This window comes from Macaca nemestrina, chromosome 8 (genome assembly GCF_043159975.1).
Source record: "Macaca nemestrina isolate mMacNem1 chromosome 8, mMacNem.hap1, whole genome shotgun sequence".
Lineage (NCBI taxonomy): Eukaryota > Metazoa > Chordata > Mammalia > Primates > Cercopithecidae > Macaca > Macaca nemestrina.
In genome coordinates this window covers 115428990-115673641 of record NC_092132.1, presented here as the reverse complement: position 1 = coordinate 115673641, position 244652 = coordinate 115428990, and the positions used below count along the sequence as shown (strand labels likewise).

At 43.4% G+C, this 244652-nt stretch overlaps 1 protein-coding gene across 18 annotated transcripts; it reads left to right on the top strand.

The window, feature by feature from the left end:
* The first annotated feature begins 112684 nt into the window (after window positions 1-112684).
* LOC105476561 (transforming acidic coiled-coil containing protein 1) lies at window positions 112685-238609 on the top strand. 18 transcript variants are annotated; one of them, XM_024791187.2, is made up of 14 exons: window positions 112685-113092; window positions 174624-174739; window positions 205283-206396; window positions 209721-209756; window positions 211039-211099; window positions 212900-213107; window positions 216980-217032; window positions 221716-221841; window positions 224019-224095; window positions 226153-226196; window positions 228202-228362; window positions 229206-229312; window positions 232267-232387; window positions 233520-238609. In XM_024791187.2, the coding sequence occupies exons 3-14, from the start codon at window positions 205591-205593 to the stop codon at window positions 233586-233588; spliced, it is 1869 nt and encodes a 622-aa protein (XP_024646955.1). In that variant the 5' UTR covers window positions 112685-113092; window positions 174624-174739; window positions 205283-205590; the 3' UTR covers window positions 233589-238609. The 18 variants fall into 18 exon arrangements, with proteins under 18 accessions (XP_024646955.1, XP_011730909.1, XP_024646958.1 ...); XM_011732604.3 differs by lacking the exon at window positions 112685-113092 and adding an exon at window positions 173127-173661 and having other exon boundaries at window positions 212900-213020; XM_011732601.2 differs by lacking the exon at window positions 112685-113092 and adding an exon at window positions 173127-173661.
* The last annotated feature ends 6043 nt before the right edge of the window (window positions 238610-244652 follow it).

Here is a 244652-nt window from a genome sequence, read left to right as displayed (position 1 = left end):
TTGTTGGAGAAGGCAGATATTAGATAAATAACTAACTAATCATAATACATGATTGATTATTCATAGTGTTGTAAGATAGAAGTGCAAGGAGCTTTAGAAATAGATATAAAAGGGAGTCATTTTCTAATCTGGGGAACCATAAAAGACTTCCTTGAAGATTTTAGTCTTAAGCTGACAAAAGAAGGCTGAAGATAGGTGAGGTTGGCACATACAGGGGAAAAATCTTCATAGAAGAATCATCATGCAGCAAAGGGATGAAAAGAACTGTTTGAGGAACTGAAAGACGTCCAGTATGCCTGTGTTGGAAGGAACAACAGGGTAAAACCAGGCCGGAGAAGGTCCTACTCTGTCCTGTTGTGCACCCCAGGCGGGTGACCACTGAGACTGTGCCTCCTGGGCTCCCTTGCCCTCTGGCTTCCAGTTGGGTCTGGGTGATGGGAGTAATGAGTAGGAGATAAGAGAACAGAGGGAAGAGAAGCCATGGCATTTCCCCTCCTGCTTTCTCCCTGCCTGGGTGCTGAGTTTCTGGTGGTGCCTGTATTCTACAATAGCAGTTCCTGTTGGGTGGCCCCATTCCCATAGCTCCAACTTTGTTGGCTCTGGTAGCACCTTTTTCCCTCTGCCCATTCAGGCCTAGGAGTCACAATGGCTTCCCACGTGTGTTAGTCCTGGAATGCCTTAACTTCTTTTTTTATTTCTTTTAACCTTTGTATATAGTCTCTTTATCAAACCATCCTTGAAATCCTGGTTGAGGGTACTGTGATGGTTAATTTTATGTGTCATCTTGACTGGGCCCAGGAATGCCCAGAAAGCTGGTGAAACATTGTTTCTGGGTGTATTTGTGAGGGTGCTTTTGGAAGAGATTAGCCTTTGAATTGGTGGACTGAGTAAAGTACTTGGCCCTCCTCTGTGTGAGTGGGCATCATCTAGTCCGTTGAGGGCCTGAATAGAAGAAAAGGTGGAAGAAGGGTGAATACACTTTCTGCCTGATTGCTTGAGCTGGGATATCAATCTTTTCTTCCCCTCAGTGCTCATGTTCTTAGGACTTCAGGATCAGACTGGAACCTGCACCATTGGCTTTCTGGCTCTCAGGACTTTGAAATATACCACTGGCTTTCCTGGGTCTCTAGTTTGCAGATGGCAGATTGTGGGAGTTCTCAGATTCCATAATCATGTGACCCAATACCTTCTAATAAATTTATTTATAGATATATCTTACTGGTTCTGTTTCTCTGGAGAGTCAAATGTAAGTTGGCAGAAGTGAAGGCTGCAGAAACATGGTGGAAAGGTGGATACAGACTTGTCTCCCAAGGCTTTACAGGTGTAGTCTGTCTTCTGCTCAGGAGTGTAACTGAAGGGCCCACTAAGGATTTTGGACTTTAAGGGCAATGATAAAATGTTTACAAGATTTTAGCAGAAGAGTGATATGATATTTGCTTTTTAAAAAGATTATCCTGAATTTTCTGCGTCCAGTAATGATAGAATAAGGTCTTACCAAATAGACTCTTCTATAAAAATCTACTAAAAGTCTGGATAAGTAGCCAAAAGCAGCTATGTGAAAGTAAACAGAAGCAGACAGGCCCTTCTGGGGGAAGTACACCCTCCGAGGTAGGGACTTTTACAAAGTGAGTTCTCGTTTTTGTGGCTTCTTTCCTGGGGCCAGGTGCAGTTGATGTGACCCTAGAGGAGACATGGATGCTGGTGGAAAAACTGGAGTCTTTCTGAATTGGGAAACTGGAAAACTGAAGCCAGGAAACTTGTAGTTGCTGAAGAGAGTGGAGGAATCATGGAAGGGAAAAAGCCAACCAGAAGGTCCTGAGTGCTGACCACCCATACCTCTCAATGACTCCCTGAATGTGCAGATCAGACTGAAAGTGATTCAGCAAAAAATAAAAATAAAAAATTTGAACAGACACAGGAACTGCCATCCAAGAAGCAGAATTTATAATTACCATAAAAGAAAAACGACAGAATCCACCTTTTCCACAACTTGGTATTTGTAATGACCAAGATACAATCTAAATTTACAAGACATACAAAGAACTATGAAAATGCAAAACTTACTCAAGAGAAAAGAACATCAACAAAATGACCCTGAGATGCTCCAGATATTAGAACTAGCAGACAATGATTTTTAAATGATGATTATAACTATTTTTAATGAAGCAAAACGAATAATGAATGAAAAACTAGGAAATCTTAGCAGAGAAAGAGAAATGATTTTTAAGAGAGAACTCAATGGACATTTTAGAACTGAAGAATACAATGTCAGAAACAAAAATTTACTGCATGAACTTAGCATCTCCAGTGGAGATGGCAGAGAAAGCATTAACAGTAAGTGACCTTGAAAATAAGGCAACAGAACTTGTCCAAATTGAAAAACAGAGAGAAAAAGATTCATTAAAGTCAAACTGCGGAAAGTCAAAAATAAAGGGCATTTTTTTTTTTTTTTTTTTTTTGAGACAGAGTCTTGCCCAGGCTGGAATGCAGTGGCGGGATTTCAGCTCACTGCAACCTCTGTTTCTGGGGTTCAAGGGATTCTCATGCCTCAGCTTCCTGAGTAGCTGGAATTACAGGCACGCACCACCATGCCTGGTTAATTTTTGTGTCTTTAGTAGAGACAGGGTTTTGCTATGTTGACCAGGCTGGTCTTGAACTCCTGGGCTCAAGTGATCCTCCCGCCTCTACTTCCCAAAGTGCTGGGATTACAGGTGTAAGCTACCGTGCCCGGCCATAAAGAACAAATCCTGACAGTAGCAAAAGAAGAATGACGCAGTATATACAAGAAAACAATTCAATTTAAAGTTGATTTTTCATCAGAAATTGTGGGGTTCAGAAGAGTAAAATACCTTTAAAATGCAGAAAGAAAAAACTATCAATCCAAAATTCTATAACCAGTGAAAAGAACCTTCAAGAATCAAGGTTAAATACAGACATTTTCAGGTGAAAGAGAATTTACTACCAGAAAACCTGCACTACAAGAAATACTAAAGGAAATATACATATATTATACTTCATATATATAAAATATATACAGTATATTTCAACTGTAACGTGAAGGATAAGGCGAGACAGAGGAATATAGACCAGTGCAGTTGCAAGAGTTCCACAATGTATGTCAAATGGTACAATGTTCATTTTAAACATGCTGTAAAAACTTAAGGATGTATATTATAGTTTCCAGAGAAACTGCTAAAAAGAATGCAAAGAAGAATAGTTTAAAAGCCAATAGAGGCTGGGCACGGTGGTTCACGCCTGTAATTCCAGCACTTTGGGAGGCTGAGGTGGGCAGATCACAAGGTCAGGAGTTCCAGACCAGCCTGACCAACTTGGTGAAACCCCATCTCTACTAAAAATACAAAAATTAGCCGGGCATGGTGGCGCACGCCTGTAATCCCAGCTACTCAGGAGGCTGAGGCAGGAGAATCACTTGAACCCGGGAGACGGAGGTTGCAGTGAGCCGAGATCGCACCACTACACTCCAGTCTGGGCAACAGAGTGAGATTCTGTCTCAAAAAAAAAAAAAAAAAAAGTCAATAGAAAACAACCTATGGAATACCGTAAAATATTTGCACACCGTACATCTGATAAAGGGTTAATATCTACAATATATAAGGACCTCAAACCACTCAATAGCAAGAAAACAAATAACCTAATTAGAAAAAGACATGAACAGATATTTCTCAAAGAAAGACATACAAATGGCCAACAGGTATATGAAAAATGCTCAGCATCACTTATCACCAAAGAAATGCAAATGAAAACCACAATGAGGTATCACCTCACACCTGCTAGACTGGCTACTGGAATGTAAGTTGGATCACTTAACGTTATCCAATTTAAAAACTTATCATAAAGTTATAGTGACCAAGACAATGTGGTATTGAAATAAATATAGATATTAGATCAATGGAATAGACTAGAGAGTCCAGAAATAGACCCTCACTTACACAGGGAATTAATTTTTAAAGAGTAGACTTTTTTCTTCCTTTTTAAAAAATAGACTGTATTTTTTAGAGCAGTTTTAGGTTCACAGCGAAACTGAGTAGACAGCATAGAGAGTTCCCAGATACCCGCTGCCCCTACGTATGAATAGCCTCCTCTACTATCAACATCTGGCATTGGAGTGGCACTTGTGTCACAACGAGGGAACCTATGTCCACATGTTGTTATCATTCAAAGCCCATAGTTTAGGGATCGCTCTTGGTATTGTACATTCTCTGGGTTTGGAAAAATGTATAGTGACATGTTTCTACCATTATAGCGCCATACAAAATGGTTCCACTGTCCTGAAAATTGTCAACTGACTTTTGACAAAGGTGCCAAAGCAATTCAATTAAGATAAAGAGTCTTTCCAACATATGGTGCTGGGACCACAGAAGATTTGCATGAAGAAAAACCAACCAACCAACCAACAAAAAACCCCAAACACAAAAAAACCTAAATCTTGTTTCTTACCTTAAGCCATTCATGGTCTAAAATGAATACACTCAAAATGTATCAATAAATACATGTATCGTAGACCTAAATGTGAGAACTAAAACTAAAAGAAAGTATAAAAGAGGAATCTTTATTACATTATGTTAAGCAAATATTTCATAAAGATATAAAAGGTACAAATCCAGCTGAAAAAATTAGCTTCATCAAAATTAAAGAATTTTGCCATTCAAAAGGCGGTTAAGAAAACAAAAAGCAAGCCACTGACTGAGAGAAAATATTCGCAGAGCGTACATATAACAGAGAGCTTGTACTTAGAACAAACAGAGAGCTCTTAGAATTCAATAAGACTGGTTGCTTAACCAGTGAAAAAGAAGCAAAGGATTTGAATAGAAAATTTTCAAATGAAGCTATATGAATGGCCAATAAACATGAAAAGATGCCAACATTACTAGTAAAGAGGTAAATGCATATTAAACCCTCAGTGACATACACAGCCACTAGAATGAGCCAAGGTAGAAAAAAAAAAGACTAAAGCAAGTGTTGATGAGGATGTGAAGTGACTGAAACTCTCCCACAGAGAACACAAAATGGTACAGCCACTTTGGAAAACCGTTTAACAGCACTTTTTTCTTTCTTTCTTTTTTTTTTTTTTTTGTTATTTGAGACAGAGTCTTGCTCCGTTGCCCAGGCTGGAGTGCAGTGGTGTGATCTTGGCTCACTGCAACCTCCACCTCCCAGGTTCAAGTGATTCTCCCACCTCAGCCTTCCGAGTAGCTGGGATTACAGGCATGTGCCACCGTGCCTGGCTAATTTTTATATTTTCAGTAGAGATGGGGTTTTGTCATGTTGGCCAGGCTGGTCTTGAACTCCTGGCCTCAGGTGATCCACCCACCTTGGCCTCCCAAAGTGCTGGGATTACAGGCGTGAGCCGCTGCGCCCGGCCACACTATCTTATAAAGTGAAATATATACTTACCCTATGACCCAGCTATCCCACTCACAGGTATTTACCCAAGAGAAATGAAAATACATGTCCACAGAAAGGTTTGTACGTGAATGTTCACAGCAGCTTCATTCAAAATAGGTCAAAAGTGGAAAGAACACAAACTTCACTGCTGAGTGGATAATCAGTTTGGGGTATACCCATACACTACTCAGCAATAAAAATGAATGAAATTATTAATACATGCACCATAAATGAATCTCAAAAATATCATACTAAGTGGAAGAAGTAAAACACAAAAAGCACGTTGTCTGATTCCATTTATATGAAATCTTAGAAAAGTAAAAACAGAGCAATCGTAGTTGCCTGGGTAGGGGTCGGGAGAAGATATGGACAGCAATGGTTGCATTAACAAAGTTTTTATGGTGATGGAAACATCTATACCTTGATTGTGCTCATGCTTACAAGACTGTGTAAAGTTACTAACATTTCATCAAGCTGCCCAATTAAAATGGGTGAATTTTGTGTATAAAATTATACCTGGCGGCAGTGTACTGAACAGAACTGGAAGTGCGCATGAACGGACGGAGGGAGGCCAGTTGGAAGGTCTCTCCTCCCCGCCACCCCCCATTACAGCATTCCCTTCCCAATAGCTTTGCAGCTGGGGAGTCTGCCCTAACAGAATTGGGGAAACCTGGTTCTTTTCCAACTGACTATCATACAAAGGACCAAATCACCACTGCCGCTCTCATCTCCATCTCTGTCTCCCTGGCTGGTTCCCAAGGATGTTATTAGGATAACTGAGATCTTGTCTACAAAGCAATCCCAGTTCCATGGAGACAAATATCCACTAAGCCCGAGGAGGTTAAGCGGCTTATCCATTGCAACTTTATTTCTTTAGCCCCTCTGTGTTCCTGTCTGCAAAAGGAAGGGCTGAACTACATGGCCTCGAAGGGTCCTTTGAGCCCTAACAGCTTGTGATTTTAAGTCGAATGCAGGTTTGAGTTATTATTTATAGTCTTAATGTGTATGCTCCTCTGCAGGAATGCCCTCTCTCTTCCTCAGCACCCGGTTGCATTTTACTCAGTTTCCAAGGGCCAGCTGAAGTTCCCTTCACACTCCATGAAGCCCCTTCTTACTATTCTTAAGTTCTGCTGATCTGGACTCCTCTTGCAGTGACAGCCTGTACTGAATCATCCAGCACTTCCATATGATAGAATGCAAACTGCTTCGGGCTGTTATTATGTTTATAATAATGGTTTTTTCTCCTCAACCAGTTTGCAAGAGCCTTGAAGGGCTTCTATTTCTTTCTTTTTCTTTTCTTTTCTTTCTTTTTTTTCTTTTTAGACGGAGTCTTGCTGTGTATGCCCTGGCTGGAGCGCAACGGTGCAATCTTGGCTCACCGCAATCTCTGCCTCCTGGGTTCAAGCAGTTCTCCTGTCTCAGCCTCCCGAGTAGCTGGCATTACAGGCATGCACCACCACTCCAGGCTATTTTGTATTTTTAGTAGAGACGGAGTTTCTCCATGTTGATCAGCCTGGTGTCGAACTCCTGATCTCAGGTGATCCACTTGCCTCGGCCTTCCAAAGTGCTGGGATTACAGGTGTGAGCCACCATGCCTGGCCCAAAGGCCTTTATTTCTTATGTTCTCGCCTTCCCCAACCTCCCTGCCCTAGCACACACACACACACACACACACACACACACACACACGACTGAGTTTTGAGCATTAAGTACATTGTCAATCCAGTCTTGTTAGATTCTTGTTGCTCTTTTTCTGCGTCTACAACTTGCTTCTCTTTAATTCTGTTTAACTTTCACCTTCTCATCTGGCTGTCCTTGTGCAGGAATCAAGGAGTTTGGCAGCAGGTTCTCAGAAATCAGTAGGAAGCAGAAATCTTACCCACAGCCCTGATACCTCCCACCGTCCTCACTGTCCCTGATTTCACTAGAAGTTGGCAGTGTGTGCACTCAGAAATCTTCCCACCAAACAGATGTGTGGCCGGGCAGTGAGGAGGAGGAGACCCACACATGAGGACTTTCTCCATATTCTCTCAGATACCTTCACTGGCTCTAAAGCATGATTCGTTTTAGACATAGATGAATTTCTATTTGGCCTTAAGCACACGAGTCCCATACACGTGTGGATCAAGGCTTATTTCCAGGGTTTTATAGAAATAAAATGAATTTTCCATATGTTGAAATGTGTGGTCCTGGAAGTCAGCTAGACCTAGGGTGGAGCCCCGGATCTGCCATCTACACACTGTGTGACATTGGTCCAATTGCAGAACTTCTCTGTTTCCCAGTTTCTATATCTTTAGGATAAGGTTTTTTTTTTTTTTGAGACGGAGTCTCGCTCTGTCGCCCAGGCTGGAGTGCAGTGGCGCGATCTCGGCTCACTGCAAGCTCCGCCTCCCGGGTTCACGCCATTCTCCTGCCTCAGCCTCCCGAGTAGCTGGGACTACAGGCGCCCACAACCGCGCCCGGCTAATTTTTTGTATTTTTAGTAGAGACGGGGTTTCACCGTGGTCTCGATCTCCTGACCTTTTGATCCGCCCGCCTCGGCCTCCCAAAGTGCTGGGATTACAGGCGTGAGCCACCGCGCCCGGCTAGGATAAGGTTTATGAGAGACATGAAGGAACTGACACAGGCACCGTGCTCCGCACAGGGGCAGACAATTAATTGCTCAACAAATGGTACTTGTTATTAGGTTTTCCTGTCATGCATAAAATGTAGGGTGCAAGGTAAAACAGTTCTCCTTTTCCAGCGGGGCGACCCCAGCGGGGTGTGCACTGGAGGGGTAGCTGGTTCCATCCTGCTCTATCCACGGGCCATGTTCTCTGATTCCCATCCTGAGGGATTCTCGAGGGCCCTGCCAGGAAGCGGGAAAGGCTGCAACTGGAGACTGTAGGATTCTGGGCGTGTCTGTGCAGGATTCAAAGACTCAGTGTTTTCCTTTTGAAGAGGAGTCTTTGAAACTCATTAGCTCTGTGACAGAGGCCACCAACCAAATCAAATAGGGGTCTGACTTAGCCTCTACGAGGTCCCCCAGCGACCTCTGCATGGGGATTTTGGAGAAGAGAAGCTTGTTTGCACTCCACTTTCAGACTAAAACTCACTGTGAGGAGAGGCTGGGCGCAGAGCAGGATTGCATGGGTATCTAATAAGCAACAGCCCTTGGTGCTGATGAGAAAGCTTCCAACACAGCACAAGGACTCGCCTTCACTGCCCCGTCACAGTGTCATGCACATCTGGACACTTGGAAGAAAATATCATTTGATGATGATGTTGCTGATAATAGGCACCTCCTCCCCAGCCCCTGACCCACCGAAGAACTCTCTGTTGAGATGCACATTAAATTCCAAGACAAATGTGCCCCTGCGGTGCTCACCACACACTCGTCAGTGGCGCGGTTTTGATCCATGCCCTTGAGTGAAAGGGTGGGGCTTCTTATTTTTTCCAGCATGGGTAGAAACTATGGGTTGGGACCATAGAGAATCCCACAATCACGGGGCGCCTGGAAGATCCAGCCCAGGATTCTGTGTCCAGGCAGGAATGTGTCTAGGTTAATCTAATTGTAATGAGTACACTGAGTTCTGTCTCCAGACCCCTGGGAGGTGAAGGAGGGAGGAAGATTTCACAAGTCCCCTTGTTCACCACTGGTGGTATTTCATAGCCGTTTCTCTACCCTGGAAGTGAGGACAAGAAGCTTCCATTCACGGGATGGAAGCTGTCTTCAGAGAGAATTGTGTGTGTAGTTGCATATATAACTCTACACTGAGAAAATGCAAAGAACACTTTGCCCCCCGTAAACACTTTTCCCCAGGCGGGTGCTGCCTGATGTAATGTTAAAGTCTTTAATCCCACAATTAGGGAAGATTAAAAGGCAAATATCTCTAGGTAGACCTAACACAGGGTTTTAAATTCACACATACATAAAAATGACTGAGGTTGGGAGACTTTTCTTCTGGGGCGGAGAGGGTTAGGTTTTACAAACTCGGAGGGAGTGGGGCTATGAAGGAGCAGAAATGGTGTCAGAGGCGATTGAACCAGAGCATCTGCATCTTGAATAGGGGCTGGGTACAATGAGGCTGAGACCTACTGTGTTGCATTCCCAGACGGTTAAGGCATTGTAAACCACAGGGGGAGATAGGCAGTCAGTACAAGATACAGGTCATAAAGACCTTGCTGATAAAACAGGTTGCAGTAAGGAAGCTGGCTAAATCCCACCAAAATCAAAATGGTGACGAGAGTGACCTCTGGTCGTTCTCACTGCTACACTCCTACCAGCGCCATGACAGTTTACAAATGTCATGGCAACGTCAGGAAGTTATCCTATATAGTCTAGAAAGGGGAGGTACTTACTGGCCAGGGGTGGCGGCACATGCCTGTAATTCCAGCATTTTGGGAGGCAGAAGTGGGCAGGTCATTTGAGGTCAGGAGTTTGAGACCAGCCTGGCCAACATGGTGAAACCCTGTCTCTACTAAAAATACAAAAATTAGCTGGGCATGATGGTGCATGCCAGTCATCCCAGCTACTCGGGAGGCTGAGGCAGGAGAATCGCTTGAGCCCAGGAGACGAAGGTTGCAGTGAGCTGAGATCACGCCACTGCACTCCAGCCTGGGTGACAGAGTGAGACTCTGTCTCAAAAAAATAAAAAAAAAAAGGAAAGGCATGAATAATCCACCCCTTGTTTAGCATATCATCAAGAAATAACCATAAAAATGGGCAACCAGCAGCCCTTGGGGCTGCTCTGTCTATGGAGTAGCCATTCTTTTATTCCTTTACTTTCTTAATAAACTTGCTTTTGCTTTGCACTGTGGACTTACCCTAAATTTTTTCTTGTGTGAGATCCAAGAATCCTCTCTTGGGGTCTGGATTGGGACCCCTTTCCTGTAATAATGGTGTTCATGGAAGAGTGCTGCCTGAGGCCTTTACTTGGGATCATGAGTTAAAGGCCTGTGTGGACCAGAATGGCCTTTCTTTATTAGAAATTGGCAGGGTTGGATGTGGACCCATTGGTGAGTATGGACTATGCCAAGCGGTAGGTGTTTGCTACTGATTTCAGATATACTCCTGACCTCAACAGGCTGACATTCTGATGACCTTTTGTCTTCTCTGTGTATTTAAGATGCCAAGATGCCTAGATGTCCCCGAGGACGTGAGAATGCCAACATTCTACCTCATTTAACCAGAGGAGACTCATGGGGCAGGAGGAGAAGGAAGGCGGTGGACAGAGGGAGACACCTTGGAGAGAAAGGGGTGGGAAGACAAATGGATTCAGGCACTTTTGAGTGTCAGAAAAGTGGGACTGGGGTGGAATTTGAGATGGGCAGGGAATTGGGGGTGAAGAATGAAGGAAGGAGGGAAAAGGAAGCAAGAGAGTGTTTTTATTTATTTACATTTTAAATAAACAAGTACATGGAGAAAAAGAGAAGGAGAGAAGGGAAAGAGATGAGGGCAATGTCACACAGAGAATCTTCAGACACTTTAAAATGGACCTTTACTTCCCTGCAGCAAGGAATCAAGACAGTTTTTTGCGAACATGTTTTCTCATGCAGCTGTGCAGGGTAGATCTCACAAGAACCAGATCCTGGTTCTTCTGAGAATATTTTTTGAGGCTTTTTCTTGCCTTCCTGAGGCTGCCTGGCTAGCCAGCTAATAGTAAAGGCTCTCACTTCTCCTCCCCTCCCCACCACCCCATCCCCAGCTGCCTCTCCCTTTCCTCCGCCCCGCTGACCTCCCTCTCCTCCTCTGCTGGGCAAGCCCAGGCTCCTGCAGGAAGGGGCAGGAGGATTGTGCCAAGCAGCCCACAGCTCTCGCAGAAAGTGCTGGAGAAACTTTAATGAATTCAAGACCTGCTGGGCTGTCCCAGAGAAAGAGCTGGGCTTCAGCCTTGCAGGAAGAAGCAGAAAACTGCCCCCTTGTCGGGAAGATTTACACCCTGGAGGCCCAGCAGGCCCTATTGCATCAGGCAAGCAATTAGTTGGAAAACTACATTTTGTTGAAACAAAGAACACACAAAAAAACATCGAATTCCTTGCTGCTACCTCCCCCACTGCCGCTGTACTTCCCCAAGTCCCAAAGAACTGGGATTTGGCTGCTTTGAAATCAAATGAGAGAGCTGCAAGGCTGTACCCAGAGGAGAAGCTGCCCTCTCTAGGGAGAGGAATGTGGAGGCAGTGAACCGCCTCCAGCCCAGGAATTACCTCTTGTTTGAACCCTTTGCCCTTCTAGTGCAAGCATGTTGGAATTCCCTCATGCTGGTGTGGGGCGGTGTGGGCCCTGCAGTTTCCAGCCCTGCAGCCCTGCTACAAGATCAGCGGCAACCAGGCTCTGCCTAGCTTCGAAATCCCAACTGGTTAGGAGCAGCCACAAAATGTAGGTCCCCAAAGGCGGCCACAAGTCTCTAGAGAGTTCTCTGTGGGACTTGATTACTGTTTTCAAATACTTAAAAGGCTGCCATTTGGAGAGGGATAGATTTATTCAGTGTGGAGCCAGAGGATAAAATTAAGACCAAAGGTGGAAGCTGTAAGAAAGCAGATTCAGGGCTCAAGAAAAAGAACAGTTTTGCTGCTAATGTTATCGGGCAGTGTAACGTATGGCCTTGGTGCTCGTGTAATGTATGGCCTTGGTACGCAGTGAGTACCAAGGCCATACATTACACTGCCCCAGCACTGGAGGTGTTGAAACAGAGAGAATTTGGAGAAAGTCTTTTCAATGTTTGCTGTCTCCCCTATGTGCTTCTGGGGGATAGGTACTCAGCTTTTCATGTCTATATGCCGTGCCTGGCACAAACATAGTAAGGACTGGATGGCTGTTGAATGAATTAATGATTCAGTGGGTTACATTAAATGGCATTTAAGATCTTTTCCAACAGTGATGTGCTGGGGGATCTGAGTGTTTTCTCACTCTTCAGAGGCCAGAAATGAGACAAAGTTTTGCTGGGAGAGAGCTGGGTCCACATATCGAGCTCCCGGGAGGCCAGCATGGGGACAGGAGCAAAGCTGTGGGGCTCCTTTCCTGTGGCTCAAAAGACCAGGCTGGTTTCCAGTGGGATCCAACCCGCACACGTGGGTTTGGGGCAGAGATCTCTTTCCCTCTCATCTTTGAGTAGAACTACTCACAGCTCTCTGAGAGAACCCCAGGGCTCTGTGAGCCTTCTCAAATGAGGAGTGACAGGGTTGGGGTGGGAGCAGATGGAGTGGGACTTTGGCTCCATACTCCCTAGTTTGAACAAAGCCACTTTGCTTTCATCTGTCTTGTGTATTCGGATTCCTTACCACATTTTTTGAAGAAATTATTACACACTAAAAAGTTGAATATCACAGGCCTGCAGGATTCATTCATTTATTTATTTTTTTGAGACAGAGTCTCACTCTGTCATCTAGTCTGGAGTGCAGTGGTGCCATCTCAGCTCACAGCAACCTCTGCCTTCTGGGTTCAAGTGATTCTCCTGCCTCAACCTCCTGAGTAGCTGGGGCTACAGGCACCCACCACCATGCCTGGCTAATTTTTTGTATTTTAATAAAGACAGGGTTTCAGCGTGTTGCCCAGGGTGGTCTCGAACTCCTGAGCTCAGGCAACCTGTCCACCTCAGCCTCCCAAAGTGCTAGGATCACAGGCATAAGCCACTGTGCTCAGCCTCATTCATTTATTGAATACTTACTGTGTACTAGACGGTACTCTAGGCACTGGGGATACAGCAGTGGATCAAACTGACAAAAATCCCTTCTTTCATGAGCTTGTATTCTACTGGGGTAGACAAACAAACAAGAAAGTAAAGTGCAGCACATTAGAAGGTGATCAGTGATATGGAGAAAAATAAAGCGGGGAAAGAAATGAGGGTGGTCGGCCGGGTGTGGTGGCTCATGCCTGTAATTCCAGCACTTTGGGAGGCTGAGGTGGGTGGATCACCTGAGGTGAGGAGTTTGAGACCAGCCTGGCCAACATGACGAAACCTCGTCTCTACTAAAAATACAAAAATTAGCTGGGCGTGGCGGGGGGCGCCTGTAATCCCAGCTACTCTGGAGTCTGAGGCAGGAGAATCGCTTGAACCTGGGAGGCAGCAGCTGCAGTGAGCCGAGATCGGGCCATTGCACTCCAGCCTGGGTGACAGAGCGAGGCTCCATCTCGAAAAAACACAAAAACAAGGAAAGAAATGAGGGTAGGGGAGAGACTGTTGCAATTTTAAGTAAGGTGGTCAGAGATAGCCTCACTGCTGTGGGAAGAGTATTCCAGATGGAGGACCAGATGCGGCAAAGGGCGCAGGGTAGGAACATGCCCCACTGGTTCAAAGAACAAGGAGGTCTGTGCAGGTGAAGAAGTGGGGTGTGGTAGGCAGCGTCTATGATGGCCCCCAGTGAGCCCTGCCTCCAGGATCCCTGCTATTGTGTAGTCCCTGTTGTTGAGTAAGGGCTGGACCTGGGGATTTGCTTTAAACCAATAGAATATGCCAAAAATGCTGGGTGCCATTTCTGAGAATCAGTTACCGAAAGACTCTGGCTTCTGCCTTGCTTGCCTTCTGTTGTCATGTAACTTGCTTGCTCTGCTGGAAGCCACCTGCTGCATCGTGAGCTGCCCCGTGGAGACACCCCCATGACAGGGCACTGAGGGAGGCCTGTGGTCGACAGCAAGTGAGCAACTGAGGCCCTTGGTCCATTGGAACTGAGGAACTGAGTCCCTCAACAACCAGGTAGATTCAACCTCCAGTTGAGAGGACCACAGTTCCAGCCGACACCTTGATTGCAGCCTTGTGAGAGGCTGAGTTGGAGGACCTGCTAAACCACACCCCACCTCCTACCTGGAAACAGTGAGATAACAAATATTATTTTAAGCCATCAAGTGCTGGGGTAATTTGCTATGCAGTCAAAGATAACAGCTACACAAGGGAGACTAGTAAGAGATGAGCTCACAGAGCAAATGCGAGCCAGATCATGTAGGATCTGTTGCTTATTAAAGCCCTTTGACATTTCCCTGTTGGCAGTGGGAAGCCCTTGGAGGGCAAAGGAGAGAAGGGAGATAGGTCATCCAACTTAAAAACCTATTGTCATAATCCAGGTGAGAGAAGATGATGGCTTGGACCATGGGGGTATTAGTCGAGGGATGGAAGTGGCCCACATCTGAACATATTTTGAAGTAGAGTCAATGGAATTTCCTGCTGGATTGGATGTGAGGTGTGACAGAAAGAAGAGTCAAGAATGACTCCACGTGTTTCAACCAAGACGTAGAAGAATGGAGTTGTCATTAAATGAGATAGAGAAGCCTAGGAGAAGATCAGGTTTAGGGGAAAAACTGACATGCTCATATGCTAAGTGAAATACGCCAGTCACAAAAGCACACATTCTGTATGAGCCCACTTATATGTGGCACCTAGCTCAGTAATATTTATAGAAATAGGAAGTAGAATGGTGGTTGCCAGGGGTTTGGGCAAAGGAGGAATGGAGGGGGCTTGTTTATTGGGTAAAGGGTTTCAGCTTTGCAAGATTAAACGGGTTCTGGAGATCTGTTTCACAACAATGCCAATGTGCTTGATACTACTGATCGGTACTCTTAAAAATGATTAAGTTGGTAAATTTTATGTCATATATTTATTTCCACAATTTAAAAAATTGGCCAGGCCCGGTGGCTCACGCCTGTAATTCCAGCACCTTGGGGGCCGAGGCGGGCAGATCACTTGAGGTCAGGGGTTTCAGACCAGCCTGGCCAACATGGAGAAACCCTGTCTTTAGTAAAACTACAAAAATTAGCTGGGCGTGGTGGCGGGCACCTGTAATCCCAGCCACTTGAGAGGGTGAGCAGGAGAATCACTTGAACCTGGGAGGTAGAGACTGCAGTGATGTGAGATCATGGCACTGCACTCCCGCCTGGGTGACAGAGCAAGACTCCATTTCAAAAAAAAAAAAAAAAAAATTTAAGACAAAAGAAAAACTAAGCAAACACTGACTTAAAAAAAAAAAAATGAAGAGGTCCAAGCCAGAGCCCTGGGGTACTCCAGTGGGAAGAGGTCAGGGAGATGGGGAGGAACCAAAAAAACACTGATCACAGGAAGCATCTCATGAGGTAGGGGGAAAACTGGGACAGTGTGGTATGTGGAAACCAAGTGAAGAAAGCATTTCAAGGCGATGGTGTTGATCAGCTACGACAAATGCTCTTGAGGGGTCCAGAAAGGTAAACATTGGTTTGAACAATGTGGAGGTCATCAGTGACCTTGAGAAGTACAAGCTGAGCATCTCAAATCTGAAAATCTGAAATTCAAAATGCTCCAAGATCAACAATTTTTGGAGGGCCCACATGATGCTCAAACAAAATGCTCATGGGAGCATTTTGAAATTTGAATTTCAGATTTGGCACGCTTAACTGGTAAGTAAATTGCCAATATTCAAAAATCTGAAAAAAAAAATCCAAAATTTGAAACACTTCTGGTCCCAAGCATTTGGGATAAGAGATACTCAGGCTGTATAGTCTCAGCAGAATGGTGAGTGTGAGAGCCTGAAAGGGTGGGCTGTGAGCGGTTAGGAGAAGGAAAATTGGAGACAGTGAGTGTAGCTAACTTTCTAGGAGTTTTGTTCTAAAGGTGAGCAGAGGCGTGGAGTCAAGGAGGCTTTTGGTTTTGTTTTGAGATAGGTAAAGTAATAGCATATTTGGATGTTGACAGGAATGACATAGGAGGGGAGACACAGGAATGCTGCAGGAGAGAAAGGGGAAAATTGCTGGAGGGATGTCCTTGAATAGGCAAGAGGGGATGTGATCTAGTGCACACATGCAGGAAAATACACTCCAACCTCAAAACCCCAAAGGTTCCAGTAATCCCCAACTGTCTAGCCAGATGCTCCCCCTACTCTGTATTTTTTCTCATGGTGCTTCCTCCCCTAGAAACATTCTCCTCTTACTGTGGCACACTGAACTCCTGCCCTCAAAAGCCCTGCTAAGTGCTATCTTCCTCTCAAAAGTCTTCCCTCATCACCCCAAGGAGAGGAAGTTTCTCTCTCACCCCCACTGCCCAGAGTTCTTCATCCATGCCCTCTTGATTTTCTTTTCTCCCTTGAATTGCAGTTTCATCTGCGTCCTAGATGGAAAGCTACCCAAGTGAATGAGTCGTACCTCATCATCATCGTCATCATCCCAGTTGTGCAGAGCTGACTCTCTGCCAGCACCACGCTAAGTGCCCTGTGTCATTTAATGAAATTGAAGCTTAATTTTACAAAGGAGCAAACAGAAGCTTGGAATAACTTGTCTGAGTCACAGAGACAAAAAGTGATTCATAGAGAGGTCTGTGTGACTCTGGCTGGTGCTAACAGTGGCTTGTTCCTACCTCTGTACTCCCTGCTACATCTCCCACTGCTCAGGGCCCGGCACACAGCGATGCTCAATGTACAGATAGAGCTAAAGAAGTACAGATAGAGCTAAAGAAATACAGCCTGCCCCAGGAGGAACAGCTCCACAAATGTGACCGACTCTGCCTCTTATCTGAACCAATTTTTTAAAGCAGGGAAATAACTAGACACCACAGCCTGGCTTGCTGTGGAGACTGTGGGCTCCAGGGCTCTGCTGTGTGCCAGGTGTGTGCGGCACAGAGGCAGCGAGAAGACTTGGGAGGGCAGAGGAAAGGAAGAAAAGGCGAACGAAGAAAGAAAGAGGAGGGGAGGAAGAAGGACGGGAGAGGAGGGGTGAAGGGAGATGAGGAAAATGAACAAAAGGGGGAAATGAGTTGGGGAAAGAGCACAAAAGCAGAGGACAAAGTGGGGAAAGAGGAAAGGCAATTCCTTGGGACATTTGATTGTGTGCTGCAGGTTGACCATGTGTGTGAACCAGTGGGCTGCTTGAGCTATGCCGTGGCTCTGTTCTAAAGAGAAGGGGTGCCCGTAATCCCAGTACTTTGGGAGGCCGAGGCAGGTGGATCACTTGAGGTCAGCAGTTCCAGACCAGCCTGACCAACATGGTGAAACCCCGTCTCTGCCGAAAATACAAAAATTAGCTGGGCATGGTGGTGCATGCCTATAGTCCCAGCTACTCTGGAGGCTGAGGCAGGAGAATCACTTGAGCCTGGGAAGTGGAGGTTGCAGTGAGCTGGGATTGCGCCACTGAACTCCAGCCTGGGCGACAGACTGAGACTCCATCTCAAAAAACAAAAAGAAGAGGCCTTTGTGACTTTTGTGGGAAGCGGAAAGGGGCCTTCTCCGCACTGCACTCAGGCCAACAAGTCAAGAGGAGTCAGGCGCAGAGCCTGGGCCTCTGGCCAACGGAGAGCAAGCTCCTAATAGGGCTGGCCTAGCACAAACCTTTCTCTACCTCTTGCAGCCCTACTTCATGCAGTGTGTGTTCAACATGCTCTTAACAACCACTGTGTCAAAGTAGTTACCTTTAAAAGGAGGCTGGGCATGGTGGCTCATGCCTATCATCTCAGTACTTTCGGAGGCTGAGGTGGGAGAATCACTTGAGCCCAGGAATTCAAGACCAGCCTGGGCAACATAGCAAGACCCCATCTCTACAAAAAACAAAAACAATTAGCCAGATGTGCTGGCACACACCTGTGGTCCCAGCTACTTGGGAATCTGAAGCAGGAGGATGGCTTGAGCCCAGAATTTGAGGCTGTAGCAAGCCATGATCATGCCACTGTATTCTAGCCTGGGTGACAGAGCAAGACCCTGTCTCAAAAAAAAAAAAAAAAAAAAAAAAAAAAGCAATGTTTCTTTTGATAAAACTACATGGGTTTCTCAGGTCCTCCCTTGAGAGCAGCTTTTGGCTGGGGAAACGGCTGCTGGGGCACCGAATTGTGGGGAATGAAAGAACAGCAGAGTGTGATGCAGAAGGAGCTGGAGTTGTGCCCAGACCACAGCTCAGCTCCTGAACCTACCCATTTTGAAGGCCTCTGAGGCCCAAAGGTCAGCTCGGATATGCTCTGTGGACTCCATCAGTGCTCCATCAGCGCACTCCAGGGCCCAGGTGACAGGCCTTGGCCGTTGTTCCCATCCAGTGATCCCGGTATATGCTGGGACTTCCTGGAACTGAGCGAGCCTCCTGAGCCCCTCCCTAGGACCCTGCCTTCTGAGGCTGTGGGGAGGGCCCATGACTTGGGGCAGTGTAAGGGGCAGGGAACGTCCTAGAGCAGAGCCACTGCCTTCTGCACAGAGGATTTGACTTCAGGCCTGAGTCATTAAGGGACTGCCATGGCTATAAAAACAAGTTTGGCAGGTTTTTAAAGAGCTAAAATAATTGCCTATGCATGCCAACAGCTCATTAGCTCAAGCCAGATGCTTCAGTGCGGACAGGAAGCCTCGCACCCTGGGCAGGGAGTGCCCTGCGTTCTTCTGCCAGCTGGGAAGCGGTGCTACAGCTTGGCCTTCCTGGGCAGTCAGCTCCCCGTCCAGCCAAAAGATGAAGTAGACAGGCGTTTATCAGACAACGGGCACCTCAGCACTGAAATACCTCCAGTTTTCACACTTTCAGCTTCCAACTACCCAGTGGAAAAGCAGAAGAAATACAGACAGGAAGAACCCTGGCTGGAAGCTGTGTTCCCTTAGACAAGAACAACAGCCTTAGAAAATGGCTTTATTCACAGCTGAGGACCATCTCCACGCGGCCCAGGGAGTCTTGCGATTTGCAGACATGCTCACCTTCCTGCCATCCCATCTTTCCATTGTACAGAACTCAGCATTTTTTATTAATTAAAATAATTTTGATTTTAGACTCATGGTGTACACATGCAGGTTTGTTATATGGGCATATTGTGTGATGCTGGGGTTTGGGCTTCTAATAATCCCATCATCCCAGTAGTGAATATAGTACCCAATAGGTAGTTTTTTCAACCTTTGTCCCACTCTCTCCCTCCTTTCTTTTGGGGTCCAGTGTTTACTATTCCCATCTTTGTGCCTGTGTGTACCCAATGCTTAGCTCCCACTTATAAATGAGAACATGTGATATTTGGTTTTCTGTTCCTATATTAATTTGCTTAGGCTAAGGGCCTCCAGCTGCATCCATGTTGCTGCAAAGGACATGATTTTGCTCTTTTTTATGGCTGTGTAGTATTCCATGGGGCATGTGTGCCATATTTTCTTTATCCAGTCCACCATTGATGGGCACTTGGGTTGATTTTCATGTCTTTGCTATTGTGAATGGTGCTGCAATAAACATTTGAGTGCAGGTGTCTTTTTGGTAGAATGATTTATTTTCCTACACCCAGTAATGGGATCACTGGGTTGAATTGTAATTCTAGTTTTAGTTCTTTAAGAAATCTCTAAAATGTTTTCCACAGTGGCTGAACTAATTTGCATTCCCACCAACAGTGTATAAGGGTTCCCTTTTCTCTGCAGCCTTGCCAACATCTGTTATTTTTTGACTTTTAAATAATAGCCATTCCTGACAAATGTGAGATGATGTCTCGTTGTGGTTTTGATTTGCATCACTTTGATGATTAGTAGTGCTGAGCATTTTTCCATATATTTGTTGGTCACCTGTATGTCTTCTTTTGAGAAGTGTCTGTTCATGTCCTTTGCCCACTTTTCAGTGGGGTTATTTGTTTTTTGCTTGTTGAGTTGTTTGAGTTCCTTATAGATTCTACATAATAGTCCTTTGTCATTTGCATAGTGTTTGTAAATATTTTTTCCCATTCTGTAGCTTGTTTGTTTACTCTGTTGATAGTTTCTTTTGCTGTGCAGAAGCTCTTTAATTAGATCCCAATTTTCAATATTTTCTGTTGCATTTGCTTTTGAGGACTTAGTCATAAATTTTTTGCTTAAGTCAATGTCTAGAAGGGTATTTCCTAGGTTTTCTCCTAGGATTTTTATCGTTTTAGGCCTTATATTTAAATCTTTAATCTATCTTGAGTTAATTTTTGTATATGTTAAGAGGTAGGTGTCCAGTTTCATTCCTCTGCATATGGTCAGCCAGTTTTCCCAGAACCATTTATTGAATAGAGCATCCTTTCTCTATTGTTCATTTTTGTTGACTTTGTCAAAGATCACTTGGTTATAGACATGTGGGTTTGTTTTCAGGGTCTCTATTCTGTTCCATTGGTGTATATGTCTATTTTTGTACCAATAGCATTCTGTTTTGGTTACTGTAGCCTTGTAGTTTAGTTTGAAGTCAGGTAATGTGATGCCTCTGGCTTTTCTTTGCTTATGATTGCCTTGGCTATTTGGGCTCTTTTTGGTTTCACATGAATTTTAGAATAGCTTTTTTTCTAATTCTGTGAAAAATGACATTGGTAATTTGACAGGAATAGTGTTGAATCAGTAGATTGCTTTGGGTAGTATGGACATTTAATGATATTGATTCTTCCAATCCATAAGTATGGGATGTTTTACCATTTGTTTGTGTCAGCTATGATTTCTTTTTTTTTTCTTTTTCTTTCTTTCTTTCTTTCTTTCTTTTATTTATTTATTTTTTTAGACAACATTTCGCTATTGTTGCCCAGGTTGGAGTGCAGTGGTGCAATCTCGGCTCACTGCAACCTCCGCCCCCGGGATCAAGTGATTCTCCTAAGTAGTTGGGATAACAGGCACCCACCACCTTGCCTGGATAATTTTTCTGTATTTTTAGTAGAGATGGAGTTTCACCATGTTGGCCAGGCTGGTCTCGAACTCCTGACCTCAGGTGATCTACTCACCTCAGCCCCCCAAAGTGCTGGGATAAGCCACCGCACCCAACCCTATGATTTCTTTCATCAGTGTTTTGTAGTTCTCCTTGTAGAGATATTTCACCTCCTTGGTTAGATGTATTCCTAGGTATTTTATTTGTGTGTGTGTGGCTATTGTAAATGGGATTAGATTCTTAATTTGGTTCTCAGATTGAATGGTATTGATGTATAAAAATGCTTTCAATTTTTGTATGTTGATTTTGTATCTTAAGGCTTTGCTAAAGTTGTTTATCAGATCTAGGAGAATTTTGGCAGAGTCTTTAGGTATAAAATCATATCGTCAGCAAAGAGATAATTTGACTTTCTCTTTTCCCATTTGGATGCCTTTTATTGTTTTCTCTTGCCTGATTGCTCTGGCTAGGACTTCCAGTACTATGTTGAATAGGAGTGGTGAAAGTGGACATACTTGTCTTGTTCCAGTTCTCAAGGAAAATGCTTCCAGCCTTTTCTCATTCAGTATGATGCTTGCAGTGGATTTGTCATAGATGGCTCTTATTATTTTGAGTTATGTTCCTTCAATGCTTAGTTTGTTGAGGGTTTTTAATCATGAAAAGATGTTGTATTTTTTGAGGGTAGGGGAGATGGTGTTTCTCTCTGTCATTCAGGCTGAAGTGCAGTGGCACAATCATGGCTCACTGCAGCCTTGACTTCCTGGGTTCAAGCAATCCTCCCACTTCAGCATTCTGAGCAGCTGGGACCACAGGTGTGTGCCACCATGCCCAGCTAATTTTTAAATTTTTGGTAGAGATGGGGTCTCACTAGGTGGCCCAGGCTGATCTTGAACTTCTGGGCTCAAGTGATCTTCTCACCTTGGTCTCTCAAAGTGTTGGGATTATAGGAATGAGCCACCGCACCTGCCTGGATGTTGGATTTTATCAAAAACTTTTTCTGTGTTTATTGAGATAATCATATGGTTTTTGTTTTTAATTCTGTTTATGTGATGAACCACATTTATTGATTTGCTTACACTGAACCATCCTTGCATCCCAGGAATAAAGCCCATTTGATCATGATGAATTAACTTTTTGATGTGCTGCTGGATTTGTTTTGCTAATATTTTGTTGAAAATCTTTGTGTCTGTGTTCATCAGGGATATTGAACTGTAGTTTTACTTTTTTTGTTGTTGTGTCTTTGCCAGATTTTGGTATCAGGATGATACTGGTTTTATAGAATGGGTTAGGGAGAAGTCCCTCCTCCTCAATTTTTTGGAATAATTTCAATAGGATTAGTACCAGCTCCTCTTTGTACGTATGGTAGAACTTGGCTGTGAATCCATCTGGTGCAGGTCTTTTTTTGGTTGGTAGGCTTTTTATTACTGATTCAAATTTGATTACTCCTTATTTGTGTGTTCAGGATTTCTGTTTTTTTTTTTTTTTTTTTTTTTTTTTCCCTCAATATTGGGAGGTTTGTGTGTTTCCAGGAATTTATCCATTGCCTTTAGATTTTCTAGTTTGTGTGCAAAGAGATGTTCATAGTAGTTTCTGAGGATCTTTTGTATTTCTGTGGGATTGGCTGTGATGTTGCCATTGTCATGTCTGCTGGTGCTTATTTGGATCTTCTCTCTTTTTTCTTTGTTAATCTACCTAGCAGTCTATCTATCCTTAAAAAAAAAAAAAAACAGCTTTTAATTTTGTTGATCCTTGGTATTTTTTTTGGGGGTCTCAATTTCTTTCTTTCTTTCTTTTTTCTTTTCTTTTCTTTCTTTTTTTTTGAGACAGAGTCTCTCTCTGTCACCCAGGCTGGAGTGCAGCGGTGCAATCTAGGCTCACTGCAATCTCCACCTCCCAGGTTCAAGCGATTTTCCTGTCTCAGCCTCCCAAGGCTGACGCCCAGCTAATTTCTTTGTATCTTTAGCAGAGATGGGGTTTCACTATGTTGGCCAGGCTGGTCTCGAACTCCTGGCCTCAAGCAATCCACCCACCTTGGCCTCCCAAAGTGCTGGGATCACAGGTGTGAGCCACTGCACCTGGCCTTGGCTCTCAATTTCATTTCAGGAACTTGGCGTTTAAAGTCAGAAAGTTTCTTGGCAGGAGATTTTGCTTTGAATCCTGTCTTGCCTATTTATCAAAAGTATAACCTTGGGAAGGCCAGTTGGTCCTTCTGAGTCTCAGTTTCCTCATTTCTACATCAGGATTGTTGTGATTTTGTGAGATCATATGTGAAAGTGCCTTATAAATAAGGAATCCAAGACATTGTGGGTGGAGAAATTTCAAAATTAGTGAGTGTCATAATGGGGCCTCATTAAATCTGGCTAATGAGGTCTGGCTTCCAGGACTATTTTATGACTCTCTAGGTCCTCATGGTAGAAAAGGAGAAGACATCTTTGGGGCCAATGTCTCGGTCTACTAGGAAGGTAGGCTTGTCCTGTCCCAAGGATAATGAAATATATAGCCTTAAAAAGGAAGGAAATTCTGACATATACTACAACATGGATGAACTTTGAGGATGTTATGATAAGTGAAATAAGTCACAAAAAAAAATCCTGTATGAATCCATTTATATGACATATCTAGAGTAGTCAAATTCATGGACACAGAAAGTAAAATGGACTGGTAGGAGGGGAAATAAGGAGTTACTGTTTAATGAGTATAGAGTTTCAGTTTTGCAAGATAAAAGAAGCTTGTGGATGGATACTGGTGATGGTTGCACAACACCATGAATGTATTTAATGCCACTGAACTGAATACTTTAAAAATTGTTAAGATTCTAAATTTTATGTTGTGTGTATTTTACGACACTTAAAATAATAATAATAAATGAATGTTTTTAAAATGGCCACCCAAATTTTATAAGCTAATGCCCACACAATTGGGATCTACTCTTGTACATATGGTATATAATAAAATATCATCTGATAATTTCTTTCAAGGAAAATCAAGATATAAATAAAGACTACTATGTTGGGCATGGTGGCTCATGCCTGTAGTCCCATCTACTTGAGAGGCTGGGGCAGGAGGATCACTTGAGCCCATGAGTTTGAGGCTCCAGTGAGCTATGATCATGCTGCTGCACTCCAAGCTGGGTGACAGAGCGAGACACTCTTAAAAAAAAAAAAAATCAAACATGTAGCAATAGATCTAACAAAAGAGGTATAAGATCTCCTTACTGAAAATTACAAAACATTACTGAGAGAAATTAAAGAAGAGATAGATGCTTTAGTTTGAATACTTGTCCTCTCCAAAATTCATGTTGAAACTTAATCCCTAATACAGCAGTATTGAGAGGTAAGGCCATTAAGATGTGATTGGGTCATGGTGGCCCTGCTCTCAGGAATGGATTAATCTGTTCATGGATTTATGGGCTAATGGGCTAATGGATTAATAAGTTGTCATGTGAATGGGACTGTTGGCTTTATAAGAAGGGGAAGAGAGACCTGAACTAGTACACACAGCCCCCACCATGCGATATTCTATGCCACCTGGGGACTCTGCAGAGAATCTCCACCAGCAAGAAAGCTCTCATTAGATGTGACCTCTTGACCTTTGACTTCTCAGCCTCCATAACTATAAGAAATAAATTTATTTTCCTTATAAATTACTGAGTTTCAGATATTCTGTTGTAAGCAACAGAAAACAGACTAAGACAGTAAATATATACCACGGTCAGGAATTGGAAGACTCAGAGCTGCAAAAAGTCAATTCTCTCAAAATTGATCGATAGATTCAATACAATTCCAATAGAAATCCAAGCCAGGTTGTTTTTTTTTGGTAGAAATTGACAAGCTGATTCTAAAATCTATGTGGAAATGGAAAGGGCTGTGCGTAACACAGACATTCTTGAGGAAAACAAAATCAGAGGAGTTATATGATCAGATATCAAGACTTATCTTAAGCTATGATAATTAATATTGTATGGAATTGGTACAAAGACAGACATGAAGACCAACAGAACAGAACAGGACCCAGAAATAGACCCACATAGACACAATTACCTGGCTTATGGTAAAGTTATCACTGAAATGTAACAAGATGAGGGTGATCTTTTCAGTAAATGGTGCTAAGGTTAATTAGAAGTCCAAATGAAAAAAAGTAAATTTGGTCTCTAGAACATACCATACACAACAATCAATTCTGGGTGAACCACAGACATAAGTATGAAGAGTAATACAATAAAGCTTCTGGAAGGTAACATATGTGAATATTCTCATGATATTAGAGTATGTGAAGATTTTGTAAACAGATCAAAATAAAACCCCCTTGTCAAAAAGGCATAAAAAACTGTGAAAATTAAGAATTTCCATTCATAAAAAGACACCATGAAACGAGTTAAAAGGCAATATATATTTCTGTATTGCATATATCTGACAAAGGACTCGTCTTTAAAATATACAAAACACTTCTATAAATCAATAAGTAAAAGAAAGACAACCTAATGAAAAAGAACTTGGCAAATCAGTATAGGCACTTTACAGGAGAAGGTCTCTAAGTAGCCAGGAAGCATATGAAAAGGTGCTTGTTGATGCAGCTATAGTGTGGAGCTCAGGTCGCCTTCTGGGACTAAAGCGCTCATCTCCCTAGCTTCTGGGAGCTTTCTCCTCCCCTGTGGTCCTCTCTAGGAACTGCCCTCGGCAAAAGAGAACTCTACTACCCAGTCATATTCCTTTCCAAAGACAACCTGCATTCAATGATTGGTCAAAACCACATTAAGTGATTACTTTGAAGGCCTGGCCCCCTTGCCTCAAGGAAGACAACTCTGAAGGGTCAGGCCAGCTCCTGAGTTCCCATGGGATCAGCAGAAGCCTATTGCAATGAGACGTCCATCCTGTTGCCTTCTGTCTCTGACAGGTGTCCATCTAAGGGCATTCCCCAATCAACTTCCTCATGCAAACCTCCATCTCAGTCTGTTTCTCAAGGGACCTGACCCGAGACAGTAGTCAACTTCATTAGTTATCGGAAAAATGCAAATTCAAATGATCATGGGTCTAAAATGACTAAAATTGAAAATATTGACAATACTAAGTATTTGGGAGGATGAGAAGTTGTGGGAGTGTAAATTGGTACAAGCACTTTGGTAAATTGGCATTATTTACCAGAGTTAAAGGTACAGATACCCTGTGGCCCAGAAATTCCACTTTTGGGTTTATATCAAAATGAAATGTGAGCATAAGTTCACCAAAAGACATATATAAAAATGTTCATAGCGGTATTATTTGTAATAGCCCCAAACTGGAAATAACACAAACATCCATCAACAGTAGAGTGGTTAAATGAATTGGTATATCTATATGATGGAATAAACAAGAACGAACTGCTGTAATATCAGATGAACCTAAATATTGAAGAAAAGAAACCACACATAGAAGAGTACTGATGTGGTTTGACTCTGTGTCCCTGCTCAAACCCCACTTCAAATTGTAATCCCCATGTGTTGAGGGAGGGACCTGGTGGGAGGTGATTAAATTATGGGGGCAGTTTCCCCCATGCTGTTCTCTTGATAGTGAGTAAGTTCTCAAGAGACCTGATGGTTTTAAAAAGTGTTTGGCAGCTCCCCTCTGTGCGTGCTCTCTCTCTCTCCTGCTGCCATATAAGACCTGCCTTCCTTCCCCTTTGCCTTCCTCCATGATTGTAAGTTTCCTGAGGCCTCCCCAGCCATGCAAAACTGTTAGTCAATTAAACCTCTTTTGTTTATAAATTACTCAGTCTCAGGTAGTATCTTTACAGCAGTGTGAGAACAGACTAATACAAGTACATACTGTGTGATTCTATTTCTATGAACTACAAAGATAGGCTCAATTAATTTGTGATGATAGAAGTCAGACTAGTGGTTATTTTTAGAGGAGTGGTAGTAACTGGGAGGGGCACTAGGGTGCTGGGGTGCTGGTAATTTTCTGTATCTTTATTTGGGTGTTCATTTAATAAAAATTCATTGGGCTTTAATGTATATATGTTATGCTTCAATAAAAAAGTTAGAGAGATTCAGCCATAAACAGAAAGATGCTCTCAAACCATTTAAAAAAAAAAAAAAAAAAAGAAGACCTTTAAAGGCACATTGCTAAATGAAAGAAGCCACTCTGAAAAAGCTATATACTATATACTTCCAGCTGTATGACATTCTGGTAAAGGCAAAACTATAGAGACAGTAAAAAAGATCAGTGAATTCTGAGGGTTAGGATGGGAGAGAGAAGGAGTACAGAGGGTTTTTAGGGCTGTGAAAGTATTCTGTAGGGTAATGTTAGGTACATGTCTTTCTTTCTTTCTTTCTTTCTTTCTTTTTTTTTTGAGACAGTGTCTCACTCCGTCACCTAGGCTGGAGTGCGGTGGCGCCATCCTGGCTTACTGCAACCTCCGCCTCCTGGGTTCAAGTGATTCTCCTGCCTTAGCCTCCCAAGCAGCTGGGATTACAGGTGCCTGCCACAACACCTGGCTAATTTTTGTATTTTTGATAGAGACAGGGTTTTGTCATGTTGGTCAGGCTGGTCTTGAACTCCTGACCTCAAGTGATCCGCCCACCTTGGCCTCCCAAAATGCTGGGATTACAGGCGTGAGCCACTATGCCTGATCAAGGGTACATGTCTTTACATTTGTCAAAACCCATAGAACGTACAACCCAAAGAGTGAAGATGTTAGTAACAGAGGAAACTAACGGGGAGGGTCTGTAAGAAAATTCGGTACTTTCAGTCCCATTTTCCTGTAAACCTAAAACTGTTAAAAAATAAAGCCTATTCATTAAAAAAATTAGAAACTGGGTGTGGTAGCTCACACCTGTAATCCCAGTGCTTTGGGAGACTGAGGCAGGAGGATCACTTGAGCCCAGGAATTCAAGATCAGTCTGGCCATCATAGTGAGACTCTCTTCTCTGCAAGAAAATAAAAAAATTAGCTGGACACAGTGATACACACCTGTAGTCCCAGCTACTTGGGAGGCTGAGGCAGGAGGATTGCTTGAGTCCAGGAAGTTGAGGCTGCAGTGAGCTATGATTGTGCCACTGCACTCCAGCCTGGGTGATAGAGTGAGATCCTTTCTCAAAAAAAGAAGAAGGAAAGAAGGAAGGAAGGAAGGAAGGAAGGAAGGAAGGAAGGAAGGAAGGAAGGAAGGAAGGAAGGGAAGGAGGGGAGGTAGGGAGGGGAGGGAAGGAAGAAAGGAGGGAGGGAGGGAGGGAAAAAAAAAGGAAGAGAAGAGGGAGAGCATGTGAGAGCCCCAGAGCAGTGAAGCAATCTGCCAGCTGGAGCCAGTGGACTGGGGCATGCATCTGGCTTGCCTCATTCCCATGCCCTTTGATCTTGCTGCCAGTCATCGTTCTGGGTGCCATTCAGGTCTGCACTCCCTGGGGAAGGTGTTTCTATTCTGAACCTTGTCTTTTAATATCTATTCTCAAATTGTTGAAAAAATGGTAAGTAATGATAATAGAGGGTTTTTTGTTTGTTTGTTTTTTGAGACAGAGTCTCACTCTGTCACCCAGGTTGGAGTGCAGTGGTATGATCTTGGCTCACTGTGGCCTCAACCTCCTGGGCTCAAGCAATCCTCTCGCCTCTGCCTCTTGAGAGCTGGGACTACAGGGGTGTGCCACCACACGTTGCTAATTTTTTATTTTCTGTAGAGACAGGGACTTCCCCATGTTAGCCAGACTGGTCTCAAATTCATGGTCTCAAGTGATCCTCCTGCCTTGGCCTCTCAAAGAGCAGTGATTACAGGCATGGGTTGCCTCGCCCAATGTACCAGTGGTTGAGGATTGCTCCTCTTTAGGGTGTTTTCATTTGAGCTTCCAGGAATGGTGCCAGAGGAATGGTGGTACTTGTGAAAGAGGGAGGAATGGTGGTACTTGTGAAAGAGGGAGGAATGGTGGTACTTGTGAAAGAGGCTCCGTCTCCACAGCCCTCTCACTATCCCAGGGCATTCTGAGAGGCTTGCTGACTTAGACATCTTGATATTGAAATGATCTCTAAATACCAGCCTCCTCCTTCCTTCACCACTGTAGCAAAAGCTTCTGCCCACTGAAGACAGAGAGGGAAGGAATGAGGCAGGGGAAGATGTGAAAAGCTATTTTTTGGCTTCAAAATCACAAGATCTTTAGGTAGTTGCCATCGTGGGCCATAGGAAAATGATTACACTCATTTCTGAAGTTTGAAACACCCTCAGCTGACAATCAGCCAGGACATAAAGCATCTAACATTGTACGTGGCACACAAAGAATGCTCCATAAATATCAAATTTCCTTTTTTCACTAGGGTGTGGCATGATCTGAGGATCCTAGAGGGGATACAAAGATAAGGCACCATCCTAGCCTTTAAAGAGCTTAGTGACTTAACAATATTCGGCTGTGAATCCAACCCACCGGAACGAAGAAAAAAGCACAGAAATCCCTCCCCACTGAGCCCCAGCCCCTTTGGAAGTGAAAATCAGAGGCATCAGTCTCTGCCTGCTAAGCCTCCTCCTGCCCCTCTCTTTCCACCCCCCAAGTTTAATCTGTTTAATTATTTCTTCATGTGTGCTCTGGAGAGCCTGTTATTTTTATGGGTCTGTGTCTATTAATTTTTCTTCCCTAACCTTCCCTCTTTCAGCACAACCAGAGCGGTGCAGACAGAGGGCTGGAGTCAGGCTCCAGTGAACAGAGATTACACAGATATATATAGAGATGAGAGGAAGAAGGCAAGAAAATGTGGTTACCTCTGAGGCTGCAGAGAAGCTGTTAAGTGCTGGAGATTTAAAGCTTCATTCGCCTCTGTACTAACTTCAAGCTGTTCTAAGCACAGTCTTCCAGACGACAAAACTCAGACCAGCTGCGAGAGAAAGGATATGACTCTCTTGGGAGCCTTGGGTCTGATTTAGAGGGTGCTTAGAGGGAAAAGTGGGAAGGAAGGAGTTGAACAATCAGAGCTTTATTTCTGGGGAGACTTTCTGTGCTGAAGAGAAGGCTAAGGACAGAGAGAAAACACTCATCGGTTATTTGTCACAGTTACAAAGAATAGGTTGAGAACTGGGCCTAAATTAGGGCAGGAAAAAAATCAGGTTTAATCTAAGGAAGAACTCACCTAAAAGAGTGATTTAATAGTAGCAGAGCTATCAGAATATAGAGTGGAATAATTGTCTCAGTAAGATTTGGGCCACGAGAGGTGGCTCACACCTGTAATCCCAGCACTTTGGGAGGCCGAGGCACATGGATCACCTGAGGTCAGGAGTTTGAGACCAGCCTGGCCAACATGGTGAAACCCCTTCTCTACTAAACCCCTTCTTTACTAAACCTCTTGTCTACTAAACCCCTTCTCTTCTCAAAATACAAAAAATTAGCTGGGCATGGTGGTGGGCGCCTGTAATCCCAGCTACTCGGGAGGCTGAGGCAGGAGAATCGCTTGCCTCCAGGAGGCAGAGGTTGTAGTGAGCCAAGATCGCGTCATTGCACTCCAGCCTAGGCAACAAGAACGAAACTCCATCTCAAAAAAAAAAAAAAAAAAAAGATTTGGATAGTCACCTATCTAGAAGCAGGAGGCTGGACCAGATGACCTCAGAAAGTCATTTCCCACTGTTTTGTTGGTTTTAAGAGCTGGTAGCCCGGGCACCCTGGAGCATGGCAAATCAGGTTTCCAAATGCAATTGAATTTGGTGAAGGTGGCAGTACCTTTGTGAGATTTTACCTAGCTGGCTCCCCGACTGGAGCAGAAATAACCTTGCGGACCCTGCAGTAGAAAAAACCTGGATCTGGAAAAGGAGCCACAGAATGAATGCTTGTTTGAGTGGCAGTTGGGAGGGAAGGTAGAAGTTGAGGATGAGCGAAGAGAAAGAGAATTTCATCTGTGGAGAAACTGGGAGAATTTCAGAGGTTAAACTGAGTAATCATTCTTGCAAGGGCGGCCGGGGTTGACCCTGGGCCTGACTGAAAGAATCCCAGTGGCAGGGTTTGGGAATATGAGGGGGAGTTTGAGCTGACTGCTGCTAAGGAGGTGTTGTGTTCATCCCCAAGTCAGTAGCAGAAGCTTTCTCCAATGAGGGGTTCTCTGGGACAGTTTTGGAGCTGGTTAGCACTCAGGTTTAAGGACCTACGGATAGAAGATGACTTTGTTTCCCTTCCAAAGGTGTGTGATTGGGCAAAACAGAGAAATACTACATTTTCCTGTAAAAAGTGTCTGGGATGTAACTGCTACAGGGAGCAACTGGGCATGTGCCCAGCAGCCTGTGCAGTCGTGGGCCTGCCTCCTAGGCTGGAGCCGTGCTAGTGGCCTGCATGCATAGTGGGAATTTCTTAGATGGGCTTAGCCTTAGCAACAGGAAAGTTTGAATCTTGTTCTAGGGTTTATTCATCTCCAAAAGCCTTCCTCAAAATCTACCCTGTTCCCTTTTCATCTGGGACTTTCCCCCATCAGTGTTTTGCTTTCCCAACCAAGGGGTGGCTGAGAGTCAATGAAAAAAAAATTTATTATGGCCAAGTGCAGTGCTGCACACCTATAATCCCAGCACTTTGGAAGGCTGAGGCAGGGAGATTGCTTGAGCACAGGAGTTTTAGACAGCTTGGGCAACATGGTGAAACTCCATTTCCACAAAAAACACACAAAAATTAGCCAGATGTGGTGGCACTTGCCTGTAGTCCTAGCTACTTGGGAGGCTGAAGTGGGAGGATCACTTGAGCCCAGGAGGTGGAGGCTGCAGTGAGCCAAGATTGCACCACTGTACTCCAGCCTGGGCAGCCAAGTGAGATTTTGTTCCCCCTGCCACCGCCCCCTGACCCCTCTGCAAAAAAAGAAAAAATATTTATTGAACCCACTATTCACTAGGAAGCACAGTGTCCTTCATGTCACCCCCTTATGCCTCAGCTGCCAGAAAAACAAAGGCCAAATTTGTTGCTAAAATATCAGAAGCAGAACATCCTCAGTGTCTGAAACCATCAATTCCTTCTGATTCCTTCAGATGAATTCCAGTTAAACTGCTCCTGAACTGTATCCTTCTTTGGTGCCACCTTGAGTCACCTTGAAAGTAAATTGAGCATAAGAGTAAACATTAACTTTCATGCTCTAGACAATGCTAGGCAAGTAGATGGGGTCCAAAGAGCATTGTCTCTGCATCACCCTTTCAATAAACACAAGAGGGAAGACCAGATGCACACAAAGGTGAGAGCTGCATCTCAAAGGGGTTCGGCCCTCTGTGATCAGAGCTAGAATTGAATGTAAAGATAACTCCCTCTTTACCTTTCTACCCTCCTTTCAATCAGAACTTGTCCTTGGGCTTAACTAGAATTTCCTGCTGCAAGTTAGAATTTCTCTTCTCTTAGTCATCTTACAAAGAGGGATGCTGTGGTCCAGAGAGGAAAAGTGATTAGCCCAAAGTCACAGAGCAAGCCCCTGGATGAAAAGTGCCAAAGTCATGCGGAACACTAGGATTTCAGAGAAGGAAGAGAGCCCTTTTGCACAAGATAAGGGGATCTGGCATCCTCAGTTCCTCTCCAGGGTCTGTAACAGAGAACTATTGAATAATGGAAAACTTCAAGGTTCCCAAGGAATCTAATAACGGGGTTCAGAAGAGAGCAGATTTTTTTATTTGAGAAAGGAAAGCATCCCTAGAACCTCTGAAATCGCCTGATTGTGTGTAAGGCTGGGCCTGAGTCTAGTCTGTAGTTCTGAACACTTTTCTCATAAGAATGGAAGCTTCTAGGGCTTCACCCTTGCAACACAGCAGAGAAATGTGGCAGAATGTGTCCATGGAGAGGGAATGAGTTTGAAGAGAGAAAACAAGGGTATACTTGAAAGAGAAGAAGCATTCAGGGAAGGAAAGAGGGGGCAAGATGCTGAAATGACCAAGCTCCGTAAATGACAGCAGAGAGGCATGAACTTCCCTCTTGAGGACTCTCTGGGTGCTGTGTGAACTCTTCCTGGAGAGCTTAGGTCCTCCCAGCTAAGACAATGATTGCATAACCTCTCGTTTTCAGCCGACTAACGGGCTGCATTAACAGCTTTTTTTATTAGCTTTTTATGAGAGGATGATCTAGTCCTGGCTCTTTGGTAGTTAGTCAGATTGTCAAGTTGCTCATAAACCAAGACACATTAGAAATGACCATCCTCTCTTCTGAAGGATTCTGGCTTGCCCACTGGCCATCTTTTGAGTGCTCAGACAGGAAGGCAGTGGTGGTGGGTAGAGCGGAGCTTATCCGGTTGTTCCCTAGAGCTTTATGCACTTTTAATTCAGCAACCCCAGGGATAAAGGAAGAATGTGATTCTGGACTCAGGAGCAAGAGGCCAAAAAACAGAAGTCGGAAGTTATGATTTAACGGAATTTAGTTAAGTACCATTCTCGTTTGAGGAAGATTTTCTAAGTCATTAACCTGTGATCTTCCTATTACAACGGATTGCCCCCAGGGAGAAAGGGAGAAAGTTTCTTCTTCCATTAGAAGGAATGAAGCAAAAGGATTTCAGGAATTTAATACCCAAATTCTCCTTTGTGAGGATGTCTCAGAACCCCACAAGCTTAGGAAACCCTAGGGCAGAGATTTGGAGTTTAGTCAGAAATATGTTAAATTGGGGTTCAAAGATGGTTTCCAAATGAATTATGTGAGGTAAGAGCTAAAAGAGTTTAGAGATTATTTCTCTAAAAGTGCCTCATTTTTGTAGATGAGGATTGGAAAGGAAAAGCCATCTACCTCACCCACAGGGCAGAATGGCAGAGACCCACCTGGCTCTGTGACTCTTATTCCCTTCCTACCTTGTTACATGGCCTTTCTCCCATGGAAGCTAAGCATCCTCTTTGGCTGGGCGACCATACCAAGGAGCACACTTTCTTTTTCCCTTGGTAGTCCCCTCCTTTCTTCTATTCTTCTCCTTGATCACTGGATCCTACTTATCCTGTTACATTGTTACCCATCCCATATAGCAAGGATAGAGCAGGGTGCTTTGCATTTGTATCAATGCATAAAAGAAGGACAAAACCCAAGAGATTCCATCTACAGCTTGAGATGCTCAGTCTTTCCCAACGCTTGCTGCAATGGCTTGTCTTAATTTTGAAAACACTAGACACTCACAATGGCTAAATCCTGCAGCTACTCATGCTTGTTCCTTCTTTATTCTAAACTTTCTCCACATCCTATGTGTATCCATGTGGCTTTGGTGCTGGGCAGGTAAAACACTGCTGCCCTCTAACTCCAGAACAGATTTAGAAATGGTGGGGAAAAGCTGCGCCCGAGGGGTATCCCTTCTCAGTAGAACGTCCCCAGCTCTGTCCGTTACCAGGAAGAGGCCACTGGCCACAGCTTTTTATCTTTTTACAGAGGGAGACTGGAGCCATACAGAAGGTTTGCCCAAGGTCAGAATTAGGGACACTCTTGGGAATAGAATTCAGATCCTCTGACTTGTACCGTGGTTCTCTTTCTACTACACTTCACTTTTTAAAATCAATTATCAATGCACTATAGCTGGCAGAATTCTAAATTAATGGAATCTCAAATTAATAGAATTCTTCAGGTATTACTAATTTGCTAGATTTTTAGAGCTATCTTTCCAGAAAGTTCAAGACACATTACATAGACATTGAGTCTTGCCATGAAAAATAAAGGAGGTAACAAAATTATATGGAAAGAAAAGAAAGCGTCGATTCATTTTTTTCTTAATTAAGAAAATATTAATTCATGCTTTTATCCAACCTGGGTTTATGGAGGGCTTGCTATACTTCAGCACACCACGTTTGCTGCTGAAGGAGACAGAAAAATGTAAAACGATATTGCCTCTTCATGGGCTTATACTTAATTAGGGAAACATACAGAAGGAAAGATCAGTGGAAGCTTGAGAGGTCAGGAAGGGCTTCATAGATGAAAATAAACTTGAGGTAGACCTCAGAACGGGGAACAGATTTGGACTGACCTGAAGAGAACAAGGGATTCCAGGCAGGAGGAAAAGCTGGGGTCAGAATAAGCCTGACTTCTGTTAGTTAGCCTTGCTGAGCAGTCATATTTGCTTTGGGAAAGGAACAGGAGATAAGTTGAGTTAGTAGGGTAGGGCTAGAGCATTGAATGCCAGGAGAAGGTAGAGGGTATGAATGAAAATGGGATGAGAGCCTAAGCAAGGTTTAATTTAAAACTTCCAGCAAACTGAGATCAAAAGAACGTGGCCTTCTAACCAGTCTTTCCTTGGAGACAACCGAGGCGCCTGGGGTGGGCAAAGGACCCTCGGGCTTGAGGTGGCCACGGGCACCCCAGAGGGACGGAGGGCACCATAACGCTGTTGCCATGTTCCTGCATGTGTTTGAAATCTCGGCTGACAAGACGAGCTGGACAATTTTGCTCCGTTACGTATTGAATTCTCTTCTCTGTGGTACAGGATCCCCTTGAAGCGTGACAGCTGCAATGACTTCCAGATGTCCGCCTCCTGTCTCCTAGCCGACTGAGGTGGATGTGGTAAACTCCGCGATGGAAACCAAAACCCCCACCAGATGTGCCATGTCAACGTCAGCCTCGCGCACATCTGGCTTCAATGCCGGCCGCCAATCCCAGAACAAATGGCTGCTTTCCCGCTGTATTCGGCTCGTCAGCGTTCCCCGGTTAAAAGGCGCTGGGGCAGGGACGGCGCGGGCCTTCCGCGGGGACGCGGCGAGGCCCGGCCTGGGAAGGGGCGCGGGGCCCGTGTTGGCTGCGCTAGGTCCCGGCTCCCGGGCGGCTGAGCCCCCGGCGCTCTTTCCTCGGGGCGCTGCGGTGGGGTGGCCCGGAGGGCAGAACGAGGGGCTGCGGGATGGTGTTCGGGAGAAAATCGTGCGAGTTTAAAAACATCCAAAGTGAGCCGAGCTGGGCCCCAACCCTCGGCCTCGCGCACTCGTCAGGCCCAGGAGGCGAAGCAGGCGTCGGGACTGCGGCGACCAGAGCCTGCTGGACAAGCAGGGCCGGGTCCCTCAGGCTGGCCTCCTCCTGGCCTCCCTCTCCCCAGCTCACGCATCCACCAGCAGGACCCCCTACAGGGCGGGCGCAGGAGTAAATCTTAGCTGTCACTACTCCCGAGGTGGTATTTTCTAAATGAAAAAATCAGACAAATGGATATTCTGAAAACAGGACAGAGCGAGTGAAACCTGCGCTCATGGAAGGGTGGTGACCACACCCAGGCCCGCTTGTCCACGGCAGCCGTAGGAGCGGGCACTAACATGTTTACGAGCTGCCCTTGTGCCTACCCACGAAGTCTCATTTACTCACGACAGATGCTGTATATTGGAAAAGGCCCCCAGCTGAGCACCGAAAGACTTGGGTGTGGGTCCTGGTTCCAAATGAGCCAGGAGATGTGGGGTATATCTTGGTTCTTCCTTTATAAGTTGGAATATATACCTATTTCTTTCTACTTCATAGAGTTCTCTCTTAATTGAGCAAAGTTTACAAAGAGAAGTGAATTAGATCTAGAACTAGAATTCCGTTTCCACCGATAACTGGCTGTATAATTTTATGCTACCCACTTCAGGGAAATGGAAAATGAAAAACGGCTCTGAAAAGTCTGATGTGCTTTACACATGCAGGCTTTATTACATTTATTGTTTGCAAAAAGAAAACTGAGGCTCAGGGAAATTAACCGACTTGCTCCAAAGCCATGTAGTAGATAGACACATTTCATTATTACTTTGGTTTGACCTGGGTTGACACACATTAGAGTTTTATCAGTCACCTTATGGCTTTGCAGTTCATCCTTCCTTCTATCTTCAGCTTTAAGGCCAGAGCTGTTTCTCCCAGCTGACTTGGTCACCGAGGAAGAAGGAATCTCATGTTAGAGGCCCAAATCAAAACCACTCTGCATACAGCCTAATTCAGTGGCTTCTCTAGATTCTGCCCACGGAATTTCCATGAAGTAGTTGCTCCCTTCTGGGTCTATAGCCCATGACAAATGTTCAATGTGTCTCTGCCCTGTCTTGTTGAATCTCATCCCTTCTCATTCTCTCTGGCTCCCTTAAATCTGCTTGTCCTTCCTCCAAAACCATCAACCTTTTGTTTCCATTTCTCTGTGGACATTTCTCTCTCTCAATATCTCTCCCTCTCTCTGTAACTTTCCCTGTTGGTTACCTTGCATACTTGACCCATTCTCTAAGTTAACTTAGCCAAGGGCATTCTTTTTGCCATCTTTTATTAAAAGAAAAATTTTATTATTTATTTACTTATTTTTACAAAGCACCAACCACTGAAGAATAAAAAAATTACTTTTGACTGAAGTGATGTTTAAAAGCGTTTAAAAGTCAAACATTACTACTAGACTGTAACAACAATAAGAAAAACAGCAATCCTTTGACCACTCCCAGTTACCCCCTAGCCAGAAACAATCACTTTCAACTCTTTTATCTGTTTCTTCTTGGTATTTCTGTCCTTATTTATAAATCACATTCTTACCCAGTTTTTCTTGGTTTACTGACTTTAGGAATTGTCTTTTCACTTACTATCACGGAAAATGTGACCATATAGCATACTAGTGGAGAGTATGGACTCTGGGGAGAAATTACCTCGCTTAAATCCCAGGTCCAATACTTACTAATTGTGTGAGTTTCTACAAGTTGCTTGACTGCTATAGGTCTCAGTTTCCTCCTGTGTAAAACGGATGATAATGTCAGAGGTGTTTGAACCACAGCAACTCCATCTTGAATAGGAGCTGGGTAAAATAAGGCTGACACCTAATGGGCTGCGTTCCCAGATGATTAAGGCATTCTAAGTCACAGGATGAGATAGGAGGTTGGCACAAGATACAGGTCATAAAGACCTTGCTGATACAACAGGCTGCAATAAAGAAGGCAGCCAAAACCCACCAAAACCAAGATGGTGATGAGAGTGACCTCTAGCTGTCCTCACTGCTACACTCCCACCAGCGCCATGACAGTTTACAAATGCCATGGCAACATCAGGAAGTTGCCCTATATGGCCTAAAAAGGGGAGGCATGAATAATCCACCCCTTGCTTAGCATATCATGAAGAAATAACCATCAAAATGGGCAACCGGCAGCCCTTGGGGCTGCTCTGTCCATGGAGTAGCGATTCTTTTATTCCTTTACTTTCTCAATAAACTTGCTTTCACTTTATGGACTCATCCTGAATTCTTTCTTGCGCAAGACCCAAGAACCGTCTCTTGCGTTCTGGATCGGGACTGCTTTCTTGTAACAATAATAGTATCTTCCTCACAGAGTGACTATGAAGATTAAATGTTGAAAATATAATGGGCTGAGGATAATGTCCAGTGCACAGTAAGCACATGTAAACATTACTTATTATCATCATTAAACTGGCCTGCACACACTTTCCCTCCGCTCAACCTCCCAACATAGTTATGCCACCATTTTTGGTAAAATCAACATTAAATATTTATTTTATGACTATGTAAATATTATTCCCAGGTAAGCCACATAGAATCCTATAATTATGTTTCCTTTTTCATTCAGCCTTTTGTTTTCCCTGGAATTAACAGTTTTCTGTTTTTGTATTTTGTTTAGTTTTCTATGTACCTATTATTAATTCATCCACAAAATCTCCTGTCAATACATTCAAATACAGGTATTCTCTTGGTTTCATTATTTTCATTGGCTGCCCTTCCTAGAGCTTTTTGGCTTTTCTGTTCCCATCTGGACTCTGCTCTGTGGCCTGATTTACAGCTTTAGCCCTGTGAACAGGACATTCTAGGGGTCCCTTAAACATCATCTGGGATTTATCTTTGTTGGAGTCCTGTTGCCTGGATTATACATATGGGGAAACTGTTGGTTATCCTCCCAAATCCTTTCTTTCCTTCTTTCATTGTGATAGAAATGTAGCTAATATGAGGTTGCCCAACTAAACACTACACTATCCAACTCACCTTTAAAGCTAGGGGTTACCACATGACTAGATTTTGCCAAATAAATGCTAGTGGAAGCAATGTATGCTACTTCCTGGCCTGGTCCATAAAAACCTCCACACTTTTCCCCTCTGGTGAACTGGAAAATAAAAGTACCTGCAATCAAACTTTCATCATGCAGAAAAGGATAATGCCCTAGGATAGTCATCTTCAAACTTTAGCATGCATAAGAATCACGTGGAAGTCTTGTTAAAACACAGATTTCTGGCCTCTATGCCCAGAATTTTTGATTCATTAGGTCTGGTGTTTGCACCTAAGAATTTGCATTTCTAACACGTCCTCAAGTGATGCTGATGCTACTGGTCTGAGGATCACATTTTTGAGAACCATTGCCCCCAAGACGTGGCAGAAAAACAAAATATGCAGAAGGAACCACAATCTCTGAAAGGAAGCAGTTGTCCTGTTGACCTGAAATATTTATCTTGGGCTGTTATATGAGAAAAAAGTAAGTTTACATCTTCATTAGCTATTCAATTACTCTTGGTTTTCTAAATTACAGCAGTCAGCTTTCCCATCACTGTATCTTTTTCTCCTTTTCTTACTCCCATATTTTAGGAAGCACACCCACCAATAGTTTCTTGAGACAAGAAGATAAATTTTTTTGAGACTTTGAATGTCTGAAACTGTTTATTATATTTGGTACACTTAAGTGATAGTTTGGCTGGGTATAGCATTCCGGGTTAAAATCATTTCCCCCAGAATTTCTCCGTTACCTTCAATTGCCATTCTGATTCTCAATCTTTTATAAGTGACTTGTATTTTCATTTTAAAATTTCTTTTTAGAATCTTCTATGACCTTTTTACTCCTGGTGCTATGAAATTAGAGAATGAGGTGTCTTGGGTATGTTTTTTCTCATTCACTGTATTATGCATCACTCTCCTTCAGTTCAGACCCAGTACTGATTCTTTAATGACTTCTTCCTATCTGTTTTCTTGGTTCTCTCTTTCTGGAACATCTGTCTCAAGTTTTCTCATCCTTTACATCTAACTATATCCTTTATCTATGTCCCTTATTCTTCTACTTTTCTGGGAGATTTCCTCGACTATCTTTCAAAAGTCGATGTTTTCCCCCTCATATATTTAACTACTCAGAGCATTGCCTTGTTTTCTAATTTTTTTAAATAGGCTCCTGTTATCATTTCATAGATGCAGTATTTTTTCTTCTGCTTCCTGCCCTGTTTTTTTTTTTTTTTTTTCCCTGAGCTTCTCTTTTTGGTTAGTTTGGTTTCTTTTGGTGTATTTCATATTTGGAGCTTTTCTCAAAAGTGATCCTCTTCCACATGGAGTGGGGAGACTTGTCAGTTGTTGGACTTCACTATAGCTTGTGTGGGGCCATTTCGTTAGGGGAAACTCTGTGGCCTTTTCTCTTGGACTCATCAGCTGCTCTCAGAAGAATCCCCCAATTTCCCACCAGGAAGCAAGGATGGGGAAGGGGAAAGAGTGTATGAGCCTGGCTGCCAGCATGCTGGGACTTGAGCTAAGGAAGCGGCTGGGAGTCTTATTTTTCAGCAGGTATGTCAACTTTCACTTAAATACATCTCTTTCACGAAGGTGTCTCATCCTACCCTCAGTAGTGCCTCCTATTTCTGATTCAGAATGGTCTGATTCGGCCTCTCCAGAAGGTAAATTGTCTGTCTTCTTTTAGGGCTACAGAGGGGATCAGAAGGATCTAGCTGGTTCATGTAAAGTCAGTGTGGAGTTTTAGTCATGGCATGAATTTTAGTTTCCTCTGATCCACCAAGTCAGTTATTGCTCATCTGATCTGCTTTTCAGCTCTCAAAATGTTGTTCACATCTTTTGGCTGTTGACATCTCCTATTCCATTCTTTGTAACATTGTGGGCTTATGAGTTTTTTGTTTTGTTTGTTTGTTTTTAGTTCTTCCTTGTCATTTCAGTGAGTTTCAGAAGGGAGCAGAAATAATAAACATCTGCCCATCTTTTACTTGAAGCTTCTATCTCTTCTAAGGAAAAATAAAGTCACTGGAAATTCTAAATTGCCCAAATTGTATTAGTGTATATTAGTATAGTGGAATTGTATTTTTCCTTTTCCTTATTTTCTGTAATGCACTTATTCTTTTTAGAATATTTTAATTGCATTTCTTTTGATTCAGTGGTTCTAGTTCTGGGAATTCATCCTAAGGCAGCAACAAATGATGTGTGCAAGAAACCTCTACAAAGCAGTTCCTCAGAGGGTTTTTATACTATCAAGTATTGGAAACAACCTAATTGTCTAACAATAGGAGGTTGGTTAAATACGCCAGGGTACATTCATGTAATGGCATACTCTGCAGCATTAAAAATGTTGTTCTGGGAGATAAATGATGTATAAAAATGTTCATAATACATTGTAAGTTTAAAAACGATTACAAAAACCAGATGTAAAGTGTGGTTTACTTTAAAAAAATAGTATATGTAAATGTATATATTCATAATTAAAATGGCAAGGATATATTTATTAAAATATAATGCTGATTGTGATAGTGACATTATTGAGTACCTACTATTTGCCTGGTCATGTTCTGAGCCTCTTATGTGGATGACTTTAGTTCATTCTTATAAGAACTATGTGAGGTCAATGCTATTATTATTTCCATTTCACAGATGAAGAAACTAAAGCCTACAGAATTAATGTAATTACCCAAGGGCACCTAGAGCCATGACTCACACTAAGGCCCGCTGACCCCAGAGTCCATCCACTTAATCATAATCACTATACAGCAAAATATTAAGGCTGGTGGTATTTCAAGTGACCTTTATTTTGTGTGTGAGTGGCTGGAATGAAGAAGAGGGAGGGTGAAGAAATAGAAGGGATATGAAGAGGTTGACCTTTGTTGCATTGTTTTCTTTGCAATTAATTAGTGGAAAGACATCCCTCTCCCTACTTGCACAATTTTGTTTTGGAGGTCTGGGATCTAGACAATTTGTCTCTAATATATGTTTAAGGCCAGTACTTTTTTGGTGCTTGTCACATATCATTAGGTGAAAAGTCATTGGAAGGCACAAGCTGTCCATGTTAAGCCAGGTTTCATTAGAAACCAAACCCTGTGACAAGAAATCTGAGCAACAGAAAGAGACACAATCCCAACTTTCCGACTTTTTTTGAGCCACATTCTGTTGACTGAAGTTGCAGCATTTTTTTTCTTTTCTTTTCTTGTGTTTTTTCGTCATACCTCATGCAGAGTGGTTTATGGGCTCTCAGCAAAGGCTGTGGGCCTGCTGACGAGTTGTCCTGAGCAATAATTTGAGAAACCAGTGCTGTTGTTGCTGCTTCCCCTCCTCAATGTTGGTGCTTTGAGCCTAGGACTCACAGAGCTAGGCTCAGGGCCTCTTGGGCTACAGTCAAGGACAGGCACTCTCAGGAATATTTGTGGGATGCTTGTACCTGTCATCCGCCTAGCAATCCCTGCAGGTCCCAGCTGAATCTGATTAAAGGTTCTTCCTGATTTATAGAGTCCACCTCCTCCCACCCCTTCCCCCATTCTCACTCTGCTTGAGTTGCTTGAGCTAGATCATTAAGATGCAGCAGGTGTACGATATTGTTTTGCTATAAAACTAAATGGGTTTAAAGTGTTCAGAGATAATGCATTCCTGTATCAGAGTATTTATGAAAGAGTAAAGATATTCTGGTTTGGCCCCTTTCCCAATGTATGCTCTTTTCCAAGCCCCACGCATTAAAAACTGTATTTTTATTACTTTCCTGTTTTTTAAAAAAATTTTTTTTCTACAATGGTTGCCTCTGATTAATATCCTTGTGCTCTCTGAGACCCAGAAAGTGGTTGAGTTTCCCTAGGACACTTTAACAACAGTGTGATTTACAGAGCAATTCATTGGAGCCAGGGGGCAATGTAATATAACAAAGCATTTTTCACAGCCTTTCTCCCCAGAGTTACCACAAATGCAAAACCACTGTGCAGACAACACAGGAATGAAGGTAAATTCACTGAAAGAACAAAAGGCACAGGTTTTCCAAGGTCATTTTGGATAATCAAACATCCAGTAGGAACACACTAACCTTGGTAGACCCAAGCTGAGTGAAAAAGCAGGCAGAGGTGGAGTGGGGCCAGGCTGCCCTCAGTGGGATTCTAATCTGAGAAACTGGTGTTGCCACTTAGCAACTGCAGAGTGCAGTTGATTGGCACCCCTGTCTATTGTCACCAGCACTGGGCTGAATACAGCATCCCAAATCACTGAGGGTTGTATGATTTGGTGCTAAGGAGCAGACTAGAATCAGAACCCTATGACTTACTGATGTGTATGGATGACATTGTGCAAGGCCAGTGGCCCTTCTGCTCTGCAGAGCAGACTTGCTTCCCATGTCAGAAGCATTTCACAAATACTGGAGAGGTTTAAAAGAAAGTTTTGCTTGTTAGGAACCATTTCCTCTGGAAGCATTAGTGTTCACTTGGCGAATGCACACAACCAGCCCACAATGTACAGGAACAAGGCTTCCAACAGCCTCATGAGTTAGTGGGCAGCTCAGTGCAAGAAAAGCTGCATCATTAGCCCCAGCTAAATGCAGCAGGCAGTCTCTGAGCTTCGGCCTAAGAGCCAGCCTTCTTCCCCCAGCTGGGATCAGCAGCTGCCTATGGAGTTTTGCTCTGGACTTGAGTGATGATTCATCTGACCAAGTTTTTTCCTTGCTGACTCCTCAAATTCCCAGACTATAAAAAGGAGGATTTAAGGAGGGTCTTGAAGTCAATCAGTCAGTGAATAACTCTTGATTAAACAACCACCATGTGTCTAGCCGAGGGCTTGCCACTGTGGTCCCTTACAAATAAAAAGAAGACATATTTTCCCTTCTCATAAGGAGCCTACATTCTAGTTGGGGAAGCCATATAAGTACATGCAGAACAATAAAAAGTGATAAAGTGCTGAACTATATATAGTGTTGCTTCTAAATGGAGCTGAAGTTGCATTTAGAGTGCTGGCGCTATGCATGGAAGGTTCATGAATGGAGTGGGCTGGAAATGCTGGGTCCACTGGAGATCAAAATGTAGGCAACATAAAGTGTGCAAAGTTTCCTATACTGTGGTCAAGTTGGAAAAAAAAACCTAAATGTAAGCCTCATAGGTTGAATTGTCTTTCCTTCTGGCTGTTTACCAGATTCTGTACAGGATCAAGGGCTCACCAAAACTTTCACAGCATGTTAACCATCCTCCAAGATGGCTCTGGGGGGGATCTCTGCCTCCTGGCATTCACACTCTTGTGTGATTCTCTCTCACATTGTGCCAGGGATGGTCTATATGACCAATTAGAATATGGCAGAAATATTGGTATGCCACTTCTGAGATTAGGTTATAAAAGATACTGTGACTTCCACAGAGATCTGAGTCTCTCTTTGTCTCTGTGCCACCCTGTCTTTCTCTCTTACACTGGGCAAAGCCAGATGCTACATGCAGCCCAATGGAAAGAAGCCATGTGGAGAGGCCGACATGGCAAGGAACTGAGACTTCTACCTACAACCATGTGAGTGAGCTTGGAATTGAATCCTCCAGCCCCAGTCAAGCCTTCAGATGACTGCAGCCCTAACCAATAGTTCGACTGCAACCTCATGAGAGACCTCAAATCAGAATCACCCAGATAAGCTGCTCCTGGGCTCCTGACCCACAGGAATGAGGTGAAGGAGTATAAATTTGTTGTTTCAAGCTGCTATCACTGAGCACTCTTCTTTTCTGGGTCAGCCCCAACTCTGTACTCCAGTCTACAGCTCAGGCTGTGCTCTGTCTTCTTTAGGTTCAGTAGAATGAGGACATCTGATTGCAACAGTCTTCAACCTGGGATCAAATTCATACCAGCTCTTTCAAATTCAGGACTGTCAAAACTTCTCTCAGTAATCAGATCAGCCTCTGCTGCCACAGTGGATTTTCAGGAATAGTCAGAGACTTCCCTGGCTGTGGGTACATCACACAGCACCACTGTATACTGTACAAGCATGAGTCTTCAGCCTGCTGATTGGACAGGATGTGTAGTCTTCTTTGTGGTTTGTGAAAACCACAAGCTGGAAAAAAAAATCTGCAAGGAATGAAAGGCATCTCCACCTTCCCTGCAGTAGTGGACATGAGAACATGAGATGTTCATTCAGAGACCTTTCAGCGGCTTTTGCAGTTGCAAGAATAGTCTGAATCAGAAATTGTGAAGCTGCCCACAGACATTATGGTGAAATCCTGCCATTGGTGAAGCACTTGCTGAACACACAATTTTCTTTTGGTCAAAGTTGAGAACTGATGATGTTCTCAAAGTGACTGGACTGTGTGACACTTTGAGAGGATGGCAAAGAAGCAGATTGGGAAATGCTAGTGGACTGTTGGGGAGAGGAGAGCCATCGTTCTATATCATGGACACTCTGCCTTCATGGGAACACCGTTGGCTTCTCCTCCCAGTATTCTCTGTTTTGGTGACAGGCAAGACCATCACTTAGTTTTTTTAAAGACATGGGAGGGAATTGTTTTGGAGCCCTCACAAGTCTCCATCTCCTCATTATGTCATTGAGTCTTGTAGAGAACCTTCTATTTTTCCAACCCTTCTCTTCTCCTCCATCCCCACTGCAATTGTTTAGTTTGGGCTTTAGTCATTTCTTGCCTGGATTATCACAGTTGCTTTATACCTGAGGATCAGAGTTATCATTCCATGGCAAATATCTGATAAGTGTTGCAGGAAGTCAGAGAACCCGAACGGAGGGACCGTCTGGAGCTGCGGCAGAGGAACATAAATTGTGAAGATTTCATGGACATTTATCAGTTCCCAAATAATACTTTTATAATTTCTTATGCCTGTCTTTAATCTCTTAATCCTGTTATCTTCGTAAGCTGAGGATGTATGTCACCTCAGGACCACTGTGATAATTGTGTTAACTGTACAAATTGATTGTAAAACATGTATGTTTGAACAATATGAAATCAGTGCACCTTGAAAAAGAACAGAATAACAGCAATTTTTAGGGAACAAGGGAAGACAACCATAAGGTCTGATTGCCTGCAGAGCCATATTTTTCTTCTTGCAGAGAGCCTATAAACGGATATGCAAGTAGGAGAGATATCACTAAATCCTTTTCCTAGCAAGGAATATTAATATTAATACCCTGGGGAACGAATGCATTTCTGGGGGAGAGGTCTATAAATGGCCGCTCTGGGAATGTCTGCCCTATGCAGTTGAGATAAAGACTGAGATACGCCCTGGTCTCCTGCAGGATGCTCAGGCTTACTAGGATTGGGAAACTCCACCCTGGTAAATTTTTGGTCAGACCGGTTCTCTGGTCTCAAACCCTGTTTTCTGTTAAGATGTTTATCAAGACAATATGTGCACCACTGAAAATAGAACCTTATCAGGAGTTCTGATTTTGCCCTCGTCCTGTTTCCTCAGAAGCATGTGATCTTTGTTCTGCTTTTTGTCCCTTGAAGCATGTGACCTACTCCCTGTTCATACACCCCCTCCTCTTTTGAAACCCTTAATAAAAACCTGCTGGTTTTGCAGCTCAGGTGGGCATCATGGTCCTACTGATATGTGATGTCACCCCCAGCGGCCCAGCTGTAAAATTCCTCTCTTTGTACTCTTTCTCTTTATTTCTCACCTGGCCAACACTTATGGAAGATAGAAAGAACCTACATTGAAATATTGGATGCAGGTTCCCCCGATAGATAAGGTAATACATCTGCTCAAAAACATTCAGCATGGGCCAGTCGTGGTGGCTCACAACTGTAATCCCAGCACTTTGGGAGGCCAAGGTGGGTGGATCATGAGGTCAAGAGATTGAGACCATCCTGGCCAACATAGTGAAACCCTGTCTCTACCAAAAATACAAAAATTAGCTGGGCGTGGTGGTGTGCACCTGTAGTCCCAGCTACTTGGGAGGCTGAGGCAGGAGAATCGCTTGAACCTGGGAGATGGAGGTTGCAGTGAGCCGAGATCGCACCACTGCACTCCAGCCTGATGACAGAACGAGATTCCATCTCAAACAAAAACAAAAATAAACGAACAATAGAAAACATTCGGCATGGTGGACAGAGTTCTTCTACTTCCATTACTGAAAAATCAAAACAGGCTTTACCCACATGGTGTAAAGACCCTGACTTGAGTTCTGGTTCCACTGCTGATTAAGTTCTCTAAGCCTCAGTGATCTCTTTTGTAAAATGAAATAATAGTGCTTGCCTGCTAGAGAGACTGGCACATAGTAGGTGTGCCTTGAATAATTGTTGATTGAGTGTATATATTTTTTATAAACATACAAATATCTCTTATATGTTGTAGTGGTATTAGAGAGAGTGTATGTATTAGATGACCCTCTTTCTTAATTGTAATGGTATTACTGTTACCAAGTGTCTATATTTTAAGCAACAGTTACCAAACAACTTCTTATATACTCTGACCTCTCTCTTTTCATCCTCATTCAGGCATGACAGTCATTCTTTAATTGTGTCCTCACGTGATTGGTCTTCTCTATATAAAATAGTGTTTTCTTTATGCCTCCAGTGAACTTTTTTCTTTTCTATTATTATCTTTTTCTTTTTTTGGTTTTTGTTTGTTTTTTTCTTGTAGGTTTACCAAAATCCTTTTGAAAGAGTAAGCCTGTTCTTTCAGGTATTGTCAGACCTGTCAACCCCTCTCTTTTTCTCGCAACACTTGTGCACACACTCTTCATGTCCTCATTACTTGATAGAAATGTGGTGAGTCCATACCTACAGGTCACTTTCAGATATTACTCCACTGTATTAAAGCCCTCAACAAAGAAACCTTCTACATCCTTTCTCAGTCATTAGCCAAGCAAAAGCAATTGTCAATGCCTCAAGTAAGTAGTATCTCTCCTCTGATTCCAGAAACTCCAAGACCAAGAACAGAGAAAATGATTTATTTGGAAAGACACAGACTCACCTAAGACAATTCAACATTATGTCAGCAAAATAGTAGAAAACATGAAGAAAAGAAATTAAATGAATGTATGCAAATTCCTGACACATGATAAGTATGAAGGACTCTATCTCCCCCTGTGCTTCGCTTTATGTTCATGTCAGTTGATGTTTTCTGGTTGCAAATAGCAAAAACCAATTGTACTCCACTTAAGGAAAAGGGAATGAATTAGAGAGATTTTTATTGGGTCCCGTGCTGGAATGAGTGCTCGCTAAACTTTTTTGTGTACATGTCTTGCTTCATTTCACTCTACCTTCAAAGCTCCAGGAGAGAGAATCTGGCATTCTTAGTCTGGTCTGACTTGTGACAGGTGTCCAACGTGTAGGTGCCATTTGGAGTGGTGAATAGGTGGGTGGGCAAAGAATCAACCAATGTCCACTCCATGACATGTAAGAGACTTCCCAGCCTGACTTCCATCTGCACCTCCTCCCTAGATGTGCTCCAGTCTCACAATACACTTTTTCCTACCCTTAAGATGTTTGTTACTTTATTCCTTCTGCATGATATTACCTTCCCCATCTCTCCCCTTAAAAGTCCTTAGCCAGGCATGGTGGCTCAAGCTTTGAGTAATCCTAGCACTTTGGGAGGCTGAAGCAGGAGGATCACTTGAATCCAGGAGTTCGAGATCAGTCTGGGCACATTGTGAGATCTTGTCTCTAAAAAAAAATGAGCAAAATTATCGGGGTGTGGTGGCATGCTCCTCTAATCCCAGCTACATGGGGGACTGAGGTTGGAGGATCACTTGAGCCTAGGAGGCAGAGGCTGCAGTGAGCTGTGATTGTGCCACTGCACTCCAGCCTGGGAGACAGAGCAAGACCCTGTCAAAAAAACAAAAACAAACAAACAAACAAACAAAAAACAAAACAAAAAAACAAAAAACCCGACCAAACAAAAAAGGTGCTATTTATCTTTCAAAACTCAAATGTCATCCCAAAGAAGACATGAAAATGGCCAGTAAGTACGTGATAAGATGCTCAACATTACTAAGTAATAGGGAAATGAAAATCAAAACAACAATGAGATACCACTTCACACCTATTAGGATGGCTACTAGGAAGGAAGGACGGGAGGAAGGAAGGAAGGAAGAGAGAGAGAAAGAGAAAGAAAGAAAGAAAGAAGGAAGGAAGGAAAGAGAGAGAGAGAGAAAGGGAGAGAGAAAGAAAGAAAAAAGAGAGAGAGGGAGGGAGGGAGGAAGGAAGGAAGAAAGGAAGGAAGGAAGGAAGGAAGGAAGGAAGAAAGAAAGAAAGAAAGAAAGAAAGAAAGAAAGAGAAAGAAAGAAAAAGAAAGAAAGAGAAAAGAAAGAAGAAAGAGAGAGAGGGAGGAAGGAAGGGAGGGAGGGAGGAAGAAAGGAAGGAAGGAAAAAAGAAAGAGAAAATAACAAGTGCTGGTGAAGATGTGGAGAAACTGGAGCTCCTGTGCTCTGTTGGTGGAAATGTAAAATGGTACAGCCACTGTGGAAAGGTGTGGCAGTTACTAAAATGGTAATAATAATAATAATGAAAAATAGAATTACCATATGATCAGCAATTCCACTTCTGGATATATATCCAAAAGAACTGAAAGCAGGGTCCTGAAGATACATTTGTAGACCCTTGTTCATAGTGGCATTATTCATTACAGTCAAAAAGTGAAAGCAACCCAAGTGTTCATCAACAGACAAATGGATAGGCAAAATGTGGTATATACAAACAACGAAATGTTATTGACCCTTAAAGAGAAAGAAAATTCTGGCTGGGTGCAGTGGCTCACGCCTGTAAACCCAGTGCATTCTGAGGCTAAGGCGGGAGGATCCCTTAAGCACAGGAGTTCAAGATTGCAGTGAGCTATGATCACACCACTGCATTCCAGCCTGGGGGTGACAGAATAAGACCCTCTAAAAAAAAATTCTGACACATGTTCCTACATGGATGAACCTTGAGGACATTAGGCTAAGTGAAGTAAGTCAATAGCAAAAAGACAAATATTGTATGAGTCTGCTTATATGACATACATAGAGTAGTCAAATTAACAGAGATAGAAAGTAGAATGGTGGTTGCCAGGAACTGGTGCAAGGGAGAAATAAGGAGTTACTGTTTAATGGGTACGGAGTTTCAGTTTTGCAAGATAAAAGAGTCCTGTGGATGGGTAGTGGTGATGGTTGCATAACACTATGAATGTACTTAATGTCACTGAGCTGAATACTTATAAATGGTTAATATGGTACATTTTGTTATGTATATTTTACCACAATTAATAATAATAATAAATGGATATCAAAAAATGCCCACCCAAATTTTATAAGCTACTTCCCCCACAAAACTGGGACCTACCCCTGTATATATGATATATTATAAAATATCCTGTGATAATTTATTTTAAGGAAAATCAAAATTCAAATAAAGGCCAGGCTCAGTGGCTCACTCCTGTAATCCCAGCACTTTGGGAGGCTGAGGCAGGCAGATCACTTGAGATCAGGAGTTTGAGACCAGTCTGGTCAACACGGTGAAACTATGTCTCTACTAAAAATACAAAAGAAAACTGGATATGGTGGCATGCACCTGTAATCCCAGCTACTTGGGAGGCTGACGTGGAAGAATCGCTTGAACTTAGGAGTCGGAGGTTGTGGTGAGCCAAGACTGAGCCACCGTACTCCAGCCTGGGCCACAGAGCAAGACTCTATCTCAAATTAAAAAAAAAAAAAAAAAAGAAAAGAAAAAAGAAAAATAAATAAAATAAAGACTATGACTTAAGAAACAGAAAACAAACCCCGCAAGTGTCACTGCTTCTGTACACTCTTCTCAGAACAGTGACTCTCAGATTGGTGAGTGGTGCTCAAAATTTGGTGTAAATGAGAATTATGTGAGAAATGTGTTAAAATACATCTTCCTGGGGGCCTTCCTCCCTGGGATTCTGATTTGGAAGATTTGGAGGCCTGAGAATCTACATAAAAATGTAGATTAAAGACAAGTTAAAAAGTCTGAATCTGCTTCCTGTGGTCTGTGCACAGCCAAGAGAGTTTCTGCTCTGTACTGGTGGCTCATTCAACATGTCTCTATTACGGCCTTTACCCTATCCTATTCCCTCCGTTCCTGCCTCTGCCTCTTTACCCCAAAAGAGGTTCCACCCCAGGTGCCTGGTATCCTTGGTACCCAGCACCGTGCCTGACACACAACAGACACTTTTCATGTATGCTTATTGAATTAGTCTCTCAAGCAGTATTTGCAAGTGTCGATAATCAAAAGACACTTGTAAAGCATCATATTTTAAAACAGACTATCACTGACATGTGAGTCAGCCAGGACATCCCCACTCCTCACCTGAACCAGCCTCATGGATGAAGGAGAAGATGGCAGACCCTGCAGGGTGAGGGTAGGTGGTGATTATGGGAGTTCTGGAGTGAGAAGAAGATGAAGTTTATCAATAGACATAACCAACATCCTGAAATATACCAAGAGAGAGAAAAAAGGAGGCGGAAGATGACTGTTTTTGGCCAGGAAATCCCCAGAAAAGAGCCCTGGCTTTTCTGCCTGCTTCAAACTAGCTACTTAAGAGAAGCGTGCCCTGCCAGAGTCAGGAAGACAGGCTCAGGCAGAGCCACCAGCCTGGGGGACTGCCAGCGCCCGCTGTCGGGCCCCTCCACCAGGCACAGGGGCTTTTTTGTGAGGAAACGAGAACAACGAATAATCCCAGTTGGCAGGGCACCCCCAGAGGAAGTCAAGAGGCTTGGCTTGCAGTTGCCTTCACTTCCCATATGCCGGTGTGTTTGTTGGCATCGCACTCTTGTTAATTAAAGGAAGTGTGTGCGCCTTGGGCGCTGGAACCCTGGCCCCAAACATCATTCTTTCCAGGGGTCTTCACCACAGTGCTGCCGCCAGTGGAATCAATTAGGCTCCCTCCCAAAAGTCAGGCTGATTTCCAAGCCCGGAGGTAAAATAAATTCCCCTGCTGCTGGAGCCTGGGGCTCACACGGCAGCCTCACGTCCCACCCAGGCCCAGGAGCTCCCTGGGCAATCGCCAAAATGAATTGAAAAAATAACTCATGGGGCAACTCACTATCCTGAGAGATCCAGGGGCTGCGGGGAATCTGCTTGTTTCACAGACTGGAGTCTCTCATAATCCATCACAATCCTGCTATACTGTTTAACTTTATTTGGGCCTGGCCTTATAAACAAATTTTTTATGAAGCCAGAGGAAAGGTGCCCCAAGCAGAGGCTTCTCTAGGAGTCAGTAAAAGCTTTTTTTTTTTCTTTTTTTTTTCGAGACAAGAGTCGCTCTGTCGCCCAGCTGGAGTGCAGTGGTGTGATCTGGCTCACTGCAACCTTCACCTCCCAAGTTCAAATGATTATCCTGCTTCAGCTACCTGAGTAGCTGGGATTATAGGCGTGTGCCACCATGCTCCGCTTTTTTGTATTTTTAGTAGAGACAGGGTTTCACCTTATTGGCTAGGCTGGTCTCAAACTCTTGGCCTCAAGAGATCTGCCTGCCTTGGCCTCCCAAAGTGCTGGGATTACAGACGTCAGCTAGCACATCCAGCCTCCTAGGAATCATTAAAAGTTACATCTGAGGCCTGGCGCAGTGGCTCATGCCTATAATTCCAGCACTTTGGGAGGCTGAGGCAGGTGGATCACCTGAGGTTGGGAGTTCAAGACCAGCCTGACCAACATGGAGAAACTCCATCTCAACTAAAAATACAAAATTAGCTAGATGTGGTGATGCATGCCTGTAATCCCAGCTACTCAGGAGGCTGAGGCAGGAGAATCTCTTGAATCTGGGAGGTGGAGGTTGTGGCGAGCTGAGATCACGCCATTGCACTCCAGCCTGGGCAACAAGAGTGAAACTCCGTCTCAAAAAAAAAAAAAAAAAGTTACACCTGAAGTATAACAGTCTTCATTAAAACGACACCTGGGACCTTCCAACAGTCCAGCCTACTCTCCAAGCCATTCACCCAAGAGCCAAGACAGAGAATGGACCCATATGGGCCATGTTTGAGGAAACCCAAGGCTGATGGGCTGCTCTAGACAGGCTCTGGGGGGTCTTGAAGGGTGTTGAAAGGGCACACACTCATTCCTTTCTCAGTTCTCAAGCATCATCATGGGGAAGGCTGGTTGACCAGCAAGATGCCTTGGGCACTCAGACTGTTACTGAACTGCACTGGGGTCTGCTTGCCAGTGCAATAAGAACAGATATCCACACTGAGGTTTGCAGGGGAAGAAAGGAAGGCATTTATTTGCAGTGACTGAAGCAAGGAGGACCAGGCAGCCAACACTGAAATCTGACCTCTTCAATGGCTCATGGGTAAGGGTTTTTAAAGGCAAGCATAAATTTCAGGAAATTAGAAGTTACTGGCAAAATCATAAATCAATACCTGGAGGTTACACCTTGGTTTTGGCCTAAAAGGGTGGGATATCTTGAAGTAGGGGCTTATAGGCTATAGGTAGATTCAAAGATTTTTCTGATTAGCAATTGGTTAAGGAAGAGAAGCTTTATTTTAAAAATTGGGCTCAGTAGAATAGAATGTTAGCTCCAGCTAATGGGTGTGGTCCCCTCCCAAGGCCCTTCAGAAAGAAAGTTAGAACAAAGAATCATGGTCTGACTCCAGTCCTCACTGCCCCCTTATCTGAGGTCTGCATAATGGCAGATCTATTGGGCGGAGGTCCAGGTTTCTGAAACACAACTCAGAGATGTATGTTAAGATGTTTTGTTTATCACTGATCCTTAGAGAAATGCAAATCAAAGCCACAATGAGATACTATCTCACGCCAGTCAGAATGGCAATTATTAAAAAGTCAAGAAACAATAGTTGCTGGTGAGGCTGTAGAGAGATAGGAACGCTTTTACGCCAATGGTGGGAATGTAAATCAGTTCAACCATTGTGGAAGACAGTGCAGCGATTCCTCAAAGACCTAGAACCTGAAATACCACTTGACCCAGCAACCCCATTACTGCGATATACCTAAATCATTCTGTTATAAAGATATATGCACGCATATATTCATCGCAGCACTATTCACAGTAGGAAAGACATGGAATCAACCCAAATGCCCATTGGTAACAGACTGGATAAAGAAAATGTGGTACATCTACACCATGGAATACTATGCAGCCATAAAAGGAATGAGATCATGTCCTTTGCAGGGACATGGATGGAGTTGGAGGACATTATCCTCAGCAAACTAACACAGGAACAGAAAACCAAACACCACATGTTCTCACTTACAAGTGGGAGCTGAACAATGTGAACACATAGACACAAGGAGGGGAACAGCACACTGGGACCTGTCAGAGTTGTTGCGGGGAGGGAGAGCATCAGGAAAAATAGCTAACGCAGGCGGGGCTTAAAACTTAGGTGATAGGCCGGGCGCGGTGGCTCAAGCCTGTAATCCCAGCACTTTGGGAGGCCGAGACGGGCGGATCACGAGGTCAGGAGATCGAGACCATCCTGGCTAACACGGTGAAATCCCGTCTCTACTAAAAAAAATACAAAAAACTAGCCGGGCGAGGTGGCGGGTGCCTGTAGTCCCAGCTACTCGGGAGGCTGAGGCAGGAGAATGGCGTGAACCCAGGAGGTGGAGCTTGCAGTGAGCTGAGATCCGGCCACTGCACTCCAGCCTGGGCGACAGAGCGAGACTCCGTCTCAAAAAAAAAACAAACAAAACAAACAAACAAAAAACTTAGGTGATGGGTTCATAAGTGCAGCAAATCACCATGGCACACGTTTACCTGTGTAACAAATCTGCACATCCTGCACGTGTACCCCGGAACTTAAAATAAAATTAAATTTAAAAAAAGAAAAAAAATGTTATGTTTAATTTCTACAAGGGAACCAAATATCCTACAATTCTAGCTTCCTTGCTATTGTTTTAGGCTACTATTACCTTCTTGCTTAGCACATTGCTCATTTACTTCTTTTTTTTTTTTTTTTTTTTTTTGAGACGGAGTCTGGCTCTGTCTCCCAGGCTGGAATGCAGTGGGCTGCAAGCTCCGCCTCCCAGGTTTACGCCATTCTCCTGCCTCAGCCTCCCAAGTAGCTGGGACTACAGGCACCCGCCACGTCGCCCGGCTAGTTTTTTGTATTTTTTTTAGTAGAGACGGGGTTTCAACGTGTTAGCCAGGATGGTCTCGATCTCCTGACCTCATGATCCGCCCATCTCGGCCTCCCAAAGTGCTGGGATTACAGGCTTGAGCCACCGCGCCCGGCCGCTCATTTACTTCTTAGGACTAACTCGGTGTCTGGAATTTTCCTTGAAGAAACTTAAGACTTTCTTTTATTTCCATTCTTGGGGGTGGTGGAGGCATGCAAGCCCCTAAGAGTGGGGGTCCCTGCTGTCTCAATAGGAGGCCAGCCCTCAGGGAGTTCACTGGGGCTCAGCACAGCATGGGCTCTGGCAGATCCTGGAGCTCCATCCTTCCTGCCCCCATACTCACTGGTCTCATGATGTCCTGACATTCAGAGTCATTACAGAAAACGCTCAGGGACCACCCCACAAACCACACACATTTAAAATACTTTATTTTATTTCCCTGAGACAGGGTGTTACTCTGCTGCCCAGGCTGGAGTGTAATGACACTATCTCAGCTCTCTGCAGCCTTTACCTCCTGGGCTCCCTCAATCCTCCCACCTCAGCCTCCCAAGTAGCTGGGACTACAGGCGCTCGTCACCATGCCCAGGTAATTTTTTGTATTTTTGGTAGAGACGGAGTTTCCTCTATGTTGCCCAGGCTGCTCTTTAATTCCTGAGCTTAAGCAATCCGCCCAGCTCGGCCTCTCAAAGTGCTGGGATTACAGGCATGAGCCACCACGTCCAGAACATTTTAAGTCTTAATTATAGCCTTATAATGAGACAGGGATAGTTGTCGCCCATTTAGAGATGAGATAACTAAGGCAGACAAAGGAGGTCGAGTCAGAATTAAACCACTTTTCTTTGGACTCCGAATCCAGAATTCTTTCTGCTAAACCATTTTCTCGCTGGACTTCCTGCTCCCGTTGACTCATTTGCCTCAAGCTGCTTTGGACTTGGTGTGCTTTAATTTCCAAGAGTATTTCAAATTTCCTTCTTTTCCTCCACCAGTAGTCTTAACACTGGCGGGATTGCTAATAACAGCAATGGAATGAATAGCAGAGCCCACTAGGGGAGATTACTGAGAGGAAGGTCGCCCCTAAAATTAAGCTACAAAAGCAAGTTACTTTGAGTCACTCCAACCCTGAAGGAGAGAAAATTATGTCAAAAACCCCCCAGCCCTGAGGTGGTTTTTAGCTCCCATTATGGTTTTATGTGAAAAGGTTTGACTCTTCCTTTTAATTGGCCTTTGCAGCCAGCACAAAATCAGCTAAAAAGTTAAATGAGCAAGAATGTGAAAGTAAGAAAGAAGATAAACTTTAAAGAAACACCTGGCCAGGTGTGATGGCTCATGCCTGCAATCCTAGCACTTTGGGAGGCCAAGGCAGGAGGATTGCTTAAGGTCAGGAGTTTGAGACCAGCCTGGACAACATAGCAAGACCCTATCTCTACAAAAAAATTTAAAAAATAAAGCTTATCTGGGCATGATGGCACATGCCTATAGTCTCATTTACTCAGGAGGCTGAAGTGGGAGGATCGCTTGAGCTCAGTGTTTGAGGCCACAGTGAACTATGATTGCACCACTGAAAAAAAATGGACACATATATCATTACCAGTTATAAAGGAAATTTAGAAACTGTAGGGGTCCGAAATCCCAGCCTGGAGATTCTTTCCAGAGGTTCTACGTGTTGGAGCCAGTCTGTGGGTAAATACGTGACAAGACTCTCGGCCCCAGGGCTGGGTAGGATTCCTGGAAATGAGGTACACCGCAGGACTGCTGAAGCAGTGGGGTCAGCTGGGACCTTGTGCTCTCAGCCAGCAGAACTTGAGAAGGATGGGAGGGAAATATTGTGCAGCCCATCCTGGCTGAATACCTTCCTCTCCTGGAGGCTTTCGGAGCCAGGCTCCTGTTAGCAGGAGAGTATGAACCACCAACAAGCTGCTGTGAGGTTTGCCACGATATAATGAGTTTGGGTGGAGCACTTTGGCCACCTAAGGAAGCAAGGTTTGGAAACTGGTGTCCTGTTTGCCAGCACTCTTCAAATACAGCCATTGTGCTGGAGAACCAAATGAAAGCCCTGGTAGTGCTAGCTTCAAGGACCACACTGCTTCTTTGACAGAGCCAAGCCCTGCACCCTCAGGGCTTGGATGAGTTCCCTTTGACCACCAAGGAAGAGGAGGAAGAGGAGTGCACAGTCCTCGTGCAGCAGGTTCTTAGCATCTGACGAAAGTCTTGGATCTGGGGTGGAGAAAGAGAGAGACGCTGGAAACAGAATCTTTTTCTTTTTTTAAAAAAGAGCATCTTGTACCAAGTTGTTCCAAGTTCACGAAAAGCTCCCAAGCTCCCAACATGGAGTGGCTGTTAGAGGAGTTTGTTGTACATGATTCAGAGCCACATGGATTAAATTTCTCTTAAAATATACATCAATTTGAAAATTAAAGGGGAAAGCGCTTGAGACAAGACATGTTTGGATTTCTGTCAAACTCAGGGCCTTTGGAAAGCAGCTCAGAAGCCAGGATGTGGCTTCTCAGGGCTCTGCCTGTCCTCTGCCTCTTTCCTTTGTGTGTTCCATGCTCAGGTCATCCTCCAGCTCTGCAGGGCTGCACTGGCTTTGGCTTTGTCAGATCCTGGAGATAAGAACGAATTTTATGTTAATTTCTTGGCTTGGGGTTCCCTTCTGATGCAGACAGTAGATATTTGGACTCTAAACTTCGGCCAAGCACATGGCTGGGGTTTTGAGTTTTCACAGGGGTCCATGCTTTCCCCCAGCTGGAGCCAGGGTAGAGATGAGCTTCCTTAATGTCTTTCTGGATTGATGGTTGGCTTTTCTCAGAGCATCTGGGTTTTATTTTATGTAGGGGACTCAATTCCAACTAGTCGCTTTATCCAGGCGTGAGGCCTCATCTCCTGTCCCTGCATGGGTGTTAAAAGCCAAGCCTTTGGCCATAACTGGACCTGATTGTCTCCCCATGACCACTGTTTTCAGCTCTCAGCTTCCTCTTCACTTCAGCATCTGGGGACTTCCTTTTCTACCTTGCAGGTTCATCCATGCGTTATTTGTTAACTTATTTAATTTTATTTTCAAAAATTGTGTTAAGATACACATAACATAAAATGTAACACCTTGGCCAGGCATTGTAGCTCACACCTGTAATCCCAGGACTTTGGGAGGTCGAGGAGGGCAGACTGCTTGAGCCCAGGGGTTCGAGACCAGCCTGGCAACATAGTGAGACCCCATCTCTATGAAAAAATAAAAAATTAGCCGGACTTGGTGGCACATGCCTGTAGTCCCAGCCACTTGTGGGGCTGAGGTGGAGGATCACTTGAACCTCGGAGGTCAAGACTGCAGTGAGCGGTGATCATACCACTGTACTTTTGCCTGGGTGACAGGGCGAGCCCCTGTCTCAAAAAAAAAAGTACCATCTTAACCATTTTTAAATGTACAATTCAGTGGCATTAGGTGCATTCATGTGGTTGTGCAGCCATCACCACCATTGAGCCACAGAACTCTTCTCATCTGGCAAAACCAAAACTCTGTACCATTAAATGGTAACTCCCTATTTCCCCTCCCCCAGCCCCTGGCTTTCAGTCTCTGTGGATTTGAGTGCTCTTGGTACCCAGTCTCATTCAGTATTTGCCCTTTTGTGATTGGCTTATTTCACTCAGCAAAATGTCTTCTCCATGTTACAGCACATGTTAGAATTCTCTTCCTTTTTAAGACTGAATAATTGTCCATTTCATATACATACATACTACATTTTGTACATTCATTCTTCTGTTGATGAACATTTGGGTTCGTCAACTTTTTGGTTATTTCAAATAATGCTGTTCTACAACATGGTATACAAATACCTCTTTGAATCCTGCTTTCAATCCTTTTGGGTATATACCCAGAGGTGGAATTGCCGGATCATATAGTAATTCTACTTTTAATTTTTTGAAGAACTGCCACGCTGTTTTCCATAGTAGCTGCACTATTTTACATTCCTACCAAATGTGTATAAGGGTTCCAGTTTTCAATTTCTCCACATCCTCACCAACACTTGTTATTTTCTGTGGGTTTTTGGTTTTTTTTTTTTTTGGATAGTAATCATTTTAATGGATATGAAGTGGTATCTCACCGTGGTTTTAGTTTGCATTTCTCTAATGACTAGTCTAGTATCTTTTCACGTGCTTATTGGCCATTTGTATATATTCTTTGGAGAAAATGTCTGTTCAAGTCCTTTGCCCATTTTTAAGTTAGGTTGTTTGTGTTTTGTTGTTGTTGTCCATGGATTTTAAGAGTTTTCTTTTATCTATAAATCATTTCTATGTGTTTATAGGGAGGATTTCCATGCCACCCTTTGGCCATTTTGCTGGCTCTCGGAGTCTCTGCCTTTCTGAAGGCTTTCACTGTACCTCCTCCAATATCCTGTTTAGTAGCCAAAAAACTTCTCTGCATCCTTAGCCTTTTCTGGAATGTGTCCTGTCTACTTCCTTGTCATAACAGACCTGGTTTTGCCCTGATGAGACCACTGTCCCTGAAACCCTTTCAGGTGAAGGACCCAACACTCCTCTCCCACCCTTTCAAAGCACACACAGGGGGTCTCAAGTGCAGGCAAAGAGCTTAGCATTTATTAAGACGTTAGTCTCCTCCCCACTCCCACTTCTGCCATCCCCTTCCGTGCCCAGGCTGTGATCCCATTCATCATCTGAGCCTCAGAGCCACCTGATGGTGTGAACAGAAGCTTCACTCTAGAGAGAGATGGATGGGACTTCAAAATTCCGTTTCCATGATCACTCTGGTTCCTAATCACTCTGCACTTTAATCTCCTTGCCTACAAAGAAAAAAAAAAAAAAGATAGGGTAAGAAAACTTCTCTTAAGAGGTGGTTATAAAATTTAAATGAGATAATGCATTTTGGATTGGACGCCCAGCCCAGCCAGTTGTTAGCACAGGATAAGTGCTTATGATGTTTATTTCAATTTCACTTCACTTCCACTCCACTTTCAACAAGCAGAAAACTGAAAGCTACAAGTGGTACTTTATTCTCACTCAGAGCAACTCTCCTGTGTGATGTGGAACCCTGGAGTTCTCCTTTGTGCCCCTATCTTCCTAACCTGCTGTATTGGTTTCCTGTGGTTGACGTAACAATTTACCACTGGCTTGGTGGCTTAAAATGATAGAAGCATGTGCTCTCATAGTCCTGGAGACAAGAAATCCAGAATCAGCATCACTGAGCTGAGATCATGGTGTTGAGAGGGCTCACGCCTCATTCCTTCTGGAGGTGGCAGGGGAGGATCTTGTGTCTTCCAACTTCCAGTGGCTGCTGGCCTTGCTCGGCTGGAGGCTGCAGCACTCCAATCTCCACCTCTGTGTTTACTTTGCCTTTTCTTCTTCTGGTGTCAAATCTTTCTCTATAAGGACATCTATGATTGCATTTAGGACCCAAATGGGTAATCCAAAATAATCGCCTCATTTCAAGATCTTTCATCACATCTGCAAAGTCCTTCTTTAGCCAAATAAGATGACATTCATAGGGCCCAGGGATGAGGATGTGGATGTGTTTTGGAGGGCCATTGTTCAGCCTAGCACACCATTCTTCCTCCCACGCCCCGTCATGCCGAATCTGCTTCTCAACTGCGTGATGTTGTTCAGCCCCCGTTACTTCCTATACTTAGAGTTATCATTGGTCCCCTACCTTCATCCCCCTCCTCCCCACACATCCCTCCCTCACGACGACACCCCATTGCTTGTTATCTCCACCACACTCCCCAGAACCTTCCATGCCCTCATTCCTTTGGCCTTCGGCCATTTTAGTCCTTCGAATCCACCCAGGAACACAGACACCTTTAGGTGGGAACGCTCCCAATTCCTTTCCCTTTCCTCTAAAGTAATAAACATATTTCCTCCTCCACTCCTCTTTTCTCTCCCTCCTCTTTATCCATATCTTTCTCTACTTTTGGGTGTAGGTTGTGTTGAATGGGATGGGGGTTGGGGGCTGGAATGAGTGGAAGAGAAGGAGGGGTCTGAACACAGACCTGATGGACAGGAGGGCTCTGGGACATCTGGGAATGTGAAGGTTTCCCTTGGTTCAGCCAACATGGCCATCAGCCCAGCCAGAGTCAGAGCCAACCTAGGAAGACGTGATGGTCAGGCTCTTGCTGCTGAAAGTGAGGAAGTGAGGGTGGGGCACTCTCACTCACTAATCAGGTGGCAGGTCACATGAGGCAGATGGTGCTGTGGATGTGAGGCTTCCTGCATAGTGAGAAGGATAACATCTCTCTGGGTTGTGTACTATCTTTGTCTATGTATTATGTTGGTAAAGTCTCCCCCTCGTCCCTTGGAGGTGGTGCTGTAGTCACCTTATCCAGGTGTGTGTGAGTCCCAGAGGTGGTTTCATATCTAAACAGCAAAGCCGCACTTAGCCCTCCTCCCTGGATGGTTTCCAAAGTCCTCGAGGAGATAAGAGATTTCACTCTTAACAACACGGTGCTCTACACAACCGACATGCTGAGGTCAGAAGGAGATCTTAGGAATTTAAAAAACACATTAGAGATGAAAATTTTAATAGAAAAGAATGATGATAGAGATGAAGAAATCCCCAGAAAGTAGAACAAAAAGAGAAGTAATTGGAAAATAGGAGAGAAAAAATAAGAAAATTAGAGGACAAATTCTGGGGATTTAATATCCAAACAATAGGTCCAAAAAGAGGGAACAGAGTCTATTTGGAAGGAAGAAATCATTAATAAAACAACTCAATTTCTCGGACGCTAGGGCTTGTGATTCCTGATTGAAAGGGCTTCCTGAGCGCTTGGCATGGTGGATGAAAACAGAGTTACACCAAGTACATCATCACGAAATTTCAGAATGTTGGATCAAGGAAAAGCTCCAATAAGCTTTCAAAGAGAGAGAGAAAAAAAAAGTTACATGCAAATTATCAAGTGTCAAAAAGGCATTGGATTTCTCAACAGCAACCCAGAACATCAGAATGCAGTGAAGCAACGCCTTCAAAATTCTGAAAGAAAATTATTTCCAGTCTAAAATTCTATATCCAGCCAAACTGCCAGAGAGAATAATGTGTTTCCAGATAGTCAAGGCGTCAAACACTTTACTTTTACATACGCTGTCCTCAGAAGCTCCTGGAGGACAGACTCCACAAAAACAAGGAAGAAAACCAAAACAGAAGATGGGAAGGACAGAGGATCCCACACAAGAAAGAGTGGAATTCCCCAGGCTTGTGGTGAGGAGGTGTCATCCTGCCATGGCCTGAGGAGGCGGCTGCTGGAAGTCACAGGGCAGTGAGAATCATTCCCTCAAGAGATTTCAACCTATTGGGAGGAGAACAATCTGATGCGCTCTTGGGGTTGAATTAGCGGCAAGTATACAGAAAACTAAGAAAACAAGGAAGAGAGGCCGGGCGTGGTGGCTCAAGCCTGTAATCCCAGCACTTTGGGAGGCCGAGACGGGCGGATCACAAGGTCAGGAGATCGAGACCATCCTGGCTAACACGGCGAAACCCCATCTCTACTAAAAACACAAAAAATTAGCCGGGCGAGGTGGCGGCGCCTGTGGTCCCAGCTACTCGGGAGGCTGAGGCAGGAGAATGGCGTAAACCCGGGAGGCGGAGCTTGCAGTGAGCTGAGATTTGGCCACTGCACTCCAGCCTGGGCGGCAGAGCGAGACTTCGTCTCAAAAAAAAAAAAAAAAAAAAAAAGGAAGAGGACAGTCCTAATATGAATGTTGATGTAACCAAATTATAACTGTATAACTGAGTTGAGCTGACATGGGGGCTGGGAAGTGGGAGTTTGCAGGCTGGGGTGAGGACGCCAGAAGAGAGTAAATTATTATTTTCCATTGAGGAAAGTCAATAGGTAGTTAAAGCCAAAAAATGAAGAAGTAGCAATATAAGCACCTAATTAGAAATATGAGGGTAAATATTAAATACCCTATAAATCAGCCCAGAGAGTTGAAGTTATTGTTTCTGGGAAGTGAGAAACAAAGAATAAGTCTTCGCTGTTTGATTTGGCCTGTTGTGTTTTTCTTCTTCTTTTTTCAGAAAGCATCTCACTCTGTTGCCCAGGTGAGATTATAACTCACTGCAGTCTCGAACTCCTGGGCTCAAGTGATCCTCCTGCCTCAGCCTCTGCAGTTGCTGGGACTAAAGGTGCACACACCACACCCAGCCAATTTTTAAAAAATGTTTTGTAGAGATGGGGTTCCACTATGTTTTCCAGGCTGATCTCAAACTCCTGGCCTCAAGCAATCCTACTGCCTCAGCCTCCCAAAGTGCTAGGTTTACAGGCATGAGCCACCCACTCAGCCATGGTCTGGTTTTGAATGTGCTTTGCAGAACTGCCCATCTCCCTCAAATCTAAGTCGACGGTTCATATCACCACTGCATATGAGAGTCACCCAGGGAACTTCAGAAACACCAGTACCCGGGCCCTCCATCCAACAGATTCTTAGTTGTTCTGCAGGGAAGTCTAAGCTTCAAGATTTTAAAACATTCCCCCAGATGAGTCTAAATTTTAGCCCTGTTTGGGAACCACTAAAAACCATGCATGTATAACTTTGATAGAAATTAAAACTGACTTTGAAAAAGATGAATGTATAAATGAAGCATATGGGATATTTCTGGGCGCTCTGTCCTTAGATATTAATGCTTCCAGTGGGGCTTGTAAAGGTTCTGGAAAGGGGTGGCTTGAGATACTCAAGGCAGGCTTCACTCAGAACCTCCAGAATTTGATTCTTGTCTGCCAAGAAAACATACATCAGGATCAATCTGAAATTCCTTTAATAGACGACAGCCTTTCATTTGGGGTTACAGCTGAAAGGGAATAGTGGTAGATGCCAGAGGATTAACTTTACATAGAGGTGTGAATGGTGTGCAGCTGATCCTGCCTTAGCAGGTCAAAGGGCAGAGGTCAAGAGAGCGATGTCTGAGAAGGGGAGGAAAAGCCTTGAGATGGGAGAGGATAAAAAAGGGGTTGGTTGAAACAAAAGAAATCAAACTTCAGCTCTTTTAATCTAATTCTAGATAAATAGCCTCTTCTACTGCTCTCTTAAGAACCTCCTGAAGAAGCCAATTTTGAGTCTGTACATTAACTCATGGCCCTGGCTAGTTGCTGGTGACTTTCAGAAGGGGGAGTTCGGCCGGGCGCAGTGGCTTCTGCCTGTAATCCCAGCACTTTGGGAGGCCAAGGCAGGAGGATTGCTTGAGCCCAGGAGTTTGAGACCAGCCTGGGCAACATAGTAAAACCCTGTCTCTACAGAAAATTTAAAAAATTAGCCTGGCATGGGTGGTGGGCACCTGTAGTCCCAGCTGCTTGGGGGGCTGAGGTGGGAGGATCGCTTGAATCCAGGAGGTTAAGGCTGGAGTTAGTTCAGTGATTGCACCACTGGACTCCAGCCTGGGCAACAGAGCAAGACCCTGTCTCAAACATTAATAATAATAATAAAATAAAAATAAAGGAGAACCTCTGTCCTTAGTTTCTCTTCCAGTCCCTGAGTCAAAGATAGCTGTGTCTCATGCCCTCATGGGAGGGTGGCTGCCTGCCTCTTGGCAGAATGGCATTATTCTCGCCATAGTCCTCACTCTCTTCTTTAACACATCCACAGGTGCACTGACCCTTTTTTACTGTGCCTCACACAGGCTGTTTTTTTCCTCTGCCATCAGCCTGCTCAGGATACAGGAACCTGTTATTCACCATACAGTGTACTGTTATCCCTTTTGATTTGCTGCTGTTTGAGCCAGATGATGTCTGTCTTCTAGCATTTCATCCTTTGAAAGGTTGAAGGAAGCAATTTCTGTGAAGGATGGCTCCTTATGAGAAAGCAAAGTCATATTGCACTTCATGCCAATCTCGCGCGGATTTCCCTGTCTCCGCTCCCACTCTCAGAGATTAATGAATGAAGAAGTACATTTTGGTGGCTTTAAGCTGGCTGTCCCCTGAGAAATGCCAGCACATGCCAGTGATTATGAGGAGCCTGGAGGGCTCAGCTGCTGGTCCCTTTTCTGCACTGAGACCCCCAACTCTATCCTGCATCGTAAATCTAGGGGAACGTGAATCCCCTCTCTATAAAAATGATGCTCTTCCTCAAGGCATGTTAAGTGCCAGGAATGGAATAGACATGGTCCTGAGAAATTGCTTTTAAAAGAAAATTTAAAAGTCTTTCCATATTGAATCATTTGTATATCTTGAGTAATTTTTTCCCATTGACTTGTATTTCCATGTTTAGATATAATGGGAATGAGATTGACAAAATAAACTAAATCACCCTTCAAATAATTCAGTTAGCACTTTAAAAACCTACAATAAATGAAACTGTGAAAAAAATCCCACTCAGATGAATGAATCAGAGATGTCCAACATATGACTTGCAATCCAGTGGAACCCTCCAATCAACTGGGGACAATGGCACTTATTGAATCTTATAGATGCTACAATTAAAACTTGCATGGTGACTGGGTATAGTGGCTTATGCCTGTAATCTCAGCACTTTGGGAGGCCAGAGCAGGAGGATCACTTAAGCCCAGGAGTTCGAGACCAGCCTGGGCAACATAAAATAAAAAATGAAAAATATAAACAACATAAAACAAAACATAAAACAAAAAAATTTTAAAAAATAGCCAGGTGTGGTGGCGCACGGGCCTGTGATTCCAGCCACTCCAGAGGCTAAGGTGGGAGGATTGCTTGAGTCCAGGAGGTTGAGGCTGCAGTGAGCCATGTCCACGCCACTGTACTCCAGCACTCCAGCCTGGGCAAAAGAGTGAGACCCTGTCTCAAAAAAAAAAAAAAAAGTTATATTGCATCCTCTGAAACCTAAGACATGAGGGCATCTGAGTAACTAATATTAGAGAAAAAGATATTTTTATACAAATAAGTCTAATAGAAAAAAAACACTTAAAACAGTGTCTGGCACAGAGAAAAATACGCAGTAAACACTTTCACTGGAATACTATTTTAACAAGAAAATGTGGGCTCATGGCCCTGCACTCGGTACCCACCATGTGTGTCCAGAGCCATGGGGTCATGGTTTAGTTAGGTCAAGATACATGGTTCCTGGTTTAGTTAGGGATAGGAGACAGAGCCTAAAAAGAAGGAACGATGCATTTTGGGGTGTGGGGTGTGAGGGGAGAGGTTGAGATGTTTTCTGAAGGAAGAGATCTTCAATCTGAGTCCTGAAAAATGAGAAGGTGTTTCCTAGATGGACCCAAGAGTAGGGCTTTTCCAGGCCTAGAGAGCAGAGCTTGCATATACGTGAAGGTGGGAAAGCAGTTGGAAAGTAGTGGTGGAAAGAGAGGGTATGTTTCAGGGAAGTTGGACAAATGACGGAACTGGAAGGTAAGCAGGGCTCAGGTACCGGCAGACTCTTAGGTCCCATTTTAAGGACTTTGGACTTGACTCAGTGGAGCTGCGGAAGGGTTTTCATCACAGGGTGTGTTTGCATGTGTATTTGGCATGTTTGGGCTGTGTTGAATGACCACAAACATTAAGGCTTTCTAGAGGTTAAAGGACAATTCAGGAAAGGAGCAGAGATTAGATGAATGAGTTGAATAATGGACATGATCCAAAGGCACCCAATAATCTAGGAGCTACTCAGATAGTTGAGACAATGGAGAAAGACGTTAAGGAAGGGGAATCTTCTAGGAAATGTTGCTAGGGGTGCAACTGTGGGAACTACGGAATGTTACCTCCTTCCTCTGGGTGGGAGGTGGATTGTGAGCTCCTCTCACAAGCCTTTACTGAAGTGCAGTTGGTTTGAGAACTGGGAGGTGTAAATAGCTCCGCAGGTGATTGTAATACATATTAATCAGGACTCGAGTACTGCTTGTTTGTGTTGGGGACACAAAAGAGAAGGGAGAGACAGGCGAGAACTCATATCACAAGCTTGCTAGGCAGAGGTGACCCCCATGTGAGAAGCAGCCTACAATCTAGAACCTGGGCCACGTCTAACCTGGGCAAAAGCGGCCCCCATGCATCTGCTCCCTTGACTCATGGATGGTCTACATCCTGATCAGCTCTCACCCCAGCAGAGCAGTAGCTTTGTGCTGTCCTTAAAACAGCCATGTATGTGTTGTGCACAAAGCCAGGGCAGAGGAAGGAGACCTGAGAACAAGCCTGGAAGAGCTGGGTCCGACCATCACACCGCTCCTTACTGGCTGGGTGGCCATGAGCAAATCGCTTGACCCCTCTGAGCTTCAAGATGATAGCTTTTTAAAAGAAGACAATGGAATCTGCCCCAGCTCCCTCACCCGGCTGTGGTGAGGGTGGCTAAGAGGAGGGAAGAACTGCAGCCTGCGTTGGTGGTGGGCCCCAGAGTGACAAGGAGGACAAGCAGCTCCAAGTAAGGTCAGAGCTCAGTACCACTGTAAGACCTGCATGTGATTAAACATTAAACAGTAGCTAGGTGAGGTGCCTCATGCCTGTAATCCCAGCACTTTGGGAGGCTGAGGTGGGAGTACTGCTTGAGGCCAGGAGTTTGAGACCAGCCTGGGCAACATAGTAAGACCCTAGCTCCACGAAAAAAAAAATTTTTAAAAACAAGCCAGGCATGGTGGTGTGCTCCTGTAGTCCCAGTCATTCAGGAGGCTGACAGGGGAGGATTGCTTGAGTCCAGGAGCTGGAGGTTGCAGTGAGCTATGGATCATGCCACTGTACTCTAGCCTGGATGACAGAGTGAGACCCCATCTCTAAAAAAAAGAATAATTAAATAAACAGCAGAAAGGGCACAAGGGGATTTCCTGGGACCTTGGATTGGGTCTATAGTCTCAGGTGCTAGTTAACTGAAAGTATGTATTTGTCAAAATTCATTGAGCTGGCTGGGCGCAGTGGCTCACGCCTGTAATCCCAGTACTTTGGGAGGCTGAGGCGGGCAGATCACCTGAGCTCAGGAGTTCGAGACCAGACTGGGCAACATAGTGAAACCCTGTCTCTACTTGAAACACAAAATTAACTGGGTGTGGTGGTGCATGCCTGTAATCCCAGCTATATGGGAGGCTGAGGCAAGAGAATCACTTGAACCTGCGAGGTAGCCATTGCAATGAGCTGAGATCGCGCCACTGCACTCCAGCCTGGGCGACAGAGCGAGACTCTGTCTCAAAAAAAAAAAAAAAATTCATTGAGCTGTACACTTAGGATTTGTGCGTTTTACTGTATATTGACTATGCCTCAATTTTTTAAAAAAAGAAACAGGAAGACGAAAACATCTGCATTGAGAGTGGCTAGCTGTGCTTTCATCCATGGCACACGCAGCCACAGCAAGGCCACAGGGAAGGGCCACTCCTCAGAGCCGAGCCCGGGGCTGCCAGGTTCTGGGTCGCAGCTCCCTCCCCAGATTCCTCAGCAGAAGGCCAGCACAGCTCTTTCGAGTTGTTCAAAACCTGCTGGTTTCAGTGCATTCTGGGAAAATTGTTGGCTTTTAAAAACAAACAGGATGCCCCGTGCTGAAAGGAGGGGGAGCCTCAGAACTGCAGCTGAAGTAATAATGAAAAACGCAGCCGTCAGTGAATCAGTGGGAGAACAAATTCCCTGGAACACTCTGGCAGAGGGGCCCGAGAATTCTGGAAAGATGTCTTCATGAGATAAATGTGTATCCGTTCACTGAATTTTGCCTCCTAACAGGACATGCTTCTCTAGCAAAGTGTCTATATACAGTTGTGTAAGCGTCACAACCCTGGTGCCCGGGGCTCTTTGTATCACACTGATTTGCACTTGATGATGAATGTCATTTCCTGTTGGCTCCTTGAACGGTGCTCTCTCTCCTGAGAGGGGGTTCTGTCAATGTGGCTGCCTGGCTGTGCCTCCGCGACCTTAGCTACCCACAGCAAAACACATCTTTTCCCTCTAAGCCACATGACCTCCTCTGATGGAACAGAACACAGTTCCCTAAGAGTTTACAGGACAAACATTACAAACCACCTCCCTGAGGGGGTGTCAAGTCGTCACTGGTCCAGGCAGGAAGCTTGGAATCTAAGCAGCCACCTTTCCTGCAAGGAACCGTGGGGGCAGAGACTCCAGGCCCACGCTCCTCTCACTCATCTCCGGAGGCCAGAACCCTGTGGAGGAAAAAACAAGGCGGGGAGGGATCCAGCTTTCTCCAGAAGACAGGAACACGGGAAAATGATCCCACTGCTGTTTCTCCTGGGAGCCACTGCAGGGATCATTTCAAATTCTCCTGTACGGCTGTTGTAATTAAGACAATAACTCAAAAGTTTTAGTGAGGCAGCCAACATGAAAAGTCAAGGAACTTAGCCATCCAAATGTTCACGGTACCTTCCCACATGTTCTGCAAAGGGGAGCTTTCAGATAAGGCAGCAGGAGAAATACTGATGTGGATGGAGAGTGGCGGGGAGCGGTGATGGAGCTGGACTACAGAGCTGAATAGTGGCAGAAAGCCAGCTCCTGGCCCCATCAGGAGCAACGCATTCAGCATTTCTACCTTTCCCTCTGAGCCTTCTAGCAAAACGCAGCCTGGACTCCCTCTGAAATGAGCTCAGAAACACCGGCTCTCCCCCTGTCCCTCCGGGACCTCTCAGTGTCTTGGGGGCTCTTCAGGGTCACCAGGGGCTTCTACCTTTCTCTGACAAGTTAAAGGGCTTAGTTCTCTTATTTCCAGAATGCAAACCATAATCGCTTTGCCTCCGCTGTGGTGCTGGCGGGCCCCTTGCATGATGGTTTTCATCAGAGAAACACCCGTGAGTTGCAGTGGTATTCAGAATGACGTGATGCCAAGCCGAGGGGAAAAAATTGTTCAGAGACAGTTTACCGATATAAAATCGGCCAGGCCTTGAGGGAACAATGGACAGTTCCTGGTTCCCCACCCAGTTGTACAGGCTGCAGGCTTGTCCTGGTGGCTTGTGTGACCTTGCCCTGGTTCCTCCCCTTGTAACTTCAGTTGGTTCCACTTCTGGACCTCAACACATGCACACACAGACACATGCATGCACACAGAGACACACACGGACACAGAGACACACGCTTGCACACACAGACACATGCATGCACACACACATCACACAGACACACAAAGAGTCCCGGGCACCAGGGTTGTTATGCTCACACAACTGTATACAGACACACATGCACACGCAGACACACGCATGCACACAGAGACACACGCATGCACACACACTCTCACAGCCTTCTACCCCTGTCAGTAGTCTGGGATTGCACTAAATATCAGAAGCATCAACATACATTTTACAAAGATTAACCTCAAACAGTGCAATGCCTGGAATTTCTACCTACTATGCGTTCCTGCAAACATCTCAATTCACCCAATTGTGACAATTATAAATGCATGGGCCTTATTGCAGTCTCATGCTGTCTTTTCAGACTTGGTAACACACTTTGAGGGCTGGTTTTAGTCTTTGAGGTAAGACTGATGTCAAAGTGTCCAGTTTTTCCATTCAGCCGCAGAGTTTGCTGCCTGCAAAACATGTCTAAAGTTATCCCTAATTCCAAGTCCTCTCTACGTAGTCAACCTCTCCAATGTAATAATTCCAAAACCTTTCTTGACTCCTGCTTTTAATAAAGTACATTTACAGAGGATATGAATTCCAGATTTGATTTCAAACTCTAGGGATGTATATTCCTCTTCTGGAACTTGTATATCCGGTCCTGGGATGAAAAAAAAAAGGGGGAGGAGAGAAAGAAAGAGAAAAAGAGGGGGATGGAGGGCCCATAGCATCACAATCATTCCTTGTATTTCTTCTGTCTTTTACATGCTGAGCATGTAGAGCAGAGACAAGCTGATGCACAGCATCTGGTTAAAGTCAGGTAAGTAACACTCTGGGGAAAAAGTCTGAAGTCCGTTGCCAACCTCTTTCTCTTTCTACTGTGTTTTTGCAGATGGATGAAAACTGCAGCCAATAAAGTTTTCAATTTTAGTTGAGAAAGAAAGAAAGATGAAAGAAAGAAAGAAAGCGAAAGAAAGAAAGAAAAAGAAAGAAAGAAAGAAAAAGAAAGAAAGAAAGAAAGAAAGAAAGAAAGAAAGAAAGAAAGAAAGAAAGAAAGAAAGAAGGAAGGAAGAAAGGAATAGAAGGAAGAGAAAGAAGGAAGGAAGGAAAAAGAAAGAAAGAAAGAAAGGAGGGTGGGAGGGAGGGAAGAAAGAAAGAGAGAGGAAAGAAAGAAAGAAAGAAAAGAAAGAATGCAAGCGGAAACATTTTGCTCCATCACTGCCCTATCAGCTCCATGCCATTTGGAACATCTGACACAACAAAAGGAACATGGAACCATGCCACCCACCCCCAGGCGTCACCACGCCAGGAACATCTTCAGCCATGGATTCACCTGAATGAAGGCTGGAATATATGACTGGGCCTGGACACAGGAAACTGAAGGTGTGCTTCTGAACACAAACTCCTGTCACCATTGTTCCACGGGCATCTCCTGCAGTCGTTGAAGAGGCTTTAACCTGAGGGTTCACGGCAACTGAAAAACAACTCACAACTTGTTACATAAAAGTCGAACCAGACTGGTCTAGTGCAGTTACACTTGTTCTCTCCATATGTCAGATGGGGATACTAACCTGCCTCCCCTCTCTCCCACACTGGCCCAGAGTGCAGAGGAGCCTCTTCCCATACCTTTTAAGAAGAAGGTTAGAGTGTGGTGCAGAGTCCCCAAGGCACTCACCCTACTCAGAGCACAGAGGACTTGTGAAAATGCTCTGATTTTTCTTAGGAGCCCCAGCCCCACCATGACGCGGGAAACTAAATTTACTCCACCCTCTAATCTCAGTCCAAGCTCATGCTCTGAAAGTTTTCTTAAGATTTCTCTTTTGAAGAAATACCCAGAATTTCAGATGTCTCTCTCCTTTCTTTCTCTCACCAAGATGGCGCCAGGGTGTAGGAGCAGGGTGGATTGTGTTCTCATGGCAGGAGAAGGGCAGGCTTGATTCCACATGGTGTCTTCTGGATCCTCGCTGTGTTTGTTGCATGGTGGCTGATCTGGGCTGCCCCCTGGACTGGTGACCACAGATGTGTGGCTTGTCCCATTCCTTGGCATTCTGCCGGTATCTGCCGAAGACTGTGGGTTGGGTAGCTTGTGGTTCATTTCATCTCTTGGCTAAGTCACAGTCCAGCCCTTTTTTTTTTTTTTTCCTTTTTTTCCTAATTTAACCCCCTTAGCTCTCTATTGCTGTGGGTCCCTGGGTCTGGCTATGACTCCAGTGAGGTCAGAACTCAGGCAGTTCATTTTGCAGCCCTTGGCCACAGCACCATCTTGCCCCCCACCACAGTCATCCTCTCTGGTAAGTTCTCCAGCCAGACTCAACCAGCATCTGTGCCCCACCCCTGCAGGGGCATGCAGGAGATCCTGAATTCTTTCCACACCACACAGGAACTTAGGGCAACTTGGGAAAGCCAAACTTTTGCCCTTCCACTGCCTAACCACACTGGACTGCTGAGTTTACAATGACGTGGCCGCTTCCAGATGGACCTGGAAGCCTATGTTTCCATGTAGAGTCTTGAATATGAAATGGGGGAAAGAACCCTGTGTGGACTTTAACTTATTGAACACACCCTTCCCTCTGGGCAGTCCAGAAACAGAAAATCAAGATCAGTGTGTGTCTCCAGCATCTGTCTCCGTTCTTCTTCTCATGGTCCTTTGGGACCAGAAATGGGCAGGCTTTCTGCCTCTACAATTTATTATTCTCCTTTTACCCTAAAGCATCTACCTCCCTTCCCAGCCCAGTCATTTTAAACAGAACCAGTGCTTGCAGGCATGGAAATGACTCTGTGATCCGAGTTTTACCTACAAGCTTGTTTCTCAGATGTTCAATGGGAGCTACAGAAATTTAGAAAAATCCTATTTCTCTCCCAACAAAGCCTAGGTTTTGCAACTATTATTTCTACAAAAATCCTACTTTTGATTGGAAGACTTTCAATATTAATTTTTTTTTTGCACTGATGCTATAGAAATCTAAAGGAAAGTATATCTCTGGCAAAAGGGTAAAGGGTAGTTCAGTCAATAAACACAAAAGAGAAAAGTATATTAATGTTATTCCAAAAATGTTATCAGACAACCTTCAAAATGCCTTCCAACTCAAAAGTATTTGATTTCTGAGATGATGGTGCTTGAGGATTCAGTTTGGAAAGATAACACACTTTTCAAGTGTGTACGTATATACTAACTTTTTAATCATCTTTCTTATGTTTTCCAAGTGTTAACCCCTCAGAAGCTGGCCCAGGGTAACGTTAACCTTGATGAATGGCCATTTAACCTGCTGATTCTGAATGATGCTTAGTAACATCTAGCAATGTCTCTTCTGGCAAAAGTGTTTCATGAATTATTCTGAAACCTCTGCCTTGAGCTACTTTCTACTCTGATGTGTCACAGTCCTCCTATTCCCGGCTCTGCATGTGCAGACTCACCCAATCGGATGGGGATGAAAAATATTGCAGGCGGGGGAATCCACAATAAAAATTAGGCTGGGTGCGGTGGCTTGCGCCTGTAATCAGCACTTCGGGAAGCTGAGGCTGAAGGATTGCTTGAGCCCAGGAGTTTGAGACCAGCCTGGGCAATATAGCAAGACCCATGTCTACAAAAATTTATTGTAATTAGCCAAGCAGCACGGCCTGTAGTCCCAGTAACTTGGGAGGCTGAGATGGGAGGATTGCTTGAGCCTCGGTGGTTGAGGCTACTGTGAGCCAAGATCTGCCATTGCACTCCAGCCTGAGTGACAGAGTGAGACCCTGTGTCAAAATAATAAGAGTAAGAATAAGAATAATAAGAAGAAAACAATACAGGCCAGGTGTAGTGGCTCACACCTGTAAACCCAACACTTGGGTAGGCTGAGGTGGAACGATGGTTTGAGCCCAGGAATTCGAAACCAGCCTGGGCAACATAGCGAGACTCCATCTATACAAAAACATTTTTAAAAATTAGCCAGACATGCTGGTGTGCATGTGTAGTCCCAGCTACTTGGGAGGCTGAGGTGGGAAGATTGCTTGAGCCCAGGAATTCAAGGCTGTAGTGAGCTATGATCGCATCACTGCACTCCAGCCTGGGTGACAGAGTGAGACAGGAAAAAAAAGAAGGAAAAAGAGAGAGAGAGGGATGGGGGGAAGGAAGGAAGGGAGGGAGGGAGGAAGGAAGGAAGGGAGGGAGGGAGGAAGGAAGGAAGGGAAAGAAAGAAAGATGAAAGAAAAAGAGAAAAAGAAAGAAAGAAGAAGAAGGAAGGAGAGGAAAGAAGAAAGAAAAAAAGAGAAAGAAAGAAAGAAAGGAAGGAAAGAAAGAAAGAAAGAAAGAAAGAAAGAAAGAAAGAAAGAAAGAAAGAAAGAAAGAAAGAAAGAAAAAGAAAAGAAGAAGGAAGGAAGGAAAGGAAGAGAGAAAGGAAGAAAACAATACAGTATAGTAACTATTTACATAGCATTTCCATTGTTTGAGGTATTATACCTAATCTGGAGATGATTTACAGTATATGAGAAAATCCAGGCATGGTGTCATGAGCCTAGAATCCCAGTTATCTGTGAGGCTGAGGGGGAAGGATCCCTAGAGCCCAGTAAGCTGCAATGAGCTATAATGGCACCACTGCACTCCAGCCTGGGCAACAGAATGAGGATGTCTCTAAACTAAGTAAATAAATAAAATAAAATATATGGCAGAATGGGCATAAGTTACAGGCAAATACTACACCATTTTACATAAGGGACTTGAGCATCCTCAGATTTTTGTATCCTTGGAAACCCTGGAACCTACTCCCCATGGATCCCAAGAAACAACAGTGCTTTGGAGATTAGGAATCAGATTCTGCTTGCTGTGGCTTTTCACTTGGGTGACTCACTTTATCCCCACTCCACCCCTTTGTTCTCATACCTCCTGAGAGAACCAGCTACCATGAAGTGGGAAAGGAATTAGAGAAGATGGGTTCCTCAGTTGCTTAAGAAAGTGGACAGGCAAGTCTACTATGGAAGAGAATTGGCCTTTTCAGTGGAGGAGATAAAATTAATACTGACACAAATAGAAAACAAAATTAAACATTAAGTACCTTCTATAAGAGAAATATAAATCCAAGAAGAAAGACTGGTCTGAGAAGATTTCACAGATGACTGGAAGGATGTCTAGATTGGGATAAGCATGAGAGAGGAGAAACGACTTAGCAGGGGAAATAACAATGAACGCATAAGCACAAGAAGATGGGCAAAAGATGGGGACTGTGAGGAGACCCACTTGACAGGAGAGCAGAGAATGGAGGACCCAAGAACCACGGCTACTGTGACAGACAGTGGAGTGCCACTGGAGGCTCATAGCATGCAATGTGATGAGGACCGCTGAGCTTTTAAGATGACTGGGGACAAGATGGTTATAATGTGGGAAGTGCCTAAAGCTGGAAAGACTGTTGTCTGATTAGTCAACTGGACTATGGTCATGGCAGTAGAAGAGAAGAAGAAAAAGCAAATTCTAGAGACACATACAACAAATAAATAGAAATTCCTGATAATTGGCTGGATATGGGAAATGAAGGAGAAGGAACTTAAAGGATTTTGGTATCAAAGATAGGGAGAAGGGTGATGCCTTTGTGAAGACGAAAATCAGCTGACTGGAAAGGAGGCCTATGATAAAGTGGAAGGGTAGCAGAGGAAGAACCCCATCTAAAAGAAGAGTAATGGTTTATCTTGGTTATTGGGAACTTGACCTCCCAGCTGGTAAAGTCAAATCCGACCTAACAATACCAAACATTTTGGCAATGTGGATGGTTCTGTCTACTAGCAATTGGACTTATGGCTCTCAATCATCAATTAAAGAAGTCATAAACCTGCCTGCTTCACCAGATGGATGTGAGGACAGGAGGCTGCACACCACTGCAAGTTAGGCTCTGGAGCCATGCTGACTATTTTCAAATCTCTGCTCCACTACCTACTAGCTGTGTGGTTTGGGCAAATTATGAAACCTCTCTGTGCCTTACCCTCACCCATAACAATAGGGATAATTATACCTACCTCATAAGTGAGATCATTTGTGGTGAGCACTTGATACTCAACATAATGACTCAACTTAATCTCGACTCAAAAATTGTTAACTATTTATTAGTATCATCAAATACAATAATAAAAGTACTAAAATAATTTATAAATTTCAAAGTTTTCAACAAAGGGAAAGATTTTTTTTTTTTTCTGGTAAAGACAGTGGGTGGATTGGAAAAAGTACTGGACTTGGAGTCTTGATTGTAATCAAGACTAATGTCTAATACCAATTTTGTTACTTGAGGCAAGCTTTTTTTTTTTTTTTTAAAGTAGAGACAGGGTCTTGTTCTGTTGCCCAGGCCAGAGTTCAATGGTGCAATCACAGCTTATTGCAGCCTCGAACTCCTGGGCTCAAGCAGTCCTCCCACTCCAGCCTCCTGAGTAGCTCAGACTACAGGTGCATGCCACCAACCTTGGCTACGTTTTAAAAAATTTTTTTTTGCAGAGATGGGGGTCTCTCTATGTTGCACACGATGACCTCCAACTCCTGAGCTTGACTGACCCTCCTGCTTCGACCTCCCACAGTGTTGGGATTACAGGCGCTAGCCACTGCACCTGGCTAGGGCAAGCTTGTTAACCTCCAAGAAGTCTTAGTTTTCTCATGCAATTAATGTGAGTAATAATAGGGTTCTGAAAGTAAAAAGAGATGAGTCATGTGAACCTATTTTGTAAACTATAAATATTTTACGAAGGAAAGGTATTAATTAGTTATTATCATGACGGATATATTAAAAACCCATACTTCATTTATGTACGATGGTCAGAATGAATACCCAATTCTTGGAAATGCTTTTACCATGCCTCAATATAGCATTCCATCGTAACCTTATTTGCACAGGTTCCATGGCTTAATTGCCATAGAAGATGTTCAGTAGTCTTGAGTTACTTTACATTGGCCTGGGCTTTGGAAATGGAGGGCAGTTACTCTGAATAGAACCATTGTAGAGCTTTGCACATTTATTATTTGTTTTAGTTAGGCCAACCCACAGGGTGGGGATGGATGTAGAGGGGCCTGGTCAACCATGAAACAGTGAATTTCCAGCTCTAATCAATCCTTTTAGAAAAAGCCCCAGCCTTCCTAATTTCTAAGTAATGTCCATCATGAACTGCACCTCCTTGAAGGTGAAGGCTCTTCCCGGGCCCTCCCTGGCTCAGCAGTGCTGAGTCATTAGTATGGATGGTTCATAAGAAAACAAAGCTTTGAAAGGCAGGACAGAAACAAATTCTGACTTGACCCCAAATTGCTCCCAAAGCCCAGGGTTTATTTTCCCACTCTACACATCAATCTCAGCCTTCGGGGGGCTAGCAAGATGGGAGCAGAGTTCACGGCACCCTTCAATCAGGAGCGGCGCTTTAGGCAGCAAGGACAGGCCATGAATTATGTGAGCTCATTAAAAATATCTTTCTTTAGTCATTTCATATTCCTTTATAGAATGTAGCTCTGTTTTGACCTTGGACCAGAATGAAACAAAGATTTTAACTTAACAACCCCTTCATCTGCTAATGAGAGGACACCTCTTGCACTTCAACTTCCTCTCTCGCTTGAATGTTTTTTTGGTTCAGTTTTAATTTTTTGTATTGCATTCATTTATATGCTCAGTTTAGGTAGTGAAAGTTCTAATTGTTGCCTGCAGAAAGGGTACAAGCCTCACAACTTTTGCCATGAATATGCATAGAGATTGACCTTGGGGAACCATTGTGCTACACTTCAGCATGGGGCCAGTCTGAAATCAGGGTACATTTTCAAGTCACCAGGTACAACTTACAGCTCCATAAACCAAGACCTTCCTTGGCACCATTCCCCCTGGCCTGTGGCAATCACAGTAAATCGAACTGGCTCCAGTTCTGGATCCGGCCTTACGGCTCTGAGCAAGAAGCTTTGTCTGCCACTTCCGGTTTCCAGTAATCCTCATATGAGTAACCTTCAGGAATAAAGCACATTCAGAGTGCCTAAAAAATAAAATGTAACTACAGAACATTTCAGAATTTGTGGCTTTATCTTTTACTTGACAGAGTATTGAGGTGATATTTGGAAATCACAATTAAAGTATAATTTAGTGCTATTAATATGGATTTAAAAGATAGAGAACCAGTAGTTTGGTTCTTGACATGAATTTTTCTTCCTTCCTTTTTTTTTTTTTAGAGATAGAGTCTTGCTCTGTCACCCAGGCTGGAACGCGATGGCTTGATCTTTACTCACAGCAGCCTTGAACTCCTGGGCTCAAGTGTTCCTCCCACCTCAGCCTTGCCACATATTTTAAACTGACACTATTCACCCTCTCCAAATTCTTTATTAAATCAGAATGGGGGAAGAGAGGGTCAGAAATCTGCCTCCTACTCTAAAACTACAGGCATTTTCATGTGCATTACAAGCATATTAAAATATATATGTATTTTGAATTTATCTCTGTTTAAATGGATTCACATTAATGAAACCACTGTCACAGGGTTAACTGGAATTATAAGCCAGGCTTTAGGCAGAATTATAGCTAGGCATTGTCTGGGATATGAAAACATGCATTTTGACCCATTTCCCTGCAGCTGCTAAGTAACCAGAAGTCATGTAGCTCACTGACCATGTGCGCCCCCATTGTTCCCATAGATAGAATCTCTTAACAACTGGACCTTTTTACCCAAGAATTGCTTTGCTTGAGGTGTTTTTCAGATCCTGAATTCCAGCAGAATGGCTGACCTCAGCTGATCTGAAGACCCCCATCAAGGAACTGACTCAGCACAGGAATGCAGTTTCTTTATCTCCCTTTCCCATGAGGTCACCCCTCACTTCTCACTTCTCAATGAGTCAGTGATGACCATACGTTTTAGTCCTTTGCCAAACAAGATCCCTTAAACGCTCCATCCCCAAACCTCTTGGGGAGGCAGATTTGAGGTTTCTTCCCATGTCCTCATTTGGCTGCCTTACAATTATTAAACTCTTTCTCTGCTGCAACTCCTGCTGTTCCAGTGTATTGGTATGTTACCACACAATGGGCAATTGAATCTGGTGGTCCTGTAACCTTAACATCTGACTTAATTATTTTACGGCAGTGTATCTGGGAATGAAGTTGTGATTTTCAGTCTCCCAGCTAGCCTGCCCACCACAGTAGATTTGGATAGAGGAAACAAAATAACATAAGTAATTTCTAACAAGATCCTATTTCTCTTGCAGCGGGAAATTTTCAGTAAGGGAAACTGCACATTTTTGACTTTGAAAATAATTACCTAATAAAAATTAAAAACCTACTTTGGGAGGCTGAGGCAGGATTACTTGAGGACAGACGTTCAAGACCACCCTGGAAAACATAGCAAGACCCTATCTCTATAAAAAAGTTAAAAATAAAAAAATTAGCTGAGTGCAATGACATGTGCATGTAGCCTAAGCTACTCAGGAGGCTGAGTGGGGAGGATTGCTTGAGTCCAGGAGTGTGAGTGCAGGAGTGTGAGTGTGACATGGTTTGGCTATGTCCACATCCAAATCTCCTCTTGAATTGTAGCTACCATAAACCCCATGTATTGTGGGAAGAACCCAGTGGGAGATAATTGAATCAGGAGGTAAGTTTATCCCATGCTGTTCTCACGATAATGAATATGTCTCCTGAGATCTAATGGTTTTATAAAGCGCAGTTCCCCTGCACACGCACATGCTTTCTTGCCTGCTGCCACATAAGATGTACCTTTGCTCCTCCTTTGCCTTCTGCCATGATTGTGAGGCCTCTCCAGCCAGGTGGAGCTGTGAGTCCATTAAGCCACTTTTTCTTTACAAATTACTCAGTCTTGGGTATTTCTTCATAACAGTATGAGAACAAACTAATACAGACCTATAATCATGCCACTGCACTCTAGCCTGGGCAGTGGAATGAGATCTTGTCTCTAAAAAAAAGGAAAAAGAAAAAGAGAAAGAAAAACATTAAAAACCCTGAGATACTTTAGCTTAAAGTCTTACTTTAAGCTAAATCTCACTGTTGACAGACTCTGGGTTCTGCATTCTCAGCTAATTCAGAGAAGTAGATTTCTGCAAAGACAATTCTATACAGAAGTACAAATCCTTCTGCAGTTCCAGCCCAGGGAGTCATGAGAAGCTTACCCCATCATCCTTTCTTTTTTCTTCTTTCTTCCAGTTCTAGTAAAAAGACAGTTTGGAGGCCAGGCATGGTGGCTCATGCCTATAATTTCACACTTTGGGAGGCCAAGGCGGGTGGATCACCTGAGGTCAGGAGTTCGAGACCAGCCTGGCCAAGGTGGGGTGAAACCCTGCCTCTACTAAAAATACAAAAATTAGCCGGGTGTGGTGGCAGGCGCCTGTAATCCTAGCTACTCAGGAGGCTGAGGCAGGAGAATCACTTGAACCTGGGAGGCGGAGGTTGCAGTGAGCTGAGATTGCACCATTGCACTCCAGCCTGGGGGACAAAAGCGAGACTTTATCTCAAAAAAAAAAAAAAAAAAAAAAAAGACAGTTTGGCACCATGAGGAATTTGCTTATGTGTATCATTCCACTGCCATCAGCTGAATGCCACCTCATTTTAGGCACAAGATAGATAGTAATATTGTCTTTCAGTCACTGCAAACCATGTCATCAATGATGTCAAGAGGAAAACAGTTTTCCCTAATTCTCTTTCTGGGTTCCCTCTAACCAGTGTCCTAAAGCTTCCATAGCAATAGACAAGGCAGCTGGATAATTTCAGGCTCACAAATGGATAGAGCAGCACTGTGTCCTGTCACATAAGGGTTGTTCATTTCTCATTTACAGCGCATTGCAAAAAGCCTAGGTAGGGAGGCTGAGTGTGTCTTAACTCCCATTTGGATAATTGGCACTCAGAGTCTATGCAAAGAAAAGAAAGACCAGTCAATAAACTCTTATCACTGCCCAACATTCTGCACATCTGAAGTGACCTATGAAGCTTCTTTCACTTTCTGGGGCCCCGAAAACATGCCACCAACTGATTCAGGGTCAGAACCAATGAGTACAGGATAAACAGGCTGTTGGGGACCCTTGCCTTCCCTGGGGGTTGGGTTGGCCTGCTTAGCTGACCTGAGTCTGGAGTCTGGTGTGCCTGGCATGAGCACCTCCAGAGACTGAGTGTCACCCAGAACACTTGTCTTGCCTCCAGCCATCCTAGGGTTGACTTCAGTGTTCCAGGCCCTTGAACTTGGTCATTTGGACTGTTGCTCCTCCCTGATAGGAATCTACCTTTTGTCCTCTCTCATAGTAGACAGCCTTGACCTCCTTCCAGTGACAGGTCCTACAGGTGACCTGCCACCAGTCTCTATATGACTCACATTTACAAGATACTTGTATTAGAGTAGGCTAGGTTGTGCTGTGATAACAAATTAACCCCCAGATCCCAAAGCTGAAAACAAAAAGTTTATTTCTCACATTTGCTATATGTCCATTGCAAGTCCAAGTTGGGCGTGTGTGTATATGCTTTCGTATATAATGGATAAGAACTAGGCACCACAAGAAAGATGTCACTCTGAGCAGCGCAGATGTTTCATGAATCCTCACAAGTTTGCCTCTGTAGCCTCAAGCAGGCACATGCAGGGTTCAGAGGTTTCTTTTCCTCCCACTGAAGAAGTCAAAGACCAAAAATGTTTTCAGGGGTGCTGTTTCAGATTGCCAGGCTCCAGGGCAGCAACTTGGATGCCCTGAACAGTGGGGCCCATGCCACACTGAAACAGCCCCTAATGAGTTAATGCCAGAGCAGTCTGTGGTGCTGTCCGCCTCAGGCATGCATACTTGGTCGGCACTTAAAATTCATGTTGAGCATGGCAGGCCAGGCCCGCTCTGAGAAGCCAGAGTATAACTTACTGGAACAGAAACCACATCAAAAAGCCTCTCACATGAGGAACCCAAACCCCACATCAGAATGCTTTGGATAGTGTAGAAGTCCTGAAATGTAATGTGTATTCTTCCCTGGGAATTAAGAACATGTGGGTCCAGTGCTAATTATAGCCCACCCTTAATGTGTTTTTAATTAGAGATTGAGGCACTTGGGTTTTAGGGGCCAGAACTGACCTGGCTATGAGATGGAGGCCCCACTGACCGTGTCTAACTTCTAGAGAACTTAAATAAGCTGCACACTGTAAGTGCTCAAAACGTTGTTCTTTAGAATGATGATATCTTGTGTGATTTATGGTGATAGGGATAAAACTCAGCTGAATTTACTCTGCTGGTTCTTTAAAGGATAAAGACACATACCCCAGTGCTGCCTTAATTTCTTGGCAGCCAGTAGAAAAAGCTGGTTGCTTTCAGGATCTGAGAACCACCAGCAAACTTTAGTTATTAACAACAACAATAGTATTTTTTTTTTTTTTACCATTCATTGTATGTCTACTCAGTTCTAAGGCACCGTTTGAAGAATTTAGCACAAATTATTTCATTTAATCCTCACAACAGCCTATAAGGAAGGGACTATTATTATCTTGTTTATACAAATGAGGAAGCTAAGGCCTAGAAAGTTTAAGGAACGTGTCCAAAATCCCGAATTTTAGAAATACTGGAGCTGACTTCTAACATGGGTATGTCTGATTGCAAAGTCCACACAGGTTTCAGAATAATTTCCTTTTAACAACCCAACTAATAGGAAAATTTTTAAATATTCAAGTGAAAAATTAACAGGATAAATGTCATTTGTCATCTACTTTTCAGAGATATTCACTCTCACAATTTGATGTGAGGATAGCTTGGACTTCTCCGATGTTGCTCACAGGTGACTGGACTTCCTTGTCCTTCCTCTTTGTCTACCTCCAATGCACGTCAACATTCCCTGGGATCATCCCCCTAAAGCATCCAATCCAACACAGAAATAATTGCCAGATACAGTCATGCAGCTTTTACTGACATGTTTGTAGCAATCTAGAGGAGACTACACGCAGCCATCTAGCCAAATCATCCCCCACCCCAGCCCTCTGGACAACTCATTGTCTGTCCTTTTGTCTCCTTCAGACACCTCTTCCTTTCTCAAGAAAAACAATGTTTTCACTCTCTTCCCTTTTCTAATTTGCATCCTCACCTATCACCCTGCTCTGGAAAACAGCAGGTTCTTCTCAGGATACTCTCTTCTCAAAGGCAGGGGTCAGAATCATAAACAATGAATAAATTTACTCTCATATCTCACACACATTTCCTTACAAAGATAAGTTTATACTGTTAAGTAACCAACTTTCCTTTCCTCAAGAGTATATTCTGTTATAGAGGAGAAATCTTCAAGTTCTGTTTGTGATTATTTTTCTAGGTTGATGAGGAAGGAAGAGCAGGTTGTCAGCCTGTGCACCGGGAGATTTCTGGTAGAACAGTTTCAGTCATATCCTTTTGAGTCATGAAAGTCATTCTGAGTATATTTAGGTTAGTATTTAATATATTTTGGTTTAAAGTATACTATGTGAAAGAGAAAACTTTGTACAGGTCACCAAGACCTGACCAGATAAATATGTTATTTCTTCTATTAGTCAAACTCTGTTTTATTGAATGAGAGAAAGCAATGGCACCAATAATAGACTTTATTTTTCCTCCGTTGTCCTGTACCTATTCTTCTGACTACAGAGTCAACAAGCCACTAAGACAGAAGTCTGAGCCTCATTTCCGATGGAACATTCTTTGTGAGCTGCATGGGTGGAGCCAGGCAGATCAGCTTCTGGCGGCCAGGAATTCTTCATGTGAGAGTGCTGAGGCCCAGTCAGGGGAGTGGGGCTGTGGGACACATTTGTTTGTCTAAATTATTGGTCTTCAGACACTTGTGATCACGTATTATGTGGTAGATTAAAGATGGCCACAAATTATTTGGCAGACTACTCATTAACAGATGGGGTCTATCCCTTTAGGCCTTGAATCATGAATGGGCTCTTGAAGTGCTTTGACCAATAGACTATGATGCAGGTGATGTTACCGTGTTTTTTTGCTCCAAGCCTTAAGAGACTGGCAGCTTCCACTTCCTGTCTCTTAGAACATTTCCTCTTGGAACCCAGCCACCGTACTGTGAGGAAGCCCAAACAGCCCACTGGAGAAACCATGTAGAAAAAAACTGAGGCTCCCCTCAGCCAACAGCCTTGACTGAGCTCCCAACTGATAGTCAGCACCTACTTGCCAGCCATGTGAGTACACCATCTTGGAGGCAGCTGCTCCATCTGACGCTACCTGGGGCAAAAATGAACTGCCCAATTGAGTGCTTTACAAATTCCTGGTCCACAAGATTATGAACGAGCCACCAGCTTTTCACTTTTAACTGAAATAAACTCTTGATTCAAACAAACTTTTCAGTTTGTTTGTTACCCAGCAATAGATGACCAGAACATACTTTATCATCAAAAACATTTTAACAACCTTTGCATATTTATTTGTTATATACTATCCTGTTTTACTATGTACATTATAAAACACATTACTTATAAGGCACATGTATTATGTTCATTATAAAACACATTTATTATATTTTTACATTAAAAAGGGTTAACTAGCAATAGAAGTTCTAAGATCTCCTTTTCACAGACCAGTGCTTTATTTTAAGGATATTTATATTTTTGTAACCATTGGTTTAGAATAGATGATACTTTGAGACCCAACTCAATGCCAACAAATAATCTCCTAATATTAGTGAAATATTTGAAAATTGGAGCATGTATAGATAGCACCAGCACATGTTCTAACAGGAAATAATTAACTTCATATCTATGGACAGCCAAATTTTACCCAAGCAAGGATACCTAAGCTTAATTTTTGCCACTTCTGGACATCTCTCTTTTTAAGGCCCACAATACATAAGTAGGGTTTTTTGTTTGTTTGTTTGGCATGGGGTTAAGAATGATTCATTTGATTCTTGCTGCAGCCTAGGGAGAATTTATTTATTATTTTATTTTATTGAGACAGAGTCTCACTCTGTCACCCACGCTGGAGTGCAGTGGTGCAATCTCGGCTCACTGCAACCTCCACCTCCTGGGTTCAAGCGATTCTCCTGCCTCAGCCTCCTAGTAGCTGGGATTCCAGGTGCACACCACCATGTCTGGCTAATTTTTGTGGTTTTGTAGAGATGGGGTTTCACCATGTTGGCCAGGTTGGTCTCAAATTCCTGATCTCAAGTAATTCACCCGTCTTGGCCTTCCAAAGTGCTGGGATTATAGGTGTGGACCACTGCGCCCAGTCAGCCTTGGGAGAATTTAAATGCATTAGTCTAAAGCCAATTCACAATATATGAATATTATCCCAAGTCAGTAAATGAAAGTCCATGTCATTATTTTAATAAATAAATGGCATTCCAATTGGTGGACAGATCATTTTTAAAAATCTATAATCATTGGATATTCAGGCTGTTTTCCAACTTCTGGTGATTATAACAATCATTCTCATAGCTAAATCTTTGCATATCTCCTTATTTATGTAATTATTTCTTTTAGATGCATTCCTTTTTTTTTTTTTTTTTTTTTTCTGAGACAGAGACTCGCTCTGTCGCCCGGGCTGGAGTGCAGTGGCCGGATCTTAGCTCACTGCAAGCTCCGCCTCCCGGGTTTACGCTGCCTCAGCCTCCCGAGTAGCTGAGACTACAGGCGCCCACCTAGTTTTTTGTATTTTTTTTAGTAGAGACGGGGTTTCACCGTGTTAGCCAGGATGGTCTCGATCTCCTGACCTCGTGATCCGCTCGTCTCGGCCTCCCAAAGTGCTGGGATTACAGGCTTGAGCCACCGCGCCCGGCCTTTCAGATGCATTCCTAAAAGCAGAATGCTTGATTATAGACAAACAATGGATATGAATAAGCACTGTCAAATTTATCTCCAGAAGGTTTGCACCAGTTTATAATTTCTCCAACAATGTTAATTACCCAGCACCCTCAGCAATACTTCGTATTGTAACTTAAAAAATATTTTTGGGCCAGGTGCTGTGACTCCAGCCTGTAATCCTAGCACTTTGGGAGGCCAAGGTAGGCAAATCACCTGAGGTCAGGAATTCAAGACCAGCTTGACCTAGTGAAACACCATCTCTACCAAAAATACAAAAATTAACTGGGCTGGTGGTGGCAGGCGCCTGTAATTCCAGCTACTTGGGAGGCTGAAGCTGGAGAATCACTTGAACCCAGGAGACAGAGGTTGCAGTGAGCCGAGATCACGCCATTGAACTCCAGCCTGGGTGACAAGAGTGAAACTCTGTCACAATAATAATAATAATAATTTTTATCAACTTAATATAAAGATTGTGCTAAACATATACACATGTATTTCATGTATTATACACCCTTTGTGCTTATTTTTCCTATTTACTTTTATAAGCTGCCTCTTTTTTTGTGGGAAGGAATAAAGCATATTGTAAATAAACAGTTTTAAAGAAGTATTTCCTAATTCTTGGAGAGAGAGAAATGGCAGTTTTATTAGTCAATAACCCCTTTCATTTGCAAGTGTCACAAACACGACTCCAATTGGCTTAAGCCAAAAAGGAATTTCTTGGCTCACTGAAGAGTTTCAGGCACAGCTGAACTCAGTGGTTCAAATAATAACATCAGGACTCTCTCTGTCTCCATGTCTCAGCTTTGTTGCCTCTGGTGCCTTCATTTCCAGACAGACTCTTGCTTCACGGCAGCAAGGACCTAGAGAAAGAAAAGAGCTTTAACAAAAGGCCCAAGAAGACTGATTGGCCAGCCTAGGTCATGTGCCCATACCTGAGCCAATTGCTGAGGCCGGGATCATGGAAGACTGACTGGCGAGGTCTTAGTTCCGTATCTTTAGTAGAGGACAAGGAGGGTTTCACCATAGCCAAACTAGGTGAGTCGTATTATAGAATTGGGGGCTGGGAGATTCCCTAAGGAAGGAAAGCTGGACAGACGAAAAAAACAAAAGCATATTTCCTCTTGAACAGATTTGATAGATTTCGACCAACCCACAACTCTTTCTGGATTCTGTAATGAAAGGCAATCGGATGCAATGGAAATCGTGTCTAGGAGCCAGGAAACCTGGGATTAGTTCTACCTTGGTCACTACTACCTGTAGTAGCTCTCTAAGCTCAGATATCTCATTCTGATGACATAGGGAAAGATAAATGTCCACCTTACCTAAAATGATTCTGGTAAAACTTCAAATGAAATTATAATGCAAAAATGTCAAGAATAAAGGATCATGCAAGTGTATGTTGCATGCAAATAAAAATAAAACTAGGACATCTCTGTTCCCCATTGTAGTTTCACATACATTGTAGTTTCACATTCTTGTAGTTTTTGAGAAACCAAAAGAAAAATCAGTGCATTGTGACTCTGAGGCCCATACCTCGCTTAACCTTGGCTCTAAGGCAGTTCACTTTAATTGTGCTCAAAGTCATGTTAAAATATCTTCAGGAAGCAGGAAAGGGTAGCAGCTAAAAGTTGAAAACAGTACTGACGTCATACTATGCTAGTTTCTTTCTAGGAACATTTGTATCCTGTCTTTGCTTTCCAGCTAATTAACAAGCCCGTGACCTTCCTTAGCACGGGGATGACCACAGTCCATCGCGGAGCAGCAGGAAGTGGACGGCCATGGAATTGCAACCCAGCTGCGTCCCAGCTTGGTGGAGGGCCAGAGAAAGAAGCCAGGCATGGGGGCTCTCTGAGAAGCTGAGCACTTCTGGCTGGGAAATTTGTTTGAAAGTAGTCATATGCAGGCAAGGGGTGAGCACGTAGAATTATGCACAGGGACTGTGTTTCACCCAGTTACCCAGAGAAACCTGCACTAATTGTTCTCAGCCAACAACACAGAACAGTTAATGCTCTGCGCCTAACAGGAAGGCAAGGCTTTTGCCCACGTTCCTGCTCATGCCTGCCAGACTATGGCAGGAGATGGGAGGCGCAACCAAAGGAAACTCCAGCCAGCTTCTAAGCAGGGAATGCTCATGTGTAGGTGACTGTCTGCAGAATGGGGATTTGAGAGGTATACCTGCTCCACAAATGCAACTGTCTTATTCTCCCAACAGCCTGCCAAGTTGCTGCCTCAAATCCCCACAATTCAGACAGTTCTTCTAGAGGCACAGTATTGTCACCAGAAAGCCCGGTTAAAATGCAGATACGGGGAGAGGGTAGATGGGGAGAGAGACTAACAAACCCATTAAACCATTATCCTCCACTGAACCACTATCCCCCAGGAAAGGTAATATCGGGGGAAGGGGATTCAGAGAGGGTGATTAAATAGGGGACCAGAATGAGGACCTGAGATACTTGAGGGGAATGAAGAGTACTGAAGATACATTTTGCCTGTCTCTGATGCTGTTAAAAATTACTTAAAATGGGGGCAGGGTGCAGGGGAGTGGGTATGATTAATGGGTACAAAATAAAGGTAAAAGAAATAAATACGATCCAGTATTTGATAGTACAACAGGATGACTGCAGTCAACAATTTATTGTACATTTAAAGAATAACTAAAAGAGTATAATTGGAATGTTTGTAACACAAAGAAATGATAAATGTGGCCAGGCGTGGTGGCTCACACCTATAATCTCTGCACTTTGGGAGGCCAAGGCGGGTGAATCACTTGAGGTCAGGTGTTCAAGACCAGCCGAGCCAACATAGTGAAACCCCATCTCTCCTAAAAATACAAAAAATTAGCCAGGCATGGTGGCAGGCACCTGTAATCTCAGCTACTAGGGAGGCTGAGGCAGGAGAATCGCTTGAATCCAGGAGGTGGAGGATGCAGTGAGCTGAGATTGCACCACTGAACTCCAGCCTGGGTGACAGTGAGACTCCATCTCAAAAAAAAAAAAGGAAGGAAGGAAGGAAGGAAGGAAGGAAGGAAGGAAGGAAGGAAAAATACTTGAGGTGATGGATACCCCATTTATCCCAATGTGATTATTACACATTGCACACCTGTATCAAAACATCTCATGTACCCCATAAATGTATACACCTACTATGTACCCAGGAAAATTAAAAAGAAAAAAAAATTCCTTCAAATGCCTCACTACAAACTGTAACATCTCCCGGCACTTGGTCATATCCGACCTCACCTCTTGATTTACATAAAGAGAAGACAACAGCCTTCGTCTGTCATTTTGACTCCGGATTTTGCTAAATGATTGTTTACATCTCAGTGCCCTGCTGGAGACTTCTGAGATGTGAGGTTCCCTGGCTGGAGCAGGTTTTCAGTAGAAATCTGTAAAAACAAACTCTGAGTTTTGATTTCCAGATGGTATCCGTTAATGTGAACACTGCTGCTTCAGGGACACTTTCAAGCTCATTTTCTCCTCCTAAACAAAATGAAGCTCTGGGCCCAGGGCAGCTTCCTTCCATTTTGCACTGCTTGGGTTCCTAGCAGCCTGGTCTTTCGCTCTTTCTTAGTAGTTCTGCGTTGGCCCGGGATTAGGGACTAGAACTGTATTTGCTTTCCTTGGCTGTGGCGCCCCCATTCAGAGCATTTGTATTACCTCACAACATATGGCACAGTGCACACTTTTGAAAGCAAGGAACTGGAAACTTTCTCTTTTGGCAACATTTCCCCCAGTCGCCCCGGTGATTTCCACATGCAACACTTTCCATACTCATTGAGCACGGAGTTTAGAGGGTTTGAAATAAAAGGCCTCTCAAGCTTTCAGTCCTGGCTAAGAAAGCCCTCTCCACTGGATGCCAGAACAACGGGGTACTCCAAACACTTTGGATCTGACACATCAGTCAATGCAGAGGAATTCAGGGGGCTCATGTCTCTTTGCACGGGTAGGCTTCATGGTAGATTTTTTCCCCCATGGTGACATTTAGCCCAGTTATGAAATCAAGCAATGAGATGGTCAGCTTTTGCAAAGGCAGGACTTCTGCTCCTTAAAAAGAAATGCAGTCAGCTATGCCGATGGGAGAAAGATAAGAATTACCTTGGGGAAGAGTGGCTAGATAGCCAGGGCCGCAGGGAGGAACTGCCATATAGGGACCTAATGTCAGTTTCACAGAGGCAGCAGCAACAGGAAAGCCACGACGAAGCCACATCAATGTATTGCTTTGCGCTGTGGTCAAGCCGAGAGAACACACATTAAATAGCCTTTGTGCCACCTTAGAATGCCAGGCAAGTAGTCACCAGGTAGACACAGGAAGCCCCTGAACATAAAGAATGCTGAGGACGTGTCCAAGACCCACCCCACAACCCTGCCACTGTCCTGTGTGACCCACACACATCTCTTTCTTTGTGTATCCAGACAGGGGTGAGAAGTAGTATCTTAGGGTGAGAAGTAGGCAGAGCTAAAGGCTGCAAGGTGGAGCATTTTTAACATATCAGAGACTGGACACTACCCAAAGTGACAATTTAAATGATCGAAGCTTTAAACTAGGTTGTCTGGACGTTAGTGACTTATTTGCCTTCTAACCAGGATGTGAAACGGGGAGGGGGGAAGGCCAGCAGAATTACAGACAACATAAACGAATTACCTCTTTCTGTATAGCCCGCTGAGATGGGGTAATTGTCATTTTGCTACAGGAAAGGCAGGACCTGCCCCTCTCCTTCTCAGCCCACACTGTTTCTGTATCTTGCCACACAAACAGAACCTTCTGGGCTTTTGCTCCTGCCCAGATCCTCCCCGTGGATGAATACCTGTGATTTCACTTACGATCTGCTCCTGGAGACGTGAGCTGTCAAGCGCCCCATCCCTCACTTGCATCCGCTGGCAGTGCCGGCACATTTCGCATTTGCTCATTTTCCCTCTGCACATTCTTCCCAAATCTTGCACTCCAGGGAGTTCCCCCTTTGTCCCCTCCTGCAGTCCCAAGGGGCAGGACCAGATGAAAACTCAGACTGACTTCAAAGCAATGAATGAAAATGCAGAAAGAAATCTTGGAGAAGAGTCTCAAATCAACATGCAAACTGACAAAAGGCAGGCAGGCTCCTTTAGTGCATCTTACATGGAAGATGCAGTCCACCGTAGACCCACGATGAAGGCCAAGAAGAGATGAACCGGCCTTTTGTGCTTCTAATTATTCCCTGCTAAAGACAGGGCCTCCTCTTTTACCTCATTCCCACTTTCACTCTGCCTACCCCATGTCTGTCCTTCTTGTTTGTGTATTTTGTTCTTAAGGACTCTTTTTTTTGAGAGGGGGAGTGGGGATAGGGTCTCATTCTGTCGCCCAGGCTGGAGTGCAGTGATGTGATCATAGCTCACTAAAGTTTGACCTCCTGGGCTCAAGCAACTCTCCTGCCTCAGCTTCCCAAGTAGTTGGGACTACAGGTATGCACCACTATGCCCAGCTATTTTTTTTTTATTTTTTGTAAAAATGGGGCCTCGCTATGTTGCCCAGGCTGGTCTTGAACTCCTGAGCTCAAGCAATTCACCTGCCTTGGCCTCCCAAAGTGTTGACATTACAGGTGTGAGCCACCATGCCCAGCCCTTAAGGACTGTTAATAAAAAATGATGACAATAGCAAATGCTTAGTGAGCACTTCCTATGTGCCAGGCTCTCTGTGAAGGGCTGGTCCTATGAAGCCACATATTCTCCTCTGAGATTGAAAAAATATTTAGGATTGAAAAATAAGCTGAGGAAACTGTGGTAGGGGATGTGGAAAAGCCGACTGAAGCTGTTGGCTTGGAATAGGAACAAGACACACACTCACAAAATACAATGCTCCACTCTCCTCTTTGTTAGCTAATTTCCAGACTTCCCGCTTCTTTTTGCTGCCAAAATCCTCCACATTGTGGCCGACACTCAATGCCTCCATCTACTATTCCCTAAACCACGGACTTCCACCCCCACAATTCTATTGAAACTGCATTTGCTGGAGGTTGCCAGGACTTTCTTCTGGCCAAACACAATGGTTTCCCCCCCAGTCCTCAGCCTTGCTGACCTCAGGGCAATACTTGACATTGTTAATGACCCAGCCTTCCCAAGGGGCTTTCCCACCTTCTCCTCTCCTGTTTACATATTTGCTGTGTCTTCCAAGTGTGCCCCTGAGCATGGCTCTTCTGCAGGGCTCTCATCACCCTGGGGCCCTCTCTCCCCTAGGCAGCTCCTCTCATGGTTTTAACTAGAAGATCTCTCCTATGACTCCCAAATTTACCTCTATATGGTTTGGCTCTGTGTCCCTACCCAAATCTCATCTTGAATTGTAATTCCCATGATCCCCATGTGTCAAGGGCGGGACCTGGTGGGAAGTGATTGGATCATGGGGGCAGCTTTCCACATTCTGTTCTCGTGATAGTGAGTGAGTTCTCATGAGCTTTGATGGCTTTATAAGTGTTTGACAGTTCCTCCTATGCATGCATTTGCTCTCTCTTACCTGCCGCCATGTAAGACATGCCTGTTTCACCTTCCACTATGATTGTAAATTTCCTGAGGCCTCCCGAGCCATGCTGCACTGTGAGTCAAATAAACCTCTTTCCTTTATAAATTATCCAGTCTTGGGCAGTTCTTTATAGCAGTGTGAAAATGGACTCATACACTTTTCCAGCCCAGACTCTGCCCCTGTGCCCCTGGGTGCTCCCTGGTTCCCCTTGGCCCTTGAAAGTTTTGCTGGAAACTCAACTTGCAAAAGGCAGATTCATTGGAGAAAAGGTATACACATTTATTTAATGTGTATGCTTTTGGAATGAAGACCCAAAGATGCAGGGGAAATTGTCCCTTTTTATGCTTAGGTTCAACAAAGTATGGATAGTCCTGTAGAAATATGATTGCACAAAAAGAGAACCATCTAATGCTGATAGACAGAGTGGGGACACACCCAGCAAGGACTGTCTGTCTGGATTCTTCTTGGCCTCTCTGAGCAGCACTCCTTCCTTCTGGGTGTGGGGCAGGACCCTCTCTGGAAAAGGGGTCCTATGACCTACAGTCCAATCAGAGAGGTCAGAAAATTTCCTTATGACAAATTTTTAAACAGAAGGCAAAGGGAAAGTTAGAGAGTAATATTTTTAGTTTTTATGGCTTGCTTTGGGGGGAAGGGGTTCTGGTTCCTAAGACTTGCCTTGGGGAAGAGAGATTCTAGTGTCTCTGGCTAGCCTCCGGGGAGGATGGGACTGAGAGGGCAGGAGAAGATCAGAGAAAAACTTTTGCTTCTGAGGCCTCCATTTTGAAGTATTGTTTTCTGAGCCCCAGTAACCCAAATCCTGCACGTCCCTGAGTAAATTTATCTTCTTCCCTCAAATTAGTTCCTCTTCCAAATACGCCCATGTCCCATTGTCTCTAAGGAAAACCCAAGCCCAATACCCTGAGTCATCTTCTACTCCCTGACCTCTTCCAATCTACACATCCAGACTCCAAAACTGCCCCACTGCGTGCTCTCTCTCTCTCTCTCAGAGATGCTACCTCTCCATACCTCGATATTTTCCTAAAGTACGTCACTTGAAAGCAGTTTTTGCTAATCAACACTGTTAGAATAGACATTCCACTTACAGAAATCTATCCTAGGGAAATCATCAGAGATTCATGAAAACAAAGACTAATGTGTCTGAATCTCAAATAGGAGCAACTTAACTGAAGAGGATGGAAGGCCTTAGTTAATACATTGCAGTGGGTCCACTGCAAGGGAACGGCGCGGCCCTTCACAATTGGGCTGCAAAAGGATATTTGATGATATGAGAAAATGTTTGTCCTATATTATTAAACGGAAAAAAAAGACAAGGCAGAACACAGAGGATTTTTAGGGCAGTGGCAATATCCTGTCTGATAATACAATGAGGGATATATTATGTCATCCTACATTTGACCAAACCCTGACAGGTCTTAGAAACCAGAACCCCTTTCCCCCAAACCAGTCATAAAACCTAAAGTATTACTCTCTAACTTTCCATCCGCCTTCTGTATAAAAATTGGCCATAAAGAAACAATCTGGCGCGATGGCTCACGCCCGTAATCCCAGCACTTTGGGAGGCCGAGGTGGGCAGACCACTTGAGCTCAAGAGTTCAAGACCAGTCTGGCCAACATGGTGAAACCCCGTCTCTACTAAAAATACAAAAATTATCCAGGCATGGTGGCAGGTGCCTGTCATCCCAGCTACTTGGAAGGCTGAGGCAGGAGGATCGCTTGAACTGAGGAAGTAGAGGTTGCAGTGAGCTAAGATTGTGCCATTGCACTCCAGCCTAAGCAACAAGAGTAAAACTCCATTGAAAGAAAGAAAGAAAAAGAAAGGAAGGAAGGAAGGAAGATAGAAAGAAAGATAGAAGGAAAGAAGGAACAAAAGAAAGAAAAGAAAGAAAGAAAGAGAGAAAGAGAAAGAAAGAGAGAAAAGAAAAGAAAAGAAAGAAAGAATCTGACCTATCTGGTTTGGCTGGAGGTCATCAGACCCCCATTCCAGTAGTGTCCTGCCCCATACCCAGAAGGAAGGCGCTCTGCACAGAGGCCAAGAAGAATTTAGGCACACAGCCCCTGCCGGGTCTTTCTGCTGAATCTGTTAGCATCAGGTCATTCCCTTCTTATCCAATGTATAATAAAAGTTAAACAAAATGTACAACACCAACAGTGAACCCTAATGTAAATTACACTATTTTGGATTATAATGACATGTCAATGTAGGCTCATCAGTTGTAACAAATATACACCTCTGGTGAGGGATGTGGATAATGGGGAAGCTGTGCATGTGGGGTCAGTGGGTGTATGGGAAATCTGTTAGGTCTTAAAAAAAAAAAAAAAAAAAAAGAAGAGGCTGGGCATGGTGGCTCATGCTTGTAATCCTTGCACTTTGAGAGGCTGAGGTGGGTGGATTACTTGAGGTCAGGAGTTTGAGACCAGCCTGGCCAACATATAGTGAAGCCTGTCTCTACTTAAAAAAAAAAAAAAAAATTAGGCAGGAGTGTTAGTGGGCCCCTGTAATCTCAGGTACTCAGGAGGCTGAGGCAGGAGAATTGCTTGAACCCTGGAGGTAGAGGTTGTTGTGAGCCGAGATTGTGCCACTGCACTCCAGCTTGGGTAACAGAGAGAGACTCTGTCTCAAAAAATAAATAAATAAAAAGAAGAAAAAATAAGCTTTACCTTGACACACACACACACACACACACACACACAACACACCCCCTACAAATGGGAATGTACACCATGAATCCTATCTCAACCACTCTCTTCCTGGCTCATTATACCCCAGCAACCTCCTCTTCTTTCATTTCTCTTAAGTCTTTTCCTTCCCAGGACATTTGCAAACATCAGGACAAACTGTGAAAGGCTTTGAAATGGGGGAAGAATTTGTAGACATTCTGACTTACTCTTCCTGGTCATCTCCATCTTTCATTTCCTGAGCTAGAGACAACTCTGCAAGTTGTAGACAACTAAGAGCAATGTAAGGGTTATTTTCCATACGCCGATACATTCTATCCAGTGGAGGGACAACTGACCTTCATCCACCGAATCTGGAATCTTTGACATGTTCATTTCAGCATTCCTGATTGACCTATGTAAGTGTGGTACTTTGAATTCGCCTTTGAACCAGTTGTAAGAGCTTAATGTTTCCCTCATTCATTAATAAGGTTAAAAAGGTGAAAGATTAAATAAAATATTTGACAGATGTTCATCTTATGATTCATCTGTTTTTTTTTTCTTTTTCTTTTTTTTTTTTTTTTGAGGGTCTCACTGTGTGGTCCAGGCTGGAGTGCAATGGTGTAATCATGGCTCCTTGCAGCCTTGACCTCCCAGGCTCAAGTGATCCTCCCACTTCAGCCTCCTGGGTAGCTAGGACTTACAGGTGCATGCCACCAGGCCGAGCTAATATTGTGTGTGTGTGTGTGTGTGAGTGTGTGTGTGTGTGTGTGTGAGATTCTTCTTTTTGTAAAGATGGAATTTCTCCACGTTACCCAGGCTGGTCCCAAACTCCTGGATTCAAGCGATCTGCCCACCTCGGCCTCCCAAAGTGCTGGGATTACAGGTGTAATTAGCCTCTTAAAGAAATGCATCCTTTCACACACCTGTTACGTGCTTCTCTCTCTCTTCATCCATCTCAGCCCTGCTCATCCATCAGGTCTCAGCTTCAACGTTGCATCCCAGGAGAGGCCCCCTGTATTCTAGATCAGGTCTCTCTGATTTATTCTCTTGCTGGTCCCTTTCTTCGCAGCACTTGTTACAGTTGATAATTATGTATTCTGTGAGCTCACTCATGTCTGGGAATGAAATTACCCGTAATTTGAATCTCCTCCTTTATATTTTTCTTCATCTGACACGTTTCTATAATGAACATCTACACTTTTACAGTTTTTTAAATGTTATCTTTAATCACTACTTTCAAAAGGAAAAGAAAAAAAAACTGTGGTATTTTTACTGTCAATTGCCCTATGCAGTTCCAGGGAAGGCTCCCTCCTCCAACTACGCCAGCCCACCCAGATTGCTCCCGTACACAAACTCGTATTGCAATTCTAGTCAGTTTCACGCGATTATACTCACCAGAGCATCTGGTAACAGCATCACGAGCACCTATGTGTATAGCACTGTGCTGGAAGCTGTAGGGGGTAAGGGGATGCATGACACCCTAAAAAGGGTAAATTGTGCTTCCTACTCTAGAGGAATTTATGACCTTATGGGTGGCACAAGACATGGAAGAAAAGTTAGATAACAGTGTGCAGTATTATTTAATGAAGCACCATAGCTTTACATAAATCTTCAGGCTTGAGTTTACCGAAGGCCAGAATGGTCATGCAGCCTTACCGTATGAGCCCACATGTTCATTAGTCTTGTGAGTTAGACTAGGGTGCAACCTCATGGATGGCAGGACCACGTCTTTCTCGGCTTCCTTCCTATAAACTACAGTAATGAACACAGAGCCCAGGTGCATAGCAGAGGCTTCTGTCGATCGATTCACTTACTGTCCAAGACAACTGGCTGGGTCAGTTCTCAGCACACAGCTTATCTGGGAGATAGGAAGTTCTACTGAGCCTCTCCTCACTCCAGCATAACGTGGATCTAGTCTTACCATGTAAGTGTCCACGTTGTTGAAAAGTGATAGGTTTGCAATGGTTGGATTCCTGCTGGATCTGCTTAGGGAGGTGATAGAGAATCTTGCAGTGGCTAATAAAAGCCTGGGCACCTGGGCAGGAGATTTTTCTACAATGGTGGGGCAGCAATGGCCACTTTCGGCAAGTGGTTCTGTTCCAAGATCCCAGGGCTCAAAGAGCAAGAATGTTTCCAGGAAGATGGGCCATGGTTTAAACAGAAGCTGGAGATTCACCACCTTTACACACCTGGTCAAAATCTCTAACTCTTTGGTCCAATCACAGGGGTGTCAGCTGTTGGAAAACAACCTAGTCCTAACGACCACCCCTAGTTCAGGAGCATCGAGGTCAGAGCTCTGCCATCACCCTGCTGTTTTGCATCGTGCGTAACACCTGCCTTCTCTCAGGCCTCCTTGAAAATGCTCCCCACTATCCGTAGCTGAACCCCTAGTACAGAGACATGACCCTGGCCACTTCCAGAATGGATTTACAGTGCAGCCACAATAAAATACAGTGGACTAGGCCAGGCATGGTGGCTCACGCCTATAATCCCAGCACTTTGGGAGGCTGAGGTGGGTGGATCACCTGAGGTCAGGAGGTTGAGACCAGCCTGACCAACATGGTGAAGTTCCATCTCTACTAAAAATACAAAGATTAGCAAGGCATAGTGGTGGGTGCCTGTAGTCCCAGCTACTCGGGAGGCTGAGGCAGCAGAACCGCTTGAACCCAGAAGGCAGAGGTTGCAGTGAGCCGAGATGGCGCCACTGTACTCCAGCCTGGGCAACAAGAGTGAAACTCATTCTTAAATAAATAAATAAATAAAATAAGATGGACTAGAGGAACTAGGATTGGAGAGAGGGCTACTTTTTAATCATAATATTCTATATGTGGTATACCCTGCCTTTTTTGTTTGTTCGTTTTTAAGAGACCCAGTCTTGCTCTGTCACCCAGGCTGGAGTGCAGTGGCACGATCTTGAATCACTGCAGCCGTGATCTCCTGGGCTCAAGACTGCCTCCTGCCTCAGCCCCACAAGTAGATGGAACTATAGGCATGTGCAACCAGGCCTGGCTACTTTTTTTTTTTTTTTTTTTTTTTTTTTTTTAGAGATGTGGTTCCATTGTGTTCCCAGGCTGCTGGTCTCAAACTGCTGAGCTCAGGCAATCCTCCTGCCTCAGCCTCCCCAAGTGCTGGGATTACAGGAGTAAGCCACCACACCCGGCCTACCCTGCCTTCTTTAGGTGGTCTTAGAAACTAAAAATATGTTTCTCACTTTTCTGACCTCGAATTAGTTTAAACCTCCTCCTACATCCTTTTTTATTTAACTCCCTGTTTGTACAATCTGACCCTCTTCATGAAACGAGACACCGAGAAGCTGATTATCTCTTTCTCTCCTTCTCTCTCTGCTTTAGGAGGCATCCTTTCTCTTTAAGCCCGACATCAAAGCAGTAGCTATGTTGTCCTCCAAGTTCTCTGTGATGCTGTTTTCAGGAAGGCCTCCTGGGTAGGGTGGAGCCGGGCCTAACTCATCGTGGTGATGGTTCCTGCTCTGGAGGGGAATCGCTGGGTCAGGGTACCCGGGCATGTCAGCCATAGGCACTGGGTGGTGGCTGGGAAGGGCAGCAGGTTCCCAAGACATGGGACACTTGGGGCCCGGGATGGCTCAAGAGCACTGTGGGGGCCCTGTCTGAATGTGAGAGTCCAGAGTGTCACCAGAGCAGCCAGGTGTGGGCTGGAGTGCCGGGGCAATTGTATTAGTTCCTCATCCTGGGGCCTCTCGTCCAACCCCAGGACAGGATAAACGAGTGTCATGTAAGTTTTGCAACTTGGCTGGGATGATTTGCTCGCGGCATGTGGGCCACATTGCCCTGTTCCTCTGGCAGATCTTTGGCTCCGGAAGTGGTGTGGCACTCACTCCCCCTCACTGGCTCACTGCAGGCCTTCCCTCCTGGCAGCTCTGCTCTGGGGCCTGTCTGCCCAGGCCCGATTAATGCAGCCCAATTTCCCCCAAAGATACCTTGGAGGTGGGTGTGGGGGGCGCTCAGTGAAGTCATTCTCACAGCCTAATTGACTGATGATTTTTATTTCTCCTTTGCTGTGGACTTCCTGTTTATTGCTCCTTCCAGCTTATGCGAAGCCATTTGCAGCCACATGATGTTTTAAGCTTCTCTTTATTCAGGGATAGTCAAGAGACAAAACTGGAGTCTGCCTGGAAAAAACAAAAGAGGCAATAGTTCCAGAGCATTCAGGCTCTGATTCCCTCGTTGCGGGGGTGGCTGCCGACTGCCTTGCCCTGCGATGTGATGATTGCCAGTTATTAAGCCTGTCTGGTGGAGGGGGAAGCCAAGTGAGGAAAACAACAATAAAAGGAAATAAATGGTCTGAGGGACTGAGAACCATGCAGATCAGAAAAAAAACCAACACACACACACACACACACAACAAAACAAAACAAAACAAAAAAACCCCTGCACTCTGTTTAGAGTTCATAGCCAGGAGGATAAACACCACTTAATTCGCAAACAATTACCATTTGGAGATGATAAAAAAAATTAAATATCACTGGAAGAAAAGTTTACACAGAAATCGCAAGATGCTGTGCTGGGAACATTTGTGAATTCCTCCCCAGCCGCCTCCTGGACGACAGTTCACGGCTAGACTCCACGGCATCTATTCCATGGGTGGTTTGGTTTAGTGGCTCTCAAACCAGGGCAATTTTGTTATCTTCTCCCTCTACCTCCCCCAAACATTTGGCAATGTTTGTAGACATTTTCTGTTGTCACAACTCTGATGGGGAGTGAGGACTGCTAGCAATTCGGTGTAGAGGCCAGGGATTCTGGACAACCCCTCACAATGCACAGGACAGTCCCCACAACAACAAAAATTTCCAGTCCAAAATGTCAGGAGTGCCCAAATTGAGCAAGACTGGTAGGAAGGTATCCAAGGGCAGAAAGGAACACACAGAGTTGAACTGGGCTTGAGTTCTAGCTTTCTCCTTGGAAGAAGTCAGGGTAAAGGCAGGAGGTCCACCCAGGAAGTTCCAGACTTCCTGGAAACACACCAGGCCAGTAAGGTCTGTGGAACTGCATTCTTATCTTGGTATGATCAGAATGTCTCCAGGGTCTTCTAAAATCTAGGTGAAGTTGACAGCGCGGTGGCTCACGCCTGTAATCCCAGCACTTTGGGAAGCTGAGTCAGGCAGATCACAAGGTCGGGAGATGGAGACCATCCCGGCTAATACGATGAAACCCTGTCTCTACTAAAAATACAAAAAATTAGCTGGGCGTGGTGGCACGCACCTGTAGTCCCAGCTACTTGGGAGGCTGAGGCAGAAGAATCGCTTGAACCCGGGAGGTGGAGGTTGTAGTGAGCTGAGATCTTGCCACAGCACTCCAGCCTGGGTGACAGAGCGAGATTCCGTCTCTAAAAAACAAAACAAAACAAACAAACAAAAAAACTAGGTGAAGACGTGGACACCCATTACTAACTGGCTAGTGGGCCAAATGGGTCCGATGTCCATGTGTGTGCAGCCACTGCCCTCTAGGGGCAGAATTGTGTGGGACTGCTCACCATAGGTGTGTGTTTTGAGGCCGCACCATAAACCCTCAAGGCTCCTTCTTCACTCTAGAGGTCTAGGGAAAAGAGTACTAATTGTATGGTTACCTTCAGTTCTACCATTTGCTCACAGTGACAAACTTCGTAACCTCTCTGAGCCCCAGGCGTGCCCTTTGTTCTTCACAGGTCATAGGAATCTCACGAAAGCATGGATGAGGAGACACTGTGTATTAAAACATCACACAAATAAACGTCCATTGCTGAAATACCTCTGGAATCTGATGGTCAGAGATGTCCGATCATTAACAAATAGGCATCGAGGGCTTACGCACATGAGGAGGTGCATGGTAGGTAGAGAAAGATGTGATTTCAGATGGTGTAAATTGTTATGAAAAGATCATATGGGATGAGGGGACACAGAATGGTTGGGGTGGGGCGGTACGGATGCCACATCAGTTATTCAGGGTGGCCAGAGAAGGCCTTTCTATAAGGAGGTACCCAGGAGGCATGAAAGAAGGAACTACCCTTGGAAAAGGGCAATAGGGGCCCCTGTCCTGGGCCTGGGGATTTAGAGGACCCCAACCATTCTGATTATTTAACACGCTTCAGACTCCAGGGAAACACTTCTCCACCACCTTGTCCGAATGCTGTCAAGGTTGTGGGTGGTGCTGGAAAGAATTTGCATGGCAAAAGTGCTTAGGTGACAGAAGGGACAAAGTAATTTGTTCACACCTTTCTCAAAGACAGCATCAGAGCACTAGATTATTGCAGGAAGAAGAATTGTTCCCCAGAGTTCTGAGCATCTGCCTTTTTCTTCTCTTTCTTTGTGTTCTGGAGAAGCTCATGGATTAAAGAAGTATTTGGGATGTTTGCACATGATGGATGAAGAACATTTGCAATGTCAAGTAATTCACATTTCCCTTAAATGTGTATGTATGTTGGTTTAGATGTAAGATGCTCAAGGCATACCAATTATTTACCTTGACAGCACTGAACACCAAAACTGAGACACGTTTTCTTTTTTGTTTGTTTGTTTGTTTGTTTTGAGAGAGGGTCTCCTTATGTTGCCCATGCTGGAGTGTAATGGCGCAAACATGACTCACTGCAGCCTCGACCTCCTGGGCTCAAGTAATCCTCCCGCCTCAGCCTCCCCAGTAGCTGGGACCACAGGCATGCGCCACCACATCTAATTACTTTTTAATGTTTTTGTGGAGACAGAGTCTCACTATGTTGCCCAATCTGGTCTCAAACTTTTGGGCTCAAGTGATCCTCCTGCCTCGGCTTCCTGAAGTGCTAGGATTACAGGAATGAGCCACTGTGCCCTGCCAATCTTTTTTTTTTTTTTTTTTTTTTTTTTTTTTTTTTTTTTTTTAAAGAGACAGGGTCTCACACTGTTCGTAGGCTGGAGTGCAGTGGCATGATCGTGGCTCACTGCAGCCTTAATCTCCTGGGCTCAAGTGATCCTCCCACTCAGCCTCCCTAGTAGCTGGGACTACAAACGTGCACCACCACACTCAGCTAATTTTTTTTTTTTTAATTTTTGTAGAGACAGGATCTCACTATGTTGCCCAGGGTAGTCTTGAACTCCTGGACTCAAGTGATCCTCCTGCCTCTGCCTCTCAAATTGCTGGGATTACAGGTATGAGTCACCATGCTCAGCCTGAGAATTTTTTAAAAAAATAAGAATATCTAATATAATTTAGCTAGATTTTCCAAAAGAATTTTTCAACTTTATTTAAATAATTGTAATTTAAACGTTTCATATTCACTAATTAGAACATGTATTTGCTTAATTATAAATAATTTTGAATATCTGAGAAAAATAACTTTTTTGAAAGGATATAGGAAAACTATTTTAATTTTCAAATATTTACTTTCAGTTATATTTTAATGATAATATATTTAAATTTTTTACACTTTGAGGACAATAACATTTTTTAAACTATTTTATATCATTCCTCTCAATCGAACACAATTATTTGAAAATGATTATATTAGTGATTGTACTGAAATGAAACAAAAAAATAAACTTTGTGGAATAAACATGTAAGTCATAGATAATATATATGTCTCTATTTTAGTACTCATTCAAATATCACCAACCAATCAACAGAACAGTTAAATATGCACAGTAATAAATTTAATTTTCTTTTGTATTTTGCTAATTTGCAGTCATCAAAGCCATGTGTTTACACATATTTTTCAATTTTGTCATTATGAAGGCATTTGACATGGTAAGAGGCTAGAACATGTTTTATGTGATAGGTTTTAGAGTGGTCTATAGCTTTTAAATACTTGGAGATATGGTTTATGGGTTTCCATTCCTGCCCCTGTTCCTGGACCTCACTAGTGTTAGAGGTTGGGGTGTGTATCAAGATCTGGAGAAAGAGGCACTAACACGTTCTAAGCCTTGAAAGAGCAAAATGCTTGGCCTGTGTGAGGGACAGAAAGGTCCGAGTGCCTGGGCCTCGGACAGATGTTGAGAGGTAGGCAGGGGACATGCCAATGTGGTAAGGAGTTTGGATCTCCCTGGACTAGCAATGGAAACTCATTGGAGGATTTTCAAGGGAAATGATGGTCCTGGCTGCTCTCTAGAGAATGATCTTTAGGGGAACAAGAGTAGAGGCAAGAGAACAAGAGAAGGGGCTGTTATATTTGCTCTGACATGATGACATGACCTTCACCTGCATTTTAGCAGTGGCGGTGATGATACGTGGGCAGGTAGGGGACATATTTGAAGGAAGAGAGGATTGAATTTGCTGACAGACTACGTGTTAGAGGCAGGGAAAAGAGAGAATGGTTTCTAGGTCTTCGGTGTGTGCAACTGAGTGGATGGTGGAGGGAACCCTAGAGAGAGAAGTGGGGAAGTACAGAATACCTTGTGTTTGGAACGGAAGTCCCGCTTTTGTAGAAGTACCTGTGTTACTGATAATGGCTAGAGGAGAAACTAACAAGGTAGGATCAATTTCACTGAAGTATCTTCCTGTCTCCCTATCAACAGCCTGCAGCATCACTGGGGCTGATTACCCAGGTGCCACTAAGAGCCTGTCTCATCCCCGTTGCCTGTCAACGATCCCTGCAAGGTTTTGATGGGATAACTGAAATATTACTTGCTAAATCCTTTCTAGCCTTGAAATCCTAGGATTTTAAGGTAATGAAGTGGCACCCAGAAAAATTTGAATTTTAAAAGAGTACTTTCTGAAGACAAAAAGGAATCAAACTGCAAAGGTAGGAGGGTTTGCAGGACAATCTGCCAATTGACCACCACCCTGGCCACAGCATTGTTGTCCACAATCCTTGTCTTGTTGCACACTTTGGTGCACATTCCCGTACACAGCCTATTTTTAGAACTAGCAAGTTTGCTTAGATGTCATCATGCATTCTGTGAACTCATAGCTCAATGCACTCAAAATAAAATAACAGAATATCAGAACGAGAAAGAACTTATTCAGCAGCTCTGATTCTTTGTTGCCCTGATAAGGGAAGTGAGGGTTCTGACATGTGACCGTCGATGATCACACAGCTGGCTGGTGATAGACGTGGGCCGGATCCCAGGCTTTGAGACTTTCTGCCTGGTGTGCTTCCCTCTGCCCCAGGGATGAGTAATAGGTTGTGCAGGGCGAGGACCTGACATTAAAATAAGTCTCAGATTTCTTCTTGCAACGGCTGCAGATTTATGTCATTTTCTGCAATGTAGAATATGGTCATATTCCCAAGAGCTCCGAGCTCTTTCATAAATATAATAATATTGATCTCCACCATCATTCATGTAATCAACCATCATTTATTGAGTGCCTCCTTTGTGGACAAGCCCAGTGATGCGGAGGATGTAAAGAACAGGGCGTGCCCCCAAGGAGCTCCCACTGCCTGTGTGTGGTGGGCAGGGTGGAGACACTGACATTAATGACCCCAACGCAGTGTGTGTGGTGCTGTGATGGAAGTGTGCATATGATCCCACAGGATGGCCCAGCACTGACAGAAAGGAAGGGTAGGGAAGGCATCTGGAGCCATTGCGCCCTGGGCTCTGCAGAAGGACTAACAGGAATTAAACAGGAGAGAAGGAGCGGTTCCAGGACAAGGGAACAGCATGTGCAAAGGCAAAGAAGTCAGCAGAGTTGGACACATTCGAAGAATTGCAAGAACTTGGATCTGCCTGGAGCATGGAGGGGGAGGAAGGAAAAAGCCATAAATGGGATGGCGAAGTGGGTGGGGACAGGAGTTGTGATCCCCATTATACTGGTGGTGCATCTAAAGCAGATATCAAATTGGCAGCAGGGTGAGTTTCCCAGGCCTTCATGCGATTTACTCCAGAGAGTCAAGAAATGCCCAGGTGAGAGCTGCGTTCAAGTCACACCTTCTACTTCCATCAGCCATCCCTCCTCAAGGGCAGAAGTTTTAAACAGGTGAAATATTCAGAGTGAAAATAAAGGATATAATTAAAAGTTTAGGGATGGTGGAAAAGACATCTGTGGACTGAGTCTATGAATGAGTTTTTCCTCTTCCCTTTAACAGCACCTGCTGCAGCCTCCTCTTCCTATTCTTCCTCCTCCTCCTCCTTCTTTTTTGAGAGAGGGTCTCAGTCTGTCACCCAGGCTGGAATGCAGTGCCACAATCATGACTCAGTGCAGCCTTGACCTCCTGGGCTCAAGCAATGCTCCCACCTCAGCCTCTGAGTAGCTGGGACTACAGGCGCCCGCCAACACACCAAGCTAATTTTTAAAATTTTTTGTAGAAAGGAGTCTCACTATGTTGCCCAGGCTGGTCTGGAACTTCCGGCCTCAAGCAATCCGCCTGGATAATTTTTTAAAATTTTTTGTAGAGACAAGGTCTCATCATGTTGTCCAGGCTGGTCTCAAGCTCCTGAGCTCAAGTGATCCTCTGGTCTTGGCCTCCCAAAGTGCTGAGTAATTTGCAGAGCCCAAGACAATCCCGGAGTCTTCCCATAAGGATGGCACAGGCTCAGCAGGAGACAATAACCTTATTAATCACAGAGTATCTGGCACATATTAAGTAGGTGCTTAATATGTATGTATCAAATGAATGACTGATGTGAATGTAGCAACAGAGATTCTTTGTTTCCCCCCTGGGATTTCTCTGATTTGCCAGGACCCCAAGTGTGATTGGCTTGGGTAGGAGAAAGAAGAGTCCTTGGGGGCCGCCCAGGTGCTTCAGGCAAGCCATCTCCTTTCATCCTTACAACACTCTTTACACCCTTCCAGTGTGTGCAACCGAATGGATGGTGGAGGGAACCCTAAAGAGAGAAATGGGAAAGTACATAATACCTTGTACTTGGAAAGGAAGTCCTCCTTTTGTAGAAGTATGTGTGTTATTGATAATGGCTAGAGGAGAAACTAACAAGATAGGATCCATTTCACTAAAGTATCTTCCTCCCTTCCTTCTTTCCTCCCTCCTCCCTCCCTTTACAGTCAGTATTTCAGATTTACAATATCTTACCCTAGAGCCGGGTGTGCTTCAGGATTCTGGATTTTCTCAGGTTTTAGGAAGGTAACACAACCCAATATATCTTTTATTATATCAAACCCCCAGTGGGCTAGGGGAGCACTTTGTAATCACACATATAAACCCTTTCTGCAGCGAAATGTGAGAATATTCACGCTAAGTAGGATAATACATAACTTCAGGTCAGTTGAGGTCAGGTCTTGCTGCCCCACGAGTTACGAAATGCTTGTGGTTTCCAGAGTGGGGAAGTTTGGAAATGTGGATAAGGGATCGTGTACCTACGAAACCATCACTTTTTGGATGAGGTAACTGAGAGGTGAAGTAATGTGCCCAAGGTCACTCTACTGGGCAGAGGAATCCAGGTTAGGACACGAAGGTGTTGGGTTCCAAGGTCCACGCGCTCTCTACTGCATAATTCTGGCCTGCTTCCTGCTGCCCTGTACGAAAAGGAGTAAACGGCAGTCCCTCCGGTGCTCAGCGGCAATGGCAATCAGACCAAGTTTACAAAGAACAGTTTTCTTTCTGGAACAGCAATGCCTCCACCTACTGGACATATATGAGAATGACACCTGACTCCCCCCAAAAAACAGAGTTTGTTGTTCTGGTAATGGACTCTTACAGGAGGGCAACGGAATTGGCTTCTGCGACTCTGCAAATGACATTTCAGGAGCCAGGAAGTGGCTGTTACATAACTGTTATGCAACTATCCTTCAAAATAATAACAACAACAAAACAACAATAATAATGTTGGAACCGCCAATGAGATTTGTTGCTTGCTTGCTTTCTCTACTGGACTCAGCTCCTGCACCGTGAAATGTACCTGGAATAAAGTAAGAAGTTGGGACGGGCGCAGTGGCTCATGCCTGTAATCCCAGCACTTTGGGAGGCCCAGGCTGGAGGATCGCTTGAGTGCAGGAGGTCAAGACCAGCTAGGGCAACACAGGGAGATCCTCGTCTCTACAAAAATAATTTTTTAAATTGCTTTTTAAAATTTTCTCTTTCATCCAACTGCCAGAAATTCTATTGCTAAATTGCCAATTTCACCATTCTCAGCATCTCCAGAACATCCATTCTCAAACATGGCACTCTCCAAACCTTTCAGGAGCTCCTTATTGACTACAGACACCTGCTGCTCCAGCAGATTTGCCACGTCCTATATCTGCCCTAGATGGGCCCTTATCATACCACTATATCCTATTATAGTGCCCAGAACCGCCTATGAGATGTGTTTGGTTGGTTGCTCTCTTTACTGGACTCTTAGCTCCTACACCTTGCAATGTACCTGGAATAAAGTAAGAGTTTGGGCTGGCCACAGTGGCTCATGCCTGTAATCCCAGCACTTTGGGAGGTCAAGGCCGGCGGATCGCTTGAACCCAGGCGTTCAAGACCAGCTTGGGCAACATAGGGAGACCCCCGTCTCTACAAAAATAATTTTTTAAAAAATTAGCTGGACATAGTGGCATGCGCCTCTGGTCCCAGCTACTCTGAAGGCTGAGGCAGGAGGATTATTTGAGCCCAGGAGGCCAAGGTTGCCGTAAGCCATGCTCACATCACTGCCTTCCAACTTGGGTGACAGGGCAAGATCCTGTATCAAAAAACAAAAGACAAAACAAAACAGAAAACCAGAAACCAAACAAAAAAGAGTTTAGTCATTTTTGAGAAAGGAAAATTTAGAATGAATTTATTTCATAAAATTAAAACAATAAAAAATTTTTACATTAATTAAATGCAAATATAGTCATCATTGCCTTCTAAATTTCAGAGTGATTATACGTTTAAAATCCTTTCTTGATTATGTATTTTGGTAGAAGGCAGGATGGAGAGAACTCGGGAATATACATGTTGCCAAAGGAGGGAGATCTTCAATGAATGTGATAATCACAATATACAGGATACTATGTTCATATGAGAGATGGTTCTTCCCTTCAGTCTTCCACATCATCTCTTCTTTTCTCAGACAGTGCCTTGAATTTCTCAAAAATACCTCTTTCCTTCTTTCTTTCCTTCTTTTCTTTTCTTTTTTTTTTGAGACTGAGTCTTGCTCAGTTGCCCGGGTTGGAGAGACCTTAGAATGAATTAGCCAAGGAAACAAAAAAGTGTACATGGAATGTGACACTTTGGAAGTTGGAATGGTTGCAAGATAAATGGATATTTTTTCAGGTATGTGTTTTGTTTCTACAACAGTTCTCCATTTAGATATCATTCACGTACCATAAATTCACCCATTTAGAACAGCAGTTCAACAATTTTTAATATATTCACAAAATTGTGCAACCACTGCTGCAATCAATTTTAGAATTTTTTTTTTTTTTTTTTGAGACCGAGTCATGTTGCCCATACTGGAGTGCAATGGCCTGATCTCCTCGGCTCACTGCAACCTCCACCTCCCAGGCTCAAAAGATTCTCCTGCCTCAGCCTCCCAAGTAGCTGGGATTACAGTTTTGCCCACAACACCCAGCTAATTTTTGTATTTGTGGTGGAGATGGAGTTTCACCATTTGGCTAGGCTGGTCTTGGACTCCTGGCCTCAAGTGATCCATCCGCCTTGGCCTCCCAAAGTGCTGGGATTACAGATGTGAACCACTGCATCCGACCTAGAACATTTTTATCATTCCTAAAAGGAACCCCGTATCCTTTAGCTGTCAACCCCCAAGCTCCCCACGCCCCCAGGCACTGGCAACCACTACTTTCCATCTCTATAGATTTACCCATTCTGGACATTTCATAAAAATGGATCATATAATATGTGGTGTTTTGTGACTGACTTCTTTCACTTAGCATAATGGTGTCCAGGTTCATCTATGTTGTAGATGAAGTACTGAATGTATCAGTACTTCATTTCTTTTTAAGGCCAAATAATATTCTATTGTGTGGATATACCACATTTTGTTCATTCATCAGTTGATGGACATTTGGGTTGTTTACAGAAGCAGCTGTTATGAATAATGCTGCTATAAGCATTTGTGTACAGGTTTTTGTGTGGACATATGTTCGCATCTCTCTTGAGTATAGACCTAGAAGGGGAAATGTTGAGTTAAATGAGATAGGTATTTTTAAGCCAGGCAAAGTGGCTCACTCCCGTAATTCCAGCCCTTTGGGAGGCCGAGGCAGGCAGACCACTTGAGTTCGAGACCAGCCTGGCCAACATGGTGAAACCCCATCTCTACTAAAATACAAAACTTAGCTGGGCATAGTCGCCTGCACCTGTAGTCCTAGCTACTTGGGAGGCTGAGGCAGGAGAATTGCTTGAACTCGCGAGGTGGAGGTTGCAGTGAGCCAAGATCACAACACTGCGTAGCCCAGGCGACAGAGCAAGACTCAGTCTCAAAAAAACCAAAAAACAAAAAACAAAAAAAAAAAAGAAAAAAGAAAAGAAAGAAGGAAAGAAAGACACATTTTTATCTCATCTCCCTTCTAGATTACAAACATTCCTAGGGCAGGGTTTGAGTCATTCCATCCTGGCCCAGTGCTATGCACATTGGTATTTATTAAATATTTACTGACTGGGACGAATCAATGGATGACATTTTCAATTATAACATATAACATGGTAGGGAGTTGCAGGACTAGACAGGCATCATGAAGACAATAAATCTTTTTTTTACAAAAGCAAGAAACTCAGATCATGAACAATCTTAACACTGGCAAGTAAAATTGCAAAATATACATCTCAGAACCTAAGCTCCCCTTCTGTAAGATGAGAGCAACAATATTTTATAGTGCTGTTGTATGAAAAATTGTGTTCTATCTGAGAAGGCCTCAAACAGACCTGGCACACATAGTAAGCACTCAATCAATGCTATGTAGCCAGTTAAATTCAATATGGTCCCTCATCCACAAACCAATCCAGCATTTGGCCTTTTGTGAAATATTGTTTAGCTTTCACCTTGAAAAGCCTGGGTTTTCATCTCACCTTCAGCTCTGTCTTTTGCTGTTCAACGAGAGATTTTTATACTTGTGTCTATATTCATGATATCAAAGCAAGTAGTTTAATAATTGCAAAAGAGGTGACTGATCTAGTGAATCTTGCTCTCAGGGTAAGAATCAGAAGTGCCGGCCAGGCGCGGTGGCTCATGCCTGTAATCCCAGCACTTTGGGAGGCTAAGGCGCGTGGATACGAGGTCGGGAGATGGAGACGATCCTGGCTAACATGGTGAAACCCCAACTCTACTAAAAATACAAAAAGATTCATGCCTGTAATCCCAGCACTTTGGGAGGCCAAGGCGGGCGCATCAGGAGGTCAGGAGATCCAGACCATCCTGGCTAACAAGGTGAAACCCATCTCTACTAAAAATACAAAAAATTAGCCGGGCTTGGTGGTGGGCACCTGTAGTCCCAGCTACTCGGGAGGCTGAGGCAGGAGAATGGCGAATGGCGTGAACCCAGGGGGCAGAGTTTGCAGTGAGCCGAGACTGCACCACTGCACTCCAGCCTGGGCAACACAGTGAGACTCCGTCTCAAAAATAAAAATAAAAATACAAAATATTAGCCAGGTATGGTGGCAGGCACCTGTAGTCCCAGCTACTTGGGAGGCTGAGGCAGTAGAATGGCATGAATCCAGGAGGCGGAGCTTGCAGTGAACCGAGATCGCACCACAGCATGCCAGCCTGGGCAACAGAGCAAGACTCCCTCTAATAATAATAAAAAACAAAATAAAATAAAGACAGAAAAAGAATCAGAAGTGACATCCCACTAACTCTGCTAGGCAACACTCCATATCTCTGGTCAGATGTGTTCATGAGGCTACATATTCTTCAAATTTGTGGAATTAGACTTCTGCCCTTAAGTGGGGGCATAATTAATCTTTTTAAAACTTAGTTTGTCTATTGTTTAGATATCAGACAGACTCAATCTGTCTACATCTTTTCAGAGTCTGGTTCTTGAGATCATATGTTTATTTTAATATAATGTTTAAATATGTTAGACTATAAAATAGACATCTAACTACATATTTTTAATGCTGGGTTAAAATTTGTTGATTAGGATTATCTCCACATTACATTGAGTTTGAAATGATAGACTATCTAAATTTCAGAATATAAATGCATTTCAATTACTTTCAAGTTTAGGTACAAAACTTAAGCCAGAACAGAAAAACATCACCTAGGGTCAGTCTTGGTTCACTGACTAGATAAAAATTATGTGTAATCAGTACATCAACTCAACAATCTAGAAATTGCTAGCCTTAGTCTGTTATACATACAGTATAATTTTTGTAAATGAAAGATACTCCTAAAACATTTGAAACTTTCTAACACGATGAATTGGCAATTTTTATTTCTTTTCTTTTTTTCTTTCTTTCTTTCTTTTTTTTTTTTTGAGATGGAGTCTTGCTCTGCTGCTCAGGCTAGAGTGCAATGGTACAATCATAGCTCATTGCAGTCTCGATCTCCCAGGCTCAAGTGATCCTCCTGCCTCTCAGCCTGCCAAGTAGCTGGGGGTACAGGCACCACCACACTGGCTAATTTATTTTATTTTATTTTTGTAGAGACAGGGCTTCCCTAGGTTGCTCAGGCTTGTCCTGAACTCCTGGACTCAAGTGATCCTCCTGCCTTGGCCTCCGAAAGTGCTGGGATTACAGGCATGAACCACTGCACCTGGCCTAACAAATTATTTTTTCTTACAATCTTACTTGCACTATGAATGTGCAAGTAATGATAATAATAGTAATAATAACAATAGCTGGTAAAAGATTGCAGTGCAGGCCAGGTGCTGTGGCTCATGCCTATAATCCCAGCACTTTGGGAGGTCAAGGTGGGCGGATCACCTGAGGTCAGGAGTTCGAAACCAACCTGGCCAACATGGCTTCTAATACATAGAACAGAGGAGATATTCTCATTTCCTGCTTGTGAACAAATTCCCAATTAACACTAGGAAAACTACTGAGTTTTGTTGCAGGGGTCAAAAGTACCCTAAAGGTTCCCAATTTGTGGTGGCATTTGACAGTTCACAGACATGCTACCCCCTGGGCGGTTACCAACAACTGAATCTTATGATTAGCCTCTCAGCCCGGTTACTTCCACCCAATCACCTCCACAAATCACAACCAGGGTCTTCCAGGCTTATCCCTGGGGTGGGGAGAGGGGGTGGGGAGCAGAGGAGATAGAGTTCGTAATTTGAAATGGGACCCCATTTGAAAAAGGTAGCCAATTCCTGTGTGACCATTATAGAAAGACCTAGAACTAAGAGACACCCTTGAAGACCGTCATTACCCGTTACCCCTCTTTACCACACAGGATGCACACTGTGCTATGGGGAACACAATCACACAGACAAGGCTGAGTGAGGCAGCACGCTACCGCCCACAGTCTAAGAACAAGAACACCCGCATTGCAATCTTTTTTTCTTTTCTTTTTCTTTTTTTTGAGACGGAGTCTCACTCCGTCACCCAGGCTGGAGTGCAGTGGCGTGATCTAGGCTCACTGCAACCTCCACCTCTATGGTTCAAGAGATTCTTGTGCCTCAGCCTCCCGAGTAGCTGGGATTACAGATGCCCACAACCACACCTGGCTAATTTTTGTATTTTTAGTGGAGACGGGGTTTCCCATGTTGGCCAGACTGGTTTTGAATTTCTGACCTCAGGTGATCTGCCCACCTTGGCCTCCCAAAGTGCTGGGGGATTACAGGCATGAGCCACAGCACCCCACCAGCACTGCAATATTTGACCAGCTATTGTTATTATTACTATTATTATCATTAGAGACAGGATATCACTCTGTTGCCCAGGCTGGATTGCCGTGGCTCAATCATAGCTCACTGCAGCCTCCAACTCCTGGGCTCAAGTAGTTGGGACTACAGACACAAGCTACTGTGCCAGGCTAATTTTTAAATGTTATGTAGAGACAGGGTTTCACTATGTTGCCCAAGCTGGTCTCAACCTCCTGAGCTCAAGCAATTTTCCTGCCTCAGCCTTCCAAAGGGCGGGGATTATGGGCGCAAACCACTGTGCCCAGTCCAACCAGCTGTTATTACTATTTTTCAGTTAGAAGGAGAAAAAAACAAAAAACAGAGGGATGTGGGTGTGTATGTTTCTTGGAATCCAAGCGATCGGGGGGAAAAATCCGTCAAAAATGTTCTCAGTACAAAAGTTGGCAAAACAACTCTCTTTTTTTAAACTGAACTTTGTAATAGGAGAAATCCTCTCACAAGGAGAGGATGTTTCTGAGCCAAGTTGAAGCAAAAGAAACTTTTTCCAGCATGTCAGGAACGAAGCTGACGTTCCATTAAGAAAAAAAAAAGAAGAAGAAGAAGTGCTAGAGGAAGGAGTAAGAGGGGAAAAGGCACCAGAATTCAGACGTAGCTTTAAATTCCAGACAGGGCCAGCGTCGGGAGCACGTAGGAAGCGCCCCTCGGAAAGGAGCCGGAGCCCCGGCTGACTTCGCACTTGAGCTCCAGCCCCGTGGACATTTCCTGTTCTGCCTCTGGAAATTCAAGCTGAACGTTACAAAACATCCTTTTCCCTGGAACCAAGTGCTTGGTTGGGAGACCATGCCCTCCCCTTCCTTCCTCGGAACTCCTCCCTGATCGCCCCGCGGCTTCCCCAGGAGAGATGCCAAATCAGCGGTAGCAGGTGGCGCAGAAGGGAGAGGGGAGCGACCCTGGGGACCCCCGCCGAAGAGGTAGGAAACTGGGGACTGCACGTTCCTGAGGCCACTTCACACTTATTGAGCAAAACGAGGTGCTCGTCCTTTAAGCCCGGGGCTGAGGTGTTTCCCTCGCTTGGGTATGCACTGGGTGGTGGATGGACTGGCCACGAATCTGGAATAAGTTCAGGCATTCCTTTTCCCTCTCTCTTTCCAAGTTGAACTTTAATCCTTGGGTCTCTGGAACCACATATTTTGTTTCGTGTGGGAGGTACTGAAAGGCAGAATTCTAGGAAGTAAATATTGTGAATCCCTGATTTTTCTCTTTTCTTTTCTTTTCCCTTTGCTTCTCTCTTCTCTTTTCTTTTTTCTTTCCGCCCCTGAAATGCCCAGGAGCAGTCATAAATACCTTCATCTGGGAATAGATTCGGGGAGAAGTGAGAAGGGGACAGGGCTGGGAAAAGCATTCTCACCACGGTGAGCTGGGCGCGGCTGTTTCCCGGGACCTGGGCCATGTGTTCTTCTGGCCCAGATGCTCTCTCCCTCCTTTCCTTCCACCCATTGCCTTGGAGACAACTACCTTGAGTTGTTTCTCTGGGTGCAGGGATGTGGCACAGACCCTGGTCAGGGCCCTTAAGCATCAGTGCCCTGCGTTTATGGACAGAACCCAGGTGCTGTCTAAAATGTTTCTGTCTGGGGCAAAGCTAACTGGTCTACCCAGTAACCTGCGTGTAGCCCTTGCCTTCGTGAGGCACGGGCTCCCAGCAGTCGGTCTCTGGAAGGCCAGCCTTGGCAATACACGTGCTGACATTGGACCTGCTCAGAGAACTCAGCATGGCTTCTGCATAAGGACTACTCAGCTGGGTTCACATTTATTATATACATTTGTTTCTCTTAGAAAATGGCTTTTGAACTTAAAAAAATCTTGTGTGGCTGGGCACAGTGTCTCACACCTGTAATCCCAGAACTTTGGGAGGCTGAGGTGGGCAGATCACTTGAGATCAGGAGTTTGAGACTAGCCTGGCCAATATGGTGGAACCCCATCTCTACTATAAATATAAAAATTAGCTGGGCATGGTGGCAGGCACCTGTAATCCCAGCTACTCAGGAGGCTGAGGCAGGAGAATTACCTAAACCCGGGAGGTGGAGGTTACAGTGAGCTGAGATCACACCACTGCGCTTCAGTCTGGGCAACCGAGCAAGACTCTGTGTCAAAAAAAAAAAAGAAAAAGAAAGAAAAAGAAAAGAAAACATCTTGTGATCTAAGGACATCCTCGCTCCTGGGAAGGGATGCAGGTCACCTTTGTGGCGTTCACCGTGGAGCCTGGGGGCACCTCCTCTTCCCACTTCCAACAAAGCAGCTCCATCCTTACCTGACTTTTATGTCGAGGTTCCCAGTTAAAAGCATGCTTTTAAAACAATTTGCAGAACTGCTGACCTGCAATAAGCAGTGCTTTGCCTAGACTGAAAATGACTGCTTATGGAACAAAGGTGATTGACGGAGGGATTTTTAGCTTGCCCCTGTCTAGGCTCTTACTCGATCCTCCCATCCGCCTCCTTTAATGATCGCCTTCTGCCCTGGGGAACCTGCTGGAGGTGGGAGTGCCAACCAGGCTCAGCGAGTGAGCTGTTCCATCTCAGGCACCTGACCTCCTGTGCAGGGACAGACAAGGGGCAGAGCCCCAGAGAACTGATAATACAACTCGGCCTCTCTCTCCAAGTCTTTTCTGAATTTGTCCTTCTAAGTGTGCTCACGGTTATGAACTATGTGATCAATAATTGTAACAGCTAATTATTGATCTCCCTTTACGATATCAGATTACTTACTGAGCCAGGCATGGGGCTGAGCACATTACACAGATGAGCTCATGGAATCCTCACAAAGCCCTGTAAGGTAGCTTTTGGCCTGACCCCCACTCTGCTGTGTGGAGTGGAAAGGAAGAGCCACTGAGTGACTGGCTTGAGGGCACCCGGCCACTTAATGGTGAAGGTGGGGCTGGGGCCCCTCCCCCTGAGTCTGAGCCACACTGCCTTGAATATTTTTGCAGCCCTGTTTGACAGAAGTAAGAAGGACATTGTTGTGAGTGTGGCTTTTTTGTATTTTATTCAAGAATGCCCCTGAGAATAGGCTAGGAGGAGCAGGGTCACAGGGCCAGGACGGAATGTTCTGTGGGAAGGAAAAGTGCTCCTAAGAATAAGTGGAGTTAGGATTCTTGTCCAAACTGCATCCCTGATAAACATCACTTTTTTCTCTGAGAGTTGGTATAGTTTTTGTTTGTTTTATTTTTTAGATACAGGGTCTTGCTGTATCATCCAGGCTGGAGTACAGTGGTATAATCCTAGCTCACTGCAGCCTCAATCTCCTGGGCGCAAGTGATTCTCCCACCTGAGCCTCCCCAGGAGCTGAAACTACAGGTATGCACCACCATGCCTGGCAATTTTTTAAAATTTTTTATTTTTTGCGTAGAGATGGGGATCTCCCTATGATGCCCAGGCTGGTCTTGAACTCCTGGTCTCAAGCGATCCTCCTGCCTCAGCTGCCCAAAGTTTCAGGATTACAGGCGTGAGCCACTGTGCCCTACTGAGGTGGTAAGGTTCAATGGGAAAGTGCCAGGCTCTGTAGCCTGACTGCCTGGGTTCACATCTCAGCTCTGCCACATTTTAGCTTGGTCATCTTGGGCAAATTATACAAACCTGTGTGCCTCAGTTTCTTCAAAAATAATATCCTCTGGAGAAAGATGATAACAACAGTACCTATTTCACCAAGATATCACAAAGATAAAATTAGTTAATCCACATGAAGCATTTAGAATTGCATCTGGCATATGGTAAACATTCAATAAATATGTTACGTATAAAAGAGGTTATTGTGTTAACCCAAGGAAAAGTAGCTTGGGGGCAGTCTGGAAATAAGAAGTAACTGGTATTTGAAACTATAAAATGTACACCAACAAATGCAATGTAATTTCAGTTTGAGCTGGGGAGAGGATTGTGCTTGGACCGCAGCTAGGAAGGACCCTGGGAGACAGCCTAGGACCTTCAGGGAAGAGCTTATCTGTTCTTCCAGAGATAAAACTGAAAACAACAACAACAACAAAAACTAGTCTTTAGGGTTGGCATTGCCAAATCACATCCTTGCATTAAATGAAGTAAATGTAGGCTGGGCGTGGTGGCTCATGCCTATAATCCCAGCACTTTGGGAGGCAAAGGCAGGCAGATCACTTGAGGCCAGGAGTTTGAGACCAGCCTGGCCAACATGGTGAAACCCCATCTCTACTAAAAATACAAAAATTACCTGGGTATGGTGCCAGGTGCCTGTAATCTCAGCTACTCCAGAGGCTGAGGCAAGAGAATTGCTTAAGCCCAGGAGGTGGAGGTTGCAGTGAGCCAAGATTGTACCACTGCAATCCAGCCTGGGTGACAAAGTGAGACTCTGTCTCAAAATAACAAGAAAAGAAAAGAAAAGAAAAGAAAGGAAAGAAAGGGAAAGGAAAGGAAAGGAAAATGGTATAAGTGTAATTTATTTAGCTTTGCAGTTGTGGAAATGAGTCCCACCTCTGACCTAATGTTATATAAAGCAAAAATATGGTTTTTTCTTCTCTCTCTCTCTTTTTTTTTTAATCAATGTCATTGGCTGAACCACTTGTATTTTTGGAAGGATGACTTTAGGATTTCCAACTGAGATATGAAATTTAAGAGCTAAATGTAGCTGATTTAAAACAACAACAACAACAAAAGTAGATCACGACTTACAAAAGAATTCTGTGGTTTTTTCGAAGAACAAATTTGTGAGCTCGGCCTGAGTCTGGATTACATGTATAATGATCTTGAAACTAGTTTGCCAATTTTTACTTGAAGTAGAAGTAGATGAGAAATAAATCAATGGCTGACATTGACTGAGCACTTACTACGACCCAGGCATTGTGCTAAGTGCTTCCCGTGCATCACCTCATTTGTTTAAGCCTCATGGCCGCCTGTCAGGTGAATACTATTATTATCCCCGGTTTGCAAATAACGATAGCAAGGTTTAGAGAAGGAGATAAATATGCACAAAAGCAGATAGCTAGTAAGTGCTGGAGTTGGCATTCTAATTTAGGACTATCTAATTTGGGTATGAGTGTTTAAACCCAACATTATAGTTCTAGTAAATCTAATAATTCCATTTGTGTCTGTTTGAAGAGTACGGCACATAGAAGCTGATAAACAACAGTCATAACTCTTGCAACATGCGCACAGCGCTAGTCTGGGCAAAACACACTTGGGCATTTTGGAGAGCAGAGTTTGGAAGATTCAGAGGGCACGGGACAGGAGATGCACGGCGTCATTGCATCTGAGCAAGGAAACTGTTCCAGGCAGCTCCAGGTGTGGGTAAAATTGTAAAGCAAGTTGCCTTCTTCACCTTTCTCTGTGCTCTCCCAGAGGCTTCCCTGCTCATCCCAGGCAGGGATATCTTTTTCTTTTTTCCAGACATCTCAGTCACGCTCTGAAAAGACAGAGACGATCCCAGCTGTGGACTCCCACCAAGCCCCGTTCTGCAATAAATACCCTCCGTCTGTCATACCCAGAATTGATTCTCTTTTTTGTTTATTTTGGTCCATTAGAACCCCCTTTAACCAGCACTTGATATTTAGCAAACTGTTTGAAAGTAATCAATTAATTCATACACTGGTGTAGCTCCCTTGGGGGACTTTTAGGCTTCAGTGTGACAGTGACTAGGGGAGATGCACTTAGGGCAGGGAGATTCCCAGGAAACCCCTTGCCCCATGCCACTGTGGTTATCTGTTCCCTGGCGGGAAAGGCACTCTCCTTTCTGATGGTCTGAGGTCCGGACCACAGGCTCTTGCTGTGTTCCTTCACAGAGAGGCTGCTTACCTGAATTTTCCGAACAATTCCTAGCACCAGCTCAGCAGGGACAGCGCCTGGCAGCAGTAGGAAGTGGGTATGATGTTCCTCCTGGGTGCCCAGAGCCCTCTCCCTCTGTCCTTTTTCTTGGTGGCCCCTCTCCCACCCCATTCCCAGCCTCTCCCAGGCTCCCCTTCCTTCCTCACCTCCAGGAAAGCCTCGAGGCTCTTAATTCACCGGACAACCTTAAAACATACACTGGCCAAGCGTGGGCGTGTTTATAACAAGAATCAAATTATTTTGCTGGAAACAAGAGGACAATGGAATTTAGGAATCAGCAGTTCTGGGAGAGTTTTTTAACATGTTGGAATTCAGGTCCTCCTTAGATGTCTCTGCCTCAAATAATGCACTGTAAACCGTTCTCATTCATGGCCCATCAGTCATTGCGCAGGGTCCTAGTTTAATAAGTAGGGGAACTGGGGAAAGGAAGGGAAACCTGTTGCTCATCCCAGGTCTCCCAAGATTTAGGGGATGGCAGAGAGGGGAGGGCTTCCACACCTTCTGCGCTTTCAATCTTCTAGAGGCAATGAAGATACCAGATACCTTCTTCTTTAACTTCAGTCTTTTTCTTTTTTTCTTTTTTTGAGACAGAGTCTTGCTCTGTCATCCAGGCTGGAGGGCAGTCGTGCGATCTCGACTCACTGCAACCTCCACCTCACAGGTTCAAGTGATTCTCCTGCCTCGGCCTCCTGAGTAGCTGGGATTAAACGCAGCTGCCACCACACCCAGCTAATTTTTGTAGTTTTGGTGGAGATGGGGTTTCACCATGTTGGCCAGGCAGGCTGGTCTTGAACTTCTGACCTCAGGTGATCCGCCCTCCTTGGCCTCCCAAAATGCTGAGATTATAGGTGTGAGCCACACGCCTGGCCATAAGCCTGTATTTTTAAAAGGAGGTTCCAGACGGATACAAGCAGAAAGGAAGAGTTGCAAAAGCAGACACAATACAGAGCAAAATGCCCCAAGGTGGCAGGGAGGGCTTGGTATGTTTATTATGCAACGAGGGACTCTCCTGGCCCTTGGAACTTTCCATAGTTTGACTTTCTGGTTAATCATTACCATCTTCATGGCTGCTGGCAGCCAAGGCTTTGCTTGGCCTGACGGGCCTGGCAGTCGCGTTGCTGGCCAGCCTGAGGGTTGCACCAGCCATAGTTAGCTGCGATGCCCCCTAGAGTTTCCTGCGGGAACAACCAGGGGGGCCCGCGGCCTGCTGACGCACCCTGGCGGGGAGTGGCTTGCCTTATGCCTGTCTCCTTGTCTCGCAGCTGGCTCTCCAGGGTCGGTCTGGTTTTCGTAGTCTCACGTTTCCTTTTCCAGCACGCCTGTGTGTCTGCATACCACGTGAGAACACAGCCTGCTCTCTTCCTTGGAGCGGCTGGATTTCCAGCAGGCACTGCATGTGCTTGTTCAGATGCAAGGAAACGTCATGGAAAAGAGAGGGCTGGATAGATGTATCTTAGTTCATACACAGCTGTCAGGACTTGAGGCATGCATCAGCCGAGCCTGGGAAAAAGCATAAGATCTGCTTGTAGAATCATGAACACCAGAGCTGAAAGGGATCTTACTCTCTATTCGAAACCCTTCATTTCACAGCTTTGGAAAAAGAGGCTCAGAGAGGTGGGGAGTTGCCCTGGGTCACAGAGCAAGGTCCAGGGATCCTTCTATTTCTTGAAACTAAACTGGTTGTGTGGAGAGTCTTGAGAGGAAGCTAAAGTTACATGGGTGCTGGATTTTTCCATTTGGCCTTAGCAATCACTCTCCACCATTTTCCACCCACGCTGTGCCTGGGAGGCTGGCCAGACTGGCACCCTTACATCTGGCTTCCAGGTAGATTTAGCCAGAGGAGGGCACCTGCAGGTAAGTTGAGAGGGAGGGGAGTGTGCCATGGAGGATTTAGTCCACTTCTTCCTTTCCTGCTGCTTCCATGGGCTGGTGGTGTCCCCTGACTGAAGGCCAGGACTCCTGTCAGCAACCACCCCCTGCACTCAACTCTCTCCGCTGACCCTTCAGGCCTAAGGCAATGACAGCATCTCCTACACTGGGCAGCCCTGGGCTACGCTGCTGTTTCCTGTGGCCTCCCAAACCCTCCTCAGACCTTTGTAAACGGTCCCTTTATTAAACCCTCAAGTCAAAGAGTGTTACTTGCTGGGATCCTGATCCTGACTGACAGAATGGATCCTGACCCACCTGAGAGGTGGCTTTGTTTGTTAGCTTAAAAGAGAAAATCTGTAGGAAAGGAAGATGTCCCTGAAATTTAGGAAGAGGGTGTGTTAGTTTCCTGCGGCTGCTCTAACGAATGACCACGAACAAGGTAGCTTAAAACAGAACAAAACCAGAAATGCATTCTCTCCCAGTTCTGGAGGTGAGAACTGGAGTTGACTGGCCAGTACTCCCTCCAGTGGCTCCAGGAAATCATCTGGTCCTTGTCCCTTGCCTCTTTTGGTGTCTGGTGGCTGCCAGCATTCCTTGACTTGTGACCATATCCCTTTGATGTTGACCTCCGTGGTGATATCTCATGTATGAAATCTTCCTTTGCCTCTCTTGTATAATGATGCTTTGGGTTGCATTTAAGGCCCACTCAGATAATTCAGGATAGTCTCCCTCTCTCAGAAATCCTTAATTTCATCACATTAGCAAATACAGTAAGATATTTACAAATAATAAAATATTGTTCCAAATGAGATAACCTGGCTGGGCACTGTGACTCATGCCTGTGCGGTGGCTCATGCCTATAATTCCAGTGCTTTGAGAGGCGGAAGAAGGAGGATTGCTTGAGCCCAGGAGTTCAAGATTAGCCTGGGCAACACAGTGAGACCCCTGTCTCTACCAAAAAGAAAAAAATTACCCAGACGTGGTGGCACATGGCTGTAGTCTCAGCTACTTGGAAGGCTGAGGTGGGAGGATCGTTTGAGCTCAGGAGGTCAAGGGTGCAGGGAGCTATGATTGCACCACTGCACTCCAGCCTGGGCAACAGAGCAAGACTCTGTCTCCAAAACAAAAGAATAAGATAACGATAACCTTTACAGTTTCCAGGGATTAGGAACTGATAACTTTGAAGTCATTATTCAGCCTCCTGCAGAGGGTAAGAGAGGCACATCAGAGTTCCCTCAGGACATCTCTAATGACACCCTTATGCTTGACAAAAGTAGTGACCAGTCTCTGGGGGGAGACATATTTCTGAGGATTCTGTTCAGCTCCAAACTCTCTAATTCTCTTATCTTTGTGGCTGGCAGCCAGATATCATTGTGACGGTCCAATTCTGAAGTCAGCTGTTTTGTCATCAGGCAAAGCACTCAGAAAAGACAACATAGTGGGCTGTGATAAGGACACAAAAATTGTGGAAGGGCCCAGCCTGGGGACATTTAGGGCATGGAAGTCATTTGACTCAAGGGTTGGATCCTAGAGAACAAAAATTGGGAGGCCCTCAGAAATGACCTAGCTCTGCCACCTCCTTTACCAGGCGGGGAAAATTAGTCCTGGAGTGGGAATTTCCTTACCCGCAGCTGGTCAGCAACAAGGCCCAGATTAAAACAAAAGTCTTGGCACTCAATCTAAGGACTTCTCCACCGTGCCTCCCTATCACGGCTTCTCACCACCTGGCCTCCTCCCCAGCAGTCTATGAGAATTCTTTGCAGGAATTCTACCCCTAACAGTTTCATTTACTGAAAGGTAGTGGGAATGTACTCGATGTCAAGTCTGTGATGCAGCATGAAAGAAGAAACAACGCTGGGGACGGTGGCTTTGCTCAGTGCCACTCACAGTGTCAGTTCTCAACGAGATCAGGAGACTGGGCTGGAACAGAAAGCCACATGCAGCTTCCTCCATGGAGAAAGTCTTGCTGTGGAGGCCAGGCAGGGGAGCAACAGTGCTTAGTGAGGCAACTGGCTTAGCTTCTACCACAGGCTCCTTATCTCAGCACTGGCCAGTGTGATGGTCCCTGGCTGGAGAACGCCAGGAAAAGCATTGCCTCACTGCTGCTTGAGCAAATCCACCTCCCAAATAGGGCATGGTGGTAGAAGAATATGCCAGAGAAGACAACAGTCCCTCTGTCCAGATCCTATCTAGACAATAGAGCTCAGATTGGGAGCCTTTCTTTCTTTCTTTCTTTCTTTTTTTTCTTTTTTTTTTTTTTTGAGATGGAGTTTCACTCTTGTTGCCCAGGCTGGAGTGCAATGGTGTGATCTCGGCTCATCGCAACCTCTGCCTCCCGGGTTCAAGCCATTCTCCTGCCTCAGCCTCCCAAGTAGCTGGGATTACAAACCTGTGCCTCCATGCCTGGCTAATTTTGTATTTTTAGTAGAGACGGGGTTTCTCCATGTTGGTCAGGCTGGTCTCAAACTCCCGACCTCAGGTGATCCGCCCACCTCGGCCTCCCAAAGCGCTGGGATTACAGGCATGAGTCACTGCGCCCAGCCTGGGAACCATTCTTTAAGGGAGGTAATGATATTCTAGAGATCTTCCTGTAGTTCCTGACTCACAGAGCACAATTTTTGTGAAGATTAGAAGAGGCTGGGTGTGGTGGCTCACACCTGTAATCTCAACACTTTGGGAGGCTGAGGCAGGAGGAGCCCTTGAGGCTAAGAGTTCAAGACCAGCCTGGGCAATATAGTGAGAACCCCCATCTCTCCAAAATGTAAAAAAAAAAAAAAAAAAAAAAAATTAGTCGGGTGTGGTGTCAAATGCCTGTAGTCCCAGCTACTTGGGAGGCTCAGGTGGGAGGATCGCTTGAGCCTGGGAGGTCGAGGCTACAGTGGAGCCTTAGCCTCCCAAAGTGCTGGGATTATATAGGTGTGAACCACCATGCCTGGCTACATAAATTACTTGGAATTCCATGATGGACATTTGTCTCTTCTCTTCATTTATTTATTTGTTTAATCATTAACTTATATTTGTAGGGACTCATGGATTTCTTTTAATACTTTGGGTTATAATCAAATACTGATTTATTAATTTTGTTGCTCAAATTGTTCCAGCTTCACCCATTGAGCACTCTCTCATTTGGCTAGACCCCATTATTGTGGGTCTTGGTGTTGTATTTGTATTTTGAGCACTCTTTTTTTTTAACCTTCTGGTGCTACAAGATACTCCAGTCTCATCTTATATGTTCCCTGACCAAGTTCTAGAATCAGCTATTTTTTTCAAGTATCCCTGGTTCCTTTCACTGGTGCGTGATGTTGAAAACCAAAATCTTGGTACTAGATGTGCTTGTTGATACTGGGGTGCCATTGGTTCTAGGCCCTCTCAGCAGATAGGGCAAGGAGATATATGTGTATGTGCTGACTTCTTTTTTTTTTTTTTTTTTTTTTTGAGATGGAGGTCACACTCTGTCGCCCAAGCTGGAGTGCAGTGGCACGATCTCGGCTCACTGCAACCTCCGCCTCCCAAGTTCAAGCAATTCTCCTGCCTCAGCTTCCTGAGTAGCTGGGATTACAGGCCCCTGCCACCACGCATGGCTAATTTTTGTATTTTTAGTAGAGATGGGGTTTCACCATGTTGGCCAGGCCGGTCTCCAACTCCTGACCTTGTGATCTGCGTGCTTCAGGCTCCTGAAGTGCTGGGATTACAGGCGTGAGCCACTGCACCCAGCCCGTGTGTGTTGACTTCTATGTGTAGCCATCTGTATCTATTTTAAGCTAAACATGAATTCATACTGATGTCTGCAACTCTAGTTCATTGTCATATAGGTCACTCTAGAACTCCCCTTGCTTGCCTGTAACTTTCCACTACGACCTGAAACCTGGCTCCCACCATCTGCCATTCATCCACTCAATTGTTCAACTGCAATGTACACATATAGTGGCATTAGAGTTGTTAACATGGATCCCCATGAGAAACAACTTTATCAACTAGATGACAGTGCTTATGTACAGTTTCTTTCACCTTTCATCTTAACAGACTCCACTCATTCCTAAAGTTACTTAGGTCAACAGTTTTTCCCTACACCATCTTCAGTGCGGTTGTTTTATACATTTGTAATACAATTAGATTGTTTTGTCAGAGTCTGCATTCCATCTGCATTTCCTCTGAATGCGTAAATGATTTTTCTTCGATTTGCATACATAAAAGTTCACTTTCTGTGCTGTAAAGTTCTATGTGTTTTGACACATGTATAGTGTTCTGTTTCCACCATTACAGTATCATATAGAACAGTTTCACATCCTAAAAATCCCCTGTGGTTCACCTATTAAGGCTTACTGAGGAGTAACACCTAGGGGAGGAGAAGGACGGAAAGCAGGATTGGATAATAGAGCCTTCAGGCTGTGATGCAGGAAAAACAGTCTCTGCCTGCTCCATGGAGAGCACCATAGCAAAGCTTGGCCCTTAGAGGAGTACCCTGTTGGGCAGCAGTGGCCAGGACTTTATCCTACTGCCTTGCTCAGCCATTGTTTGGGGGCTGCCAGAGAAGACTGATTTCAGCTCAAGAGAAGAGACAGACCCAGAAGGCACTAACAGCTGGAGGTTCTCAGCTAACCACATTTCTTGAAGCTGGCTTGCTAAGTCCTTTCTTGGAGAGAGATCTGAGTGCTGTAACTCTGGGTGTGCCAGAAATATCTCTGAGGATTCCAAGCAGGGGTTGCCTGGCCACTGGTCAGGAATCTTGAGCAGAGGATTCCTCCATCAGGTGGGATTTGGGACCAGATGATCCCATTGGTCGCCTTCAGCCTGCTTCAATCCAGGTGATCCAGCCATTCCATTCCGCACATTCAGCCCACTTTGCTCAAGCCTTTGCTTCCCTTCTTGCATTAATTATCTTATGCTCTGCTGCATCCTACAGGTAGGCTCAGAACACCTCTTTTTCCCCAGGGAGTATTATTGGAGGGCCAGAGAAGCCAGAAGACAGAGTCTAGGGTTGCCCACACCTTTTTGATCCCAAATGCTCAAGGAAGTGGTTACAGTATCCATAGCAATATAGATCAAGGAGTTGAATGTGCATAAAAAGTTTGTGACAATGAGCAAGAAAATGGAAACATTCTAAGCTAAGACTTCAAAAACCAAATCTTTGTCTGAAATGTCTCCTCCCTGTGGAATGTGCAAAAAGCAAAACAGCACTCCCTACTGATCTCTGCGTATACCATGCCTGGCAGGTACCATCCTTTTATTTTCTTCCCTCTTAACTCTCATTCTTATAGCGCTCCTGGATTTTCATTTGCAGGCGCAGTCATTTTAGTGCAATTCTAATCTTTCTCCGCAGGAAGATGGAAAACTTTCAGACCTCTCGAAGAAAGCATGGCTCTGATGTTGTGTTCTATCTGTGCTTATTCTTCGTTGTATTTAACCTGCTTAAGGTTAAAAGCCCGTTGTGTTTTGTTGTACCTTGGCAGCTCTCTCTGGCTCGTGAGTATCCTAAAGTCACTATATGGCCTCTAGGGACAGTCTTGACTTCTAAGCCAAAAGAACCTTTTATTTTACTTTGTCTGTCTTTAGAGATTTCCTTTGAATGTTTGCTTCTGTTCTGAAGCATTTTCAGGTTCCATAGACCTTGATTGTTTTGCTCAGCCAGGGCATTTAAAAAAATATTCATGCTACAATTTTTTTTTTTTTTTTTGAGACGGAGTCTCCCTCTGTTGCCCAGGCTGGAGTACAGTGGCATGTTCTCTGCTCACTACAACCTCCACCTCCCAGGTTCAAGCAATTCTCCTGCTTCAGCCTCCCAAGCGGCTATGGTTACAGGCGCCCACCACCATGCCTGGCTAATTTTTTTATATTTTTAGTAGAGATGGGATTTCACCATGTTGGCCAGGCTGGTCTCAACTCCTGACCTCAGGTGATCTGCCTGCCTCTGCCTCCCAAAATGCTGGGATTACAGGCATGAGCCACCGCACCTGGCCCATGCTGTTAATTTTACACAGTGAACCAGGCATACTAATTTTAATTCCAAAGGCTCACAAATTAAAGAGCTTCTTTGAACCCAGGCCCTCAGGATTCTTGCAGTCTCCTGGTTTTTCTGTCTGCTTTGTCATTTCTCAGTGGAATGACTAAAGCCAGAACCTGCTGGGTTAGTGAGTGGAAATAAAGTATTGGTGGATGAATTCCTCCTGCTCTGCCCTTCCACACGAGACTGTGGGGTTGGAATCCATGTTTCAATACTCAAACACTGCACCAGCTCACAACTGCAAAATTAGATGAGACCCCAAAAAAATACAAAGAGTCAATATTCCAAGAAGATACTTGTGGTTACTGGGTCCAGGATGTTTGAATTATAGGTAGACTCTGTCTCTGCCAGGGACTAAAATACTGCCAGGGAATAAACAATAGCCTGTTTGTTGTTGTTGTTGTTGTTGTTGTTTTTAATCAATAAAAATCTCAGACAGGGCGCACTGTCCCTGAACCATTATATATGAAAAGAAATGACAAGTAAATGGAACAAAACACAAGAAGTTCATAAAAACAAATGCTTTTGTTCCTCTCCCTGAAAATACAGACTGACATTGTACACTTGACAGCTGTTTCCACAGCAGGGAAGCAGGGTCACAGGTCTGAAGCATGAGTTCTCTTCTGGAAACCTCCTACTTATTATAGGTGACAGTTGCATCACCTTGAAATGGAGGAATAAAGACTTTTTTTTCTTTTTTGCCAGAATTCAGCATTGCTAGCACAAAGTGTTACAGAACAGTGACACACAGAGTGGCTGGTAGAACTGCAGAGGAATTTCTGAAAGTGAGCCTTAGGCAAGAGGTTGGAAACTTGCACTGGAAACTTACCTTATGATTAAGCATGTGACTCCCACCTGACTTAATTCTCTTCCAGTCCCAAGGGTTCCAAGGCCAGAGAAAGGTCCTAGTCTTGATTGCTGGCATGTTTACTCTTCAAGTACACTGAGATCAAATGCAAAGACAAACCATCAAAGGTAATTCTTTTTTTTTTTTTTTTGAGGCGGAGTCTTCACTCTGTCGCCCAGGCTGGAGTGCAGTGGCACCATCTCGGCTCACTGCAAGCTCCGCCTCCCGGGTTCGCGCCATTCTCCTGCCTCAGCCTCCGGAGTAGCTGGGACTACAGGCGCCCGCCACCGCGCCCGGCTAATTTTTTGTATTTTAGTAGAGACGGGGTTTCACCGTGTTAGCCAGGATGGTCTCGATCTCCTGACCTCGTGATCCGCCCGCCTCGGCCTCCCAAACTGCAGGGATTACAGGCGTGAGCCACCGCGCCCGGCCAATCAAAGGTAATTCTTTTCTTTGACATTGAATATACCTGGGATGGATTTTAATGTAAAAATTTTTATTTTCTGGTGAAAAATAACAGATGTGTAATCTTTGTATTTGGATTAAGTGTGAATGAAGGAAATAATGATCGAGGAAAGAACAAAGGACTGGGTGGTAGTGATGAAAGCTGAGTCCTGGTTCTGGCTTTGCTACTAACTATAACTTGGGCAAGTCTCTACTGCTGCTGCATAGAATAAATTTACTTACTTCTTTTTTTGTTTGTTTGTTTCGGTTTTATCTTGAGACAGAGTTTCACTCTGTCGCCCAGGCTGGAATGCAGTAGCACGATCTCGGCTCACTGCAACCTTCGTCTCCTAGGTTCAAGCAATTCCCCTGCCTCAGCCTCCCAAGTAGCTGGGGCTACAGGCACACACCACCACACCCGGCTGATTTTTGTATTTTTACTGGAGTCGGGGTCTCACGATGTTGGCCAGGCTGGTCTCGAACTCCTAACCTCACGAAATTCACCCGTCTTGGCCTCCCAAAGTGCTGGGATTATAGGCGTGAGCCATTGCACCCGACCAACTTACTTCTTTACTTGTGTGAATGAAAGAAGGTGGAACTACATGGCCTCTGAGGGCCTTTCCAGCTCTGTTCTGTGAGTCAGTTTCTTAGTTTTGATTTTTCATTGTTTAGGCAGTGGCAAAACAATAATGTGAAGTGGGTTAGGGTACAGATTTGCAAGAGGTTCATCCTGAGGCTGGTAGCAGGCCCCAAAAACTCTCACCTCAGCCATCATTTTTGCAAAGATGAATTCAGAGTAAGACAGACATCAAAGTAGGCCTTCAGTATGTATTTGTTGAATGAATGAATGAATGAATGAATGAATGAATAACTCAGGCAGCCTTGAGGAGGAAGAGAAAGGAAACATTCTGCCAGAAGAAGTATAAGAGGAAATGTATTTGGGACAGGGGATGGATTTGCTTGATAAAAATGGCTGGGGGGGCAGTTTTGTAGACATTTTCAGCTGCAGCTGAATTTTCGGCCTGGGCAGTATTAGGGTTAGGGCTAGTTTACAGAGCACTCCTTATCTATAGAGTAGGGTGAAATGATTTCTGGCAAGGCTGCTAAGAAATACAGTTCTTCCAGGTACAGGTGGCTTGACTACAAGATAATGGTACTCTTTTTTTGCCCCAATTTAATAATGAGTGTTAATTAGGATTTGATCTGGCTGACTGTTATAGAAACTCAAAATAATAGTGACTAAATTATATATATATTTATTTTTCTCTCACATAAAAGAAATCTGGGCCAGGCTTAATGGCTCATGCTTGTAGTCTCAGCTATTTGGGAGGCTGAGGCAGGAGGATCACTTGAGCCCGGGAGTTGGAGGTTGCAGTGAGCTACTGCACTCTAGCCTGGGCGACAGAGTGAGACTCTGTTAAAACAAAACAAAAAAGAATTCCGGGTGGGCGAGCTAGGGCCGGTTCAGAGCCTCCATGGTTTCAGGCATTCAGCCTCCTTTCACCTCAGCACATGGCTTGTACTTCAAGATTAATCACGGCTGCTTGACGGCGGGTCCGAAGGTAGTGAGTTATGTCTTGGTCACAGTCAGTTACAGATCAGACTCCTCGTTCTACTCTATCCACCTTCTCACTAATGCCCTCGACAGGTCTTGAAAAATAATACGTGGCTGCTTGAATTCAGCGATCCCGTCAGCATCACAGCCAGCAGGGAGAAGAAAAGACCAATAAAGGGCTCACCTCTGCATTCCCCATTCACGACAGTTCCTGGAAGTTGAACTTGACACTTCTATTTCTTTTTTCCTTTCTGTATTTTTAGTAGAGACGGGGTTTCACCCTGTTGGCCAGGCTGGTTTCGAACTCCTGATCTCAGGTGATCCACCCGCCTCAGCCTCCCAAAGTGCTGGGATTACAGGCATGAGCCACCGCACCCAGCCTGACACTTCTATTTTCATCCCATTGACTAGAACCTAGTTATGTGGCCAAACCTAGGTGTGATGGAGACTGGAAAATGCAGCTTTTATTCATAATAGCTGTGTGCCTAGCTATCAGGGTTGGGTTTTATTTGTTGGTTTGTTTGTTTTACTTAGAAAGGGAGAAGTGCTACTAGGACATAGTAGCTTCTGCCACATAGAAAGATTACAGACTTATTCCAACCACATGATGATGCCCCCATTGCTCAATTCCTTTGGCTTGTATCCCTTAAAATTGCCCATCAGGGTCCATAAGAACTATTTTCGGTATTCTTTGATTTTAAAAGTAGTCCAAGTCCACACAGGACAACTGTGATGAGTGTGTGTGTGTGGCGGGGGGCGGGTGATAAAACTGAATGTGACCATAAGAATAATATACGGGCTTCTGCTTCTGACTATTATAGATGATTCTGGGTATTGTGACCATTCCTGCAGAAAATAACTCTAAAATCTGGACATGATACACAAAGTGACTGCCTGAAGGAGTTGAAGAGAGGGCAGAAGTGGATCGCCTCTGCTGTTGCATGTTAGCTTGGAGAACAGAAGATAAGGAGCCAAATAAGCAAGTCCTTCAGCCCCAGGCTCCTAGCACGGGGCTGCGTGTAGGCTATGCATTCTGGGGAGTGAGGAGATCAGGAATGCTGAAAATAAATGAAGGAATCCAGAAAAGCAGGAGTCAAAGAGGGCATCTGCAGGCCAAATCTCTGATCAACCCCTGACCCACATATACACAAAATACACTCAAAGCAGCTCAGCTAAAGACAAAGGATCTGCACTCAGACTAGAGCTGCCTCCCCAGAAACAGAGCTTGCAGTTCAGGCCCAGCAAGAAAATTACCTGCAAAACAGAGGAAAAACAACATCCATCAGAGAAAAAGAACAGAATCTGGAATCTTCACAACTTAGCATTCATCATATCCAAGATTGAAACCCAAATTACATGACATATTTAAAAACCAGGAAAATGGAATATAGTCTTAGGAGAAAAGTCAATCAGATCTGACCTGGAGATGAATAAGATATTGAAACTTAAAAGGCAGGGGTTTTAATTTTTGTTTTCTGGGTTTTTTTCTGTTTGTTTGTTTTTGTTTTTGTTTTTGAGATGGAGTCTTGCTCTGTAGCCCAGGCTGGAGTGCAGTGGTGTGATCTTGGCTCACTGCAACCTCTGCCTCCTGGGTTCAGGCAATTCTCCTGTCTCAGCCTTCCGAGTAGCTGGGACTACAGGCACACGCCACTACGCCCAGCTAATTTTTGTATTTTTAGTAGAGACAGGGTTTCACCATATTGGTCAGGCTGGTCTTAAACTCCTGACCTTAGGTGATCCACCTGCCTCGGGCCTCCCAAAGTGCTGGGATTACAGGCGTGAGCCACCGCGCCCAGCGTTGTTTTCTGGGTTTTTTTTTTTTTTTGAGACAAGGTCTCACTCTGTCACACAGGCTGGAATGTAGTGGTGTGATCCCAGCTCACTGCAGCTTTAAACTCCTGGGCTCAAGCAATCTTTTTGCTTCAGTCGGCATGCTTGGCTAATTTTAAAATATTTTTTGTAGACATGGGTCTTGCTATGTCACCTAGGCTGGTCTTAAACTTCTGGCTTCAAGCAATCCTCCCACCTCGGCCTCCCAAAGTGCTAGGATTACAGGTGTAAGCTCTCCTGCCTAGCCGGCAAGGGTTTTAAAGTGTTATGTTATTTTATAGTTATTTTATATGCTATTTTGTAGTTTTAGGAGGTTTTATAGCTATCTACAATGAAGTTTAAAAATTAAGGGAAAAAAGCTTGCTTTTGATGAATCAAAATCTCAGCACAGAAATGGGACATTTCATCAGAGAAACATACAATAAAGAAGAGCCAAGTGGAAAGCCCCCTTTTTTGGTTGCCCTCTTTCTGCTTTCAAGGTTTATATTAGCTCGACTTAGATGTGCGTCGGAGTGGACTTCGTTATGTTCATTCTACTTGGTGTTTGTCTAGTATCTTGTATCTGCAAATCTCTGACTTTTATTACAGCTGGGAAGTGTTTGGTTATTATTTCTTCAAATATTTTTTCTACTTCAGTTTCTTATCTCCCTCTGAGATTTCAATTACATGTATGTTTGTTTGATATCATCTAACAAGTCTCTGAGATTTTGTTCATTATGTTTTAAATCTTTTTCCACTCTGTTACTCATTTTGAGTAATTTTGATTGATCTGTCTTAAAATTTACTCTTTCCTGTAACATGTCCACTTGGCTGTTAACTCCATCTGGTGAATTTTCTACTTAAGAAATTATACTTTTCAGCTGTAGAATTTACATGAAGAAGTACATTATCAACTGTAAATGGGCCATGAAAAGCTAAGGTTGAATTTTGTAATTTATAAATCAACTATTAAACATAATGCAGAATAGCTATAAAGCATCAGGAAAATTAAAATGGAATACATCTTAAAATATTAAATAATTTTTAAAGGCAGGAAAAAAGAAATGAAGAAACAAATGTCAGAGGAGACAAATAGAAAACAAAATAAAACAAAAATGATAGATTCATACCCAACCATTTCAAAAATTACATTAAACATTTATGAGCTCAACACTCCAATTAAAAGATAGAGATTAATTGTTTTTAAATGGATACAAAACCAAATATAACATCTCACCAAAGAAGATACACAGTTGCCAAAAAAATTGAAAAGCTGTTTAATAGTATATGTTATTAGGTAATCACAAATTAAGACAACAATGAGATACCACTACATACTGGAATAGCCAAAATTCAAAATGCTAACACCACCAAATGATGTGGAACAACAGAAACTGTCATTCATTGTTGATGGGAATGCTAAATGGTTTGGCCACTTTGAAAGACAGTTTTGACAGTTTCTTGCAAAACTAAACATACTTTTACCATATGATTCAACAATCTTACTCCTGGGTATTTACTCAAATGAGCTGAAAACTTATATCCACACAAAACCCTGCACATGGATGTTTATAGCAACTTTATTCATAATTGCCAAAAGCTGGAAGCCATCAAGATGTCCTTCAGTAGGCAAACGGATAAACTGTGATATATCCAGACAATGGAATATTATTCAGTGTTAAAAAGAAATGAGCTGTCAAGCCATGAAGACATGGAGGAATGTTAAATGCATATTACTAAGTGAAAAAAGCCAATTTGAAAGGGCTGTGTACTGGATGGGTCAAACTATATGACATTCTGGAAAAAGCAAAACTATGGAGACAAAAAGATCAGTAGTTGCCAAGGGTTGGGTGGAGGAAGGGATGAACAGATGGAACATAGAAGATTTTTAAAGGAGTGCAACTATTCTATATGATACTGTCATGGTGGCTACATGTACATAAATACATTAGACATTTGTCAAAACTCATAGAATATATAATACCAGGAGCAAACTCTAATGTAAACTATGGACTTTGGATAATAATGATACATCAATGTAGGTTCATTGATTGTAACAAATGCACCACTCTGGTATGGGATGTTGACAGTGGGAAGTCTGTATGTGTAGGGGTAGGGGGTGTGTGGGAACTCTCTGTACTTTCATCTCAATTTAGCTGTGAATCTAAAACTGCTCTAAAAAATCCATTTTTTTAAAAACCCAAATATAAACTATGTGCAAAGACATACTTTCAATATAAAGACAGAAGGAAACCAAATATAGATGGATAGAAAAAGATATATTATGTAAATAGTAAGCACAAGAAAGCTGGAGTGGCTACATTAGTATCAAATAAAAATAGATTTCTTTAAAAAGTATCATAAAAGATAAAGAAGGGTACTTCAGAAGAAGAAAAGGAATAATTGATCAAGATGACATAAAAATTACAAATTTGTTTGTGCCTAATAATAGCCTCAAATTACATAAGGCAAAAACTGATAGAATGAAAGGAAGAAATAGAAATTATAATTGGAAATTTTAATGTCACTCAGAAGTTGATAGAGTAACCAACAAAAAATCAGCAAAGACAGAAAATCTGAACAACGTTATCAATCACTTTGACCTAATTAATATTTTTAGAACATTTCACTCAACAATAGCAAAATGCACATTCTTTTCAAGTGCACATGGAATGCTTACCAAGATAGGCCATATTCTGGACCATAAAAGAGTTTTAATAAATATTAAAAAGGTTGAAATCAGATAGTTTGTTCTCTGACCACAATGAAATTAAATTAGAAACCTAAAACAATAAAATAACTAGGAAAACCCCAAATATTTTGAAACTAAACAACACACTTCTAAATATTTTTGGGCTAAAGACTAAATCACAAGAGAGATTGAAAATATTTTGCACTGATAATAATATAAATACACGTATCAAAATTTGTGCAATGTAGCTAATGTAGCACTTAGAGGGAAATTTACAGTTTTGAAAGCCTATAAGAAGTGGGCAAAGGTCTTAAATCAATGATCTTAATTTTCACCATTAAAAAATAGAAAAACAGAGTAAATTGAACTCAACGCAAGCAGAAGGAAGAAAATAATAAAGATAATGACAGAAATCAATGAATTAGAGAACAGGAAAAAAAGAGATTAAAAAATCATTAAACCCAAAAAACAGTCCTTTGAAAAAACTAATAAAATTGATAAATCTCAAGCCTGACTGGCAAAGAAAAAAAAATGAACAATATGAAGAATGAAAGAAGGGACGTTATTACTTGAGATAGTAAAAGAACAACAATTCTCTATTATTATGAACAACTTGATGACATTAAATGTGTCACAGATGAAATGGACACATTCTGGGAAAGACATAAATTATAAATCTAATCAAAACGAAATAGAAAGCTTGAACAGCCCTGTATCAATTAAAGATATTGAATTTGTAATTAAAAACTTTCTGACAGAATTCTGGGTTCAGATGCTTCATTGGTGAATTCTAACAAACAATTACAGTCCAATATCCCTCATGAATATAAATGCAAAAATCCTCAACAAAATATTAACAAGCCAAATCCAGCAGCATATAAAAAAGGCTATACATGTGATCAAGTGGCAATGCAAAGTGGTTTTTTTGTTTGTTTGTTTTGTTTTGTTTTGTTTTTTGAGATGGAGTCTTGCTCTGTTGCCCAGGCTGGAGTGCAGTAGTGCGATCTCAGCTCACTATAACTTCTGCCTCCCAGGTTCAAGCGATTCTCCTGCCTCAGCCTCCTGAGTAGCTGGGATTACAGGCCACACCATCACGCCTGGCTAATTTTTGTATTTTTAGTAGAAACAGGGTTTCAGCATGTTGGTCAGGCTGGTCTCGAACTCCTGACCTCATGATCCACCCGCCTCAGCCTCCCAAAGTGCTGGGATTACAGGCGTGAGCCACCACGCCCGGCCAATGCAAAGTTGTTTTAACAGCTGACAGTTAATCAATGTAATTCAACAAATTAATAGAATAAAGACAAAAACACAGGCACAGTGGTGCAATGTAGCTAACGTAGTACTTAGAAGGAAATGTATCATTTTGAAAGCCTATAAGAAGGGGGTAAAAGGTCTTGTAGTCCTAGCTATTCGGGAGGCTGAGCCAGGAGGTTCATTGGAGACCAGGAGTTAAAGGTTGTAGTGTACTATCATTGCACCTGTGAATAGCCACTGCACTCCAGCCTGGGCAACATAGCAAGATCCTGTCTCTTGAAGAAAAAAAGGAAGAAGGTGTAAATAATATGATCAGTTCAATAGGTGCAGCAATAGCATTTGTCAAAATTCAACTCCTTTTCATCATTAAAAAAAAAAAACCTTTCAGCAAATTAGGAATAAATTAAAACTTCCTCAACCTGATTAAGGGCATCTACAAAATCTATCAGCTAACATCCTACTACAATGTGAAAAATCAATGCTTTCTACCTAAGATGAGGTAGAGGGCAAGGATGTTGGCTCTCACCATTTTTATTTAACTTAAATTGTATAGGAGTGCCTAGTCAGTGCAACAAAGCAAGGGAAAAATAAGGTATACATGTTAGAAAGGAATAACTAAAATTGTCCTTATTTACAAGTGACATTGTATAGAAAACCCTAAGAAACCCACAACAAAAGCTATTAGAGGACAAGGTTGCAGGATAAAATATATAAAAATCAATTCTATCTCACATACTAGCAACTAACATTTAGAAAGTTAAATCGTAAGACACTTTGTTTACAATAGCATAAAATACTTGTGTGATCTGTAGGCTGAAAACTATAAAACATGACAGGAATATCTACATAAATGAAGAGTTATACCGTGTTCATGGATTCAAAGTATCAATATTGTTAAGCTGGCAATCCTTTTTGAATTATTCAGTAAATTCAATGAAATTCCCATGAAAATCCTAACAGGTTTAAAAAAAAAATTTACAAGAGTATTTTAAATGTTATATGAGACGTCAAAGGACCTAGTATAGCCACAACATTTTGAAAGAGGAGAACAATATTGGAACACTTCGACTACCTGATTTCAAGAACAGTATGTGGCTCTGAAGAAATGAACCAATTTCAGGCCAGGCGCGGTGGCTCAAGCCTGTAATCCCAGCACTTTGGGAGGCCGAGACGGGTGGATCACGAGGTCAGGAGATCGAGACCATCCTGGCTAACACGGTGAAACCCCGTCTCTACTAAAAAGTATAAAAAAACTAGCTGGGCGAGGTGGCGGGCGCCTGTAGTCCCAGCTACTCGGGAGGCTGAGGCAGGAGAATGGCGTGAACCCAGGAGGCGGAGCTTGCAGTGAGCTGAGATCTGGCCACTGCACTCCAGCCTGGGCGACAGAGCGGGAAAAAAAAAAAGAAATGAACCAATTTCATTCTTTGATCTATAAATTGGCATTTAAATAATTTCCAAAGGAGGAGAGATGGGTAGCTCTGAGATAAGCATGGGACTTCCCAAAGTGGCTAATTTGAAGGGTAATTCTCCTTTGGGATGATTGCTAGGGACCAAAAAAAAAAAAAAAAAAAAAAAAACCATGTTGAAATTAAGGTTTGTAATCAAGACAACTGGATTTAAATATTGGATGCGCTGTTCAGCTCTCTAAAACTGAGTTTCTTCATCTTAAAATGGGATGTGCAGTGTAAGGATTAAGGCAGTGAAGTATAGAGGGTAAGCCATGTGCTATAGCGTTGGAGCTATCTTACCCAGGTTTGAATCTAGCTTTGCCGTTTTCTAGCTCTGTGGCCTTGGGTATGTTTAACCTTACCATGCTTCATCTTGCTTATTTGTACAGGCACTGCTCGTTTTATTGCATTTCACTTTATTGCACTTCACATATATTGCATTTCTTAAAATTGAAAGTTTTTGGCAACGTTGTGTTGGGTAAGTCTATTGCTGCCATTTTTCTAATAGCATGTACTCACTTCATATCTCTGTGTCAGCATTTTTTAGCAATAAAGTATTTTTTAAATCAAGGAATGTATATTTTTTGGACATAATGCTATTGCACACTTAATAGACTATCGTATAGTGTAAACATAACTTTTATATGCACTGAGAAACTGAAAAATTTGTGTGATTCGCTATAATGCAATATTCACTTTATTGCAGTGGTCTGCAATGGAACTTGCAATATTTCTGAGGTATGCCTGTAAATGAGAATACTAAAAGTGCCTAGCCATAGGGTTGTGGTGAACAGTAAATAACTTAATAAATCTAAAGCACTTAGAACAGAATCTGGGCACATAAAAAGTGCTCTGTAAGTATTACCCACTGTTATTTTTTTCCCAGTGCTATAAGGCCCGAATGTGATTACTTTTGTTAACCACCAAGTATAGTTCCTAGTGTCCAACAAATGTTAGTGCCCATCCCTCTGCAGAGCATAAGTAGCATTCTGGGGATAGAGTTTGACACTGAAGGATGTATTTTGCAATCTTATAGGCAACCTTGAGTTTCAACGGCTTAAATTTTCTTTCCTGGCTATTTTTCCAATGTTTAAAAAATATCTTCTTGGCCAGGCACAGTGGCTCACACCTGTAATCCCAGCACTTTGGGAGGCCGAGGCAGGCGGATTGCCTGAGCTCAGGAGTTTGCAACCAGCCTGGGCAACATGGTGAAACCCCGTCTTTACTAAAATACAAAAAAAATTAGCTGAGTGTGGCGGCGTGTGACTGTAGCGACTTGGGAGGCTGAGGGAGGAGAATTGCTTGAACCCAGGAGGCGGAGGTTGTGGTGAGCGGAGATCACACCACTGCACTCCAGCCTGGGCAGCAGAGTGAGACTCTGTCTCAAAACAAAAACAAAACCCCAAAAAAACCCAAAACCAAAAAACAACCAAAAAACACTTCTTGGCCGAATTGTAATGTACAAGTGGAAACCTTCACCATGGACATGAAATTCTACCCCACCTGGACTCCATCACAGGCCATGTGTCCTCTTTGGCTCCAGCTGGTCATTGTGTTCTGCAGCCCACTGACCCAGAGACTAAAAAATAAGGGTTGCTTCCCTCCCTCTCTTTTCATTCTCCTCCTCCTCCTCCTTCTTGTGTCACAGTCAGGTATAAATTACAGGGCACCAAAAAGTAGTAGATTTTATTCTCTCTATGTTCTGTATCAAATGCAATACCAAGTAGTGTCCAGCTATGATCCTCCTGCCCTCTGCTTGAAGGAAAACTCCTCAGTTCTGTGAACGGTTCTGAGCCCCAGAATTGGCATCATGAAATTTCTCAGTCATTGGGGGCAGACAACAGCAGGGTTGCCCACAACTTACAGCTGGCCTCTGAGTGTACCATTTTAGAACCACGCCAAGGGAGAGGACATGTTTCCGTTTCTTTAATAACTTCCATCAGAGCAGAAATTGTGATTGCATAATAACAATTCAGTATCATCATTAGGGATACCGAAGTGTTTTGTTTTGTTTTGTTTTTTGGAGACAGACTATCGCTGCGTCGTCCAGGCTGCAGTGCAGTGGTATGATCACAGCTCATTGCAGCTTTGATTTCCTGGGCTCAAGTGATCCTCCTACCTCACCCTCCTGAGTAGCTGTGACTGCAGGTGAGGGTCCCACCATGCTCAGCCAATTTATTTTTTGTTTTTTGTAGAAACGGGGGACTCTCTATGTTGCCCAGGCTGGTCTCGAACTTCTGGGCTCAAGAGTTCCTCCCCTCTTGGCCTACCAAAGTGCTGGAATTACAGGGGTGTGAGCCACCGTGTCCAGCCTTTTGTTTTTAATTGAAATATAAAAAGCAAGAAAGAGTTTAAACCCAGGGACGTTGATCAGACATCCCACAGTCTATGCCTTTCTTGGAGATCTGCAGCCAAGCTCTGCGATGGAGAAACAGATCTTGGTTCTGCTTCCGTGAGAGGGACAAAGCATTATATGTTGTGGAGTAAGAGGTGTCTGGGGATCTCTGGTCTGTCTTGGACATTTTTCCTGAAAAGCCCTCATAAGTTTAGTCACAAAGAAAACACTTCCCTTCACTGTGTTCACTCGGCCTGACCCAAAGCCCCAGCTGCCATGCCAATTAGGGCAGCAAACCCAGTAAACAACATAAAGCAAAACCAGTCAACACACAAGCATCTTTGCAGAGATGCCCTTTGGGTCCCATGCGTTAAATCTTTCACATTATTTCACAGAGTTCCTTTTTCCCTTGTCTCAATTTCTCTGTAACACAAGAGGGTGTAGGCTTCACTCTTTCCTTCCTTCCTTCCTTCCTTCCTTCCTTCCTTCCTTCCTTCCTTTTCTTTCTTTCTTTCTCTCTTTCTTTCTTTCTCTCTTTCTTTCTTTCTTTCTTTCTCTCTCTCTCTCTCTCTCTTTCTTTCTCTTTCTCTCTCTCCCTTTCTTTTGTTTTTTGGGTTTTTTGTTGTTTTTTTCTTTTTTGAGGCAGAGTCTTGCTCTCTCACCCAGGCTGGAGTGCAGTGGCACAAACTCCGTTCACTACAACCTCTGCCTCCCGGGTTCAAGCGATTTTCATGTCTCAGCTTCCCAAGTAGCTGGAATTACAGGCATGCACCACCACGCTCGGTTAATTTTTTTAATTTTTAGTAGGGACAGGGTTTCGCCATGTTGACCAGGCTGGCCTCAAACTCCTGAACTCAAGTGCCACCCGTGTCAGCCTCCCAAAGTACTGGGATTACAGGTGTGAGCCACTGCATCTGGTCTTTTTCCATTACTTTCAACCATTCTAGTGGCGCCACCCTGTGCCTTTCTGCACTAATTAATAGTAGTAAGATTCTTCCCAGCAGCCCATCTTGTCTACCAGAGACAGAAGACTTACCCATTCCCACCCTCTTCTCCTGCCGCTCCCCCTCCTGTCTTCCCTCGGAATGACCCACTGAGAATAAAGACCTTTCTCACTAGGAGAGGCTGAGTGTTCCTCTGAAGGGAACTGCAGCTCTGACAGGGTTATGTTTGCATTACCAATGACACTTCAATCACATTGCCATAGTGTTCCAAACAGACTATGGGAGGAACTTGAACTTAAAAGAAAAATTATCTCAGGAGTTCAAGGCTGCAGCGAGCTATGATCATGCCACTGCACAGAGCAAGACCCTGTCTCTAAAAACAAAAAATTATCTGCCAAGAGTCAACTTTTCTTTAGCTATTTGAAATTCTTCATAAAAAATCTCAATTCCAGCCTCACTACACTTTTACTAATTTTTATTTTCCCACTTCAAAATACTGTTTATGTCTACCATGTGTCAACATCCTGGACCCTGGGAACTTTCTGGCTAAGTAGACTAAAGATAATTTATAAACAGATAGTCAAAGTCTGATACATAAAAGAGAGATCTGGCAGGGAACAGTGGCTCACGCCTATAATCCCAGCACTTTGGGAGGCCAAGGCAGGCAGATCACAAGGTCAGGAGTTCAAGACAGCCTGGCCAACATAGTGAAACCCTGTCTCTACTAAAATACAGAAAATAGCCGGGCATGATGGAGCATGCCTGTAGTCCGAGCTACTTGGGAGGCTGAGGCAGGAGAATCACTTGAACGCGGGAGGCGGAGGTTGTGGTGAGCCAAGATAGTGCCACTGCACTCCAGCCCGGGCAACAGAGCGAGACTCCATCTCCAAAAAAAAAAAAAAAGAGAGATCTGTTGTAAATGTAAATCTCTATTATGCGTTTTCTGATTCTTTCTGGAATTACTAAAATGTAGTCACATATATCTTTATTCCCCTATAGCTTCAAGAATGAAGTTAATGTTGAACACAATTCTGTGTGCTTCACCACTGGCTCATTCATTCATTCAGCAAATAGTTATTGTATATAAACTAAGAACCAGGCACTGTGCTGGGCACTAAGCTAGAATACAGAGATAAGGAGCATTCCTGACTGGGCCTGGTGGCTCACACCTGTAATCCCAGCGCTTTGGGAGGCCAAAGCAGGAGGATCACTTGAGGCTAGGAGTTTGAGACCAGTCTGGGCAACATAGTGAGACCCGATCTCTAAAAAAAAAAAAAAAAAAAAAAAAAATTAGCTGGGTGTGGTGGCATTCACTGGTGGTCCGAGCTGCTGAAAAGGCTGAGGCAGGAGGGCTGCTTGAGCCCAGGAGTTCAAGGCTCCAGTGAACTATGATTGCACCACTGCACTCTAGCCTGGGCAACAGAAAGAGACACGGTCTTTCAAAACAACAACAACAAGAGTGTTCCTGCTTGTAAAGAACTTATATTCTAGGCCGTGGCGCGGTGGCTCACGCCTGTAATCCCAGCACTTTGGGAGGTTGAGTCGGGCGGATCACAAATTCAGGAAACCGAGACCATCCTGGCTAACACGGTGAAACCCCATCTCTACTAAAAATACAAAAAAAAAAAAAAAAATTAGCCGGGCATGGTGGCGCATGCCTGTAGTCCCAGTTACTTGGGAGGCTGAGGCAGGAGAATGGCCTGAAACCGGAAGGCAGAGCATGCAGTGAGCCAAGACCGAGCCACTGCACTCCAGCCTGGGCGACAGAGCGAGACTCCTCTCAAAAAAAAAAAAAAAAAAAAAAAAAAAAGAACTTAGATTCCAGTGAAAGATAAACAAGTGAAGAGATAATAATAATTATTATTATTATATTAGAGATGAAGTTTTGCTCTTGTTGCCCAGGCTGGAGTGCAGTGGTGCGATCTCGGCTCACTGCAACCTCCACTTCCCGGGTTCAAGCGATTCTCCTGCCTCAGCCTCCTAAGTAGCTGGGATTACAGGCGCACACCACCACACCCGGCTAATTTTTGTATTTTTAGTAGAGACGGGGTTTCACTAATGTTAGTCAGGCTGGTCTCCAACTCCTGACCTCAGGGAATCCATCCCCCCAGCCCCAGGCTTACCAAAGTACTGGGATTACTCACAGGCGTGAGCCACCGCGCCCGGCCGTGAGGAGATAATTATAAAATAAGATGGTAAATGCTTCGTTAGCATAGTTAACAAGTGCTATAGGAACCCTGGGAAGGACAGTGATAACACGGGTGTAGGATGCCTGCATCCATCAACAATTGTGAGCGCCCACTGTGCCAAGCATGTTGGAGGAACAGTGAAATCAAAACAGATTCCCTGTCTTCATGGAGCTTACGTTCTAGCGAGGGAGACAGGCAGTAACAAAGAAGATGTAACATCAAGATGCAGGATGGTGTCATAGAACGGAGGTTTGGGGAAGGATTCCAGTCTGCTGGAAAAAGCGCTAGAATAAGGACAGGTGGCTGGAGAGGAGGTGGGTGGGAGGCAGGAATGGGTGAGGAAGGGCATGAGAGATGCTCTAAAGGGAGTTGCTAGGTGCAGCTGGATCGCAGATGAGATAGGGATAGGTTTTGGTTGGTTGGTTGTTTTTTCCTTACTACAGAGTTTGGAGGAAAATTCATTGCTTGGTTGTCAGCGCCTAAAGGGACACTAAAAGCTAAAGATGAACATACTCCCTTGTTTTACAGATAAAGAAAACAAGCCTCAGAGAGGGTGAAATAACTTGTTACAAGTTACTCAGCTAGTTGGAGGCAGAACCAGGATGCACCCAGTCTTCTGTGCAGCGCAGTCCAGGCCTACCTCCCGTCCCAGGAGGCAGAAGCGGTTTGGGGTAAAGGCCACGCCCTTTGCAGGGCCGCCTGGGTCCCCCGACCCCGGCACACACCGCCCCCTCCTGCTGCTTCTCTGAACAGCAGCTCCCGGGGCCTCTTCCCGCCGCTTCCCTTCCAGCCCTGGACCCAGCGGGCGGAGAGGGCGACGTCCGCGGATCGCGGGGTCCCGGGGGCGCCCGCAGGCCTCGCGCCCTCCACCTGCTGCTAGGGGCTCCTTTGCTGGACGAGGAGGCGCCGCTTCACTGGCTCCCCGCAGCCCTGCGCGCCCCAGGCGCTCCGCATCTCCAGGCGCCCGCACCGGCGGGGCCCTGCAATCTGCGGAGAAGTTGGCGGCATCTGAAGCCACCTCCTTCCCCGCTTTACCAGCGGCGGGGACCCTACAGCCCAGCGCCCCACCCCGCCCTCCCTCGCCCCACCCTTCCTCCCGCCCCACCGCCTCCCCGCCCAGGGTCTGGGCACAGCCGCCCGCCGCCCAGCACAGGCGGGTGCAGCCCGGGCGCCAAGTTCCGCGCCATGGGAGGCTCCCACTCTCAGACCCCGAGGGGCCGAGAACCCGCCGGGGAGAGGCACCCGAGACCCACGGAGACCGCGTGAGTCCCAGAGCCCTCTCCAGGGGCCGCCTTTGGGGGTTTGCGTGCCAGCCAGGGATGGAGCGCGCGGGGTCCGTCCCAGAAAGGCTGGGGAAGGTGGGGTTCCCGCTGGCGGCAGCGGGGCACGAGCGCTCCGGGTTTGGTCAGCAGGGCCCCGGGGGCGTCCGGCTGGGAGCGTCCTGCCCCACCGCGACCTGATCGCGTCCGGGCGAGACCGTGGTCCTGTCCCAGTCCACACGGCACCGGCGAGACAAGGGGACCCCGGCCTCGTCCAAGCAGAAAACGCACGTGTCCTAAAGAGCTCTGAAACATTCACAAGACAGAGTTATTTGCAGGGAGGTGAAACTATGAGAGAGGCACTCAAGTCTCAAAACGCAGCTGGCGTTGGCCCTCGGGGTCCAGGAATTTTGACGCAGTGCTTGCTGCTCGCAAGAACTCCCTCTCTTGTTTGCTCCAAGGGCTTCATGATGATCTCAGAAAAAAAGGGCAGTATTGTAGCAGCAGCAATTAGGCTTTTGTTCTGGAACAGCAACAATTGGGGACACCAAGTACTGTAATGAAAGCTGTGAAGGGAAAGTTTTAGAGAACGTGATTAGGAGCAAGTTCCACGGTTTGAAAGATGGTCAATGCTTATAGACAGAGAGGCGATAACAATTTATTTGGAAACCAAATAGTCTTTAAATATTTATTTATTTTTTGGAATGCATGCGTGTTTTGGAATTGCAGCAGTGTCAGGGAATCCATACTCTTTATTTTAATTCAGCCAATGTCGAAGCTATTTAGTTTGAGAAAGATACGCTTAACCATCACAAAAGCAGTCTGGCCTGTTGGAGGGCTTTTGAATCATCTTTTCAAGGCAAAGTAGCTTTCCGACTATCCAAGTGCTAATTGTGGCTCCTAATGTTACCAATGTTCACAAATCTAAACTTACTTCAGGCAGTTTATTAATAAGAATAGCTGAGGCCGGGCGTGGTTGGCTCACGCCTGTAATCCCAGCACTTTGGGAGGCCGAAGGGGGCGGATCCCCTGAGGTCAGGAGTTCGAGACCAGCTTGACCAATATGGTGAAACCCCGTCTCTACTAAAAATACAAAAATTAGCCTAGCGTGGAGGCATGAGCCTGTAGTCCCAGCTACTTGGGAGGCTGAGGCAGGAGATCGCTTGAACCCAGAAGGTGGAGGTTGTGGTGAGCCAAGATCACACCATTTTACTCCAGCCTGGGCAGCAGAGGGAGACTCCATCTCAAAAAAAAAAAAAAAAAAAAAAAAAGTAGCTGAGATTTACTGAGCACGTGACATGTGCAAAACACTTCTAAATGCCCCACATGTTATTTAACCCCCAAGAGCGCTGAGCTATTATTGTTCTTGTTACTGTCTTCATTTTACTGGTGAGGGAACTGAAGCACAGAAAGATCAAGTAACCTCTCCAAGGTCACACAGCTAGAAAGTGGTGGACCCCAGAGCTCATGCTGCAGCTGCCTCCCACCCAAGAGTTGGAACTATCCTAAGAAACAATCAAAACTTGTTTTAACTGGCAGAGCACACCCTCCTTTTTCCTTTAATTTTGTTTGAATAGGGAGGAAATCTGCAATAGCAATGCTTAGTAGCTAATAAGACAAAATTGCCAAAGTCAATTTAACTTGCAAAAAACAAATGTGAGAGGCAATATAACATTGAGAAGAAGTTAAGAGTTTGGGAGGCAAAGAGCCATGGGTTTAATTTCTAGGTGCTGCTCCTTAATGCTGGAGATCTTTTATCTGTTCCTTAACCCCTCTGTGTCTGTTTCCTTATGTGTGAAACAGGAATGATAACAATATCTACTTCACAGGCTATTCTGAGGTTGACATAAAATCATGTATATATGAATAATAAGTTATAGTTTATCTCTGAGCAATATACTCTTTTAGCTGAGGATGAAAGTTGACTATTTTTTGTAAATGTGTGGCCAAGTTTACTGTGTAACTTGAAAGTAAATAATGGAGTCATTTACTGATGGTATGCTGAAGAAATAAACTCAAGATGCGAGGTAGGGTTCAGTTGTTAGGGTGTTATCAGTTGTTAAATTATCCAATGGCTTGGCAACCTACTTGTTTTAACTGTATAATGTAAACATGTATAAAGGATCTCTCTCTTCATTGAGGCTCTGCATGCACCTTCAATATTTTGCAGAGCTTGCCTAAAAACAATCAAAATGAAAGCCCATCCCTGGTCTTTGCCTAGGAATACAGCCCTTCCCTACTCAAGTGAATACATGAAGCAAATAAACACATGCAATCAGTACTGGGATAACTGGCCTCATCTGCATGTGTAGATTCTGCTCAATGAGGCAGCCTCACAAATCATTTGGCATGCCCAGGTGGAAGACTCTAGAAATGCAAGATTCCAACCTGTAATATACATGAAAAGCAAAAAGGATGCTTTTTATCCAAGTTCTGCCTTGTTCAGATGTACAAGCGACAAGTCTGTCCAGGATACAAGAAAGTAGGAGGTTCATTGTTAATGTTACCCGGCTACAGACTTCCTGCCGAACATATGGCTGTCGTGGATAACGCTGACCTCAAGGAAGTTCTCCTACTCAGGCTGTAGCCTTTTCAAAATCTATTGTTCTTTTTTTAAAAAAAATACATAAAAGTCACATGAATAATACATCAATGCTGGCATTTGTCTTTTGAGGGAGAAAGTATGTTTCAGAATGTTCACAATTTGTATTTCAGAATAATCTAATCAGGTACTAAAAGTAACTAGATTTAATCTTTCTTACAAGGACTCTATTGTGAAATATAAACAAGCATATATGTACATGAAAAGAAATGTCTGATTTTAAGATACAATTCATTATTATTGAGAAGCATAGCTGCTAACCTTCTCCAAACCCAAGAAGCCAATGAGCCAGCTTTGGTAAAAGCTAGTGGAAATTTCACTTCATTTATTCAAGGAGGCCACAAAGGAAGGTGATTAAGAGCAGAAATTGTGGAGTCAGGCAGACCTGGGTTGTAACCCCAGCTAGATCACTTAGGAGGTTAGTTTAGGAAACATTGGAAATACAGTTATTTAACTCTTCAGTTAGGCAAATTTCTGCGCCTGAAAAATGGCAATAATAATGAGACCTTTTTTTTTTTGAGATGGAGTCTCACTCTGTCACCCAGGCTGGAGTGCAGTGGCACGATCTCGGCTCACTGCAACCTCCAGGTTCAAGTGAGTCTCCTGCCTCAGCCTCCTGGGTAGCTGGGATTACAGGCAAATGCCACCATGCCCAGCTAGTTTTTATTTTTAGTAGAGATGGGATTTTGCCATGTTGGCCAGGCTGGTCTTGACCTCCTGACCTCAAATGATCCACCCACCTCAACCTCCCAAAGTGCTGGGATTACAGGCGTGAGCCACTGCGCCCAGCCTCAGACCTAATTTTTGAAGTGGTGTATATTAGTAACACAATGGCCAGCACTTAGTGAGTGTGCAATACATAGTTATTACGAACACATTTGCACATATGTATCCATGAACTAGAAGCTATGCTGGGCTCTTTGGAAGGTATATTCATGAGTAAGACAGGGTGTCTTCTCCAGGGAAGTTTGATTTGTGTGCCAATTCTACAAAGCCTGTGAGAAAAGCAAGGCAATAACTTTTTTGAGTTAATTTTTCCTCATTTTTCACTTTCATTTTCCAGAAAGTTGTACTACCAAGAGGATGGAAATGCATTTGGGAATATGATAGTTTGATGAAATGTTTGAAATCACTCATTCCCTAGTTGTTTATCTTTTGGCAATGTGGCCAAGGTAGGTTTTCTATGAGTAGTGGGGAGTGGGGAATTTGTGGAGAGATCTGAAGGATGAGACAAAGCAGAACTTGTGATTCATTGGGGAATATGGCATGTAACTAACTCATCTGGCATTTGTTGTTTACCTTCTCTGCCTGGAATGTAAGATCTGCACCTGTTGTCAATTCTTACTAGTTAAGTTTCCAGACCAATCGTTTGCGTTTGGAATTTAGCATAATGAAAAGGTCAGTAGTAAAGTCAGGAGGAGTTTCTGACGTCTTCAGTGATTTTGCCGTCTGAATTTCTGATCAAGTAAATTAGGTGCAGGCTATGTGATATTCTAGTGAACTGCAAAGTCAGCAACAGCTAGGCTGAAGTGCCTTTTAATGAGCACGTCACTGTGGGACACATGTCCCTGACACTAAGCGGGAGGTACTGGCTTGGAGGTTTTAGACACAAGAAAATATGACTTAAAATAACTAAACTTAGGGAGCAACATTTGTAAATTCACTGCTTTCAGATTTATAATATTGTTTACCACCTTCTCAACACAAAATATTCGTTGTCATTAAAAGCATGTCAGTTCCCATTTGCTATAGAAGTTTTTAAAATGTCCATGTGAAAATGTCTCAGTGTATAATTAAGAGAGAGATTTAGAGTAAGTTTGTGGAGAAGACCCAGAGCAACCACCCTGTGAAGAAAAGGTAAAAGAATTGTATTTAACTTGGAGTATTAATTGTATTAACTTGTAGTATTTAACTTGGAGAAGGGACCCAAGACATGTGGAAGTATATAATTTTTAGGAGATGTTGGCTGGCTCCATCTCCCGTGAAGCCAATCCCGAAGGAAACGGTTTGAATTGCATGACAAGGGAATTATTTGCATCTACTGAATTTAGATATTGCAACTTCTAGACTATGAGGGTAGTTGAAATAGGAAAAAGAGTTAATAATGGGAAGAAAAATTCCTCTCTGCAAGCCATTAAAAAGTAAGATAGATACTCTATCAAGAGTGTAACCCTGAGGGAATTCAGTATCGTTTTGCTCCACAATTTCTTCTGCCTTTTAGCTGTAGTGGATAACTGTCCCCCACTGCTACTCCCCACCACAGTCTCTCTCAGCTGGTACGTGGTTCAAGTATTAAAAATCAAGAAGAGCCTGGGCGTGGTGGCTCATGCCTATAATCCCAACATTTTGGGAGGCCGAGGCTGGTGGATTTCTTAGGTCAGGAGTTCGAGACCTGCCTGACCAATATGGTGAAAGCCTGTCTACTAAAAATACAAAAATTAGTTGGGCATGGTGGTGTGCCTGTAGTCCCAGCTACTTGGGAGTCTGAGACATGAGAATTGCTTGAACCCGGGAGGTGGAGGTTGCAGTGAGCCAAGATTGCGCCACTGCACTGCAGCCTGGGTGATGGAGCGAGACTCCATCTTAAAAAAAAAACAAAATAAAAATCAAGAAGAGAAATGAAAAAAAAAAAAAAAAGAGGATAGCTGCTGATGTTCTGAGATAAGGAAGTGGATTATTTGAAGTCTAAGTTGGTTAATAGCCAGGGTGGGCTATAGGGCGCATGAATTTGCTAATCCAAGGTCTGGAAATGCACTGGTGCCATCCACCTGGTCATGGCACATGGAGGGCCCCCTTCTGAGGAAGCTCACTCTGGCTACTGTGGGTGCTTTTTGGTTGTTGTTTTTTATTGTGGTGAAAGATACATAACATAAAATTCACCATTTTAGCCATTTTTAAGTATACAATTCAGTGGCATTAAGTACACTGGACAACCATCACCACTATCCATTTCCAGAACTTTTTCAGCATCCCAAACAGAAATTCTGTACCCATTAAACAATAACTTCTCACTCCTCCTTCCCCCAGCCCCCGGCATCCACCATCCTATTTTCTGTCTCTACACATTTGACTACTGTAAGTACCTCATGTAAGTGGAAGTGTACAGTATTTGTCTTTTTGTGACTAGTTTATTTCCCTCAGCATAATGCCCCCAAGGTGTGTCCATGTTGTAGCATGCATCGGAATTTCTTTATGGCTGAATGATATTCCATTGTGTATATATACCACGTTCTGTTGATTCATTCATCTGTGAGTGAACATTTGAGTTGTCTCCACCTTTTGACTTTTTTGTTTTTGGTTTTTTGTTTTGTTTTTTGTTTTTTTTTTTTTGAGACAGAGTCTCACTCTGTCACTGAGGCTGGAGTACAGTGGCGTGATCTTGGCTCACTGCAACCTCCACCCCCCAAATTCAAGTGATTCTTCTACCTCAGCCTCCCTAGCAGCTGAGATTACAGGCATGTGTCACCAGGCCCAGCTAAATTTTGTATTCTTAGTAGAGACAAAGTTTCACCATGTTGGCCAGGCTGATCTCAAACTCCTGACCTCAAGTGATCCACCTGCCTCGGCCTCCCAAAGTGCTGGAATTACAGGCATGAGCCACCACATCTGGCCCTACTTTTTGGCTCTTGTGAACAATTCTGCTTTGAGCACTGGATACAAGCATCTGTGAGTCCCTGCTTTCAGCTCTTTGGAGTATATACCTAGGAGTTGGATTGCTGGATCATGTGATAACCCACATCACTTTTTGAGGAACCACAAAACTGTCTTCCATAGTAGCTGCATCATTTGTCATTCCCACCAACAAATGCATGAGGGGTCTAATTTTTCCACATTCTAACACTTGTTATTTTCTGTTGCTGTTTTTAAATAGGCATCCCAATGGGTGCGAAGTGGTATCTCATTTGTTTTTGTTGTTGTTGTCGTTGTTGTTGTTGTTTTTAGACAAGAGTCTCGCTCTGTCACCCAGGCTGGAGTACAGTGGCACAAACATAGCACACTGAAGCCTTGAACTCCTGGACTGAAACAATCCTCCCACCTTAGCCTCTTGAGTAGCTGGACCACAGGTGCACACCAACATCCCTAGCTGTTTGTTTTTTTTTAAAAAAAAAAAATTTGTGGAAATGGGGCTCTCGCTATATTGCCCAGGATATGGTCTCAAACTCCTGGCCTCAAATAATTCTCCCCCCTCAGCCTCCCAGAGTGCTAAGATTACAGGTGTGAGCCACCATGCCTGGCCTCATTTTGTTTTAGCATAAACAAGACATCACTTTGGAGATCTAAGGATTTTAGGAGTTGCATGCCAGGAAATGGAGTCAGAAACCAGATACATTATTTACAATATCACAATTGTAAAGAAAATAAACCACCCATAATCTCATCATCCGGAGATAATTGTTAACATGCTGGGACATTTTTTATAGTCTCTCTTTGTCCACCAAGTATATTTTTCAAAAATAGAGTTATGATATGTCTTTTGTATTCTCATGTTTTCACTTAACATTGTAAACATTTCTCCATATTACTTTACTGAATTCAAAAATATGATTTTAATGCTAGCTTAATGGTTCATTATCTGTACATACCATAATTTATTTTTTTCCTAAATGGTTGATATTTAGGTTGGTTATCACTTTTGCTCATATGAACAACACAGTTAATAAACATCCTTGTCATTCTTTGTACATTTCTGAGTAATAACTTAGGATACATTCCTAGAAGTTCAATTACAGGGTCAAATAATGTATAGCAAGATTCTAAAATTTGCTACATATTACTATATATTGTCAAATTTCCCTCCTCCCCCCAATTAATACCAAGTTATACTCCTCCCAGCACTTCATACAGTGACAGTTTCAGAGCATGCTTTTCTTTTCTTTTCTTTTCTTTTTTTTTTTTTTTTTTGAGACGGAGTCTCGCTCTGTCACCTAGGCTGGTGTGCAATGGTGTGATCTCGGCTCACTGCAACCTCCACCTCCCTGGTTCAAAGGATTCTCCTGCCTCAGCCTCCTGAGTAGCTGGGATTACAGGCGCCCACCACCACGCCCAGCTAATTTTTGTATTTTTAGTAGAGACAGGGTTTCACCATGTTGGCCAGGCTGGTCTTGAACTCCTGACCTCAGGTGATTCACCCTCCTCGGCCTCCCAAAGTGCTGGGATCACAGGCATGAGCCACTGCACCTGGCCCAGAGCATCCTTTTCAATGCCGGGCATTATCATTTTAAATCAACTTGGTAAAAAAAAATTGCAATCTTGTTTTAATTTTTTAATTCATTAGTAAGGGAAGGTTATGTTTATTAGCCATTTTGAATTCCTTAGTTTCTTGTTATTTCTCCTTGCCTGTTATTGACTGAGATATTAATTTTTCCATGTTTATTTGTAAGAGTTCTTTATCTTTATATGATGAAGCCAGCTAGCATTTATTGAGCACTTACCATGTGCTAGGAAAATGCTAAGGTCTCAGTCGGGCGCAGTGGCTCACACCTGTAATCCTAGCACTTTGGGAGGCCAAGGCGGGCAGATCACCTGAGGTCAGGGGTTTGAGACCAGCCTGGCCAACAACTTTGAAATACCATTTAAAAAATTCACTATCAGGCCGGGCACGGTGGCTCACGCCTGTAATCCCAGCACTTTGGGAGACCAAGGTGGGTGGATCACCTGAGGTCGGGAGTTTGAGACCAGCCTGGCCGACATGGTGAAACGCTGTCTCTACTAAAAATACAAAAATTATCCGGGCATAGTGGCAGAAGCCTATAATTCCAGCTACTCAGGAGGCTGAGGCAGGATAATCGCTTGAACTGGGGGGATGGAGGTTGCAGTGAGCCGAGATCACACCACTATACTCCAGCCTGGGTGACAAAGTGAAACTCCGTCTCAAAAAAAAAAAAAAAAAAAATTATGTATCATAACCTCTCTTTCTTTCTAACTCTTGATGGTTTTTTTTTTTTAATAATGTGTAATTTTATTTCTGCCACATTAAACCTCCTCTTTGTCTAGGCCAACAAGAGTTTCCTCCTCCTCCAAGCACACACGTATTGGGCATTTGATTGTGAGAAAATCCTCAGATCATTGGAACTTGGTATGAAGTTACATACCTGTCCCTCCCCTCCAACCTGTGTGCTAATTATATTATGGAAAATAATCTTTATCTTGCTTTTTTTCTCCCAAGAAAGCCTTGAGTCTCATCCAGAAGTCAGATAAGTGCTGGATCTCTTCTTCTCTTTGCTTGAATGACAAGTAGTTTTTTCTGATTCTAAAGAAGGAGACTGTTGTCCACACACGAATATCCACAAGGCTAACACTGCCCCTTTATTAGTCAGGAAGATATTTGGTTTTCAGCTTTCCCTTGATGGTTTTTGTCTTTTTATTCCCATTCATTGAACTAATGTTAATCTTTTTCTATTCACTCTCTTTCATTCAACAAGTATTAATTGACTGCCTTTTTATGTTTAGACACTGTGAACATTATTAGGTATGTGGGAATTTACATGAGCAGAAGAAAGCATTTCTAGACGTATGAAATCTGAACATTTGTTTATAATACTGCAGACAGGACATATGCCGAAAAGTCAAACAAGAGGAAGTGACCTTGTGAATGGAGGGGGATGTGTGAAGCTGGAAAAAAATAGGACATCTATAACTGAGCTTTTCTCACAGATTTTTTTTTTAACCATCAATTTTCAGTCCATCTGAAGGTTGCATTTTAAGCATTTTAGCTTCCTCTGCTGAAATGGTGGCACCTTCAAATGCTGTCGGTCATCAGTATGCTTTGTCAGGCATACATTTTTCAGGGACAGTCTTTAGAGTTTATTTTTTATAATAATAGGACATAAAGCACAGCAGATTTAATATAAGGAATGGCAAATGATGAACCACTGTTCTCTGCTCTTCCGTTATCTTCCAGCTCCTTTACTTTTATTTGTGGAGACTTGGTACCCTTGAAGAGTGACTATCCACAAGGATCCCTTACTTTGACATTGCTTCATTCCCAGAAGGCTTACTGTAACAGATACTTTGGATGTAATTTTTTCATTGTTTGTACAATTGCACAATACTACAGTTTTATATTTATCAATCTTATATGTCTGCTACATATGATATTAATAACACTTCTAGGCAAAATACATTATATTTAGCCTCCTAAAATTTGGGAATGTTACATAGAAACTTTAGAGTCCTGTCTATTTTTGGAAGGTAGAGTAGTTCCATTTCTGAGAAAACCCATCCTATTTATCTGTCTTATACTCTGCATGTTCTCATAAAAACCTGACGGCATGGAATGTCACTGGTAAAGACGGGAGCTCCCAGAAACCTTACAAAGATGCTTTGCTGTACAGCAACAGTTCTGAAAACTGTTCAGAGATCCCTTGATAATATGATCAAACTTAGGGATCTTTCCCTGTGAAAATACACATATACACAATATGTGAAATGAGGACTGTCAGAGACCCTGAAACCTATCCATTATCCCATTTAATCCTGTCATGGATCCCATGAAGTAGACATTATTATCTGCATTTTACAGATGAAGAAACTGAGGCCTAGAAAAGTTGAGAAACTAAAGCCACAGAGCTAGGTTTCAGTCCTGATGAACCCGGCTGAAGCAGAGAACACAAATTACCAGTCAATTCCAGAGTGTTTCTGCCACCCAGGCAACTCATTAACCAGTAGAGGCTTCTGTTTATCTACTAGAAAAGGAGTTTTTATGGCTATTTCCTACTGATAAGATAGTTTCAGGGAAGCAAATGTTTAAGAAAACATTGTCCAGCTCATTCTATAGCTAAATAGCTATAGAGAAATCCTGTATTGCTTTTACACAGAACCGAAAGAAGACCTCTCCTGGGTTTCTTTGCTGAAGTATTTTTGTCTGTGAGTCTTGCTTTCCTAACAACGGCAAAATGTTATGTTTCTATGGCTACATCAAAATTTTTCTTAAATAGGGGTTTGAGAAAACAAAACTAGGAAAGCTTGGGCAAGATATGAAGGTAGGAAGATGACTGATACTTCCTTTGCCTTTTCACACCTGTGTATCCATTGGCCTCAGAAGGCCGTCGAACCCCTTGATGACCGAATGATATTCAGGCGGTGGCATTTCCGGGCAGATGTGTGTGAAGCCGTGATTCCTAATAAGTGCCCCATGGGCCATAGTAACAGCACTTGGGAACACAGGTCAAGTCCTTATAACCTGGGCCCTTCACAGTTGATACCCAAAGCAGAGAATGGCAGGTTCTCTTGAGGACAAGACTAGAACCAAGAGATGTGCGCACATTTCAGGAATACCTGGCAATAAGGGGGAAGAAGAGAGACAGGGAGAGTAGAGTCTAGAGAAGAGAGACAGAGAGAGTAAAGTCTAGAGTGGGCTTCTTTCACCTCTTTTCCATCTCCTCCCTGCTTCTTGCCCCGTGGAGGGCTCTGTTCTCCCACCAGGGGGCGCCAGCCACCATCCACTAAGTTTTTGGCTTGGATTGGCTTGGTGGGGAGCAAGAGATTCTTCAGCCAATTCCTCTGCTGGGTGGGATAAAATGACAGGGCCATTCAGATACTGATTTATAGTACACGTAGGAGAAAAGAAAATAGATTAGGGGCCGGGCACGGTGGCTCACGCCTGTAATCCCAACACTTTGGGAGGCTGAGGTGGTAGGACCACTTGAGCCCAAGAGTTTGGGATCAGTCTGGGCAACATAGCAAGACTCTATCTGTACAAGTAATTTTTTAAAAAAATTAGTCGGGTGTGTTGTCGGCACCTGTGGTCCCAGCTACTCGGGAGGCTGAGGCGGGAGGATCTCTTGAGCCCAGGAACTCGAGGCTGCAGTGAGCTGAGATTGTGCCACTGCACTCCAGCCTGGGTGACAGAGTGAGATCCTGTCTTGGAGGGGAGAAGAGGGGAGGGAAAGGAAGGGAAGCGAAAGGAGACAAAATTGACCTTTTGACACCTCATTCCTTCTGCTGGCCGGGATCCTCCCTCTCAGGGGTGTCTTCAAATCCTGTGATTCACAGAGAACTTTCTGTAGCTTCTGAGAAGTTGGGAGTCTCCCTTCTGCAGTCGTTCAGTGCTTGTTCATTTGTATCCACTGGTTAAACTGCAGTATAAACACCCTGCATTGGATGCAGAGGGGACTCATTGTGACTTTTTGTATTTATAGAAATACAAATGTTGAAGAAATTCTCTTCACATACAAATGTGTTGATGGACCGTGTGTTGGAACGTTCTGGTGCCCTCTGGTGGCTGCTACGGCTCCTGGTTGGTGAAGCTGCACAGCAGAAGGAACGGGAGTGTCAAAAGTTCAATTTTGTCCTCCTCCATCCTTGATAATTGTGTGCTTGTTTGACTGATTCCATACCCCTGGATGAATGGTCCAGGGGCTGAGCAAGAAGCCGTGTGTTAGGACTGAAGTGCTTGAGTGTGTGTGTGTGTCAGACACAGAGAAACCTTAAGGGGTATATGTGCAATATGTGTGTGTCACCATATATATGTGAAACTGTGTGTGGGAGGTGTGGGTGTGACTGTGGGCTTATATGAGAGTGTGGGGGAGGTGTGGTGTGTGTGGTTGTATGTATACAGGAGACTCAATGTGTGGGTGGGGATGTGTGGTGTGTGTGAGACTGTGTATGTCAGACTGTCAGGGGAGGGGTGTGTGTGACTGTGTGTGGTGTGTGTGACTATGTGTGTGGGGTGTATACGTGTACATGAGACTGTGGGGGTGGGGGTGTGTGATATGTGTGGTGTGTGTGAGACTGTGGTGTGTGTATATGACTGTGGAGGTGGAGGTATATGGTGTGTGTGTGAGACTGTTGTGGGGGAGGTGTGTGTGACTGTGTGGTGTGCATGTGTGTGAGACTGGATGGGGATGTGTGTGGTATATGTGTGACTAGGTGTGTGGTGTGTGTGTATATGAGACTTGTGTATGGATGGGGGTATGTGGTGTGTGTGACTGTGTGGTGTGTGTATGTGTATGAGACTGTGTATGGGTTGGGGGTGTGGTATGTGTGACTACATGTGTAGTGTGTATATGTGTATGTAAGACTGTATGGGTGGGGGATGTGTGTGGTATGTGTGTAACTAGGTGTATGGTGTATGTGATACTGCATGGGTGGGGGTGTGTGGTATGTGATTATGTGTGTGGTGTGTGTATGTGTATGAGACTGGATGAGGTGGGTGTGTGGTGTGTGTGTGACTGTGTGTGGTGTGTGTGTGTGAGACTGGGTATGGGTGAGGGTGAGTGGTGTGTGGCTGTGTATGTGGTGTGTGTGTATGTGAGACTGTGTATGGGTTGGGGGTGTGGTAACTGTGTGTGGTGTGTGTATATGTATGTGAGGCTGTAGGGGTCAGGAATGTGGTGTGTGTGACTATGTGGGGGTGTGTGTGTGTGAGAGAATGGCTATGGGTGAGGGTGTGTGGTGCGTGTGACTGTGTATGTGGTGTGTGTGTGAGACTGGGTATGGGTGAGGATGTTTGGTGTGTGTGACTGTGTGGTGTGTGTGTGAGACTGGGTATGGGTGAGGGTGTGTGGTGTGTGTGATTGTGTGTGTGGTGTGTGTGTGTGTGTGATACTGGGTATGGGTGAGGATGTTTGGTGTGTGTGACTGTGTATGTGGTGTGTGTGTGAGACTGGGTATGGGTGAGGATGTTTGGTGTGTGTGACTGTGTGGTGTGTGTGTGTGAGACTGGGTATGGGTGAGGGTGAGCGGTGTGTGTTTGTGTGTGTTGTGTGTATGTGTATGTGAGACTGGGTATGGGTTGGGGGTGTGGTGTGTGTATGACTGTGCGTGGTGTGTGTATATGTATGTGAGGCTGTATGGGTCAGGAATGTGGTGTGTGTGACTATGTGGGGGGTTGTGTGTGTGAGAGTGGGTATGGGTGAGGGTGTGTGGTGTGTGTGACTGTGTGTGTGGTGTGTGTGTGTGAGACTGGGTATGGGTGAGGATGTTTGGTGTGTGTGTGTGGTGTGTGTGTGAGACTGGGTATGGGTGAGGGTGTGTGGTGTGTGTGTGTGTGGTGTGTGTGTGAGACGGTATGGGTGAGGATGTTTGGTGTGTGTGACTGTGTGGTGTGTGTGAGACTGGGTATGGGTGAGGGTGAGTGGTGTGTGTTTGACTGTGTGTGTTGTGTGTATGTGTATGTGAGACTGTGTATGGGTTGGGGGTGTGGTGTGTGTAACTGTGTGTGGTGCATGTATGTATGTGAGGCTGTATGGATCGGGGTGTGGTGCGTGTGACTATGTAGTGTGTGTGTGTGAGACTGGGTACGGGTGAGGGTGTGTGGTGTGTGTGATTGTGTGGTGTGTGTGACTGTGTGTGTGGTGTGTGTGTGTGTGAGACTAGGTATGGATGGGGGTGTGTGATGTGTGAGACTGCTGGGGAGGTGCGTGTGTGACTGTGCATGCGAGTGGTATGTGTGTATACATGAGACCCTGTGTGGCGTGGCGTGTGTGTGAGTGTGAACACGAATGCTCCCTGCGCTGCCGGCTCTGGCTCTCCCCCATCCTTCCTCACGCAGCAGCGCAGGTTTGGCCACAGAGGTCGGGAGCCCGTGGCTTCCCTGCTGAGCTAAGAGCCCTCTTCAGGCCCTGTGGTGTCACTCTAGCTGACGGTGTCACGTCCACGATTTCTCACGCCCTTTATGAAGCAGAGAGGGGTTTTGATGCCGCATTGTTTAGCAGCATGCAGACATCTCCCTAGGGGCGGTACATTTCCTGCCTTCTGAACAATCTGGAGGGGAGTGTGGATTTCGGTCCCGGTGCCACCCACGGGTTTTCCCTCCCAGGCCCCCTCCGCCGCGCTCTCCCCCTTCGCACATTCGGAAACCCTCTTGGGAGCTGAATCATGTTCTCTCCTTTTTTGGTCCTAGTTGAGCTCTTCCACTTTCATCACCAGAGGCTTGAGATCTGTGAAAGAATCAGTTCCTCGCAGGCTGCGGTCTGCGCCGCGCCTGCTTTGTATGTCACACTCAGAGAGGAGCAGTGCCCTTGGAGTGCCCTGCTCTTGCTGAGAGTCGCGCGATAGGTGCCTTTGAATGACTGACTTTAATTAATGTGGCTGTCTGGAGATAAAATGATTCTGAATATCTTATTTGGGGAAGAAAAAAAAGCCAGCTTCTTTCTTATGGGAGAAGAAAAGGACTCCAGCACCAGGAGTCTCTTCTGTGTCCCTGAGAGTCGGGGGAACTCTTTTAATGTGGCCCTTGATGGTGTTGTGGAGGGAGAGTGAATTCTGGGAATCTCTCAGCAGCTTTTTGCCAAACAGATGGGCCAGGAGCCGCGGAACCAGGCTGAGGAATGTTGCCTCACGGTCTCACATATCCATTCCTGGCACCCACCAGCCCAGGGAATGCCTCTACCAGTTGTCAGCATAAGGCTTACACAGCATCTTACATAAAGGGGATTATTGAACCAAGAGGCCGGGGACTGATGGAAATGCCCGCCTTGCTGGTTCATTGAAAAGGTTTGGCGAGGTTGTCAGGAGACATGAATTAGATGGGCTTGGGTCTTGTGCCCTTTGCTAAACCAAGTGCTGTATTGGGAAAGAGACGGGGAGAGACAGGGGTCGGAGATGCTCTTTAGTCAGGCCTGAGTCACTTGCCCAACCCTGCGTTGGAGTGGGGGATGGAGTCAGGATCTCCAAACCGCAGGCCCCTAGAGTTTCAGAGAAAATGTGGATTGTGGATGGAAGATGGGGGGGTGACAGGAGGCAGACAAGGACAGAAAATCCCTCTTCCAGCTATGATTTGGCTGTGAGTTTGGCGCTCATGACACCATACACTTCCGAGGTTTGTTAAGGGGTTTCAGGATATTGTGGACAAAAGGGAATAAAAAATAATGTTCAGTCCATAAGTACCATTTGGAGGAGGAAATAATTGAACTTGCTGCTGATCAAAAGCTTTTTGTCTCCAGTTTGGATGTTGGAGACAGGTTTCTGTGTAAGAGAGGGAGGGTGTACAGCATGACTGAGAAAGAAAAAGAAAACATAAGTGCTCATGGGCGTCACCTAGAGGCCTTCTTATAACACAGATGGCCAGGCCCACCCCAAGTTTCTCATGCAGTAGAGGTGGAGCTCAAGAATGTGCATTTCTATTTTATTTACTTTATTTATTTTTGAGACAGGGCCTTGCTCTGTTGCACGGGCTGTAGTACAGTGGTGCAATCACAGCTCACTGCAGCCTCCAACTCCTGGGCTCAAGTGAACCTCCCAACTCGGCCTCCCTCCCAAGTAGCGAGGACTACAATCACACGCCACCATGCCTGGCTATAGAATTTGCATTTCTAAGGTATTCCCAGGTGATGCTGATGTTGCTGGCCCAGGGGCCACACATTGAGTACTGCTGTTTAAGGCAAAAGACTTAAACACTCCATTTTATGAAAGACAGAGGAAAGAAAGAGAGAGGAAGGAAAGAAGGAAGGAAGGAGGGAGGGAGGGAGGGAAGGAAGGAAGGAAGGAAGGAAGGAAGGAAGGAAGGAAGGAAGGAAGGAAGGAAGGAAGGAAGGAAGGAAGGAAGGCAATCCTTCAATAAATCCATTAAAACACATTCAAACTTCAGAAATAAACATGTTCAAATAAGACCAGCAATCATTGGTGATGGCTTATCATTTCACCTATTTGACAGTTTTAAAAGATTGAATGAACTCAGTATTGATTAAGGTTTAGGGGAAAGGCTATCTCATACACTGTGTTTACAAATGTGAATGAGTACAGCCTTTCCAGAGGGCAGTTTGGCTATATGTGTCAAAATATAAAATGTGCTTGTTTTGACACTACAATCCCACTTCTAGGATTTTACTCTAAGAAATGATAAGTGTGTGAAAAGATGCATATGCATGGGGTTGCTCATCACAGTTTCATTTATAATGAGGAACAGCAAACCCATTAAATATCCCTCCATGGGGAGCAAGTCAGGCAAATTCTGTACAGACACTCAAAGGCATGTTATGCAGTGAAGAGAAGGAGGCACACGTGGGTTCTGCAGAGAGGCAGATCCCAGTGAGGGGTCAGGACGGGACTTGGCTGCACATCCTGGTTTCCTCTTCCTCCATGGAGAGCAGAACCTTATGAAGAAAACAAGCAGCATAATGAATAAGTACTCACCTTTAGCAAAAGATAATATGTATAGTTATATCAATAAATATTAATTTGTTAATTTAAATGTTAATAAATATTAATAATGTTCATATAATTAATTAATAAATTGATAATTATGATAATTTATAATTATGATAATTAATCAATTAACATACTGATTTAAATATTACTGTTCCTTAATAAGAGAAACAATAAATTGATATTGTGAACATTAACTATTAATACATATTTATGTATTAATATAAATAAATACTAATAAAATTAATAAATATTTGAACATACATAAAGTACTCACCTCTATTGATTAAGGTTTGTATTAAGGTTTATAATATTAAGGTTTAATAATTAAGGTTTATTGTTGTATTAATACTTAACCTGAATAAGTACTCACCTCTAGCAAAAGACAAAATGTATACTTAAATTAATAAATAGTAGGCCGGGTGTGGTGGCTCATGCCTGTAATCCCAGCACTTTGGGAGGCCGAGGCAGGCGGATCATGAGGTCAGGAGTTCGAGACCAGCCTGACCAACATGGTGAAACCCCATCTCTATTAAATATACAAAAATTAGCCTGGCGTGGTGGCGGGCACCTGTAATTCTAGCTACTTGGGAGACTGAGGTAGGAGAATTGCTTGAAATCGGAAGGTGGAGTTGTGATGAGCCGAGATTGCTCCACTGCACTCTAGCCTGGGCGAAAGAATGGAACTCCGTCTCAAAAAAAAAATATATCATTATTTTAAACATTAACATAAATGTTAATATGCATATCAAATAAATTAAAATATTAACATAATATAAAAATATTTTATATTTACATATTAATATTTCTATTAATTAAATAAATATTAATGTGCATACCAGTAAATATTAATAAAATCAATAAATATTTAAATATGCATATTGTCTTTTGCTAGAGGTGAGTACTTATTCACTATTTGTGTAAAAGCATCTATCTCTTCATCTATCTGTTGTTCCATTTGTCCAAATAAGTACATGCTTGTGTGTATGTAAGAGAGAGATTTGCAATCTTTATTCAGCCATCAAATATTAAGCAGAAGAAACAAGACAGGTAAGGTACTTTGTGTTCATGGAGCTTACGTCTAGTAGGGAAAGACAGATGATAAGTATTAATAGAAAAATATAAATATTTCAATTCCAGATGTAAAAAGTACTTTGAAAAAGAGGGAAAAAAGGGTATATTGCTCACCAACATTTTAACAGTGGCTATTTATGAAAGACAATACTATGGGCAAGTTTTTTTCTTCTTTGAACTGCCTGTGTTGTCAAAAATTCACTTTTTCAGAGACAAGGATCCTTAACATGGTCTTCTAGGCTGTCATGCCTTGTGCCTCTCCCGCTTCACCAGCCTAAGCCCCTCTCCTCCCTCCAGCAGCTGCTCTTCAGCCACGCTTGCTTGAAACTGGAGGCTGCTTCTGTCCTTAGTGTCTTGAGGAGGGGACACTGTTACCCTACATTTCACCCAGGCAGCTTCTGCCTATCCCTGAGGCTTCAGCCTGTCACTTCCTCAGAGCAACCTCCCTTGACATCTCCACCGATGCCCTCCACTAGCCATTCTCAGAGCCCCCTGCAATTTTTATATTTCATACGTGACAACTTATATATTACATATTGATTTGTTTGCTTACTAAGCTCACTCATATGCAAGTTCTATGAGGGCAGGAACTGGGTCTCTTTTGTTCAACACAGTGTTCAGCAGAGGCTGGCAAAGCTTGGTCATTTGTCAAATTTGTGTAATGAATGAATGAATGAATGTACATATGTATTATTTTGCCTTAAACAGTAAAGGTATTTAAAAATACGTTTTTTATTGTTGTTTTGAGACAGGGTCTCACTCTACAGCCCAGGCTGAAGTGCAGTGGTAGCATCACAGCTCACTGCAACCTTGAACTCCTGGGCTCAAATGATCCTCCCATCTCGGCCTCCCAAGTAGCTAGGACTACAGGTGTGCGTTGCCACACCAGGCTAATTTTTTTTGTTTTTGTTTTTGAAGGGATGGGGTCTCACTATGTTGCTTAGGCTGTAAAAATATTTTTAAAGGCCAGCCATGGTGGCTCACGCCTGTAATCCCAGCACTTTGGGAGGCTGAGGTGGGCGGATCACGAGGTCAGGAGTTCAAGGCCAGCCTGGCCAACATGGTGAAACCCCATATCTACTAAAAATACAAAAATTAGCCGGGCATGGTGGCACATGCCTATAACCCCAGCTACTCGGGAGGCTGAGGCAGGAGAATCGCTTGAACCCCAGAGGCGGAGGTTGCAGTGAGTTGAGATCGCACCACTGCACTCCAGCCTGGGCGACACAGCGTGACTCCGTCTCAAAAGAAAACAAAAACAAAATAACTTTTAAAACAAAGTACAAGATTATTTGTATGTATTTGCTTTATAAAATAATTTACATTGCCTTTTAAAATGAGGTGAATTTTGGGAAGAAGTCATATCTCTATTATACATACCAAGTGGGCATATATTTTGGGGTTAGGGGGAAACTCCAGAATTCGTACCTTCCTTGCAAGGGTTATGAGTCCTAGTTGTGCAAACTTTGGTGCCTGAGTAAACCTCCTTCCAAAAAGAAGGATATTGGACCCAGTGATCTTTGGCAAAGGTCCTTTCCGGCTAAAAATTCCTGTGGTTCTATGAGATCTGAGATGGATGCTTACAAGTCAGTGATTATCTTAGTCTGTTGAGGCTGCTATAAGGATACCATTGCCTGGGTGGTTTATAAACCACAGTCATTTATTTCTGGAAGTTCTGGAGGATGGAAGAGGGCCCATGATTAAGGGACCAGCAGATTCCACGTCTGGCGAGGGCTGACCTCCTGGGTGTCTTCCCCCTGTGTCCTCATTTGGCAGAAGGAGGAAGAGGGAGCTGTCTAGGGTCTCTTTTGTAAGGGCGCTGACCCCAGGAAGAACCCTCATGACCTAATCACCTCCCAAAGGCCCCACTTCTTAATATTCTCACATTGGAGATTAGGTTTTAGCCTATGAATTTGGGGGGGGGATATAAACATTCAGTCTGTAGCAGTGATTTATCATTTGTTCAGAAAATAATGTAAAACAAATATATTCTCCTCAGTGTCTATGCCTTGGCCAAAGGAAACAGAAAACACATATGATATTCCTATATCGTACATGATGAGGTCCAGGGAAGACCGGTGAGGATAACCTTGCTCTTGCTTGTCATAGTTCTATAAAATAATACAACAAAATGACTTGACTAATTGAACTCATAAGAAAACAATCTCTAAAAAAATTGTGTGTGTGCGCTAGAAATTGTCACTAGCACCAGTGAGTGTTCAAGCCAAAGAACAGTGATGAATTCACTTGTAGGATTTGGGTCAGTTATTATTTATTATTTTTATTGTTTATCCTTAAAGTTGGGCAAATATTGGAGTTATACAATCATATTATTTCAAGGAAATCTTCCCAAAGAAGATAATAACCTTCATCAATATGTAAATCACATTCTACTTGGCCTTTGTGGAATCTAACTATTGACTTCCTCCCTCTTCAACGTTTTTGTCCACATCAGTCATCTTTAAAAATGAAACTGCCTAATTCTAGAAAGTCAGTATCATAGCTCAACTCATTACGGCAGGAGGAAGGGTAGTCTCAGTCCTGTTTTTAGGATAATTAGGACATCCTCCATGGGGCAGGCTTGAGTCTTGTGATTCGGGAATTTTCTGCCCTGATACAGGTAGAGTGTTCCTTATCCAAAATGCTTAGGACCAGAAGTATTTCAGATTTCAGATTTTGGAATATTTGCATATACATAATGAGATAGCTTGGGGATAGGACCCAAGTCAAAACATGAGATTCATTATGTTTCATATACACCTTCTACACATAGCCTGAAGGTAATTTTAAACAACAGTTGTAATAATTTTGTGCATGAAACAAAGTTTTGACTGTGTTTTGACTGGTCACATAAAGTTAGGTGTGGAATTTTCCACTGTGGTGTCATGTTGACAAGCAAAATGTTTTGGATTCTGAAGCATTTCAGATTTTAGATTGTTGTATTAGGGATGCTCAACCTGTGTAAATTTATCATTTTTAAAAATACATCAATCTTTGAAGGGAATTTAATGTAATCCTGTTCAGAAGAATGTAGAATGAAATTTAAAGCAGGTTCTTCCTGTACCTTCATCTAAGGAAGCTTAGATGCTGAAATCCCTCAGAGGAGGTTGTAATGTGAGGGCAGAGGTGAGGCTACCATTACAAAGGGACCCAGTGACACAGTCCTGTAAAGAAGATAGACTTTTAGGCTGGGCACAGTGGCTCATGCCTGTAATTCCAGCACTTTGGGAGGCTGAGGCAGGCAGATCACTTGAGATCAGGAGTTCGAGACCAGCCTGGCCAACATGGTGAAACCCCATTTCTACTAAAAATACAAAAATTAACCCGGCATGGTGGCACATGCCTGTGATGCCAGCTACTCGGGAGGCTGAGGCAGGAGAATCGCTTGAACCTGGAGGTTGCAGTGAGCTGAGATTGCACCACTGCACTCCAGCCTCGGCAACAGAGTGAGACTCCATCTCAAAAAAAAAAAAAAAAAAAAGAAGATAAGACTTTTCTCTCTCATGGAACAGTCCTCAGGCAGCAGTTAATCTAGGGCTGCAGGCTGCTCTGCTCCCCGGTCAGCCTGGTGCGAATTCTGTCTGTTCCGTGGCTCTATCCTGTCCAGAGCATGGTCCTCACACAGCAGAAGTTGTGACATGCAGTTCATAACTTCTTCCGCCAGGAGAAACTGCACATGCACTTTTCTTTTTAAAGACATTGGCCCAGGGGCCAAGCGCAATGGCTCATGCCTGTAATCATACTGCTTCTGGAGGCCAAGGGGTGAGAATCGCTTGAGCCCAGGAATTTGAGACCTGCCTGGCAATACAGCAAGACCCTGTTTCTAAAACAAACAAACAAACAAACAACAACAACATTAGCTGGATGTGGCGGTGTGCACCTGGAGTTCCAGCTACTCAAGAGGCTGAGGTGGGAGGATTGCCAGAGCCAGGAGCTCAAGGCTACAGTGAGATATGATTACACTACTGCACTTCAGTCTGGACAATAGAGCAAGACTCTGTCTCTAAAAGAGAAAAAAAGACACTGCCCCAAATTTGCACTTACCCCTTGTGCTCAAATCCCATGGGTCATAACTGAGTCACAAGGCCACACCTAGGTGTAGAGAAGGAAACGTGGCCTCTTGCTGTGTGACCATGTGCTCAGCAAAAATTCAGAGGGTTCTTTTACCAGAAGAAATAAGGAAATGATGGATACGGGATGTGGGATGAGGGAATTAGGTTCTACCATAGTGATCTTGTGGAAATTCAAAGGGTAGAGGTGCATAGACACACAATGTTAAAGAAGCATTATAGTTTTTCTTTTTTATCTTTGTGTGTGTGCATGTGTGTAGAGATGGGATCTCACTGCGTGGTCCAGGCTGTTCTCAAACTCCTGGGCTCAAGCGATCCTCCTGCCTTCGTCTCCCAAAGTGTCGGGATTACAATCATGAGCCACCACACCTGGCCTTTCGCTTTTTTATCTTAATAATTAAAATCGTGCGCGCACGTGCGTGCGTGTGTGTGTGTTTACAATGGGTACAGAAGGAACAGAGCCATGAGTTATGTTTCACAATCTGTGTAGGAGATATCTTTTGACAGTTTTATCCAGTTTTCAACAGTTAAATATTTTAGTTTCCTCTAAGAAGATAGAGGTCAGTGTGACCCCCTCGCTCCATCAATGGACATTTCTCTTACTGAGTTGAGGCCAGCTGAACCACTCCTGAGCTACAGGCAGGGGTCTCTTTTGTTCTCTGGGAAGAGCTGAATTTACCGTGAAGCTGAGGAAGCCTAAGCTTCAGGCCCCTCACTTGCTTGGGCCCCTTCATACTAGTGTGGCCCTAGCACTGTGTTCATGGGGTCCTTTAGCACTTTTCTTAAAGAGTGCTTCCCCAGTTTTTAAGCTTCTTGCTTCACAAAATCAGGCCTTGGCAACCTGTTTCATGCCTCCTTTCTTTGCTGAGCCCTCCTACTTTTTCCCAGATAGGGAGAGGCTCCTGGGTGTCATTTCCCTCATCAACATAGTTTCTTGGAAGAAACCACCCTAAAAGGAAGTATAGCGAAAGAACATCCCAAAGAAAGAGATGTTAAAATTAATCCTTTTGCACCTCCCACATAAAGTATGCCTTTTATGCTCTGGCCCAATTTTGTGTGCCTTTGAGGATTCTCATTTGTATCAGTAGGGGTCCTTGGGGTTTTTTTTTTTTTTTCTTTTCTTTTGAGACAAGGTCTCACTCTGTCACCCAATCTGGAGGGCAATCCTACAATCACAGCTTACTTCAGCCTTGACCTTCTGGGCTCGAGCAATCCTCCTGGGCTCAAGAGTAGCTGGGACTACAGGCGAACACCACCACGCCTGGCTACTTTTTAATTTTTTTGCAGAGATGGGGTTTTGCTATGTTGCTTAGGCTGGCCTCAAAGTCCTGGGCTCAAGTTATCCTCCTGCCTAAGCCTCCAAAAGTGCTGGGATTACAGGAAGACGCCACTATGCCTGGCTGAAAAGCTCTTTTTTTTTTTTTTTTTATGGTACTTTGGCTCAACTGGCAAATGCCTACTTGAAATGAGCGTTTCACACTTTGGTCACCACATAGTCACTTAGATGGAACCCACAGGCTGCCCAATGCCACGGGCTCCCACTGGGCATCTGGAGAAGGGCACACCCTTCCTGGAGTGGTGAGCACTGCTAGGCCCGCTCTCCACCCTTTTCCACCCTCTGGGTGTCTTCAAAACTGGCTCTTTCCTATACTAATTTCTGGCAGGTCTGGATTTTCCATATAAGGGCTTCTTTGGCCAGTACTTCTTTGTACTGAAGAATCTTATATTAGTTCCACCTTCAGATTCGAAAATCAATCTTTAGTCAACCTAAAACATTATTCCTGGAGTGGAGCTTGACTGTATATGGGGAAGAGGAGAGGGAGAGACTGATGCAAATATGCACACACACATACTTTTTGCATACAATTTCAGGGAGGCCAGGACCTTCTGAAACCCTTCCTGGCTAAGCCCAGATCAACAGCCTCTGCTGTAGAGGTGAAAATGCAGCCAACTTAACTTGTTAACAACAACAAAAAGGCCATAACAATACTTTCCTCATGAGACTGTAAGAGTAAGTGGAGGCGATTAAATGAGACGATTCATGTAAAGTGTACTGTCTAACACATGGTAAGCAGTTATAATTGTTCACTTTTCTTTTGGGGCTTCAATGATCTTACTGGTTTTCACGAGTTCCTTAGGTAATAACAATACTAACAGCCTTTGTTTTTCCATGGCCTGTTGTTTGCCTTTTGACTTGAAGGGACACAGAAGCTTCATTTTTTTTAATGTAGCCAAATCTATCTTTATTTTGTGTCTGACTTCATTAATTACTTCTAAGTTGGATCCTCACCCTTCCTACAGAGCTCTGACAGATTCTGTTTCTTGTAGACTGTTTTCTCCCCACGGTTCGATTTTTATTATTTAGCCATCTAATCCATCTGGAATTTATCCTGGTATATGCTCTGAGGTAAGGGTTTAACTTGATCTTTTTTCCCATTGCCAGCCAACTATGCTCCAATCATAAATCTTCTTTCTCCTTACATATTGTAACATCTTCTTTTTTTTTTTTTTTTTTTTTGAGGTGGAGTCTTGTTCTGTTGCCCAGGCTGGAGTGCAGTGGCACAATCTCGGCTCACTGCAACCTCCGCCTGCTAGGTTCAAGCCATCTTTTTTGGTATATAATAAATTCCTGTAACTTGTAAGATCTTTTCCCGGGCTTTCTGTTCTGTTTTACAGAACAAAGATCTGGCTATTTTTGCATAAATGTGTCTCAATATCTTGTAGGACTAGTCTACTCTTAACTCTTAGTTGTTGTAGGGTTTTTTTTTTTTTTTTTTTACAAAATCTAAAATATGTTCACCAGTTTATTTTTCCAGATAAACTTTTAAAGATTATTGATGAATTCTATGAAAAATCCCCTAGGAATTTTGATTGAAATCAAATTAGCCCTATAAGTTAACTGGGTAGTATTGCCATCTTAGCAATAGTGTTTTACTAACTTGGAGTTTCAGGATCAAAATACGGTAATCAAACTTTTACTCTAAAGAGATAAAAGCTGGAGTTTACAGGATGCTGCGTATCATATCACAGAGTTGGCTACTTATTTTCCCATCTTTTTATCTCCTAGAAATACAGGAAGATTATTGGTTACAAACATGTGAGTTACTGTAATGAAATCCCCCCAAATCCCTAGACTAAGAAATTAAGGTGGAGTGGGTGTCACAGTTATTTTCGAAAGCTTTTTGTGATTTTATTCTTTTCCTCTAGGTGGACATTTTCTCCCCACATCCTCCTACCAGTGAATCTGCTTTTGCCTTTCACTGCCCCTTCCAACCACCATCCCAATCTGTTACCTTGTAACTTCTTAGTGACAAGAAGATGTGTGGTCTCCTGAAGACTCACAATATATTTATGAGGATAGTGAGTAGAATATTTTATATTAGGATGATCTTGAAACATTTGGACTATATGATTAATATTCTTCTAATCCATGAGGATGCATTGTTTAGGACATTTATTTTATTTTGGAGGTAGAGAAGAGAAGAAGGAATAAAATGGCTGTAGGTGAAGAAATATTCTTCTTTTTTTTTTTTTTTTTTTTTGAGGCAGAGACTTGTTCTGACCCCCAGGATGGAGTGCAGTGGCGCGATCTCGGGTCACTGCAACCTCTGCCTCCTGGGTTTGAGCGATTCTCTCGTGTCAGCCTTCTGAGTAGCTAGGATGACAGATGTGTGCCACATGCCCAGCTAATTTTTGTATCTTTAGTAGAGACGGGGTTTCACCGTGTTGGCCAGGCTGGTCTCGAACTCCTGACCTCAGGTAATCCACCCGCCTCGGCCTCCCAAAGTGTTGGGATTACAGATGTGAGCCACTGTGCCTGGCTAGGAATATTATTCTATTTAAATGTCCTGAATTCCTTCAGCCTCTTTAATTCAAGTCTTAAATTCCACCCTCCCCACAAACAGGTAAGTGTAGTAAAGCAGATATCTCAAATTTGAAGTAATGTCCTTTACTAGAATCTTAAATTTATACACAACATAGCAGAAGTTTCAGATGGTTTTCTTGTCTGAGCTCTAGGTATAAAACTCTCAGACTTGGACTTGGACTTGGACAGCCCTCTTTTTTAACACCTAATCTGCTCGAAAGGAATCTGAGTTCAACAGAAGGAAACAAAATGTGCTAAATCAGTAAGAGTAATCCTCCAAGACGATATTCGTGTTTAACAGGCTCTGTAAATACAATAGTATTCTTTAGCAGGAAAGACCAAACATGTCTATAGAAGGTATTTCTAAATTTAAAGATAGTTCACTGCTTTAAGTGGAGCTTTGTGTTTGCTTTTGGTTTGCTTGTTTTCAACTTTGGACTTGTGGTAGTTGGTGGGAAGAATTAGGGATAATGTTGGGATTATTTTTCTTCACTTAGAATAAACAGACTGACCTAACTCTGTTTACATCTTTTGCACTCAACAACTGCTTCTTTAATACGTTTACATCACAGAGTAGAGAACTAAAGTGAACTTTCTTATAAAGTCAATAAACATATAGTCATGAATATTTGATGGAAATGAGAGAATCTCATAGAACTGGCTCTTCAATTACACTAGTGTAGTGTAAATATTATATTTATATGTATATATATGTGTGTGTGTGTGTGTATATATCCCCCCAGCTTCTCTGAAAGCTGACACAGTGTAACTCTTCTGTGTGGCAGTTCGGCTATAGGCTTGATCTGTGACCTAGGTTGAATGGCATACTTTCTGGGGAAAGCAAACTTTTCTTTTGTGATACAGAAGAAAATAGATCAATGGGTGGATATGACAAGAGTTGTTCACCAGAGCAAAGCCTAGGCAAGGGTCTTTGAGCAGACCCCAGGTGGGGGGGCTCAGCTAAGTCTTTAATGAATGCAGTTTGGATCTTTGTTAATCTTCCTGGAACTCTGAAAGAGTATTTTTTTTTTTTTTTGAGATGGAGTCTCACTCTGTTGCCCAGGCTGGAGTGCAATGGCATGATCTTGGCTCACTGCAACCTCTGCCTCCCCAGTTCAAATGATTCTCCTGCCTCAGCCCCCCGAGTAGCTGGAATTACAGGCACCCACCACCACACCTGGCTAATTTTTATATTTTTAGTAGAGATGGGGTTTCACTGTGTTGGCCAGGCTGGTCTCGAACTCCTGACTTCAAGTGATCCTCCTGCCTTGGCCTCCCAAAGTGTGGGACTGCAGGTGTGAGCCACTGCTCCCAGCCCGAAAGAGTATTAACTATGGACATACTCTGAGGCCTCTCTTTTAAAAAAATTGGAAAGGTGCTTCTCTTTATAATTTTCTGTATAAATGCATTGTACACATCCCTGATTTCGGTGTGTTTGGGTAGTGGAGGGAAGATTATAATTCTATAGATGATTGTAGTCTACAGGTAAAGGATAATTAGGTCAACATCTGATCTTGCAAGGTTAAGACTGTCATGTTAACATATTTGAATGTGGTCAGGTGCTGTTATTGGCAATGTTGTCTTGATTAGACATCATCATGCCCTTGCCTGGTTAGACCGAGGAGGGGCAGAAAAGCAGATAGGGTAGCCACAGCCTCCTGTTGGCAATGGTGCGTCTTCACTGACAGGGCTACAGTGTTCCTAGTTGTGACTTTGCAACCTGTGCCAGGTAAGAACGAAGCCAGGACTAGGAGCAGCACACTGAAAGGAGCGGTCCAGCTGATGGACTCATATTCATCACTGCTCACACTAAGTTCAAGAACTTGCAGAGGAGTGACTTTAAGAAACCTTAGGCATTTATTTGCTTGTCCGGTGTCAAGAAGTTGCTGCAGGCCAGGTGTGGTGGCTCGCATTTCTAATCCCAGCACTTTGGGAGGCCAAAGTGGGAGGATCACCTGAGGTCAGGAGTTCAAGACCAGCCTGGCCAATATGATGAAACCCCGTCTCTACTGAAAAATACCAAAATCAGCTGGGCGTGGTGGCAGGTGGTAATCCCAGATACTTGGGGGGTGAGGCAGGGAGAATTGCTTGAACCCAGGAGGCAGAGGTTGCAGTCAGCTGAGATTGCGCCACTGCACTCCAGCCTGGGTGCAGTGTGAGACTCCATCTCAAAAAAAAAAAAAAAAAAAGCAAATTGCTGCGTAGGTGAGGCTTAATCTTACTGGGGCCATCACTGGTCCTGAGTTCTGTTATTTTGTGACCCAGAAACTAGATTTCCCCAGGAGGGGTCAGGCTTTAGGAATTTATGTCACCCTAGCCAAACTCACAAGGACTATTTGTAAACTAGAATGTTTGTTTTTTCTTACATATGTGTTGAACACTTCCTGGGTGTGTGATTCTGTCCTAATTTCTGGGGGAAGTCCCACAGCAGGCTAAAGTTCCTTTAGAAGCTTGTGGGACAAATATGTAAATAAATACGTTATATATAGTGTGCTAAGCGTAGAATGGCCTTACATCCTGGTCTTCTGGAGACACTCCTGGTTTATGCCTGTAGTCCCCATGTAACTGTTAAGCATGCTCTCTTTCACTTTCAGATCTAAGGCCACAGGAATAGTTCTTTATGGATGTTTGGGGTATAGAAATGATAGAAAGGAAGGATAATCAGCCTGCTTCCCCCTGTAGACACCTGAGCTAAGTGCTGAAGGATGTTCGGGCAGCCGAAGCCTGGGAAGTTGGGGTGGGCTGGGGTTGGGGAGGAGGTGTGTTCCAGGAATCTGCAAAGCTCCCTCTGCAGGCAAAGGGAGACTGTTCCCGAAGCAGCAAGCAGTTGGTTCAAGTTAGGCACTGTTTCCCAAATTTACCCTGTGATAATAGTTCCCCAGGATACTCAGTGAACACACAGATTTCCAGACCCTGTTGGCAATTTGGATTTTTTTTTTTTTTAAGAAGGCTGGCAGATGATTCTTGGGCATATTAAAGATCGACAACGAGTTCTCCACTGACTGTGGCTAGGAATACAAAAGGATGGGCATAGAGGCGAATGGGAACCGCAAGATTAGAGCACGAGTCACTGATCGGCCAGGCAGGGGTGACCTCAGGCAAGAAAGCCTTCAGAGGTAAAACCAGGTGGGAGTTATTTACAGTAGATCATGAAAGATGGGGAGTGCGAGAACTATGTCAGTCACCACGGGGATGCAAAGGAATGAAAAGATGAGAGAACTATTCAGGAGGAAGAACAGGACCTAGTGTATGCCAGTTACTAATTTGCTGGGGTAGTATTATTTCCTAGCAACAGAACCCTGTGTCAAATCCAAGAGCCTGGGGGACCGTAGAACCTGAAGTTTTACTGGGTGAGCATAAACCTAAAACTACAACAGTTGGATAAGTGGTGTGATATACTTCACATGGACTTCCTGCCTAGTTCACTTCTTTATAGTCGCTAGAACAACTCATGACAGTTTATTTCTGGGAAGAAGCCAGGATGAATTCGAAAGCATCCTGACACCCCATCCCTTTCTTTTCTCTAGACTTCAGTCTAACTCCTGCCCTTCGGTTTTGGTAAAACTACCCTGCCAAGTCTTATCTTGTATTTTGCTCCTGTTTTTGTTATCAAATGTGTAAAACAGTCACGATGAATAGACATGCCAACTGCTTTCAGAGGCAACGGTTAGTCTCTTGCAAGTTTCAACGTGCACATTTTGGAGCTGCTGTCTCTGTGGGAACCTGCAGGCACCTCACGGATGCACCACAACTCAGAAATTACAGTACCACCCGAAACACCTGATCCAGGCAAGGGGATCATTAAGCCTGGTGTTTGAGGCAATCGATTCACTTGGAAGAAGGTGCATTGGTGGTTTTGAGAGGAACAATCCCTACATGAAATCCTTCCATGGGAAATGGAGAACATCAGCTATTTCCCATTGCCTTCAAATCTAAAGTTGTCACCAGGCCTCTTGGCTTGTTACTGAAGCAGCGAAAGAAGTCAGAAATCAAAGACTTAGAAGTTATGAAAAGAAAATCTCAAAAAGGAGAATGGGGTCAGGCGCGGTGTCAGGCCTGGAATCCTAGCACTTTGGGAGGCAGAGGCGGGAGGATCGCTTGAGGCCAAGAGTTCAAGACCAGCCTGGGCAACATATTGAGTCACCCATCTGTATTTTAAATAAATATGGAGAATGGGAAACCCATCAGGCTGTAACCTCACAGGGAATTTAGCACCCTTACCTAAGACAAGACCTGGGCACTTGGGAAGCCTCCCCGAGTGCGGTTTGGGGACGGGGAGGGCATCTTAAATTCCAGTCCTCGGTCACTCTTGTGGCTTTGCCGAGGGATTTTCAAATCCCAGGAATGCCAGGGATGGAGATGAACAGGCTGAAATCCCCCACGCTGCCAGGGTTAGGGAGGGGAAAACAACAGTTCACAGCGGCCGCGAAGTTTTGTATTTTGTTTTTTTGGTAACAAGGGGCTTAACTTGTGTGCGGTCCAGTATCACCATCGCCGTGAAGTCACAGTGGCAAGATGAAAACGTTTAAAACATTTTAAAAAAGAATAAGGAAAGAGGAAGAGCGCGGCGTGCCCCGGCTCAGAAAACCGTCCTCCTCTGCTCCGGACGCTGGCGGAGCTTTGGGGGGCGACCGGCTCTCCCCAGGCGCCGCCGGGAAGTCCCGGCTCTCAGTCGGGGCGCGACCAGCGTGACGCCGCGGCGGGGGGATCCGGCGGGCGCGCGGCCGACTTCAAAGCCCCGGCGCCGCCGCCGCCCCCGCGCGCGCGCGCGAGTAGTACGGTCCTAGGGGGCGGCTTCTGGGGCGCGGCTCCGGCGGCAGCTGATGCGCGCCCCGCCGGCCGGGAGGCGGGAGTCCGCGAGCCTGGAGCGGGAGCCGCCAAGGTCTAGCCGCCGGGCGCTGCGGGCCGGGGGCCTGAGGAGGCCACAGGACGGGCGTCTTCCCGGCGAGAGGAGCCCGGCGCGGGGCCCGCTGCGGCCGCACCGTGTGAGGAGTAGGCCGAGGAGGACGCGGTCCCGGCCGCCGGCGGGAGGAAGCGCTCCACCAGGGCCCCCGACGGCACTCGTTTAACCACATCCGCGCCTCCGCTGGAAACGCTTGCTGGCGCCTGTCACCGGTTCCCTCCATTTTGAAAGGGAAAAAGGCTCTCCTCACCCCTTCCCCTGCCCCTAGGAGCTGGAGTCGGAGGAGCCACGCTCATGGCGTTCAGCCCGTGGCAGATCCTGTCTCCCGTGCAGTGGGCGAAATGGACGTGGTCTGCGGTACGCGGCGGGGCCGCTGGCGAGGACGAGGCCGGCGGGCCCGAGGGCGACCCCGAGGAGGAAGACTCGCAAGCCGAGACCAAATCCTTGAGTTTCAGGCAAGTACAGGGCGTCCCCGCCGAAATGCAGACGCGCTTGCCTCCATCCATCTGCGGCTCCCTCTGTGTGCGTGTGTATGGTCGCCACCCGCGAAACCGTCCTCACTGCGGTGCCGTGTCCCCGCCCGGAGCCAGGTCCCCGTGTGCGTCCAAAAGTTCGGGATCTTCTGTCTTCCCGTGTGTTTTCTGGCCCCCGTTTCGCTAGGAGCTTTCCGAACCCAACCCAGAATCTGCAGTCTCCGCATCCCCGCTGGCCTCGGTCACTTTCTCTAAGCTTCGATCCCCAGCCCCTGCCCCTCCACACAGGAGCAGCGTCACACTGATCTCACCCAGTGCAACTTAGGGCCCCCCCCCCGTGGGGAAGAAGTCGCTCCCCGGCCCTTCCCGGGGCCCTACCGTGTACCCAAAACGCGGCCGCGGTGAAGAAGGTCGCGTGATGACAGGCCCCTGGCAGCTGCTGGGAAATGGTGGTCTCTGCCGGGCTGTCATCCGCGTGATTGCGGAAGGCAGGTGACAGCATTCTTAGCCTCGGGCCCAGGGAGTTCCAGCAGGTAGAGGCCTACCGAGCAAAGAGGAATGCCTAGCATCGGCCTAACTCGGGGGTGGGACCAATATTAATTGTTAAAGCCTCTGGGAAAGGGCTCTTGTGACAAAAGGAGTCTGTTGGAAATGCGCATTTTTCAGGTGTCTGAGGGAAGGATGACCTCAAAAATAAATGGTGCTGGAGAAAAGCTCCAGGGAATGGAGGAGCTTTCAAAGAGACAGGATGCCAGCCTGAGAAACCCAAGGAGGGCACTGCTCAGAGAACGCAGTTGCCTCCGCAGGTCAGACCCTGCTGAGGACCGGTTGGTTGTGAAGTTAGACAAACGTGCTGGACTTTTAGCCTTTGTGAATATGTAGATTTCAAAGGGTGTCGGAAATACCGTTGAAAGTGGTAATTCCTCATTTTTCCTCCTTGGCAGCTCGGATTCTGAAGGTAATTTTGAGACCCCTGAAGCTGAAACCCCGATCCAATCACCTTTCAAGGAGTCCTGTGATCCATCACTGGGATTGGCAGGACCTGGGGCCAAAAGCCAAGGTAAAGAAAAACTTGCATTTTTCCTGCCTGTTTTGTTTTTAAAGTTTTGAAAAATATCAATGAAGGAAGGAAAAAAAGTGTAAAGTTAGGACCATTTAAGAGGGTTTGACCAAGAAATAGCTATTTGAAACCTCCTGGCATATATATTTTTAGGCGTGTGGTGATCGAGGCTTTCTCCTCCGAGTAGAGTTTGTGCATTTGCAGTATTGAGATTATCATTATCTAACATTCCTACTAGGCCTTTCTCCTCAGCCCCTAAAAAAAATGTGTATGGTAATGAAGTAGGAAGATCATGTTTATATTTGACTTCACAAATTTCTCAGGCTAAGTTGCTTTCTACTGGGGTGTGGCTGGAGACAAAAATTACAGGTAAGACTTGTCTTAATTTTTGATAGGGAGGGTTCTTAAGAGGCTGTTTCAGAATCACTCACCTCACCCACTTCCATGCAGGGATGTGGTGAGAGCCCTTCAGTCTACTTGGGAAAACCTGGCACATGGGTTCCCTCCCAGCCCCTCAGAGCCCATCTACAGGAGCTTCCGCTGTCTCACTTAATTAGTAGAAACCTTTTTTGTCACACAGCCAGTTTGGAATAAAATTTCACCTGTCCCCACATAATTCATATGCTTATTCACTAAATAGAGTGCACTGTGATTCAGCAGTGAAGTTCTACTCTCTTGAGCTAACATTATGGAGGCAGAACCTGTTAAGGGTTAAGCGAAATATCTATGTCAGCTTGTGTGAAGCACTGTGGAGAAAAATAAAGCAGGGGAAGAGAGAATAGGGAATATGGGATGGGGATAGGGAAAGGTGAAGGGGAGTTAGGGGGAGCATTCATGATTAGGTTACTTGAACAGAGACCTGAAGGCAGATTGAGGGAGCAGGCCTTGGAGGTTCCTGAGGTAGGAACCCTTCCAGCAGAAGGAGTGGCGTCTGCAAAGGTCTGACAGCACCAGCCTGCTGCAGGTGAGGCCCTAAGGTGGAGGGTTCATGGTACAGTTTGAGGACCAGCCAGGAGGTCAGTGTGGACTGACTACTCAGAGAGCAGGAGGAGCTGAAGTCAGCATGGTCAGAGGAGGTACAGATGCTGCTGCATTGAGGATTTGGCGTTCTTTCTGAGTAAGGTGGAAAGCCACTGGAGGGTATATGAATTTCCAAGGACTGCCATAACAGAGTAACTGAGTGGCTTACAATAACAGAAATTTATTCTCTCACAGTCCTGGATAATTGAAATCAGAACCAGAAGTCTGAAGTCAAGGTGTTGGCAGGGCCTTACTCCTCTGAAGGCTCCCGGAAGAGTCTGTCCTTGCCTCTTCTAGCCTCTGCTGGGTGTCTGCAATCCTTTGTGTTCTTTGGCTTGTGACAGCAGAACTCCCGTCTCTGCCTCAACACATGGCTGTCTTCTCCCTATGTATCTGTCTTCCCGTGCCCTTCCTGTGAGGACAACAGTCGTTAAAGTTAGGGCCCACCCTAATCCAGTTTGACCTCATCTTATCTTGGTAACATCTTCAAAGATACTATTTCTAGATAAGGTCACTTTCATAGGTACTAGGAGTTGGGACTTTAACATATCATTTTGATAGACATAATTCAGCCCACAACGGAGGGCTTTGAGCAGAGGGATTGTGCTTTGACTTCTTTTGTAAAAGGCTCCCTGGGCTGCTGTGTGGAGAAGGGACTCTAGGATGGAAGTCCTTTTTATGTTGTTTCTCTGTTCCAGGATCTGACGCTGTCACCCTGAAGTGGCAGAGCCAGCTTTCAGTTATCTAGCTACCTAAATTTTGCACTGATTGTGACTTTCTCCTCTCCCCAATAAGTATTTTTATTGCTTAGCAACTTCTTCATAGGTTGCCTAGGGAAGTCAAGTTACTCTGGTAATAGACTGCATGATGGAGCTGGAATTATTGGTAAAATGACATCAGCAAAAAACTGGTTTGGTTTTGCTTTAAATTGATTGCTCCATGCTGTGCTTACCCTGCTGAGAATTCAGCAATACCCTCAACTTGCCCTGGGCTGCATTTTGCCATTGTTCTAGGCAGGGACAACATGGGAATAGGCAAATTTATATACTGGAGAATTTGTGTGTGACACATAGCTGTGTAGCACTCTCAGTGATGAAGATAACACTTGTTCCTCATAGCTTCCCTTTTCTTCTGTAAAGATTGGCAGATCAGAAGGGAGATTTTGAAGCTTGAAAGAACTATTTGGTGGCCTTTCCATCAAATTTAAATAAAGGTCATAAGACACGTTAAGGAACTGTTTGAAAGCCTTTTTGAATTGCCGTCAGCTTGGGCGGTCCTTCCTCGTCATTTTGTCAGCTGCTAGACTGATTCATCCCGCCAGATTCTTTGCCGGTTGAATAGAGGCCTGGATGACCTAGGCCCCCAAAACCACAGAGACCCAATTGTTTGGTCCCTCTTGTGCCAGTGACTCTCACATTCTTTTTCATTCTCTCTAAAGGAAAACTTTTAAATGTTTATGGATCAGGAAAGCTCTGTGGGGTAGTTCTTGAATGCAGACTGTAATTGTAGGGGTGGAGGAGTGTCCAGTCCAGGAAACAACCCTGCATATTGTGAAGGCTTTCAGTTTAGAGTCTTTTAACAATAGGATGATTGCTCATCAACCTGGTAGTACCCTGACTTCCAGGGTCCTTGTGTACAACATCCGGAGCTAGTCCAGAGTACTGCTGATGGCCTTGTCACACATACACAGAAAATGTGCAAAGACAGCCACAGAACAGGTCTGACTGGAGGGGATTTCAGTGGGCAGAAAGCCCTGCAGAGTCATTTCATATTGAAGTTTAATTTCTGGGACTGGATAAGTTCCTTTCTCCCAAAATTATTGGTTGTTTTGTTCCTGGTAAAGATAGTCTTTTATATTTTTGTGGTTCCAAGACATGGTTGGACAGCAGTTATAAATTATATAAGACTAAATCATTCTGGAGGAATGATTTATGAGGAGTTAGGAGTTGGAGTTGAAATATGTAAAAGATTCTGGCTTCCTGGTATATAACGGCCCTCAAACGTGTGGGCTACATATACCATACCCATGGCTCCTGTGCTGACTTCTGTATAATTCTTTGAACTCAGGGAAACATCTAAGACTATTTTGAAATGACTTTTCTTATACTGGAACTGCTTTAGGAACTTGCAGTATCTAAACTGTATAATGACTCTTCCTAAGAGTTGTATGCTGGAAGTTAAGTGGTGGATAAGGTTGTAGATTTTTTTTTGAAGCCACATATAGAAGCAAGTTTTAGGCTTACTGGTAAAATAAAACTCTAGCTAAAGAGATTTCCTGAAAATAACCAGACTGTTAGCTGTAAAGCTTGGGCTGGTCTGTATTTGCTATCTGTCTGTTTTCTCCCACTAAAGGTGTTTAACGCTGCTGCTATTGTGGTGGTCTTTCTCTTTGCTGAGAAATATATTGGTGAAGAAACATCCCCTAGGCATGGGCTCTTGAGGAGGTGTAATCTCAAGTTCATCCTCTGTTTTGTTTTGTTTTCAGACAGGATCTCTGTCTAGACTGGAGTACAGTGGTATGACCATAGCTCACTATAGCCTCCAACTCCTCGGCTCAAGTGATCCTCCTGCCTCAGCCTCCTGAGTAGCTGGGACTATAGGCACACACTACCATGCCTGGCTAATTTTTTAATTTTTTTGTAGAGATAGGGTCTTGCTATGTTGCCTAGGTTGATCTCCAACTCCTGGCCTAAAGGGATTCTCCTGCCTCACCCTCCCAAAGTCCTGGGATTATAGGCATGAGCTACCACGCCTGGCTTTTGTATGTGCTTGTGTTTGTTTATGGAGGACTTAGGTGCTTTGGCTTTGTGTAGCTGTTTTAGTCACAAAAACTGCAGTAGGTGCCCTCTGCCCCTTGAGTTTCTCCTTCACCAACAGCCCCCCTTCCCCAAACACACACACCTTTATCTACAGATTGTTACCTCTTTCTGAGAAACAGAATCTTAATTAGTGTAGAAGCTCTCACATCACCCTTGGAACAACTCTGCAGTTTGATGTGTTAATTAAATGCCTAGGTATTTCAAAGACAAACCGTAGTTCTCTGGAATTTTCCCCAGAATAGAAGGAAAGAGATAAATGGGATCTATGCACAGATATTTACTGCCTCAGGCCTGTGAGGGAATGCCAAGTTGTTTGTTGACACAGTTTTGGTAGTCTCGATCAGAATCAGCAAACTGTGGCTCATAGACCAAGCCCTGCCTGCCCTGTTTTTTTGCATGGCGCTCGAGCAGAAGAATGAGTTTTACATTTTTTGATGGTTTAATGGTGATATGTGAAAATAATGTGAAATTCAAATTTCAGGGCCCATCAAGTTTGTGTATATATATGTGTGTGTGTGTGTGTATATATATGTGTATATATATATGTGAAATATGTATTTTGGTAGATACAGGATCTTGCTCTGTTGCCCAGGCTGGTCTTGAGCTCCAGGGCTCAAGTAAGTGATCCTCCCACCCCCGCCTCCCAAAATGCTGGGATTTCAAGTTTGAACCACCACTGTCATCCCCATAAAGTTTTATTGGAATACAGCCATTCTCATTCATTCAGGTATTGTCTGTGGCTGCTTTCACTCTACAATATCTGGGTTGAGTACTTGGAACAGAGACCAAATGTCTGGCAAAAGTCTAACATATTTACTATCTTGTACAGAAAAAAATGTCAATCTATGTCTATACTTATGACAATTTCAGTAAAAATACAGAGTTTAATTTGGAATAATGGCTTTAAGAATGAAAAGGTGGCAAGGTTATACCTGCTGAACAAATGAACCGTGGGCACGAGTTGCCATTAGTCTAGGCCTGCATGTTCAGGAAAGGCCCAGGGGAGAGCCTGAAGTGGCCTGGCTATTTGTCATCTTTGCAAAAGGGAAGTGATGTAATTGGTCTGTCAATGAACTTGATTATCAGTTGACTCAAAGATCTAAGGAGGAATAAAAATTATTTAAAAAGGAAATTAGGGAAGAATGGGGAGAATATACACATAGACTTTTAACTTTTACCCATTAAATTTTTTTTTAACATTTTATTTTCTTAAAAAAATTTTTTTTAAGTAGTGATGGGGTTTCACTATGTTGCCCAGGCTGGTCTGGAACTCCTGGGCTCAAGTGATCCTCCCACCTTGGCCTCCCAAAGTGCTGGGGTTACAGGCATGAGCCAGCTGCACCCAACCCATTAAATGTCTTTAATGTAACTTTGGGTATATGAGAATTTGTAAGTTGACTGTAAAAGGTCGATATGGTGTATTTTTAGAATGTTTTAGACTCTGTGTGTGTGTGTGTGCGTGTGTGTGTGTTTGTGTGTGTGTGTGTGTGTGTGTGTGTTATAGAAAACACAGAATGGAAACCTTGTTAAAATCCGAGCCTTTTTTTATTCTAAAGCTTTGGGTTGTATGTTTAATCAGATACTATGTGAAAATTTTCATTAGGTACATATTGAAGTGTTCCATTCAAGTCTACAAGTAAATCCTGCTAGGGATTTAGTTTAACATCCTTTCCCTGCTCCAACAAGGGAATGCTTTATTAGAGTTTCCTAGAAATAATGGGACTAATTAGGACCTTTCATATTACCTAGTCCAGCAGTCCAACCCATGTGGCTCCTTCAACAGCATTGCAGGCTGGTGCTTTTAATTTTAATTTTATAATGTTTTGCTGTGATTGCCTCTTTCACAGTTTGATTGTTTTGTGTTATATCATTCCATTTTAAGGTATTTAATGCTTGAAAATCTTAGCAGTATGTTATAGTTACTTTTTTAATGTATTTTTAGCTCTGAAGTTGGAGATTCCAACCAGCTAATAAATGATATCAGAGTCATGTGTTTTTTGTTGTTGTTGTTGCTCTATCACAATGTAATTGTGCCCCTAGGAAGCACCTCTGCTTCTATATGGTGCCTTACCCGAGGGAATGTCTTTCTGGGGAAAAAAGTGTAGTTTTTCCAGCAGAAATTTGTGAGAGTGCAGAACCGCAGAGGAGCAACATTGTCTGAATAAAAAACTCCAGGGAGCAAAGTCTACCTGCAGAAAGGAAAGATTTCAGTAACTGTCAAATCACAATTTTTCTCTTAAGATGAGTGATAAAATCAAGACCTTGCATGCCTCCGTTTTGGGTTTACCCAAGCATCAAATAAAACAGCAGAACTTACTTTGGTACTTGTGGGTGGCAGAGACGCTTTCTACCTGTGTATGTGTTTTGGGAGCAGGCAATCCTTCTGAAATTATATTGCTGCCATGTAATGTCCTACCTACAAAATGGATGTGGCCTAAAGCCATTTTAACATTTAAATGAAAGAGCAGTTGCAGTCTTTTTCAGGTTACCAGTTATACTGCCCAGAGGAAGTCTTGTGGGGTATAAACCATTTTGTCACACTCTCCTAAATCCAGAGTAGTGATGGGAGATCATGGTTTATCCACCCAAAGCAACCCTCTCAGTGGAGATTTCATAACCAAGGTTGCTGAATTGCCTGGTGAGTATTAAATCTGGGCTTAGAAAGGCTTTGCTGCTTGTGAGTTGAAGATCTCACCCTCACCTTTGCATTTACATGACCTAATTTTATGAGTTCACACAAACATGGTTAGATCCCCAGGGTTTAGATTAATGATGGCCAAACTCACAAGGGAATAATAATAATGGCATGGAGTATTTTATTCACAAATGAAAAATGTATCTTGACAGTTCCGTTTGGCAGATGCAGATACTCTCCTAGCCAGTCGAGATACCCTCTTTCTTATATCATTGCTGGAAATATGACAATAAATGATTGATCTCCAGCTTTCCCGTTACAATATTCCCACCTGGCAGATCAGCAGCTATCTGTTTTAGCCGTATTTATTTATTAGATGTGCTGGGAACAAGTAATCTTTGTTTGCAGCATCTTATTTGATTTTTATGACCATGATTCTGTGAGATAGAACACAAGTGATTTCCATTTCACAGATTGGGAAATTGAGGCCAGAGCCTTTACTGCTAGTAGTGGACCTGGGTTTTGAATTCAGCTTTTAAGATTGCAGATCGAGAGCTCTTTGGAACATATTATACTGCTTTTCTCTCCAGGAAATTTGTGAATCCCTCTCTCTTGTTCACTATCTGAAGAGAACATGTATCAGAGGAAATAAAGGTTCTTAAAATGTTGCCAGAGCAGGTTGGATGATGGGGGAAAGCATCGTCTTAAGTATTCTGTCAAGCAATAGTAGTTTAAAAAATCAGGAAATACGTCTTCCACATGTGTGAACTTGGCACATATTATTCTGAAGTATGAAATGTATTTTAGGAAGTTGAAACATCAGAAGTTTGGAAGCTTGCAACACAATTTAGATACAGATTAATACTCAAGCAAAAATCATCACTGGAGAAGCAGTGCAGTGAGATTGAAAACATTTTGCTTCCTTAGTGCCTAGTTTCAGCTCATCAGTGAAAAATAAAGAAGGAGTGGATAAATTCAGTACTAGCCTTTGCATTCTGTCTCCACCTGAGTCGTGCATGGGTGAGAAGAGACAGGTGTATGGAGGTGTGTGCAGCTGCCTGGGGCTCTGTGCCTGTTTTGTCGTAGATAGAGGAGTTTTTAAGAGGCCTCTATTGGTGATCTCTGGCTATATAACAAATTACTCCAAAACTGAAAACCATGAACATCTCACATAGTCTTTGTAGTTGGGAAATTTGGGAGCTGGGTGGTGTGGCTCAGGTCACTTGTAAGAATGCTCTCAAGATGTCAGCTGGGACTGCAGTTGTTTAAAGACTTGACTGAGGCTCAAGGATCCTCTCCAAAGGCGACTAACTAATTTGTCTGGGCTGTGAGTGCTGGCTGTTGGTGGGAGGCTGCAGTCCTCACCATGTGGACCACTGCTTGGTTGCTTGAGTATCCTCACAACATGGCAGCTTGCTGCCCCAGAGTGAGTGATCCAAGAACAAGCAAGATAGAAACTGCAGTGTCTTCTGTGACTTAGCCTCAAAAGTCACACTTACTTCCACAGTATCCTTTTGGTTACACGGATCAGTCCAAGGGCATGTGTACCAGGAGGTGAGACTCACGGGGGCCATCTTGGAGGCTGGCTACCACAAGGCCCTTTTCCACTTTTTAAAAAGCTTGCATGAAAGGATATACAAGGGTGTACATTCTTAGATGGCAAAGCTTTTCCCACTGCTTTCTTCCTTTGGCGTCTCTTCACTGCCCTTCCCAACCCCACTCCTTCCTGCTGCCCTCTTTCTTAAACAGGAGCAGAATTGGCCGAAGAAATTATATAGCCGCCTATTGTCTTGTGGTCCTGCCATGGATGTGTCTCGTGCACCCAGCATGCTGGCTGAGATTGCTCTGTCTGGAGGCGCCTCTCTTGCTGAACATTCCTCCTTCTTCTTCTTTATCCAGCATCAGCTTCCCAGCTCCATGTGGGTGGTTGCTACTTTGTGAGAGAGGCAGTTGGTATTTTGAATTTTCCAGTAATTATTTCTGAAGAGATGCACATTATGGTTGTTTGGCAGCAACAGATTGAAGTTACACAATCCCAGATCTCTGCACAGGAGCCCCATCTGTTAGCACGTGCTCTTTCCCCCCTTGCTCTTCCTGCCAGAATAGCTTGGGAATGGGGGAGAAGTTTTGTGGGGAGGGCCTTCTATGATTTCTGTCTGTGGAAGGAGATTTCTACTGTGTCTAAAATATAAACTCAAACAAATCCAGATGGTTCCAGAACCCATGGGCATCTCATGAGTGAGAAGAGAGGACACATTCATTGCTGGATTGGCTTCTTTGGAGGAGGCTTTGGCTTCCTGGTGGGTGGACACTTCCTGATAAGCAAGTCCCATCCTCTTACCTTATAATCTTGGCCTTCAGAGATACAGTTTGGGTCTCTTTTTATTTTTATTTTATTTTATTTTTTTTTTAAGAGACAGGGTCTTGCTGTGTTGCCCAAGCTGGAGTGTAGTGGTACAATCATAGCTCACTGCAGCCTCAACTTCCAGGCTTAAGGGATCCTTCTGACTCAGCCTCCCGAGTAGCTGGGACTACAGGCATGTACCACTACACCTGGCTTGGGTCTCTTTTTAAATAAAATAGCATGAAGTGCTGTCTTGGAAATTTGAAGTGCTTTCTTCATCCTTAGTACAAGCTTTTTTTCAGTTTATCAAGTGGTTTTCCAGATTATTCTTTAGCTGTAGAGTCAGGTTTTAGGGGGAGCCTCTCTCAGGAGTTAGAAGCTTATCTCAGGAGAACAGCAGTGCAGCTGGTGCCCTGTCTCTTAAAAAAGCAATGAAATTTGCCCTCCCTTAGCTTCTGGGTAATGTTTATGTTTGGTGTTTTTTTGGAGGTTAGGAAGTAAGGGTTTAAAAAGGTAGTTTGTTGTCTGGGTTCTGCCTGTGTGTGTGTGTGTGTGTGTGTGTGTGTGTGTGTACTCTGTGTGTGTGTGTGTGTGTATTTTTCTACTCAGAACCCCCCTGACCCACCCCTCTCCCATGGTTCTGGGGAGCCTGGGCCCTAGTGGTTGTCGGGGCAATGTGAGCTATGCAGCCCATACCCTTAGATTCTATCCTACATTCCTAGAAAAGGGCCTATTGTACGGTTGTTCCAACCCTGGACAATAAATTGTCTACTTCTCCATTTTAAGGCTAATGACTAAGTGAGAACGTACATATATAAAATACACTTCAACTTTGGAGGAATCAGAGAGACTGGGAACCCAAAGACGTGAAACTGGGGGGAAAAAAACACTCACATTTTGGACTTTTAACAAAAATTAATGCTAATATACACCTGATTAACAGTCTCCTCAGGGCAGACCACTTGAACAGAAAGGGTTGGTGCCAGAATCATGCTTTTTTCCCTCCTGAAGCCCTTGATTCAGCGTGGGGGAGGAGGGCTGGGAGGGCAAGACCAAGGCACAGAAAGGAGGAGTGGGACCTTCAGGGTAAAGGACCAAGGGAAGAGCTATGCCAAGCCATCCCCCAGCCATTAGCCTGGAGCTGAGCTGCAGCATCACTGAACAGTTAGCTAGGCCTTCTCAGTATGCGACAGATCATCAGGTGAGAAGGGGTCCTTCATGTATCAGACACTTGCCCTACAGTGGGCACTGATTGAGCATCAGCTCTGTTTTGGGTGCCCAGTTTCTGCTTCCAGGGATACACAGAGTAAGGCCCCTGTGGGGCTCTGAGTCTGAAGGGAGCTAGCCCTGTCCTGTTTCCCAGACCTCTTGGCCTCCTTGGCGTCCCAAGAAGTTTTAGCAGCAAAAGATAGGGAATTTGTGAGGGAAGAAATTCCCCCACTAATCTGGAAGTAGAATGTTAGAAGGAAGAAGTCAAATGTTAAAAGTTAGAATTTAAAAAATCCCCCTGCCCACAAAGTAAAAAAAGCCTTTTGGGCTTGACAATTATCATAACTCTAGAATGTTTCGCATACCATACTTGGCTATATCTGTTGTGGAAAAGAGGGATGATGTCATTTTTTTCACCTCTTTCTGTAAATAGAATTTATGTAGCACATGTGGGCTTCCTCAAGGGAAATTTAAAACCCCAAATTGATGGGATGGTGAGACCTACCACCTCTCTCAAGCATGTGTCTCTCCAAGTGACACACATAAGACACTATTTAAAGCATGTACTGTGAATGTGTGTGCTGGCTCACTCCTGTAATCCCAGCACTTTGGGAGGCCAAGGCAGGAGGATTGCTTGAGACCAGCCTGGGCAACAAAATGAGACCCTGACTGTACCAAAAACAAACAGACAAAAATTAGCAGGGCATGGTGGCATGTGCCTTTAGTCCCAGCTGCTCAGGAGGCTAAGGTGGGAGGATCACTTGAGCCTGGGAGGTTGAGGCTGCAGTGAGCTATAATTGCCCCACTGTACTCCAGCCTGGACAACAGAGCAAATCTGTGTAGTATAGTTGAACATTTTATTAGAAATCATAGGACACTCCTCCTCCTCCATTTCCCTCGTGTCTGAGCCTCCATGTTCTTTTTTAAAAAATAGTTTTATTGAGATATAGTTTACCTGCCATACAATTCCCCATTTAAAAGCTTTACAATAGTTTTTAATTTATTTATCGACAGAATTGTACAACTATTGTCTCAATTTAATTTTTAGAACGTTTTATCACCCCCAAAGGAAACCCTGTACTCGTTAGCAGTCACACTCCATTCCTCTTCCTTCCCACCTCCAGTCCTAGGTGACTGATGATCTAGTTTGTGTCTCAGTAGATTTGATTATCTAAACATGTCATGTAAGTAGAATAGTAGAATATGTAGTCTTATATGACTGAATCAGTTCACTAACTGTAATGTTTTCAAGGTTCAGCTGTGTTTTAGCAAGTATCAGGACTTTATTCCTTTTTTATTGTTGAACAACATCCATTTTATTGATATACTATATTTTACTTACCCGTTTATCAGTTGACGGACATTTGGGTTATTTCCACTTTTGGCTATGATGAATAATGCTGCTATGAACATTCACATTCATGGATTTATGTTTTCATTTCTCGGGTATATACCTAGGAGTAGAATTGCTAGGCCATATGGTAACTTTATGTCAAACATTTTGAGGTACTGCCAGACTTTTTCAAAGTGGCTGCACCATTTTACATTTCTGCCAGTAGTATTTGAGGGTTTCAGTTTCTCCATATCCTCTCCAACACTTCTTATTGTCTGTCTGTTTGGTTATAGCCATCCCAGTAGGTGTGGAGTAGTTTTGATTTGCATTTGGTTTTCATTTGCATTTCCCTAATGGCTGATGATAATGAGCAACTTTCCATGTAGCTATTGGGTATTTGTATATATTCTTTAGAGAAATGTCTATTCAGATTCTTTCCCCACTTTTTAATTAGGTTATTTATCTTTTTTATCACTAAGTTATATATTCTAGATGCAAATTCCTTATTAGATATGTGACTAAATATTTTCTTCCATTGTCTTTTCATTTCTTGATGATATCATTTGAAGTGCGAAAGTTTTTAATTTTGATAACGTTCAGTTTACTTGTTTTGTCTCTTGTGCCTTGATGTTGTGTCTAAGAAGATTTTGCGTAACCCACAATCACAAAGATTTACTTCTCTGTTTCAACAGTTTTATAGTTTGAACTCTTACGTTTAAATCTGTCATCCATTTTGAGTCAGTTTCTGCATGTGGTGTAAGGGAGCAGTCCAGCTTCATTCTTTTGCATGTGGATATCCAGTTGTCCCAGCACCATTTGTCAAAAAGACTATTCTTTTCCCCATTCAATTAACTTTGCACCGTTGTCAAAAATCAGTTGGCCATAGGTACCAGGATTGATTTCTAAACTCTCAATTTTGTTTCTCTATATCTCTTGTTATGCTGGTACCACCACACTGTCTTGATTACTATAGCTTTGTAGTAAGTTTTGAAATCAAGAAGTATGAGGCCTCCAAATTTGATCATTTTTTCAAGATTGTTGTAGCTATTCTGAGTCCATTGCATTTCTATATGAATTTTAGAATCAGTTTGTTAATTTTTGCAAAGAAGGCAGCTGGGATTTTGATATGGATTGTGTTCAATCTGTAAATAAATTTGGGAAGTAGTGCTGTCTTTACAATATTAAATCTTCCAATTCATGAACGTGGGGTGTCTTCCATTTATTTAAGTTTTCTTTAATTGCTTCAAGCAATGTTTGTTTGTTGTTGTTTGTTTGTTTGTTTGTTTGTTTTGAGATGGAGTCTCGCTCTGTCACCTGGGCTGGAATGCAGTGGCCGGATCTCAGCTCACTACAAGCTCTGCCTCCCGGGTTTACGCCATTCTCCTGCCTCAGCCTCCTGAGTAGCTGGGACTACAGGCGCCCGCCCACCACCTCGCCCGGCTAGTTTTTTGTATTTTTTAGCAGAGACGGGGTTTCACCATGTTAGCCACGATGGTCTCGATCTCCTGACCTCGTGATCCGCCTGTCTCGGCCTCCCAAAGTGCTGGGATTACAGGCTTGAGCTACCACGCCCAGCCTGTTGTTTGTTTTTTGAGACATGGTCTCACTCTATCACCCAAGCTGGATTGCAGTGATGCAAGCATGGCTCACTGCAGCCTCAACCTCCCAGGCTCAGACAGTCCTCCTGTCCAGCCTCCCTAGTAGCTGGAACCACAGGCACATGCCACCACGACTGGGTAGTTTTTTAATTATTTGTAGAGAGAGGGTCTCCCTATGGTGCTCAGGCTGGTTTCTAACTCCTGAGCTTAAGTCATCCTCCTGTCTGCAGCTCCCAAAGTGCCAAGATTACAGGTGTGAGCCACTGCTCCTGGCCTTGTAGTTTTTATAGTATAAGTTGTCTCAGTCCGTTTTGTATTGCTGTAAAGCGGGAGTCCCCAACCCCTGGGCCTATTAGGAATGGGCCACACAGCAGGAGGTGAGCAGCAGGGTGAGCAAGCATTACTGCCTGAGCTCCGCCTCCTCTCAGATCAGCGATGGCATTAGATTATCATAGGAGTTCGAACCGTGTTTTGAAAGGCACATGCCAGGGATCTAGGTTTTGCACTCCTTATGAGAATCTAATGCCTGATGATCTGAGCTGGAACAGTTTTATCCCATACCCCCACCTCCCATCTCCCTCGTCCATGGAAAAATTGTCTTCCATAAAACCGGTCCCTGGTGCCGAAAAGGTTGGGGACCACTGCTGTAAAGGAATACCTGAGTCTGGGTAATTTCTAAAGAATAAAGGTTTATTTGGCTCACAGTTCTATAGGCTGTAGAAGAAGCATGGCACAGGCATCTGTTTCTGGTGAGGGCATCAGGGAGCTTCCAATTATGGCAGAAGGCAAAGGGGGAGTAGGTGTGTCACATGGCAATAGAGGAGAAGGAGAAAGAGAAAAGGAGGCGCTGGGCTCTTAAATAATCAGATCTGAAGAGAACTAACAGAATGAGAACTCACTCATTACCTTCAGGACAGCAACAAGCCATTCATGAGGGATCCACCCACATGACCCAGACACCTCCCACTAGGCCTCACCTACAACATTGGGAATCAGATTTTAACATGAGATTTGGAGGGAACAAATATCCAAACTATATCAACATCTTATATTTTTTTCGTTAAATTATTTCCTAAATATTTTATTTTTTGATGCTGTTATCAATGGAATCATTTTCTTAGAAATTTTTTTTTTTGGAATTTTCATTGCAAGTGTATAGAAATACAATTGATTTTTACACATTGATCTTACATCCTACAGCCTTATTGGTTTCATTTATAGTTTTTTGGTGGATTCCTTAGGACTTTCTATATGCAAGATTATCTCATCTGCAAATAGAGATAGTTTTACTTCCTTTCCAATAGGGATACCTTTTATTTATTTTCTTGCCAGTTACCTTGGTTAGAACTTCTAGAACAATGTTGAGTAGAAGTCTCAAGAGCTGACATTTTTGTCTCGTTCTTGACCTTAGGGTGAAAACATTCAGTCTTCTATCAGTAAGTATGACGTCAGCTCTGAGTTTTTCATAAATGCCCTTTATTAAGTTGAGGAGGTTCCTTTCTAGTCCTAGTTTGTTTAGTGTTTTTACCATAAAAGGGTGTTGGATTTTGTCAAATGCTTTTTCTGTGTGTATTGAGATGATCATGTGGGTTTTGTCCTCTGTTCTGTTGATCGTTGTATATTGTATGAATTGATTTTCAGATGTTAAAGCAACCTTGCATTCCTGGGATAGATCCTGTTTGTTTGTGGTGTATAATCCTTTTTTTGTGTTGCTGGATTTGGTTTACTAGTATTTTGTTGAGGATTTTTGCATCTATATTCAATAAAAGATACTGGTTTGTAGTTTTTTTCCCCCTTGTGATGCCTTTGTTTGGTTTTGGCACCAAAGTAATGTTGGTGTGATGGAATGAGTTGGAAAGTGCTTCTTCCCTCAATATTTTTTGGAAAAGTTTACGAACAATTGGTGTTAATTCTTTAAATGTTGGGTAGAATTCATCAGTCTGGTTCAGGTCTTTTCTTTGGGGGAAGTTTTAAATTTACCAGTTTAATCTCTTTGCCTGTTTTTTTTTGTTTGTTTTTTTTTTGTTGTTGTTGTTGAGAGGTAGTCTTGCTCTGTCGCCAGGGCTGGAGTGCAGTGGCCGGATCTCAGCTCACTGCAAGCTCCGCCTCCCGGGTTTATGCCATTCTCCTGCCTCAGCCTCCCGTGTGGCTGGGACTACAGGTGCCCGCCACCTCGCCCAGCTAGTTTTTTATATTTTTTAGTAGAGACGGGATTTCACCGTGTCAGCCAGGATGGTCTCGATCTCCTGACCTCGTGATCTGCCCGTCTCGGCCTCCCAAAGTGCTGGGATTACAGGCTTGAGCCACTGCGCCCGGCCTCTTTGCCTGTTTTAGATTCATTCAGATTTTCTGTTTCCTCTTGAGTTGGTTTCAGTAGTTTGTGTCTTTCTTGGAATTGATCTATTTTATCGAAATTGTCTAATTTGTTAGATACTCATGGTATCTTTTCTTATTTTTTAATGGAATTAATAAGCCCTATTGTGCCTTTTACACAGGGTTAATTTGAGGATCAGGTTAGGTAATATTTATGAAAGTGCTTTGAAGGCTGTATAAGTATGAAGTATTTTATTTGTTCTAAATTTTTAATTACAGGAAAACAATTGTTCTAGAACAAATTTTACATTAAATTCCTTTGCATTTATCACACTCAACGTCAAGAGTAGCCCAGTGTTAACCACTGTTGCAATTTTTTTTTTTTTTTGAGATGGAGTTTCACTCTTGTCGCCCAGGCTAAGTTCAGTGGCACCATCTTGGCTCACTGCAACCTCCGCCTCCTGGGTTCAAGCAGTTATCCTGCCTCAGCCTCCCAAGTAGCTGGGATTACAGGCACCCACCACCATGCCTGGCTAAGTTTTTGTATTTTTAGTAGAGATGGGGGTTTTGCCGTGTTGGCCAGCCTGGTCTCGAACTCCTGAGCTCAGGTGATCCACCCACCTCAGCCTCCCAAAGTGCTGGGATTACAGGCGTGAGCCACTGAACCCGACCTGTTGCAATTTTTTATTTTTCAGATGTGGTCTCACTCTTTTGCCCAGCCTGTAGTGCAGTGGCACTATCACAGCTCACTGCAGCCTCAACCTCCTAGGCTTAAGCGACCCTCCTGCCTCAGCCTCCTGAGTAGCTAGGACTGCAGGCAAACACCCCTGCACTCAGCTAATTTTTAATTTTTTTGTAGAATCAGGGTCTCCCTATGTTGTCCAGGCAGATCTCAAACTCCTGGGCCCAAGTGATCCCCCTGACTTGGCGTCCCAACTGTTTACGGTTTATGAAGTTTTTTAACATTTGTGATTTACTCCTCCTCTGTGAGTTGCACTTGAGGGGAGAGATTATTGCCCTTGTTACCAAAGGAATATGAACTAAGATTGAGTTGAAAGGACAATTAAAGTGATTTTTGGACCTATTTCCCTATTTCTTGAGGGATAGCAGAACATAGATCCTATAGTATCAGGCTCAAAGGGCATCAGTGCCCCATTAGGAAGTCATCTTTGGGCTCTGACCCATTTGTTTTTGGCTAGCATTGAGAGCAGCTGTTTCCTTTCTTCTCTGATGACTCACTGAGCATGATCTATTCTTTGGCTTCCTAACCTCTCTCATAGCCCATACCTTAGATGAATTATTCACATTCCCACCTCTTCGCAGCTTACTTCTAAGTCAATAATAAAGGTCCTTTAAAAATACAAATCAGCTGGCCTTCAAAAATAAAGCATAATTTTTTCTAGAGGTTTCTTCTTTTGCTGAATACGAAAACAAATTAAAAAAGGAAGTAATTCATTGAGAAAGGGAATCTGGTGACACAGGAAATGACTCCTTTAAAAGCAGAAGTCCAGCTGCAGGGTTTTCTGCGCAAATGTGTTGTGGGCCTTGAGGTGGCAGGCCTATGAGGCGGTGGTAGGGCTTTCCTCCTGACTCAGTACTCAGCTGGTCTCAAGGGGCTTTGAGTGTGGCTTTTGCCTCCTTAACTGGATGCTGAATAGGCCCCTTGCACTTATTTTGGGACTCCATTGTGCCTGCGCCCAGCACAGGGTGTGCTGCTGGTGGTAAGGACCTGTGCTTGGTTGGTTGGTTGGTTGGTTGGTTGGATGGTGATCTGAGAAGATACTCTGTGGTTCAATTTTAGGGCTTCAGGTCCTGGCAAAACTACCAGTTTAAATTAATTACAGAGTGCCAACATTGAACATCTGGTTTGGATGTTTATTAGAATTTCTTAACACTATGGCTTACAGTCAGTTGCTTTTATATGTTTGTAAAATTTCACCATTAGTGCTGAGCCTTCCAAATTTGTGGCATCCTTTGTGTGTCTTCTATGTGGCCCTCAGTGGCAGAGATTCACACTTGGGGCTTGAATTCAGAAATTAGGCCACTGCCTTGGTAACCAGGGTTTCTATTCTCTTGTTGTCAGAGGCTTGCTTAATATGAGACATATTGCAACCTGGGCAGTTGTGTGAAGCTGTGAGGTCACCTCCACTAATGAGGACAGAATAGAGGAGCTAGGGGATAATTCCATCTGTTTGAGATACCTGGCCCCAGTGTGGTCATGTGGGTTCCCTATCTGACTTCTGAGTGCTCAGAAGCATGGCCCCAGGGATTTGTTCTAGAGACAGGCCATCTGCTTCCATCCTGGCTCCATCCTACTCCCAGTGGTGTGACAGCACAGAGCAATATCCTTCACTCTATCATGCCATCAGCAGGAACCCTGGAGCCCTTCTTCCTTGGTTTATGGTCCACTTGGGTTTTCTCAGGTTCATCCTGTGAATGAAGAGAAATTAAATGAATGAAGATAGCTCTAGAATTAATTGTGGGGGGGGCCTCTAGCATGATTGAGTCATGGTCTGCCTGTGTGTGTGTGTGTGTGTGTGTGTGTGTGTGAGAGAGAGAGAGAGAGAGAGAGAGAGAGAATATAAAGTCCATCCCTCTATCTTGGGAGGAGGAAGAAGGATGGGGCTGGCTAGGTTGAGAATGGGAGTCCTGTGATGAAGTGGAGGCAGAGGAGAAATGGGTAGAAGGGGACTTGGTTTTGGGTAAGAAGATATTTTTGTGCTTACTAAGAAGGATTCTAGGCCTGTATTCTTGCTGCTCAATAGACTGTTTATGTATCAGTGGCTAACCTGTAGCTTGTGGAATATGTAGTTCTTTTCTATACCAGTTCTCTGATTCTCCAGCCCCAACCGGGTTTTCAAAAAGTCAATTCTATTCTGATACTTACTTAGTATCAGAGTCTGAGTTAGCCTCAGACTCCAAAGGCTTAAGGGCTCAATCTCACAAAACAGTTCTCACTTCAGATGCCAGTTGCAAGTCCCATATCCCAGTCACCTGCACTTCTGTCTGACTTTTCTACAAGTTTTGGGGTTTTCATACCCTCGCCCAAGTTTGATAATTCATTAGGATAACTGAGAATTCAGGAAAATGCTAAAGTTTACTGGTTTGTTATACAACTCAGGAATAGCCACATGGAAGAGCTGGGTATAAGGAGGAGCGCGCGGAGCTTCCATGCCCTGTCTGGGAACGCCACTCTCCGTGCACATCTGTGTTTGCCAGCCCAGAAGCTCTCTGAAGCTCATACTTCCAAGAGTTTTTATAACTTGGTCTCCAGCCCCCTTCCCTTCTTCAGAGATGGGGGTGGAGAGTGCTGAAAATTCCTATCTTCTAATTGTGCGTTTGGTCTTTCTGGTGGCCAGCCCCCATCCTGAAGCCACTTGGATATGAGATACTGTTTATGTGTTTTGAGGTCAGAAAGAGAGCCAGCGTGTGTATGTGAGAATACAGGAGACTTGTCCAAATTCTGGCAGCTTTCTCAATTATCATATCAGATGTTTAGAAACCCATAAAAAGGAGTATCTGTCTAAAGGAAAGGAAGTGGTGGACAATCTAAAAGGAGCTCTTAGACAATATTTTGCCATACAGTTAAAATCTGGGAGGGAAAAGTCAAGCATAGCTGAGAATAATGCCAAATCTGAAGTGTTAATGTACATTGTTTTCCAAGTGGTTGCTGTCTTATCTCTTCTTAAATGAGATTCTACATGTAAAAGCAGCTAACCAGTTGATTCTCAGTATGTTAGTTGAATACATTTCTCTGAAGTTTCAAAAATATTTTGTGATAACATTTCCCCTCTTCTAAGACTTTCAAGTTTTTTCGTAGATTTGAATTTTAACCCAGTATATATTCAGCATACCAGAGTGCAAACTAGAATGTTAAGCTGTTTCCCTTAATCCTTAAAATTTTGCATTCCGTGCCTTTTCTTTTAAAAAAATATAGAGAGAGGGAAGAACTCTTTTTACTGAGAATAGTCTTTACCCTGAATAAGCATAAAAAGCATCTACTGTTTAAGATCACCCGTGGGCGATTCACACAACCTTTTAGATTTAGGGAAAGCTGACTATTGAAAGGAAGAGTTTCATTAACAGTAACAAATGGGCCAGAAGTGGAAATTTTGGTCTATTTGTGGATTTCCTGTGTGTTTGCTTTTAATTTATCTACTGATCTAATCTCTGTCTGTATTCACCAAGCCTCCAGGCAATGCTGTGCTTGTCAGAATCAAACTCATCAAACTCATTCTAGAGAGAGAGCCTAACAGTGCCCTGGAAGAAAGTGTTTAGGGAACACGGGATTTCTATAAAAATGGAAAGGCCCATAAAGGTAGGTTAGTTGCATAACAGTGCTTTCAGATGAAAAGCAAGGCCTGACTGCTGTGGCCCAAACTCTTTGTTATGGGAGATTCGGACCTGGAGCCTACTGAGGATCTGGATATGTAACTTATTACTAAAAGTTACTCGTGGTGGAATACTTGAAGTTTAGGTTCTTTCCTTTCCTTTTTCTTTTCATTTCCCAGGGACTTGCTGTGTTGTCCAGGGTGGAGTGCAGTGGTGTGATCATAGATCACTGCAGCCTGCAACTTCTAGACTCAAGTGGTCCTCTCACCTCAGCCTCCTGAATAGCTGGGACTACAGTCATGTGCCACCATGCTTGGCTAGTTTACTTTTATTTTTTGTAGAGATGAGGTTTCACCATGTTGCCCAGGTTGAACTCCTGGGCTCGAGCAATCCCCACTACCTTGGTCTCTCAAAGTGTTGGGATTACAGGCTTGAGCTGCTGGGCCCTGCCTAGTGTTTTAGGGCAGCACGAGGTATGTGGGGTCAGCTGGTACTGAGACACTTGCTGATAGTGTAAATGCAAATAGAATCTTACCCAAACATACCTTTTCAAGTTATGTGGTTAGTTTGTTTTTCTCCTTTTTTTTTTTTTCATTCTCAGGGCTCCCCAAACTGGTTTAAGTAAATGAGCATTCCTCTCCCACCCACTGCCTCTGCCTGTTTGGACCTTCTCTTGGTGACTGAAGGTGCCAGACGGAGATATGGGGTCTGCAGTGACTTGGTGTAGGGCTGATCAAGTTTATTTACCTGGCACCTGCCCTGAGCTGGCCAAGAAATGACTCAGCGGGGGTGTCTTTTCAGGGGAGTTCCTTCAGCCCTCTGCTCAGCCTGGGGACTGAGTGGGATGGTGTTTGTTTTCCTTCTCCATTCCACCATGACAGGGCCATGCGTTTTACAATGTAGCAGATAAGGCTCCCTGTCACTGATGCTAACTTTGCATAAATCTCTTGATTCCCAGCTGCTTGACTGATGTAGGAACACAAATACCAGTGAGAGGAGCATGTGGGGGTGAAGCCATCTCACACAGTACTACCCTTCCTAGGTGTAGGGTGAGGAGATGACACGGCTGTTGACCCTTCTTAAACTGCAGAGCGTTTGGTGTCCAGGGACAGTTGCTGGGGCAGGGTCAGACTTAGAGCTTTTGTCTTGTGCTGAGGTGTGCTCCTTTTTCTTTCCTCCTCCTTCCCTGGCTCTCGGGTGGCTTTGCCCCTGTCACTGATTGGTGCACACCGCGTTTTGAGAATCTCAGGGACTCAGTTTGGTAAAAGCAGCTGGTGGAGATGATGGAGAGAGGAGGAAGACTCTAAAAGGAGTGGGTACATGTGGAAGAAAGCGGGAAAGGCCCTGTCCTTGTGTTACGGAGATTAGGGCAGAAATAGAAAGCTAGGAGAGAGTTTGGCAAAAGGTAATTCTCATAGACTCCTTTCTTTGGGGGCTCTGGGATTGATGGTGAAGGAGTCTGGGTGACAGAAAAAAAAAAAAAAGAACCCCAAGAGGTGGATGAGTGTGGGACTTACAGAAGGAGGGGAAAAGGGCTTCTCAGCTCCTGATAGCTGAGTGTTAGTAGCGCTTTACTTCCCTTCCCTTTAACCCTTAGGTTTTCTGGAAGCTATAGGGATAGAACACGTAGCCCTGGATATTCCGGCCCTGGGATCCTATGAAGGAGAATGATAGTAAATGTTTAGGAGTCCATGATAAAAAGAGTGAGAGAGAAATTGTGTAACTGTAAAAAATCTTTAAAAAACTAGGATCAGCTTCCAACACTACATACAAAAGTAGAACTTGTATTCCCATTGCCCAGATAAAGGACTATCAAGATTTTGCCATACTTGCTTCCACCATCCTCCTTTTTTTGTTTTTTCATTTTGTTACTTAGGTATTTTTAAAAGCAAATTCTAGATATCATGATACCACCTATGATCATGTCATTGTACCTATGATGTAATTATCAATAATATTACTCTTTTAATTTAAAAATCTGTTTAAAATTCAGGTTTTATCTTATCTTAGATTCATATTTTTTAGGTAAACTTTTTTTAAAATAAACTTCTGGCTGGGTGCAGTGGCTCACACCTGTAGTCTTAGCATTTTGGGAAGCCAAGGCAGAAAGATCAGTTGAGGCCAGGAGTTTGAGACCAGTATGGACAACATAATAAGACCCCATTTCTACAAATTTCTTTTTTTAATTAGCTGGGCACGCTGGCCATATGCCTGTTGTCTCAGATTCTCAGGAGGGTAAGGCAGGAGGATTGTCTGAGCCTAGGAGGTTGAGGCTGCAGTGACCTATGAGTGCTCCATTGCACTCTAGCCTGGGTGGCAGAGCAAGACCATGTCTCCAAAAAATAAGTAAGTATTTAAAACTTAAAATTAGGATTTAAAATATGTTAAAGCTCAAAGATGAAAGTGTAGAATGGATATTACTTATTATTATGTTGTATTCAGTGTGAATTACGATGATCACATCTATATCCATGGCTCTGGTGATGTCAAATATTATTCCCAGCCCAGATTTCTTCTCTGAACATACTTCTACCTATTCAACATCTCTGCTTCAAAATCCCCGAACAGGCCAGGTATGGTGGCTCACACCTGTAATACTATCCCTCTGGGAGACTGAGGTAGGAGGATGATATGGGCCCAGGAGTTTGAGACCAGCCTAGGCAATGTAGTACGACCCCCTGATCTGTAGGTAAAAATTAAAAACTAGCCGGATGTAGTGGTGTGCCTGTAGTCCCAGCTACTTGGGAGGCTGAGGAGGGAGGAACGGTTGAACCCAGGAGGTCGAGATTGGAGTGAGCCAGGATCACGCTACTGTCTTCAAGCCTGGGTGACAGAGTGAGATCCTGTCTCTAAAATAAATAAAGTATAACAATGTATTTAAGCTATATTTAAATATTTTTTAAATGAAATATGGAATGATGGAAAAAAAAAAAAAAACCTGAAACAGATCTCAACATGTGCAAGGCCAAACCCATGGCCCCACTCCAACAGTCCCCAAGCATTCACTAGTATTTCCTGAATCTCACTGAATGGCACTAGTCTTCTAGTTTCAAAGGCTCAAACTTACAAATCATCTTTGCTACCTCTTCCTACTTCAGTCCTGTATCCAGCTTATCACCCAGCCTTATCAGTCTCACCTCCTTATTTCCTCTCTAGAGTATAACTTCTCTTCCTGTTGTGGGAAGTCAGGGACCCTGAACGGAGGGACCAGCTGGAGCCGTGGCAGAAGAACATAAATTGTGAAGATTTCATGGACATTTATTAGTTCCCAAAATTAATACTTTTATAATTTCTTATGCCTGTTTTTACTGCAATCTCTGAACATAAATTGTGAAGATTTTATGGACATTTATCAGTTCCCAAATAATACTCATAATTTCTTACACCTGTCTTTCTTTAATCTCTTAATCCTGTTATCTTCGTAAGCTGAGGATGTATGTCACCTCAGGACCACTATTGTACAAATTGATTGTGGAGCATGTGTGTTTAAAAAATATGAAATCACTGCCCCTTGAAAAAGAACAGAATAACAGCGATTTTCAGGGAACAAGGGAAGACAACCATAAGGTCTGACTGCCTGCAGGGTTGGGCAGAATAGAGCCATTTTTCTTCTTGGAGAGAGCCTATAAACGGACATGCAAGTAGGAGAGATATCGCGGAATTCTTTTCCCATCAAGGAATATTAATAATATCCTGGGGAAGGAATGCATTCCTTGGGGGAGGTCTATAAATGGCTGCTCTGGGAGTGACTGTCTTACGCAGTTGAGATAAGGACTGAGATACACCCTGGTCTCCTGCAGTACCCTCAGGCTTACTAGGATTGGGAAATTCCAGCCTGGTAAATTTTGGTTCTCTGCTCTTGAACCCTGTTTTCTGTTAAGATGTTTATCAAGACAATACATGCATAGCTGAACATAGACCCTCATCAGTAATTTTAATTTTGCCCTTTGCCTTGTGATCTTTGCTTTGCCCTTTTCCTTGTGATCTTTATTGGCTTCAGAAGCACGTGATCTTTGTGACCTACTCCTTGTTCATACACCCCCTCCCCTTTTGAAATCCTTAATAAAAACTTGCTGGTTTTGCGACTCGGGGGACATCACAGACCTACCGATATGTGATATCACCCCCGGTGTCCCAGCTGTAAAATTCCTCTCTTTGTACTCTTTCTCTTTATTTCTCAGATTGGCTGACACTTAGGGAAAATAGAAAGAACCTACGTTGAAATATTGGGGGTGGGTTCCCCCGATACTTCCTATTCATTAGCATCACCCTTGTCAAAGCCCCTAGAATAACATACTAGCAGTTTTACATGTTCCATTTTTACCTTCTTTAATCCCTTTCCACATTGCAACTGGGGTCTGTTCAAAATATAAACCTGAGTATATTCTTTGCTGCTTAAAAACTCCTTATGGCTTCCTGTTGCTCTTAGAATAGAACCAGATTCTTGACAAGGCCTGCAAGGTTCTGTAAGCATGATGCCTTTCTATTTTCCCAGCCTCATTTCTCCCTTTCATTCTTTCAGTAATTATTTAATCAATATCTCTCTATCCTGCTAGTCTCTAAACTGCAGGAGAACAGAGCCTCCTCTTTTTTGCTTGCTGTTACATCCCCAGTGCCAAGGGCAGAGCCCAGTACATAAAAATGCTTGGGTATTTGTTGAATGACTGAGTGAATGTGTGAGTGAAATGGAGGGGTGAACCATTCCTGATGGATAGGGAGCTGGCTTCTCTTTGCACTCAATGCATGTTTGTTTGTTTTCTCTTATACTGAGTTGAAATCCACTTTCCTTTTAATAGTTGTCCACATGATCCTAATTTTATCCTCTGAAGCTACAATAATTCTAATCCCTTTACCTCAAGTGCCCTTAAAATATTTGCAGACTGTATAGTGTTTCTTAGTTTTCTAGGCTAAATATCTTAGACTGATTGTTTACAGATACACCACCTTGATCCACATTCCTCTAAGGACATTCATTTTTGTTCACAATTTTTTTTAAGATGAGGAGCTTAGAACTGAATTCAGAATCTAACTGAATTCACAATCCCAGATGTTGTGCAATCGAGGAGACTACAAGAAACTTTTCTGGCAATCAAGAGATGAATTTAATCTGTGGTTTAGTACCCAGGCCTTAGAGTTTGGACAGATTTGGGTTTGCCTACTGGTAAAGACTGATGTCTTGGTTCAATAGGATAATATCAGTGAGCTCTTAGTAGCCCATTGCCTGGTCCATCCAAACCCTCAGTGCATTTTACTCAGTACTGTTGTCATTGATGTTTCTGTTTATCTGTTAATGGGATCTGAGATTGCATTTGCTTTGTGCTCAGGTATGCCACCATGGTTGTATTGAGTTTGCAGTTAACTGCAATTGCGTGTTAGAAAATGTTGGCTGATTGTTCAGGTAGGTCTCTCATCCTGTACTTACATACAGGTTTGCTCTTTATCTCTGAGCTCCTTGAAGACATTGCATAGGACGTGATTGTAATGCCCATCCTTTCATATCAGAAGGGTTTATGTATTTGTCTCTTATTAGGTGACATCAGTTGATCTCAGAATCTTGGGACTTGAGTTTTCTGTGCACTTTAGTTTGGATACATTTGGTCTCAAAGGGCAGAAATCCACTCAGACTAGCTTAAATACGTATACATCATTGAGAAAGGGGAGTTTCATGGAAATTAAGCTGGGGCAGTGTAGGTAGGCCTTTGTGGGCATTGAAAAGTCCTCAGGTACCTCTGTTCTCTATCACTTGCCAACTGGTATAGGATGGTCTTCTGTCTCTATTTTATCCTGACCTCAGCCTCCTACAGATCCACTTACTGTCTTAATTCAGATTCTTGAGAGAGAATCTGTTGATTATTTGTATCACTTGGATAATGCAAATAGAACTTACTTAGGAAAAGACTAAGTAGAGCAAGGGTCTACTGCAGTGTATCTGATGTGGTATTAACATTTTGTAGGTCCAGAGGAGCCATTGGACATCAACAGCTTAAATGTGAGGGATGCAGATGGGTACTGAGTTCCCAGGCACAGCCTGACAGTTTCAGGATTAGAATTTTATGCAGTGAGCAGATTTGAATGGTTGGAAGTTAAAAATACAAATACAGTCATTCACCACATAATGATGTTTTGATCAGTGACTGACTGCATATATGATGTGATCACGTAAGATTATAATACCATATTTTTACTGTACCTTTTCTGTGTTTAGATACACAAATACTTAGCATTGTGTTACCATTGCCTACAGTATTTCAGTATGGTAACATGCTGTTCAGGTTTGTAGCCTAAGAGCAATAGACTATACAATAGGTATGTAGTAGATATATACCATCTAGGTTTGTGTCAAGTACACTCTATAATGGTCACACAGTGACCTGCACAATGACGAAATCACCTAATGACAGATTTCTCAGAATCTGTTGTTAACCAACACATAACTGTATTCCCTATTCCACAGAACAGGGTTTAAGTAATCAGACTGTTTCAAAAATAAATGGAAAACCTCCCATATCTGGCCCAGAATCACCTCTTTATAGACCAAAGTACTGAAATAACCAAATAAAAAAAATCCATTGGAAAACAAATCCAAAGCAAATGAAAGGAGGTAGTTCTTGTCCTAACATTTAATATAGGCTAATTAGTTTATGGGTAAATATCACTTTATAAATTGTACATAAGAAAATGCATGCATAATACCAATATTTTAGAAGTAGAATTTTTATTTTTACCAAATCCATCATGATTTAGTTAGGTAACAAGTTCTTCCAGTATATCAGTTTGATTTGTAGTAAAATGTAGTGTAACATAGTTTTCTAGATGGAGAAACAGTGGCTCAGGACCATTTCTTGCTTGTCAGCATATGGAAAGGGTGGCTCTCCCACCATGCCACGCCATCCACTCCTGCTGGGCGCACCAGGATAAAGACGTTAAAATACAACCTCTTGTATAGGATTTTCAAGATCTGTTACTTACAGTGAGGTCATCTGTAGTACAACTGAGAGATGCTGAAGTTCTCCTTAAAAGGATATGTGTATTAAGTTCCTAGAAGGGTTATTTATCCCCACTTACTTCCATATCACCATTTTTAGAGATGCACTTTCCACTTTAACCATAGTTTTCAAAATCTTAAGGCAGTGGAATCTTTTCCTCAAAAAAAAAAAAAAAATGTGGACTCTAATATATAATAGACTTTAAGGTGACATATATTATAGTTGTAAAGATTAAAAACATTAGTTTTAAAAACAATGAGATTTGTGAGATTGAAACATACAAAATAACTAAATCAGAGTCTAATTAAAAACTAAGCCAGATGTGGTGGCATGCACCTGTAATCCCAGCTACTCAGGAGGCTGAGGCGGGAGGATGGCTTGAGCCCAGGAGTTCAGGATCAGCCTAGGCAACATAGTGAGACCGTGTTAAAAAAAAAAAAAAAAAGTATCAAATTTATTTCAGTAGTGTTTGGGTTACATGATTGAAAGAACCTTGATTTATGCAGGTCAGTAGTTGCAGATAAGTTTTTTAATAATTCAGCGTAGTGCCTGAGAGCATGCCTTAATTAAACTATTCCAAAAGTCTGAAAGAGGAGCAGAGGGGAATTTGTGTTTCAGATTTGAGTTATTAACAATATCTAACAATTCATCCAATTTATTAATTTTATAGATGTAAATTTTAGAAATAGTACATAAAGTGGTTCCTCATAAGTTTAAATCTTTTTGGTAGAAAATACAAAACTGAGATATTTAGAAGTATCATTTTAAAAAATCTCAGATAATTTAGTGCTGTGTCTCTTAAATAGTCACTGTTAAAAGGCACATTTCCTGTTCTGGGTGTTCTCAGATTCTCCAGCACCAACTGGGTTTCCAAGAATTCAGTTCGTTTCTTACATTATCTGGTGCAGACCCCACAAGATAAGGTCTCAGTCCCCCGAGACTGCCGCCACTTCAGATACCAGTTGCAAGTCTCAGTGCTTCTGACCAACTGGCTATAAATCTGGGGATTCTCAGAACTCCTCAGTTTCAGTAATTTGCTAGAACGACTCACAGAACTCAGAAAAATACTTATATTTACTGGCTTATTATGAAGGATACAACTCAAGAACTGCCAAATGCAAGGGATACATAGGGCAAGGTATCCCCATACCTGCAGTCGTGCAGAGCTTCCACGCCCTCTGGGCACACCACCCTCCCAGTAAGTCAACGTGTCCACCAACCTGGAAGCTCCCTGTCCCTGTCGTTTGGGAGTATTTATAGAGGTTTCATCACATAGGTATGATTGATTAAATTATTGGCCTTGGTGATTGAGCTCATTTTCCAGCCTTTCTCCCCTCCCTGGAAGGAGTGGGGACGGTGCTGAAAGTTGCAACCCTCTAATCTTGGCTTGGTCTTTCTGGTGACCAACCCGTTCCTGCAGCTGTCAGGGGACCCCCAGCACCCAGTCATTCATTAGCACACAAAAGACACTGACCAGTCAGGAGGTTCCAGGGGTAGGGAGCTCTGTGCCAGGGACTGAGGACAAAGGCAAAATACATATTTTTATTATACCACCTGTGTTGAATCTAAAAAGCTGACAATAAGCACCAACACTTAAAAGGAGTGGTAACTATCTAAACCTTGATATAATCAAGACTCAGTGTTGTACAACTGGCCTGTCTTTTAACTGAGCCAGTTGTACATGGAAACACATGGATATTTGCAGCCCTAGGGTGTTGATGGCTTGTTTTCAGTTGTCTGCCTCCCCATCATCAGCACAAAGAAACAATAACACATTTATAACAGTTCGCATACATGGACAGAGATAATAGAGACTGTACACATAAGTGAAATTGTCAGTACAGTTTAAAATGTTCTTGTTAAAATTTTGTGTGTATTGCAGTTGAGTTTTTAAACTTTCTATTATGAAAAGTTTCACAACTGTATGACAGAGAAAATAATACAATGAAAACTCCCATATACCTATCCCTGGGCAACAGTTACCAAGATTTTGCCATACGTACTATCTCTTTTTTAAAAAATCCTTTTGAAATATGTTAAACCAAATTCTGGTTATGAAGCACTGAGACTTCGTATTAATAATAAACATATATTTATAAGAAAAATTTTAATTGGACATTTGTAGAATATCTGAAGTATATTTGTGAAGTATAATTTATAAACCACTACCCAATAATAATCATAAAAGATTCATGAGAAAGGTGTGTGAGTGCTTTAAAAAAACTATTCCAAATCCCAGCTACTCAGGCAGCTGAGGTGGGAGGATTGCTTGAGCCCCAGAGTTTGAGGCTGCAGTGAGCTATGATCACACCACTGCACTCCAGCCTGGGCAACAGAGTGAGAGACCCCTTAAAAAAAAAAAAAAAGAACAGGCTGGTGCAGTGGCTTGTACCTGTGACCCCAGCACTTTGGGAGACCAAGGCAGGCAGATTGCTTGAGCCCAGTGAGACCAGCCTGGGCAACTTGGCTGTCCTGTCTCTACATAAAAAATAAATTAAAATAAAAATTAACAAGCTTGGTGGCTCATGCCTGTGGTCCCAATTACTTGGGAGGCTGTGGTGGGAGGATCACTTGGGCCTGGGGAGGTCAAGGCTGCAGTGAGCCAAGATCAGGCCACTGTACTCCAGCCTGGGTAACAGAGACACTGTCTCAAGAAAAACAAAAATAAAAACTATTGCTATGATATTCCAGTGGTACTTGACTCTGCTCCTGGATTAGGATTAGGAAGTAGGATTAGAGGGTCATCTCTTAATTTCATTTAAAATCTTGAGATATTATAAGCAATTCACTGAGTTTTCTGTGCTACTCTTGTTTCAGATATCTGTGTCAGGAAATCACTTTGTGCTTTAATGAAATCACCTAATTCACACCTTCCTAATATTTGCAGCACTTATCCTAGTAAGACCACAATTAAAAAGGGTTTTTATTTTTCACAAGTGATTTAGAGAATTCCTGGTCTAGCTTAGAGACAGAGGTTCTAAAGAAAAAATAACTTTATTGTTTTATAATTTGTGTCTTAGTAAAATAAGGGCTATTTGTTTTAAAGCCATTTCCATATCTGGTTTTTCAAATTAGCTTTCTTATTTGGTTCTTTTAGTTTTTAGGGCTACGGAGAGATGATTCTGAGTTGGTCACAGTAGATTTTTTAAATTTATTTTTGAAACAGTCTTTTTAAATTCTGTTCTGTGGATACTTGTGGGTTTTTTTCTTTTTTTCTTTTTTCTTTTTTTTTTTTTTTTTGAGACGGAGTCTAGGCTGGAATGCAGTGGTGCAATCTCAGCTCACTGCATCCTCCGTCTCCCGGGTTCAAGTGATTCTCCTGCCTCAGCCTCCCGAGTTGTTGGGACTACAGGCATGTGCCACCACACCCAGCTAATTTTTGTATTTTTAGTAGAGATGGGGTTTCACCATGTTAGCCAGGATGGTCTCGATCTCTTGACCTCATGATGTGCCCACCTTGGCCTCCCAAGATACTTGTGTTTTTAACATCCAAAGATTCAAATCTGTTCACTGCATAAAGTTCTGACCCTGAAGCTGTCCGGCTGTGCCTAGGAACTATCTCAGCGCCAATCTGACTCCCTGCGCTGTAGCTGTTGGTTTCTAAAGATTCCTCCAGGCCAGTTTTACCCTACAGAATGTTAACATCACTTAATATACATTGCAGCAGACTCTTGCTCTATTTATCTTTTTTCTAAATAGCCCTTTTGGTGTAGTTGCCATTCGTATCACTTGGGTAATGCGCATACACAACTTGGGATAGGAAAATTCATTTTAGGGTGTTGTGCTACTCTTCTTTTTCAGGCTGTGCTGCCATCCTTGCTGAACTTTAGAGATGGTTAATAAAAGCAAAGGGGGAAGAACTTGCTATTTGTTTATATGAATTCAAGTAGGAAAAGATATTTACCAATGACAAAAAGATAATTCTTTAATAGGTGGTTTTTGTGTTCATTTTAGAATCACAAGAAGCTGATGAAGAGCTTGTAGCAGAAGTGGTTGAAAAATGTTCATCTAAGACTTGTTCTAAACCTTCAGAAAATGAAGTGCCACAGCAGACCATTGATTCTCACTCAGTCAAGAATTTCAAAGAGGAGCCTGAACATGATTTTAGCAAAATTTCCATTGTGAGGCCATTTTCAATAGAAACGAGGGATTCCACGGATATCTCGGCAGCCCTTGGAACAAAAGCAGCTCATGGCTGTGTAACTGCAGTCTCAGGCAAGGCTCTGCCTTCCAGCCCGCCAGACGCCCTCCAGGACGAGGCAATGACGGAAGGCAGCATGGGCGTCACCCTTGAGCCCTCCACAGAAGCCAATCTAAAAGCTGGCAACTCCTGTCCAGAGCCTGTGCCCAGCAGAAGAAGCAAGCTGAGAAAGCCCAAGCCTGTCCCCCTGAGGAAGAAAGCAATTGGAGGAGAGTTCTCAGACACTGACGCTGCTGCGGAGGGTACACCTCTCCCCAAAGCATCTTACCACTTCAGTCCTGAAGAGCTGGATGAGAACACAAGTCCTTTGCTAGGAGGTGCCATGTTCCAGAAGTCTCCCCCTGACCTTAAAGAAACTCCCGGCACTCTCAGTAGTGACACAAACGACTCAGGGGTTGAGCTGGGGGAGGAGTCCAGGAGCTTACCTCTCAAGCTTGAGTTTGATTTCACAGAAGATATGGGAAACATAGAGGCCAGGAAAGCCCTTCCAAGGAAGCTTGGCAGGAAACCGGGTAGCAAACTGATTCCCAAGATGCAAAAAGATGGCATCAGTAAGTCAGCAGGTTTAGAACAGCCTACAGACCCAGTGGCACGTGACGGGCCTCTCTCCCAAACATCTTCCAAGCTAGATCCTAGTCAGTGGGAAAACGCCAGCTTCAACCCCTTTGGGAGCCACTCTATTCTGCAGAACTCCCCATCCCTTTCTTCTGAGGGTTCCTACCACTTTGACCCAGATAACTTTGACGAATCTGTGGATCCCTTTAAACCAACTACGACCTTAACAAGCAGTGACTTTTGTTCTCCCACTGGTAATCATGTTAATGAAATCTTAGAATCACCCAAGAAGGCAAAGTCGCGTTTAATAACGTGAGTGACAGTGGGTGCTGGGTGTCGTGCTCTGTGTCTTCTCTGTGAGTTTGGCAGCTGGCTACTTTTGGCTTTGGTGAACTGAGTTTACCTTTGAGGCGCACCGAGGTTGATACAAAGCTCATAACGTTATCCTGCAGTCTTCACTATTTGGCCTGTTGTGTGGAATCGGAAATACCAGAGGTTTCCTTTTCCAATTGTTGCCTTATTTCTGAATCCTTGGCTTAATCAGCTAAGTTCTTTTCCCCTGGCCCTAGAGACTTTTTTATGTTTTAAAAAAAATAGGCTGGGCATGGTGGCTGACACCTGTAGTCCCAGCAGTTTGGGAGGTCGACACAGGTGAATCACTTGAGGTCCGGAGTTTGAGACCAGCCTGTCTAACATGGTGAAACCTTCTCTACTAAAAATGCAAAAATTAGCTGGGCATGGTGGTGCATACCTGTAGTCTCAGCTACCCGGGAGGCTGAGACACAAGAATTGCTTGAACCCAGGAGGCAGAGGTTGCAGTGAGCCAAGATCACGCCACTGCACTCCAGCCTGGGCGACAGCAAGACTCCATCCCCCCCCCAAAAAAAAAAAAAAAATGGCATGAGATAGGCAGGTAGAGATTTGATGGTTTTCAGAAATCCTGGCTGGGCTGTTAGGAGTCATGTTATAGACAATTCAAATGTCAGTGCTGGCCACCGTCTTCATATTCTTTATGGATAAAACAGAAATTCCAATCCTATAACTTACCTCTGTAGCGTCAATAACATGTGGGAAATGGTCCAAAAGGGTCTTGTAGAAAGAAGACTTTTTACATAAACAGAAAGCTATGATTTTTGTGGGAAACAAACCTACCACTAAAATTGATGAGAATTCTTATCTCCATGTGTAATTTCTGGCTCATTGCCCAGAAGGTAAATTTTTAATAAGAATCAAGAATATTTTACATGATCAGTTAAAACTGAGTAGTCGGTTTAGTCAATCCCCCATCTCTCCTGGGAAATTATCTGACTTTTGCAAGGTCCTTGGAGTTTTCAGTATAATTACCTAAGGTCATATTCCATATCAAGTTTCAGTTTAACTTTGCTACAGGATTACTTTATCACAAAACTTGAGTAGATGATAATACAATCATACATCACTTAGCCACAGGATAAGCCACAGGGAAGTGCATCCTTTGGTGATTTTGTTGTGTGAACATCATCAGGTGAACTTACTCAAACCTAGGTGGTGTAACCTACTACATACCTAGGCTATATGGTACAGCCTATTGCTCCTAGGCTACAACCCTATACAGCACATTATCATACTGAATACTGTAGGTGCTAGGTGTGGTGGCTCACACCTGTAATGCCAACACTTTGGGAGGCCAAGGTGGGAGGATCCCTTGAGGCCAGGAGTTCAAGATCAGCCTGGGCAACATAGAGCCCCCCACCAGTCCCCTGTCTCTTTAAAATTTTTTTTTTTTAATTAGCTGGGAGTGGTGTTGCATACCTGTAGTCCCAGCTACTCGGGGGGTTGAGGCAGGAGGATTGCTTGAGCCCAGGAGATTGAGGTTACCGTGAGCCAGGATTATGTCATTGTACTCCAGCCTGGCTGGCAGAGCAAGACCCAGTCTTAAAAAAAAAAAAAAACTACTATAGGCAGTGTAACACAATGGTAAGTATTTGTGTATCTAAACATATCTAAGCATAGAAAATGTACAGTAAAAATATAGTATAAAAGATAAAAAATAATACACCTGTGTAGGGCCCTTACCATGAATGGAGCTTGCAGAACTGGAAGTTGCTCTGAGTGAGTCAGTGAGTGGTGAGTGAATGTGAAGGCCTAGGACATTACTGTACACTACTGTAGCCTCTATAAACACGGTACACTTCAGCTACACTAAATTTATTTAAATTTTTTTCCTTCATTAATAGATTAAGTTTAGCTTACTGTAACGTTTACTTTATCAACTTTTAAATTTTTAAAGAAATTTTGACTTTTGTAATAATACTTAGCTTAAAACACAAACACATGGTACAGCTATACAAAAATATTTTCTTTCTTTATATCCCTATTCCGTAAGTTTTCTTTGTGTAAAATTATTTATTTATTTACTTTTTAAAATTTTTGTTAAAAACTAAGACACAGACACACACATTACCTAGGCCTACCCTGGGTCAGGATCATCAGGACATCACTAGACAATAGTTTTTCAGTTCCATTATAACCCTACGGGACCACCATCATATACATGACTGAAACGTCATTACATGGCACCTGACTGTATATCCTTTTGTGGCCCTGTGACATTTTACTAAAAAGTTTGAGTAAAATGTAGATATAAAGAAGGACCAATGAGATGCAGGATGAAATATGTACAAGGAGTATGAGAAGCACTGTGCTTGTAGTTGTCACTGTATGTCAGTTGGGGAAATGCTTCTCAGCATTGCTATGACTTAAAGAAAAACTCCGGATATCATGGTGACTTACAGCAGAAAGGAAGATGCCCAGAGGTTTAAAGAGCAGAAGGATCAACTTCAGGACCAAGAAAGTAGAGAGATGTAGGAACCAGTTCCTCAGCAGCCCCAGAGTGGCTAAGGGGAGTGAAATGTCATTAGTAGCTCTCGATCTGTTGCTTGATTGTATATTAGCAGTTAAATGGTTGTTGGAAAATATTATTGATTGGATGCCCTTTTTTGTGGCTTTTAAGGTTGGTTACTTCTCTCTAGACAGCACTTAGGGTATGTACTGGGCACATCACTGCCTAGGTACTTCCTCCCCTAAATGTGGGATGCTTCTGCCTACTGAAGTTGATGAGTCATTTGTGAATCTTTCAGTTGCATGCCACCAATGCGTTAAATAAGATGAAATCTGGGCCAAAGAAAGGGTAATTTATTCTACACTTTATATTCAGCAGCAAGAAGCACCATCTCTCGAGTTCTACCACCCTCACCCAGTAACCTTTTTCCCCTATTCGGTTTTTGTTGAATGAACTTCTTGATCTAATACACTTAATAGGGGTTTAAGTCCTTATGCAATCAAAAATCTTGTCTTCTTGTTCTTTTTAGAAGAAAGGAGTGCTAGACCTCTTGGAAATTTATTTTTCATCTATAAATTTGAATTTGTGGCATTTCTGAATGTTTCTACCAGTCTGTTTTGTAGATGAGGTCTGTTCATCATTCACTCACTAGTGATAACATTCATGAATACATTTTTAATTTATATCTCACCTCATAGAAAGAATTGTGCAGCTTTTACATCTGCCAGACTAGAGTTGAATATTCCAGTCTTTACATGATTTTTTTTCTCCATCTGTCTGTCTCTTTCCTGTCTCTAATTTGGTTGGTGCATCAGGACTACTGAACAAGTGAAATTTCTCTGTTTTCTGTTGTAAGTACTCCTGCTGTTTCTTTTGTCACTGGGACCGTTGGCAGTTTCCTCTCCCCCTTCCCCCAGCCATCTCTCCATAGCATGTTTGCTTCTAATTCTGAGTTTGATCTTCTGATGATTTTTTTTGCATTTCATCAGTCACTTCATGAGTCAGCTTAGCCTTGCAGTTGTCCATACCTAAGGGAGTGGGGCTTGGTCTTTACACCTTAGGTGCTAGAGCTTGCGCTCCCTGGCTTGGCAGGTGTCATGTGGCGCTTTGACAATACCAAAAGCTGGCTTGGCCCCAAGATCATCGCAGCAGTGGTTTGAGGGACTGTTCTGCTATTTAATATTGGAAATCATTGGCTTTTTTTGGTAGGATAAAGCTACTGGCTTGGAACAGTTAATAAATTTTACTGAGTCAGCTCAACTTGAGTTTGGTGGCAGAGGGTAGCACTCAGTAAGAAGATTAGGTGAAGAAGATCATGAACTGGTGATTATGCACATTCTGGTAACTTATGTGCCTGTCTTTGTATTTTTTCTCACAAAAGAAAAAAAGTTGCAAATAATTTTTTCTCTTTTTTTTGGTCACAGTGGTGTTTTTACTGGAAATTCTAAGTCTATTAGAACAGAATCTGAATTAGTCCTGTGATCACAAGTTGTGTGCTAATCTACAAATAACAGGTGGTTCAAGCTTCCCCAGTTTCAGGCTTTGTGCAGCATGTGACATTCATCTTCCATCTTACTACTTAATAGGAATGGTAACAGTTTACCCACATAGTTTTATTTTTATAATTTTTATTGACAGTTCTTCTCTGTGAGCACACAAGTCTTAACTGGAACTGTTTTATGAGACGTCTATGGGTTTTAGAGCAATAAAGAATTTTTAAAGAATTTGGTCCAGCGTGATGATTTTTCTAATGAACGTCAAAGCCAAGTGAGTGAGGCTCAGAGGAACTGAATGTCTCCAGCTGCTAAGGCTCTACTGTCTGAAAAGCTTTTGGTGGCGTGTAATTAAAAACCATAGACATCAGAGTGCTACTGTTTGACAACTCACAGAAGCAAGCGGAGGGGGTCTTTTCAGAGAATGAGCCTCACTGTAGGTCTTTGCTTACCTCGTCTCTCTGGGGAAAACTCAGAGGCATAAAAGGTATCCCTGCCTCTCTCATGCGGCGATGTATGATTTGTGTGGTGCTGTACGCTTTGGCTTCTATCCGCACACACTGCTCTCTGCTCCATTTCATACCTTGACAGTTGTCAGTGTGATTGCAAACTGGCTTGTTTGTGTTTCTTCTCTTTCCAGGAGTGGCTGTAAGGTGAAGAAGCATGAAACTCAGTCTCTCGCTTTGGATGCATGTTCCCAGGTGAGTCTGTGTCCATCCCCAGAACGTCTTTTAGACCAGGGGTCCCCCAGTGGGAGTTTGCATACCCCTGGCGGGTGGTTCAAAAGGACTTCCCAATGGGTGCCTGAGTACTCAGTTTTAAACAGATCCTTACTGTCCCTGAAGAGAAGGCCCCTGAAGACAAGCGAACCCTTTCACAATGACTTTTTTTTTTGGTAAAATTCCCACTTTAAGTGCTACAAAGATGCATCACCATCACCACAGGGTGTGAAAGTCTCCAGGGCACCAAAGGGAAGATCTGAAATATCGGTGTAGGTGCTAAGAAGATAATTGACTAATAACTGGATGGTATTTTTCTTAAGTCAGATGGTTTTCTAATTCATTGCTTTCAACAATAGAGGAAAACCTGAGTTGTTAACTGATCTAAAAATAATGTTTGATGATAGATTTTTTGGGGCACATAACTTGGAAAGGGGTTCAAAGAATTGAAAGGCACTTGTGTTACAGAACTACCTTCTGTTTCATCTATTGTTTATATAAATAAGGTTTCTTAATGATTATATTTATAAAAATAGAAACCAGGAATAAAATTGATATTGACCTTTGTTACATTCTAGCAATAAATAGTATCCATCCATGACCGTATAGACTAATTGCAAAACAAATAAACCGAAACCCAGGCCCATCTGATTGCAATGAGATCCTTTTGTTCTTTTTAAAACTTTGTCAGTATACTTATTACAGGAATACATTCATTGTTTAATAGAGTTCAATTTAACGTAACTTATCCTATACAATTTGGACCAGAAACTTGGTATATGGTGTAAAATGTAAAAAAGGGGTGTGGTGGGGGAAATTTGCAATCTGAGTTATTTTTCATCTGTTACAAATGTGTAAAAGATTCTCCCAGATTTTGCTAAAGTAGGCAGCAAGAACTATGAGAAATTTATCTTTGGTCTTCTTTAAAAAAAAAACCCCAAACCCATTTATTGGATATAAAATAAAACCCATTTATTGCACTGTAAAAGTTTTTAAGAATTAGTGCAATAAAACATTTTGTAATTGATATAACAACTTACTTTTGTGTCTGATAATACTTATCAAAACTTGCAATATTTTGAAAATAAGTTATGCATTAATATAATAACTCTCCAGCAGAAAAAAATTTTAAGACTTACAGTCAAAGAAAAAAGTTTCACAGAGACATTGGATAGAGACCTTTAAAAGACTTCCAGCCATGCAGATGTTTTTCATTTGGATTTCATGATGGAAGTGAAATGGAAATACAGATTTAGAGAGGAAAAGGAATAACATAAACTTCTGACTTATTCAGGAACTTGTTAGTGTAAATTTACATATGGTATCAAATCACCAAGGTAACTAGATAGCATTAAGTAAATTCAATATTTAGAATATTCCAGATATTACATTCTTTGTGATTATTTAAACTTATGCCAAAAAGTTTTTAGCTGTCACTTGAAAATGCAATGGGGTACATAGATTTTTTAAAAAATTCGGAGGTATGCAAGCAAAAAAATTGAAAACCATTGTCTTAAACCACTTAAACTGCTTGCTTATAAACTTAACCTAGAGAAGATCATTTTTTAAAACCTCAGACTCAAATTACAGAAACTAGGTTCTATAAAACAATATCTCACAATTGAAAGACTCCAGCTTCCTCCTTGCTTTGTACCCTGATCTGTGGTTAACCTCTCACATATCTGTATGGAGTTGTGTCTACCTTGTTCCATTCATGGGATGTCAGTTTTCCCCATTGCTTGCCCTCCTAAAGGGTAGCATCTTCTCTGTTGTGTTTCTCAGGATGAAGGAGCAGTGATCTCCCAGATTTCAGACATTTCTAATAGGGATGGCCATGCTACCGATGAGGAGAAACTGGCATCCACGTCATGTGGTCAGAAATCAGCTGGGGCCGAGGTGAAAGGTGAGCCAGAGGAAGACCTGGAGTACTTTGAATGTTCCAATGTTCCCGTGTCTACCATAAATCATGCGTTTTCATCCTCAGAAGCAGGTATGGAAGCATATCTTCATCTTTCTAATGTACATAAGCATGGAAATGCCTGAAAGCCTAGTAAAGCAGGAGGCGCCTTACAGAGATTAAAGAATTGGGTCACTTGAAGGATAGATTTAGGATGCTGACATATGCTTTGCTTCTTTACCCGGAAAAGGGACACAAAAAAAGGACTTCTTGAAGTACTAGGAACATAGGGATACTTGTGACAAGTTGTATAGGAGATGCTGATGTGTGTGAGACTGCTTGAATTTCTTTATAATTGTATGTGAATATGGCCATACCTTAAAGTATAGTGGTGTGTTAGTTCATTTGTATAATTGTATGTGAATATGGCCACCTCTTATGGTGGTGTGTTAGTTCATTTGTATAATTGTATGTGAATATGGCCACCTCTTAAAGTATAGTGGTGTGTTAGTTCATTTGCGTTGCTGTAAAGGAATACCTGAGAATGGCTAATTTATAAGGAAAAGAGGTTTATTTGGTTCTTGATTCTGCAGCCTGTAGAATAAGCATGGCACCAGTGCCTGTTTCTAGTGAGGGGGACTCAGGAAGCTTCCAATCATGGTGGAAGGCAAGGGGGAGCAAGTGTGTCATATGGCGAGAGGGTGGGAGGAAGAGAGGGGGAGGAGGATGCCAGGCTATTTTAACAAACATCTCACAGAAACTAACAGAGCAAGAAGTTACTTATTACCACAAGGAGGGCAGCAAGCTATTCATGAGGGATCCGCCTCTATGACCCAGCCACCTCCCATTAGGCCTCACTTCCAACTGTTGATCAGGTTTCATCATGAGATTTAGGGGGCAAATATTTAAACTATATCAAATGGCCTATAAATATGTCATACATTTGACTTTTTTGTGATTGTTATACTCATTGTTTAACTTAGAGAAACAACAACTAACATGTATGGTGCCTTACCATGTACAGGCATTGTTCTAAGTGCTTTGCATATACTCATTCATAGCAAGGTGTTACCTTTTTCTCCCTTCTTCAGAGAAACAAAGTAAGTCAGAGAAGTTAAGTGACTTGATTAAAGTCACTTGGCTAGGGTAGGACAGAAAAGTGGTATCTTTTTCCTCACCCACCACGGGGTTCATGGCTGAGACATCTCTAACAAAAGATCAACAAGAGAAAAGCATACAAACGTATTTAATGTAAGTTTTACATGACATTAGAGCCTCCAGAAATGAAGACCCAAAGGAACAGGGAAAACTGTACTTTTACAGATAGTTGTGCAGAAGTATAATTGGAGGACAGAAGGGCATGATCTATGGTAATAAACCAGGGGAACTTAGCAAGTCCTGTTTGTTTCAGTTCCTCTTGGTGTCTGTGTCTTTCGGGATAAGGACATTGTTTTTCTCTGTGTACAAGGAGGTCCTTCTGTAATGAGGTCTTATGACCTATTTTCGGGGGAAGGTCTGAGGGATTCCTTTATGACCTGCTTCAGGGAAGAGGGCAGGAGAGGGACCGAGAGACCCCCCTGCTTCTGCTGTGTCCTCAAATGCGAAGGCACCATATTTTGGTGAAGTGTGTTCTGAACCTCGTCATTAGTAAATGGCAGAACTACATTTGACTCTAAGCAGTCTGGTTCCATGGTCTTTTAGCCACAGTGCCAAAGTATGATGAGATTATTTTCATGATACTAGGCTACTGTAAATTTTTCTGGTACAGATGTGGCAAGTTGAGATTGACCAGTGCACTGTAAAATCTTTTGTAACATGCTAATGAGGAACCTGGACTAATCAGGGCTGAAACCTCTTACTGATGAACTTGTCAGATCATTCTAGAGCTAAGCCCCTCTTTTGGGACCCCAGTTACGTCCTTGGCCTTAAACCTTACTTACGAAAAGTTTAGAACCATGTTCCTGACTACATTAAACATTATTAAAAGCTCAGATCTTCTTAACATAATTTTATTTGTGGGCTTTTATGCATAGAATTTTAAAAGTCATGATCTGCCATTAAGCCAGGGAAGCAGATGGAAAGTAAGAACTTGGAGCAATTTATTCCCCCTGGCCTCCTCCTCATCCCAGGCCTCAGTCTCTCATCTGTAAAATAATGTGCCAGGCATTGTTCCTGATTTATTCCTATACTGCCTTCTGCCCTGATATCTTTCCCTAAGCCCTTGTTTGCCATTCCCCCAGTTTCTTGGGGTTAATCCTGAGTATTCTTAACACCTGCCTTGGTTTTTTTCCGTCTGAAGTGTCTTCCTTTGCCGCCTCCTACACAGATCTGCACATCCCTTCAGGTCTCTGCAGCATGCTTTATGCTCCCACATTTCCTTTCCCCCTTCCTGTTCCACAGTACCTAGTGCAGTGTGTTAATTACAGGAAGGTAATATTATAAACTTACTGAGGTTGGAGACTACCAGACAGTCATCTTTGAGTCACCTTTGACACAGTACATGGTAAACATTTATTGAATTATATTCTTCCCCACTGGAGGAAATTCCTTCAACAAAAATTTGTGTAGAGAGCTGGGGCCCTGTGTATACAGTGCTGTCTTCAAAGTTAGCAAACAGCAAGGGGAACAGATTTGAACAAGTGGTTACATTGTAACTGATCAGCCACATCACAGGCAAGTGGAGGCTGCGGTCCTGGGTGTGGGAGTGGCTACAGGCCCTGTTAGGTGAATCCCGACTGTGTCCTGGGGAGTGTCCCCTTGGAACTGGGTCCTGATGGATACTTACTAGATGTTCTCCAGGAAACAAGACTTTCACACAGCCATGGGAAGGAAGCTGCCATGTTGGTAAAAGGCCTGGTGGTTTTCTGTAAGTACCTGGCCAAGTGGGAAACAAGGTCGTACCGTGGAATCTGGGCTTGATCCTATAGGTACGGAGGGGGAGGTTGAAGGTTTTTGAACAAGGGAGTGATGGTCACATTTGTGTTTTAAATAATTAGCTATTGACAACAATAGTAGTTAGTGATTGCCATGTGGAGGATTGTAACTTTAGATTGTAAACTTTTATATGCTTTTCTGTATTTTTATGTTTACTTTAATGAGTGTATCTTCTGGTTATTTTATTTTTTATTTTTCTTATTTTTGAGACTGAGTTTCGCTCTTGTTGCCCAGGCTGGAGTGTGGTGGTGCTATCTCAACTCACTGCAACCTCCACCTCCCAGGTTCAAGCGATTCTCCTGCCTCAGCCTCCCGAGTAGCTGGGATTACAGGCATGCGCCACCGCGCCGAGCTAATTTTTGTATTTTTAGTAGAGACGAGGCTTCGCCATGTTGGCCAGGTTGGTCTCCTGACCTCAGGTGATCCACCCACCTTGGCCTCCCAAAGTGCTGGGATTACAGGCATGACCCACCGTCCCCAGCCATCTTCTGGTTATTTTAAATGTCACCCTCTACCCTAGTAGAGGATAGACCTGAGACAAGGTAGCCCATTTGAAGGGTGTGGAGGGGAGAATGAGTTTAGTTGTGCTGGCTTGAATTTTAAAGCTTATTATCTTATCTGCTGCATTAATTAGATCAAGGCCACCATTCTGGGCTGGAATTTAAATTCACTCCGACTTGATGATAAAAAAAATCAGTGTTACACAGTGTCCCCTTTCTGAAATAATGCCACAGTTAGTACAACGCATTTTTCCAAACTTTTAATGGACACAAGGGGGCAGCCTTGCTGTTCTTTCTGCCTGAAGGCTGACGACCTGTTCCTGGCGACTAACCACCTGCTCCTCTTCTGAATGCCATGGACTTATAACAACGCTCAAGAAAATGCCAGCATTCCTTTTAAATAAAATCTTAAAATGCTTTTCATGTGTTCATAGTCATTCTCGGCCTGCACTGGCGTTTCCAAGAGCCTTTCACTAGGGAGGAAAGGAACCAACTTCTTGGGATAACCATAAAAATGACTTTCTGTCTTAGGCATAGAGAAGGAGACGTGCCAGAAGATGGAAGAAGACGGGTCCACTGTGCTTGTAAGTTCCTGAATGTGGAGGGCCGGGTGGGGCTCAGATTTCTTTCAGTATTTGTTTTGAAGCCCATGTGAATTTGTTAAATTCTGGTCAGTGTTAGGTGACGAGGATAAAATGTAAATAAGATAGTTTCTTCACTTGAGGAACATGTAGTCTCTGCGGTGTTCTGTAGAGTAGCCCTAGCTGCAGGTAGCTGTTGAGCACACTTGAACTGTAGCTACTCAGAAAAAGAAGAAGCATAAATGTCTCAACTTTTTATATTAACTACATGTTGAGATGATAATATTTCGGATGTATTGGGTTAACTAAGGTTTTTATTATTATTGTTATTATTATTATTTGAGACAGTCTCACTGTTCCCCAGGCTGGAATACAGTGGTGCAATCTTGGCTAACTGCAACCTCCACCTCCTGGGCTCAAGTGATCCTTCCACCACAGCCTCCCAAGTAGCTGGAACTAGAGGTGCGTGCCACCACACCCAGCTAATTTTTGTATTTTTTGTAGAAATGGGGTCTTGCCGTGTTGCCTAGCTGGTCTCAACCTCCTGGGCTCAAGCGATCTGCCCACCTTGGCCTCCCAAAGTATTGGGATTACAGGCATGAGCCCCCGCACCTGGCTGGTTTACTCGGTTTTTTTTTTTTTTTTTGAGATCAAGCTTCACTCTTGTCGCCCAGGCTGGAGTACAGTGACGCAATCTCGTCTCACTGCAGCCTCCGCCTACTGGGTTCAAACAGTTCTCCCTCAACCTCCTGAGTAGCTGGGATTACAGGCATGCGCCACCACGCATGGCTAATTTTTGTATTATTAGTAGAGACGGGGTTTCACCATGTCGGCCAGGCTGGTCTCAAACTCCTGACCTCAGGTGATCCACCCGTGTTGGCCTCCTGAAGTGCTGGGATTATAGGCATGAGCCACTGCGCCCGGCCCGTTTACTCAGTTCTTAAACTTTTAACTTCCTGATTCCCAACTGATTCATCCATAAAATGAGTAGCACCCATCTGCCTCATCAAAATGGTTGTAAGGATAAGATAAAATGATAACGTGAAAGATTTAAGCTGTAAAGTGCTAGAATACACTAGTGGTGTGCTAGAATACACTGTTGTATTAGAATACACTGGTGTGGTGTTGATAGGAAACACGTGGAAAAAAGTGAAAAAGAAGAGAGTGAAAAGAAAAATGGCAAACTGTCTCTGAAGGCAGCTGGTGAGGAACATATCATATGCTGTGACCTTTTAAAAGCAACTCCATTTGAACTTCCCAACATAAATTAACTCCTACTTCCTTAGAACACTGAATAAACATTGTATAAAGAAATTTCACCATGCAAAACATTGAATGAAAAAATCATCTATTTAATCCAGCATTCACTTTTTAAGTTTCTCCGTGTTGCTCTGAAGTTCATTCCTATGCGGTCTTGTGCCCAGCAGTAGGTGGTGGCTGGACTGAGGCCAGAGTACAATCAGTGGTGGGAGTCAGTCTCTCCTTGCTTTCCAGCTGTTGTTCCACAGCATTTTTCATATAAGAAATTAACTTTTCTTTTTAAGTTTTAAATTTTTTAAAAGGTGAGTTCATTTGACTTTTTCGGGCATGTCTCTGTTAGAGTACGGCAGGGGCTGGTACTGCTCGGTTGTGATCGAGGACAAATGAGCACAGTCAGCACACTGCCACAGATTAGAGGTGCGAATTCTCCTGCTGCGAGGACACAGCCACGGGAATCTGTGGCATCTGTGCTCACTGTAAATTTGCAACCAGGAGTACATTGAGTTCTGTTGTCTACTGGTCTTCATTGGTCCTCAATTGTGAACGTTTTGAGGGACTGGGAGAAGCATTGGCAAACATGAAATGAAGCCCTTTTGGAAGGATATGATTGATTGATTGATTGATTTAGCATCTTCATTAAAGACATACTAGATGGCCCAGGCCTAAAAGAGACCTTCTGGCCAATTCTCTGTGATGGTAGGTTCTATAACAAGCTTGTCCAGCTTGCTTAATTTTGTTGTTGTTGTTGTTGTTCTGATTGGTTTTGTTTTAGGCTTTTAGCAGCCTGAAGCCATGGTTTTTAGTTTCTGTCTCTAGTGATAAGCGGAAAAGAGGGATGAGGAAGGGGCTTTACTGCCCCAACCAGAAACAGAAACTAAACCCATGACTGCATTCTCTTCCTTGGACACCCCTGTGAGATGTTCTGCACTTTTTGAGAAGCAACCTAAAGGACTAAGGAATATAAAAAGTTAAATCCTAGGAGACCGGAAAAGATGGCTAAAGTAGGCAAGGGCATACATTCCTGCCCTTATACCTGTGAGAATTGTTGCATTTTGAGTAGTGAGGCTTATAAATGTGGCCAGGCAGAGAGGAGAGTGACTGGGGAGAGCCGGCAGGCTAAAGAGCTCACTCACCTGGAGACATCAAACACCATCTAAGGTTTGATCTCCCACCTCCTGCTCAGGATGCTGCCTCTTCTGGACCCCACATGTGTTAGCATTGAGTTGTTAAGCAGACAGACTGAATTCTTTTACCCCCTTAACAAATGAATGAGATGCTGAACTCTGTAATAGACGTTGATGTTTTCCTGGCTATGAAGATTTTTAGGGGGCTTATTTCCCAAATTCTCACGAACCTGGTAGCCATGGAAAGCACCGAGCGTCTGTTTCCTAAAGTTGACTCAACCTCATGGCTTAAACTAAGAACTCACAAGAGACTGACCCATGAAATGTTATTAATTTAGAATCAGAAGTGTAACAGTGAGGTGAATCAAGTCTCAACCTGACCTCCTGTATTACCTCCCTTTAAGCAAGTAACAGTTTATTGATAAGAAACAAGGCACAGGAAGTTAATGAGATGATTCAGATGTCCAGGTGTGTATCAGCTATCTGCTGCTGTATAACACATTACTCCAACACTTAAAGCAAGTGTTTATTATCTCATTGTTTCTGTGGGTCAGGAATCTTGGGCAGCTTTGCTGGGTGCTTCTGACTCAGGGTCTATTGCAGGCTGCAGTCAAGGTGTTGACCCAGGCTGCAGTCATATCCAGGCTTGACTTTTAGGGAGGATCTGGGAGGATCTGCTTCCAAGCTCACTCACGTGGTTGTTAGCTAGTCTTGGGTCCCCACTGGCTGTCGGCAGAGACATCGGCTCCTTGCCACATGGGCCTTTCCCTGTAGCTTCTCAAAACATAGAAGTCAGTTTGTTCAGAACCTAACCTCAGAAGTGATATCCATGACATTTGCCATATTCTAACGAGTCACTAGGTCCAGCCTACACTTGAAGAGATTATAGAAGGAGAGCATTAGTACTGGAGGTAGGGGTTATTGGGGGGCATTTTAGAGGCTGCCCACTGCAAGTGCCTTCTGGTTCTAGTGGTAGATCTATCCCAAAAGAGAAAAGAGAGGTTTTGTGGGGACCTTGGACTTCTGTTGGCATGGTGGGCTGCCCTCCCCCAAATGCTGCTGGAACATGGGCACTGCCGGCTTGTGGCTTTTGTATTTTGCTTTTCTGTGGCTTGAGACAGGTTTCTGTTTTGGGCCCATGGCTGAGATCTGTGAAGCCGCATGCTAAAATTCTGTTTCTGAGCATTTTCTAGAGAGAGGGTAAAACTATATAATGACTCTGAAAAATTTAAAAGCCACTGGTCTACGTTCACCTTGGACTTGCTGTTTAGTGTTGATTCACACAAGATGTAACTGATTGATTATAATCAATAACTAATTGATTAGTTATCCCACATTTAAGATTAAGATTATTCCAGGTCATTTTGGCATTTTGGATGTTCCCAAAGTATTAGATGACTTGTTTATATAAAAAGTTTACTTCCATAGGTGGGAGGAATAGCTGCCAAAAACGTCTTTTAGGAAGGAAAATAGTAGTACAAAGTCCGTGTTCTCATGAAAAAAAAAAGTTTGCCAGTGTTTTGCTGTGGAACCTGAGTTTATGACAGAAGCGAGCAAGCACCTCAGAGAGTGAAGTGCTGCCAGAAGGGAGTGGAAGGCTTAGTAGCAAGGAGGAATCAACGCACAGGCACGGACCTTGACTTAAGTATGGCCGTTTTGCATATGGGCAAACGTGGCACACACCCAGCAGGCGGGGTTATCGCAGGAGGTCTCCGCAGAGCAGTGGAAGTTCAGGATGATCCTGAATCATCTGGGTGAAAGGGTGGGGGTGAGAGTTCAAAGAGTTCAAATATTTTTGCTATTTCTGCCTCCTTAGGCCTGAAAGTTAGTATTTTAGAAACATTTCCATCTGCAGTGGCTAAATAAAAATACATACAAAGCATCGATATGTAACAGGAGCAGCTGTCACTTGTTTTTGTTTTTTCTTTTTTAAAAAAAGAAAATTCCATTTACATGGAGCTTATCTCCAGAAACTTAATCATGGGTGTGTTTCTGTGTCATCCATGTGGTTCTTTGGTGGCTGACCACTATTAATAAGCACACTTTCTCCCTTTTAGATCAGACTAAAATTTCTCTAGATTATCTTTTCAACAGAAGCTAAGACCACTCTGAGAGTCATTATAACAGTTTTTCTTTAGTTAGTTCCATAATTAGATTTGATTTGCTCCCCCCTGCCCACTGACTTTTCTTTAAACATGGTTTTAAAGGGTGTGATCAATTTAATTATGAGGAAGTTGTTGAAGGATGTCTGGGGTTAAGAAGCTGAAAGCTGATGTATTCAGTGTAATCCCTTTCCCCACAGGGGCTGCTGGAGTCCTCTGCAGAGAAGGCTGTTGTGTCAGTGTCCTGTGGAGGTGAGAGCCCCCTGGATGGGATCTGCCTCAGCGAATCGGACAAGACAGCCGTGCTCACCTTAATAAGAGAAGAGGTAAAAGCTCTCCTATTTGGTCTGCTTATCACTCCATTTCTTTGTAAGGCCCATGTACCAGCAGGTAGATTGCATCTCTGCTGGCTCAAGTTATCCCAGGCTGGAAGTTCTTATTACCTGCAGCTTGTTTAGGTCATAAAAAGGGCCCCCTATGGCAATGGTGCTGGAGTCCTGACATTCTGGTCTCCAGGGTAAAATGTTGACAATCTGAAATATTCTTAAGAATTTTGTACCCTTCTTTATCTTTCAGTCCTGACATTTAAAATATCTAATTTTGCCAGCTTTGCTCACATGTGTAACAAAATCAGTGCTTTTATTTTACGGAGGATATATGCTCATGCCTAAACATTTGTAATTTTTTTGCAGTAATACACAGTTGTTTCCTACTTTCATTCATTCTTTAAACAGTTCAACTCTCCGATTCCTGTATTATGTTTCTTTAACAGCCTTTGTTCAAAATAGAACACTGCTAGGCCTTTCATGGTTATCTGAAAAATATGAAAGACAATGTTGTGTACCATTGATCAGTTACCCACCCTCTCCTGTCCTATTTCTATGCTGTATTTTGTGTGTTTGGTTTGTGTGTTTCTTGACAATTCCACCTGTTCTTAAAGGACTGTGTGGCAATTTTATTTTTGTAGTTTTTAGTTATATAGTTTTTTTTAGTTTTAATTTTTATAGTATGCTGAAAGTGGTTAAGCACCTCAGCTGTAGGACTTTTACAGCTTTATAACATAGCATCAAGTTGGTAATGAGGGATGTCAGCTAGTCCTGTTTTCATAACTTGGGAGCAGTGGTAAGAAGACCCACCAAAATCTTTTTTTTTTTTTTGAGACAAAATCTTGGCACAGTAGCTCACACCTGTAATCTCAGCGCTTTGGGAGGCCAAGGCAGACAGATCACCTGAGTTCGGGAATTCGAGACTAGACTGACCAATATGGAGAAACCCTGTCTCTACTAAAAAAAATATGAAATTAGCTGGGCGTGGTAGTACATGCCTGTAATCCCAGCTACTCGGGAGGCTGAGTCAGGAGAATCGCTTGAACCCGGGAGACAGGGGTTGTGGTGAGCCGAGATTGCGCTATTGCACTCCAACCTGGGCAACAAGAGCGAAACTCCATCTCAGAAAAATAAAAATAAAATAAAAGACAAGATCTCACTCTGTCACCCGGGTTGGAGTACAGTGGCACTATTATAGCTCATTGCATCCTCGAACTCCTAGGGTCAAGCGATCCTCCTGCCTCAGCCGCCTGAGTAGCTGGGATTGCAAGCATGCGCCACTGTGCCTGGCCAAAATCTTGTAAATGAGAAAAATGACTTGATCTTTTTCCTGGGAGTTAAACTATGAGATCACCACCTAATGGATCAAAGTAAAGAGATGCCTGATTACCTGAAGCACACAGGATGCATCCTTCTATGTTCTTGAGATCCTAATAAATATAACGAAACTACCAATTAGGAAGAGAGAGGCACGGCCAGGGAAGTACAGTAAGTGGAGCGCCATGGCTGCCTGTGCAAGCCCTGCCCAGGGCAAATGGAGTTTGAGGCAATTAATTTAGAGTATTTCCTTCCAGTTAGCAAGAGCATCCCAAATATGAGCCTAGGTTCCAGGCTAACTAGCAAGACTCTACCGATGGTGACGGATGCTATAGCTAGATGTAGCCAGCTCATCTGAGCTGCCTCCTTCTGACTCCGTTTTTATGAAGCTGTCAAAAATCTCTATAGAATGATAATGTGTTGTTCATGCCAACTTCCAATGCTCTGATTTTGTGGCAGTTTCATTCTCTGGTGGCCTGGCATCAACTGCGATTACATGGCCTTAGAGTGAGTACCTGCCAGTCAGATGGCTCTGTTCTTGGTGTCTGTCCCAGTCAGGGCCTGGCCCTGCAGAGCTGAGAGCTAGACCCTGGACCAAGGTGAAGTTCACAGACGCTGTAAATACCACTTGGAATTTCTGGGAGATGTTCTACTCATCTTTATTCCCGTGTTTACATCCCAGCATCCTGTGTGGCTTAGAGTACACTTTTCCAAATGTTTACAAACATGAAATATTGAGGTTTATATTTCTAATATAGATTGAGTATCTTGGTTTAGACGTGGTTGTGTGCTATTTCAGTTCCCAGTCTCAAATGCAAATTGTAATAGATTGGGTAAAACTAAGCTTTATTATACTTTAGATAATCACTAAAGAGATTGAAGCAAATGAATGGAAGAAGAAATATGAAGAGACCCGGCAAGAAGTTTTGGAGATGAGGTTAGACTGGAGGTTTGGGGAGGGGCTGGATACTTTTATGCACTGTTAGATTTGATACAGATGAAGTGATGACAGTGTTTGCTTGCCACAGAACCAAGTGTTGAGAGCTTGAAGGCTTTGCTGTTTGCATCTTGCTTTGTGATTGAGAATGTTATTTCAGGAGTTACTGCTAACCAGTTATTATATTCAAATACTGTTGTTTATCTTGTGTTGTCCAGAGCATAACATGTAAACAGAACCCACATAATTCTTATCTTCTTAGAAGAACTGACAGAAATTTGTATCAAAATATCCATTTAGAATACAGAAAAATAAGACTTATCCAATGATAGAGACATTGGAATTCATAATACTACCTTTTTTTTTTTTTTTTTTTTTTTTTTTGAGGCAGGGCCTCACTCTGTCATCCAGGCTGGAGTGCAGTGGTGTGATCATGGCTCACTGCAGCCTCAACCTCTTGGAATCAACTGATCCTCTCACCTCTGCCTCCCAAGTAGCTGGGACCACAGGCATGCACCACCATGCCTGTGTAATTTTTTTTTAGAGATGAGGTCTCACTCTGTTGCCCAGGCTGGTTTCTAACTCCTGAGCTCAAGCTATGCACCTGCCTCAGCCTCCCAAAGTGCTGGGATTACAGGCATGAGCCACGGCACCTGGTCCGTAATACTTTTAAAAAATTAATTATGCATGAGAGTTTCAAATTACATAACCACCAAATAGATGGTAGAAAGCTTGTTAACAAGAAACAAAATTGACTTGAAATTAAAATCTTTTTATTTTTCCTCACTTTTAGAAAAGAGAGTTATGAGCCATGAAATGACTAAAGATGAAATCAAAGTAGAGAAGAAAAAAAGGCATAAATAATTCACACACTGTGTGGTCAACACTTGAATGATTAAAAAACATTTTAAATATATCCCTCTGATTTGTTGCTCTTGTATTATTTGTCTTTTAAGCATTTCCTGGGTGTAAGGCCCTTTGCTGGGCTTGATGGAAAGGAAGGGACATTCCTGCTCTGAGAGAGTGGTAGCCATACATAATAACCAACTTGGATGTGACGTCAAAAGTAATGGGGGCACCACTATGGAGGGCAGGGGAGGACGTGATGTGGCTCACAGAGCACCCAGCACTGGACTGGGTCAGAAGGACATTGTCACTCTTCACTAGAAGAAAGGTTAACCCAAGAGGATGATCTTTAAAGTCTTCGAATAAGTGAAATACTTTTGGAATTAGGTCACAAAATAAAACTTGTAACTGAATCAGAGGTAGTGTCTGAAAGGGTGGATTGAGGTCAGGAAAGCCTAAGGTCAGATCGCATCTCTCAGGAAGAGCCCAGAAGAATATCTTTAACTTAGTTTGTAAAAGATTGACTCGTCTAAGCAAAATGAATCTATTTCCTTGCGGTATTCAAATAGGTGCAAAGAGAAAGGGAAGGCAGCTGTTTCTATAAGTAAAATGTAAGTTTGACTAAACATAAAATCTTAACAAGATTTTTTGATCTTAAATCTTCTGTTAAAATCTTAACAGAAGATTTTTTTCTCAACCTTTTTTGAACCTTAAGAAACCTTATGGCCGGGCGCAGTGGCTCAAGCCTGTAATCCCAGCACTTTGGGAGGCCGAGACGGGCGGATCACGAGGTCAGGAGTTCGAGACCATCCTGGCTAACACGGTGAAACCCCGTCTCTACTAAAAAATACAAAAAACTAGCCGGGCGAGGTGGTGGGCGCCTGTAGTCCCGGCTACTCGGGAGGCTGAGGCAGGAGAATGGCGTAAAAACCCGGGAGGCGGAGCTTGCAGTGAGCTGAGATCCGGCCACTGCACTCCACCCTGGGCGACATAGCGAGACTCCGTCTCAAAAAAAAAAAAAAAAAAAAAGAAACCTTATATAATGTAAAAAAAGAGAGAGAGAGAGAGATAACAAGAGCCCCAAAGCAGATAAATGGATTACATAAATTGGTGGTATACGTTAATGTGCTTAATTGTTTGGGGCAGCATTTCTCCAACTTTCATTGTCTGAAAATCCTCCTCTGGTAATAAGTTCTTTTTTTCTCATTTAGGAAAATTGTAGCTGAATATGAAAAGACTATTGCTCAAATGATTGGTAAGGAGAACATTTTGTTTTTCGAGGGTATGAGCCATAGGATCTGTCTTAGTCTGTTCAGCCTGGTATAACAAAATACTGTAAGCTAGGTAGCTTATAAACAACAAACATTTTTCATAGCTCTGGAGACAGGAAAGTTCAAGGTGCCCACAGATGAGATGTCTGGGGAGGGCCCATTCCTCATAGAAGGGGCTGGCTAGCTCTCTGGGGTCTCTTTTATAAGGACACTAATCCTGACATGATCGCCTCCCAAATTCCCTTCCATGCCCACTCTCACCCTGAACATACTCACACACTGGGAATTAGGTTTCAATACATAATTCCCAGGGGTAGCATAAACCATAGCCGGATGCCTGGATGATTTTCAGACCATGTCACAAACTTTTATTTGTCTGTCACTTAGATACAGTTGTCTCATTATTCGTGGGAGGTATGTTCTGTAAAGTTGCTGCAAACACTGAATTAGTGAATACTAAACACTGCTCCTGGCCAGGCGTGGTGGCTCACACCTGTAATCCCAGCACTTTGGGAGGCCGAGATGGGTGGATCACCTGAGGTTGAGAGTTCGAAACCAGCCTGACCAACATGGAGAAACCCCATCTCTACTAATAATACAAAATTAGCTGGACGTGGTGGCGCATGCCTGTAATCCCAGCTACTCGGGAGGCTGAGGCAGGAGAATCACTTGAACCTGGGAGGCCGAGGTTGTGGTGAGCAGAGAGCGTGCCATTGCACTCCAGCCTGGGCAACAAGAGCAAAACTCCATGTCAAAAAATAAGTAAATAAACACTGCTCCTAGGGGAAAGACAGAGTTAGATTCCTGCATCTGGCCACAACATTTTCATTGACTGATCGGTATATAACCTTGTCTTATGTGTGTTCCTGTTTAAAGACACCTTATTTAATATATATGGTTGATTCATTAACATTGAGGTCACAGTGGGCGGCACTTTGGCTCATATCTGAACACAGCTTCTGTTTTGTATGTATTTTAAGGAGCCTCACTGTCTTCTTGTGCTTAGTATCACTAGACAGCACTGTAGCACTGCCCTTGGAGGCCACTCAGAACAGTGAGGTCTCCAGCAAAAGAACACAAATGCAACAAACGTGGCCCAAATAGACCACAAGAAGAACACTTGTTTATGGAATGAATCAAGAAGGCAGAGTATTGCTTTGTTCACTGTCAGCTGAGAGCGTGCATATCAGGTGACTAATGCATTTTTGCCACTCTGCACACATCCACAAATGACTATTGTAAGTCCAGGAGGATAGATTTGAGGATGACAAATTTTAGCAAGTAGGCGAATTGGGAAATATGTACTTGGTGAATAATGAGGGTCAACTGTAGTTAGGTTCATTTTAGAGGATGGCAGGCCTTGAATTCTGTGACTGTTGGTGGCCTGCTCACATCACTAACACCTGCTGGGAGCATCCTGTATTTTGGTGCAGGGTTCTTACTCTAGTGCAGGTTGTAATTTCTCTGCATCAGACCCAGTGGTGCCTTTACAAAACAACAAGATTGAGCCTCCTGCATTGAATTTAGAGTCTCTTCTCATCCGTATCGTAAGGATCGACTCCCTAAACCAAAGTCTGGCCTTTCTCCACTAAATTACCGAAATGATACTTTCTACTGTCCACATCACCTAATACCTTCCCAGCTCCGGGCCTTACCACAGCTGTTCTTCTCTATAGAATATTCTCCTCCCAGGTAGCTGTATGGTTCACACCCTCGTTTCTGTCCGGTCTCTGCTCAAATCTCTCCTCTGAGAGCGGGTACTTTCTGTACAGTAACAGCCCCCTCCTCACCCCCATTCCCCCTTACCCTGCCTTGTTTTTTCCCCATCGCTTGTCACCACGCATCTCCCCCAACTAGAATGTAAGCCGTGAGAGCAGGAACTTGGTCACATCCCTGGCTGTATCCCTATCACCGAGAACACTGCTTGGCTTCTAGGGAGTCTCTATTTGTTGAATAAATATGTCGTTCGTTTTGACTTGTGATTCCCAGAAGATGAACAAAGGACAAGTATGACCTCTCAGAAAAGCTTCCAGCAACTGACCATGGAGAAGGAACAGGCCCTGGCCGACCTTAACTCTGTGGAAAGGTCCCTTTCTGATCTCTTCAGGAGATACGAGAACCTGAAAGGTGTTCTGGAAGGGTTCAAGAAGGTAGAGTGTTTTTTCCCTCTGTTCCGGGTGTATTTCCAATAGTGTATTTCCTTGGTAACTGGTCATCAAATACATATGCCAGAGGTTGTGGGTATCCTTCTAAATAGGAGCTCAGGACCTACTGGCCTTGTATCCTCTATTCCAGTGAAGCTGGATTTTTCCACATTTTTCCTTCTTTGGTTGTTCAGGCATCTGGCCCAATGGGTGGCCATGTCTTGGCCATTCCTCTCCTGTGTCAAGCCAATAAACCCCAGGCTGTGGCGTAGACTGCAAGAACTATTAATTGAACCCTCAGACCTCAGGTGAATTCTAGAAATGTTCTTTCTGATAATTCACCATTTCAGTTTTAGTAAAAGGGATTAGAAGGAATTCCATGTCATTGAAAAATTCAAGCTGCATATTCTAGAAGAATTAACTATAATATTTCAAATTTAGATATAAATGGGCCTGTTGATTTAATTTAGCTTTACCATATCAACCAGACACAATTATAGCAAGGAAATGTCTTTATTTTCATATTAAAATAAAAATGAAACTGGCCAGTTTATCAAATATGGAAGTCAAATTGCCATTCAGTTTTGAATAACTGCCTTCCTAAAGTAGGCATATTGGTATAACTGACCCTTACTGTATGATATTGAAAATTAACACATGAAGACATTATGTAGAATTTCCTCAATGAGAATTACATGTGGCTATTTCAAATTACTGCAGAGTATGAATAAAAGGCAGATATCTGAGTTAATTCGATTTTTCCATTCTTTAAAAAATGAAAACTCTGATACATGGTAGATTAGAAGAAACAAAATGACCTGTTTAGTTTCAATTTTTGCTTTGGAACAGAATGAAGAAGCCTTGAAGAAATGTGCTCAGGATTACTTAGCCAGAGTTAAACAAGAGGAGCAGCGATACCAGGCCCTGAAAATCCACGCAGAAGAAAAACTGGACAAGTAAGAACTTGTAAATTTTGAATTTCACTCTTCATGATGTTGTGGGAAAATTGACAGAGGAAAAAAAAATTCACTGTTTTGCAACTCCAGGTTGTATTTGTATGTGTTTATTTCACTTTTTAAACCCCTTTCCCATTGTTAAAACGTTAAAAAGTAAGAAAAGGTATATCTGCTCCTGCCTCCTTCCACTGGGTTCCCATCTTTCTCTATGCCAGGTAATCACTGTTGTTAGTTTCTGTTTTTTCTTCCTATTAAAATTTTTTTATCCTTTTTTATATGATTATAGCATACTTCGCTGTTTTTGCTTAGCAATATAATTTTGAGAATCTTTCCCTGTCAGTGCAAGAAGAGCTTCCTTTTTTTTTCTAATGGTATTCCATTGTTGGAATGTATCATTTATTTAACAGTCCCCTCCTGTTAGCCATTAAAGTTAATTCAAATGTCTTGCTGCCACAGACAGTGCTGTAGTAAGTGACCTGGTAGGTGATCGTTTTGCATGCCTGTGAGTTATCTTTATGATCTGTATGTTAGAAAAGGAATTGCTAGACCAAAGCATATATGAATTTATAATTGTAAGTGTTGTCAGATTGGCCCCATTAGACTTTTATCATTTTACAGCCTTATCTAATACATGAGAGCATCTCTATTTTCTGCAGCTATGCCAACAGATCAGCATTTTTATTTTCTGCAAATCAAATAGGTGAAAATGATATTTCAACATAGGTATTTGTTTTTGGCAAGCAACAGAGCATTTATTTATTTATTTATTTATTTATTTTTATTTTTTTGAGACGGAGTTTCGCTCTGTCACCCAGGCTGGAGTGGAGCAGTGTGACCTAGGCTCACTGCAACCTCCGTCTCCCGGGTTCAAGCAATTCTGCCTCAGCCTCCCAAGTAGCTGGGATTACAGGCACACGCCACCACACCCAGCTAATTTTTTGTATTTTTAGTAGAGACAGGGTTTCACCATGTTGGCCAGGCTGGCGTGGAACTCCTGACCTCAAGTGATCCGCCTGCCTCAGCTTCCCAAAGTGCTGGGATTACAGGTGTGAGCCACTGCGCCCAGCCCCAGAGCATTTATTTTAATGTAATTTTGATTTGCATTTATCTTATGAATGAAATTGAATATATTTCAGCATTTATTAATATATTTGCTTTACTATGAATTACTCTATTCTTTGCCCGTTTTCCTATTGTCAGTTTATATATTTTATATATTAGGGACACCAGCCCTTTGTGATAAGAATTTTGAATAATTTTTCAAGTTTATCATTTATCTTTTGCCTCTGCCTGTGGTGTTTTTTGATATTCAGAAATTTACTTTTATGTGCTGAAATGTATTAGTCATTTCTTTTACAGCGTCTGGATTCCTTGTCATAGTAACAAGTATCTTCCCCATGCTGGATAGAAAATATTCTACCATGTTTTACTTACACATTTTGGCTTAGTTTTTTTAATCCTTAAATCTAATGCATTTGGAGTTTATCCTGGGGAGTGTTATCCAACTTGATTTTTTGTCTTTTTTGGGACAGAGTCTCACTCTGTCACCCATGCTGGAGTGCAGTGGCACAATGTCAGCTCACTGCAACCTCCACCTCCTGGGTTCAAGCGATTCTTCTGCTTCAGCCTTCCGAGGAGCTGGAATTGCAGGCACCCGCCACCATGCCCAGCTAATTTTTGTATTTTTAGTAGAGACGGGGTTTTGCCATGTTGGGCAGGCTGGTCTCGAACTTCTGACCTCAAGTGATCCACCTGCCTTGGTCTCCCCAAGTGCTGGGGTTACAGGCATGAACCACTGCACCTGGCCTCCAACTTGACTTTTTAACTAAAAGGTAATACATACTTCTACATTTTGATGCCTAAATTTCTATTTGTAGAAACAGAAGTTCCCCTGCCCCCTTCCCACTCCCATAGTACTGTATTAGGTTTCTTGTGTATTCTCCATAGGTTATACAGATCCCTCTATGTATTATACATAGGTTTATTGTATATCCCTCTAGTCTTTTCTTTGTGTCTGTATAAATACTATGATTTTGAACTATAAAAAATATTTACAATATTGGAATCACATTAGACAAATTTCCTTTTTCCCTCAATAGCATATCATGGCCATTTTTTCATGTCAGAACATACAGCTGAATCTCATTCTTTTTATTAGGTCTTGGAACTCTAGCGTTTCTTTATTGATGGGCACTTAGTTACAAACTTTCTTCCATTGAAGGTAACACTACAGCGAACGTCCTGTGCACTCATCATTGTGCCAGGTGGAAGTATTTCTGTGAATACATAACTGAAAGTGGGATTGCTGCGTCGGAGGGCGTGTACACTTTAAGTTGTCCTGGTGACTACTGCATTGCCTGCCACAGGGCAGCGCCAGTTTCCAACCGCCCATTGGCACATGAGCCTGCCTGTCTCCTTGTATCTTGGCCCACACAGGACTATCCTTGTTAATTTTTGCCAATTCAATCAATTTTCAAAGCTTATCATTTTAATTTACATGCCTCTGATTACTAATGAGGCTTTAGCATCCTTTCATCAGTTTACTGGCTGTTCATCAACTGACATTTATGGTTTTTAAGAATGTCTTTCACTTCTCATTAATAAACTCATTCCCTGTAGGCCTTTGTCTCACAGATGTCAGTGGTTAGTATCCCGACTCTAGCTGTGATTGTCTCCGAAATTATCCAGTCCGCTTTTGTACTGGGCTATAAAAAAAAAAACTAAGACTCTTGTAGAAACCATTTGCTGTGAGATACAAATTTTGAAGTTGTAAATTGAATTTTTATAAATTAAAATGGGATTATTTCGGTCACCGATTTTTGTGTTTTCTTTTATCATGCAGTCAATTCTTTGGGGGCTGTGCCTCCCAGATGTCAGTGGTTAGTATCCTGGCTTTGACTAGTGGCTAATCATGTGCTTTTTGTCTCTTTATTCCACCCAAACACCATAAACAGAGCCAATGAGGAGATTGCGCAGGTTCGAACAAAAGCAAAGGCTGAGAGTGCAGCTCTCCATGCTGGACTCCGGAAAGAGCAGATGAAGGTGGAGTCCCTGGAAAGGGCCCTACAGCAGAAGGTACAGAAAGGGGCCTGATCTGGGTGGCCACAGAGACGTTTGGTTTTCCTCCTCAGCAGTGACTCGCTTATGACAGATCTGGGTGAAAGAGGCCTTGGCTTTCTGCTCAGACACTTCAGTCCATCTCCTTTCTGAACTGATCCAGGTGGAAACAAGTCAAACCATTAAATTTACAAGCACATCACGCGGAAATCATCCGTAGGCAGGGTGCAGAGAGGAAGTTGCATTTTAACTGAAGTTCAGAACACCTTCCTAGTTGGGGTCTTGAGACTGCCTTTCTTTCTTTCTTTTTGTTTTTATGCAATATATTAATATGAAGCCATCTCCCCCTTCATTGCTTTAGATCAGTGGTTTGCAGTTGGGGGCAGTTTTGCCCTCCAGGGGGTGTTAGGTGTTAGGTAATGTGTGGAGATATATTTGTTTGGTTGTCACCACTGGGAGATGCTATTGGTATAAAGTGCAGGAGGCCAGGGATGCTGTTAAACATCCTGCAATGCACAGGACAGCCCCTGACAACACACTTATCCATCCTAAAACATCAGCAGTGCTGCTTTGAGAAACTGCTATAGATCAGTGAAAACCAGGACTAGCAACAATCCCTGTTTCTCACTAAGCAATTTTTAGCTTTCCATTTTTATATGTCTCCGGTGTATTTTCCTTACTGCGTTTCCAATTATGTACTCATACCTGTGCCATCCATTCATCAAGAGCAGGAGTTTTTATCACAGGGTCTGATAGCCCCTAGAATGGTGCTCCGTAGGAGATTCAGACTCCAGCATCCCTGCAGATGCTAATGGATTGAGTGAGACCCAGATACTTATGTTTTTGACAAGTACCCCAGATAATTCCTCTGATAACAAGAGAATTGGGGAACTAAGAGATTCATGGACGAGTTTCAGAGGGTTGGTGACTGTCTTCACCCTTTACTCAATTTAAGCATGATTTTATGAGTACATTGTTTTTGAGATGTGTAGCCTTTTTTTCTTTAAAGCATCTCTGATGTAGAAAAGTTAAAAATCACTGAATTGGGATGTCTAGGGTAGGGTATATCCAGACTTGGGACTAGTTAACTCTATTTGCCTTTATTTCAGAATACAAAGTGGCCTGCGTAATTGTGTCTTTTGTCTTTCAGAACCAAGAAATTGAAGAACTGACAAAAATCTGTGATGAGCTGATTGCAAAGCTGGGAAAGGCTGACTGAGACTCCCCCTGTTAGCTCAACAGATCTGCATTTGGCTGCTTCTCTTGTGACCACAATTATCTTGCCTTATCCAGGAATAATCGCCCCTTTGCAGAGAAAAAAAAAAAAACTTAAAAGCACATGTCTACTGCTGCCTGTCCCGCTTTGCTGCCAATGCAACAGCCCTGGAAGAAACCCTAGAGGGTTGCGTAGTCTAGAAAGGAGTGTGACCTGACGGTGCCGGAGCCTTCCAGTTCCCCATATGAAGGTTCCATTAGGCTGCTGAGTTTGGGTTTGTGATTTCTTTATGTTTAGTTTGTTTTAAAGTCATCTTTACTTTCCCAAATGTGTTAAAATTTGTAGCTCCTCTTTGGGGTCTTCTACACCACCTGTCTGATTTTTTTTTTTGTGTGATCTATTTAATCTTTTAATTTTTTAATATCAGTGGTTTTATTTAAGGAGACAATTTGGCCTATTGTTACTTCCAGTTTATAATCAAGAAGGGGCTCTGGGTCCCCTTTTATTACACACACTCTCACACACATACATGTATATTTATAGATGCTGCTACTCTTTTCCCTGAAGCATAGTCAAGTAAGAACTTGTCTGCAGAAGGACATACTTCCTTCGATGTGAGACCCTATTTTGAAATAGAGTCCTGACTCAGAACACCAACTTAAGAATTTGGGGGATTAAAGATATGAAGACCACAGTCTTGGGTTTTCATGTCTGCAGAAGACTATTTGCCATGACATTTTGTTGCCCTGGTATTTGGACACTCCTCAGCTTTAATGGGTGTGGCCCCTTTAGGGTTAGTCCTCAGACTGATGGTAGTGTCTGCTTTCTGCATGAACGGCAATATGGGAGGCCCTCCAAGCTAGGGTTTGGCAAATCTGCCCTAGAGTCATTTACTCTCCTCTGTCTCCATTTGTTGATACAAAATCAACATTTAGTCTTCATTATCTTTTTTTTTTTTTTTTGAGACAGAGTTTTGATCTATTTTAAATATGTGAAGAAAATCTACTTGTAAAAGGCTCAGATCTTAATTAAAAGGTAGCACCATTACCAATTATAAGGCAAAGAAATGTTTTTTTCCCATTGTTCTTCAGATGTTGAAAAGAAAGCAAAAATTACCTTCTAACTTAAGACAGAATTTTTAACAAAATGAGCAGTAAAAGTCACGTGAACCACTCCAAAAATCAGTGCATTTTGCATATTTTTAAACAAAGACAGCTTGAATACTGAGAAGAGGAGTGCAAGGAGAAGGTCTGTACTAACAAAGCCAAATTCCTCAAGCTCTTACTGGACTCAGTTCAGAGTGGTGGGCCATTAACCCCAACATGGAATTTTTCCATATAAATCTCAATGAATTCCCTTTCATTTGAATAGGCAAACCCAAATCCATGCAAGTGTTTTAAAGCACTCTCCTGTCTTAATCTTACACCCTGAAAGTCTTCATGGTGATATGCACTATATTCAGTATATATATGTTTTCCTATTTCTCTTGTAAAAACTATTGCATGATCCAACTTCAGCAATGAATTGTGCCTAGTGGAGAATCTCTATAGATCTTAAAAAATGAATTTTTCTTTAGCAGTGTGTTACTCACATGGGTGCAATCTTTAGCCCCAGGGAGGTCAATAATGTCTTTTAAAGCCAGAAGTCACATTTTACCAATATGCATTTATCATAATTGGTGCTTAGGCTGTATTTTCAAGCCTATTGTCTTAACATTTTGTATAAAAAAGAACAACAGAAATTATCTGTCGTTTGAGAAGTGGCTTGACAATCATTTGAGCTTTGAAAGCAGTCGCTTGTGGTGTAATATGAATGCTGTCCTAGTGGTCATAGTACCAAGGGCATGTGTCTCCCCTTGGTCTAACTGATTTCCTCTTTAGTCCTCTACTGCTAAAGAAGTTAATTTTGCATTTTGCAGAAACGTTGATTGCTAAATCTTTTTGCTGCTGTGTTTTGGTGTTTTCATGTTTACTTGTTTTATATTGATCTGTTTTAAGTATGAAAGGCTTATAGTGGCCTCCACTGTAAATCTCTAGTCATCTTTTTAAGCTTATTGTGTTTAAGAAAGTAGCTATGTGATAAACAGAGGGAACGGCAGTCCTTCCCTAGCACACTGGTGGAAGAGACCCCTTAAGAACCTGACCCCAGTGAATGAAGCTGGTGCACAGGGAGACAGGGAGCACCAGAGTACCCTCGTTAAGTGATACTTGCCCTGGCCTCTTAGCCATGACCATTACAAGGAAATATCCCCCATTCTAACTTAACAGATGCCGCTTCTCCAAAGAGAATTAAAATGTAGTTTGTACAGATCAAGAGAATATACTGGGCAGAATGAAGTATGTTTGTTTATTTTTCTTTAAAATAAAAAAGGGTTTTGGAACTCCGGAGAGTAAGAATATAGTATAGAGTTTGCCTCAACACGTGTGAGGGCCAAATAACATGCTAGCTAGGCAATAATAAACCCTGTTACAGAAGAGAAAAAAAGGCCGGGCACAGTGGCTTATTCCCGTAATCCCAACACTGCGGAAGGCCGAGGCAGGAGGTTCGCCTGAGGCCAGGAGTGTGAGACCTACCTAGGCAACATGGCGAAACCTTGTCTCTACCAAAAATATAAAAATTAGCTGGGCATGGTGGCACGTGCCTGTGGTCCCAGCTACTTGGGAGGCTGAGGTGGGAGGATCACTTGAGCATGGGAGGTCAAGGCTGCAGTGAGCCATGATCATGCCACTGCACTCCATCTTGGGTGACAGCAAGATCTTGTCTCAAAAAAACAACAAGAAAAAAAAAAAACGAAAAAACAAACCAGAAGTGAAAAAGGAAAGTAGAAGGCAGCTGTTGGCCTAGATGGTGGTTTGGGAATATTAGGTGATCCTGTTGAGATTCTGGATCCAGAGCAATTTCTTTAGCTTTTGACTTTGCCAAAGTGTAGATAGCCTTTATCCAGCAGTATTTTAATTGGGGAATGCAACGTGAGGCAGACTGAACAATTTCCCCCGTGGCTGCCCGGATAGTCACAGTCAAGGTTAGAGGAGTCTCCTTCCAGCCAGTGACCTACCCAAACCTTTTGTTCTATAAAACTGCTCTGGAAATACCGGGAAGCCCAGTTTCTCACGTGGTTTCTAGCTTCTTCGACTCAGCCCAAATTAGGAAGTACAGAAGCACATGATGTTGAAAAACCTAGGATTTGGCAGCCTTCCAGAATGGTATGGAATCTGAGGGAAGATTTATGTTTCGTTTTGGAGGACAGCTCAAGTTGAATTTTCTTTCTAGCCAGTTACCCTTTCAGCCTACCCATACTTTGTACAGCTCTCACACAAATACTTAGATATTTATTAGACAGCCCTGAATTCGTTCTAATTATAAACAGGGAGAGTAAACCACCCCCAAATGTTCCTGGGCTGGGTAAAAGCAGCTGGAGTGAAGCACTCCTTTTCCATAAAGGTAACAAAGGGTTCAGTGGTTACTCTAAGCTCAAAAGGGTTTTTTAAGAGCAAGCATTGGTTAAGTCTGTGTATACTGATTGGAAGTGATTCAGCACATTCTTTTTTAGTGGAGTAAAATTTCTGAAGCCCCCTTTTAACTTCCTTTTGGTTTTTCATTATAACTGGTAGCCATCTCATGAACTGTCTGACTGTTGTCTCTGCCGTCATATGATTGTGAGCTTGCTCTCTGACTTGCATTTCTGACTTTATCCTGTTGTTGGGAAGATAGAAACTAGGTTTTGAAAGATTACATGATTCAAGTGAGGGATTTTAAAGTAAAGATGTGTATATTCTGAAGAATCCAAAAGATAACAGATTATTATTATTTGCTTATGAAAGAACAATATAGTCTGGGAATCCCAGAATGTCAAGCCAAAGGTCTAAGAAGTCTTATCTTCTTCAAATATTTTAATAAAGAAGTATTTCAAGGAGATATCTGCCCAGAAAGGTTTGACTGGCCTCCAGATTCCAGTTATTTTTAAAAAGCAATTTACCACTAAATCCTTGAGTCTCCATAGAGTAACAGTAAAGAAACTAATATAACGGACTCTCCTCTCAAAGGATCTCCTCTGGAAGAGAGTATCAGCGGCAGCATTCTCCAGGGAAGACCCATCCCCTAGTGCCAGAGCTTGCATCCTGGAGACTAAAGATTGCACTTTTCGTCGTTTTTCGTCCAAATGCAATCCCATTTCTGTGCCTCTTAGCATGCAGTTAGATTTGGACAAACAAGATTCCTAAGGAATGACTTTATTAACTATAATATGGTTACAGCTATTATATAAATATATATATTCTGGTTATAGTTCTAATATGGAGATGTTGCGTGCAATGCTGGCCTGTGGCAGTCTGTGTAATGCTTTAACTTGTATGGAGGAGGCCAGACTCAGAGCTGAGATGTGGCCTGAACCTTCCCTGTATCGATCCTTTAGAACTCTCAAGATGCCACTTTCTCCCCCTCTGCCTTTTAGTGGTATCTGAAATATACTCAAAACAGAAATTTCCTGGTCACATCATTAACTGCTAATTCTATATTTATAAAGAATTTTCAGATGGACATATACAAATCTGAACTCAAACCATCCCCAGTCCAGATACAGGGCAGCGTGTAGGTGACCACACCAGAGCCTCAGCCTTGGTCCTTCTCAGCCATCGGGATAGGAACCAGGCATTTCTTTTAAATCTCAGAGGTAGCAGTAAACTTTTCAGTATTGCTGTTAGCAAGTGTGTGTTTGCCAATAGATATCCATTATACTAATGTGCCAAGTAAATGTTCATTGCACATCTGCTTCCACTGTGTCCCCACGGGTGCCATGAAGTGTGTGAGGAACCCCTCATCTGGAGGGATGAGCGCTGCATTGACTACTGCTATCAGGATTGTGTTGTGTGGAATATTCATCTACATAAATTTTATATGCACAGTAATTTCCCTTTTTATATGTCAAGTAACTATTTGTAAAAGTTATACTCACAAATTATTATAATGATTACTAATATATTTTTTCCATGTTTCATTGCCTGAATAAAAACTGTTTACCACTGTTAGATTTGGGAGTGTGTGTGTGTGTGTGTGGTGTTGGTACTTTTCCTGGTTATAAGTTATCCCTGAATGTGAAAATTTGTGGCAGCCCTGCTTTTATGAGCCCCATATTTCAACCTAAAAATAGGAAAGATCACATTTTCTCTACACTCATTTTATGCATGTGGTTGGGTGTGTAACTAAAAACAAAACAAACTTTGGAATTCGGATACTGCCATGTAGATGTCGTGCCTTTGCATCTGTGCAAACAAAGTTTTTAGCTGGGTGCTTCTTGGTTTTGCTTAGAGACTGGTTGTCTGCCCTGGCATTTTTCAAGTCACCCCAGGCTTTCTGACTCGAAGGACCTGGGGTAAGGCAGAACTATGTAAATAGTGCAGAGCAAAGAGTTGCTGTGTTTTGTTTCTTCTAGGTTCAATGCAGTACCAGGAATAACTTTTTAAATACTAGCTAAGCCAGCTGTCCGCTTTAAAGGGATAGGAGATGGGGCAGGAAATTTTGTGGGTTGTGTTACAGGAAAAGACAAATTAAGAGGATAGTTAAGGCTTCGTTTTACAACTAGCTGGAGATCCACTTAGGAAAATCAGAGAACTATCACTTTTCTTGCTGTTTGCCACATCTTCAGACAGTGTAGCCTCTACAGTCCTCAAAAGGCATATTTCTCACTCCTGCGCTTCTGAATCACCAGGAGAGAATCTTCTAAAAGTCTGTGATGGAGATTGCCATTTGCAGAATGTGAAACCCAGTAGAAATCTGTTTCTGAGAATTACTGAGAAGAATAAGGTGGAAATTAACCTTGCTACTCTCTTACAGAATTGTATTCTTAGATAATTTAAGACCACCAATGTTTTTCATAGTTTTACAAATAGGGGATCATGGGGCCTGCTTCATGGAATTTGTTACAGATGAAAATGAATATATGTGAACTTGGTCATGACACAGAATGACTTTCTTGCTGTGGCCAATGGTGAAAGCATGAAAATCCCGGATCTAGCCAACTGAAGTCCTTTCACAATGGAAACAGGCCCAGTGGGAGAAACAATGAAGCCAAGATCCCAAGGCTTGTTTGTCAGTAAACATTGTTGCCCTCGCTCAAATGAGGGAAAAAAAATTAATTGCCACTTAGTTCTTTTCAAGCTCTTGAAATCCAACTCCTAGGTTTGGGTAGTATTTATATCATTTTCCAAGTTTGTAGGCACTTAAGGACCAATGAAAGCCAAATACCTTTTTCTCAACATTAATTAATTCATTCACTCATTTATTTGCAGAGTTTAAAGTGAAACACGAAAAGTTTGAGGGACAGTTAGCCAAAGAAATTGTTTTTACGTTTTATTGAAACAGCATTTAAATATAAATAATAGGGTAATGAAAATGATTATTCCCGAGAAGAAAGCCATCCCTAGGTTACATTTCTTGATTTTTTTTTTTTTTTTTTTTTTTTTGGGAGTCAAGGACATTTATTTCACATTCACACAGCTGTACATTTCTATAAAGAATGTGGGGCTGAAATATTTACAGTCATCTCTTGCCCATGCCCAGGCTGCCTTTCCCTCCTGGCACCCATGCCTGGAGACAGCCTGCAGACACAGATGTGCAAACCCAGCTTGGTCTTTCCTGCACACTCTCTGATGCTCAGGCAGAGCAGCCAGTGGTCCCTGGGACTCCACCAGCCTCGCCCACTCCGTCCTCTGATGCCGAAGGCGCGGCAGGCCACGGGGAATTCGCTGCTCCACTGCAGTGACAGAGGCTGTAGCAGGCAGCAGCCCACACTTGCGGGCCCCGGGCAGTAGCTGCCAGCTTGGGAATGCAGAAGGAAGCAGGGAGACTGCCACTCGCTCCGGCTGCCCCCCAATTTACATTTCTTGAAAGAAAAAATGTAGTTGTGAGTGGTTGGTTGGTTATTATCTAAGTGAGTTATTGCCTGAGAGTGGAGAGATAGTGGTGCTTACGATCTATGGGATACATCTAACCCGAACTGGCCTGTATTTTCTGCTGGGTTTTTTTTTTTTTTTTTTTTTTTTTTGAGACGGAGTCTCACTCTGCTGCCCAGGCTGAAGTGCAGTGGTGGCATGATTTCAGCTCACTACAACCTTCACCTCCCAGGTTCAAGTGATTCTCCTGCCGAGCCTCCCAAGTAACTAGGATTATAGGCGCATGCCACTATGCCCTGCTAATTTTTGTATTTTAGCAGAGACGGGGTTTCACTATGTTGGCCAGGCTAGTCTCAAACTCCTAACTTCAGATGATCCACCCGCCTCGGCCTCCCAAATTGCTGGGATTACAGGCGTGAGCCACCGCACCCAGCCCTATTTTCTGCATTTCTGAGAATTAACAAAATGTGCCAAGTTAAGATGTGCAAACTCCTAATCACAGACATTCAACTGTGAGACATTATATAGACCAAGAAGACTTTTGTTTCAGACATCAAAAATGACGGCACAATTAGCTAATTGGGTGCATTCAGGCATAATCACAATATTTTACTAAAATATTAAGGAGTCCAGACAGCGTCTCTTGGATGTGCAATGATGAACGTACCTTCTATTTCACTGTAAGACTGGCACTCTAATTTGTCTTTTATGTAGTCCGTACTTTTCCAGATACATGTTTTTTTCTTTCTCCCTTTCAGTTGACTTGTATAACATCATGAATTTTCAGCACAAATGCCATGTGTAAAATGTGATTCAGTTAAGCATGGTGATTCACGCCTGTAATCCCGGCACTCTGGGAGGCTGAGGAGGGTGGTGGATTGTTTGAGCTCAGGATTTTGAGACCAGCCTCTAACATGGCAAAAACCTGTCTCTACAAAACACACAAAAATTAGCCGGGCATGGTGGTGCACACCTGTAGTCCCAGCTACTCGGGAGGCTGAGGTGGGAGGATTGCCTGAGCCAGAGGTCGAGGCTCCAGTGAGCCGTGATTGCACTCCTGCACTCCAGCCTGGGTGCCAGAGCAAGACCCTATCTCAAAAAAAATTTTTTTTACATTAAAAATTTTTTAAATAAGCAAAATATGATTTGACTTCCTACGTCAACTTTCAGTGCAAATGAGTATGAGTGGTCACAGGAGGGTTCCATTCCCAAAGGTTTATTCTCTGTAGGGCCATGTCTTTCAAACTGCAGGTCAAAACCCATTTTAGAGGTTATGAATTAGAACAGAAGAGTGAACGCTTGTTGTAAAAGCGAATAGTGAAGGTGTAAGTGCTGTTTCATGAGATTTTATTACACTTACATGATATATATAGGTAATGAGTTGTAATTTTAAACGTCTTGGTTTGGGGGCCTAAAAGTTAAAAAAAGCAAGTTTAAAAAAGCTTAAAAGCCACTAATTTTAGGTCATGGGGAGACAAGAGTTTTTGGATCAGTCAAGGATTTTATGGGAGTAAAAACAATGATTGCAATCTCCATTTGTTAAAAGTAAGCTACAGAGTTAAAACATTTAGTAACCCACAACCACAGTTTATGGCAACTTGAAATCAAAACTTCAGGACGGGAACATGAAGCTGTGCTCAGAAAACACGACCTAAAAATTCCTTTCTAATCCTCAATTGAGATGGAAAGAAGAAAAGAGAACGTTGGAACGGGAGTACAACGTCTACTAAAAAATAAGAATAAACGTAAAATTCTTCCTTCCCTCTGCCGTCCCCAACATAAACTCATCCTCCTTGAGGCAGCAGAGGGCGGGCTACTCAGGTTCAGAGACACATTTCTGTTTTGCTGCCGCTGCCAAAAACTAACCCGACTCTCAACTGAAAAAATGAAACCTCCTCTGTTAGAAGAATTCTCCTTGATTACAACTTCTTAGACTTAACTTTCTTTGCACAGTTCAATTCTAAATTACAATTGTTCCTATCAGCTGTAAACAATATCTTTCATTTAAATCTTAACTAGATGTTGGTGTCTGTTCTTCCGATGCCACACTTCAACTGAGTAACTGCAAGGCAATGAATACATATGTATGAAGTAAGTGACCAAGTCATGAGGTTCCACGTATTTTCAGAAATGTGATCAGATTTGAAGTTGAATGTGAGGGTTTGAGTTAAGGAAATAAGCTTAAGGAGACAAGATCATTCACCACAATGTCCACAGGCAGAAATCAGATACCAATCAGAGAAGGCCAGAGGTGTGATAAAATAGTTGGTTAATTGGGGCCTGGCACAGTTTCTTATGCCTGGAATCCCAGCACTTTGGGAGGCTAAAGCGGGCGGATCACAAGGTCAAGAGATTGAGACCATACTGGCCAACATGGTGAAACCCCGTCTCTACTAAAAAGACAAAAACTAGCCTGACGTGGTGGCACATGCCTGTAAACCCAGCTACTCGGGAGGCTGAGGCAGGAGAATCACTTGAACCCAGGAGGCTGAGGTTGCAGTGAGCCGAGATCGCCGCACTGCACTCCAGCCTGGTGACAGAGCAAGACTCCATCTCAAAAAAAAAATATATATATATATATATGTGTGTGTGTGTGTGTGTGTGTGTGTGTATATGTGTGTATATATGTGTATATATATGTATATATAGTTGGTCAATTGGGATGTTTGTGGAAATTAATTTCTCTAAACATTTAAAAATTATTTTGGAATCATTTTAGATTTGCAGAGAAGTTGCAAATGTTCTCTAAACTTTCCTTCCTTTCATGGCTAGCTCTCTACTTCCACCCTTTCCTGGTTCTTCCTTTTTTTTTTTTTTTTTTTTTTTTGACAGGGTTCTTTCTCTGTCACACAGGCTGGAGTGCAGTGGTGCAATTATACCTCGCTGCAGCCTTGACCTCCTGGGCTCAAGTGAGCCTTCCCCCTCACCCTCCTGAGTAACTGGGACTACAGGTGCATGCCATTGCACCTGCCTATTTTTTTTTTTAATTGTAGAGATAGGGTCTTAATATGTTGTCCAGGGTAGTCTTGAACTCCACAGCCTAGCCTGGGCTCAAGTGATCCACTCACCTTGGCCTCCCAAAGTGCTGGGATTACAGGTGTGAGCCGCCACACTCGGCCTCTGCCTTATTTTGTATCCTGCTGGTGTTTGGATATTAATTGGGCATTTGCCATGTGCTGAGTCCTGGGTAGGCGCTGATGGGAGAAAGCGATCTTCCCCCTCCACACATCTCCTTATATAAGCATTATTATGAGGAAAGGCTATGAAACTCCTCAGCCCTACTTTAGAAACAAGCATTACTGTGGTTATAGCAAAGTGGTGGTATCATGAATCATCTCTTTTCCAATAAGATATACTTAATATATTTTTAAAGCTGTAAAAGGTCAAATCAATATTTGATAATTTGCCATAGACAAAAACAAGGCCGCTTTCCTTTTCCTCCCTGCATCTTCTGTACAAAGAGCTTGGGTCAAGTTGAGAAGAGCTGGGTTTGAAACCTTGGCCTGTGACCTGGGGCCCTGGGACCGTCACTCATGCTGTGGACCTCTTTCCTCACCAGTATATCTATAAAATACCAGAACTTTGGGCCGGGTACAGTGGCTCACGCCTGTAGTCCCAGCACTTTGGGAGGCCAAGGCAGGTGGATCAGCTGAAGTCAGGAGTGTGAGACCAACCTGGCCAACGTGGTGAAACCCTGTCTCTACTAAAAATACAAAAAGCCGGGTGTGGTGACAGGCACCTGTAATCCCAGCTACTTGGGAAGCTGAGGCAGGAGAATCGCTTGAACCTGGGAGGCGGAGGTTGTGGTGAGCTGAGATGGTGCCATTGCACTTCAGCCTGAGCAACAAGAGCAAAACTCCATCTCAGAAAAAAAAAAAAACAAAAAAAACCCAGAACTTTGGACTAACTCTGTGTTCTTAAACTGTATGTGTTTAGGTGTTCTAACATTTTATATTTGTCTTTAAAACTTGGAGCTCTCTTCCAACCTCTTCTCGGGTTTCCTTCTTATTCCAGAGACATTCTCCTGACACAGCTGTTCTCCTAGTTTATTTGGTTATAATCCTGCATTGAGAAATGCTACTTTTTATGGAATTCCTATTTGAAAGTCCACTATCTAAATTTGCCTGAGCCCTAAATGAAATCAGATCATAGGCCCCCCCCACCAAAAAAATGGAATTAT

What these genes read in the sequence shown, in the direction of transcription:
- LOC105476561 (XM_011732601.2), top strand. Translation starts at nt 173,501, where the DNA reads ATGGCGTTCAGCCCGTGGCAGATCCTGTCTCCCGTGCAGTGGGCGAAA. An exon ending in ACCAAATCCTTGAGTTTCAG is followed by an intron (nt 173,662 to 174,623) that starts GCAAGTACAGGG and finishes CCTCCTTGGCAG; the next exon opens with CTCGGATTCTGAAGGTAATT. An exon ending in GCAAAGTCGCGTTTAATAAC is followed by an intron (nt 206,397 to 209,720) that starts GTGAGTGACAGT and finishes TTGGTGCATCAG; the next exon opens with GACTACTGAACAAGTGAAAT.